The sequence below is a fragment of the Harpegnathos saltator genome, unplaced genomic scaffold (assembly GCF_003227715.2).
Source record: "Harpegnathos saltator strain DR-91 unplaced genomic scaffold, Hsal_v8.6 scaffold536, whole genome shotgun sequence".
NCBI classification, from domain to species: Eukaryota; Metazoa; Arthropoda; class Insecta; order Hymenoptera; family Formicidae; genus Harpegnathos; species Harpegnathos saltator.
In genome coordinates this window covers 746,466-1,007,648 of record NW_020230356.1, presented here as the reverse complement: position 1 = coordinate 1,007,648, position 261,183 = coordinate 746,466, and the positions used below count along the sequence as shown (strand labels likewise).

The window sequence follows — 261,183 nt, the reverse complement described above, 5'->3', positions numbered from 1 at the left end:
AAGAGAGATGTAATATCCGATATAACTTTGTAGTTATATAGAAGCAAAATATATTCATCTGTTGCCAAGGAGACGGTCCCTCAAGCATTTTTAGAGCAGTTCGTGCAGAGTACATCGTAGCGGAGGAACGTGAAAATTCATCTTTCTCGCTCAGGTAAAACTTGCTACATTAAAGGTTTCGCCTAAAAAAATGCGCGTCGACTCGTTCCTTTCATTTTTTATTTCTCGTTTATATTCACGAGTCAAGTAATTAATATTCTGATTTTTCCATCGTCCCTTGTCCCAAGCAACTTTGCGAATCTCACTCATCTTCCATGCTTTTCAACACAACTCTGGGAATACATTGGTAAAACGCGATTCGCGGAAAATATTCTTCCAACAGAAATCATGCTTTCGTCGTATAGTATAAATATTAAAATATCTTCAAGATAGCAAGATACGACGATCTTTCTCGATCAGGAAATTCACGATTTGTACTTCTAATACGCACAGAGAAACCAAAGCTGTATCTCCTCCCAGCTGCTTTCAACTCGATTTTCAATCTTCTCATTGCCACAAAAATTCGTCCAACTCATTTCAACAAATTTCTCTCAACGACCAAGCTCTCGCGTCTTCTCTCCCCGCAACGTGCGTGCGAGAGCACTAAAGTTACAATTACAATTACGATTGTGTTCGCAACCGCGAGCGGCCTCGGGCGGCCTAACTGCGTGCTTTCATTTCGAATTTGCTCGCGGTGCGGCGTCATCATGACGGCGAAGCTGAAAGTGGGGAAGGGAGGGGGGTTTATCGACGGCGATCGTATTCCTTATCGCGACTGCCGCGAGCAAGCAAGTCCCACAGGTGAAATGATCAAAGTTCGCTAGGTGCCGCGCCACTCGTGCCTGTCCGTGTCAATTTCCACGTAATATGTCACGTAGGAGGTACGGAATTGCCGGGGGCGTCTTTGATCTTCCAGCTCGCCCGACCCCTTCGGGCCCCGTGCCCCTGTCCACCTTCCGAAAACCCACCCTTCGAGTCACGCGCCACGTATGCGCCGAGGCGAGGGTGGCCAAATCCAATTTTATTGTTTGCACGCTTAGGCGCAGCCGAATTACACGATTCTAAGCACGACGCCGAAATTCGCCGCTCTACCCGCCGCGCGCCGCGGGAGCGAGAAGTGTGCGCAGAATTTTCTTGCCCGAACTGCCGAATTATTTGGCCATGCTTTTGCGGACAGAAACGGAATGCCCGCTTACCGGGCAAAAGCCGCGAGCAGAATGCATTCAACGTTTTCGTTGCGGAATAATCTCTTCCTTCCGGTACGATATCGATATCTCTGCATCGTCGAGCAATAAACGTGGTTGTTGTCGCGTCAAACATCGATATTCTGGCTGTGCAAACGCGCGGCACGCATGTTCGCACGGCATCAGCGTTTCGATGTGTTAATCTTGCCGGAATTCCTTTCCGCCAAGAATATAACATACGTGCTTTCTCTCTGTCTCGAAATTTCTCGGGGTGAGATTCCAGTGAAAAAGTGCAGCGCCAGCCGAGTCGTTCGAGAAATCGACCGACTTGCTCATACGGAGTGAATTCTTCCATTTTGGATCGCCGAGTGAATATCTTCGATCGGAATTCCACAGCGAACCCGCGGATTCAGACTCGAGTTGATTGAAACATTCACTCGTGCGGATTACGAATCCACTCCAAGTTACGAGTCAAGCGTTCACTCTTGTGTGATTTCGATTAGTAGTATCTTCGTTGTCGCCTCGAGCGAGATTTCATCCTGAGGAATTTCGAGAAGCAGCGCGAATCGCATCGCAGAACGAGAAACGGTACGTGGAATGAAAACGGCGGGAATCGCAGAGGAGCGACTTGCAGATTCGTACTTGGCAGCGGTCATAGATCATTCCATTGTGCTAAAGGGGGTGTGTACACACATTATAACAGGAGCATAATGGCAAACGCCGATGTGTACACACAGCGGGGAAAGCGGCGACACAGAGTGTGCGGTGTTTGGTCTCCATTAATTTCGGATCGACTGGATGGTTACTGCAGGCCACCTCTTGTATCTCTCCTCTCTGTCTCTCTCTCTCTCTCTCTCTCTCTCTCTATCTCTCTCTTCCTCTCTTTCTTTTTTTATGGAGCCATATGTCTGCCCTGCGTCGCGTCCCCGCGCTCATTTGTCAGCTCACAATCTGCCGCTTCGTTGTGATTTGATGGCGACAGTCAAAACACATGGAGACCATTTTTTCCGCAAACTGCAAACGCGACGTGCTGCCAGTATCTTGAAATTTCGATCTCGCAGTTCGTAGAGACAGCCGAAAACAGTCGCGGAATTGCCGCGGAACGCGCAGTCACACTCATTTGTTTGATTGAGACGAAGAAGAACGGAGGAAATCATGTCGAAAAAAGTGAATCCAGACAGATTGGTAGATTTTTAATAGATTGACAATTGAAATTCAAGTTCGACGTTTTTTAAGACCATCTCTCTAAGGCACGTACCGACGATCGTTGCTCGAAACTCGCCTCGAGTGAGACAGTCGGTTTAGAATTTTGAAAGTTGGACGTGAATTTTCCAATTGAATCGCGATTACATCTACATGAAATAATCCGAGTGGAAAAATACAAACCCAACTCCGACATCAGACCTGATTATCTCTCGTAAGACAAGTTTCAAGAGTAACGAGCCGGTGGACGGAGACATACACGCGCGTGCGGCACGCGTGCAACGCTTTCCTAAACTGCACAAAGTCCGGGATCCTCTGGACGATGCGAATAAATAAAACGGCACACAGCCCCCTTCGATATCAATAAGCCAATGGACCGTCTCTCAGTCGCACCGTCATCTCGCTGGCGAGAGATCGCGTAATGTACGAACGGTGACGTAGAAAATTGCGCCATCCCGGGTCGTGAGGAAGCGAACGGGCCAGGGCAGGGTCCGCGGGAAATACCGAAAGGGCGAGAAGGGTGAGCATCCATCCCCATGGCGCGTATAATATCAATGGACGATGGCTGGGTGGCGATGATCGCGTCACATTAGCAGTCGAGCGTTCTATGAGCGACTGCCGCCACTACCGTGTGTGTGTGTGTGTGTGTGTGTGTGTGTGCGTAGCTCCTGTGGCGCACATGTACGTACACAGCGACAGCAGCGGCGTCACCCCAACCGCGATGTGCCTTCGGATGTAAAATAAACGACGCCTAATTATACGCGGCCCGTCTGCGTGAAAAGGGCCCGGCCGCGGCGCGCAAGTGCGTGCGAAGGTGGCCGCCTGCCTTAATGGGATTACGAAATTACAATTTAGATTGATCGTCCCGCGTGGCGATATTTATGGGCCGACGAGGGAGCGGGGGAGGGCGCGCGATATTCCGAGACTACTTCCGCGGTATCGATACCTCCGCCAGTCGGACGATATCTTCTTATCGTGGCCGCGCTAGATAACGTCCGCTGAATTTATGACCGGCCTTCGGGAAAGTGCGCGGTCTTCTTTTGTTTCGACAACAACGGCCATTCGCCCAGTCATTTTTGTTTTGAGCAATCGTGTCATATTCTGTCGCCGCGACAGGCTTTGTCGGCGGAAAACCGCCCGCCGCGTACGAGTCTAAAGATAACTCAAGTCCAAGTCCAGTCAGCTGATTCGAGCTAATTGCAATAGCAGTAGGAATCTATAAAGAACAAGATTGTGCTGTAACTAGTTGAAGGGCGTTGCGCAAAAAACAATTCGATTCTGCATTTATGTCGGATCAAATTAGACTCGGGCTGATCGCGACAGGGATTCGTAAAGACCGGGATTATGCGACTGGTTGACGTACTTCGCGCAAAAAGTAATTGAAATCAACATTTATGTTCAGCTAAATTAAATTCAAGTTTTAATTGCGATAACAGCGGGGATCCGTGGAGGTGTTGAGAATCTGTCTATATTCTAGATGCTGTAGATTTTACACGATCGCGCATAAACTCGGAAAAGGTACCTTAGTTTGTGTAAGTGAATAAAGACTAGACGAAAATTCGACAGTGAAGAATGATACACTGCAATTGAAAACATTCTTCTAGACAGCCGGTTGTCATCAAAATCAAAACTCAGTTGAGATGATTAAAAGCAATTGATCAAAATTTGAGTAAAAACCTCCAACAGAAATCTTTCTGTTCTTGCAGTTGAGTTCTCATCTAATTGCCAGGCAACAGAAAATCAGCTGCACCAACGAAATTGCATTCTCTGTTTTTGCAAACCATGAGCGATTTCTTAAACTGCGTCCCTCTGCTGTTCGCAAACAAGAAGCTGCTTCTTTATAGGCGTATAAGAGGTGTTTGAAAAATGGTAGCTTACTTATGTGTACTTATAATCTTCTCATCAGGACAAACAACAAAAACTTGTACTTGATTAAAAAGCTAATATCCAATTAGGATCAAAGGAATTAATTTCGTTGTTAAAGTAATATATAGTGTAATATATTTATTAAAATTATTAAATCCACTTGACTTTTATCTGTGGAATGATCATCTGCAATTATTTACTTCGATCCCGATCGGCAACAGACAATACTTTTCCCAAAGAATAAAAGATGGACGTCGAAAGATGCTCCAGGAACGTGTGAACGCACAAAATTATGCAGAAAACATTTTAGGCACTGCCTTTAATTTTCATCTTTTCAATCTTCGTCTAAATAAATATTGTTGTATGTATTACGTTAACATTGAAGTGAATTCTTTCAACTCGGCATTAAGTTTGCTTAACTAAGTTTCATAGTTACCACTATATGTTTGCAGAAACTTTTCCGTTTATCTTGATGAGGAGAATATAATTATACATATAGCCTTTTTAAAATATCCTGCATATTCGAATTCCGCAACAAGGAGGTTAAGACAGTCAAAGGACTACTTAAGGTTCCGCGTGCGCCGCGATTCCTGATGGAAACCCGACGGTGTCCCAGTATTCGACGCTTTCCAGCTAGGAGACTCACTCACCGAGTCTTTCCTTCCCCCCTCGGCGAAGAGCAAGCGATGCAAATATTCTTTGTTGTCGAGTTCCGCATTTTTCCGCGGATCCGCGCGCAAAATCTCGCTGCGCAGCGACGACTTCGACATTTGGATGTAGCTCGTAATATATGGAGGTGTCCGCGTAGCCGCGCTCATATTTTTTTCCCAGCTTCGTGGGCTGCCAAGGGGGTGGCTCGCCGTGGGTGTGCCGGGCGATGATTAATTAGCGTTTGATGAATATGTATGAGAGAAAGGCGAGAGCGCGCGACGACTCTGCTGTACGTATATCGCGCGCGAGCGCGAACACGCGGGGATGTACGTAACGCGCGCACACGCCACGCTGTCGGGCACATCCCTCGCGTTACAATAACGCCCAACCCCCTTCGCGCGCACCTCGTTTCAAGCCCCCGCGGTGTCGCTGCGTGTTCCACCTCGGCGGATTCTGCGAGTCCTCCGTGAGCTGTTTAACGATTCGTTTCCCGTGCGAGGTGACGCCGGTTAACGTTACGGCACGATGATCTACGCCGTCTCTATGAATTCGCCTGAACCAAATTCACGTGCCCAGAAAAGCGCCCACGGGAAATGGCGATTGCTCCCTGCTGCGCTAATGGCGTGCTGGAGAAAAAACTCAGCGGAGAAACGCCGCTCGGACGATCGGACTCGTTCGGCTCGCAGATATCAACGAGATGCCGGCTGATTCCTCGAGAATTTTCGCTCTATGCGTTTCTCGAGGGTGCTCCGTCTGGCGCTCCGAACGAGTAAAAATTTAGTAGCGAGAACAATAGCACGGTTCGGCATCGCACGCCGAACAGTTTCTCGACCGCAACTTGGAGGCGGATTCTTAATCGACGCGAGCAAACGTTTCGATTCCGTCCCCTTCGAGCGGGGTTTGGCCCGATGACGATGACGGCGCGCAGCAGATGAATCCGCTCTTCAGTTCCCGGCGAAAATGTTCGCTCAACGATGCAGAGCGGGAGGGTTCACTCTATGCGAGCGCGGAAAGTCACTCGGCGACTCTGAAGCGTCTCGGCTGCCGCGACTCCGCTTTTCGAGTGGAAATTCACGCGGAGACATTTTTCGGGAAAGTATAATAAATATAAATATAATACTGTACGCCTAATACTATATATATATATATATATACACCCGGCGCATCGCGTATGACATAGCGATACATTTGGCATTAATATATATTTTTACAGTTTATCATTGCACGTGTGCACGATAATGCGACACATTTTCCCGGCGATTATCGGCAAGAGGGGCGAGGGGGCGAGCGCAAGTGAAATTTAGAGCTCGTCGCGCGGACATGCGCCGCCGGGCTGCCGGGTGGCAGCGTGGCGGGTGACTCTGCCCTGAAAATTATTTGACAATCATTACGATTGAAAATTAGTAGTCGTGTTTTATACGGCGCGACGCGCGGAGCGGCGGATTAAACGTCCTTTACGTCGATATGGATATTCTCAGTCGAATGAGCATTCGACGGACATCCGTCGGCGAGATACCGTCGGGTTGTTGTTTTCGTATTGGGGCGAAATATCGGGCGCTGGCGGCGGCAACGGCGGGTGGAGGCGGGTTCAGAGGCGGATGGAGCGCGCGGCGGGGCGGGGGAGCGGGGAGGCAGGAGGGAAGGGTCGAGGGGTTTAGATTTCGCCAAAACGCGAGGCTGAAAGGCTGCGCCGCGCGCGGATTGTTCGCGCCGCGAGGAGAACAATGCAAACAATGGCCGGGACGTAGCGCTGCGGTGAGCCCGGGCTTACGCGGCGAATACAATTACATTATGAACTCGATTACCATTTAAATGGAAACAAACGTGAAATGCTAAAATACACCAGCAGACCCGCTCGCCACGCCGCCCCCGCGCCCACGTACGAAACCGCGCGAGCGTCCCTCTCGATCATCGGTATGCAAATTGCGCACCGGCATTGTATACAGAATGCCCTGCAGTTACCGAAAAAATATTTCACGCACGGCCTCTTTGACTCTCCGATAAATCGCGTGCTCGGCGGTTTTCTTAGCGGCGTTCGACTAATTTTAACGCGCTTGCGGCGCGTCGCCCGCAAAATCTGCCTGTGAGAGTCGGACGGTCAAATACTCTTCGCTTTCATAAACACGAATGTACAGGGTGAATTCCTCCCCCCCCTACTGTTAGATCCTGAAATGTCGTTTTTTGTATTAGAGGAGAATGTGTAAGAACATTTTTTTCCTAATATAAAAATCTCCTTACGGTATAAGCATATTTTTCTCTGAAATATAAATTACTAAAATATAAAATATAAAAAAGATATGAAAAACGACGAAGAAACTTTGAAATACAACGCGCGATTCGTCAGCGCGAGTATTATCGGCGACATCCGGCTCTGTCGCGGAGCTCTTAAAGACTCGACAGACGATTGCAGACCTAAGAGCCCGCGTGGTTTCATTTAATCGGACGTTACTTCACATTCCAAGAGCCGATGTTCAACCCGTCGATGTTGGTTTATTCGTGTCGTGAATATTCGCCTCTCTCGATCTTCGCGCGGAGCGACGAGTACAATTCTCCTCCGCACGAATTCCGTCACGAATGTCTGTAAAGTAGGCTAAGCTCCGGCGATCTTCCAAACCGTGGAGATATACGACGTGACGGATGACGCGAGACGGAGCGCGTTCGACCTTTACCTATCGGCACCCCGACTCTAATTATTATGCACTTAATTTCCTAATGAAGCGCGTCGAACGAGGGTCGTGGAGAACGCGGCGCGCTCGTGCGCTGATTTCACGGGCCACCTGTCGCACCGCCGCTTCGTCCGCCCTATTCGTTTCGTCGCATCGGTCACGCAGGGTGTAAGACATTATTCTACACGGAGGGTAAAACTGCAGCGTGGAAACTGGCTCTGATTTTATCCGCGAGGATCGCGCACACGCTGAAACTACTGCGGCCGCTGTTCTCGCCTCGATCGGATCCGATCTCTCGCTGGAACGCGCTTATCGATCGCTTCGTCCACCTCAATTCCCAATCCCTTCGCCCTCTGCGACGGCAATATCTCGGCTCTCGCGCAAAAAGATTTGCAGACAAGATGTAGCTTCTTGTCAAACTATCGGCAAAATGGCCCTCTTCCAGATCTCAAGATTGCCGAGCTGTGTGACACGCGCCGCGCGGGCAAAGTGTTAACGAGAGACCCGCCCCCCCTCCCCCCCCCCGGAGTTATCGAGATCACGGAGCGCAGCGTGTCATGGCCCCGATTAGGATCACATACATACTTAACGACACAGATACGTTTGAAAGCCGAAGATTTAGCCCGCGGCTTTCGGCGTCACGTCGGAAACGTTAGCCGAGATTCCGGGGGCGGCCGCGATGCAACGCGGGGAGTGTCGTTTGTCCCGGATCGGATCGGCTGTTTCCCAGCAAAACCGCGCCCGCGCCTCTTCCCCGTCATCTGTCGCCGCGTGTTGGGGGCACAATACCGGCGAAAGGACAAATACGTCGGATCGCCAGGAAACAAAGGGACGCGCGACGGGACGTCCCTCGGACTCAATCGATTAGAAGCGTCCACCTTTCTTCCTCCCGCGCGAGGAACGTCGCTGCGAGGAACAGCGTCCGGCCGACTCGATCGCGCCTCTTTTTTCGGCTAAATCGACACCGATCGATCTCTCTCTCTCTCTCTCTCTCTCTCTCTCTCTCTCTCTCTCTCTCTTTCTTTCTCCCGGCGACAGGAGACACCGGTCTCGACCGGAGGTCGGAGGGAAAAAAAAGATATCGAGAGAGAGAGAGAGAGAGAGGAGGAACGGTCGGACGACTCTCTCCTTCTTCGTCGCGGCATATCATCGTGGATGAGCAGACGGACGGTCGTCGCGGCAAAAAGGGGGCGGCCAAGGGGGCTGGGTGGATCTCCCCTATCGGATAGATAGATAGGTAGGTGCGGTCAGTGTCACGGGGTCTGACAAAGGCTGACCGCCGGCGGAGCCATTCAAATGGTAATCGGCCCCGCGTCGTCTAACGTACGCCAACGCGCCCCGCAGCCAGCTCCGAGGGGGTGCGAGCGCGCGCACCCCTCAGCACACAGCAGTACGAGCACATTCGCACCAGAATCAAGCCAAATATTGGCAATATCATCCCCCGGCATTGTCCCCGCCGCGACCTGCCTCCTGCCGCTACCGGCGCTGCCGCCGCCGCCGCCACCGCCGCCGCCGTCTCGCTGGGAAACGATGTCCATTTGAATGCGCGATTCCATTACCGATGTGCCGGTATATCGGCCCGTGGATATTACCGGATTAGGATTTCAGGGGAGACCAGCGGGGTCTCGCCGCAGGAACTCGGTCAGCTCTGCGAAGTGCGCGACGGTAAACATCGCGCGAGTCGCCGCGCCGGCGAGGAAAAGAGGATACGAAACGCCCAGTCTCGTCGTCGCACGTCGTCGAGCCCTTCTCGCCGATACGTGACGCTTCGAGGACGTCGCGGATATAAATTCACGGCGATTGCGGCGCGTCCGTCAGACGTCGCGAGCTGGGAATTTGTTGAGCGCGGACCGTCACTCGGCGAATCAAACATGTCTTTTCATCGCGTTTCGACTGCTGCTCATCGGTCGCGTCTCTTTCGCGCTGAGACGGATAATTCCTGGCAGTGAGAATAAATTCTAGAGAACCGCGGCTGCTGCTGGTCGTAGTGAGAGAGACGACGATGATACAGTCTGTAAAGTAAGAGCGTGCACGGCATAAATGGCAGTTGGCTTCGAATATCGTCCTAGTTTTTTTGTGAGCCGATAGATGAAATCTTTGTCGTGAATGCTTTGTCGCAAAAGATTCAGTTGGCGTCGAGCTCTAACCTGAGAAACACGTTAACCGCCATGAGTGCCGCATACGCATCGCGCTACGAGGCTGTGTTCCTTTGTTCCCACCCCAAATGACCAAAAATGTCATATGCAGTGGCTGCTGAATACATAGGAAAGTCAAAATCGTTCGTCGCTAAGTGAGTTCAGCGATATAAGAAGGTCAAAAATGTCGATGACTTGCCCAGAACGTGGCTCGATAGGCGAAGTGACGCCGAATATGGAAAAAAAATTGTGAATTTGTTTAAGCGGAACCCGATCTTAATGCTTAAAATTTATGAGAAGTGTTTGTTGCCGACTGCTGAACGATGCTTCATAAAAAAAAACGAGGACTGGATCTTATAGGAAGACAACGACCCAAAACACCGGAACAAGCTTTGCACCGAGTGGAAAGAGCAGTCTGGCATCGTCACACTTGATTGGCCATCGCAGTCGGCGGATGCAAATCCCATTGAAAATGTGTGGGCATATCTCAAGCACAAACTTCGAGGAAAAAGAGTGTGCACTTTGAAGCAGCTGACACGACAAATTCGTCTCATTTGGAGGTCTTTACCGAACGAATACGCAGTCAACTCAGTGGAAAGTATGCGTCGGAGATGCCAGGCAATTATCAATGCCGGTGGTGACTGGACTCGTTATTAATGGTATAGCATTTTTCTTCTTATGGAGTACAACAAATCCATGTACTTAAAAATCATTAAAAATAAATTTTTCTACACATCAACCCGTGCACGCTCTTACTTTGCAGACTGTATGTCGTCCCGTTCCGTTCAGTCGTCGGGCCGAGAGAGAGAGATACGCGAAATCACGATCGGGTAAAACTTTAGAATAGGGCTCTTTCCGATTTTTGATATATTTCTGCTACTTGCCGGATAAAAATCTTTATTGTGACTACGACAATGATAATCAATCGGGGGAGCCCGAAAGAAATGTTACCGACCTATTTTTTTCAAGATTTTTCGGACCTTATAAAACTCTGCAGGAAAAATGCACCAAATTTAAACTGTTGAGTAAAGGTATAAAAAACTCAATGAACTTTAATAAACCAAAGACATAAACTATTCTCCGCTATAATTTAGACTTTATAATATAAATTTGTGCTTCTGTCTAAAACAGATTGCACGTGAATGTGAATAATGCTCTGCTTTATTTTGCTTGTAATTTATGATACGTCCTACCTTGCGTAAGGGTCTTGCTAATCTTTTCAGTATCCATTTTTAGTATATCGTAGATTCATCTGTTTAGCAAGGCGAAAGATTGGAGTAACAACTGTGAACGGTATTTAATCAGTACAAAATCGATATTTAAAATTTTTTTTTTTAATGTATGGAATAACATTTTCATGTTCTTTCCTATAAAGATAAATCTTAGCCCCCCTCCCCCTCCCTCAATATATATGTAAAACTTTGTATATATGTTTTTTACAGCTAGTTTTGTAAATTAATGAACAAGAAAACGTGGTTTCCGGTATAATAGTACTTCTGAGTATTTACCAAAAAAATGGTTCGGAAAATAAGTGGGTAACATTTTTTTCTCGGGCTCCCCCGATTGATTACCACCGTCGGAGTCGCAAGAAAGATTGTTACCATGAGAATGGCAGATGAATATCGAAATTCGGAAAAGACCCTATTCTAAAGTTCTACCCACGATCGTCCCCGTGCTCGCGCCACGCTTAATTAGCGCCGTCATTTCGGTCGGCTCGCACTTGATGCGCTTATGATAACCGCGCGCCGGTAATCCGGCGCAGGTCGTTGCGCTGATTATCTCGTAAAACGTGCCGGCCGGGATTCACCGTCCGTTTGACGTTCGCGAATAGATCTGTGCGATTCGCGATCGGTGTTGATTCAGGCCGCGCAACGTCGCACGTGCGCCAGTGTAGACGCACGCAAAGCTCCCGCAACCCGAACTTCAGCACGCGCCACGATTACGCGATTACGCGATTACGCGTGTCGTCTCCCCGTGTCGTAGCCCGGGCTGATGCGCCGAAGGAGAGGTTGAACGAGCAATGACGCGGAAGATGATTCGTCCCCGCCGTTCCCTTCGCCGAGCGATTCTGCGTCGCGCGTAATAAGCCCATCTGCCGGCAAATAAATGGCCGTCGCCGCCGCCGCCGCCGCCGCGATGCGTCGACGCATCGTGCAAGACGACGACGCGTCCCGCGAATTAATTTCGCGCTCGCGAATTGTGAAAATGTTTACAAATCTTCAGAACAGAGGTTACAAATCAATCAAAAGACAAGCGGTAAACATCAAGTGACAATAACGCTCCGCACTCGGCACCGTAAATGCAACGTCTGACTCGCGCGTCTAGTGTAAAAATTGTTATGCATCGTTGAGTGGGGAATTAGAACATTGATACACAACGCGATTGTTCGACTGTTCAGTGTTCACGCAGTCGATGTGAAATCGAGAAACCGTCTGCTGGTTGGATATAAATCGCGAGCTCGAAAATTCGCTTGATCTCGACGGAAGCTGAAATCGAATCTCTAGCTGGGCCCTCCGAGGGGGGCGCGGGCGCAGGGAGTAGATTTCGGCGAGAAGAGCCGGGAATATTACTCTCTGCCGATGTACTTCTGAATCCCAGGCGTAAGAATGCATTTAGAATGCGTACGTACCAGCACCCGGGATTTCGCTGCTCCTGCCTGCGCAGCGCCTGCGACGGGAATTAAAGGACAGGAGGGAGTGATACGTACCGTCGGCGCACGAGTCGACACGTGGCGGTAGCGCTTTATACAAACAGCATTATGCACGCTCGCGCTAACATAAATTACTGCGGGTTTAATATTGGACGTCGGCGTTGGCCGTGGCCGACCACCTCCTGAGCAAAACACGTTAAATGCGGGGAGAGCCGGGCGTATTCGACCGCACGATTCGCGATTCCTCGGATCGTTCTCTTCCTCTTCTCCCGCCGTTCTGCTCCACCTCGCCGCCCGACGAGGGCAAAAATTCCACGAGGATCCGATGAGACGAAACGACTGCTGCGAGTTGTACGAATTATGTTGTAAGACACGCTTTAAATCGTTCGAGCGCGCACGTTTCGCTGCTCGGACGTAAAAATCATTAGATTAGACACGGTAGTCCCTCGACGCTGCACGACGAAACGAAAAGAAAGAGAGAGAGAGAGAGAGAGAGAGAGAGAGGGGGGGGGATTCGATTTACGCATATTTCGCCTCGCTTCGATAAGCAAATGTACAGAAATCGTCGGGAAACATTTCGCGATGTCCAACCTAACCCGTCCCGGAAGCGACACTCGGAAATTCACGTTGAAATAGGTTCGAGCTCGATGTATACCTATACATATACATATACTCCTCTGCGATGTTCCTCCGTTACAATTGAGAGCACCATGAAGTACGGGCTCATAGTTACCGGGCCCGGCTACTCTGTTTGCATCCCCGGCCGATACCCGCGATGAAACTCATCTCGGCCGGATACGGCATCAACTAGCCGGCTGAATTCGAGCGAGGACTGATCGAGGAGCGCCGGTATTATTCGTGGCGAGTCTCTCTCTCTCTCTCTCTCTCTCTCTCTCTCTCTCTCTCTCTCTCCCTCGGCCGAATTTCACAATAAACTCATTCACGACGCGAGCGAGCGAGTCTCCGCACGAGCGACTTATGGGCGCTGCCCTTTCAGAGGGCGCCAAGTGGCACCGCGAAGGCGAGAACGGCCGGAAGGAACGATAAGTGGACACCCCGTGGAGAGAGAGATGATGCGATGCAGGCCGTTCGCATGAATTAAGGTCGGCTTCTCGTTTACGTAGGAGGGTCTCGGGATCCGCGCGAGTCGCGAGTCGACTCGACTCGACTCGAGTGTTACCCTTCGGCCAGCTGCGGGCCAAGTCGCGTCTTAATCTCGGAGGAGGAGACCGCGCGGCCGGATGCGGCCTCTCGAGTACCGCGGCCGAACGGATTGGCATTGTTTGCGATGGATTTACGGGAAGTTGGAGAGTCACACACAGTAACGATCGCGCTCGCTCGCGCACGGATGAAAGCACGCCTTCGCCGGCGGCGGGCCGGCGGAAATATGAAGGCGAAGCGCTCGGGAGCGATGGGGATGATTTCGGAATGAGTTCGTGAAAAACCTGAGGCTCGCGATGTCTCGTGAACGCGCGCTCCGGTTTGCTTCTTCAGGGAGACGTGCCAAGAGCTGTGTCTTCCCTGAGGAACGTTGTTCATAAGACAAATATCGGGAAAAGCAATTCACGACGAGAGCGGTAGCAAGCCGGAAGTCAGCCGGAAGCCTAAGACGCGAAAGTTGAAACGACTCGTTTTAACAGATGAATTCTGGGTACGTCCCCGCGCACTTCAGGGGGTAAGCTACGTCGACTCTCAGCTTCGCCGCTGGCCCGCGACGATTTAGGGTTATGGAACGAGCAACTGGAAAATGATGTCGTGCATCAGTGTGCTTTATGTCCTCAAGCGACGCCGGTAGGTCCCCCCCGGTTGACATGGCGCAGGCACTCCATGTTCGAAACCCTTACCCTGTGCCGGACATCTCCCGGGAAGGAGCGTGGGTGTCGAGCGGGCCCGTGTTGGGAGATAAAGTCTCGCCGTCGGACAGGGACTGGAACGCCAAGTTGAGCGCCCACGAGCGTCTCTTCGCTCACCACACCCTCAACAGCATCCGAAGGGACCAGCGGCTGGTCAGGCCGAAGGTACCGCTTCGAGAGCCGAGAGATACCTTGCGACTGTGCGTCTGATGAACCACTTCCGCAGGTGCCGGACGACGCCCTCGACTTCGCGCTGGACGCCGTCTACGTCCACAGCCGGGACACTCTGGTGCCGAAGATGTACGTGTCCATGCAGCCGGAGACGCTCGGCAAGGAAACGTGGCGCGTCCTGCGGAACGAGATCAAGGTACGTCGTAAAGGACGCGCGCGCGCGCGCGCCGGGGAATAATCGGTCGATTCGATCTCGTGATTTTCAGATCGCGCCGAAAACGCCGAAACCGGACAGGCCGACGCAGAACGACGAGGACGAGGAGCTTAAACCGGCGGTGCGGGGAGCTTTTCTGGCGGATAAAACGAGCTGTTACTGCGGGCCAGCTTTGCCGCGGAGAATCCATCCGAGCAGCGTGAAATTAAATATCGAGAGTCCTCATATGGAACAATCGAATCCCGGATACAGTCGCAAAATCGACGGAACTTTTTACAGTATTTAAACACGGATTTGGCCGGTGTTTGAGCGGCACGCTTGGAGAACGTCCGGATTAAGCTGAAACCTGCAATTCGCCGAATGAAGCCCCCGCTTTTACAAATACCATTATCGCTATTGGCATAATCTGCCGAGATTTGCGCTTTGGAACTCGCCGCGGCGACTCGCTCGCGACGCGAAATTCATCGTGCTCGCGCGAGGCCGAGGCGCGTGAATCGAGGAAATGGCCGGCTCGCGCGAGCAAGCGCGCGATTGAATCGCGCGGCGTGACCGGGCCGAGCCGCGCGATTGTCCTGTACCGCGCTAATCTGATCATGCCGACAAATTCACTCCGTGGCCTCCCCGAATTCGCCTTGGCTATCGCGATCGGGGATCACCCCGACGCTCGCCGTCCGCGTGCTCGCCCCTTTGACAGTCGGAGCCGGCCAGGCCGAAGATCGGCGGCGAAGCGGGTAGGCAGAAGCGCGTGAGTCAGTGCGCTCCAAGTCCGCATTGCTCGCTCGCTCGCTCGCTCGCTCGGCTCGGCAGTGAGCCGAAGGGACAGAATGTCCCATTACCCGGGTAATCCTTGTTTGTAATAAACCAGCGCCCCGCTGCCAGCGGGGTGACAGCGCAGCCACCCTCGCCGAGGGCCCGCGGAGGAGGAGCCATCTCCGCACGCATATGCTCCTCATGGAATATCATTTATGCTTCTCACCCCGCGCGAACGTCTATCTTGCGACCCGTTTGACCCGGGCAACCCTCCGACAGAGAGAAAGAGACGGAGGAGGAGAGAGAGAGAGAGAGAGAGAGAGAGAGAGAGAGAGAGCACCCTCTCTTCGCCACGGAGTAGGCAGCACGATCCTTATACATACGTCTAATCCGGCCATGATTGCCCCGCCGACCGCCTCATCGCGAAAACTCCACCTCGCTGCCTGCGAGACGTACGCCATCCTCCGCCGTCTGACCCCGTTCCACCGGCTCTCCTCCGAAGCGCTTTTTGACGAACCTCGCAATTTCGCGCCGATACCTCGGTGACTTGCGTCTTGGCGGATCCACGGGCCGATCACTTGCGCTCGATCTCTATTCGCGATCTCGCGTCGACCTCATCATCGCGCCAGGAGTGGATACCTTGGTTCATTATCTGTCTCCTCATTACCGATCACGATTTTCGGATGTTTGCGTCGTTGCGAATTTATTGCAATTTGCGGCAAATTTATCAAGCGAATTCGTTACAAGCCGCGCGCGTCTTTCCTTGCTCAATCGCAAATTCGACGGCTCATGAGATTGTAATTTTTCCGCGGATTACGTCACGTCGGGTGTCTATTGACGCGGATCCGTTTTCTTCCCTGAGTAGAGCGGCGGACAGAAAGAGAGAGAGAGAGAGATAGAGATAGAGAGAGAGAGAGAGAGAGAGAGAGAGAGAGGGGGGGGAGCGGGAGAGGGAAGCGCCGAGGGTGATATAAGGGTAGAACGATCTCAGGCGGTCGTCAGGCAACGAGCGAGGTTACCAGCCAATTACTTGGCTGAGCGGTTTTATTTGTATTTAATTCTTATTTAATTTACTTTTTACGGCCGTGTAGTTTTGCCGCCACCGTTAACGAAATGGAAGGCTCGTCTTCGTCATTGCAAATTAACGGCGTCGCGGACCGTGGCGTCGGGCGCAATCAATTTCGGTAAAAAGCATCAATTGCGCGTTCTCCCATTCGACGACGATATTCGCACTTGATAAACAACACGTCTAATTGTAACCGAAAAGAGCGCGAGTCAGCGGGTTCGCTTCGTAATAAAACCGACGGTCGAATGATTGAAGGTCGAATGCGGCGAGGTCGGATCGTTCAATGAAATGAGGACGCCGCGGCGCGGAGATTAAGCGGCCGCCAATTACGACAACTTTGCACGGAGTATGCTCGAGAGAAGATTAATTTTAATTAATCGATCACGTACAGAGAGTGTCGGAATATACTTGGAATGTAATTTTTTGCCTCAGCAGTGACTGGGAGCGGACGGTGCGCAACGATGCCGCGCTATATTGCAGAGGCCACGTTTCAACTAACTTCCCTATCTATTCGATTCTTTCACGCGTACGCTCTCTCCCAGAAGGAAATTCTGCGTGAAAGTCGAAGCAAAGTCGCATTGATCCCTCCGGGATGAAGCTGTTATTCCACTGAACTTGTTACGTTATATTTATCAGCGCGGTGCACACTGGCACCACCCGGCGGGTTTTATCGTTCCTTTCGGACCCAACGTTCTTCCACCTCGCGTCGTTTCACCTAAATAGACAAGGCCGCAAATGACACGCGGGGCGAATAATAAGCGAGCGGTGGGAGCGTATGTCGTGCGTCAGGTAATTTCCATTTTAATTTCAGTCGTGCCCCTTCGAGGCAAGAATTATTAAAACTGTGTTTCGTGATTTTTATACAAAATAGCCGCGCGACGGGACAGAAATTTCTCGGGCGCGCATCCGAACGTTATTATGATAACCGAGATAGGAGAAATTTCTCAAGCTCGCTCACACACACTCACACACACTCACACACACTCACACACACTCACACACACACACACACTCGCGCACTCACACACTCACACTCACACGCACACACGCACACACACACACACACACACACACACACGCACACACAGACTATGATACTTTTACGTCAAAACCGAGTAAAACCTGTAAACCGAGTTTTCCTCGACGTTTTGACGATTCTTTGCAATACACGGTTTTACTTAAAAATTTTCAGACTACAATTATACAAGAAAATATTGACTTACCTTAAGGTTCACCGTAGTCATTTTCGAAATAGTCCCCTTGAGAATACGTGTACATCTGCCACGAGTAGGACGGGGGGGGGGGCGTATTTCTGTAAAATAAATATCTTGCAGAAATTTCTGTACTTTTATCAGCTTTTCGTATACTTTGTATCCAACCGAGTTTAGAATAAAATCTCAAATATCAATGGGAAGCTTATTGGCGTACAATTAAATAGCGAGCGATTCTATGGGGGGAGTTGTGCCCCGATGCAGGTTACAATTCGTTTTACGCTCCCCGTTGATACTCCCGAGAGAGAGAGAGAGAGAGAGAGAGAGAGGACAGGGGAGAGGGAAAGCGCCACTCTCGCCCTCTAACGAGTTAGATTTATCGGGGTGGCGGCTTAGGAAGCTTATTTTTTAATTTCTGCTCAATATGGCCGAGCGTCGGTGTAGTATTTGCTCAATGTTTTAAAGTTATTTTAAAACAGCTTGTCCCACGGAAGGGAGCGCCTCTCGAGCAGCAGCAGTACGGGGAGCGTGCTGAGGTTGACATTACGTCCCGCGTGATTCCGAGTGCGGTGGGAACGCGAGGAACGCTCGCCGTGTTATCATTTCTCGTCCACGAGCTTTCTTTTTAAAGGAAGGCCCGGCCCCGGCCGAACGAGAGAATAGACGTGAAATATGTTTCGGGGTCGTCGCACGCCGCTGCGCGACGAGCACCACGCGCCGCGCGACATTATAATAATTTTAAAGTTTCATGAAACGTAATCTTTTTGCATAAGGAGAGAATAAAACATCGCACGCCTCTTCGGCGATGCGTCGAATGCGCATCGCGCGGCCGCTATATCTCTCCCTTTAATCTCAAAATAAAGCAGGCGGAATAAATTTCGGCGCTGCCTCCGCTTTTTTCTCGATCTTCCGTCTGCGCGCGCGAGTGGCGAGAGGAGGAGAAGGTGAAGGAAGGCGGATTAAAACGCGGGGCGAGAAAAGGCGTCTAAACGACGCTGGAAGGTCAAGCCCGAGATTACGACAGCCCCGTGCGACGTTTGCTCGTTAATTAGGGAGTTCTAATTATAGTAAATGCGTGAGCCCGGACGCCGGTGGCGCGGAGAGATCGTGCCGCGGCGGAAGCTCCGGGGATCAAAATGCAACCCTCCGCGAACGAGCCAAGATTACCTTCGAGGGCCCTCGGTGCTTCCCTCGCTAAGGCTCGACCCACAACCTGCCTGTGTGCGCGGCGACCGTTCTCCTCCGTCTTCCTTCTGCCTCTCCTCGATCTATTCGCCGCTCTCCCCCCTCCTCCGCCCCTCCTCCCTGGCCCTCCTTCGCCCCGACCCAAAGTCCCCCTTCGCCCGTCTGCTCCGTTGTCTCCGACTCTCTGTGCTGTGTCTCAGATATCACCTAAAATAACAACGTCGTCGTAGGAGCGCGCCCGGGCGGATAGATTTTACTGCTCGGTGTATAACAAATGGATTAGTATTTCGGGTAGAAGACGCCTAATCCCCCTCTCGTTCGGCGGCGCCGGAGCTTATTCCGATTATCCGAACCTGATTTTAGTTAATTAACGCGCCCGCCCGCTCCCCCGCCGCGCCGTGCGAGTGACCGGACCGCTGTCGGGCGAAACGAATGTTTCTGTTCTCTACTTTTGCTCTTTCTTCTGCGTGAGAAGCGTAAAATCCTGCAAATGAGTAAGATCGGAGAGGGGCATCGCATTTTCGCGTTAGCCCGCCTTCTGTCGCGCCGAGTTGGTTGTGGGGCTGCACGTGCAGTTCGTGACGGCAAAATAGCGACATGTTTTATTTTTCCGGCTATTAGCTGGGGAGAACAAACTTCCCGCGCTACTTAATGATCAATCAGTCGCGAGATTCACTGACGGAAAAGAAACCACCCTTCCGCCGCACACTGCGATGAGATACAGTCGTGTCGTCGCAAAATGATTTTCCCCCCTTCCACCGTATCTGCATCGGCAGAAATTAATCTCGACGGACGCGGAATATCGCAACGGGAGGTGCAGTCGCGAGTACAGTTTATGCGACAGCGCGATAGCGGCAATTCCTCTTAACGAGGATCGAGATTGATCCCGCCTAATGGAGCTCGCCGCGCAAGTGCAAGAACGCGACGGGAACGCAACGCGCCCGCGGCCGGCAGATCGTATCGTAACGGGGCGGTCGATTATTTGCGCAGAGTTTCGAGATTGTCTGTCGGTAGTAGGGTCGCTCGCCCTTTCCCCCTCCCACCCTCTCTCCCTCTCCCTCTCTCTCTCTCTCTCTCTCTCTCTCTCTCGGTCGCGCCCACTTACATCCGCGAGTAGGGCAAATATCGGTCCACAATCCGCGCGAGTGAGAAACGTGACGGAACGACGGCACACGGGGGTGTACGTGCGCACCGATACCAACCCCCCGGCGGCGTCGTCGACACGTGGGAACGCGGACACGCGCCCTCGTCGTCCCTCCGCCGCGTGCGTGCCCCGACGCGTCGCAATCGTTGCCTGGGGTTGCTCCTGCCATCTCGACTCCCCCGTACAACTAGCGGCGCATCTCGACCATGCAAATTATTAGCGGGAGGAAGCGCCTGTGCGCGATGCGCGATCGATCGATCGCGAAACAATCGTTCGCGCGACACCTCATTTGTCGTGAAAATCGAAGTCGGTTCTTGGGGCCGGCGCGGCATGTGTGCCTAGGGGCAGTGTATAAATATTGAATAAACATTTCCACTGCTTGTAAATGAATGATAATGCGGCCGCCGGAAACATCGGAATGTTTTATTCGAAATTCTTTAACGCCTGATATTTCATTTATACCGCACAGGCGTTCGCGACAATTTGGATTTAAATATTTCGCGTTTAAGTATTCTCCCGCTTAAGCCTGTAAGCGCCGCGCGTAAGGTGTGTGCGTGTTGTGTTTAACCTTTCTGATATAATAAATATCCATGCGCACAAATAAAATCGCAGAGTGTTTCGTTTCCAAGCCGCGGTGAGAAATACGTTTCGACGGAGATTGCCGCCATCCCCTGCGTGTTTTCACCCCTGAAGGTTTCCCTACGCTCGCTCGCTACGGGGAGCGCGCGTCGCGTCGTGTCGCGTCGCGTCGCGTCGCGTCGGTTCACAGACGCGGAAAATCTGACGGATGAGAATACGCGACGCGTATAACGTACATATCTATACGTCGCACACGTACGGCACTCCAGGGCGGGCACGTTACAATTACCGCGGCCGCGAGGGTGACTGACGTACGTCAAGGTCGTCAGAATAAGTCCGCTTCTTATCAGACCGTTACGATGGTACGATGTGGCATGCGAGGGTAGAAAATTAACTAAGGGTCGGGGGATATCGATAAGAAAGAAAGAGAGAGAGAGAGAGAGAGAGAGAGAGAGAAAGAAAGTGAAGGAATTTGAGAAGGTAAAACGCAACGACAACATTTCGAAAGAAATTGCAGCGCGAGCCAGGCTTTATATAATATTAATCCACGGACGTGAATAAAAAGAAAGCTACGTATAATAAAAATATTTCAACCTAGGAAAATAATAATTTACCGACGGCTCGCTGAGCGGATTTAACTTCACACACACACACACACATCTGCGTTCTGATAGAGATATAAACCTCTTGGAATGTGTAAAATTTTATGATAAAAGATTAAAATGGAGTGAAGCTCTGAAGTTGTCAAATTTTACTTTTAAATCAACAACGAAGATCACTATTCTTCTTTTCACCGGCTTTTTGGTTTCGGTTGTTTCTCGAATCTCTTGATAATTTTCTAATAAATAGATGCGATCAGTCTTAAACTGTTACACTCAACTTTTGGCTGTGGTGTTTATGGAACGATTGTTGTTTGTCGCTTTAACTTACGTTATTTGTGACGCGTGGGAAAATTTAATATCGTAATAGATTAATCAACGCGCGTACGCTCATGGCCGCCTCAACTGTTTCCAGAATGGCAGAAATAGATGTCTCTTTATCGGACGACATAATCTTATCGTTGATCAGTTGTCATCTGACTCGTGGTTGTCAAGAGCGCAAAAGAAATGTCATACGTACGCATGTTCTCCATGTGTCATCCACGCATATACTAGCGAGTAGAGATATAATTACCTGTGCCGATGTGCAAAATGATATTAAATGACATACAGGTTGTTTCAAGTAATTTCTGCCAACCAACAGATACCGCAGGTTAAGATTAGAAAATGGCGGTTCAGGGTTGAATTTCAGGTAGAACTGTAGTACGAACATGCGAAATTGGAGGCACGGAGATTGTTCAGATGTGTAAATTATCTAAATTATGTCTGTCATAAAAACAAAAAGCAAAATCTGTAGACAAGGGAAATGACAGTAATTTCGGGACACCGTGTACATTTGCATCGCGATGATCATCTAGGGTACCGCCGTTTGTAACCGCGGTTAGTGACGATGCGCAAACATCTCGGGAATTGGCCAGTCGAGCGCGAGATAAAAAAATAACGGCGCGGAAGAATTTACATACAACGGAGAGTGTGTGTGAGAGAGAGAGAGAGAGAGAGAGAGAGAGAGAGAGAGAGAGAGAGAGAGGGTGTGTGTTTGGAAGCTGGCGGGAGGACCGCTCGCGCGCTTAATCGTTTCTTGTATTTGCGTAAACCCAAGAGAAGCGATAGCGTCGGAAGAGGCCGTTTGCTCGTGCCGAACAACAGACGATAAGATTTTACGAGCCGTCACTCATCGTCGACGAGACGAGCTACGCGAGTCGAACGGCGACACGTGAGGAGCGAATCGCGCGGCGCGAATATCGAACGTGCCGGCGCAAATTCACCGCCGAAATCACGGCGAACAAAAAACAAAGAAAGAGATAAAAAGAAAGAGGCCAACGAGGAGACGAGAGCGTTGCGCGGCGCCGCCCAAGTCTCTCGCTCCAATTTCCCGCCAAACAAGCGGCTTTTATTGCCCGGAGAATTACAGAAATCTCCATTGTGGTTGCAACGTTTATTACACCGCGACGATAATTTGTCGCGAGAGGCAATATCGCCCGGAATCGTCCGCGAAACTTACTTAGTCGGCGGCCTTGCTCGTCGAAGAAATTATCATCGAGGTGTAATAAAAGCGGCACGGATCACGGACGATCGTCGTTTTTCGGCGCCTACTTGATGAGACGCTCGATATAATCCAGAATCGCTATCTCCCTCTTCGCGTTCATGATTATTATAATAATTCCTGTGAATTCTCACGTCTCACGTATTGACAGCTATTTCCAACGGAGCGAGAATGCTCGATACGGGAATATCGCGAGTAAAAAATCGGCCGTAGCTACGACGCGCGGTGCATTCGCGAAACGCCGTCGGGACGATATATATCGCAACGACCGGGTCGCAGAAATCGCCTAAATAGGCCGGCTAAACAGGTCTTAACGTCTCCGTGGAACGCGCGCAACGTCTTCGAGCAATTACGTCGGCTGCCAATAGTGGCGGCTTGATTTTGATAAATGAGACCGGGGCCGCTTCTCCGACGCTCGCAGAAGTTTAAGGAACCGATGGCGCGGTTCGCATGGAGGAACCGCGCCGGAGGAAACCGAGCGTGAGCCTCTTCTTTTCGGTAGGGCGCCGGCAAAAGGCGCGGGTTGTGCGTCGACGGTGCTGTCGGGGCTGCTGCTGCTGCTGCTGCTGCTGCTGTTGCTGCTGCTGCTGCTGCTGCTGCTGTTCCTACTGCTCCTGCTCCTGCTCCTGCTCCCCCTGCCGCTGGTGATGGTGCCGCGAGTGCTGATGGTGGTAGTGGAACGGGGATGTCGTTCATCATTTCATTGCCGGAGCGAGCGAGAATATTCATAGACTGCCACCACCCCTTGCACCCTTGCAGCTCCTCGGAAGGAGCGAGAGACGCAAGGAGAGGAGGAGGAGTAAAAAAGCGGTCGAGCTGGAGGTCGACCAGGGAGAGAGGAAGAAAAAAGAGAAAAGAGAGCAGAGAGAGGGAAGAAGAGGGAGGAAGAGAGAAAGAGAGAGAGAGAGAGAGACAGAGAGAGGGAATGGAAAGGGTCATGATATATGAGCGCGCAGTAGAGCACGTGGCTCGTTTCACACCTTCTTACAATCTTTGTTCCTACTGTCTTCGTGGAAGGAACTTATCTTTATGTCAGTCCTTGAACGTGTACTCACGTCGCGCGAGCGATGCACGCGGCCGCGCGCGGGTACGTTCTTCCGCGAGGATAAATGGAATCTCACTCATTTCAAGAAAGTGCGTTGCGCGCTCGCGTCGCGTCGCGATCCTTCGAGTTGTCACAAGTGACTTCTCGCTTATCCGCTCTCTTCTTCGGCGAGTTTCCGCTCCAAGCACGCGGACACTCGCGACATGCACAAGTCGAAGTCGTACTTTAGTCGTCGATATGCTTCTTCCGCTTGCCTCGTGTAGGCTCTTACGATCGATCCCGTTATATTAAGCCGTTGCCAGGCGCTGGATTTTATACCGATTTTTTTATCAGCCGAGCACTGGCCCGACTACAGTCCGATAATAAACTCGGGCCCAACACCGGCGACCGACTCTTAGCCGAGCGCTTAACCAGGTGTCGCTCGCGAATGAATCTCTCGCGAACTGTTGGGCGTTGCTTGCATAATATTGGCTCGCATTTCGAAATTCAACGCGTCGTGGCACGCCACGCGCGTTGATGAGGCTGGTCGTTCGCGTGAAAATCGCGAAATTTTTGGAGTGTCGCAGGCGCAAAACTTTTGCGTGTGTATCTTATGCGGAGGAAACCTCCGACGAATCGACCTCTCGGTCGACCTTCCTTATTCAGCTATGTTCCTTTTCTGTATTGAGATTGTTAGTTTTTCCCAAGGTCTGTCTGCGTTTCTGTACGATCATCATATAATTAATTGATGTTACTAATTACGATATATCGCGTTGTAATAGACACATAAAGACAAGTGTCATGACAAGAGCACGTGCAACTAGCAGAAACGTGCGCGGTATGAACTGCCGAGCAGATTGGCGTTTGTTTTACGTCCGTACGTCGATTTTTCGCCGAGAAACGGCCGCTCGAAATAGTCTGTAATCTTGAAAGCCGGCGTGCGGTCCTTTGCGACCGAGCAGCGGGGACTCCCCGCACGTTACATTGTCGCGGCGTTTGCGCCGCGGACTTCACACCTTTCGGCGGCGCGTTTCACTGAAAGGGAACGCCGCGCAACATTGTCGGCGGGCCTCAGTCCCCGTTAAGGCCCGTTCACGCGCGCGCGGGCCGCTTGCTCGGGTAGCTCCGCGTAGAAAAGTCGTAGCGACGTCAAACAAATTGCATTCGAAAGCTAAAGCCGCCTCGCTTCTGACGAAAAGACAGTCGTATCCGTAGCTCATTGATTAATCTTGCGGTGCATTGAGAATAAGATCGACTTTCTCGTAAACTGAGGATAAATGTTGCTGTTGAAAGCGTGATGTTTACTTTTGCGCGAAAGAAACGAGAGAAACCTCTGCGTTGTAGATGATGTCAAGTCTTCCGTTCATTTATATAATTATCAGATTAAATTATAATCAAATTATAAACTGTGCGTGTCCGTTTGTACAATTTCGATACATGTCCCGATTATATGAATAAAAAAATATTCATTGTATCGGAATAATAACGGTGTTAACATCACCTTAAAAAAATTAATTCTAATAATAATAAACTACGTAAATGGGCATCTAATTATTTATCGGTAATGAGCCAGGATGAAAAATTTTTGACGAATAATGGATATATAAATCAATCAGACGTTGACTCTGATGCAATGCCCGTTTATCCTGTATGAAATTTTACTTTTTTCTAACACTTTGCTTATCGATATCACCCGTAGAAAATTTATTAATATATAAGCTACCGAGCGGCAAAGTGTTAAGATTTTTTTCACCGACACATCTGACGAACTTTACGCTCGCGAGAACTTCCCGATTATTTATAATTGATAAATTGAGATAATTATCGGGGTAATTATAACTCTGAAGGAAGTGAGATCGAATTTGCGACTTTGATCAAATGTAATAATATTCGATGATGCAAGTTACCTTCAACTGCAGGGTGGAGCGATTATCCGACACGGAAAATTCAAGCTCTTAGCTTTTAAGGTATTTATAGGAACATTATCATCGGCACGGATAGGGCGGGGATAATTATTTTAGGCAGACGCTGCTTAATCCGGGCCACGGTGGGAAAATAATTTGCGATATCACCTAAGCCATTATAAGTTATGCGGAGCTTCAGGCCAAATGAATTTTCCGAGCAGACGTACAATGCTTTTCCAGTCATTATTATCTACATGAGAGATTAGCCGCGGCTCGCGCCGAAACTCCGTTTCCAAAGTCGCCCAAAATCCTGTAATGATATATTATCGACGCACCCTTGCACGCTTATTTGCGAAGTCTCGCGTTCGGATCTGGAAGAAGCAACGAACGTTTCCCGGGCTCGATCGGACGACAAGTCTACTACAGAAGCAAGATCAATAGCACGACATGAGGAGGCTCCATCGCGCGTAACATTCGCTTGCAACGCGGTCGATTTGAAGTCGAGCCGACGTATCGTGACGTATCGTGATTTACCAATGCCGATTGCGTATTCTTTAATTAAAATACGATATCGACTCGTAGTAAATCGCAGTCGTTATGCAAGCGACGCACGATAACGTCCAGCCCAAATGCTACGAGTTGCATTATTTTTAGCATCAATTCAACTTGTGTGTGTGTGTGTGTGTGTGTGTGTGTATGTGTGTATGAAGGAAAGAGAGAACGAGAGAGAAACAAACGTGGGATCGCTCACGACCCGTCGACTCTCCGAATAATCTTTGCCTGACTTTCTACAAAACTGACATACACCCATCGCGGTGGTTCAACGTTCGGTATTAGCGCTGTTACATCGGTCCTCTCGTCTCGCCAGAGAGACTACATAGAGAGTGCACGAGAGCGCCCAGCCATCTGCCGCGCAAACCCTGAAAAAAAAGCTGTCGAGCAGCCGGACAAATGACCCACGTCGAGAATCACATACGAGACAAGACTCGCCCAAGACTCGAAATACTCCCAGGCGCGAATTTCACGCGGAATTCCGTGCGGACGCCGCTCACTTCTTCCTCGCGGGTGCGCTCCTCCTCGCGGACGGCGAGCTTAAATTAAGAACGACGACGATGGTGTTGGCGCTTCACCTGTCGCTTGCACTTCACCTCACGTGCGGCGTCCGTGGTCGACGTGTCCGTGCTCCGATTGGGAGCTGCGGCTGGCGTTTACTGAAAAACAATTGCTATGGATGTCCATCCGATCCGAATTACGTGGGTCACTGCATCGTGAAATTTCCGGCTGGCGGCGGCGGCGGCGGCGGCGGCGGGCGAGACGCGCGCGGCGGCCCTCCGAGCGGCGACAATGACGGCGTGGAACAATAGGAGGAAACGGGAGTATCGACGAAGAGACGTACGAAGTGGATCACCTCCGGCACTGTGTCCGCCGGCGGGCGAGCAAGACGAAGAGCTGCCATGTTGGTCGACACCAAAGGCACCGCCCCGGACTCGCGATTCCATTGGTTGTCGGCGTCGTCCGGAGCGCGCTATCAAGGGGACTGCGGGGTACGTTTCTCTCTTCAGCTTCTCACCTACGCTCCCCGCCGGCGGCCCGCCGACCGCGTGTGTGAGAGACTGATACCAGCGGCGCGATAGATGTGGGTGCGCGGCGTCGCGACACGGCCACCGCGGCTGTGTGGCTGCGCGAGCGCGTGTATCGGCACACACGATACAATGCGCGAGTTGCGCGCACACACACACACACACACACCACACACACACACACACACACACACACACACACACACATACACACACACACACACGCGCGCGCGCGCGTAAGCACTCACACTGGCGTGCGAGTAATTTCGAGGAGGACCGGGTCTCCTCTTCTCGCTTCCTCGGGACCGAATCGAGGGCAAGAAAGCGTCCTTCGGACTGGATAGATCGTAATTTCAAGTATATTTTGCGGCCTGACGGGTCGCGTCCCGGCCACGGAGGAGACCCTCCGCTGGATTACGAGAGATTCCTTTGATTTTGCCGGCGCTCGATATTATTTCGCGAATTCGTGAATCGATTGTCCGCTCGCTGACGCGAAGCAGGACGCGCGTCAAAAGCGCGAAGAATGCAGCGATTTTTGCTGTTGATCGTTTCTCTCTCTCTCTCTCTCTCTCTCTCTCTCTCTCTCTCTCTCTCTCGCCGTCGTCGGCAAAGATCGTGAATAAAATGTGTTGCAGCTATACGTTAATAATTAATAGAATATTGATAGAATTGTTAGAGTATCTGTGATGATACAAATAATACACGCGTGTATTAATATAGCATTTATCAGCCACAAGTCGATCTCCCGATAATTATTTAATGAAGCGACGCGGCCAGTTTGAGCGATCCTGTCCAAATCGCGGATTAGTTTTCAAAATTCAGCCTTCGATCAGCTGTTGGACTTTCGGTGACGTAATTCGCTCGAACGGACCGTGCGGGAAGGTATCTTTATGGTCGAGCCGTCGGAGCGAAAGATAATTCGATATACGATCGTTAATATTTGCCGTCCGCGCACATTTATTATCTCCATTGGCGTTTAAACACAACCAATGCGTGCTGTTCGCTTTCATTAGGATTAGTCACGCACGAGACTCGAGCATTTACCAATAAAAAAAAAAGCTTGCTTATCTTGCACGCCTCTCTTTATCCACGTAATCCCACGCAGCACACGTTGATCTCCACGGGACACAATCGCGAAAATTATCTTCTCTCCCGACGCTTGCCGAAACGTCGTTTTTGGCCATTTTGCTTTTTTGTAAAATCGTCATTCTGTCGTGTACGCTTTCCTCTTCTTTCTTTTTTTTCTTTGTTTCGTTTTTACCTATTGATATTCAACAATTAAATATAACGCGACTAATCGGAACAAATCTCTCCCCCGAAACAGTTCGCGTGAAATTCCCCTCCAGGAATGAAGATCGTGAAACATTAGTCTCTCATGTTTCATTGAATACCCACATTTGCGAAGATCCGTCAGTTACGAGACCGTAAAATAATTTCGCTCACGTTCCAGGAGCGCTTTAACGAGAATTGCAAGATATATTTGTCATCCTCGTCGGAAGATTCCGCCATGGGCTAAGACAGGTGAACCGGTGTGAAAAAGGATATGAAAGAAGATAGGAGGACGAGGACTATATATAGGTAGCTGTAACCGACCAAAGAAGGAGCCGCGATAACCGTGGTGGCGGAGCAGAGACTTCTTTGTGATTGAAAATTGATGGAGTGGAATCAAGGGGGCTGAAGGAGGTCGGGTAAGGGGATGACGGTGCTCGCGGTTCATTTATCAAAACACGCAAAAGGGTGACGCCGTTTACACGTGCCCGTTGAATTTTGAAGTAGGAGAGGGAGAGGGAGAGAGAAAAAACTCACGTAGCGGAAGACAAAGAACTTTGCGCTTCATATATTGTCAATTGAAGTAGCGATTATGATGTCCCTCCGTTGTGTATCGAAAAGTAAGTTAATGTAACGTGCTGCGACGTGTCTTATTCGCGAACGTGACATCGTGTTGGATATTATGATCCATCGCGACACAAGTATACAATCAGTTAGATCGTTAACTTTGATGCGTAAAGATAAGTTGAACACACACACACACACACACAGTCGTGTAGATGGCTGTACGGAGAAGTCTACATTTGAGGCGTACTCTTCTCAGGAGATCGCAAATAGATCGTTGAAGTTTTTTGTCGTAATAATGTCGCCGAAATATTCACGTTGTTCATACATTTTATAAAACACACACACACACACACACATATGAAAATAAACAAAACGCGCGAATATAGACGAAGTCTTCTCTCCGAATCTCCACGGGTTAACTCGAGGAAATCGAAATGCAAGGATCAGATCACGGCAGCGACGTCAGGATCGACGGAAATCGAGCCTCGTACCATGTATTTAAAGAAGCGCGAAACGAATCCGCGAGCGAAGTCGTCTCCATTGAAAGCTCGTTAACGAGATCGTCGGCCCTAATGCCGCTTAAGCCGCACTATCGCCGGAAGACTGACCGAGTAAGAAGCCAAGTTTTCGCCTACTTTTCGTCCATCTTAAACAGGATTAACCTTAAACTGGGAGTAATCCTTGCCGTGTAATCGCTCGGCGCGCGGCAATGGTCCACGCGAAGGACCCGATCGATTCGTCACATTGTGACTTATCATCTCGCCGTCGCGTTCCGTCCTTCTCCAATTAGTCAACTTAATCGCGCTCCGCGCGTATTCCGCCCTCCTGGCCCCTCCCTTGAGGAATTTTCTAGCTCTGTCGGTGTCGGTACTATAGAATGAAGAAATAACAAAAATAAAGAAACATCGTTGATTCGGACGATGTTGACGCGTCCATACTCGTTATTTAACACGACTTACACGCGCAATAATTAACACATCGCGCTACCAGCGTGTCCGCTCGTAACTGCGTCGCGAGCATCTCAGTCACTTGGAATTATTTCGGAACGTAATATTGATCCTGAAGGAGAAAAAAACGGAAAGAGAGAGAGAGAGAGAGAGAGAGAGAGAGAGAGAGAGAGAGAGAGAGCACCTTCTCTATACCGCATTCGTTACATGACGAAACGCATCGGCCATAAAGCTCAACCCCGTAGGAAAAAAAGCGGGAGCGCTCAGCCGAAAGTGCATTTCGCTCGTGGATGAGAAAGACGTACCGGAAATTTTTAACAAGACAAGACACGAAACGTTCCTCGATATAGAGTTCGTCCGGCGAACTACATTCCACCCCTAGCGCGGCGCATCATCCCTCCCCATCGGCTCAACGTTCCCCTCTCTTCGCACCCCACGCGGGTCAGCGAGCACGAGGGGGTGCGATCCGCTCCGCCCAGCCACGTGACTACAACGGCGACTGGCGGGGGCGCAGAGGGTGCGTGAGGGGTGAAGCTCGGACGGAGAGGCTTTTCCCCGCCGTCGCGCTCCGCTCACGCTTCCAGCCCTCCCACCCTCCTCTCGGTCGGCTTCTCGACGACTTTATGCCTCATAAAAATGATATAAAATTTGTAAAGACGGAGCGCTGTAACGACCGAACGGCTTCGTCGTATGGAGTGGGAGCCGGGGGTGAATCGCGAGGCGGCGGGACAGGAAGCGAGAGGGAGGAAGGAAGGAAGGAAAACGCACGAGCGACTGCTGGATGATGGCGGGGAGGGGAACTGTGACGCCAGTAGTAAACGAAATCGAAACAGAGAGAGCAACCCCCAGGTGCCGCGCGGTCGTTCTTCACGGCAATCGATATGATTCCTTCGTACGCGAGAATAAACTCGCCAGGGCTTCGACGGGGCGCGTGCGGAAGGAAGACTTGCAGCTCTTTTCACTCCGTCTTGTGCACGGCAGAAACGTGCGAAGGACGAGTCACCGAGGTTTCGGTCATCGCGAGATTCGCTCGAATCACTCGCGCGGACGCGAAAAGTTTCAGCGCCAAGATAAAGCCCCCCCCCTCGACGCGTCTGATGGACGCGTTTTACAATCGAGATAAATAGACAGATAGATTAGCCATTTTTATCGTGCCGCCGCTCGATAGAGAGCAAAACTGATCGAGGATGTTGTAAATTATTGCGCCGACGTGCCTATCTTTCCGCGAGCGGCAAGCGTCGTCCAAATCCGATTTGCTCGACAGGATCAGCAGGATTCTCACTCTACCGAGGAGAGTCTATTTCTATGATTAGCTATTCTGATCTAGCGCACAGAGGAAAATCGGATTCGGTCGGAAGAGCGACCGATTTTCCGGTGAAATACGAACGATTCGGAAATTCCGATCGAAGACAGCAGAATTCAGTTAACCAGAAATCTTGAGAATTTAGACCGAATTCTGGTCTTTCCGGTCGGAATCTCCGAGTCGTTTATACTTCACTGGAAAATTAATTCCTTCAACGAGAGCATTTTTCTCCCCGTGCGGTGTTATCCCTCCAAAATCCAATGAGAGAACGCGAGAGTTGGCACTTTGATCATTTTGTTGCAGGGACAGTCTACTATAAATTGGCTGGCGAAAGCGTTGAAACGACGGAACACGTGTCGAGATACAACCCGGATATATGATTCGTCTTGTACGATATATTTTTGTACTTTAACACATCCATTAAGAACATTTCTTCCGACTTCGTTATGTACGAAAACCGTCGGACAGTCGCCTATCGATGATATCTACAAATACCATTCGCAACGAAAGTGCCCCAAGCCTTTGCATTCCGCAGACCTTGGCGCGACTTTGGCACTTTGGTTTACTCATGAATAGCGTCAAATCTGAAAAGTCAAGGCTGAAAAGTCAATCCATTTGTCTCAGCAGCCGGTTGATGCTTCATTTTCAACAGAACCCGCTGATGATTTTGTCGCTGCGGCCTGAGTCGAGCAAAATGTCAAAAGATCGTCGAAGCCAACCAAGCAGATCGGTGTACTTTGTCGGACTGCAAAGGGCCACACATTGCTGTGATATCTTGAGAAATCCAGCAAAGCCAATCGCAACGCGCGATGCGCGGTCCGCGCTGCCGCGAAGGTGGAAAATTATTTTTCACACAAACCGGGAGGGAGCGGAGGGGGATCAACCTTGAGCGACAATGTCAAGGCGGATGAAAGATACGCGAAATCGATTACCCCGCAATAAATGTCACGAGATGCGTATCGTTCCGAGAACGACGATAAGGAAGGATCGAGAAGTCGGGAGAACGGCGGACTCTCGCCATCTTCGACGTCTCTTTGTTGAAATTCGGCGATTCTGAGGAAAGAGGCGCGCACACGACACGCAGGCACAAAGGAGGACGTTATCGCGGCAACAGATACGGATCTCAAAAACGATATTCCGCACGAGTATCGATTGTTTGCGCCTCGGGCGCGTTTTACTATCGCTAGTAAAACATGAGCGAGTCGCGTCGGCGGCAATTGATCCGCTCTGGCGGTCATAGAGATGTTTCATGCCGCCGATAGGTCCTTTATGGCGCGATCGCACCGGCCGATTTATCTCGCGATGCTACCTCGCCGATGCTTCGAGCATACTCGTGACGTGATTCCTCGGGGAGGACTCCGCCGGCTGTCCATCTCCTCCCCCCCCCCGTCCGAGAGGATGCAGAGGGAGATGAAAACGGGTGTACGCGCCGCGAGGCGGCCGAGAGGCTCAACAGACTCGATTTAACAGACTCTTCGCGAGAACTTTGGAGAATTGGTCTACTATAAAGCCCGGCAGCAGCGGTAAATTTGAAAGAATTAATTAAAGTTCAAAGACGAGAGTTAGGATGGGACTTGCGCGAATCCCTCCAGCGCGAGAGCGCCGATCGGCATCGAGAGTCTAATGAGCGCGCTTCGTAATTGCTGTCCCGTAATTGCTCGGGGAAAATTTTATCTCGACACAGATCGTACCGCGAAAGAAGTAGATAAAGATCGGCCGCGATAGGCAGCTCTCTGCTAACGATTAATGTTTTGCTCGACGAAAAGCGGTCGCCTGATCGTCTGCAATCAAGCGGCCACTTGCATCGTTAGATAATAAGCGTACTTTTTTTTCGCTAGAATCGCAGTAAACACTGGAAACACGTAACTCTCCTTCCGAGACGCGTCCATCTCACTCACGTGGTTACGCAAAGTATGCTGATATTGCAAAAGTTTCGACAATTTTCGGTGCATGATGCATTTTATCCGGCCGATCTAAGTTTCTAGAACGGCTAAATTTCTGGGGCTCGTCGTTTCCCGACACGTGCGCAAGACAATCTGCGATTCGGCGAGTTCTTAGAGAATCTTTTCCTATTTTTCTCACGCCACGTTGTGGAATAATCGTCCAGCGGGTAATATTTAACGTCGGATGTGTGCTCGTGAGCGTCGCGAGTTCCCGACGTGAAACGAGCAACCGACCGTTCGTCGCTGATAAATGTCTATCTTATCCTTTTACGACATCCCGGCAATAACTTCGTTTATGGTTGTCGCCGATATCGAGCGAATGGCAAGTACAAACAATAATTCCGTGTGTATGACGCGGAGCAATAATTAGGATTGCAAACGTTAATTAAGTAACGTGGGCCTCGGCTCGTCGTGCGTGGCTCGTAAAAGAGATTAAAAAGGCGCGATAAGAGATTTACCGAGTCGACTAAATCGCGCGCAATGTCAAGTGTCCTCAGCCGCGACGCGTTCAACGCGTACAACGGTGCGTACAACGACGACGGCGACGCGGAAATTCGACGACGGAAAAACGCGAGCTCGGAGCTTTATCTCCTGCTCGCTGCAAATTCATGTCGCCGCGGCAACAAGGGCTGCGCGCTTGATCGCCGACGCACCTTCCACGCACGATTCGATCGAGCGCGTGTGATTTTCAGCGAGACCTCGAAAGCCACGTTCGCTCTAAATACGGATAAGAGTCGGCCGATGGCAGGCCGCACAACTTTTGTTTCCGGAGTTTCCGAACGAACGGCTCATACGCGTGTCGATTCCCAAGTACGTTAGCGACTTCGCGATGGAGAAAAACGCCGGCGGAGACAACGGAGACGTGTCGTCGGCTCGCGCGTCGTTACGCGAACTTCAGCCCATCGATATAGAACGAGCCGATTGTCGAATCCGGTTTGAACGACGATCCGCCGGGGGCCAATGGTGAATAGTCGATGCGATCATATGCGACAGCTTCGGAATGTTGAGGCCAGCCGCAAAGCCGTGCGGCCCTATACAGACGTAATCCGTAATCCTTCAATTATTATCGAATTACAACAATTATGGCCGAGGATGTGTATTACGAACGGCCGGTACCTGTCGTACGCCGATACGAGTCGCGCGTTGCCAACTTCCGTCTGCCCCCCCCCCCACTTAGTCCGGCCGAAGTGGCCTCTCTCTCTCTCTCTCTCTCTCTCTCTCTCCCCCCTCTCTTTCTCCGTTTCTCTCCGTCTACCGTTCTCCGATATATCAGCCGCTTTGAAGATAGTCTCTCTACGCGGACCCGAGCGTCGCGTGGATCACACGCTGATTAGAAACACCGGGAGAGATTTTCCCGCAGTTATCCGCATCATCGTCCCGCGGCGTCAGCCTCTCGCAGGCCCAAGGCGCAACATAAATCATCTCCCCCCGGTGTCGCAGCAATGCCGCAAGTTTCTGGACGCGATACCTCGCGTCCGGCCCCCGACTGCCGTCTTCGACTTTAATCCACCGTAGGTGTGCGACAAGTGTGTAGTCGTCGCATCTCAGCGGCGAATGACGTCGCTCGCGCCCCGTACGCGTCCACATAACTCGGCCGGACCGCTTCAAAAATCAGGAGACACCCTGGCGAGCGCGCGTCCTACCCCGCGGCCGTTCCTCGTACGTAACCCTGCGCGCACTCACTCTCTCTCTCTCTCTCTCTCTCTCTCTCTCTCTCTCTCTCTCTCTCTCTCTCTCCCCCTCTCTCCTCCTCCCACCCCCCCTCTCTCTCTCTCTCTCTCTCTCTCTCGTCCCACCAGACCGCCACCGAGTCGCGCCGGTGTGCTCCCACTCCAGTTGGGGCTCTGCAAAGTCACACGCACACACCGGCAAATAACGCCCACGCCACCCGCGCGGTAGGCGTGGCCATCTTGTCATTTGTCTCCTCTACTTTCCCCGAGGCGTTAGGGGATCCCCGGGATGGCGCTCTGTTCCTAGCTTGACGTATGTACTGCCGCTACAACCCCCGTTTTCGTATCGCGCTCTTCGTTTTCCGTGCGCCCGCCGCGCGTTCTCCTCCATCGAGTGCTTTAGAACGCCGTGTCCCTCTTCGCCCAGCCGCCCACCCTTCGCCACCCCGCCGCGTCGCCGATAGCGCCGGTCTCCATCTCTCTCTCCCCCCCCCCTCTCCTCTTGTCTTCTTTTCCATTCTCCCCGCGTCTATCTCTCCCTCGGAAGACGATTTTCCAGCCCCGCGCCGTTCCGTTCCGTTCCGTTGCGTGACAACTTCTTGACGCCAGTCACGACATTCTCGGCTTCCCTTTACCGGCGACGATTCTCTTACGAGGATCACGCGCGGCCCACTTCGTCGTTGACCCTTTCGGACCGAGCTGCCCGCCAACCCCCTCCTGCGATAAGGGTGAGACGGGCGAGCACCCGTCGTGTCTCCCGCGAGTAGTTCCGCGGAGCCACCGAGTTATTTGGTTAGCCGCAGCACGACGATCGAAATCGTAAATATCATAGATGGGGAATGCATGGCGCTGCTCTCGTGGAGTTTCCAACTAGGTTGATTCCGTCGCGGTTCTCTCAAGCTGAAAGTGACTTGTCGGATGTAGCTGTCTTCTTCCCCCGTCCTCCAATGTCGTAGCGGCTTTCACGCGCATGAAGGCTCCGTGTCTCTTCGTGTGATATCCAAGTATTGTACAATTACTGTCTTCATTCAAGGGATAAGAAGTGTCCCTCTTCCAGCGTTGTTGTTTAGTACATGTCGCTCCACATGTGCTCTGTCCGAGAGATCCTGATCGCGGTAAACAGACTCTGATCAGGCCCTGTTGATATGTTGATGTTACAGTCCACAGAATTACGTCTGTTGATCGTATAGGGTTATACCGCATGCTACCAATATCATCCAAGATGATGCTCTCACGCGATCCGTTCACTGGTCAATCCGCTGACGATAAGTCGCGATCCACGGACCGACGAACGTCGCGTCGTCGAGGGAGGAAGTGCACAACAGACGGCCAAGGAAGAACGTACGCATGCGACGGTGCAATATTTCCTGGATCGTCCGGTTGCACCTGGATCTCCGACGGCTGGAGTCGGTGGCGATCAATATTTTATCATTCGACAAGGCGAACCCGACGGCCGAGGGACGGCCGTCGTTTTTCCGCGAGATCACCGGCGCGAGTCATAAAGTCGGAGCGCGCGACGTTGTGCTCGAGACACACCTCTTGAAATCGAATAGAACGCCCGATACAAACGACTCCAGACGTCCGCGGCAGGCAGTCCGATATTTGCTCTCCGGCTGATAAGCCGAGCGATAAGTGCGTAGCGGCGGTCTCGATTTTCAGCGCGATCTTCACTCCAACTCCAACTGCGAAAACTCGAGTTACACGACCGTCATCTTCGTTGACGCCCACGCCCAGCACTCGGGACAGCCGAAATTCACGCTGATGAGGGAACCCGCAAGAACAAAACGCAGGGATCTTTGGGATGGTCGAAGATCCGCTCGAGGCAGCTGCTAATAACGCAAGTCTCGTAAATCGCCAGCATCATTAGGTGACATTAGACACCTTGCGCTCTCTTCCAGCCAACGGTGTCTCTCTACGAGACACGCGAACGTGACCCACCCTTAATGCCCGGGAAGTTGACCCTCCGCAACAACGCGCGAGGGACTTGAGCCGTTTCGTCGCCTCGGTCGTTTTGCTGGTCGCGTATGAGAATTTCTAGATCAGCGAGCGGAACGAAGCATTTTACGCGCGGACAGCGGAGGCCGATCAAGTCTCTTCGCCGGTGGATCTCGCATGGTCAAGGCGACGTGAGGCCGAACGGAAGAAGCAACAAACGATAATCGTCGTAATGCGATAAGATCTCGCGACGAGTTTGCAACAAGAAAAGAGAGAGAGAGAGAGAGAGAGAGAGAGAGACAGACAGACAGAAAGCACACCACGTGTGCGTGTACGTCCGCTCGAGGGGCAAGCATGCCGGTCACCGTCGGCAGCGTAGGAGGGGCAACGCGACGGTCAAAGGTGGGGTTGGAGTCCAGAAATAGGTAGGGATGGATCGGGAGGGGTGCGCGTTGGCGATAACCGAACGTTAACTGGTGTGCGACCGTGCGTCTGGAGCAACTATGCCGCGAAAAAAAGACGCGAGAGGGATCACGGCGGAGGCGCGGAAATAGAAGCGCTAGCCGACGACGCGAATGTCGCCGAAGAGGACACGAGGAGAAAGAGGAGGATCAGGAGGACGAGCGAAAGACAGAAGAAGAAGAAGAAGAAGAAGAAGAAGAAGAGCAAAAGCAGAAGCAACAACAACGGAGCCGGCGGCACTAGGGGTTGTCGGCGGACCACACGTATACGCACACGAGGTGGCGGCCAGCAGCCGACGAAGCTAGAGATGGCGGGATGCGGAGAGAAAGATGCACCGTGTGCGTTTCCGGAGGAAGGGATGCTGCGTGCGAGGAAGACGCGCGCCATGGAGGGGTGTCAGCTGGAGGGACAACGGAGGAGGGACAAGACGGCGGAGGCGTAAGAGATCGCGGGAGACGCGGCGGCGGGGGCAAGGACGCGCGCGGACGAAGCGCGAAGGAGCGAGCGGGAGGGTGAACATCGCGCGACTCGCGCCCAGAAGAGAGACACAGTCGAGCCGCGTTCGAGAGGGGGGGGCAGCGGCGCGGGCGGCGCGGCGGAGCACAGGCGTGAGAGATCGTGCCAAGGGGGAGAGAGAGTTGTGTGCGGTGCTGTATAGAGTGCGAGAGACGAGTGCTGGAGAACGAGCGAGATGCGCTAGGTGGGGGGTAGCCAGCCGGGTGTGTGGAGGTGAAGAGAGAAGGAGCGGATGGAGGGGAGTAAGAGCGAGCGAGCCGGAGGGAGAGGCGCAGTCAGACAGTCAGGCAGGCCGCCCGGCAAGCAAGGCAAGGAAGGCAGGGCAGGCAAGCAGGCAGGCAGGCAGGCAGGCAGGCAGCCAGGCAGCCAGGCAGGCAGGCAGGCAGGCAGGCAGGCAGGCAAGCTAGCAGGCAGCCAGTGCACCAGCCAAGACCACTAGATCCGCTCGGCTTACCGACTTAGAGACTTAAGCCGGCAGGCAGTCCGAAAGGCTCAACCGGCTAAGCCTGGCGGACCCACCTACCACCGACTTACGCAGCGGCCACTACACCGTTCCATCCACCAGCGGGAAAATCGGAGTACACCGCTGCGATCCGCGGCACCGCCGCCGCCTTCTTCTTCTTCTTAGAATTTTCCTCCATCTCCGGCTCCCGCTCCGCGCCGCTGCTCCTCGCCGACGACGCATCTCTTTTGACACCGGCGCCCGGCCCGGCGTTAAGGGCGGAGGTGCAAGCAGTGACGTTGTTAGTGCCGCGCGGTGTCTCCCGATCACTACTGACGCGCTCGTGTCAACGCGACGTGTCCGACGTCGCCGTGGTCTGTCGCGAGAAAGGGAGCACCCGGTCGGGCCGTCGCCCGGACGGCGAGTCGCGCCGAATCGCGACCGTGCGGATCCATGTAGTGGAGTTCCGGAGTGGAGGACGGGCTACCAGTCTATCCGGAAGTGGTGATAGTTTAGGTCTTGGTGTCGCGAAGGGAGGTGCCGCGTTCGTCCGTCGCAAGCGTCGTTAACGACGTGACTCTGATCGCGGCAGGAGTCAGTGAATGTTGCTTCTCGGTGAAGGTCTCGCTGGGGAAAGAGACAGAAAGAGAAAAAGAGACTGATGGTCGACGTAGTGCTGAGGGTACCCCGTGGAAGCCTGACTGCGTCTTCTCCTTTACGTCGGCAGCCTACGGGACTCGTCCCGAGCACAACAATCTTGTGAAAGGACAGACGCAGCAACTAGCCGCAGATATCGAGCACGTGAAGGTGAAATCAAGGCGAGATCTCCTTGACAGTCGGTGACGATAAGGAGCGGTGGTGAAGCGGGAGACGCACCGAAAGATGAAAAGCCAAGCGCGAAATAAAAAACCCGGGAGGAAAGCGTGAGACGTGGAAACGTCGGGAAGTGTTGCTCTGCACGATAACAGCGCTAGTTTAACCCACTTGGGCGCGTGACTCTACGACTCTCCTCGCCGCATGCTTACGTAACGACCGCGACGTCGGTCACTCGATTCGTCGCAGCTACGTGTCGAGGCGCGTGTCACGCACGTGAGCGCGACGTGCGGTGTTCCACCCCGAGAATCGACGCGCGAATCCACGAGAGCGCCCCATCTCGGATGCCGACGGCGCGCAGCGTCGCGTTCGCGCGTACCTCGTCTATCGACGCTCACCAAGACCCGGAGCGCGAGGGTTGACCGACCGGCGGACGGCCGGCCGCCGACGGCACGGCGAACGCGCTGTGCCCAGCAGCTCGAAGTAGCTCGCACCCTGCGCGTCAGACGCACCGAGCTCTTCGGGAAGCCACGTCGACAAGACCCACCCCGCCCGACCTGTCCTCGACCACGTGAAGGACCATCGCGCACCGAATCGTTAACCGACGGAGACATTGACATTGACGAGCCGACCGTCTGAGAGCAGTCTGTGCGACCGCGGACTGGAGTGTCCCCGTCGTCTGCGAAGGGAACCGGGTCGCCGGGTGGGACTCTACGCGTTCTCTACGAAGGAAACGAACCGCTTGATGCCCTCGGCCGGCCCTCGTCGTCAGTCGTAGGGAACGCGCAAACGCGACACTTGCGGCGTTTCTTCGGCTCCGCGGCAAGCGAGGCGCTTGAATGTGTCCTTAGGACGAAGCGTGGACGAAAGACCGGCGGGATTCGCGGCCTGATCGCGGGCCAGGTTGATCGTGCTTTGAGTCGTAAGGAACAGTCAACACGACGTTAACCTTCTACAGTATGGAGCGGGGCGGCGGGGGCGGGGGGAGCCTCGAACTCGCCGGGGGCGGAGGCGGTGGAGGCGGCGGAGGCGGCGGCGGTGGCGGAGGCGGCGGTGGTGGCGGCAACGCGGACCTGTGTCTTCAGGATCTCGTGACCGGGCCGACGAGCGGCCTCTCGGTGCAGCATCATCAGCACGCGACCGCGGCGACCGCCTCGATGGCCGGTCTCCACGGCGACCATCTGCAGGGCGCGATGCACCATCACGACCTGCATGGTAACTCGCATCACGACACCTCGATGCTGCACAACTCGAGCCACCAGCTGCACCACGAGCCGCTGGAGAAACTTAAACGTGGTGAGTCGTTCACAATACTATAAAGTACGGTCTCTCGCGAGAGAGAGAGAGACAGACAGAGACAGAGAGAGAGAGAGAGAGAGAGAGAGAGAGAGAGAGAGAGAGAGAGAGAGAGAGAGAGAGAGAGAGAGAGAAAGAAAGAGAGACGGTCCCACAGCATCCGGCGTCTTGTGTCGGCCGCCTTGCTGCGGTTACTCTCCTCAGCAGCGCTCGCTAACGACTGATTTATTTACGCCCGATTCATCACCCGGTTGTCTTCCTCATCCTCCCGTCCTCCCAGGGGGAGGGAGCCGCCGTGTGATCGGTAATTTCGCGAGGAAAAATTACGTACACCCGCCGAATGCGCGCGTGTCTGTGGTATCGATAAAATTTGTCATCGCTGAGAGCGAGAGAGAGAGAGAAAGAGAGAGAGAGAGAGAGAGAGAGAGAGAGAGAGAGAGAGAGAGAGGGAGAGAGAGAGAGAGAGAGAGAGGAGAAAGTTCTCCGAAAAGAATATTGATTCTTCGTTAATTCGTGTTTCAAGTTTGTATTTTTGCTTTGTGAGGAGCGATCGCGGCCTATTTTGACGTACGTCTGCTAAATCTCTCGAGATCTACGATCTAAATGTCTCGAGCATGCGATTCTCTACTTCTTTTTCTCTCTCTCTCTCTCTCTCTCTCTCTCTCTCTCTCTCTCTCTCTCGCGGCGTGGATCGTAACACGTACGGGTATCTGTATAAATATGTTATTTTAAGACCCGACGTGTGTAATTACGGATCTGAGTATCGGCGCATTGGATGTGCCGAGTCGTGATAAAGGATTAAGCTCGATAATGTCACGGTAAAGTGGCTTCGCGCGCGGACGAGCCCGGTAATTACAATCGACGCGTTCCTTTGTGTATCGATCCCGACGTGATAGGAGGTCCGCTTTTTCCGTCATCGTCGCATCGCGCGATATCGCCGATAATCGCCTGTAGCTCGCCCGTCGTGGCGTTTAACTTTGTTGTCGCCGATACCATCGATCCTCATTTATTCGCGCGATAAATATCCGACGTTTTCCCTGACTCTACCGTCGCCTCCTCCTCTCCCCCTCCCCGCCCCTCGACGGAGCGCGCTCGTCCGTTGCACGCGAGAGCCGCGTTATCGCTGTATGTGCGCCTCCGCCGAAAATCTCGGTATCGCTTTCGCGGCCGTGTTATTTGCGAAACAAGATTGATGCGCGTGTGACATTGCACGGAAAGTAGCGAACTCCCTTTTACATTCAGCGCCGTTTACGACCGGCCGAGCAAGCAGCGCCTCGCGCAAACAAACGCACTCGCGCGACACGCAAACAACGCCGGGATCGATGAAATAATTCGATGAGCTCGCAGGAAAAGTGAAATCGCCCGCGCGATCTGCATGATTCATTGCGACCAGTCGCGACCAGTGACGCACGATTTGAAATATTCAATTACATGCCGTCTCGCTGATAACGCCCGATAAGGAAGCAAAATTTAATATATTACGTTTCGCCCCTCGTTGTGCGTTCTTATCGAGAGCGATTCGCGATTCATGCGATTTCGCGCGACTGCAAACACACTCCGATTCCCGCCGGCGGAGATCAAACCAACGTTATTTCCGCCGTGATTGCGCGCCCCGCTGTATGCGACGCTATGCGCGTTTATCAAATTATATAAATGACAATTAATCCGTCGCGCTGCGCCATACGCACGAGTCCCTTGACTAATGACGATTGATCGACGTATGAATAGCGCGCGCGCTATAAATTAAGTTTGTTAATAAACTGACAGACGAACTCGCGCGTCGTCTCGAATTCAATGGGTTGATCGAAACTAGATATTTCTTTTTTTCCCAGCTACAATATCAGGAAAGAATGTTGATAAAACGGCGTTGATTCTTGTCGAGTGTCGAGGAACGAGCGTAGATAAAATTTTAGTACGAATGGCTTTGATAAGCACCGCTCCCGTTGTGTTATTCTGTCCATGATACGACTCTCTGTGCCAGATAAAGCCACATCGCGTGTTTAACGTGGTCGCGGGGCGACTACGTACCGAAAACTTTAGAAACTCGAAACACCCGCGTTTCTCTCTACATCACACACACATACACATACACACACACACACGCGCGCGCGCGTTTGTCGACTTCTATGTCGCAGAGCAAATAATTTGAAGACCGTCATTATAACCGCATCATTAAATTATCAGCTGACTGTTTCAGCGAATCTGACATAATTTTGCACTCTCTCCACCCTCTTTTCCTCTCTCTCTCTCTCTCTCTCTCTCTCTCTCTCTTTCTCATATTGCAAAACTTATCGCTTCGTACTGTATCAAAAAGTAAGTAAGTCTCGCCGACACGTAGCATCGCCTCTTTCCGCGCTTCATCGTTAAAATTTCTGCAGACAAGTCCGTCAAAAAGTTCGAAACAGGTTTCACTCATTCATTCATAAGATCCATGTCGTCCTCGCTGCGAAGCCACCGTCGACCTCAGAGCGAGGCTTCAGGAGGAAGATGTCCGCCGCGTCGGACAGAGACTACAAAGTCAAACTCCATGAGGCGTTCCACGAGGTTCACCGTAAAGTCACCGTGATTCGACATCGGGCGAATTCAGTCGCACGTACAGAGCGATCGCCGTCGTCTCGACGACGACGTATACGACGATCCTCTCCTCTCGGTGGCAGCGCCACCACCTGTTTTGTGATTCATTAACTCACCGGCTTATCGGGATAAGGCAGACTTATCCGGGGCTCGAACCCGACGCTGCGGCTAAACCCGATCTTATTCCAATGGCATCCTACCTATCCCCGTTTCAGTTTCACTCCTAGACCGATGCCGGCGGCGGACCGCGGCTGCTCTTAGGAAGAGCTCTTCGCTCTCTTCCCCCGCGTCCTCCATACGTATGCACGCCCGAACTTTTTATCTACTCGCATGGCCGTCGATGTGCCGTTGGTAGAGCCGCACTTGTAAAAATGGCACGTACGTCGCGTCGGCGAATTGTCCCTTGCCTTCACTTCGCGGACGGCGAAACGCGTTGTCGAGTGCAACGTTCCAATGCGCGTTTATGATGGATTGTGCTCTCTAAACTTCTCGGGGCAAGATCTCAGCCGCAACCAGCGAGATATCTCACCGGGGTCGGACGATCTCGACGGTGAACACACTTCCACTCAGGATCACGCGAGCAGTAAACGCTTAGCTCGAGCTTCAAGCGGGTTCTTGATACGCACGAACGAACGTTTCGATCGATTATGCGTAGTATTTTCCGCATGTATTAACATGGCGGAATATACGAGTCAGATATTTACTTCTCGACTTCAATTAACAATGTTCACTCGACGAGTGAACTCGAGGTGAGGAGACTCTTCCGGTCGAGTAAGAGCGAAGAATTATTCAAGTTCGAGTGATTGCCCGATCACTCTATCACTTTTCGATCGAACAAATTTATGCAGGATCGGTCGAAATTACCGATGACGATGAACGGACCAGACGCGTTTTGACGAGACGAATTCAGTTCTGAAAGCCGGCAATTCTGTTCCCCTGAAACAGAACGCTCGCGTTTCGCTCGCTCATCGTCACGTTAATTCAACCGATCTTTTTCCTTGGTGTAAAAAATGTATTCATACGAGTCCGCGATACAATGTTTCGACGAGCAGGATTATTGCTCGGCGAACAAATCGCCGGGCGGAAAACGCTCCGTCGCCGACGCGAGCGCGCGTGCATTACTCACGCCCCTTAACGGCTTTTCGTTCAACTATCCCCCGTCATTATACTTTTTTTTTTTCACACACTGGCTCGTTCTCTCACGTTGCGCATTATTTGCCGTCGCGCCTGATCGGTCAACAGGTACGACACTGACAGATACGAAGCGGTCGCGGCGGACGAATTAAAATTTCTATCGGAAGCGCTACCCCACATATTATTGTCATTAATATCGCAGCCGGATTACGCGAGCTCTATTAATATCGGCGCGTCGATGGAAATTAATGCCAGCGTCGACCGCGATAAAAGCAACGCCGCCCTCTAATGAAAACGCGCGGACGCAGGCATAGAGAGAGAGAGGGAAGGGAGAGAGGGGGAGAGAGAGAAAGAACATCGAGCGTCGATCGGGCCGAGATTGCGAGTGAAAATTCGGGCCGAGGAGAATCCCGGCCGCGGAAAATCTGTTACCGCCCGACGGGCTCCGCTATTTTGTCAACAAGACGGCATACGGTCCGCACCCGATCGCCCGCTCCCCCGGCCCCCGTTAGTCATTAACTACCCCTTTATTATCGCGCGGTCTTGCGATCGGGCTGGCAGATGCGCCAAAGTCAACCCTTGGTGCCCCTCCCGGTCTAATGGTGTTGACAAATTGCTCGGCTAGCCTCTAGGCCTCCCCGAGGGACGCGGCCGCAAAAGTCTCCTCGCCGCGAAACTTATCGACGTTTAGACCGCGGAATTGGACCGCCGCGCCGTTCCGCGCGGCTCCTCTCCCGCGGATCGAGATTTCTCTCTGCATGCGGGGTAAACTTTGGCCGCGCGACGAAAGCCCGAACGAAAGTTCCGACGGTGTCGCGGCGAGCGCTCGCGCGATATATCGCCCGCAAATCTGTGTTTTATCGGATCGCATTCCCGCTCTCTCTCTCTTTCTTTCGCTCGAAAGACAACGATCGGCCTATTTTACACGCGTTATATCGCGCTGAAGTGTAAGACGCGCGAGGGAATCGGCCGAGTTCAACGTCTGACAGCGGACGAGCCGAACGCTCGTTTTCACTGCAGGAAACGACGCTCCTGCGCTTTTCACGAATCAAATTCGGCTCCTGCACTCGATTTTCTGCGGTCATTACGCGCTTGGTTCGTTCATCGAATCGAGCAGTCTTTTTTTCCGTATGCGTCATATCGCACGCGTACGCAGGAAATTCTTACGCTCGGAGAAAATTTCCCTGGTGATGGCGAAAGGATCGCGATTTCCGGTACACTGAGAAGGAAGTGGTGTTTGGTCCATTTGCAACCATGGTCGCTTTTTATGACAAGTGTTATTATGACGTCAGCGAAAATGATCATATATTGCATATTGCAACTAGTATTTTTGGGGCCAGAGATAATTGATGATTTTAATAACGACAACGCCATCTTCTTCTCTCGGTCTCTGTGTCATAACGGGACAATTAATGGGAACACAACTCGTTGTGTTCCGCATGATTGCTTTCCTCCTGGATCTTTGCCGGGATCGACAGACGCGATCGAGCCGATCAACGATGTTCCGCGTTGATATTCCGGGCTCGATTTTCTCGATCAACCAGCCAATTGTGGCGATCCTTTAAGCGCGCCGGGGACCGAACTGGTAGGATCAACATAGAAATGAACTGATTTCCTTCCCATTATCTCAGCTGCTGCGGTAAGGCAGGTCCCTTACCGTAGGTCTACTTCGACAACGAGGTTTTGTGTACTCAGTGGTTTCCGACCACCGTTGGCTAGGGTAGGCTCCATTTTTCGAGGGTTGTTTCGCCGACGGGATTTCTGTGCGTGTCGATATGTGAGAACCGAACGTCGGCCGGCGGAACGTGTAAGAAGTGTCATGACCTCGCGACAGGTGCACAAGCTTCTTGGATTGGCAGACGTGTGTCGGAACATTTTTTACGTCGTAGCCGCTTTGTAACTTCTGATCGCAAAGTTATTTTGCATATCGTGGCTTCTCCCGTGCCGCTGACATCGTCGTGTTTTACATTAATATCCATAATATTAATATCATTAATTCTTAGCATTAACATACAGGCTTTTCAGATTTCGCAGAACGCGAGAATAGAGAATGGTGGTTGTCGAGTCACATCTCTGGAGCGGGTAGTCTTCTAGAAAGACGAAACGACGTTCTCGAAGTCCTGTCGTGGGAAGGGAAATCACGTCAGGCTGAATTCATAATTTCTCATCGCAACGGGATATCCATTTCCGATCGTTTAACCTCGTAGTCTTCTCGAATTCTGATCCTATACGGCCTCCCGAAAGCGCCAGGCAGTCTGAGCTCTCGCGAGGACTCTTGCTCGGCACGATTTTCCGAAATACCCTCGTCACGCGTCCGCAGGACGAGACAGAGAGAGAGAGAGAGAGAGAGAGAGAGAGAGAGAGAGAGAGAGAGAGACGCCCATTCTCGGATTACTCATCGGTTCCATGTGCTTTTCTCCCGCACCAGAGTGAAACTATACAAATTGCTTGACAAGCGGTCAAAGGTGACGAACCCTATCCGTACAACTCGCAGACTCGCCTGACGTTTCCGCGTCAGACGAACAAACTCGTCGTCCGACGGGTGCTCGTGAATTTTTTCTTTCATCGGGTGAAGAAGTGCATTCTCGGGCAGAATGTTGTAAAATAATTCTCTTCGCGCACAAACAGACGCCGAAATTAGAGAGATGATTCCAAACACGCGCGGACATAAAAGGTGCCACCGTCGAGGATTGTCAAAGTACGCTGAATGCGGTTCTCTCCGGTCACCGGTGAATATTTATTAGAAAGGAGTGAGCATTCGAATTCGAGACTCCTTGTATTATCGGAACGACCGTGTTCGAACAGACGTCGACATTTTTCGTGTCCATCTCCCGACAATGCGCCTCGTTGAGCGACGTCCATCGGGATGACGCGCCGCGCACAAGTGTCTTTACGTATTTATAGACGGAGCAATTTTAAGACTCCGGACACAAAATACTTAACTACTTTACTACAGTGACGCATAGCGCTCGGTTGCGGTTGACTAATAAACGACTTCCTAAGGAAGCCAAGGATTAGGAGATTAGGGGCGGGTTGGGAGACCCAGCGGCGGACTAGGACTTTCTCCCGCTCGAGCAGGCTAGGCCCGCAGGTGCTCTCACCACGCTGTCGTACCTCAACCCCTGACGTCACGGCCCGACGTTCTTCCTCTTACGAGGATCGCTCGCTTTAGTAATTATTGGACTCACGGCTGCGCTCGTCCGTCATTCGAGAAACGGCGGCGTCCCCCCGCCGCCGCGTGTATACGTGACACATTTTGCTTTTCTCAGAACACGTCGATTCGGCGAAACATGTGTCCGTCAAACGGGAGAGTCGCGCTTCGCGCGTCGTCGCACGCGCGGAACAGAAGGTAAAAGAGAATGCGGACGCGCTGCGTTAAGTAAACGAGCAACTGCGAAGCGGTTTCGATAGAATTATCAGTTCGACGATCCACTCGATAGAGGGGGTATAATACTTTCGTTTGAATTTGATCGATCTTACCACGCAACATATTTGCCAGCGCAGCACTCGACTTTAATGCCAGTGCGCGAGAGGCAAATGAGAAGCACGAGGAGCGCAGGAGAATGTCGACGATTGACATCGTGTGACTTTTCGAGCTGCTTCGCAGCTGCGTGAGACGCATATTTTGCTAACCCTCATAACCCTCTTTGTCGCCGAATTACGTCACGCCATGGTCCGCTAAACACCCACAAATTTTGCACCACGTGTCACTTATTCACATTCACGTGTAGTAACTTCTCACTCACACCGCGTCGGCGCGTCAAATCTTTGAAAACTATATTAATAACCGCACATGTGTGAGAGGCTAGAACGTATTCTTTCTGTTTATGCGTGTGACACATAATTTTCTATTGCGGAGTACAACATTTTAACTTACTAACTCATGCTTCTCTATTTATCTTCGTCCGTCTTGAAGGATTCGAGAAAATCTTCGTGCGTTTGTATGTGTTAATACTCGCATACCGAAGACCGTGCAACATAAATTTAACTATCTACACGTCCACGTGTACGTGATTGCGTGACGTGTGTGCGTGTGCGAAAAAGACAGTGGAATGTATTTAAAGGAATATTCGCATCTCTCTCAACGTGCCGCATTGACCCTTGAATTTGATTCGCAACGAAGACGTTTGTTCTACTCTCTATATCGAAAGAAAAAACACGTACACTTGATAATAATAATAATAATAATAATAATGTAAAAACCGTCCATATGCGCGGAGAGGGCAAATTATATTTCAGCGATGGATACTGTCTCGTTTGATTACGGCAATAAATTAATAGCGGCCGAATGTCAATTCGCCGAATATATCTCTTGATCGACGCCGCGTATATTGACGCGAGCTTTATTGCCGCGCGAGTAAAACTTGCGGGCGATGAGAGAGCAGCGTCGAAATAACAGCAAGCTGTTAATTTTGTATCGGAGATCGGACTACAGTGGCCTAAATCATAATCCGCGGCTTTTATAGTTTCCACGGCTTAACGTCGGCGTGCAGTTATCACGGCCGGATTACGCGTTTCCCGCGCGTATAACGAAAAATTAACGAATCTGCATTATTTACTGGCGCGTGCATTACGGATAAATATTAATTTTCAATCGCGCCGACCGTGTTAAATCAAGGCGCGATATCGGAGCTATATTTTCACTTTATAGATTTTTTCTCTCTCTCTCTCTCTCTCTCTCTCTCTCTCTTTTTTTTTTACATCGGCACAATAACGCGTTAACGCGTAGGAAAACATTCGCAGCCGAATGTTTCGCGTCGCGACTCGCGATTTTGGCGATTCTTTCGCAGCGTCGCAACGGCCGCGTTTCCGCGCCACGTCGACACTTTCGCCTCTGCAAAGGTGGTTCGATTATTCATTCCTGCGTAATGCACGTCGGATGATCCCGCGACGATTAAACGATTTCCGCGCGCGCGGATACCGAAATACCCTCCCCGTCTGTCCGGAAGTTCTCGATAGCGCGTGCGAACGTCGGTCGACAGAGAGAGTTCACTGTAACATCGCGATATCGACGAAAGGGCGTAAGTCGACTTAGCCTGAGCACAAACTCGAGCATGGCCGAGGTCATGAGATCGGGACGAGCGGCGAGTCGATGGGGCTAAATGAAACGGTATGAAAACGGTACGCGCGCGGCTTTCGCCTGTTGTAGTCGTCGTCGTCGCCATCGTCGCTGCCGCCGCCGTCGCCGCCGTCTTCGTCTTCGTCTTCGTTGTCGACCACGACGACAACGACGACGACACTCTCTCGCATGCACAGCCGCCCCGTAAAATCCGTGCGGATTAGCGGTCCACTAATATATCCCGCGGGCGTAAAAACGTGCGACGAGGCAGCTGAGATATTCGTTCCCGTTTCGTCGTTTCCCCCTCGCTCGCGGCGGGACGGTGGGAGGGGGACGGACCCGGTTTGTCTTTGGCATAAAATAACTCGAAGCGCAGGGAAAAGTAATAAATTTGTGAGTTACAACCTGTCTCGTCGTCCCTCTAGTTACCAGCCCTCCCTTCCGTCCTCCTCGCTGCCGCCCCAACCCGCCTTTCTTTATTCCGTCCGCTCGACTGTGTTTGTGGTTACTTTCCCCTCTCGTCTGCCGGGCGCTTCCACGGGTCGAATCTCGATCTTTCTCTCTATATGTGTGTGTGTGTGTGTGTGTGGGTGGAAACACGCACGAAAGTCGACACTTGCAAAGCGACGATTTCGCGCGAAAGAATCAACCGTCGGAGCGCCACCTCATTTCTCGTATTCCCGGGAAAACGGCGGGATCAACAGAGGATTTTAATCAGCGTCGCGATTTTTTCCCCTCAGACGAATTCTCTCAGTCGTCGGGTGTTTTATGACGAAATGTTTCGTGCAAAAGTTTAGTCGGATAATGAGTGGATGTGAATGCGTTTTATAATAATATCCGTCACAGAGAGAGAGAGAGAGAGAGAGAGAGAGGGAGAGAGAAAGAGGGACACTCGGCATTCTCGCGATATTTCACTCGCGTTTCGTGTTACAGTCGAAATTCATGCGTGACATCTTTGACAGACGCTCGAAGGAGCTGCCGGTTGGGTCGCCTGAAAGAATGGTCCATATTGTTTCGACGTTTTCGGGTCGAGGGATCAATATATGATCTCTCTCTCTCTCTCTTCGTCCTGCTCCTCTTCGAGTCGCGCTCCGAAGGAAATGCTCGAAAGCGCGCGAATGGGATTGTGGATCGAGGGGTGTCGAACGTGTTTGACAGGAGGGGGTGGAGAGTGTCGGGGCCACATTCCGCCCTCTCGGGATCCTCTCCCGTATCGCGCGGTAACTCTGCCACGAATCCATGGCGGCCGTCGGCGGGCAACACACAGCCGTCAAACGATACGACATCTTAAGCCTCCGAGAACTCCGCAGGGGATCTCGTGGGAACGTGCGCGTTACACGAAGAAAGTATATTCCACGAACGACACCCCGGAAAATCATTGCACCCGATGCTCTCCACGGACACACGTACACACACGTGCGCGTTTTATTTATCATTATCAGGTGTGCGTAAATATGCCTGAAACACGAGCTGCCGAGTGGCGTCCCCGAGCTTCGGCCGCTGCTTTTTCGAGTCGCGTTCGATCGCGTCGATCGAAAGTTTGAAACTGCAAACTTGCACAACTGCTGACCGATCATTACTCGCGTTTCACCTCCTTCCCCCGCTTTTCAGACGCGGCGAATGGGAAGGAAACAATGCACGGGTCATCGTGCGTGTCGTTTGTCGCAGCACGGTTTCGCATGACTGACAATTTGCGAATAACTCGACGCTTTCAGTGCCTAAATTCAAGTCGGATACTCGAGAAGATCTTAATTGTCGCACGAAGAAGCTAGTTTGGTAGAGTTAACGTGCCGATGAGCGAAGCAAATGCAAAACCTTACTCGAATTTCAAGACAGAACCTCCGCTTCTGCGAGATCGAATTTGACTCCGCCGAACGGACCAGAAATCCCGCTTCCTTCGACCGAAATTCCTTCGCCTGCTTTCGCTCAATTGTCGCGCTGACTCGGCCGCTTCGGCTTTTCCCTGCGCGCGCGATAAAGGACGTGTGTTTATGCGTGGCGCAGGGGGTGTAATAAAAATTCGACGGCGCGGAGTTTCACGCGCGTGCCTCCGTTCGCGATGCACTGAAGCGTGAGAAATAGTGGACTATAAATTTCACTCGGCGAGAACAGGTCGCTTCGACAGTGTCGCTCGGATTACCGTGCAGATTATGCGATTAACTCCTAATCTTGAAATAATATACAAGCAATGGCGCGGGAGATTTCGTCCGTATACATTATCTTCATCGAAACGCGGAACGGGAACACACTCGGCTGAAGCATTCAGATGCTCCCTCGCGGTAAACAGACCACCCCGGCGATCCTCAGATCGTCCGTCGTGTTGAACACCGGAGATTGGAAAGGACTGGAATCTTAAGGAGCGGAAACGCGCCCTTAATCTACGCCCTCGTCTTCGTATCTGTGCGTTTCCACGGGCATCATTACTGGCGCGCGGCCGTTATCTGCCAAAGGTTTTCGATCGTTTCGAGGGCTGCGTTTACTTGTTTGCCCAGAAGGGCCGGTGAAGCAACGGCAACGCGCGACGGCGTGCGTTTTGCCGCGCGTTCGTGCGCGTCCTTCCGCGGCGAGCTGCCTGCCTCAGCAAACAAGGCGCTCATCGTGTTTTGAACACACGCTTATCCCGGCGTGCCCATTCGCCGGCGGTCCCTTACACGTGTTTCGTGGGTTGAGCGACCATTTAGGTAACCGATCTGTTTGCTCGGAGGTCGCTCGAAGATTAGGGCGCGATGCTTCGACCGGTATTTACACGCCGATATCAAACGCGTTCCTCGCGCGAGAGCACAGCTCCGAGGCGGCAGCCTCGGCATTCTCCATCGCCGCGCGGCGTGCGATTCCGCGGCGGCCGCGCTTCGTCTCGATCGAGACCGCACTTTGTGTCTTGCATAATCCCGCTGTCGTCGCGGCTCATCCGCTCTCGCATCTCGTCGGCCGGCGAATTAATCGCGAATTCCACCGCGTCGCGAGTCGCGCCCGTGTATTTATACGACACCCGCGAGGAAACGACACGCCGCGTTGCGCCACGACGGGATCGAAATCCGCATAATTTCTTCGCGAGAGAATTTCTTCAATTTTCGAACGCACGAAGCCTGCGAGGCGGAGAGGAATTCCACTCATCAGAGTCACAATTGTATTTTGTTTTATGGAAAAAAAGCCACCTTGGCCGTAGCAATTAATTGTCATCGATATGATTTGTGGGGACGCACTGAGTCCTCGCGAAGTCAATGTCCGTGTCGAAATTTTGAACCTATTTCTTAACTGAACTGTCTAATATCCGTAGATTCTGGAGGATCAATGGAGATTTGATTGATGCAGAAACTGAAGTTTCTTCTGAAGGCAGAAAATGCACAATTTGACACTTGTAGGCCCTTAAAATCTTTCGGCAAAGCTGTCGTTTAAATCGAATCCGAATAGATTGATATAGGTTTGAATATTAAATTAGCGTTAAATGGAACATTGAGAGATCGAAGGTAGGGACAAAACTTCGATCGGAGTTGATAATAATTAATTAAATCCGCTCAATTGGTACTGGTTTAGCAAATCTCCTTTTCCGTCTTCGAATCGGAGCTACCGTCGTGCGTTGAGAGAATAGGTGGCGTTAGACGATAACGAGTCAGAATGACCCGTTATCGACACGATTTGTGCTCGCAACTTTTGCAGTCCGTTCTACATAAAAAGTCCGTATTTCGAGAATTTCTGTATGTCGAGAGAGTCAGTTTAATCCGCTCTTACCTCGGACACTTGAAACGCAGCTCGCGCTAATCGCTGCGTTTGCGTGTCGTCGCGAATAAATGCAGAGATCACTCACGCTCGCAGAGCACGGCATATTCGAACTCACCGAAATTACACCGGCTTCAATCCCCGCTACCGGAGCGATAAATAACAGTAATGATTGTGTAAACATACACGACGCGGCCCTCTAACGAGAACGCGCGACGAGGATCCGCGCGCGCATGCGTGATCGCGCGTCGAGATTGATTTACGCGACGCAAAGTCGCGATATTCGTCAATATCAATTTTCCGCGGCGGTGCAGCGATTTTCGCCACGTCCCTCCCCCGCCGCCCTCCTTCGTCGCGGGGCGAGAGGGCGAAGGGGTGGACAGCCTCCTACGAATTTATAGCCGGGCTATAAATACAGCCTGCCCCCGGGAGGAATCTGCCAGTCTTCGGTGAATATGTTATTCGCGCGCGATTTTTGGCAAGGAGAAAAAGAGCTCCATGAAAACATCGGTGTGTCGGCGCGACTGTCTCTGTTAACGGGAGTGTGTCTGTCGCCCGGGCTCGCCGATGAGCAGGTTGTCAGCGGCAACGGCAACCGCGAGGCGCGCCATTTGTACACCGCCGACGGCGGTTTGGCGCGTGTCCGTCGGCGACTTCGACGACTTCCTCGATTAGGACGCGCATGTAACACCTCGCGCGAACGCGACGACGACACGCGCGCGAATCCGCGACGCGCACCCGCCTGGAAATATCGCGCGCGCGCGCGTGCGCACGCCGACAGGTACGTCTTCGGCGAGCGCTTGCCAGAAAAGCACCCTGCGCTCGCTCGCAACGCATGGCGACGCGCTCTCGGGAACGACGCCGTGATAAACTGCATCGAGAGACCTGGTCTCATCCGAGGTGTCATAACTCCGTGCCCGAAATAGCCGCGCGGCCGAGTCCCGGCGATTCTCTCTGCGAGCCGTGTCGTTATCGTTCCTTATCGCCGCATTGGCGATCGCTCTTCCACGATTCCCGCCGATCATCGATCCGAAGTCCTCGCACGTGCGTGTCCTCGGCCTGCCGACTCGTCAAGGAACATGCAAATGATGCTCGATTCACTGGACTACTCCTCGTGGAATTGCAGACACCGTCGGCTTCTCGGAGCGATCGGCTAATTCGACGATCCCGCGTCGAGCGCGCTCGGGACCTCCGCCGTCGAGATATCGCGGAGTCCCTTCTGTTCTCGCACATCACCACACATTCTTTCACACATACACACGCACATCCATCCGGACACGTGTGCGCCACGCACACTTGGCAGTATCGAGGTAGAGTGACACGCGTGTCTCTCAAGCTCGTAGTAGGCTCCGCGGCACTAAATCAGCCCGAGTTATGCGTCGACTAATTGTGAACCACGTCCCTCCTCTTTGCCGCCCCCGTGGGGACCAAATATAACTAAACGGAGCGAAACTAAACGGCCGGGCCGATTAACTCCTCAGTTCTCTCGCTCTCTCTCCCTCTCTCTCTCTCTCTCTCTCTCTCTCTCTCTCTCTCTCTCTCTCTCTCTCTCTCTCTCTCTCTCTCGCTCTCTCTCGGCCGTGCGCGGCTTCGCATACGAGCAGAGTGAAAGGAGCAAGAACGCCTTTTTATCCTTCTCGCCTCAGCGTCGTCGCGTCTGCTTCCGTCGGCAGATAAATAGTCGTTGATTGAGGAGAGCCTTACGTCCCACCGAGACGTAACTTTCACTTGGGTGGCGCGAGGTAACACGCGTTTATTAATCATCCCATTCGCGCGAATTATGCGGCCGCTATTAGCGTCACACCGCGAGCTGTTCGTCTCGGTTCGCAAGGTAAAACGGGGGGGGGAGTTACAATCTGAAGGTTCTCCCTAAGGATCTCCGCGCGCGGGCGGCGGCGACGTCTCTTGACATTAGAATGTTGGAGTGAAGTTCAAGGAGGCAGATAAGAGCGGCGGAAATTATCTTCCCGCTCCCCCCATCGTCGAAAGGAAATCTTCCGCGATAACTCAGATGAGCTTTACTCAGTGTTGTGTGTGCAGAATATTACATATAGAAGCCGCGATTCATTTAAAGGTTTATTTAAGAAATCGGTACGTCTGTTCAATCACGTACACACGCATGCACGCACACAGAGATCTCGCTACCGGCTGCCGTTCGTCTTCATTGAATCTCAGAGAGATGACGGAGTATCGTTTATTACACCGCGAAATCGCGCGAGCGTGACATGGCGCGAAACGAAAGCGGCCCTCCAATTAACGGCCGGCCTCGGCCGAGAATAAATAAGGATTACCGTGCGCCTAGACGACGTTGCAAGAGGGTGTGTTGTATTTTGCAGTCTGGGCGCAGAGTGACTTTAGGGACGAGACCAACGGGGGTCTCGCGAGGCTCGACACCACGGGTCATGGCGCCCACACCCCCGGCGGTAGTAACCCTAGCACACCGGGAGCAACCCCCACGACACCATCCGGTGGATTCTCCGCCGCTCAACCGAGGAACCGCACAAACACCACTCATAGGCCGGATATTCGAAAAGGTACGTTTCGACTATGTCTCGACAAGGACAACACGGAATACGATCATCTCTGTACTACATGCGGCGAAATCGTCAAATGAGGAGTCACTGCCGTCCTCGCGGAAAATTATTTTCAAATAAGTGTCACTTGAATCAAGTCTCTCTTTCCTCCGTAAGATATTCTGGGTGCTAGCAAGTTTAATACTTTGATCAAAATTATTAAATTGAAACAAAAACTCGGTTTGCTTCCTATGTACGTGCACTGAGAGAAAGTTGTATTAAAATTAAACAAATATTTGTTCGAATACGACTCTGAATACATTTACTTAAATTAAGCAATTATTTTCTAAAATTCAAGAAAAAAAGTTTACGTTCGGAGAACCTCTGTATTTCATTTTAGAAATTAGTCGCTTAATTTGAATAAATTTATTCACAGTCGTATTCGAGCAAATATTTGTTTAATTTTAATACAATTTTTTCTCAGTGGATAAAGTAAAAAAGTTTATAATATATATTCCTGAAACGAGAGAATAAATTCTTCTCTTTAATACGCGATAAGGAGCTTTTCCAAAATTTACGATGATTATTGCTTTGAGATTATTGAGGAGATTGTCCGTTGTTGAAGATAACTCAAAGGAGGAAAAGTAAACCAAGTAATCGCTTTCTTATCAATGTATTTTTTCCGCGTATCTATTCTACTATCATGTCGAAAATTTAGATGGATTGTTGATACTTTTTATATCGTTTCTTATTTATATCAATTATTATTAATCATTAGCAACTATTAATGCCAATGTTATTGCTTTCTTATTAATTATACCAATACACACACAAATCGTGCGAGATATACGTGAGATCTCGCGTATCCACGATGACTCGCAGTTCAAAGTTCGACGTTAGATTTCGCAACGAGAGAGATGTATTTGCGAATCAAAATTTAGTTCGCGGCGGAGAAGAGTTTTGCGCCCGGAGGCTGGGAGAAGGGGGAGGGAGAGGGGGAGAGGGTGCCATCCCTCTCGCGTTTGCACGGAGTTCTGGAACGAATGCGCGGAATGGTGGATGTCGCGTGGTGGATAGCAGGCGCGGGAGAGAGGTTGCCTACGTTTGTTTGCACGTTTGTTCGGCACTTAGCCGGAACGTTCTCACTCGCGTTCTAAATCCTCACAAATTGAAATATCACCCTGAGTCTTACGTTCCCGGCTAACAACAAACCTCTGCCGCGCGCTTCGCTTTATCCGTTGTAATATTCGACGGAGGCGCCAGTCACTCCCTGCGTGCTTCCGAAAACGCGAGTCTGCCATTCAATCTTCCGTTGTGGAAGCTGCTTAAACCTTACTAATGGCAAAATTCTCGATGTATCCTTAAGCCTCTGATGGTACATCGCGCAAGACATAAATGAATAAAGAAATATATCTATGCATGACGCGTAATTTTAAACCGCGGGTTATAATAATTCGATAGAAGCTTCCCAATCGATGCGTTTCTTCTCTTCGTTTCTTTCATCGCTTCCATGGGCTTAAATCGTCGGAAGACTCCTCATTGACGACCGCTTTTATTCGAGGCGCTTTTGACGGTTTTATCGAGGATATGATACCTTAACACTTTTCAGGTGTACAAACGTCTACAGAAGTAAAACACGAATTGGGTGCCGGTGGCGGTGTCGTTTCCCCCGGAGGTGTGGTCGGGGTCAACGATGCCGACGACAAGGACGGTAAGAAGAACAAACGGCAGAGGCGACAAAGGACACATTTTACGTCGAGCCAGCTCCAAAATTTGGAGGAGACTTTCATCAGAAACCGGTATCCGGACATGGCGACGAGAGAAGAATTGGCCGTTTGGACGAATTTGACGGAAGCTCGAGTCAGGGTAAGCGAATTTATCGCAATTTACAACGGACATCTTAATCATGATCTGAGATAAAGTCCTGACGAAGAAGACTATTCGTGTCAAGACGACTCTGAATGAATTTGCCTCAAAGGTTGCGCCCGCGCTCAGTAATTCGTCTTAATCGCTTAAATAACGCACTGATAAATTAAACGAGACAAAGGTAGTGAGAATTAAGAATCGATGAAAATTAATACGTCGTTTAGATGTAAGCTTTGTCCAAATTAATTTGCCAGTGTATGAATTTCACTTCGATTGGCTATACGCGTCGGGATTTCATTTTTTGAAACATTAGCAATTTCGAGAGAATTATCTTGTCAGAAATCTCAGAAATCAAGGCAGAGAGAAACATAAAAGAAAACATTGAAGCCTAACCCAAATTTGAACTCGTGACTCATAAAGCGGCAGTAACAACTCACAATGCCAATAGTAGAGCCTCACAATGGCTGCATTGAGGCGTCAAGATATCGATTACAAAGGCAACAATCCGTCAACTTCGACTGATATCCCGACGTCTTGTTGGCGTCAATGCAGCCTGCGAAAGACTTTCACAAGACGGATACGACGACGATGTAATTTTAAACGTTTTGAAACGTCTATATTCAGACAATGCTTCCATTCGCATCGAACGTTTCTCTCAACAATCTCTATTCGATTGTTTCACGTGAATCTACATCGATAAAAAATGTCCAATCGAGCGCGTGGAAGAAAAATTTGACTGAATGAACACAACGATGAACAAACCAGGGGCATTCTGGGCTTGAAGGGGAACGGAATCTCGGCTCGTAGAATTTGGCACGTAAGAGAACCGGAAATTCCGTTTCTTCCAGCCGAAACGCATTCGGTTCGCTCGCTGTCACGTGTCAGCTCAAGCAAGCAAGCAAGCAAGCAAGCAAGCAAGCAAGCGAGCCGCTCTCCGCGTGTGTATGTGCTTGTGAGTGATGAGAAAGACCTTACACATCCTACACGTGAGCTAATAACGCGCGCCATCGTACACGGCAAGGGAAGGGAAGGGAAGGGAAGGGAAGGGAAGGGAAGGGTTGCCGAGGAAAAATTCCGCCTACTTATAACAAAGTCTACAGCTAAGCTGAGAGTTCTAAGCTCCGGGGAAGAGAGACCCAAGTCTCATATACAAACGCGTTCTGGCCGCGATTCGGAACGACCACATACTATAATGACCCGGGGCACAGCAGGCGGTATAATAACGTCTCCCTGGGAGTACTTCCGAAAGTTGCGAAGCGGAGGGAGGGTCGCTGCGACCAAGTGGCGCCCAACAACGGGCGGACTCGAGCGGGAAAGTTCGCAAATCCGAAAACGCTTTATGAATCCCCCGGCCGCGTGTCCCCGCCGCTTGATTCGCGAACAAACGACGGATTGCGCGCTCCGAAGTCCAAGACTTCGAAGGCGGATCAGCCGAGCGTCGCGCGGACACGCTCCTCAAAATCCCGATACGGCCTGTCGCGCCATGCCGCGAGCACCAGGACACGGTCCTCCGCCGTGCGCGAGGCGAAAGCGTGAACAAAGTGTGCGTGGACAAGGCGGGAGGACGCGCGAGGGCGGCGGAAGAGCGGACAGATAGGAGGTCACACGGGGAAAGAGGTGAGAGTGCCGCGCGCAGGCCGCAGGGGAGGCTTTGCGCCAGTAAGCCCCGGTGGATTTATAGAACCACACACAGCGTGGTACGGTGTTCCCGCCACGGTGCTATACGCCATGTACCAAAACGCTGCAGATCCCGACCGTCGCGGTATCGCCGTCGCCGCCGCAACCGCCGCCGTCGCCGCTCGTTCGCTGTAACTGTAACGCCGTTATGGAGACATTCTTCATTTTAAATCTCCCTCCGCGCGCGTGCACTTGAGACGAGAAGGACGTCCTCTCTCGCGCGACCTTCGTTAATTCGGAGCTTAACTTGTACCCTTCGGCATAATGGAAGATAATAGGGCCGTATTTCAATGGACGATTATGCTTCACTCAGACGTGGTGCCCGTGTCGGAGCAGACTAGCGCGGACTCCGCGGTACGACGAAGAGTACGTCAATGAGTATCAGTTCCACGGTCAATGTTTCATGGGACCATCGCTGCGACGGCGACCCATCACTGGCGAGATTGCGAGCTTTGCGATTACGGACATGGATCGTTGATCTCTGAACATTGAACAGGCTGACGCGTGACAATCGCGACACAGATCCTTGCAACAGCCTGATGCGTACGGTTGCGGGGTAATGCGTTTGCAGCGTCGTCGCCTTGGCGTCACCTCGATGCAAGGACTCATTTCCTTAGGCGTGACGTCATAGAAATCCCTGGTACCGGATAGAGGAAGATCCGGAAATGTCATATCGGAGAGGAAAGCAGAAAGAGAGAGAGAGAGAGAGAGAGAGAGAGAGAGAGAGAGACATGCTGCTAGAAACTCGGTAAGAGCAGCAAAACCAGTGAGACCAGAGAGAGAGAGGGGGGGGAGTCGCAAGAGAGAGAAAGAGAGGTCGAGCGCGAAGCTGGGTACAGTTATCTGCAAAGAGGCAGGCGTATGTTTCGGTCGGTGGCAGCAGAGCGCGGCTGTCCGAGATAATCCGCCGGTGATTAAGACCATAAATCCATCGGCGGATTAGTATGGTTGCACCGCACACCTCGTGGCGGCGCTGGCTGGTGCACGAGAGAGTCGCACTGTGTTCCAGGCTCCAGTACCGGTGCCGCACACACATACACACTCTCTCTCCCTCTTCTCCTCCTCCTCCTCCTCTCTCTCTCTCTCTCTCTCTCTCTCTCTCTTTGCCTCTCTTCTCTCTGAGTCTCTCATTCTATCGCTCTATCGCTTCTCTCTCTCTCTCTCTCTCTTTTCGTTCTCTATCCAATCCGCTCTATCTCACTCTTCCTCTCGCAATCATACACCCTCTTGGAGCCCTGATCGCGGCGCGACCGACACACATCCAGGATATGCGTCCGTATACCTCGGCCTGGCGGAGGGTGAAGGGGTTGCGCGAAAGAGAGAGCGAGAAAGAGGGATAAATAGAGAGAGCGAGAGAGAGAGAGAGGGAGAGAGAGAGAGAGAGAGAGAGAGAGAGCAGGAGAGAGGAACCGAGCTTACACGCCATGGGAATGGGAAATGGGACGCCGCGGAATATAGGTGGACACTAACCGGTATGAGAGTGAGGATTACCGGGTGTCATCCGTATTCGGCCGGGTTAGCGGCTGTCAGCGGCCAATGCTATCGCTATATATCAATTATTACCTTTGGCCGCGCTGTGCAACGCTCGGCTGCATTCCGGTGCACAGTCCGCTGCCGCAGTGCACCGCCCGTCCGTCCACCCGCCCGCCTGCCCGGCCGGCCGACCACCCTCTCGTCGCGTACCTCGCGAGCCGATTTGCATCGCGACGCATCGTATAGCGACGTATGCAAACGCGCCGCGACCGCGCCTCTCACATCTCCGCGCTTCCACGCGGGTTACGCGGGTTTAACGTCGAGCCCGTGCCCGTTGGCTGGCTGGCTAGCTAGCTGGCTGGCTGGCCGGCTGGCTGGCTGGCTGGCTGGCTGGCTGGCTGGCTGGCTGGTTGGTTGGTTGGCCGTTCTGGTTCACGCGTCGCACTCTCGCCAGCTCGTAAGTTTCGCTGAACGCGAAGGGTGTAGCGCCGGTGCGACTGCACCCTTGGGCTTGCCGACCGAAACGGCGGCTGAGAGAAAAGGACTGGCGTGACAACGTCCATGTAATGAACACACGGCAACAACAGCGTCCGTAAAGCGCGTATAGCAGCGGTAGGAGTGTGACGTGTGGGCGTATAGCGACGACAGATAGCTTGCTTATGAACGTTAGGATTCGTATAATAGGCGAACAGAAGTGTGATAACGCTCGTATAATGAACTGTCGTAATAACGACTCGTAATAGCTGCCGCGTGTGGAACGGCATCGCCTTTCGAACGAACAATCTCATCGAACAACTTGTGCATATATGTTGGGCGAGTGCGCAAGTTTTCATGGACTTTGTGATAGAAAAGTGGAGGGAGTAATCTTATTGGAAAAGCGACACTCTGCCGAGCGATCGTCGCGCGTTGCTTCTTCCATCATCTTTTATTACACCCTGTACATACCCTGTAAACGCTGCTGTAAAGCTGAATCAGTCGCGACACATTTGAGAGAGCCATCGAGAGACTTTTGCACTCGGCCAATATTCGACGCGGCCAGGTGCGATGTTTCTTCGAAGAATTGGGAATTTCTCGTGCACGAAAGTTCAAGAACGGAGTCGGGGCGTGTTCGGAATTTGCATAAGAGGCCCACACGCTTTGTATACGTATGATCTTATCTTTAAGGCGGATCGCACTTGTCACGACACTCGGCTTGCTTCGCTCCGGCTTTCAAGTTTACATGTTGGGCAAACATTCGAAACATTCGAGCGACTGCAATTGGTCGGGCGTGGATTACACTTCGAGGCTGATAACGAAGTATTTGTAGTGTTTATTTCTTAATACTTACTTCTTAATATTGAACGCGTGTATGCCTGATGTGTTGTGTGTGCTGTATGATAAATCAACGCGGTGAGATTCAATTTAACGTCAGGCGCTGTAAGTTTTTATATTCCGCAGGAGATTCCCTGCCCCCTTTGGTCGGCTTCGACTTTAGAGCGGGTCGAAGCGAAACTACGATCGGCTTTACGGTAATGTCCGAGAGTGGTCGTTTTCAAGTTAATATCACGTCGAACGAAATGAAAAATGGCGAAGGGCGAGCCGCGCGTACTCCGCGGGCGAATCAGAATTCGAATCGGCGGCAGTTAATCTTCCATCGGGTATTGTATTTTTCACGCAGGGGGTTGCGGCGCGACCCGCAATTTTGTTGCGAAACTTCGGAGCTTTGCGTGTTTTTCGAGAAAGCAGCATCACCGCGCGATGCTACCGACAAAGGGTATTGTATCGTCTGACCGAGTCTGACGCGTCGTTATATTTTTCATTACAAGTCGATATATTTGTTACGATGACAATGAAATTTGATTGAGAACAAAAATAGCATCGGAAAGATCAATGGTCGATATATCGCATACGTCACTATTCGGGACCTCATCGGACAACAATGTTATAATCTTAATTATCTCTCTCTTTTTCTCAGTTCTCTTTTCCTCATAATCTCTCACGCACTCGATCTGTATCTCGCGTTTGGGTTCAAAGTCGCAGACGACGCAGATTTTCGGATAACCGTCGCCGATAAATCATCCTTCCGGTAACGATCATGTATGTTTATCGCGACAAGAAATGTTTGCAAGGTTTTAACGGTCAGTGATCTTGACTCGCGCGCAGAGGTTGCGCCCGCTCGCATCCAGGATAAAATAATGATGCGACGGAGATTTGCATTTTGCGTTTACACAAATAATCGACGCGTCATAGATACTCGAGGCCGCCATTCGTCGGCTCCACCCTCTTATCCCGACGCTGGCCGTTGATATGACTTGTTTAAGCCGGGTGGGAGCGAAGAAAAGAAAGAGGAACGAGCTACGTAATCCCAAAAGTACCGAAACACATTCGCGATAAATTCGCGCGGCGATCGCTTCCGCCGATATCGCGGGGAAATCGTCGCTCGATCCGACGCGGTTAAACGAAAAAGAAAACGAGGGAACGGGGGAAAAAAGTGCATTTAACTGGAAACGAATCGGCGGTGGAAACGCGGGCAATGAGCCGTAACTATTTATAAATTACAAAGAAATGGAGGAGGCTCGAGAGGCCAGGACGGGACACGGCGGCATTAAAAATCACGTGTTCCGCTTGAGCTCATAATCTCGTATAATCTTTTGCAAAGTTGTTAATACTCGCGGCTTACGGGTGTTAATTTAATATCCATACAGGTACGCCGACATTGAATATCCGAATCCCACCCGGCTGCAGCTGTTACGGTCCACCAGCACAACGATAAAAAAAATCCATAAAACTACTCACACCGCGAGCGAGAGAGCGAGAACGAGAGCTCGCGCGAAAGAGAGAGAGAGAGAGAGAGAGAGAGAGAGAGAGAGATAGAGAGAGAGAGAGAGAGAGAGAGAGAGAGAGAAAGAGAGAGAGAGAGAAAGAGAGAGAGAGGGGGGGGGAGAGCGAGAGCGAGAGGAAGAGAGACAGAGAAAGCCTACCTTCCCATTCGCGTCGTGCGCCGGCTCGTACGCCGTTTGTATCGTTCAGCACCGCCCTTCGCAATGCTTTAACACGAACGATTTCTCGTTGCCGTCTCGTATCCTTCCGTGGTTCCGCGAGGCCACGTAGCGAATAACTGTGAGACAAACAACGAAAGAGTTAGACACGATGCGAAGGTGAGACGAACACGCGAGAATTTCGAGCGCAAATTGCTCGCAAGCCGCCGGAGCTTCAGACCTTCCCGGCGATGTTCATACGAAGCTTTCAGCTATCAACTTTGAACTCTGAACTGCCATGCCAGGCATGGAAGCGCGCCTTTGTTAAGCGACTTATCGTCGCCAGCTATCCCGAAGATTATCGGTGACTTTTCGCATTCGCGCCACTCGACGGCTGTCGCACGAGATCACGGACGCACCCGCTCGGTATCTTGGAATTAGAGCGGCCAATGTCGCGCCGAAATTGGAGATGAAGGTAGAAATCTCCTGTGTGCCCGGGACTACAACGTCTTCTTCTCGTCCGTGTCTCCCGAGACACTGCGAGAAGCAGCACGAGAAGAACCGTCGCGGTTCCAAGCTGTTGATATACGCGTGAGCGCGGGCCGGTGTTGTCACGGACGTGACGAATTTTCTCCGTATCCACTCCCGATGGCCGGTTTTGCTCGCTTCAGCGTGTTCACCGACCCGGTGCGCTGCATCCGTACCGATCTCCTACCCTCGAGAACACACGCGTGCGCACACACCACGTATGCATGGCGTATGCAACGATACAAACGCAGCCGCGTCCCGTTCTTCCCCTTGTCGGACGTGGCCATTCTCGCTGATCCATCTCGACGTTATAGCGAGATTTATGGAGACGCCACTGTTGGAAACTGAGACTGAGAGCCGTCGGAGGGCGCGGGAGGACGTAAGGAGGTGGCGGAGGGCGACGAGGAGGGAGGAGAATGGCCAGAAGATGGAGAGTATATTTCGCGTGCGAGGAAGCGAACACGCGCGCGCGCGCGCGCGCGCACGTGTGTGGGTGCATGTGGAAGCGGCAGAGAAAAAGGGAGAGAATCTCTCCGTTCGCAGGGAGAGCGAGAAAAAGAGGGTCAAAGCTTTGGGGATGGAAGGAGGAGGACATCGTAGGGAAGAAGCGCGCGCGCGCGCGCGCGAGAGAGAGAGAGAGAGAGAGAGAGAGAGAGAGAGACGGATGAAGGAGAAGAAGAGAGGAAGGCAGGAGAATTCATCGTGGCAGCCATGATGGTCGCTATAAGCGAGCAGCTGGCTTCTTCCTCGCGTGGAGAACGTATTTATTTCTGGCGTAACGGAATATTTAAAAATTGCCGTGATGCAAGAAAGCAGCCGAGGATTAATCGCTCGCGCGCGCGCGCGAGAGGGAGAAGGAGAAAGAGTATCGACGGAGAAATTAGTCGCGCGGCGAGTTTTTCACACTCTGCGCTCGAGGAGACGACGAGCGCGCGCGCGAGGAGAAGCGGATGTTGTTATAAATCGCGGACGGTGTCGCGAGAGCTTTCCCAAAGCGATGTAGGAGTAGTTCAAAGTTACGAGTGGCGAACCGCTTATTCCCGACAGACAAAAGGTTTCCACCTTCGCGCCGTCAAATCCCCGCGAAGCCCCGGATATCCGGCGGTATACTTCACGGAATTTACTTTTAACGAAGTGGCGTCGCGCGCTCCGTCCTTGTGTTTTCGGCACAGCCGCGGCGCGGACGCCGTCGCACCTGTTTGCAACGCCGCGACCGTTCGCCCTTTTTGCGTCGCACTTGCAACGACGGCAACTGCGATATGAAACGGTGCGACGCGACGGATACGGATGCGAGCTCCTCGGATGAATTTCCGCCGAGAATTACGGCGCACCGCTCGATCGGCGAATGCGCGACGAAGCATTATTAATCCGCGATTCTCCGACGCACGCTTGCAATTGCAAACCGCCGCGAATGCACTTATCGCCCGATGGAGAGACGCGAGTTTCCTTTATTCCGAAAATAGAAGTCGAAAATGGAAGAAGAGAGTGCGGGGGGAGGACGGGGGAAACGGTCGAATGCGCGAGGCGATCGAGATCAGTGCGCCGAATTGCAGATAGACGGACGTACGTAGAGAGAAAGGTGAAGAGCGAGAGCGGGCGCGAGAGACGGCGCGAGGGAATAAGGAAGCGAGAGTCTGCAGCGTGAAATCCTCGCGAAGCCCCCGGATATCCGTCGACTCCTTCACGGAATTTATTTTTAATGAAGTGGCGCCTCTCTCGCGCGAGCGCGTTGGTCCTCGCAAGGTTTTCGAGACCTGCCACGAATCCACCGTGGCCACGGCAACGCTCCTCCTTGAGCCCCACTCTCTGATGCGGAAAGACGTAGAGTAGCGAAACAAGGACGGCGGAGAGTACTTAAGGGAGACGCGGAGGATCGGCCGAGGAAGGAACGCAGGACGTCGAGTACGTAAGAGTCGCCTCTATGTTTTCTCCCTTTTTCGGTGAGGTCCCTCTTGAGGAACGACAACACGCGTGCATGTTCAGGACAGCCGTGAGTTTCGAGAGGTCGTAGGTGTGCGCATACGTCGGAACGGAGACGGAGGGATGGTGGATAATATAATGATGGCGTCGGCTGGGCGAGGAGGGGCGGGACTACGAGGGGATCAATATTATCCTCCTCCACCTCCACCTCTGCTTCCTCGTCCAGGCTCTCTCTCTCTCTCTCTCTCGCTCTCGCTCTCTCTCTCTTTCCCTCTCGTTCTCTCTGTCGCTCTTTACTTCTCTCTCTCTCTCTCTCTCTCTCTCTCTCTCTCTCTCTCTCTCTCTCTCTCTCTCTGCTTCTCTTTCACTCACTCTCTTCCTCTCCGTTTCTCTACACCCGCGACTAACCTTCCCTCAGATTCCCCTTCGTGTTTCCCCTCCGACGCTACCACCATCCCCATCTCCACCCTATGAATGTCAGTTTTCTCTCCCCTCTGCCGTCGCAGCCTCCTCCTTCGACTCGTCCTTCGGCCTCTCTGTCTCCTGCCTCCTTCGTCGTCTCGCGACGACGACGCGAATTCGCACGAACTCACGCGAATGTTCGCACGATATGGGCGAGAGAGATCGTTAATCTAGACTCACTAAAGCGTAAAGAAACTACAATTTCATGCCACGTCGAGGAATTTATATTCTAGGTGTTTACACGCCGCGCTCAACGATACCTCGGAATTCCTTCGGTGGCGTGTGCCAGTCAATGTGAAGCGGAGCGATTTTTCGAGAGAGGCTTTTAAATATGCATGATTCTTGTCAGTGTAAATTTACGGGCGCTCCTACGGTTGGCGAATATCGCAATTCGCACGCGACTGGCTAAGATCAATATTCGGCGGAGTCTTCGCATTTAAAGTGCGAGCCGGCTCGTCGAAGAAAACCGACGCGCGCGATATTTCACGGCTTCTGTTTATTTGCGGCGAGCGATATCGAATCGACACGATGTGCAGAGCGGGGGAAGCCTCCGCTGCGCGGAATCGATTGATCCGCTTGGGGAGGAATATCTTATAAAGAGCTCGAGGCAGCCCCGGAACGCCAGCAATATTCATTTTATCTCTAGGATTGCGCTAACCTTATCAAACGAGATGTAACCTCGCGCTCGTGTTCTATCACCGAGATTGTTCCAAACTTTACGACCAAAACCAGCCATTTACTACTAGCAGATTAATAAACCTCATGCACGATCGATATTGGAAATAAAATAAAAAATACCAATGCCGTGATGCAAATCGAACTCTAAACATTAAGGAATCTTATATTATTATCGCTTTTAAATGAACAAATGTATACCCATACAGCACAGAAGTTACAGCAATATTGCTGCAACGTTGCTGCAACATTGCAATATTGTTTCGACGTTGCAGCAACGTTGTTCACTTGGTGTGCCGTATGGGTTACGTACGGTCGAGTATCTAAACTCTCAACGTAAAAAGAATACACATGTACATATTCTAGGTTAAAAGTTTAAATAATTGGATGTTTGAAGGCTAAAACACACACACACACATAATAATAAGAAACAAAGTTAGATACGTGTCCTAGAATCGATGCTTTTACCTTACTTAGCAAATGTGTTGTAATGTCAGACCTTGCGTTTGCTTGTAATTTGTCGGCATTAACGGCAATGTCGCAAAGATACCTAGCGGCATCCGAATATTCCGAATCTCAGTTTTACGGAACGGTATCTTACTCGAGGATCGGGGATATCGCTCAAAGAGCGTTCCATTTAAACGGAGCATACTCAAGAGAGAAGCCCGGGCTTCGCAGTCTCGGCCAAGTAAGACAGCTCGACTCTCTTGACCGAGGAACTAACGGCGCGGCGTGGCGCGCAACTTCTGAGCGCAATGGAACAAATCGCGGTTACCCGGAGAGGCCGGAGCCCGATGTTAAGTCACGGGATTACCGCGGACGGGCCGGCGCGGTGTTCAAGGGTGTCTATGTAACGCGTAGACGTATGTGCGGCGCAGAAGACGACCGAGGGAGAGAGCGACGTCGCCGGTGGAATGGGACAGGAGCGGCCGGAGGGGGTGTGATTGATGAGGCACCCCCGGTCACGGTCTCATTACATTTATATAAGCTTTCGTAGATTGAGCTGAGCGTGCGAGCGAGCGAGCGAGCGAGCGAGCGAGCGCGCACACGAACGGAGGCTTACACGGTGGCGAAGGGTCGTGATTTGATGAGGTTTTATTGCCCGAATGACGTGACGGGACCATTGTTCGAGCCGGTTGCCAGGCGGAAAACAGTGGATTCGATTTATCGCGTCTACCGGACCGCCTGCGAGACGTCCTTCGACGTTTTCGACGTGGCCGTGTCGGAAATCGTCCGACGCTCCGCGATTAATCGCCGACTTCGGCGCTTTGCCGAACTTCAGTGGACACAATGCTGTCAAATGACACAGCGACATTGTGTCGCTGTTGCGTCGCAGGATTTTTCAAATCCTCCAACGAGCAACGTCACGTCGTCGCTCAGGAATTCACGTTCAGAGATCGTTGCTTCGTAAGTGCTCGCCCGCGGTTGAGCTCTTGAAAACCAATTACTAATTATACCAGTTAATTATTATCGCAACGGGATTCGGTATATTTATTGTACGCTGAGGGAGCACGGGCGCGATTCCTCTCACGATTCACAGATCACTCGGTCAATAGCTGGGAGCCGCTGGGTCAAGCGATAGTTTCCGCTCGAGATTCGCGCGTACATTCGTCAAAGTTACGACCTTATGAATCGGGCGGGGGCATTAGGATCCGCCCGGTCGTTCCATCTGCCGCTGGTCGAGATTCCGCGGCGCTGTTAAACTTTATGGGCGCGGCACCTCGTGTGTATACGGTGCGCCTTTGCGCGAGAGAGTTTATTGATTCTCGAGTCGCGGCATCTTTCGCCCGCCGTAGTACCATTCTGTCCTATCGAGTTTACTCCCTCCTGGCTTACCGTCGTCGCCCTGGTGTCGCGGCTACCGGGCCGCTTCGTAAAATTCAATGATGTTCCACGAGCGGCTTACCAATGCGAGGAAGAAAAAAAAAACGGAACACAAAGAAATACGCCGGCAGCCGTAAGCCAGCCGCGAATTCAGATCGCGGATGAGGCCATTTTCGGCGCGCTGAGAAAAGAACACGCGACAACACGATGTGTTCGCACCGCGCAAGCGGAAGATCGCGCGCGGACGATGAAACGTCGCGGACGGGAAATGCGGTGGAAAATCAGGAACAAACACGCGCGGACTAACGAGATTCCACGTTGAGAGCTCGATTGCGTCACTCGCGACCTCTCGCGATGCTGCTCACTGCCGCTCCGTCCATCATGTTATTCCGTGAAAACTCTGCCGTCCGGTTACGCAATCAAGGCTACTAGAAAATTCGAGCTGCTACACGACGTCCCGGGAATAATCATCAAGAGAGAAGGGACATTATTCTTCATTAGCCAGTCTTTCACCCTCCCCTCCCCCACTTTCAATGACCCGTCGCGCCTCTTAGCGTTTCCACGGCGCGATCGTGAGGCCATCCATCTTGCGGAGTATTCTCCGACCTCCTTCAGCGCTGTTTCACCCTCGATACCGACCTTCCTTCCTTCCTTCCTTCCTTCCTTCCTTCCTTCTTTCCTTCCTCCTCGCCCGCTAGAACCCTCCGTCCGCTGAATACTTACTCCATCGACCCTCCGTATGTCGCATTTTCCCGCTCCTTGCCTTACAGTTACGCGAGAGCGACGTGTATCTGAGCGCAACCATCCGTATAATTGTTGGGGGCGAGCAGGGACAACGGGCGTCGTTGAGGAAGAGAGACGCCGTAGCCGTCGGAGTACGTCGGGATGGGCTTGAGGCTGAAGGGCGAGTCGAGATGAGAGGAGAGGGTGGAAACGGCTGACAAGGTTCGCCGTGGTATCGAGCGAGCGCGCGAGCGCGTAAGCGAGAGAGGACCGCCTTGAATTAACGCCGTCATATTTCAGGATGGAGAAGCTCGCCGGGGTTTTCTTGCTATTTGTCTCAGGACTCCGCCGTTTACCGGAGCACCGTCGGGGCGGAGGAAGCGCCGTTTTGCTTCCTTCGTTGCGTCTTCGTGACTAATAACCCTGAGCGTTCGCTCTCGCGAAATCTGGCGAGAGACGCTATACGCGTTGCTGCGCGCTTCTTGAAGAAGAAGTTCTCCTCCGCCTCCTCTTGTCGCTCTCGCGACGCGCCAGCTTGTATATACGTTAACGACGAAATCTCGGGAGAGAGGGGGGAGAGTAGAGTTCGTCTACCGTGACAAAGCGAATTTCGTAGGGTTGCCTGCAACGCTGTTTATACGCGTCGAAGTAAAGAACGGAGCGGATCATAGAGAGAAGGTCGACGATTACCGGCGAATTTACGTCCGCAAGTTTCGCGGACGAGAGGATTGGCCGTATTTTTTCGTGCGACCTTCAGAACGTGCGTGTCCGTCTTGCTCTTCTCTAATGGGAGAGACAATTCTCCCGTTGGGAAAGAAATTCTGCCATTGAACTCTTCCGCCCACGAGTACACAATCGGACGATGAAAGGTTGCGACATTTTCAACTCGAAGAGTTTCGCAACGCATCCCGATGGTATCCAACGGGAGAAGATCTCTCTCGCGAGAAACGCCGGGAAATAAATGCTCCCCCGTTGGATACGTCGCGAAGCTCGTTGCGAAGTAAAACCGTGTCGCAAGCTTTAATCCCGCGAATGAAGCTCGATCGAATTACTGCGTAAGAGCTCCCCGCGATGAATAGACGCTTGTTATATACAGCCGCAACGCTCCCTGCTTCTACTTCCAGGTCTGGTTCAAGAACAGACGGGCGAAATGGCGGAAGAAAGAGCGGAACGCGATGAACGCCGCCGCGCAGGCCGCGGCGGACTTCAAGTCGGGCTTCAGCACGGCCAGTCTGAACGGCTTCATCACCCAGCCGTTCCCCGACCCGGACACCCTCTACGGCTCGTACAGCACGTACAACAACTGGGCGACCAAGGTGCCGTCGCCATTGAGCGGCAAGAGCTTCCCTTGGATGAACACGTTGGGCTCGGTGGTGCCGGCCGCGTCGCACCATCACCATCACGCGCAGGTCAGCCCGGTGAATTGCTTCAACGCCGCGGCGACGTCGGTCGCGGGCAGCCACGTCGGTGGCATGTCGGTGTCGGTCGGCCAAGCGGCCACGTCCATGTTGCCGGGCATGGGTTCCGGTCTGGGCGTCGCGAGTTCACCGGTCGCAGCGTCCGGTGCGGCGTGTCCTTACGCCGCGCCGGCGGCGCCGCATCATCCTTACGGGCCGCCGGTCTACACGCCGCACCATCGGACGGCGGCACCGCCGGAATCCTGCACGGTCATGACCTCCAGCAGCATCGCTTCCTTACGGCTCAAGGCGAAGCAGCACAGCAGCGGCTACGGCGGCGGCGGCGGCGCTGGCGGCGGTGGCGGCGGCTCGTTCAGCGCAGGCGGTACCGCCGGTACCACGGCCGGCAGCATAAGCCCCGTCAGCTCGAGGGCATCCTCCGTCGGGGGCGGTGGCGGCGGCGGCGGCGGCGGCGGCGGCGGTGGCGGTTTAAGCGCCTGTCAGTACGCGTTGACGACGGCGGCCGGCGCGAACCCACATTCCCCGGGTGGTCCTGAGGCGCACGCCAACGCCACCGCCAGGGCTCAAGTCTGAGGTGACGCGGGGGCTACTTCTAGCCCCCATCATCACAGCGTAGCGTCCAATTCCGGGAACTCCCTCGGCGGTGGCGGTAACCAAGTGGTACCTTCCGCCGCGGCCATCTCCGGTCAGTCGGCCGACAATCAGCTGAGGTCGCAAGAGTGACCCAGGCCTAGGTCCGCCGCCTCGCCGACGTTGTCGTCAACCCCGTCGTCGACGACTTCGCACCCGCATTATCTCTTATACGACGAAGATGGTGCCGCGGCGGACCACAAGATGGAAGACGAGCGAAGTATCCTCGGGGTGAACAGCATGGTGAACGCCGAGCAGGTGGTGGCCGCTGCCGCCGGCAGCATCCCGGTGGGAGTCGGGATCGTCAGCGGAACCGGCACCGCCACCGGCGGCGGTACCGGGCTCGCCGGTTATTGGCAACACGCTACCACCGCCCCCACCTATTGGCCGTCGTTGTTCGACTGCTGGACGACGCCGCAGATCGCATCCGGCTCGCAGACGCAGCCGCGGGACGACGATTGAGGCCAGTAAGATTCTATCGAATTACGGCTGCCCCCCCTCCGGCTGCCCTACTCGTTCAGCTCGAGCAACTCTCGCCTCGGTCGTCGCGGCCGCGACGCCGCGCCGCGCCGGCGGCCCGGCGAGCTGCGAATTCCGCGCGGAGTGCGAACACACCCGAGGCGAGTTCGAGTTTAAGACGGAGTACAAATCTTGAGTTTCCGTCGCGACGACAAGTACACTTAATCCCCCGATTCTCTTTCCCCGGCACCGCTGCCTCGAACGAGGGTGCCGGGAACGTACCACCCGTAATTATTCCCATAATTCATAATCACGATGCGTGTACATACACATACATATATATATATATATATATATATATGTATATGTTTGTGTGTGTGTGTGTGTGTGTATGTATATGTATATGTATATATTATATGTCGTGATGGAAAGAAAATTGCGCGCAGTATATTGTTTGACACACACGGGAGACACACGAGACGCGCGCGAGGGCCGAGTTTCCGTGAGTCGCGCGCGACGCGCGCGAATGCGCTAATTGTATACGATGGCATTCTCTCTCGGGTGAAGCTTTTTCCCGTAACGTAACGGCGCGAAAGATCGGGGGATTAAACTCCGCCGAGCGCGACGGAGGCGCGGAAAACGCGAAATGGGCTGATGAGGATCCCACGGGGATCATCACGCGTACTCACTCTATTCTGTAGATATATGTATAGTAGACGCCCGCGGGCGTTCCGCGCCGCGGGCGTAACTGTATACCAAAATTGTTACATTGCAATGACGATAATAACAATTATTCAGCAGAATACCAAAATCTTGTAGGCTATAAGTGAGCGAATACGGTCGATACGTTGTACAGTGTACGGGCGAGGGAGAGTATCCTATCGAGGCTAGGCGTACATTATAAATATGAATTAGTATCGTGGAATAATTATAATTAATATTCACACACACTCACACACACACACACACACACACACACACATACACACAGACAGACACGCACACAGAGTATCCTCTCTCGCGGGGCGCGCGTGTAATTTGGATTTTTCAAGTCCGTCGATCCCTCTTCCCTTTCGTACTCTTTATCGTTCCAACGAAAGCGTTTCACTTGTCACACGTATCCCTTGATTGCGTCATTAGAGAGGCATTGAGCCTACCAACGAAAGAATGTCCTATTTTTATAAGTAGCTTATTATTTGATAGACCACAGCTGTGAGAAAAACAAAGCCAAAGTTAAACCTAAAAATATATATATATATATATATATATATATATATTACATATGTAAAGCGAAAAACGAATGTGCCGCGCGGAGGGCTACTGGAAGCGGAGGAGATAACTGTATAAATTACGATGTAACGGGGTGGGGTTTTTTCTGAGGGGGGAGGGGGGTGGGTGGGAGATCGATGATGCGTCGGGGCGAGATTCTGACGGGGGTGAGACGACGACACCGATCGCGAATCGATCGGCTTACGATGGTCGACGGAGCGACGACGGCCGGCGATCGCCGACAGATCGAGACGTAGTCACGTAAGGTAGGCGTAAGAAACGACCGCTATTTTGTATGAATCCCGATGTCGTACAAATGTTTCGTCGTAATCACATATCCCGGTCCCTGCGGTGAGTGATCCGTAACGTCACGCAGAATGTTTTCATTCCCGTTTGTCACCTCACTCACTACGTGTAAACGTTCCTACTGGGCGATATTGAGCGCCGTAAAGGCCCCGTTTGTAATCTAGTCACAATAAAAACCAATTCTATTCTAAAAAGTCGAAACGCCTCGGTAATGCAAACCCTGCCCACGCGCGCGAGCGTCGCCGCGCCTGGAGAGAGGATTAAAAACCTCGCGTCTTACGCGACCACCGTGCCAAGGGGAACGGGGGAGGGGACATGCCAACATGCGTTGGCAGAGGGGGGCGATCGGGGAAGGAACCAAAAATCGTCGTAAGGTAGAGAAGCCACCGGGGGAATGCCGGGACGCGCGGCTGACTCTGGTTCTCTGTGTCCTTGTCGTTCTCTCTTTCGCCTCTAGATCCGCATACTTGAACTTCCAACACGCAAGAATACGCACGCACGATTGCCGAGAGTCCAAAGATATTCGTATTTAAAGAGCAGAAACAATCGTAATATCCAGAGAATTAGCTACGTGTCCCGGCATTGTTGCTTTTGTGCCTCTGCGGTTGGCGGTTCCAATGAAGGCGAGGGGAGAGTTGCACGATTAAAAATTGCCTCGACGCGAACAACATTTCTCTACCAATGGAAGATGAGAGGAGGGGGGAGAAAGAAAAAAGACTAAACCGTTTGCCATGTCGTACGGACGTGTCGCGCGCCGTTTCCTCGCGCGCGCGCGCGCGCGCGCGCACGCGTTATGTCACGGAGTAATAAAGCGCTGTTGTTCAAACGAGGGCCAGGGGGAGGGAGCGAGATACCGGCCAATGAATGCCGATACATGATCGCGCTATTTATGGGTAGTTAGTTATGCCGGCGTGCCCCTCGGACATTGAGGGGGCATCGATAACCTATGCGGAATCCACATGCATGCCGGGCGTGTAACGTATTGCATTACGGCGGTCGGGACGCGGCGATAAATTATGCACCCTCGGCTGGCACGCGAGGGGTCGCACACCCCTCTCTAGCGCTAAACTAAACTAAACGTATATTACAGTGTGATCGCAGCGGCGGAGGCGGAGGCGGAGGCGGAGGCGGAGGCGGCGGCGGCGGCGCGGGCGGCGGCGCCGTTAATGGCGCGGCAGTTATAAGATGTTGCACACGAGTGGCTCGCCCGGTTTATGCATACACGACACCCGACCGGCGCGAAAGAACCGTCGCGTTTGCAATCCCGGAGTCGGAGCGGTTAATTGCGTTGCAATTACGCTCGTCGTAATTCGACGAGCGGCCACGTCGATGCTCACCGCGATCGCGACTCTGCGACTCTTATCCGGGCCCTTCCGCCCGTTCTTCTTCCCTTTTCCCTTCGACTTTTTTCCGTTTCTTCTTTTCTGTTCTTTTCTTTCCGACTCGAGATCTCGGAACGCTCTCCTCTGAAGAGAGATTCCTTCTAATTGTGAGTCCAACGTACAAAGAACGTTTTATCTCTCTCTGTAATTTATCTCCTTCTGTAATCTTATCGCTCATACGCGTAAGGTACACGGCACTCTTTCCTCAAAAATCTCTCAGCCGTGACGAACTCTTTTATAACATCGGTGTACTATTTATGGACAGACGAGATTTCTCTCTTCGCGCTCTTCGCGCGCACTTGTATATCACGTCGATACAAAAATTTGAAGAGAAGGCACAGTCGCGAGAACACACACACGCGTGCGCGTGCGAAGCGAACCCGGCTCGTACCCGATTTGGAGTTCGCGTTGGGAAAAAGGAGGGAGCGAAGAAAAAACCTCGACACTTTGTCCTCGTACATTATTTTAAGATTATTGGACAACACCTACTTTGTAGTCGGATGAAAATTTTTAGTGACGCTACGTCTCGCACAAAAATAAATGAAAAAGGGGAGCCCTCTTCTCTCTTCGCAAGAGATGTCCCACTTTCTTCTCGCCTCGCCTCGCCTCGCCGCCCGTAACAACGAGTCACCTCCCCCGCCCAGCCCGTTCGCCGGTCTCCAATTCGGAGGGCAGGTAATTCGGTTCTCCTTTCGGTCCGCCTTCCCGTGCATCCCCGACCGAACATTTGAATACGGACGAGCTCCGGCGACGTGGCAGGAAAACGAGAGGCAGGGGGGCAGACGTGAGAGGAGTTCGGGAGGGCGAGGGGAGTAGACGAAACGAAGTAGGCGCTGGGGCGCGGCGGGCCGCAACCCTGCCACATCCACGTTTCTCCGGCGAAATGACCTTCGCCGGTAAAAAGACGTGCCGGGACTGTCATCGTCTTCGGCGGCTTACGAGCAGTCGCCGTAACTCCCGAAACTTCTCCGCGCCGAGTGAAAGCGCGGGCGGCGAGCGAAGACGAAGGAGGGTGAGCGCCATCACGAGCCGGCGAGAGGAGGCCGGGAACACGGGCCCGTTGAGATTCGAGGATTTACCCGCGGAATAAAACCCGATACAGCCTCGTGAATATGTTGTCTTACTTGCTACGCGCTCACACTCTCCCATGGGCGACGGCGCGAGCTCTCTTCGCGTGCACCGAGAGTGCGTACGCACGCACTCTCATGGGCGGAAAGACTGAGCGATTTTTCGTCTGACTTCCCGAACGTATCCGTCTGGACCAACGGGCGAGAATATCTGCTGGATGCGTTCCGCGACTTCCCCAGTCGATATTTTCACCCTACTTTTCACCCCGATATTCCACTTGGCGGTAATTTCATAATCTCAAGCCTCAATAATATCGAGCTATTAAATTCGAGTTAACTCGCGCAACTTCGTCAAGAGACTCTTTACAGCTTATAAATTGTACTTTCTGCCATTCAGAGACGCCAAGTAGAGGAAATTACAGTATCTACATGAACTTAAATTTCACCGTTCTTGAGTTTCGAAAATTTTGATTCCACTTTCGACTTCTCTCAGGATTTCATTCAACACTAACTTAACGCTGCGAAATCGAGACCTCTTTGGATTCGATTTAACCGACAACTTTATCGAAAAATATTTTTAAAAACGTACAAGAGATAAAATGTGCTTTTTGTCATTTAAAAGCGCCTAAATGAAACTGGAGGTTTTTGTTCAAATCCTTTAGGATTGTCTAATTCCTCTAAGTGGTTTGATCGTTCAAGCCAGAGATAGGATCAAAATTGTCGGTCTCGGGTTGCGCAAGAAATTACAGACATTCTTTCTGTCCACGAGCGCGCCAGGCCTGCAATTACAAAGTTGCGCCGTCCCCGCAATCATCGCTATCGACATCGGATCTAAAAATATCCGTTCAACTGGACGGGTCGCGCGATGGAAGACGAAGAGGTCGACCGGAAGGTGGAAGAGCGTTCGCTCGCAAGGTAAGGGACACCGGCGGGCATAATCACGGTAAATTCTGACGGGCCGGTGATAATTACTTTTATGATTACTCGAGAGGGATTAACGCCGGTGCGCCTCGGTTATTAGGCGAAACGAGCGTTTTCACGAGGCTCGACGCTGCGACACGCCGAGGCGCGCCTTTCGTTTACGCGCCGTAAAGTTTGCGAGGATCACGCGCACAAAATATCAGGCGTCTGAGTAAGATAAAATGGCAATTAACATTAACTTGAGCAACGTGTCTCGCGAAGGGTAATAAAGATACCGGCGGCCCGCGTATCTGCGCCAACATCAACGCGACCTTATCGCCGCTCTTACGCATTGGCGTAACCGGCGCATCAGCGAGTTCGCGCCAACTCCGCGCCTACGTCGTTATTATTATTATCTCGCGCTGTCAACGTGCCGTAACCAAGGTCAGTAATACGGTCGCTCTCTGTGACGTGCGGCTATTGATGCTCGCGGAATGAACGGTGCACACGTGTGTAATGACAGCAACGCTCGCCGCTGAGCTGCGATTCTCGACCGTGAGACTAAAAAACGACGATCCGCGCGAGTCAGCTCGTCACGTGCTCATTTCGCCGAGAATTTCGCAATTTTCAAGGTGCCTGCTGCTACTGTGGTTCGCAAGCTTAACCCTTGAAGACTACCGTCGTCGGTGAAATTTCATCTAATGTGAATTTTCTTTCGTTTTTATTAAATCATCCGCTGCAAACTACAACTCCTCTACTTTTCGCCCCATATTCACCCCGATAATAATAAAATATTCAATCGCATTTGCTTGACTTTTTTATATCTAAAATAAAAAAGCCGAGGTGAAATTTCACCCACGATATTAACGTGATTTTCTTTGATGGCGGCTTTTAATATGGCGACACACGTCGCTTATTCACGAGAAGATTCGATCCTAAGTTTCGCAGGCGGTGCGCGCGAGCGACGCCAGCGGCCGTTTTATTCTCACCCTCTCCTGCGCTTGCCGCGTGGTCCTCTATGCAAACTATTGCAACGCTACTATATCTCGCGTTTACCGTATAGAGTGGATCTTAGGTACCGCGTTATTTATTGCCGGTACGCGAGCTATACCGCTCGCGAGCACCGTCGTCGTCGCTGTCGAATCAAGCGAACCGTGCTCGGTGCACGGCTTTCGAAGTTGCCTCCGTCGCCTCGTCCCGCTAAGGAGGAACTCATTAGTGTAAAAATAATGTATTTTGCGCTTTAATGAGCCGAACGGGGAGGGAAGAGGAGATTGTCGACGACGAGTCTTCCACGCGTTGGGAAATCGTTATCCCCAATTTACGCAATAAAATGTGCCGTTATCGTTGTAGCGATATATTTCTCGACAATCTTCCGACAGTCGAAGATACAAAGAAATCCGAGTCGATTGTCTTGCCGGTGCTTGAGCGACGGACTTTCCTGAAGTTTCAAGTTCCAAGCGACTCTGTCGCGATGAATCGCTGACGGATGATAAGTGCGACGAGGATGCACATGGGTGCGATAGCGTGATTGTCGTTGAAAAGCGAGACGAGAAGATTCGCAGATTGGTCGACACACAGACACTCGGTGAATTGTTTATGCGCCCTGTTGTAATTACCGTAACATCTGGAAGCCGACGTCGATCGGTCCATTCGACAGGGTCGATTGTCTTCGCGCGTACCAATCAGCCAGAGTGCGAAACGCTGTACATACGTATGCACGCTGCCATAAAGTCGGGCTGTACTCGCACTTTCCCGCGAGCGAGGTTCCGATACTTCGAGTGATTAAATGTATACGATATTGCAATTGTAAAGAAAGCTGATTGCTCCTGTCGTTGAATTCGAGTTGTAAGCGATCATAGTGATTATGCAATCAGTTACCGTAGAAGTGACAAGCACGATACGCGCCGATACGACAAATCTGAGACCAATGAATCAACAAAGAGGCTTTTTATTTGTTTGCCGAAAAGCTCGATGTATTTCTTCGGCGCTTTCTCGAAGCGTCAAAAATCGATCTAAGAAGGACGTATCTTTTCCTTGTCTCTGAGAATAATTGGTGAATTAGTCCGTCGGCATTTTCGCGCGATCGATTTCTCAGGGAACGACGATAGCAAATCTCAATTGTCCCAAAAGTCGTCTGAAAAAGAGCTTCTCCAAGCGCACCGAAAACATAACTTATTGTTGCGCGCTTATATACGCGCCTGTGCACGTGTGTCTGTGATTACGTTAACGTTTCGGATCGCTGGTAAGTGTTAGTACGGCACGCCTATAAAGTTGGTGCGTCGCAGAGTCCATGCATAGATGCATATAAGGATCAGCGAGATACTACATAATGCATCACCGCGATTCTCTCCTCCCCTCGCCGTGTGTCTATCCGGCGTATACGGCATCGACTAACGTGTTTCAAATGGAGCCCTTTGTGGCTGCGCCGTCGACCGAGATTGAATATAAACGCGAGAATAAGAAGCCATTTTATCACGCTTCCCGTTGAGCTTTTACTCTAGTGAAATTGAGGGCTTAGGGCGGGGGCTTAGAGAATTGGGAGAATTCTTCCTCGGCTTCGTTTGCCGCGAAAATGAAATGACGCTGCCTCGTCGGGGGGAGAGAATCGCTCCGCGCTCCTGCTCTCGCGCGTTTAATTCTTATGGTAATCGTTAGCCGCGCTTCCGAATATTCCGGACCAAACCGGTGTTACTTCGGTAACGAGACTGGAGCGCTCCGTGCGAGTCTCTCTCTCTCTCTCTCTCTCTCTCGCGCGCGCGCGCGCGAGAGAGAGAGAGAGAGAGCGTGATTTAAAAAATTTGTCGCTACTTAACGAGGAAACGGGCCGGGAAATTCAGGACGATTCGCGACGGGCAGATCGAGTCGAAATCCTACCTTTCTCTCTCTCTCTCTCTCTCTCTCTCTCTCTCTCTTTCTCGGGAGAGTGAAATAAATACATTCCGAATATCTGCTCGATTATTCCTCATTTGTAGATCTCACTGCAATAAGATTGAAAAAGTGAGCATCCCCTCGAAACGCCCGAAACGTCTGTAAAATATTACAGACCCCGGCCGTTTGCCGGGGTATTAACCCGGGATTCCATAGCGCGAATTTCGCGATACCTCCGCTGTGGCGAAATAAGAGGAAGCGCAGCGACCGCGTCGGGATAAAAAGAACGCGCGCATTCGACGAGCACGCACGAAACGGTGTCGTTAAACGCGACTGACGCGTCATGATTCAACGTTCTGTGTCGTGGAAGAGGATTCGAAACGGAGAGCCTGCACCTGCAGGGCACTTTGAAGTAAGGTAGGTAATCCCTGCTCGCACGACGGCGACTAAGCCTCCATGATTTAGAAGCTCTTGGAGTATTTTAAGAGTCCCCTTTGCTCTGCCACCCCCGAAAACAGTCGCACGTACGAGCGCGCCCGCGCGCGCGCTTTAGGCCTGCGTTTAGAAATGCGACACTGTCCACCGTCTCTCGTCCTGTCTCCCGCCTAATCTTTCCATAGTTATGCTGTCGCTTAGTCGCACTCGATGCATCTATGTGTTACGCGACGACGTTCTAATTTCTGACGCAGTGACGAACTGTCCCCTCGGAAAGACGAACAGCGAAGACGTTCCACCGAACGGAATCCTGGCTGCTCAACAACTCGGAAATAGAAACAAAGCTCGTCGGAAAGAATTTGATTGATCTTCAGGAGGTTTCGCATTTTCATGCTCGCCGTGTATGTAACTATTTTTATGATCTCTTTCTTGAGAGACAAAATACAGTTGAGTCAATTTATATAAACATCCCTTGCATGGAAAGAAAAGAAGGTCCTCGCGCGATCGTTTGTCATCGCGTTTATTGACGTCCGCATGTAAATCGATCTTCGTCTCTACGCTGACGACCCGTTTGAGCGGACTGGTTTGTCGCTGGATGAGAATCGCGTACAATTACTCCTCCCCCTCGCCCCCCGCGGGAAAACAATAATAAAATGTACTCGCCGAGCGGGCGAGGACGGAAGCCAACTGTTCCGGAAGCATGTAAGTGCACACCGAAACCGACCTGCCGTGGGAAGGGGATAGCACCAGTAAAGAAGAACGAAGGGGGTTGTCAGGATATCGCGAGGAGAAACGGGGGAAGCCTCTGGCCATCCTCTGGCAATGGCCCTCTTCAACGACGTACCTCGAGAGCAGGCTAACCTCCTGGGCCACCACCTTTTCCAACCTACCAGCCACCCTCCGCCCTTCCCTTCTCACTCGTTGAATCTAATTACACCCGCCAAGACCCACCCGCCTCAGAGAGCGAGCAGAAATTCGCGGAAAGTGCAAGAGGGACGGAAGGAGGAACCACGGGGACTAGAACGAGAGAGAAAGAGAGAGAGAGAGAGAGAGAGAGAGAGAGAGAGAAATATATAGAGAAAGAGAGAAAGAGATGGGACCCAGGAGATAGGGAGTAATGGAGAAAGACGGAGGGAAGGAAGAGGGAGAGACAGAGAGAGAGAGAGAGAGAGAGAGAGAGGGGGAAAGAGAGAGAGAGAGAGAGAGAGAGAGAGAGAGAGAGAGAGAGAGAGAGTGTGTGAGAAGCGAAGAGAGGGTGAGCGTGGAGAAGCAGAGCGTTGCCAGGCGACGGGAGCCATCTTGGAGGGTTGCAGCCACTAATGGCCTAATGAATTTAATGGAGGCTCCCCGATATAGAGTAGCAGGAGAACCGAGGTGGAGAATAACGGAGGCGAAAGAAGGGAAAAAGAAGAGGCCGAGTGTAGAGAGAGAGAAGGGTGCTAGTCGACGTCGTCGGCTACGACAACGTTCTCTCTGCGCTTCTAATTTTCTCCGGGTGTCGGTGAACAGCGAAAGCAACGAACGAAGAGGGACGAGAAAGAAGAACGTTGGTGGGAATAGCGGGTAGAGGAAAAGATAGGGGAAAGAAAATCGTCGCTTTTCCGGACTGCCGCGGTTGCGAGACGGGGGGTGGTGGATGCATTAACCGAGCGTAGCATCCGAAAGGCCGAGGATGGTCTACCTCTCGGATTTTCGCAATTAAGTAAAGAATGAGCGGCCGTCGCTCGGGGGAAAACGATCCACCTCGTGGCGTCTATTCGCCGAGATCGGCGATAAAGAATAAAATAAAAATCGAGGCTCTGACAAATTCTGCAAACGGGTGCGAGATAAACGGCGAGAAATTTGCTCGCGCCCTTTCTTCCAGATAACGTGATGACGTGCGATGACAATTATTCCTCTGTTGTACGGAATTCGTTACGGTCACGTGAGCATCGACCACGGAAATTGCTTCCTAGCGAGTGACCGGGTCGAGTTAATCGGAATTCGATTCGCAGGACACGCTTCGGGACGTCCTCCAACTTGAGGTGTATATACAATGTCGCGAGATCCGCTAAAGTTTCGGCTTTCGGTCGCGAAGAAAATTCGAGAGATTCAAGATCGATCGCCGGCGTGCTTCGTTCGCGCGTGCGCGCGGTGCATCGCGACGCGACGGTGAGGAGGAGAGCGATTGCGGCGTTAAGAAGGAAAGGGACGCGCTTCGTTTACGGCAGCGACGAGAACGTCGTTTACCGGCATGTGCGTGGCGAACGATCCGAGAAGGCGAAAAAGTAATAACGGTTACAGGTGGCTTTTAAAGCTCCCTCCCGAGCGGCCCGCCCTACACGCGCCGCGGAGGTTTAACTTCGTTAATTATTTCTAATTTTATCCGGCGCCGCCGCCGCTTCGACACTCGCAAGCGGCGAGTCGACAAATTACGCCGCCGCGTATTACGCAACCGTGTATCATTACGCTTGACAAGCAAACCCCCCTCGATTCATGACGAATTTCGTGAAAACCGATAGGCGCAGTCGCTGATTTCTCAGACTCTTGCGGGACTCGAGTCCAAAAAAAAGAAAAGAAGAACACGCGGTATTCATTGTGTCATTTGCGCTTTTCTGCAAGACAGCAGCGCGGCAAAGAAAGAAACATCGGTTTCGCGCGAGCCGGGTCGAACGTACGCGCAAATTACCTCGCGACGATGATTCGCCGGCGAAAGGAACATTGACAATGCGACGGCATCTTGACGGTGCAGCGAACGACGTGCGTAAGTGCTGCGTAAACACGTGCCGACGTAATTGAGCGGAAAAAAAAAACGCGACAATTCCCGCCGTTCTTCTATCTGCGGCGTCGCGCTGGCGTACGTTACAACCGTAGTTATATACGTTTCCTATCTTTACAATAATCTCATATCGTACACGCCGGTTATCAGCGTGTAAACAACCCTTTCGAGGGGACCACGCGCGCACGTGTTTCACTCGAGATTTATCTGATTCGTGCGACGCGTATATGCGCGCGCGCCGAGGCGCGTCTTTATTGCCGCTTTGAGCGAGCTGGCTTTGCGGCCGCGATCTTGCCGGCCTCGATCGGTGCGATTGCAACGCGCGGATGTAACGAACGTGCGAAATCGTGAAAAGTGACGACACGTTAATGGTAGCGTACGTCCCATAATGATAATCGAGAAACGCATTCGAGATGAGGCCGCCCCGCAAGTCCGCTTGGCACAAATCATCAGTACGTAAGAGACAGCGGACGTAAGAGACATAGAATGTGTGTAATGAGATCTCGAAAATCTTTAATTTTGAAGCAGAGTTTGACGCTTGCTTTGATGAAAAGTCTCTCCGCGCGAAATTGCATCGCGTGAGAGAGAATAGACTCTGGCCTCGGACTCGGTCGCGTCGAGTATCATTTCCAAACCGTTGCAAACGCGCCGAGCAAAAATGAGACGCGCTATCGAAGCGGCGGGATTGGTCCGCGCGTTTACCGAGTTAGAAATGAATGAAGGAGAGCCGGCGGCGAAGGCCCGAGGAAAATGGGGCGACGGGTGGTCCTAGGTAACCTCGGGCAGATGAGATAGGATTGAATGGACGTCGCGAAGGCGCAGGATAAGGTGGCAAGCGGGAAAAGAGAAGGATGAGGACGGGGAGGCGGGGGAGGATAGTGGTGAGAAGAGGAGGAAAATGTGATGGGAGTAAAAGCACATCCCGAGCACGGGATGAGCGAGGAAGAAAGAGAAAGAGAGACAGAGAGAGAGAGAGAGAGAGAGAGAGAGAGAGAGAGAGAAGGAGAGATGGCAAATGAGCAGGCAATAAGAAGAAGCGAGAAGAAGCGAGAAGCAGGGAGAAAGAGCGAGACAAGGAGGAAAGGTGCAGGAAAGAGGAAGACACGGGCGACGAGACGAGATCGGATGAGATGAGATGATAGTGTTGCATGTAGCGCGTGCGCGTACCGACTCAATAAACATCCGTGGAAGCTTCGGTAAGACCCGGGCCGCGCTCTGGATTACCGGCGCTACTTTCCTTTATTTTTCCGGATGCAGTGCCCACACCCCTTTCACTCTCTTTCCCTCTTCCGCTTTCTTTCCCTGTCTCTTTCTTTCTGCCTTACTATTCTCTCTTCTCCTCCCGCCGTCTCTTCGTCGCGTTCCTTCCGCGATTCCAACCTTTCCGTCGTCGTCTTCTCTCTTCTATCTATGTGCGCCGCTTTAATAGTTTCCTCTCTCCCTTTCATACACACTGCTGCATTAGTCTCTCTCTCTCTCTCTCTCTCTCTCTCTCTCTCTCTCTCTCTCTCTCTCTCTCCCTTTTTCTCTTTCACTTTCGACCTATCTCCAGCCGCGATTCTCTGCCCATTAACGGAACAGACGGAGGCTCGTCACTTCCCCGCTCCGAGAGAAGTTACCCGCCCGACTGAAATGGAAACTGCCCCGGTGTCCTATTCCCGGCTCGAGTCCTCACGAGACCAAGCTTCCGGATAATCCACTGATTTGTCCAGTAATCACGAGCCACCGTCGATTTGATACTGTCGGGCTCGCCGAATCGCGAGTCGCCAGTCTCAAATCGCCATCGTCGCGTTGCTAAATAAGCCGCGGACACTCTGCGGTGACGCGTAGTTGACGACAGTTAAAAGTTTCGTGTGGCGCTTTATGAACATGTGCAACGAAGAAAATCTTCATATAGACATCCGTCTTGGTCAGGTGCATCTCCTACGAGATATTACCGCGTGCCTCGCGAGCTTAACTTAATAGCACATTTTCCGGAGAATTCGAAGTTTCTATCGCGCGAAGCGGGATAGCGCGCGAAATTGCGCAGTACGTCCATAATTCGCCCCGAAAACCTTCATCTCGTTACGATATTTAGTATTCGATATTAATCTGTCCTAAAACATGAATTCGACGGAAAAGATTCGGAATTAAGCTCGGCGAATTTGAAACGACGTCTCGTTGAAGTTCGTGATATTAATCGCGGAATGTATATAGGTGCGCTAGGCGGGACGATTTCCCTACGGCGCGCGAAGCCGATAATCGATGAATCGAACCGCGTTTAATCATTCTTTCGAGCGAGCGAGCGAGCGAGCGAGCGAGCGAGCGCAGGCGGTTTTTAGCGCGAGCGACGCCCGCCGGGCGAAAGACAACGAAAAGTGCCGCCTAAAACCGATAATTGGCGACCGAGATTAACGTTTCTGTTGTCTCTGACGACGGAATAATGTGTACACTCGTACCGGGCCGCTCGCTCTGCCATCGGCTCTGCCGTGTGACTGCCATTAAAATCTCGGAAAGCAGCGAGAGCGAAGCACCGAGAACGGCCGAGCTCCCAGCAGATGGGTACATAAAACCGCTTTTACGGTGGAGAGATTAGCCGGCGGATTTCGGCGCGATCGCGGCGATTACGCGCCTTATAATATTTTAGTACTGACGATTAAAGGATTGGCTTCGCAGCTGATTCGAGGCACCTTTTTGCGGTGCGCCCCGAGAGACCGCGACGGACGTTCGACGGAACGCGAACGCCCGCGTCGTCGGGACGATTCGCGCACGGATCGGGGATTTAGAGTTGTCGCGAGTAACAACTGAAGATTCGAGTCGGCGTGGAAAAAAGAAAGGACGATTGCTTCGAGGTGCGAAGGGTGCGAGATGTTTCTCGTTGGATCGCGATTGACGCTTCTATAGTTAGCATTTGCCGCCGTGCGTGTTCGTTGCACGTAGAAAATAAAAAAGTAATATTATTAACCGAGTTATTAGGTGTACAAATGAATAATCCAATTTTTTCAGCTACATTCGAAGTTTATTTTAAAAGAAAGTAAATTAAATTGTTCAATCAAAGTATTCGCCGTTGATTTCTATAACTTTAAGCCATCTTTCAGGCAGCTGATGAATTCCATCTCGGAAAAATGTTACGTCTTTGGTCACGATAAAATCGTCAAGCCATTTTCGGATCTCATCCACTGATTGGAAGTGCATATCGGACAAGGCGTGTTACATCGACCGGAACAAGTGATAATCGGATGGAGCAATGTCTGGTGAATACGCCGCAAGTGCTGCAAGACGTCCCAGCCAAGACTCATTATGGTGTCTTTTGTATTGGAAGCAATGTGTGTGGCCTGGCGTTGTCATGCAACAATTTCACTGGACGTTCTCCCAGTTTGCCAGTATACGGGCGTTCTCGTTCCAATTCTTGACTCAAGCAGATTAATTGACGTTGGTAGCAGTCCGCGCAGTAACTGTTTCACCCGGTTCCAACAACTCATAATAAAGCACGCCCTTGATATCCCACCAAATGCAGAGAAGAACTTTCTTTCCGAAGCGATTGGGTTTTGCGACCGATTTTGATGATTCGCCGGGATTTACCCATGACTTTCTGCGTTTCGGATTGTCATAGAGTATCCATTTCTCATCGCCCGTAACGATTTTCCACAAGAAAGCTGCTTTCGACGCTGCTTATTGAGAAGAGAAAGACACGCTGCTACTCGTTGATTTTTGTTGGCTTCAGTGAGTTCATGCGGTTAGGCACCCATTTTCCTTCTTTCTGGATCTTTCCCATCTCATGTAGGCGTGTGCAAATCGTTTGCTGCGTTATTCCCAACTGTTCTGTAAGCTCTTTTTGTGTTTGTGCCGAATTCTCAGCGAGCAGTTGTTCCAAATCATCATTATCGCACTTCGGAGGGTCTCCAGGGCGTTGTTTGTCGATTAGACGGAAATTTTTTAAACCACTTTTAAACCGCTTAAACCAAAATGCGCACACATCGTACGATACAACACCTTCGCCGAGAAAGGAACAAATTGATTCGCACGCTTTTGCAGCATTTTTTCCTTGTTGGAATTCGTAAAGAATGCAGTGTCGGATATGCACCTTATCTGTTGCCATTTTCGACTGTACTGAACTGAATACTTTTGAAAGTTATGTTGGGCCTTTCGCCAAACTATATGTTCTTTTTAATAGCTATATGTCAATATTGCATAATCACAAAAGAGCGGGAAAATCTATTCAATTTAAAATTGATTTCATAACTGCTTAAAATAATTTGGATTATCCATTTGTACACCTAATAGATAATAACCGCAAAGAGATGCGATAACTTCCAAGTAGGAAGAGATATACATTGCAACTCCGTTAAATCCGTTCGCGCGGGACTAACCATCTGTTATAAAGAAAGAAGACGGAGAAAGCCTGTTTCGTCGCATCACGCCTATTGATTTACGGTATTACTTGCCATGATTTCCCGTATACATCGCGTATAAAGGATATTAAAAAACGTACGGGACAAGGCGAGAAGTAATTTATGTTGATAAGGCTGCCTAAGGGAAATATCGCGGCAGCTCTCGGCAGCTAATAAAAAGCGCGAGCAAAAGTGCTCGAATGCGCGGCAAGGATGTTCACGATGATGAGTGGCGAAGGAGGCGTAGAGAAGAGCCGGAGGAATAGGTACCCGAGAATGTGAAGTAGGGTGATTTTGCCGAGGCCTCTAAGCGGCGGGATTAAGTGCTACGTAAATTCTACCGCCGCGCGCGCGGCGCGCTCTCCGCGTGCACTCGTTCTTCCTCGTACGGATAAAGAATCGCCGTTGCTCAGTTAGACGTTTCGCCGCCGCCGCCGGCACGGGGAAAGTGAAAGTCCGCTCGTGGACGCAAAAGGTCCGCAGGCGGAATTATACGGAATTCACGGTGAGGCGGAAGAAGACATTACTTCGCGCCGCTGACTTTTCCGCCAGATCGTTACTTTGTCGTAATGAACAAGATACTGTTCACCGCGTCTCTCTCGCTCGTCTTTATCGCGAAATGATGACAGACTTTGTGCAGGATATTTTAATAAGGAGAGTTCATCGTGAGTATGTATATAACATTCGCGTGAATAAATGAAAGCCTCCTTTAGCTAATGATAAGATTGAGAAACTGATTCTTTCGGAGATGGAATTACATGTGGGATGAGACATAATAAGACTTTATACGAATATACAAGTAATAATCGAGAAAGACGAGTATAATATGAAATTGATAGGTAAAATATAATAATCCGAAACGAAATCTGCCATAATGCGTGGCAATGCGTGGCAATTAATATATAATTTAAAAAAGTATGTAAAAATGTGGCAAACCTGATCCTTCTCCGAAAATAGAAATATGTGATATTATAATTATCATATGCGATATGTGTGTTGGTTTGCATATGAATATGTGTCCTGTATGCGTGTCCATATGTACGTGTGTGTGTGTGTGTGTGATACATGATTCCAACTTTACATGTGTATTCTAACCTTAAATGAGGAAATTACATATCGCAGAAGACACAGAGATAGCAAAGACACAATAGCCAGTCTCGAAATTGAGAGTACTGCTTGATAATAAAGTTATAACGTATCGCTTGAGAAACATCTAATGGCGGAACGAAAGTTCCAAACACTCGTTTCAACGAATGTTAAGCCACCGTTGTGACTGTCGAAAATTAAGAATAACGAATATAATCATTACCTTCGTTCGCACGGCTTATTATCAGGAATCAGCGTTGATCGCTTTCCGTAAACGGTTGACGCAATCTCGCACATCACAAACGGCAAAACACACGCCAAAAAATACGTACACGCGCGCGATTTGTAAACGTGTCGATCAACTGTTACTTATTTAAAATCTTTGCACTATGAGACGCTGCAGCGCCATCTGACGGTGCCGCATGGCGTTCATTTAGCTTTGAATACCGAGTGAATGCGATACTCCGGTGTTACTAGTTACTTTATAATAAACTATGAAAAGTCTTTGAAAGCTAAACTCTCTCTAAATAAACTTTGCTCGTATAAACAATGACAAAATAAATGACTTCCTCTCATTCTTCTTCTCTCTGCTCGGAATAATTGATTCGCTAGGATGCCAAATTGTAATTAACAGCCTACCTGGTACTATTTAGCGGGATCATAAAAGCTCATTCACCTTATGAGTTTGAATTTCGGATAAGTAAGGTTTGAGTCTTGGCTAAACGTTAACACCGACGAAATGCTAACAAAGGCAGTTGATCTTACATGATTCAGGGTCGGTTGTTCCAACTCCTTGGTAAGTTAACTAATAGTTAAATCATGTTTATCTTTGTTTCCCTTCAATTCAGACAGACTAAGGCTAAAAACTGTCAGCCCTAGGTAAATTTTCATATTAGCAAAAGGGCCTCGAAGGGCATGGAGGCAATTCAAAAGTCATGACAATACCGATTAACTACACCACCGACGAGACGTATATTTCATAGAAACAAGGCGAAGATGAAATGTTCGTGTTATCTTCGGTATAGCTGAAGTAGTCGGTACCGTTATGACTCTTGAATTACCTTCAGGCCCCTTGGGGCCCTCTGCCAATATGCAATTTACCCAGGACTGACAGTCTTTAGCTATTACCAGAGAGGAAGCTGAGAGCGGCCAACACGGCGTTTTCGGCGACACCGATTTTTCGCACTGGGAATGGGCGCTATCTGCATCCATTTTGAGAGCGGAACTACGGTGCTACATCCACTTTTAGGTCTCGACGGTAAAACCTGCATCTGGTGGCTGTCCGTGCTACATCCACTTTCAGGCGGTTTATGTCCGTGCTACAACCATAATAGCGTACTTGACAAGCACGGTCTCGCGCATTGTTATGCACTTGTAACATGAATTAACATGTTAACATGCACAGAAAAAATAAGAATTGAGATTGCATATGATTAATATCATGAAGATTATATACGATTTATATCGATATATAAATATATGATAATAAAATATTTTGTGTGTACCCAAAATTATTTTTCCAAAATATTTCAGCGTTACGTTAGTATTTATTTATACTCCGACAGGCGTTTTTTAGCGCAGTTATATCCGTGTGCATGTGTTGCATTGAAAGTGTGCGTGACGTACGTGTGCATAAACGCACTCACACACACACACACACACACACACATACACGTGTCATACGCAACAGATAGAATCTCAGGGTATATGTTTAAACATTTTCAATTGCCGTACGTTTCTATGTAAGAATGTAGTCGGCACACACACACACAGAGAAACTGCTCCCGTCTATCCGTCTGAGGTCCCTACCTACGCTCGACTTGTTTTGACGAGCCAAGCGAAAGAGAGAAAGAGAGGGAATGTGTTCGCTCCATCTCGTTCTGATTAGCAACGTTGCCGAGATTGTGCTTCACGACACACGGCCGAAACTGACGTTTCACTCTAGGCGTGAATCCAACGAGATCAATAGCAATCGATTTCGACTAAACTCTTTATTTTGGACTTTATTTTGGTGCTAGAAACAGGCCTGTACCTCTAGCCGTTTAGGAGATATCGAAGGTTAAAGTTTTCCCACATTTCTCCGTTGATATCTCCGCTTCTACTGGGAGTAGAGAATCGTCATTTACGGGAAAATGTAGGGTTTTGAGAGGACATTATTTTGGTGCCAGAAACAGGCCTGTATCTCTAACCGTTTAGGAGATATCGAAGGTTAAAGTTTTCCAACCTTTCTCCGTTGATATCTCCGCTTCTACTGGGAATAGAGAGTCGCCATTTACGGCAAAATGTAGGGTTTTGAGAGGACTTTAATTTGGTACCAGAGCCAGGCCTGTATCTCTAACCGTTTAGGAGATATCGAAGATTAAAGTTTTCCAGCCTTTCTCCGTCGATATCCAGCCTTCCTCCATCGATATCTCCGCTTCTACTGGGAGTAGAGAGTCTTCCATGTAGTCGAAAATGTAGGGTTTTGAGAGGACTTTAATTTGGTGCCAGACCCAGGCCTGTATCTCTAACCGTTTAGGAGATATCGAAGGTTAAAGTTTTCCAACCTTTCTGCGTTGATATCTCCGCTTCTACTGGGAGTAGAGAGTCGCCACTTACGGCAAAATGTAGGGTTTTGAGAGGACTTTAATTTGGTGCCAGAACCAGGCCTGTATCTCTAACCGTTTAGGAGATATCGAAGATTAAAGTTTTCCAGCCTTTCTCCGTCGATATCCAGCCTTCCTCCATCGATATCTCCGCTTCTACTGGGAGTAGAGAGTCTTCCATGTAGTCGAAAATGTAGGGTTTTGAGAGGACTTTAATTTGGTGCCAGACCCAGGCCTGTATCTCTAACCGTTTAGGAGATATCGAAGGTTAAAGTTTTCCAACCTTTCTGCGTTGATATCTCCGCTTCTACTGGGAGTAGAGAGTCGCCACTTACGGCAAAATGTAGGGTTTTGAGAGGACTTTAATTTGGTGCCAGAACCAGGCCTGTATCTCTAACCGTTTAGGAGATATCGAAGATTAAAGTTTTCCAACCTTTCTCCGTCGATTTCCAGCCTTCCTCCGTCGATATCTCCGCTTCTACTGGGAGTAGAGAGTCGTCCATGTAGTCCAAAATGTAGGGTTTTGAAAGGGCTTTAATTTGGTACCTGTCCGAAGCCTGTATCTCTAACCGTTTAGGAGATATCGAAGGTTAAATTTTTCCAACCTTTCTGCGTTGATATCTCCGCTTCTACTGGGAGTAGAGAGTCGCCACTTACGACAAAATGTAGGGTTTTGAGAGGACTTTAATTTGGTGCCAGAACCAGGCCTGTATCTCTAACCGTTTAGGAGATATCGAAGATTAAAGTTTTCCAACCTTTCTCCGTCGATTTCCAGCCTTCCTCCGTCGATATCTCCGCTTCTACTGGGAGTAGAGAGTCGTCCATGTAGTCCAAAATGTAGGGTTTTGAAAGGGCTTTAATTTGGTACCTGTCCGAAGCCTGTATCTCTAACCGTTTAGGAGATATCGAAGGTTAAAGTTTTCCAACCTTTCTCCGTCGATATCCAGCCTTCATCCGTCGATATCTCCGCTTCTACTGGGAGTAGAGGGTCGTCCATGTAGTCCAAAATGTAGGAACGATTGTCTGTCGTCTGTCTTTTTCTAATCTACTATCCATTGCATGGAAGTAGTACGGACACGAACCTAGGCGCATTTTACTTTTATCACCGTGAAAGTGCGCCTAGCGGACGTAGTTTAGGCGCATTTTGGTCAGATGGCGTATCTAAAATGCGCCTAGCCGTATCCCCCGAAATACGGCCGGTGGCCGCTCTCATTCTTCTCTCTGCTATTACCTCGTCAGTGACGTCAATCTTGAAGAAAAACGTAAAGAGAATTGTCTCATTATATAGTTAGACCCGTTACGTTTATTAGTTTCGGAGTCTCCGTCCGAAGCCGCCACTGTTCCTGCCATTAAATCAAGGTCGCAATACGGCTTAACACAAATAAATCGTTTTCCTTTATTTTCCGATTATTTTTAATCTTCAGTTTCTGATTAATAGAGCAACAGAGGTCAGAAAGTCATCTTCTTTTCGAGCAGCACAACGACGAATGTGAGATAAATTCTTCTACTATAATTTATTGCACTAGAAAAATTATAAAAAGAAGTCATTATATTAATTACATGTGCGAAGAAACGAGTTTTAATTTCGAAACAGGTATATTCTTATTCATAAATAAAACATTTATTTCACTCTTTTTCAACAATTCAATGAACAACATTATTTCAATCTATTACGACTATTATCATCTATTTATATATATGCGATATTGTGAAAAAGGTTGCTCCACAAAACGCGGCACTCGCACGCGTTTGAAATCAGTCAGATAGGATATAATATGATGCGCTCTTGAATATTCACGTTTACTGTGTTCTCATTTATCGCATTCGATCTCCAGAAACATGCGCCAAAAAATAGCGACGGTTATATAGCGGAAATAGCGGAATAACAAAAATTGATTTCATTGTCAAGTTCGAGTTGTCAAGTATTTTGACTTTGGCTGCACTGCAAATGGGGTCATTCGTGTCGTCCGTGCGATGAATTAATTGTCGATGTTACGCAACGCATAAATATCCTCCATCGAAAGCGACGAAGGAAATGTTCGCTTTCGTGTCAGGAATAAAAGTCCCATGTCCCAATATGTCTAACAATGTTTTCGAAAACAAGTCGAAACACCGGACTCGTCGGTGCGTATCGAACGTTTCAAAAGGCACTAGTTACCGCGCGTGGAACATAACAGAAATATAAAATAAAAATGGAATTCAAAGATTAAGGGCAACAGCACAGGCTTTTGCATAACACATAATACACAACGCATAAGAGAATAAACCAATTCGTTTTCTTCATTTCCCTCCTCAGGACAGAAATGAAGAACTCTGATTGGTTTGATTCTCTTGTGCGTTGTGTATTATGCGTTATGCAGAAGTCTGTGCTCTGGCCCTTAGGCTCGCGTTAAACCCAGCAGGAGCAAGCAAAAAAGGTGAGAAACATTGCGTTTTGATTGTATATACCTTGAAGCTTGTTTGATATCAAATTTGATTGATATCAAATATATCTGCACAAATTTAATCTGAAAGACCTCAATTTATACATTATACCATTTTTCTTCGGTCTCAATCCTCAGTAATCTATAATTAAATTCAATGAATTTATTTCTGGAATGAAGAATTAATTTTTATTTAAGCGGCTCGGTTGTAGAGCGGCTCGTCGTATTGGACTTTGCTGTTCAATTTTGCTAATATTAGAGACTACGAAGGAAACAGGGCGGTTTAGAATGGAACCAGTGTCTTCCCTTCGAAACGAATGCATAAATAATGATGCCGAATAAATATAAATAGAGCAGAGCGCGTGAGATATCGCGAATTGCGCGTTTACCCAGCGATTATCATCCCACCCCAAGATTGCAACATATGTTTCCTAAAGGCAAACATGTCAAGACTACCGGTGCGCATAAACTCGCAGTGGATTTTTTATTTCGCAAGACGCGTTCTTCAGGATACCGTAAAACGGCAGTTCTTTCACCCACGACGACCATGCATCCGCCTTTGGCACGCAGGAGCACTGCATCGCCAGGATAGACTCTGTAACAGAATGTTCATTGATTAACAGAATGCGACAGAGAGAGACTTTTCAATCTCTCAAGTTCATTTCGGTAATTCGGCTATTTGTTGCCACTAAATCGCCTCACTGTATTTGCGATTCCCACACGTTTGATCGCGCCGTCTCGCCATTTCGTCCTGTCATTTTCTTTATTTTTTCTTGTTTGGAAAATTACCAATCCTTGCGACCGATTCCTCTCTTCCCTTGGCCTCTTTTGAAAAACTTGGGCAGCTCTGTCGCGACGTAATGTCAATACTTTGCTTTCTCCCTCCCAGCGTTAAATGAGAGCATATTGATCGTTCTTAAGTCTGGTGATACGATTTCATATGCCGGCATATGTTACGAAGGTGTATGTAATGTTGCGCGCGGGTAAATGCGGCGTGTCAGTGTCGCCGCCGCGGGCGGCTATAACTACTTGAATTACGAGCGTTATTTCCTGGCGCGTACCTGGTTGGTCGTCGGAATCCGTATGTCACAATGTCGTACTGCTCGGACATCCATGATTCATTCTGTACTCCACATAAAGCATTCCAGTGTTGTGCCAATAATAAAGGGCCAGCACGACCAGCGCGTGCCACCACTGGTGCGACGAACCAATGTAGTCCACCCAGCCTATGGTCGTAAGCAACGAACACATAGCGTTATTGTTCAACAATAATACAAAGCGCTTAACAACAACGCGTTCAACGTTTAGTTCTAATAATACATTGCGATTAGAACCGGCATTATCGCCAGCAGAGCGAACAGCAGTTTCGAGAAAAATGATTACCTGGGCAAAAACGTTCGGGTATCTTGAGCAGGTAAAACGTAAACGCTGTCGCGTTGATAATGTACATTCCTATCACTCTTGGAATGAGCATCCTAACGATTGGATTTTCTAAGCCACCCATCGCTACAGTCCAATGCAGCGTCGGCAACACTCCATATACCGCCCAGCTGACGAACACGGCCAGCTTGATGTTGCCGTCGACGTTTAGTTTGGGGATTTGCAGCACCATCGCGAATATGAAGATCGCGAGCACGGTCACCAGGTAGAATCGCTGCAGCTCCTGGAAAAAGTTGAGCGATTCGAGGCGGTGCGAATCTCCCGTCGATTTATACAAATCTCGGCACATCGTTTAAAATATCGTTATTAATCGCACGGCTAGAAATCACTCGTCAAGATGACACGCCGTTGCGTCGAAAGTTGTCCGTTCGAAATGTGCGCCCAAAACTCGGCATTTTCCAGCGACAAGAGTTGCGTGTACAGAAAGACGGATAACAGTGACTTATAAGTCTGTTGTAAATCTATACAAATTAAATGTCCAAACGACATCGATACGACGTCGATTTGAACTCTGAACGAAAAATCTGAAGATGTAAGTTTATGTATGTCAAATAATATATATACAAGTAAAATAATGAAAAATATATCAAACACTCATTAAACTCTACATATATACGCGCAACATTTTGTTGCCGAGAAAGTCGAAATTTTACTGCAAACTTCGAGTCGGCCAATCTTTCAATATCAGCGGCGTCAAAATGATGTCGTCCCGACAACTCAGTTCTGGCTCAGTTCTGGCTCAGTTCTCAACTGGGTACTTGCTCTCTAAACTTCTCAAAGAGAAATTTCATCCGAAAAGTAGAGTATAGCCTTCACTTGAATTCGGATGGTTTTATCTTCATACGTGAGTGAATTCATACTCCGTTCTAAATTGTCGAGTGGATATATTCGTACAAAATCGTACAAAATCGAAAAGTGAATCTGACCTACGTCATCACGTCGCAAATTCACTCTGATTGATTGTGACATTCATTTTGCTCCCACTTTGAATCTCCACTCGTCTCGAATGAGATTTCACTGTAAGAAATTTAGAGAGTAAGCTGTTTGATGGTACGATTGGCTGCTTGATTATATGAATCAACAACATAAATATTGGTTGCACAAATATCACGGCTGCAAGATTTATAACACAGAGAGTTTCCGAGACAACGATTAAGAAGGTTGCAAATAAATTTGAAAGATTTCGCAAGATCGATCTTGAATCTTTCAGCTCGCGGTTTCGTAATTCCTCGAAATTAATCTTTTCGCTGCCGGCGATTCCAATTACAGGCCAACCCGACAAGCTGGTAGCAGCAAGCGGGGTGGCAAAAATAATGGAATTTACTTTGCAGGATCAGCTAAATTAATAAGCTGTATTCGCGCGGTTGTACGAAAGGCCTATTGACACCGATAGCTCGCGGTAAACGATTTCGCCGGATGGTTACAGGCGTCGTCAGCAGTGAAAGGATTAAACGTGCCGGAGAATTTCGTCAAGACAGCTGACGCAGTGTGCGCTTCACCTTGTGACACCAGAAGGCGTAGTAAACACCCGACATGTAGATCGACAGCATACTCAAGGCGATGCCGAACAGGTCGAAGGACAGGAAGCACCAATAATCCTTCTCGCTTCGGCACGAGAATGTGTGGTACACTGAAGAGAGGATCATGCATACCTAAGGCATACTTCGTTTATTCATCTGTGTGTGTGTGTGTGTGTGTGTGTGTGTCTTATCACGCAACGAGTACGTATATACATTAGCGTGCGTGGTCGCTTTTTACCTGAAAACAAAGAAGTAACAGAGACACGATCAGCTTGTCGCTGAAGGGCGCGTGAATGTTCAGCAGGCAAAGGTCGTACAGGGTCAGACCGAAGAAGAGCATCCAGCCGAAGATGTGGCTCCATATGTTCACGGTCTCGTTTGTCCACCAAAATATGCTAAAACACGCAATGTTCTCGTCAAGTACGTCGCCGTTGCGTTTGCGCACGTTCGACAATTCATCACTGTCTCTGTTTTCTCTGTTTCTTGTTTTGCAAAAGCTGTAACCCGACGCGCCGCCGTTTATCGCGGATAGTTAAGATATGTGTCAGACTCAACCTCTCGAGGCACAGCTTGGTGGTCAAGTAGCCGCGGTAGCCACTCCGTATATAAGGGTTGTGCCGAAGATGCTCGGGCGCCTCCTCGAACGGGAGCAATCGTCGCAACTTGCCTTCCTCCTCCGGCGTAACTTTCCTCTCGGCCGTAAAGTCGTCGCATGCCTGCTTCAAAAGTGGAAAGTCGGTGGAAACGCATTCATCGTGTCAAAAAACGTAAAAATCTAAAGAAAGCCCCCCCCCCCCCCTCGGAGGATGTCTCATGTCATAGTATGCCGATAATTTTCATGTAATAACGAGAAGCCCGAGATGACGAAGAAACCTGAGGTGAAGAGTTCCTCGGGTGAATCAAGCGGCGAATCAGCGGCATCGCTATGCGAAGCAAAATGTGATTTTGCGGTATTGAATTTTAAGTATGGCTTATTGAAGTTTTTAATCGAGATACTAATTGGGCAGTAAACAATTTTTATTTACTCCTAGGTTAGCAAACGCTAACACAGCTAACACAGGTTACTCGTTTGTCCTCAGCCCGACTTATCTCGCCAACGTTGCGAAATTACGTAAAGCATTTACGTGAAGCGAATTACGCAAAAAGTACGTCCATAAAAAAATGTATGAAAAATACGATGCGCTAATACGCGTAAGTCGCGCGGCATCAATTTTTTAAGGCTTGCATAATCGTGTCATGTGACTATTCGGTTGTACGGCAAATTACGCAGGAGCAAAGACGCAAAGGAGAAAAGAGGTGCCTGTGGGAAATTCATTTATAGGAAATTTGTGCTTACGTATTGACCACATCCGCGAATCGCAAATACTCTAATATTCACGATAATGCCGAAGGTTTCTTTACTTTGCGCGTAATCAGAATCTCAGTAATTCGCGCAAAAATGTCTTGCGTAAGACGCGGACACGATAGCATTTCATCGCGTTCCCGGTATTCCAAACGATGCTTTCGTCGCTTTCGTTGGTAACATTCCTCAGCAATGTAAACTCGCCGTTCTAACAATAGGACGACTTTACGACACAATGCGGTCTTTCTCGGAGTACCTGATGTAATTATTAGAAAAGGAGAATGCCGCCCTCGCATGGCACAACTCCACGTCTATCGCAAAACCAAAGTTGCCTCTTCGTCGCTAACTGTAATCCCCACGTTAAATAACAATAACAATAACACAGCCGTGATTTCAATGTGCCAACGAAGCTGCGTTGACTATCTATAGTCAGGAGGGGAAACGAAAATTACAAATATCCAAACGTTCGCGTCTTCCGCTGAAATATTTTTCCAATACTCGTCCGCAAAACTCACAAGTTTCTCCATGATTATAAATTAATACAGACAAAAATAGAAATGAATAAGTATAAAATTGGAAGAAATTTCTCCGTGCGCGCGTGCGCGCGCGCACAAACGATGTCAGCTCCGGGAAGTAGCCGCGCGAGATGAATCGAGAGCGTTACATATATTAATACATACACAACGCTCGATTGATCCCCGTTCTGGGAATCGTAAGACACTCGACGTAGCAAATGGCCGACTTGTCGGCGTAACGCGGATAACACTGTCCGTTATGTCGTAGATCGGTGTAACTGCCGGGGTGAACGCACCGACCGAAGGATAGAAAGTCATTCGAATAAATTGGAGAAGGACCGCGAGCGACGAATGAGTGAATGCGATGTAGGATATACTCCTCGTGCTGCGAGCCGCGAGCGGACTCGCGCTCGCATCGAAGATTGCACGAACGCAAGAACGTTTCAGTCATACTACATGTTGGGAAGATACAAAAGCGGTAAGTAGGCCACAACGGGACCTGCCTTTCATCCGAGTGTGTCAAGTTTACGCAGTCTGCTTTCCTCTCGGTGCCGGAGGGTCTGCGGTTAGCGAAATCGATTCCCGTCGTTGGCATGTAAACGACGGCCATTCGGGCGATCACCGGTCGCCCGCTACAATAGGAGTAATCGGCGAGTAATGCAGGTTCTAGCTGCGATCTAATTGCGCGAGTTACTTCCTCTGTGCACGGCGGCGAGCAGCCGCCGCGCAGCCGCTCGCGATTATCAGCGGATTGCTCCTTTGTATTTATCCACGGATCACTGTGTGCATACGCCGTGTCCGCCGCAAGGCAGAATCGCCCCCGCCTCGCCGTACGGCGGCTCACTTCCGGCGCGACCTGAACTTCAAAACGCCCGGTTTCGACGTCGGAGACACGAGACTTATAGTTCTGTTTAGCCGCTAGCACACACACTTGCGCGCGCGCGCGGGAAAAGGAGAGGTGCAAAATTACAGAGATCATTGCGTAGCCTAGAAAGAAGCAGTCGCGTGTGTCTGTCGCATTTTGCAAAACGGAAGCGGAACGACAAGCTGAAAAGAAATGGAGCACGTCGATTGTAACGTCCTATACGCTACCGTCTTTGAATTCGAGCTATTGATTGCACGCGGCTTTTCCGCAAAGTGTACCATTTGTAGCCGATATCCGCAGCGGCATGTCAAACTCGCGAGCGCAAGCGCCGGCAACTCGCAATCGTACGCCTTTCATTCGGAAAGTACGAACCCATTTCCATTTTCTCCGACGCTCTTTCTTCGTCGCCTCGAACTTCATCCTTACGTTTCAGACATCTCGCGGGTGTCTCTGATTTCATCCAAATCTTTCCTCGAGTCGAGCTCCTCGCGGGAGAAGGAGAAAGAGAAAGAGAAAGAGAAGGAAAGAGAGAGAGAGAGAGAGAGAGAGAGAGAGAGAGAGAGAGAGAGAGAGAGAGAGAGAGAGGAAGAGACGTTATAAACGAACGTTGACTGACCTTGTTGACGAGCGGCTTGCTTGCTTCTTGCGCCAATTCCGTTGGAGATTGCTTTTCATGACTATTATTGTTATGCACTTGGCCATTATTGGACTCTTTTTCACAGTGGTCGCTAACCTCCTCTACACCCGCAAGTAGTTTCATCATTGAAGCAGCGTGGACCTTTTGTGCGACACCTGCTTCCTGAAAGACATAATGACGGAGTGATTGCAGACAGTCGTACGCAGCGACGGTCGCGGTGAACAACTCGTTGTGCTATCAAACGAGACTCGCGCGAGACCCGAGGTGGAGGCGCAGGTGGAGGAACGTTAGCGGAAGTGACGACGGTTAACGCTGTTAAATATAAAAATTGTAGGATTTCGTTGAAACGAGCGATCTGAAATTGAAAATGGGGCCGGAATCAAATCGGAGAAGAATGAAAATCACAATGGAAGTAATGCATTCGCTTGATTAAACCCGAGGTTTGTCGCATACGGATTACTTCGGAATACATGCATAAATGAATAAACGCTTGTGCGCAAATATCAAGGATATCCTTTAGGGGGCAGATATTGCTATGCAGTTTATATTCGCTTGTACGTTATCACGTGGCTTATCATTAGCCGATATTGAGGAAGAGACCGGTGAAAGAGCAGGAGTGAGAATTATATCGATTGCTTCGGTTAAGTAACCTACTCTCTTATAGAGATGTGCGAATCAAGAATTTTTATGTCGAATCGAATCGAATCGAATCTCATTTTTTAAATTCGAATTCGAATCGAATCGAATCGAATCGAATCTATGAAATTTCACTCGAATTCGAATCAAATCGAATCGAACCATTAAAAAATTTAACATGAATATCAAACGTGCAAATAATAATGGAAGATTTTGAAATGAAAGGGAATATTAATATTGTAATATTATCTTAAAATGAAATATGTATTTAAATATTTATAGTAATTTATAATTAAGTTATTAATTATAAGTTAGGTTAATTACGGTAATTAAACATTATTAATTAGTAATTAATTAAAAATAAGTTAAGGGTTCAAATGTACAGGCCCAGATGGCCCGTTTTATAACTGATACGCACAAACGCTAATATATTTGGTTCGTATTCGAATCTTCGCGATTCGAGATTTTCGAATTATTCGGACTCGAACCATAGGGATTCGGATTCGGATTCGAATAGTTCGCACATCTCTACTCTCTGATTGCTGCAGCCGTTCTCCTATGACATCTCGCTCGTGGCCCGCAAGGTGTTCTACATTTTTCGCCATCCATGTTCCGCGGAGCCTCTCGACGAGGAAAGTCCGAATTGCAATTTACTGTTTCGCGCGATGCCGGCGCATAGCGCGTAACTTTCTCGCAAAAGGAGACTGCCCTTGTTCGCGCGAACGAAAGGCAAGGCAAGAACCGTCGTAAAGTGCGAAATGCGAGATGGCCTAATTGGAGACGAATTTACTTGCACCCGGACGAAGAAGCGACCGATAGGTTAACTTTCGAGGAAGTGCTGCTCGAAATTGAGCGATTAGAAATCTCGCGGCCGGACCGGACACACAGCGACGGACTGATATGCGACTTTTGCGTACCAGGTCTCCGGTCGGCAAGATTGCCAAGGTAAATTGGGAACGTGTGAGGCCGCTGATACACGCGCGAGCATTCAAGGAGTAGGCAAAAACAGTAAATGTGCCCCGAGATTCGCGATGTCCTAGTTGGCTTTTTATCTGGGCATCGCGAAAGAGAGGAAAGAGATTGCTGTTCACTCTCTCTACGTCACGCGACGTCTAATCTACGAGAAAGTCGAAGTCGCTCCTTGGAATCCGTTGAGATCGTACGTCTACACCCGGTGAAAAGTACGATCGCGCAGTTAATATTATTTTCACCATTATTACATGTGGCAAAGCGCATGTGTGCGTAACGATCTGTATAATTGTGTTTCTTAACGAAATTTTCTACCGTTCCGCCGTCGGAGCATCGATTTCGTTCATTTCATGCGCATTTGATGCAATATCATGCGATACATTGATAAATAATATATGTGAAATTTATGCGTAATGCTTATATATCCGTAAACGGAAACTAGGTAATATATATTTTCATAAGGATCATTTTTCACCAATCTGCGAGATTAATGAAAAACAATTAGCGGAAGATGGATCTCATTAATCTCGAACTCATTAATATCAGGCCTTTATCGATGTATCACTCTTGGAACAATCTATTTTTATATTTGTACTCGTCAGAAAGACAAACTCTTTCATTTTTTGAAAGAATCGAGCTGAACTGAATGCTTAATTTGAGTTTTCGCTAAGGAGCGAAAAATATTTATTCTGAGGTAACTATGAAAAAAGAATAATTTATGCATAAATGAGTAATGAATGACGTTCAAACGGTTATTAAATTGCAAAAATATGATATGCAGCAAAGTCGACCGATTATATTTTATACTTTACTCGTTTTATGTCAGGAAAATATCGCGGTTTACTTTGATTCTCGATTAAAAAGTCGGTGGTTCGTTTGATGAATTGCAGAAATATCGAGATCTATAGTATATAAATAAATCTTCCACTCTTGAAATTGCTTTGTACACACAGTTTTTCCAACATTTTTGCGTGAGGTTGCCAACGAAATTGCTTTTTTCAGTAGATATGCTTCTAGCGTACGCTCGCACTCGTGTAATTTTATACCTATAAACGTTCTTCATGTCGCTTCACGTCATGCACTTTGTTGACGTGCACTAACTGATATCTCTTTTGTTATATAAATAGGACATTGTATATGGTAAACTTATCATAGTAGAAAATATAAAGATCAAAAGCGATTGGCAATGCGACTTCGCGTTTACTTCACAATGAAGAAATATCGCGGCTTACTTTGGCTCTCGATTGAAAAGCTGTCGATGATTTGTTTGTTGAATATTACAGAAATGTCGAGCATATGATATATAAATAAATTTCAAATTTATACGTAAGATCGCTGCCAGTGAAGTTGCTTCCTTAACAGAAATTCTTACACGCGCTCGCACCTGTGTACTTTGGAACGCGTGAGCTTCGTTCATGTCGCTACTTTGTCGATACGATTGAATGATATCTCAAATGTCGTATAATAAAATATACTATTATCGCCAGGTAAAAAATATCAAGAACAAAAGCACAGTAGAGATAAGAACATACAATAAAACGATCTCACGCCCCGCGACGCTTACGATCGATCAAAATTGCCGTATCGCAGTGAGGTAAATTCTACATCGATCTGTCATCGACCGCAACAAATGTCTAATTGGCGCGAAAATTTGCCTCATCCGTCAAATCGATAAGCGCTTAATCGAGAATTAAACGGAGCAGCTATAGCTATATATACGGAGCACAATAGCTATTCCTCTGATCGCTGTTGCATGTGGGATCTTCGATTCTCCGATTGCGATTGATAACGGTAGGATATGCATTTAATATGACTGTGCGCGTCACGCTTCGCTATCACGTACGTATTATAATGCGATTCAAACGCACAAGTTAGGCTGCCAACTCGCGATCGCGTTAGTGAAATTAAATCATTCATCAATGCTATGCTCCAGGTCACTTCCTCCGATTTGCAGGGGCAAAGTTCTATTACTATCGTAGGGTGAGAGAGAGAGAGAGAGAGAGAGAGAGAGAGAGAGAGAGCCATATCGCAAATAAAGTTGAAATCATCGAGCGAAGTGTGCGGCCGGTGTCAACTTTGGCACAGGGTTTGTTTGCTACTGCTTCATTCAATTATTTAGGTGCCAACCTCGCTCCAGAATGCGAGTTTAAATGTGTATTATGATTTCTGCAAGTGCACGAGTTCTCTCCTCTGTTGTCAATTGATATCAAATATTGGGGGAAAATAAAAGAAAGTTTACGCTGATTCTTCTCGAGAAAACGTGTCGTCTCGTCTCTCATCATTAACGTAATTATCCGCATCGCGGAGTATTGCGAGAAGACGCCAAATTAAAAATAATGTTTCGTTTCCGTTGTCCGTCTACCGTCTACCGTGATACCTCGCTCGCGTGTAGAACGCGAGCGTTTATAACAGTAATAAATGCACATGTTTCTTTCTACCGAGAGAATACATCAAGCATGACTACGGCAAAATCTCGTTCTCTCGGAGAAGGAAAAAAGAGTGGCAACTCTTCGCACTTAATCGCACTCTGATCTGCGCACTCAGACGAACATACTCGGGTGATCACGTACCTCGAGGAGAGCGGATCGGCAGTCGAAGAAACGGAGGCTTTATCGACGTCGTCGTCTATCGGTGCATCGGCGTACTAGATGCGTGTGCGAATCTCCGCCGCGTCTAGGTCGCGATTCTGATCGACCGCACCGAGCGCGGTGAGCAAAGCACTGGCAGTGGATCGCCACCGGATCACGAAACGACCGCGGCCACGGCAGCGGCGACGGCGGCGGCAGCAGCGGCGGCGGCGGCGGCGGCGACGGTGGTGGCGACCTGGCGACGGCGGAGAGACGGCCACGACGTCTCAGCCAGGATCGCGCTCTAGCAGCGGATCCTGCGTGAGGAGCACTTCACACGTTACGATCGCGAAGAGGGGCAAACACGCGTCACACTTTCACTGCTCGGACAGTGCGAGTGGCGAGTGTACCGCGTTTCTGTGCACTCAGGATCGGCCGATCAACCGAGAGGCCTGCATACTATCGCAATACCGATTTGCAAACACTTGGCGATACATGAGGAAGCGACACCGAGTATGCGATGACTGCAATCATTTCTAGTTCTAATCAGCTGACTATAAGTTTCTCGCGGAACGGAACGATCTGATTTTTACGCCGGCGATACATGCCCGTTATTTTTGGATATTTCTCTTTGTATTTTTATGTTTGCCTTCTTGTGAGGAGGAGGAGGAGGAGGGGGGGGGTTGGTTTTTGGAAACTCCTTCGTTTTGCACTTCTCGCTTTATTGCGATTATTCGAATATTTCTCTCTGTGTCTCTCGCATATTTCGTTTGTCTTTGTACGGCTCTCTTTCGTAAGCTTCGTTTCGTACTTTTCGTACTTGTTACGGATTTGTCCTAAAACAAAGTAGCATTTTGAATTTTTATGAGATACGTTGAGATACATGTCTGCGAGTTATCCACTTTTATGTTTCGATCACCCGAATGTAACAACTCGATCATTGCGTACATAAATTCATACGTCGTGCTGCTTTATATGCACTATTTTTAAAATCAATCTGATTTTAATATTACAGTTTTAATAAGCACTTTATTATTTATTTTTTCTTCTGTCGTCGCAGAATAAAGAGTATCGACGAGATAAGAATTAACAAAACGCAATGAATAATGGAACCTTTAAGAGTATCTTTAGGACAGGTAAGACCGCAGATCGCGCCATTTTATTTTGCATTACTTTCACATGAGAGTAGCCGCACAGTTTATATTCGAGAATTCAGAAAGATATACGAAATAGCTGAAGCGTTTTTAAAGAAGTTCGAAAAACGTGGCTGCAATATTTTCTGTCGAGGAATTTGCTGAAGCAATTATCATGCGAGTCTTCGGTTAGATTTGAACGGCAGGAAATACGAGAACCATATAACGCGAGACATGTCGCGATACCGTATTCATTTATCATGTTCGCGCATAGATTGACGGTTAGAGGCGCGAGGAAGAAAATATTTGCTATGTATCTTATCACGTGGACTTTATTATATAAAGGGCTAATGCTAAAATGTACACAAGATAAGTTATTAAAAATGTTCATTATTGCGGTAATAATAATTAATTACACATGAAGTCATCTTCTACTAGAGGTGAACGATGATCAGTTTTTGAGAGCTAACTTCTTTAAATATCAGATTCGACGCGTTCACTCGTAATTAAATTACAGCGATACACGTTCGTATGCGTGAGACAAGGTCGGCGTAAACAGAGCGGATCGCCGCATTACATACTAATCGATTTGTCTTCTCTAGATTCCCTTAGTCGCCCCATCGACATGCCATATTTAAGCACCGATTACATCGAGACTTCGCACTAACGCGCTTTACATGATTCGCAAGACAAAATCGTTTCTCTTACGTACTAATTAAGTAATCATATTTTTATGACGTATTAGATTTTATTTATCTATTATTAGAAGCCAAAACACTGCTAGCACCATCAAACAGTGCAATTATGTAGTTTCGTATAATCTTAAACGAACTATTAAACGCTGAATGACGTTTCGCAATTTAACAACACATTTTGTTCATTTTATATATAGCTAAGTTTTACGAAATAATGTGAAATCACATTGCCTTTTACCCTTACAGCCACAATATATCAGAAATACAATATTGAAATCGCAATGTTTAAATAACAGGTTCTATTTAAGTCTATCGTTTGTCCAACAGTGGGCAATACGATCGCCTGTACGAGTGCCTGTCGCAAGTGCATTATATTGTGGATGAAAGGAAACACTTGGTTGCGAAAACTAAATAATAATAATAATAATAATAATAATAATAATAAAAATCGCCGTTGAAAGAAACACCTGCACGCAAAACAGTAGTAAAAGAATCGATGCGAGTAAAACGTCGTGACGAGCGATCAGGCTGGCGAAATCCTGATTCGCAGAGCGCGACGCACAACTTAGCAGCGTATAATCATGCACTAATGCGAGACGAGTGCGCCGGGATTTTAGAAATCCGCATGGCGGTCTCCTCGTGCCTTCGACACACTTGTCTAATTTCTAACGCGGTCCGTGTATAAATTTAAATAGTCAGAACTTAATCGCTCTCTTATATCATTTATCGATAAACAGTGACACCAACGACTACGTTTCCCGCATCAGCATAAAGCCAAACTGACAGCCAAAACGATTATGAACTTGTGTAGCGAGAGAAATTCGCTTGCCTCCGGCGAAATCACATAGTACATTCTACGGACCCACGAACTGCAGGTACACACACCAGGGGGTAGAGGGGGGGGGGGGAGGTCAGACAATTAGACGAGATTTTCATCTAGTGTTTGCACAATTCCGAGATTACTCAAAGTCGCACGGTTGTCATTTGCCGATCAACGATATGCACAATTAAATTACTACGCGCACACACACACAGGAACCAAAGCACAGATTTCGAGCTACTCGTAGAATTTGTTAGACAGGTGTGAGGAATTTTAATGATTGAACAAAGCATACACGTACAGTTTCAGTAGTATTTATATATATAGCCCAGTCTTACAAAAGAGTGACCACATCGTTCCAAGGGACGGGCAAACATTGCTCACTTGCGTTAAAGACTAACAATCGATGTGCTGTCAGTTCAAGGTTTTCATTTCACTGAGAAAGTAGGTACCATAACGTTACAATTATCGTAAGCGCAATAATTGGAAATCAACCTATTAAGTTCAAATACAAATCCTACTTTCACTCTCCTATATTTTACTTCCATATTTTTATTTACGAAAATCAAAGCGGACATGTTTGTTGTCTGATTCATATATATAATGCTGGGTGACCACCTTCAAAATTGCCTCGATTGCCGTAGTGTGGCAACGTCTTAATATTCGCGGGCTTCCCAAGCCGGGGGAAGTTTAAATCGATCACGTTTGCCTGAGGAGTCTTCGAGCCCGAATACTGGCTTAAGTTTAAAAGTAGACGAGCCATAGCTAATTTCAATCGGTGCTGATGCATAAGTGGCAATAGGCTGGGGCTGTTCTTGGTGGTGTCTGGGTGTTGAGGTCAACGGAGGTTGGCGCATCACATGGCATACTTGCGCGTCCATTCACGTGCCAATTCATTGTACTTCTCCCTGTCAGTTTTGTATATCCTGGCTATCTCTGGTACCAATGGGTCATCTGGATTTGGATCGCACAGCAAAGAGCATATTGACAGTAACACTGTAACCGATAATGTAAATGACCAATAATGACTGAACGCTTGTCGTTTCCTTTGTGTTGTTATTATATAAATTTTTCTTCCAATAAATTGTGTTGTTATATAAATATCTCGGAATGTATATCGTACACATGCAAAGAGAATACACATACCCTTTGATATAGTGAGTGCAGGAGACCATTGCGATCTCAAAATGTCCAAACAAATACTTCCATTACTGTTGATATTAGGATGATAAATTCTAGTCGTGAAAGCCACCTGTAAACAACGAGCGGTCAAATGTTATTAACTACAGACACGTTCGATATGTTTCCTAGTTCTGTAATGTAAAATTAGAAATTTCATAAGTTGCACACAACGTTACATACCTTAGGTGGTTTGAATGGGTAATCTGTGGGGAAGTGTATTGTTAGGAAAAATACTCCTCCTTGATACGGGCTATCAGGCTGAAAGGATATTTAAATTCTTAATGTTTTAAAAGTTTTACAGTTAAATCACATCTATACTATTATAGTACACTTATACTTCCAGCACTTTGTAAACTTTTAGTACTTTCTAGTGTTTTGTATGTCCTTATTAAAAATATTAAAAACTTTTATTCAGGGCAAATAGACAAATTATACAGATATGAAGTTAAATAAAGAACACATAATAATTACCAAAGTATCACCAGCAAGTATATATCTTTTATATCATAAAAACTTGCTAAAAAGGATTTGCATATATAAAACAAACTTAAAAAGATATCACAATTTTTATAAAAATATGTGTCACTTACTGGTCCCATGATAGTTGCTTGCCAGTGGAATACTGAAAAAAATATTAGGCAACAAGATATTATACTAAATTAATTATACTTGTGATACACGTAATATAATCTATGTAATTATGATGTTGCTACATAATTAAGTTGGTCATTACTATCATTATTCCCTTCTATATAATTACTGAGTTCTTCAAATCTGTATGTGTGACATAAACTTTATATAAATTAAAACATATCCAGATACAATATAATTATATCTAAAAATAGAATAATGTATTACAAATAATATGCACAGTTCTAAATTTGTCGTCTACAATCTTTAGAATATTAGAATATACCATATATTATACTATCTCGGATACTTTTATTTAATGTAACTTTAATACTTACAATCATCTCCTACAGGCCCAGCCGAGCATTGCGCTGGTGGATCTCTACCAAGGTCCTGAAGTTCCTGAAATTATAAATATATAAAATATAGTATCGTGCAAAAAATTCTAAAATACCACGCATATATATTTTTTACAGACTTGTTATAAATTTCAATTAAACAAAATACGACTGGAAGATAAATAGATATTAGTCAACATTCTTTTATATGTCCTATCGGATCATTTTCAATATACACGTCATTATTCTATAGAGAACTTTGATATTTCTGAGCACACGTATACAATGTCAATATTTCTTTGTATCAATACACATATATAACTTTCTAGATAATTCTATGATATATATGTAGTATTAAACAAGAGTTTGTTTCACAATGACAAGTTCTCCAAATAAAACTGTTTAAGACCTTTCGTATTCTCATATATATTTTACAACAAGAATTGAAAACACAAACATCTGTCGTATAATATAATATTGACTAATAATATATCGCTCGATCCAAAATTATGTCACACAATTGTTACTGCGAAATATTGACAAAGATGAGACAGAAATTTTCCATTGCAACTTTCCATTGTACTTTACAACCTTACTTATCCCAAGACTAAATTTGTGGCTTTCGATGCTCAATATCATAGCCCATTTTAATCAATAATACAAATGACAAATCAAATCACTGGCAGTCATTGTGTAGCAATTTGCTGTACCAAACAACTTACTCAACTCTCATTACTCTCTCTCTCTCTCTCTCTCTCTCTCTACAACCACACACAGTGAGATTCTCATTGCGAACCTCTAAAAAGATAGCCATGAACACAGAGACATACAATCGAGGATACAGCAGCGTAAAGGCACAAAAGACCACAGAGAAGCACCAAACAAGAATCTACAGGCCGGCGTGCGTGCACACGTATACGGACGCGGGGCGTACGAGAGCACGGTATCGCGTTATTTTCGGCGATCTATCGGGCCAAGTCCACACAAAATTCCGTAGCTTCTCACTGTCATCGCGGTCGAGCCCGGTTAAAGCAGGCCGACGAGAGAAAGACTCGTTGTGGAGAGCTTGTTCCGTTGATTGTATATGGCGCGTTCGCGATCCGCTCGCAGGAGGCATACGATCGTCGCCGTCGGCGGGCACGACGGCAACGACGACGACGACGACGGCGGCGACGACGGCGGCGACGGCGACGGCGACGGCGACGGCGACGACGACGACGACGACGACGACGAGGGGACCGTGGTCAAGAATCAGGCGTGATTTTCAGCGCTCGCTCACATTGCTCCACACTGGCCGTGCGAGAGATCGTTATGGGCGTACGAACGGACACGAATACACGACGCGACGACGCCCGTTGTGCCGTGGTACGGCATGAACGCCGGCGGGCCTCCACGTACCTTATTAATTCGCTTTAAAGCCATTTGACGAACTGTGTGTTGATATTAACTGGTCACAAACCAGACAACGATACCCGCTAGCCGTGGATCTTTGATTAGGTATTGCAAGATGGCCGCCTCTAAACGTAGCCTCACTGCGTTGGTCAAGCGCACTGTTAGGCCACTCGTGCGTGGTTAGCAGGCGACGTTTCGCGGGTGAGAACAGACGCGCGGAGACTTCCCGGGCTCCGCTGACTGTCCGTCGCGTTTTTATCGCGGCACTTTTCGTCGGAAGTGACAACTTTTCGACAACGCGACTTGCACTTTTCAATCTCGCAACCGGCCAACAGCCACCGCGGATTTCCTTTTATCGGCAACTAGCGGATTTTTCAGCTTATACGCTCCGCCGCCGGCAGATGACGCAAAGCGCTGTTCCACCTCGGCGATAAATCGCAGAGCGCTCGCGCACGCGATATCGCGACGCAACGCACGGTATTATACGTAGCGACGAATCGAAAGTGTGAGCCTCGCGCACCGAGACGTATCCAAAACAAAGAGAAGTCGCGCAAGTCAGCGTCTCCGGCGCAGCCAGCGTAAATGAACTTACCGTCGATTTTTACTCGCAAACATTTCAAACGTCCCGTCCGGCGGAAGCCGCCGACCTTCTGTGCTTTCGCTAGTCATCGACGCGATCGCTTCAAACGGCTTACTCATGCATATGGACGCGTGTCGGTTTATCCTCACCTCGGTTTATCCTCACCTCGGTTTATCCCACCTCAATGAGATTCCCGAAAGTCCCGCACGCGTCCCCCCTGGGAGACCGAGGAACGACTCGCGGCGGCGGCAGCGAATGTTTGATCTGTTATTTCCTAAAAGGACAGGCATTTATCTAATATTTACTCGCAACAACAACAGGTCATATCCATGATACGTGTATGCGTCATATCGTAACAAGATATGATATCCGCTATGCGTCATTGCCCTATGATTGAGCTCTGTACACGCGTTAACCGGTCTTTCCCTCGAAAGAGAGAACACCTTCGCGAGAGAAAAGTGCCCCCTCGAAAGAAAATGCCTCTCGCCTGATCATCGCCTCACATTCCTCATCATCTTATTGAGACGTTGCGCGATGATGTTGTACGTTTCAAGTGCTCGAGGTTTCGAGATAATGACACGCTCGGTCTCTTCGATAAAACTACGAGTTGTATGACGTAACGAAGTGCGATGAGAACCTGTTACTCCGCAATAGGTGCAGCGAGACTTTAACCTTTCGCTCCGGACCGAAAATTGTGACTTGATTTCCGGCTGAGAGAGCGCTTTTCCCGAGGCATTTCTCCAACCCTCACCCTCGACAGCTGCTTCGTCACAGGCGAGCTCGCCGACATTCCAGCAGCCGAGGCAGCAGCAGGGTGGAAAGTATTTTTCGTCAGAAATTGCAGAGTCTGGAGTGAGAACGGCCTTGCAGAAATCTTTTCAAATCGATTTACTATCGCACGCGCAGACACATACATATATATATATATAGCGCTCATATCGACACGGTTCGCAGCCACCTTCACATTGGTCGGCTTCATTTCGCTCTCGCAACATGGGCTTGGCAAATTAACTAACGGAAAGCTAAGCAGAAAAATCGACGAGTACGGCCGCCGTGTGCCCTTCACCCTTCACCCATCGCGGGCTCATCGCCAACAATGACGACGAGCATGACGCAACGAGTCCAGCAGCTGTGCTCCTGCCGCATCAAGCTCTACGCGCATCAGAAGAAGAGGACGAAGGATCTTTGCAAGCGGAAGCGGCAGGCCTTCGTGTACAACGCGGAGGAGGAGATTTGGCACGAGCCGTATATGCAGTCCCTCCGGAGGGAATTCTCGGACGAGTCGATCCTGTGCGACTCTAAAATCGAGTTACCGTGGAGGGACATCGCTCTGCCGGTGGCTGGCATGAGGATTCGTCCGGAGGTGACCTTGACGGCCGAGCGGAAGGCGGAAGAGGCCGAGGACGTCGACGACGAGGCCGGCGAGGTCGAGAGGAAAGACTCCACGGGCCCTATGCCGTTACCTTGGCAAGAGCTACTCATCAGCGAGACCCTGGAAGTCGCGCGCGTTCCCGGCGACTTGGAAAGCTGCGACTGCTCCGTGGAGATCCCCTGGGGCGATCTAATTTTGGAGAAGCCGATGGAGATACAGCCGCCACGGGAGGAAAAAGAGGCCTGCGCACCCGACGACGTCGAGATCCCCTGGGACGAGATCCTGGTGCCGCGCAATATCGTCATCGAGCCTGAGAAAAAGACGAAGCATCCTTCCTCGGAGCAGCCGCCTCGCGCGCGCGTCCTTTGCTGCACGAGTCCTCGCTGCGCGAGGACGCGCGTCAACAATGCGACTGTGTCGTGTCCGCTTGCACGTAGACTACATACGTAAACACCTGCGTATACGAGAGGCGCGCTTTCTCCGCTTTCGAATTGACGTGCGCGCGCGACTCGCGAGTGGCTAATCTCCTCGGATCGAACATTTTTGTACATCTCGCCGCGCAGACGCGTTTCAAAACGAACGAGCCAGCCGGATGGCCAGCCTATCGGTGTCTCGTGACACGGCAGATTGGCGGAATAAAGACTCGACGACATTTTATTAAACGCGTCACAGAGAAACGGATCCCCCCGTCCCTCATATGAATCTGGCGAATTGGCGTGGTGTTTCTGTTTTACCGGCGGAGCGGCGACTTGACGCTAACGGCTCGGCGCGAAGGTGGCGCCGAGTCGCGCGCGCGCTTCGGCAGCACTCGGGTCCGCTCGCGGTCCCTGCGAATCGCATCGCAGCAGGCAGTCGGCACTTGCCAGTGGACGCGAACAGTGGTGGTCGGTCGTGAGCAACCGCGCGCGCGTGTAACCAGGAGAACGCCGTGCGCGCAGCGAAAATGGCGTAGCAGCCGAGCGCGTTGGCCGTGCAGCAAGTCTACGCGACAGCGATTCCGATCCGGAGCGTCCGCGTCAGCGCGCGCCGTTCTCTGGCGCGGACAGTCGGCGACGCAGACGGTGCGCCATGTTCGAGTCGGGCCAGTGTACACGGTGAGACTGCGTCAGGCAGGTGTATCTGTACAGTGTGTTGTACTCCGTGTGCTTGAGTGAGTCGCGCGCGCGCGCGCGTGTGCTGAGATAGATCCCCACGTCGTTTGACGTCGTCGCCGTCGTCGTCGTCGTAGTCGTCGCCGCCGCAGCAGTCGTAGCCGACGACGCCCGCGCGCGCCAACGGCACGAACGTTGCGCCCTGCAAGACGTGACACGCGCGACCTCGCGCACGTACGTGCACCCGCGTGCGCGCGCGCGCGCGCGCGCGAGACGCGACGCGGATGAGGCCCGCCGCCCGCCGGCTAAGGATGGCCTTCGCGAGCGCGAGGATTCGGTGATCCTGCCTGCTGCTCGCGTGACAGCTTGACGACCTCTCCGGCACGGCACGGCCGAGACGAAGATGGCGCCAGCAGCGTTTTGACACTTGCCGAAGGACCTGTCAGCTGGACTTGATCGCCGCCCGCAGGCGTCCCGTCTATTATGAGCAGAGAATTTTACGTACCCTGCACACCTTACGCCTATCAGGTATGCTTTTATGCGGCCGTTGTTTTCTTACGCATCCGCGAATGGCCGGATAGACGGCCGCGGCTGCGTCTTTCGCGTCGCCTGTCTCGCATCGCCGCGATTTCGGCCACCGTTCGCTGTGAGATGAGATTTTGCGTTTCCGGCTTCCCTCCCTCCTCCCCCCCCCCCCGTGCGACGAATTTCACGCCGAGATACCTCGGCGAAGTTACTTGTTGGCATCGATCCTTGCGTGTACGAGGTATGGTAGGGATATATATAGGGAGAGAGAGGAAGAGGTAGGTAGAGAGAGAGAGAGAGAGAGAGAGAGAGAGAGAGAGAGAGAGAGAGACAAAAGAGTTGGTGATATTTCAGGGACGTCTATCTACGAAGAAAACAAAGCATGATACGAGTGTATAAACCATAAGACGTCTAATGATGGCGGTAGCGCACATCACGAGCAATTTGTGATTGATCCTTCATCTTCCGTTTATCTTCCGACGAAGTATCAATTTCATTCCGATAACTTGGTGTAACACGAATACACCAGCTCGCACACGCTCGAAGTGTACGGCCTGGTACTACAATACGTGTCGTATTGTTGTAAGCCGTAAGAATTGGCGAATCACAGTCGATTATTACAAAAATAATCGGCTATAATTGGTCAGTTCTTACGGCTCACGGCTTACAACACCTATTGTAGACCAGGCCTGAATCTCTCTCTCTCTCTCTCTCTCTCTCTCTCTCTCTCTCTCTCTCATCGGGACTCGTCTCCTAGTTTTAATTTAGGCCTTTCCAGGTCAAGGGAGTCGCGTCTAGATATTCGTGCATCGTCTCGCAGTCTGACAGTTTGACAGTTTGACAGTCTGACGGTTGCGAGCGTTCGACGTGGGAAGATTCCGCGTAAAACTGACGAATAACAGATCACGGAAGTGAAGAAGTGTTGGATTTTCCAAGGAAGCGTCGCGAGAGTCACGCCCGAAGTCGCGAGGAAAAACACGCGAGTCGAAACGCAGCGCGAGAACTTTCGCGCGTTACTATAGAGTAAGTAGGAATTTCATGACGTGTAATGAACAGAGGACGATACACAGTCGGATGGTCGGTCAATAGTCGATACGGAAGCTAACGACGTTCAGATCGATAAGCGAACCCTTAAGGGGTTGACACTCCCTTCATCGGCGACGTAACATCAGACATGAGTGATGCGACGATTGACGGGGAAGCTTCGACTTTGCATCCGATTGATCCGAGGCGGCGAGCCGTCGCGGACGGTGCATCCTCCGGTGCTTTCGATCGGGCGAAAGCAGACAAGCCTTCTATAGTCTCCGCGATGAGCCAGAAGGTGAGAGACCGCGACGTTTGGGGAGCGCGCGGATAGACTCGTCGGATATGTACGATGCACGGTCGTGTGCATCGTAGACCTTGCATTTGTAAGCTGTCCTTTCCCTTCGCGCGTGACTTTGCACGTACGCGCAAAGTCACCGCGAGATATTCGTATCCCTCGTCAACTCAAACTTGGTTATCTCGCTCTTTATCATTAATATTCAGATAAACGTATATTCGGCATACTGTGATATCTATAGCCGCGAAAGCGTGTAAACAGAGATAACGCCCGATGGAAATTTTCTTTCCGAGGAAGAGCTCACTTCTTCTCTTCGGGGAATACGTGCAGCAATGAGAAAGCGCGCGTGAACTCTGAGAGAACCACCCCCGCGTCTCCTGGTTCTTTCGAAGAGTTCCGGCGATGCGCGAGAGTATTGCCCGATATATTGTCGTTTCGTCGACCGAGATCGATCGGAAGTTGTAATTAGCAGCGCGAGGACTTAGCCGCCGCATCCTGCTCGTTACAGTGCGTGATCAGCGGTGTTTTACCAGCGTGTTAATTGCGGAAATTTCGATCTTGTGAATAGCCGACAGCGGGGTGAAAGTGTATCTCGAGTGGCCGAGAGATTGTGCGAGCTGGTTAATAAAACGTTAATTAAGCAGCTCGGAGTTTCGGTGTTACGACATGCGAGGGACAGGAGGAGGGCTAAGGGGGAGGAGTGTTACGCCGCCGTTGTCTCTAACGAGCACTACACGCACAGATCAGATCGAAGCTGCTCGCCACCTTCGGTCACCCTCTAAGGCGTCTCATGAAATCGAAGAATGCCGAGGGGGAGGACGCGAATCGCCCCGAAGTCAGTTCACGCGTTTCCGAGGGAATCGAGAGTACAAGCGGCGGTAAATAAATAAATAAATAAATAAATAGGCGTACGTACGGGGTGTCTGAAGAAAGTGACAACATGTAAAACTCCGGTGTGCATATTGATCGGAACACAAGTCTTTTGCGCGCTACAACCGCGTAAAATTTTGTTGTTGACTTGTTAATTAAAGAAGACTGATCACTCGCGCATGATTATATATTGATTTTCTTGAATTAGTAACTCAAAACCTTACGCGGTTTTCCGCAACGTGGTAAACGTGGCTCTTTTATTAAGTTTGACTTAATCTGCAAGCACGTGACGGCAGGTGTTATCTGCTATTACGGTTCCATCTGCATCGCATATACCCCAAAAAAAAGGTAATTTCAGGACGAGCGGAATCACCTAAATTTTGGAGGATTTTATTCTTATATATGATCTCAAGGGAATTCCTCTAAGATTAAGAGGAAAATATTATAAACTGCTCTTATTATACATTGCTCTTAAAGTTAGAGAAATCATATGTTATATATATAGTGCAAATCTTATTGATTTTAATATAAATTTCCTCTTATACACAGATTGTTTAATCTTTTTTTAAGAGGATTATTATTTATCCTTACTGTACTTTCCTTATTTTTGATTTTACTACCTTATTGTTGTACTAGTGAATTTGAAAAAATTATTATAATGTATAGCGAAAAAAAAAATATATATATATATATATGTACTTCTGATTCCAATTCTACAATTCTACAATAAGTAGGCACGAATGAAATAATATCATAACAAATAAATTTCCAATCAGTTTTATTATGGACTTCATAGCTACAAAGATGTTCATCATAACCAATTGTATGAAACATAGGTAAAAGAAAGAATATATTATTCAACTTTTTGCAATAGATTATAAACTTGACCAAATATGGGTAAATTATTTTTATTATATGTTAGCAATACATACACTTTTTTTAAAAAACGTTTCAAATATTCTGACTCATGAGCATGTGGTTACTTTTTTGCTCATGTGTGGAGGTAGAGCATGACTGGACAAAATAAGCGGACACTCAAATCAACATATTCCTCTTCATATAAGAGAAAAATTAATTGATATAAGAGGAAATCCTCTTGAAATAAGAGGAAAACAGAATAATATCTAATAAGTTTTAGATGAATGGTTCAATCGCTTTATCGAGAGAGGAATCCTTTGTCTGTAAAAGGCTTCGCTTAGAATATGAGACTATATGGGAAAAATCACTTTACAAATAGAATACTTTTTTTGAGTGTAGCATGCAATTGTCTTCTTTAATTAATAATTCAAAATTACACGCGATTAGACTTAATTTACACGTACGCGAGAACTTTATATATTATAATCAGACACCTTGCATGTACACACACTCATGCATCGAATTTCTCCCCTCGTGTCGGATTGATAAAGAATATCGGTAATTATGCATAATAGAGGCCCCCCCTCAGATTTAATTTATTTTTAAATATATTGTTGCGGAAGTCTTCCTGAGTCGTTTCACACACATTTATAATGGTCGGACACAAATAGCTTCGGAAATACAAGCTGAGAAACGATGAAAGTAGTAAATATGAAAATTCATTTAAAGTAATGAATCACCGAAGCATACACACACACACACACACCGAAGGGGGGGTGCGAGGGGGCCTTCGATCCCCCTCGTCTGGTCGAACTTGCGTCACGTAGAAAATCGCAAACTCATGTGACACAGAACAATACGATTTTCTAAATAAAGCGAGTTTCATCCGTCAAGGGGAGGTGCAGGTGGGGGGGGGGCCGTTTGTTTGTTTTCAAAATGATTCTATTGGTTTGTTTATGTTTGAATTTCTTTATATATTTTCACCAAAGTATATGAAAATATAATAACTAAAATTCATTAATTTTTATACTTGTTATTTCTATCCTTTCTCAACCTGTATCTCCGAAGCTATTTGCGTCGGACCCTTATATATGTATATGAAACGACTCAGAAAAACTCCCCCAACAACATATTTAAAAATAAATGAAATCGGGGAAGCGGCCCCTTTTATGCATAAGTACCAAAATATCCATAGAGAACGCAAACGCGAGACGCGTCTTCTCGTCGCTGGCGGACGAGCAGAGCGCGGCGAAGAGCAATAGCTCGGTGTATCGGGCCGAGCATCTCGTCGCGGATGCAAGGACGCGCGAATCTCGCCAGGACCTCGGCAGTTATTTCTCCGAAGTCGACCCCGATGAACCTTCGACCTCCGTTACGAACAGCGAGCTCTCAGCGGGCACCTCGGATCGCGATGCGGAGAGAACGGAGCCGAGTAAGACCTCAGGGGACCCCACGTTCCGCGCCGGCTCTATTCGCGAGATAGATGTAGAAGAAGTACGCGTGTGACGTTCGCGGCTCCAGCCGGATGCCTCCGGAAACGGGCAGCTGGAGGTGACGTGTAAATCCGGAGTAAAACCGAATTCCTTCGGGCGATCGCGCTCGCGTCGGCGAGTCGAGGATCGCGACAGACGCGACAGTTGCTTTTATCTTTGTTTAATTTTTTTTAACTTAGAGATTTCTACACAAATGTCGAGACGCTTTGTTTATTATTTGTTTACGTTACTTTTCGCTCGTAATAAAGAGATAATCGCGACGCTCCGGTGTACCTCACGAATCAGCAGATTTGCAAATATGCTGATTGATTCGTCGCGTTTCTTTTCATTCGCCGGCTAACTGTGATCGAACACCGCAATGTTCTCGGACACTGTGTAGTTGACGAGCTACGCGCCAGGTAAAACCTGACCTGGCAATCGCGACGGACCTCGCGAAGCTGCGCGGAAATCCGTATTTCAGCAGCGGCGTCAATCGAGCGTGTTACTTCCGTTTGTTCTTTTCCGGTGGCGCGCACGTTGTGCAGACGAGACTCTGCGAAGCACAACAATGACGTCGGCGACTTCGACGTCGTTCGAGAGCGAGTGGGCCGATACGGTCTCGAATCCTATGAACACCGAGGAAGCGTCGGATGCGGATTTCATGGGCGCGTTGCAGCGCGGCACCATCATCGCGGTGGCTCCGATTACGTTCTCCGATGACGCTCAGTTTGGGTATCGTGACACGATTCTTTAAGAGGCAAATTTGCGAGTTCAATGTCATCTCTTTGCGGAGAAATTTAGTTTTCGCAACTGGCACGCGCCAGCGAGAGATAAGGACCAAACGCGACTTCTGCTTCTTTCCCGACCCCGCGAGTACATTTAGGATGTCAAATTGAAATTCGACGCTTTGATGTTGGGAAAGAAGATTGAATCAAGCCGAATCAATGCACGGGATGGCGTTTTCGTCGAAGGGAACGGAATTTCTGGTTTTTAGACTCTTAGATTCGGCGCACGAGAGAAGCAACGCGGCGCTTATATTACATACAACACAACGTCAGCACCGAGAATTTAGCTCAGAGAACCGGAGATTCCACTTCCTTTGATCAAAACGCGGTTAGTTTGTTGATCGTCGCCTGGATTCGGCGAATCTTTTCCTCTTCAAGTGTACATCTGCCACTTTCACCGGCCAGCAGGAGGCTCCCTCAGCCCCGGCTTTTATTGCCCACGTTGTTTCTTCGCTGCTCCAAACTCTCTTCTCTTCTTCCTTTGTCCAGCGTCCGAGATTTGAAATCGCGTCAAACCTACAGCTCGTAACCGAGAGCGAAGATATCGGATTCGCGAATGCGCGCATAGAGACAACGTTGCGGCGTATCGTGCGACTCGAGAGTCCGCAACTCCGCTCGCGTGCTAACCGCGCTAAAAAAATCTGTAACGGTATCGCCATTGCGGTCGGTTTACATTCGACCAGCGTCGGCGACACTCGCTATGATACCGCCGGAAACGGTCTCGACTGGTTGATCAGCTTGACCCTTATTAGTCCGCGTGAATGATACAGACGAATTGACGAGGAGATGTCTCGCCGTTGAAGACGAGCACGCGCTCGCATCCGCTGAAGCGCGCGCACTGTCTCTCATTAGCCCGTAATCCGTTTCGCTCGCCCGAGACGCGCAGCTCCTTACGGGCTCCTTACGTCGCGCTCCTTAGAAATGTCTCGAGAAATCCTTCGACGGCGAGAAAGCCGTCGACTGTCGAATTCTATGAAAGACAGCGAGCAGCGAATTTGGTCGCACCTTCGTCGAGATAGGATATGCTTTTCACGCGAGGCTCTCGGAGCGAGCGAGTGAGTGGATCGAGTCCTGCGGAGTGAGCCCTGCAGCTTCCTGCAGTTCACTGCAGAAATAGAAAGTTCTTTGGTAGAACGCAATAGAAAGACTTTGGAAACAGCGAGCTCGCTTCGATCTTAATTCGAGAACTTCCGGCGACTCCCTTCGTAACTTCTTAACGCACCGGGATCAACCTCGCGCTCGGTGTTACCCGCTAATGCGGCACACTCGCTTTCCCGCCGAAGGTCGCGGAGAGTGCGAAGGATGCAGGAGTGCGTGCTCCTGCCGGTGTCTACCCGTACGTCGCTGAAATATCCCGGCGTGTCCTATCGAAGCCATCTTGCGGCTGGTAAATTCCAGCGGGTCGCTCCGCGTCGCATCCGCGAATTCGGCCGCGAATCGCGGCGGGTTTCGCGCCGGCCGCAGGACTTTCACGGCTCCGTGTCCTGCTCACTGGATCGTATGGAGATCCTATTCGATTACAGGCCGCGCTGTATCGCGCGCGGCGATTACGTCTCCCGGCGTGACTCACTCGACTTTGCGCGCGTGCGTGCGCTCGTGTATCCGTCGATCAGCCGCCTGCGTTTGAGAAAGTTGCGTGAGGTAACGCGCATTGAAACGTTAGTTTTGCCGTGAAATATGAAATCAGCCGGCGCGGCGACGGAGTCGCCAGGTTTCCCGGCGGCGATCTCCGCCGCACCGTTCTCATGCGCAGCGCGCGCGCGTCCCTTTCGTACAAACGAAGCGGTTATCTCGTCGCGACGGTCGCGTTGAGATAAATGGAATGCCTCTTGATTAGTCGTTAACAGGTGCCAGATAACACGGGCACGGACAGCGAGCGGTACAATGCGTGCCGCGGGAATGTTTTGAAAAAGTCCGCGGCGAGGATTTCCTTTCCTCGTGGACTCGCCGCGATGTCGTTGTCTTGTCTTCTCTCTCTCTCTCTCTCTCTCTCTCTCTCTCTCTCTCTCTCTCTCTCTCTCTCTCTCTCTCTCTCTCCCCTCTCTCTCTCTCTCTCTCTCTCTCTCTCTCTCTCTCTCTCTCACGAACGATCGCTTCGGTCGTATTTGCTTGCCCCTGCTGCTTGTTTTTCTCCGATTACAACGCTGATACGAGTACTTCTGTACGGAGATAAACCCGGAGACGAGAGCCGTCGCCGTCGCCGTCTCTACCTCTCAGCCGCGTCTTTAACAACGTCGTGCCTGTCAAAGCCCGTGTGTGAGGATTAATAGTGCCGCGGTGACAATATCAGCCGGAGCGATCCGTTCGTATGAAAGCGGGAAGTGCGGTGTGTACTTTCTCTGTGCGCGATGCAGATAGGAATTCGAGCGAATTTCTCCCGACGAGCTTTACTCGCGGTCACTTCTTCGCGGTCTCGCTTCTTCCACGCGAGTCCCCTGTCTCCGCCGCAGATTCTCTCTCTAATGAAAGCTCAAATTGCGCTCCAACCGCGGAATAACTTGGACGATTTGTCGGGTAGGCAGGTGCATCCTGGCACGGAATATGGATTCGGGCTACCGTCGAGAGCGGTCGATGTCGGCTACACATTATATATATATATATATATAGTATACAGGGTGTTTCTGAATTCCGCTGAAAACGGGAACTTTCACTCGCGAATTCCACCGTTGTATCGTCGAAAGTCAATCAGTTCGCTTGATGATGAAGTGTTCGCCGAAAGCCGCCTTCGTTGAACAATCCGCTGAGATTTCGTTAACGACCAAGTTAAACTTCCATTTCAGTGGGAAGAATCTTACGACTCGTGCGGAAGATTAAACTGCGAGATGCGTAAGGTAAACGTCCCAATGGCCGGACACGCCCCGGTATCCGACCGCTTTGAAAAAAGATATTTACTATTTATCTTAACAATAATGAATGAAAGTAATAATTATTATAAAAAAAAACTCCAATATTTGACGATTAGTTGGAAAACAAATATATCCAATTTGTAATTAATGTTACATTACTTGTATAAATATTTCATTAATAACATATACGTTGGTTTAAATCATTTTTCTCTACTTAAGGGAATCTTAAGTTTTCGAATAAATATGCAAATATTTATATCAAAACTATTTTTAATATTATATATTGTATTTTTTGTGACGACCTACGCTTAAACGTCTGATTAATACGGACATTTACCTTGCGTCTCCTCTCTCATTTGCCGTTATAAATATCGTTTATACGGCGCATGTCAATATGTAAATGTAAATTTTCGTCGACGCGACGCAGTTTATGTTTGAGATACGACCCAGCAAGTATGAAACGCCCTGTACTCCCCCGGAGTACGCGCGACGGCACGTGGCGTGCCGATAGACTCGTAAAAATGTCGATCGCGAGCGAACCAGGAATTAGTCGTCGTCGTCTCGCGGTTCCTTCCGATACTATCGAACCCAGTAAAAGCAGCGCGAGTCGTGACCGCCGATCATTTTGACGCTGACGAGAGCAGCCACCGATGTCACGCGGCTCAATTTCACAACAGCTTCACCAAAGGCCGTTCCTAATGCACATTCGTGCATCGAACGTATCCAAAGCGAGAGCGCGCTACGACACATCGTATAAATCCTACAAAAGACCACCGATCGACAATTTTGCACGTTAATACCTGCTCCAACGACAGCCGCTAATAATGCATACTAATGTCTCGACCTTGCAAGCAGGAAATCTCGTCGTTTCAGCAGTCCGCGCGCGCTGCGGGCCACATGAGTCACGCGGAGCACCGAACGTTTCATATCTCGAGATAATAAAATTAGAGAGAGAGAGAGAGAGAAGGCGCGCCGCAGCCTTCACGCCGGAGCCGGTGATATAAAGGCGCGAGTAAGACTTCGCGAATATTAATCGCGAGTAGGAAATACAAACGCGGCGGGGGCACACCGCTCGATTGGGCACGGGTGGGCGCACGTGCGCGTTGAATATACGCCATGAGGCGGGTTTGGTCAGCCGTGTTCGGCCGTGGGCGTCTCCTAATGCGGCTTTTACCGCGTACGTGATGCCGCACATGCGTGCGTACGTGCGTGCGTTGCGGCCGCGCGAGTAGGTTCACAGTATCGCGCGCGATAGCGCCTTACTTATTGCTTGAGAAAGTAAAAGTCTTTGTCCTGCGTGATGCGCGCCACGCGCGAGAGGTTCCTCCGTGAAACCGCGTTTAATTCGCGCGAACGTTCCCCGACGTCGAATTTTCCTCGGCTTCGAGTGTGCTTCGAGCACGACGCTGAAATGAAATGGAAATTGAGAAGCGACAGTGAGAAAAGAAACTTGATCCCGTATAGATAAATATTGAGTGAATTTGCGGAAAAGGATTTTTGCGGAAAATTCAATGCCGATGCTTCTATCGCCAGGCGTGACTTTATTTCCTCTTTTTTTTTTTATTATGAATAAAAACAACACGGTCAATGTGTTATTGAGTAGGTTATGCTTAACTAAACAAGTATAACGCTTGATACGTTTTCGCGAAAAACCTCACGAACTTGCCAAACGACCCGTTCATATTTTCAAGCGTCAACTCGGCCGCGTATTCCATCGGGGGCACTCTAGTACATCTTTCAGCATATTTTTCGTCTATAATCTTGTAATTTAATGTTAATTAAGAGGAGCGTATAATTAAGCTTGAGAACGGTACACATTGTATCGTCCTCTCGAGGAGACTCGCGAGCCTATCTCGCAATGTAGATACTCCTTCTTACGCGGAGAAGTCTTCGTCGCGTTTCTCTTTCTCTCTTGAGCGTCGACTTTTGTAGACTTTGCGAGGCAATCTAACGATAATTAATCGTACCTCAGAAGCGAGACTAGCGACGCGCCCGAGACGACGGTGGAGCTTAGAACACGAGACCAGAGGGTAGGCCGGGACGATCCGCGGGACTTTTACAGCAGTCTTCCTCTACGCACGGTGATTCGCAAGCCGATTTGTCCGCGGGAGGACGAGCCCAGCATATACTGAAATTACCGAAGCCTTAATTATCGCGAAGCGCTTTCGCGCGAGGGACTCCTCCGCCGGTGTCGCCGCGGAGTAATGAACTGCCGATGGAGATTTCATAAATAAAATGCTGTCGCATGAATGCGCGTGTGTCGTTTATATTCCCGAGCGTGTCCGCACGGACGCGGCCACGGAGAAAGGAATTATTCGATTATGCAAACGACGGAGGAGGAGAGAAAAAGAGAGAGAGAGAGGGAGAGAGGGAGAGAGTGAGTAAAACCTGTCGGTTCGCTTCGGTCATCGCGAGAGTCGCGAATCCCTTCAAATCCGTTGCACGTTTTAGCACGCTATCGGCGCCGCGCGAGCTGTCTCCTGCAACTTGCAGCGAGCTGTCTCCTGCAACTTGCAGCGAGCGATGGCTCATGAGCGGCGTCTCTCGCACGAGACACGTGTGCGCAAAGTATATTCCGCTTCATCGTGAGCCGAGGAGCGCGATTAGTAGGAAAAATTCCTCGCAAATATATTTATTATAGAGCTCCTCGCTGTTAAGGGGGATGGGAAGGGCGAGAGCGCATCTCCTCCGCGACGTTTTAGGTCGGTCTCTCCTTTATTACTCGTATTTTCGGCACTCTGAGAAGCGTGAAAGTCGCGCCTCGTTACGGCACGATTTGTCTGCAAATTGCGCTCGTCATGGAAAAAGTTGCCCGGCAAATCGCCTCCGATTCCCGAGACAGATGGCCGCCGATTATTCACAGGAGCGACGAGAGTGTCTCGGTGCCGAGGAGGAGCTCTCGCCGTGGCTGGCGCCTCGGAAGCAGAGCTCCCGTGCGAGTGTGGCGGCCGAGTGCGTAACGTTTGCAGGTAGCTAGTCGGGATATTAACGCGATATGACACGGTTTACTTCCACCGCGCGTTGTGCACTGCGATCGCGCTAACGTATCGAACAGCGATTTCCCACACGAGCGAATAAAGCGGAGTGCCGGAAAACAATGATGCGCTCGGTTATTATCGGGCACAATTATGCGTCGTGGCGCAATCAGCGTATGCAGTGAGGTGTAACACTTCTAATTAACCCGCGGCTAACCGCGCGCACGCCGCCAATGCAATCGGAGGCCGCAACCGGAAGTCATTTCTCGACTGTGAAGGGAAAGGGGGAGAGAAAAGAATCCTTGCGGATGGTACGCGGCACGCGATGTCAACGGAGTCAACAAGTCTCAATAGTTATTATCGCTCAATAGTTATTATCGCTTGATTCTGATTAGAAACAGAACAAGCGAAGAAACCAAACATGCTCGTCTCCTCCCACTCGTTTTTTCAAATTTCTTACTCTTAAGAGCGTTAGACGTTTTACGTAAGAGCATTCCTATGCATACGCAACATGTATTCAGAACGTGCAATATGAGTGCGCGCGCGCGCACGCGTGTGTGTGTGTGTGTGTGTGTGCGCGTTGTGACACAGGAGGTTTCGGTGGCATTATACACTAATAAAAAACACAGGGTCTCTATACGTTGCGTCGATACGAGGTTAAATGTTCGTGACGTCATTAGACATTCTGTCGTACCATGAATTGGCAGACAACGTCTATAGACGCTCTGGTCGCCATGTTGATATTGAAAGTGCCAAGCGGGCTGAGAGATTATTTGTTTGTGATTTCTTACGAAAATCGTTCAACTTTGCATAATGACGCGTTTCGTGTCTTTTAATGAGCGTTGTTAATGAATAAAAAGGTACGAGAAGCAAAGACTTTCACCTTCGCGTAATATTTTTTTCTTCTCTTTTTTTCTTGTTTTTCGAGAACTTGTCGTTCGACCGCTCCGGCAGGAAATAGATCACGTTCACTTTCGTCGTAGTCCTGGTCGTCAAAGATATTTGTTCAGATTTTGCTCTCTACGATTAGGACAACTTAGGGCCTCTCGGAGCGGCTTTTATCGCACGCGCGTAACGAGTGGAGCCCGCGGATCTGGAAGCGAGGTGACGACTTAACCCGGCAACATCGTTTCGATCGCGTTGGACAAACAACACAAGATCGTCCTTTCCACTTAAGGTGGGTGTTGTACATTGAGTGAACGAACAACAGCCAAGGCGAATGTTCGGACGTTTGCCTTCGCGTTCGTTCGTTGCTCGTTCGCCTCTTCCCGCCTCGCAAAGAAATGAACAAACGCGTACGCGGATGCTCGAGCTTTCGCAGTTCTTTCCTTGATTGTTCGCTCATTGTACACTCACCTTTAAGACACGCGAACATTAGGCGCTCTCGCACACGTGTCCGAGCGCGCCGCGGCACCTTTGTTCGCGTTCATTATCCATACGGTGACGGGGATTTGACGGTAATTTTAATTCTTTTTTTCGCCCAGCTATTCTTCACATAAACGCGTACGTCAAGAGAGAGGCAGCGCGGGAGAAAGAGAGAGAGGGGGGAGACAATGATAGAGATTCTTCAACATGTTCCGACGACGCGACGCAGAGTGGACGCGCTCCGCTGCAGCGACTCGCTTGCGATATAATTTCGCCATTGCGAAACACGATCGCGCAATTCGCTGTTTAATTCTCGCGTACGCTTGCAGCACGGAACGCGTGTACCGTGGCGCGGTTTTAAAATATAAACACCGCCGACCCGCGTTGTGTTTGTCGGCACGAGATTATCTGCTAATCCATCCGCATCATTGGCGGATATCGGGAGAGAAATGTATCCATGTCGCGGAGTTTTCTCTCTTCAGAACAGTGTCAGAGATGTAGAAAAGTGATCAGCGAGCGCGTGATTTGTGCGACTCGACCCGCCTTCTCAGTAAGAGATCGCGATCATGCGCGTTCGTGATAACAGCCGAGCGAAAGGATACCTCGGGATGAGATGAATTGTTGGCGGGTTTGTTGAAAAACACGCCCGTGTCGCGAAATTTTCTCTCCTCTCGGATCGATGTCGGGTGTAGAAAACTGATGAGAGAGCGCGTGATTTGTGTGACTCGACCCGCCTTTTCAATAAGAGATCGCGACCATCGCTTTCGTGATAACGACCGAGCGATGAATACGTTCGCATCTGCTGCAAGTGGGTTAAGGATAGAGGCGTGCGATTTATGAAATTGTGCATCGCGATGCGATCTTAAGAATCGCGAGAAATATATATATAGAGAGTATATATATATATATATATATATATACTCTCTCAAAGTGAATCAGTGAAACTCGCTGTCAATCAGCGATTATATACTGATTGTCAATGCTAAATATACCACTGGATTTTTCAGTGGTATACTTAGCACTGACAATCGGTGCATAATCGCTGATTGACAGTGAGTTTCACTGATTCACTTTGAGAGAGTATATCGCATCTCAATTTCCTGTTGCAAATACGATGTCATGTCGTAAGCGCGCGACTTGATGAATCGGCGGCGACGCGATTTCGCACCGTTAGTTCGGAATTATTTATAAATATTTGAAGCCACGTGCGATTTTTCACGCTTGCAGGTTGCGATCTCGAATGACGCGTGCTTTTGAGTCGCGATTTTGCGATGGAAAAATCCAATCGCACTGTCGCATCGCGACAAAAGGGAAGGAAACCGCGGAAACATCGCAGAATCGCCGACATTCCGATTCGACGTGCGAATTTATTCGAAGGACACCGAAGGCAGGCTACACCGAAAATAATGCTTCGAGGACTCGAAACGGGCTCTTTGTCTCCTCATTCGCCGCGGCGAGCGGGCGGGCGGCCGAGCGATTATCCAATTTGCGATTGGCGAATTCGCTTGGAATGAGTAATCGATATTGTCCTGTCTAAGCGGGCCTTACGTCACAGCGTAGCCGTAGCGATCATTGTCGAAGGGAAGTTGCCGGACGATCGATGACGCCCCCGGCTTGTAATGGGACATTCGTTCCGACGCAATTACACGCATTCCTCGCCCGTGCAGCTCGCGATGCTACGGCGTTAAATGGAAATACGGCCGCTGTTACGTAGTCCCGTCCATTGTTCTCACAGAAAATGAGCTGCTGACATTGAAAACGGCTCACATGTCGCGGCGCGGGGCCCATTTTTCGCGTGACGCTAAACGTGTAATCAGCCGACAGAGCGCGGCTCTCGCGTTAGTCTCGCTGATGTAACGTCGATTATGTTATGGATGATTTGTGCGCGATCATATGCGACAACTATTTGTGTCTTTCGCGTTGTCTCACGCGCGAGTGTATCGCAACGAACGCAGGAGGGGGGGGGAGTGCTCGAGCTGAATTATCTCGCTTATCGGATATTTGTTTAAAAACGCTCACTGCAACTTTCTACTTTCTTCCCAGTCTCGTATCACTCGCGCGATCTCGGCCTCCCATGACGATTGTGCGTACGATCGTGTTTATACCTTGATCGGAATATTTTGACAGATAGTCCGAAAATCGTCGCTCTTCCTGCTTGCGACGAGCGTGCCCGTTACGATATTTTACACGCGAGAGAGATTCCTCAACGCAGTCGATTGCATAAATTTCCGCGCGCGCTCTCGCCGGGAAACTTAAACGGACCCTGACGTCGAAGCGATCATTACGGGATTAGCTTTTTCTCCTCTTTTTCCACGCGCTACCGCCGCCTATCCTTTTCCTTCCTCGGGCGATCGCGCCTCTCGTTGCGATAGCATCGGGACATGTGTTACAATTATTTCTCCACGCAACAGTTAATGAAATTCACGCGCGGATATTTGCATTGCGCGGATAGTGCGAAGGAGCACTCGTCGAGGAGAAATTATCTCGTATGTTGTTTTTTTTTTTTTTTTTCTTTTAATTAGTGATATAACCGGGAAGAGAGTATTCTCGAATGCTTGAGATGTTAGACTTAACGAGCAGCTATATGCTCTCTCGCTGCTGCCTCGTAATTCACATGTTAAGATATGCCCCGACACCGCTGTTGTAACCCTGTGTGTTGGTGCTAAGCACGTCGTGGTACTCACGACATGTGCGGCGTACGCACGATGAACGCACAGTAACGTTTATATTGGTGGAAGTTAGGAGGTTTCACCGGCGCGCTTTCAACGATGCTGCCGCGCGTAAGAATAGTTTGCATTTCACCGGAGAAACTCGCGCGGGGAGCCTCGACGAAATCATCTTACGTTTTCGCTTTCCATCGCTTCCCTCGGCTTTGTCCTTGCTTTCCGGCGCTTTCTGTCTACGCCTGTCTACGCGGATGTTCTCTTTTTACGATTGTCGCGCTGTTGTGACAACGTAATCCCCAGGCCCGACGCCATGTGTCGTGCAGACGAATGAGCGAGCGCTCCCGTCTCTCTCTCTCTCTCTCTCTCTCTCTGTGTGTGTGTGTGTCTGTGTGTGTGTGTGTGTGTCTAAACGCGTTGGTTCTTTCTTCACTAACGCAGCCATCTGCCACGCTGCGTTTAACCCTGGCGAGAATCGCGGTTTCATCTCGATAAGCTCGATAAGCCGTTGAATCGCGAGAACGAGGAAAGCGTTCGGGTCCTTTTTTATTTGTGTCTCAACATGGGATGTCATTAAGACGCGGGATTATCATATTTTTTTTTTTTAATAATATATGATAATATCAATACACTTTAATGTGCATAATAGAACGTATTGGCTTGATTTTTCATTGTGTTTTATCAGCATATAATAATGCTTATGTATCGCAGACATTTAATCGGAAAGTAAATCGTCGTATGAATTATTCTTCTGTTTCGCGCTCTCTTAGCTTCGATAGAAAAACCTGCGAGTCCCGCGGGGATGTAACACAAACGAGATCTCCGGCATTACCGAGGAGAGGAGTCCTCGTATTCGAGGAGGAGAGAGCGTAGAGTTTCGCGGCGAGTTTCTTTTATTGCTCGCTCCCCGACTCGTCTCGCTCGACAGAGTCGCGGCTGGAAAATTCATCTTTGGAAAGTGTGTCGATAGCTTTTTGAGTCGCTCCTCCCGCGGGAGCGGAAACGAGAAAGTGTTTCTAAAGCTAGGAAATCGCGCGAGCGCGCGTGCACGAGATTGAGAGATGATCTCTCTCTCTCTCTCTCTCTCTCTCGCGCGTGCGCGCTCTCGCTCTCGCTCTCGCTCTCGCTCTCGCTCTCGCAGAGGCGCAGTTAGATCGAGACGATGATCCCGCGCGGCGCGGCGATCGCGCGTCCGCTCGTTGCTTTGTCGAGATTTTACGCGCTCGATTTTTTTCGAAAGCGTGCCCGCTATCGATGACCCCGCCGCCGCATAGCGATGCGTTAAGAGAGCGGCCGGCCAAGCGCCGCGCTTATCAACGATGAATCGGCCGTGCGCGCGCGCACGTGCGCTCGCCGCAAGAAGCGCAGAGCGAGCATAATTCAGCCGCGTTAATTTATGCCAATCTGTGCCGGACACTTTTGTAGATAGTAGATTGCGCCTTTGATATTCTACGGCTGGATGATTTTCTAAGTCGCTTTTACTTTTGTCTCGTTAATCTGTCGGGCCGCGCGCAACGTACGCGCGCGCGCGTGCGAGTGAATAGTGACTTGAAGTGTGTGCGAGCGCGTTACGCTTACTACCGTTGCTCTCGAGTGGACCTCGAGTCGATTCACCGTCGACGAAATTATGGCCCGTCATTGCGATATCGCGCTGCCTGCGGATTAGAGATGAGACACACACGCGGGATTCCCGTTTTGTAGCAATTAATTCGAAAGTTACTCGAACGCGCGAGTTTCATCAAAGAGCGGCCTCATCGAGAGCACACGCACGCGCGCACGCGCGCGCGTGTGTGTGTGTGTGTGTGTGTCCGAACACAGAATCTCGTTCGTCTCTCACTCTTTTTTCCGCTGCGGTGAAGAAATTTCCGCTTGCAAAATTACGACTCGAGATCGCTGTAATTAAGACTCTTTTCGTCGAGTGTCGTTGCTCGGCGAAAAGAAAGTAGAAGGAGGCCTCTCGAACGCGCGGTATAAAATTACGCCACTTTTACGAGCTGCTTCTAGTCGGATGTACGTGTGACGACAGCAGGGAGCGAGAGAGGAGAGAAAGAGAGAGAGAGAGAGAGAGAGAACGCACGCGTTAAATTTTATTTCACGTATTTGTCGCATGCGCACGCTCTCGCGCTTGTAAGTTAAGTCGCACGACGCGATGGTTAAGCATACTTTCTCGTGTAATGGGCGGACATTATTTTAATGGGATTATTGCTACGCCCCGTATACGCAATCGATCCCGGTGATTATCGATTGAGACGCAACGTACTCGCGAGAGAGGCGCGATCGCGCGCTAACAACTTTTCTAATTGCGGTGTCGCGTCAAGGATGTCTCGTTGCGGCCATCGCGATTTCTTCCGGTGATGACGGATCTCTTGATTTATCATTCTCACATGCCAATTTCTTCTCAGTGAAAACGAGCCGTGTCTTTGGTATTCGGTTTTGAATACACTCGCGTTGGCGATCGAGTTCTCGATTAAAGTTTACAGTCAGATTAGATAAACTCGAGACTCGTCACGGAGGGAAAAATCTCTTTTCGTTGTCTGCTTCCATCTTAAAGGCGCGTACACTGGAAAATTATTCTATTAATCGTTGAATAAATATCTATTAATGTTTATTAATTTATTAAAAAACATTAATTGTTGAATGAATTATTATGAATTATCTATTAACTACTGAAATGAATAATTGTATACGTTGCATTGAAAATTCAACATTTTTGCTAATTATTCAAATGTTTACTGCGTTGAATAACTTTTGCACCTTTATCTGCCGAACAACACGCGGGCGTAATCCGTTATACGTAAAAAATCTTTTAGCGCAGCCGAAGCACTCATAGTTTCAAGACACGAGTTCCTCATGCGTCCGTACGAACATCTTTATCAATATTCTCGCACTCACGTGCAACGTAAGTCCTCTCGTTGCCCGATCTTTAGTACGTCCCGCATCGTAAAGAACCGCGTTTTATCGCGCGCCCCGTTTTGCATTATCTTTATCCGCCGTAAATCGACTTTATTCGCCGATACGCAATCGCGAAACTGGTTTCGCCGGGGTATTGTTGCGTGCGCGCGCACGCTAAATTATCCGCTATTATCGGGGAATTCTGTCGTTGCAGCCGCGTCGATCGTGAAACATCTCGATCGTAAATGTCGCCAATCGTCGAACTCAATGTGGCGCGACGGCCTCGCGACAGGTTCTTCCTCCTCGACACGAAGCTTCAGTCGTGATATGTGTGTCAGCATGTTAACTATACGCGTACCCGGCGTGCCGTGCGACCTGTTTCGCGGCGGCTACTTTTAGCAAATCATTCTTGCGAATCGGCGCGGTATCCCGGAATCGCGGAAGAGTCGTCTCGCACGTTCGACGTTTGCTCGCAAGTTGCGCTCGCGCATGTTGGGCGAATCGCGCGTCTCATGCGGTTAGAAGCGCGCGAGACTCGCGCGAGAACGTCACACTCGCCGACTAACGCTGTGTCCGACTTGAACAAGCAAAAGGAAAAAAAAACGAGAAAGAAAAGGAAACAGAGGGAAAAAGAATGGCGAGAGAGAACTAATCGCCACTTTCGAGGGACCGCGCCTTCACGCTCCATCGGTCGTCCTTGATTCCGTTTCGACGGCGCAAAAGCGGCAAAAAAATATCCTCTTTCCAGAGCAATGTGGTGGACCAGTTGATTCCCCCCTTCGTCGTTCCGTCGTTACTCGAGCGCAGAACGCGGCCGGACGTTCAGTAATTTTCCCCGCGAACGGCGGATCGCGCGTTCACCGAGAGAGAGAGAGAGAGAGAGAGAGAGAGAGAGAGAGAGAAAGAGAGAGAGAGAGAGAGAGAGAGAGAGAGAGAGAGAGAGAGAGAGAGAGAGAGAGCCCTTGCAGACATTTCCTCCGTGCGCAAGGCGCGCGCGCTCGCAAATAGTAATTCGCCGGAGCATTATTACGGCTCACCGCGGCGCAATACGAGCGAATTTATCGTTCGACGATAACCGGCCGTGTTCGCGGCCGGCAAGTCGAAAAGGCAAGCCGATAAATCGCACTTAATAACGGTGAACAGCAGGCGCGCGCGCGCGCACGCGCGCTTGCGCGTAAGCTCGGCGTCTCGGAACGCTCTCGATCTTCCGATTAGCACGACCTGGCCGACGCACTGCGACGTACCGGTGAATTGTACCCGAATTGAATAATACAGGCGGTGCCGCGAGCGCGCCGAGTGTCACGCGGATTATTAATCGCGCGGCGGCTCGCGCGCACGCGAGCGAACCGCTATAATTTCCAATTAAAGCGCGGAGGTCAAGGCGCGCGGCCGACCCCGCGAACGTAAAATCCCGATCGGCAAGAAATCGCGGCTCTAATCGCGCGCGCGTGGGACGTTGGAACGTGCGGGCCGAAGTTTACGAGACTGGCGAGAAAGAAAGAGAAAGAGAGAGAGAGAGAGAGAGAGAGAGAGAGAGAGAGAGAGAGAGCGAGCGATTTGGCGCATTCGCTCGCTCGCGCGGCAATATTTCGCGGTGATGGCGACCGAGCAGCATCACCCTCGGAAATGAGGCGACGTAACATCACGGGGGTTGAGGTGTTCCAAACTCGAGGGAGCGCGAGATTTTCGTCCTGTCTTGTTTGACTTCGACATCTGTGCATTCTAGAGCCTTTTAAACTTGTGTAGAAAGTGAAGTCCTTGAAACGCATCTAATTAACAAATTAACTATTTGTAGGTTTTTAAGAAGGCCTCTCGGCAAAGCCGGAGGTTAAATACGATCAAAATAGGTTGATACGGACTTGAAAGGGGATTAAGCCAGGATGTTAAGTGGAAGACTGAGGTCGGAGGTCGAATTAAGATTTTGACTTGGAAATGGTGATTTAGATCGATATAGAAATTGAAGTCTCGCTCGGCGTCTCCGAGCGGCAGAAAGCGCGCAATTCGCCACTGATCGGCTTTTGTGAAGACCTCTCGGCAAAGTTGCGGATTGAATACAATTAAAATAAATTGATGTGGGCTTGAGAGGATTAAATCAGCGTTGAATGGAAGATTGAGGTCGAAGGTAAAATCGAAATTTCGACTCGGGACATTGGATAATGCAGCTTTCGTAGATCTGCACTGCTTCTCTGTCTGTTGTGTAATGTTTGCAAAATTTTCGCGGGATGAAGATAGGCACGCGAATGAAAAAAATAACAAACAATTTTTCGCGATATAACACGGGACACTCTTCGATTCTACACGAACAAATCAAACGCGTCATGTCGGTATAATTCAGTATCCCCTGAATAAAAACGTTTTTTTATTTAAAAACGAGTTTTTAGCGATCGATTGTTCTTTCGGAAAGACGCATTTACACAGGACACGCATGAAGGACGGAGGATTGGTGGAGGATATTCAATCCTCTCTCTCTCTCTCTCTCTCTCTCTCTCTCTCTCTCTCTCTCTCTCTCTCTCTCTCTCTCTCTCTCTTTTTCTCGAATACCTATCCTCCTTCTCTGGTGGATCACTCGATGGTGTGACCGGTCGTTCACTGGCGCATCCAGCCTACTTTTTCTTATTCTGGCGCGTTATCCGCGCCTCGCTGACTGCAAAGTGTCCATTCCGAGGCGATTGGGCGAGAGAATGCTCGCGCTCTCATAACACCTAATCTGCATCGAACGCGGAAGCTCGCGTCGCGTCGCGTCGCGCCGACTCGCCACCCGGCGAAACTGGTTCTGTCGTCGGACAAGATCAAGGCTCGCCCTGCGATCTATCGATGATTTATCTCGAGCGTGTGTCAACGGCGATTAATGATCGGCGATCACGGGCCGGATGGGTATTTCGATCTAGCGAGGAGGAGTAGCGGGATAATAATGCCCGATCCGCACGCGATTCGCGCATTCCCGATATGCCCAACGCACGCGGATGCCTTCGCCTCGCGCTGCCTCCTAACCGGTATGATGGGATTTTATATGGCTCGTAATGAGTTACCGTATCCATTATGCCGTTGCTAATACACCGCTCTTCCTTTGCTATTTTCATTCGCCGCTATAAAGCTCCGTGGTTTTCCTTCTCTCCCGGCCGGCCGCGAGTGCTGCCTTTTAAAGAGCTGTCCGAGCCCGATGGGGGCGATTTTGCGAAAACGGATCTTACGATGTTTCGGATGTTTCAAGCGCGTACGCACTCGGTTTGCACGCGTGTCTGCACAATTTGATTCCGTTTGCCAGGACGAGAGACGTGAAATTTTATTATTTATGAAATTAGCGCCAGCTAATTTTTAAATAGTATAAATTAAAATAAAAGTTGGCGTTAGCTGTCGATAGAACGCTGGATAAAATGTCCAGTTTTCGATACTCGTATGTGTGCAGATTTCACCAAATATATATTAAGATATATGGAGGGGGGGAGGGGGGAGAGCGTAAAAAATAAATAAACGGATTATCAGCAAGTAATAGATGGCTATATACGTTAATATATTTGACGAAATCCGCGCAAAACCGAGCGATCGAAAACTGAGCGTTTTATCCGCACAAATCGCGCGGAATAAGCGACTCGTTTGCGAGCGTTTACACTTTTACGGAATTTTTGTTCTCATGCGATAGCCTTCGAAGCATAAAAATATTGATGACGATGGCGTATGCTGTACGCATGGTCGTCAAGCACAGGCGACAGGCGTGACTTTCCTTTTGCCAAATGAATATTGTAACAGCGAGGCACCTTGCGCCTTTACCGGCGATGAACGGTGGAAGCGGTCCCCGGCGTTTTATTGGCGTTCGACGCGAGAGTTCTTACGCGAACCCGGCATTCCCGGCCGCCGCGCCGCGCCGGTCGGGCGTGATTTAGGAGGAGACCAGAGGCCATGTATGCCGTACAAGGACGTGGGTCGTTCGCACCTCGTACGAGCTGAAAAATGAAGCGTCGCCCAGGCCTCGCTGGCGTAAGTGGCAAGGTTGCGCGAGCAACGAACCAACGAATCGCGTTGGAACGACGAGAGTCTCTCCGCCGAGAGAGAGAGAGAGAGAGAGAGAGAGAGCCTTCTCACTTTTTTTCCACCCGCGCTCCATAGCATTCGATTTCACGCGGTAAATCGATCGACATCGGCGTCCGCTCGTCGTCGCCGTCGCCGTCGCCGTCGCCGTCGCCGCCGACCTGTTCCCATCGCTTGTAAAACGCCGCGGCGCGAGATACTTTATTGACGGCTAAATTTATCTGCAGCGCGCTATTAATAATGACTCTCACTTATCCGCGGCAACATACAGAGCCGCGTAACAGCGTCGTTACTCGTGCGATTGTCTCTGACAATTAATATGCCTCGCCGGGCACCGCGGGTTCTCGGATCGTGTATTATTATATTAATAGAATCCCGAGGTATGCGCGCGGAGTCACGGCGGATTTGAGCCCCGCTCTCGCGAAAACGATCACGTCGATTTAAATTACGCAAGGTACGACTCGATCGAGCTACGTAAATGGGCTTACTTGTCATTAACCGGGATAACCTGGAATTAATTTCACGCTAAACGCGGGAAAATGGAGCTAACACACCTACGGGGCTTTCCCGGCCGTACGATAAACGCGTCAAAGTCCCACGGTGAATTCCTGAGGCTCCTTTAATCTCTGCGCAGAGTTATGAACGACAACGCGATACGTCATGCGCGAGCCCGGCCTAGTCTGTCGCTAACAATCGTGAACTCGCTCCCACGGCATTTCTGTCTCGCTCGGCATTTAATGATAAGATTCTGATTAATCTAATTAGCGAATGTAACCCGCGCCGTTACACGCGCGTCCGTTGCACCTTACCAATTAAATCCAGCGCGTTTTTCGCCGCGAAACCGCCGGATGTTCTTCGCCAGGCGTACTTCAGCCTGCCATTCTTTGTAGATCGAGAGTCAGTAAAAATTTGCGCGGCCAGACACGTTCGTCTCTGCACGGTCGTGTGTCGTGACTGCTGATTATTCGCGGTAGCATTCGCGACGGTGTGTCCAAGCAGCTGCGTGACGTCTTGACAGTTTGACAGTTTGTCGCTCACATCGGTAAGGGGGAGGTTGTCCATTCAAACGTTACGCGTAATTAAGAGAAGAGCAATGCGCAAGTAGATCGCTTAACGTTTCTTAAGACAAAGCGGTCACATGCAACGCGCAATTAGCGGAGGAAGAATCATGATGTCGAGAAGGATAAGCGAGACGTTAATACAAAATTGATATAAACAATTCATCTCAAAAGGAAATGTACGTATATAATAATAATTATACGAATAATTATACGAACCGATTTTAATCCGCAGCTGCGGCACGTTTGAACTACTCAAGAGACTTCAGAGAATAGACAGAGAGCTCAACGACACACGCACAACGCGATAATTAATTTTATCTGCATCAACCTATTGTCTTTTTTAACACATTCTGATTTTATATTAAAAGAGTAGTAGTTTATTGTGTCGAGCATACGCGTACGAAACGTCACGAAACTGTCGCAATATTGCTTCTGCTTTGAACACATTCCCGCTTTCGTGATTAATCGACGGTCATGGGGAACAATACGCGGCTAGAAAGGACGCTATGCAAATTTTTAACAACACCGTCTAACTGTGGAAGATTCGTTTCTCCGCCAGCTCAAGCTTGCTTCCATCCAGCTTGCCGATGAAAAGCCGCCGCCGTCGTCTACACACGTCGTGCTCGGCGAGCGCCGCGCGATTACGCGTGGGGGGGGGGTGTCGGAGTGTGTGTGATTGATACCGATCGGCGATTTCGCGATACTGTTAGGCCGCAGTTAACGGCGGATCTCGTGCGACACGGCTCGTTAATCGGCCAACCGCGATATTGCGTGGGCAGCTGTTGTGTTGCGCGTTACCGTTACACATCCCCCGTGCGATCTTGCATGCATAATTAGCCGGCGCGGCGTTTGCCGCTAATCGTCCGACGCGTCTGCGCTTTCGTTCGCAACGACTGCCTCGGATGTCTGCGCCGCCCGCGCGAATCTGCGAATTTCGCCGATCGTCCTTGGCGCGCTCGTCCTTGGGCGGCCGAGAGGCGGGATTCCCCGGATTTTGCAAAAAACGTGGCCGATCTCTTTCCTCCTGCTCTTTATCATCGGCCTGTCCTGCGGAGCGCCGACGTGCGCGCCGACAAAGCGTTTCTGCTACTTCATTGTGTGAAATCGTCACACAATGAAGCGCTTCTTTCGGCTGTACATGAATTGGACTTCCGGCTAGGGACTTGCCAACTGCCCGGTTTTGAGCCGGACTGTCAGGTTTTCAGAAGTCTTGTCCAGTGTCCGGTTAATAAGTCAAACCGCCGGGCTTGTCATATGTCCGGTTTTTAAGTTATATTCCAATCAATGGAATGAGAGTTCAGATTTTAGCAACGTTTCTCCGTTTCAAGCGCCTACAAACGATCGAGCGCCACGAAGAGCCATCTAGTAGATGATCTGCCGATCCGTCGTTCCATATATATTAAAAAAGTAGTAGTTTATTACTTTATTCAATCAAATCTTGTTTATAAAATTATTTGGAAATTAATATTGTAAATAAATTCTTGTCATATTTAATGTAACGTTATGATTATTATTTCCGGTCCGGTTTAGTCCGGTTTAGTCCGGCTTGGGTTTGTATCAAAGAAGAAGAAATGTCCAGTAATTTTAACTTTTGGATTTGGCAACCCTACTACCTACTTCCGGCTCGGCTTAGACTCGTTTGTGGGCAAGGATGAAGCACGAGTGTCATCGTGCGCAGCCAATGCCTTGCATCTGCAGGGTGTCCGAGTCAACACGAGCGCCCAAGTCCGCTCATGTGCAAGTGGGAGAAGTCATGAGAGTGAGTGAAAGAATCCTCTTCGCCATCCTGCAAAAACAACCACGTGGAATTTCGAGTTATCGATCGAGAAGAAAATTGCCGAATGAGTGCACGTGACTCGAGTTCTCGGAGCTCATGGAAAATAGAGCACACCCTGTGTACGTAAGCGCATACTTCGAGACGTTGACGCGCTTCTTTCGCGACGAAATGCGCGATTTTTTGCCAGCGTCGAGCTGACGCTGAGATGAGCGGCGGAAGTGAAGCGAAGGATTTCACGGGAGGTTATCGTTCGTAACATTATTCTCGTCGAGCGCACCGCGACGGATCTTTTACCGCCGCAAATCCGTAAACTTGTGGCTGGCAGCGCGACGCGGCAGCGCGAGCGTATCTTAAATTTCACGGCGTTTTCACCGCGCCTTACCGCCTTCTTTCTTCCCCGGTGCTTTCCAGAAATGCAGGGACCTCCGTTGCCGCGTTTCGCGCGGCGCGAAGCATTCCTCGAGGTCCGCCAGGCGCGAACGCTGATTTGCATAATGCGGATAATTTATTAACATTCGACGTGCTCGCGGGTGAAATTGCGCGACGCTTTTCCTTTTGGCTACGTCGACGGTTTCGTCGATTTGCATACTGCCGCGCAATGTCTTGCCCACAGCTGGTGGGCGCAGCTCGGAGAGCTACGATAGGACGTTGAGAGCACACTACCCTTTACTTTCCTCTACTACTTTACGAATCAGGACTTTAATTTTGCCAACGATGAGACGTTGGCAACGCAATAGTCTCAACGATAGAGTCACTGGGATCGGTCGGATGCCGACGCGCGCGCAGCTTTCGTGTGAATTTTAGGGAAGCCCGAAATTTGGTCAACTCTACTTCCAAGTAATCAACAACTTGTCGTGTTGAGTAAAAGTAAGTCGAAAATCACACACACACACACACACACACTGTGTTCTCGTCGCAATCTACCACGACGAAGAACCTCCGCAAAATTCCAGCTTTCGAAGCGCACATCGCGATATCTCCCTTTTATGTTTCCGCGCTTTATTCTCCGAGGCTTTTGGACGAAGCGACGAATGTGGTTTTATGAATCTCAGTCGTCGTCGCTCAGGAGCGCTCTTGGCGCGGCCGGTCGGCCGGGGCCGGCCTGTATGTATTATGCAAAGGACGAAATGAAGGGTCAAAGTTCGCGGCCTCGCGCGATCCGGAACGAGGAACGCGGGTCATCGTGACTCTCGCGCGCGCGCGCGCGCGCCAAGTTGCGACGGGCCGGAGATTACACGCGACGATAAGGGGACCGCGGATGAAAGAGGATAATGCACGCGAGTCGGCCACGCAGCAACACTTCCTGCCAACGTCCGCGTTATACGGCCGTCTCGGTCTCGCGTGTAGTCTCCACGAGGCGCGTCCGCGCCGCGGGTCAGGCCGGTTCCGCGGTAAAATCGACTTCCGCCTTGAATTTCCAGAGGAACTTACTTCACTTACCTAACGTCCGAGTCGAAATCCCGATGTATATTCATTTCAGATCACTTTCTCCGGCGCGAGCCGGATATGATCCTCAGCACACAAAGTTGAGCGGTGATTTACGTGCGTTTCGCGGCGGTCGTCGCGTTTCCCGGGGCTTCACATCGTTATTTCTTGTTTTTCTCTTACGCGATGCGTACCATCGAGAGCGACGGGACGCGACGCTGTTCCAGTTTCTCCGGGAGACACCTGGTGGCCAACGCACATCCTCCGATCAATTAGCGTCGTAAATCTGCAAAAAGGTCTAATTAAGGAGGTGTCTCGCACGTCCCTCCGCCGCGCCGGCGCGTGATGTAATCGCGCGCGAGAAAGAATTATCGGGGCGCAAGTCATGAGTGCGCGCGCGGTGTTCGCTCTTGATAGCCCGAGTCGTTAACGGTAATAGGTACATCTGAGAAATTTCCGAGGACTCCGCTCTGGTGCCGGCGCCGCTGCCGGTGAAATCGTTTGTGTGCCGGTTTCGCAATCGCCGCGCGCGCGCGCGCGTTGAGTCAGACGTCGGACGACGTTGAAAAAGTCTGCTGTATCTCTCTCCTCGCGGGGAGCACCGCGGCCGCGCCGATGAACTCTCTCAGCGCGCGGATGTTGTTGTTATTGCCGTGTGTCGAGGCAATAAGACATTATTCCCCGCGTGACCGGCAAATGCGATAATGGACTACCGTATATCGCGGCTTTTATGTAATAATCGTCGCGCGCGCGCGCGCGCTCGGCGAGCGAGCGAACGGCGTGCGACTGCCAACGGGTACCGCTAGTAACCCCTCTCCCTCCCCCCATGAGGGTCCGGGCTTCCTAATTGCACTTTCCACACACTTGTTTTCGATTTTCCTGCTTTCTTCGCGGAGCGCGCGCTCGCCCCTCGCCTGGAGTGTGAAGAGTCACGGGAAGAAAGAGAGAAGGAAAAATAAGTTATAAATTGTGAGGCAAATATTCTTTTTCCTCTTTTTCCTCTTTTTCTTTGCTTGTTCTCTCCTTTTCCCTTTTCTCGCTCCCCCCCCCCCCTCCATTTTTCTAAAGAATGCCGTCGATCTGTTGTTGTGAATAGCTCTGAAGGAAAGCATATAATTGTAATAAAAAGATTGAATCGATTCTTGCTTTTAATAACCTCAAAGCCATTCACATCGTACGAGGTGTGAGAATTGCAGATGAAAATCCGAAATGGGCGTTCGGAGCGTTGAAAAATAATAACGATCACAGTGAGACCAATGGTGGGGAGAACGATGTGTTTACGTTTGATAGAGACGCGGATCGTAGAAACGATGTCGCGATAGAGTTAGTCAGTCGCTATTGGACGTGTCGCTATCGTGCGTTTCCGCTTCGACACCGGTCCGATTCAGATGTTTTCTTGATCGCTAGACCGGGCTCGCCGTGCGCTTTCCCCGAGGGGTCCGCCATGACCTGAGTGATCTGAGTCGACAGTTGATAAGGACATCTCGTGCGCCTTCCCTTGATGTCCATTGTACCTCTTGGTGCTGGATGGGTGAGCTTAGGCTGGAATACGCTGGTGATCTCGTGCGCTTTCCCTTGGAGATCTCCGACTATCCGCCAGATATCCGCCAGCGGTTCGAGTGTGCGCATTCCCACTCGAGCCGCCGTTTTTGATCGATTATCGCGTGAAGTAATTGCGCGAGAGCCTGACTCGAAGGTGCTCTAGCCTTCGGCTAGCGTCTCCTCGTCTATTCATTCGGTTCTATGTATAAAGTAAATAAACAGAAGAAGAAAGGTCATAGCTCTAAGGACTCGCTCCTATCTTGCTCATACATCCTACACCTTACTCTTACAAAATAAAATAATAAAATAAATTATAAATAAAATAAGAAATAAATATCGCCGCGGGCGGAGAAGAGCTTTGATACGCGTTGCCGAGAAGGGCTGTCGTGGACGGAAAGAAGTTAGCGCTGGAATTTCTGGAGTATTGTCGAGAGAGTCATGAGTGGCTAGAACGCGTGCGAACAATGTCCGTTTTTACCGAGCTCGGTTGACTCAACCGGCTAACTTATTCCGAGGGGATTGCGATCGGTCAATTGCGATGCCGAATGATCAGCCGGTTAAATGAACCGCGGTTGGTGACAGGTATAAGCCGGAGGTACCGGAGCCAATTGTGCTCCCGTTGGTCTCTCCCGATCTCTTTGCCGATTATTTTCTCCTTGTAACCGATGTAACGCTCGAATTATCCGGCGGAGTCTGCGACATACTGGCTTACATAAGGTCGGCCCGCGCCCGAGTCGGTAGGACGAAGGATAACACGCACGTGTGCGTGAGCGCGTGTGCGAGGACCGGTCTTTAAAAGGAGGGCAGTCAGCCGCTTTTCGGCGGCTCGGAGATTCGCCGAGCCGCCAATTCGCGTCTGCCTCTCGCCACGATGTGCGCGCTCTGCTCTTGTTTGCTTCCTCCGTCACGATGCGAATATAATTCGATCGCCAAGTCTACAGAAAGGGAAAAAAATTACCGAACTGCACACAGCGCGATATATCGCGATAGACATTTCTTGCGTGTCGCAAGTCACCCTGTACATTTGCGCATAATCCCGTCAATTGACGTTACTTTCTTCTTGGCGATAGAACAAACGGGAAATATTAAAGATTTCATTAGAGGCGGCTTCACAAGTGATTGTCGGACGTGAATATTCGTCCCATATTTCCCGTGAAAATCCACGGTGTCTCGCGGACGGGGGCGAGGGGGCGGGACGAACAACCTCGCACAGGTAATTTTACGCGGTGGTGGTTTCGAGGTGGTGACATAAGCGACTGTTCGTGGAGGAGAAGGTAGAATCCCGACACCCAGAAAGTAAATTTCCAGCCACGTCACGTCGAGCGAGCAATCGCTGGGATGTCTCAAGAACGCGTTCGCGAAGCGGCTAGTCTCGGCTGCGCCGCGACTCCTAGCTAGAGCTGTTCGTTTTTCTGGAAAAACTGTGAATCGAGATCGTCATTTCGATTACGCGAGTGCGAGAGCGAGTAGCTGGCGCGTGCAACGAAGGAAACCGAGCGGACGCAGTGCGTTTCCTCCGCGACGCGACGGTTGTGTCATTGGCTGCACGTGGAACACGAAAGAGAAGGGAAAAAGAAACGCGTGAGTCACAGATAATAACACTAATTACTTAGCGAGCGCGCGAATAATATTGCGCGCGGAACTTTGTCGAGATTGTTCGGGCGAAAGAACGCGCGGCGAGGATTCGGAAATTCCCGGAGATAACAAGGCGCGCTCGAATTTCCGCCAAGATAAAGTCATTTTCATGCCCATTAGAGTACACACACCGTCGCGGCTACTGGTTTCAGCGTTTTTACGGGACATCCTGTGCTCCTTGCAACGTTATAACGCCGGGCACGCAATACGCGCTCCTTGATGGCCCCGAGGAAGTCGATGTCTGACGAGCGAAACGAATGTAGCATAACGAATTACGCAAGTATCGTTCCTTCTCTTTTTCGTTCTCTCTCTCTCTCTCTCTCTCTCTCTCTCTCTCTCTCTCTCTCTATCGCAACGTCAATGACGCGACGCGCGCGCGCGCGCGCGTGAAAAAGCATTCTTCTTCGCGCTCGCGCCATCGCTCTTACTTTTTGCCGGGGCGATCACTGCCGGCTGCTTTCTTTTCCGCATTAAAGGGATTTGCTCGCGAGCGCCGCTCGACGATAATTATTGCCGCTCGTGCGACTCGCGTAACACACTCGCCGCGGCGCTGCACATTCCTTCTCTTCGTCTTTCGCGAAAAAAAATGGACTTTCTCCGGGCTTTTCTCATTAACGGGGTTTCAGCGTGGGGGCTGGCCGCGGGATCAAAGGCGCTGCGAATCTCACGGGACGTTCTCTCGGAACTAACGCGCTTCCTCCTGCCGGCCGGGGCAAGCTTTGTTCACGATCCGATATCGAGCGTCGTCCTCCTTCGAATGGAATTATGAGGCTGCGCGTTTAATTGAGAAACGGCGCGAACTCGGCTCTCGCCTAAGGATAACGGTGTATTTTTTCTCTGGCACCTCGCCGGACTGGAACAATCGGCAAGCGTCGGTCCGGCTGCAGCGCGAGACTTCCCATTTCGACATCCGGCCGGCACAGGGAGCGCGGCTACATACCTCCTCGAGAGCACGTAATATTTCCTCGAAACTTAATTGACGAGCGTCTTCGCGAAAGTGTTAATTTCGACCCAATTGAGCGAAATTTCCATTTCGTAATTGGTGGCGTGCGCGCAGCCGACCGAAATCCTTAATCGCGTTAACCAATTTGCATTATTAACCAAGTCGCATTATTAAAGCTCATCGACGCGCGTTGCGTAAGGCAATTATTGCATCAAGAACCAATTTTGCAATTTTTTTTTTGTAGTGATCAACAACACAAGTTATAGAAAAAAAATATACATAAACTCTCGAGAGAGACTTGAGGTTCTTGGAGGAAAAAACTCGAAAGTACATCACGACGTATATTAAACATTTCATAGATCGATTCCATGAAAATAACTTCCGAGTTATCGTTGGATTGGGTTTAGTTTGATTTAATTAGATCCAATTAGGACAATAAACTTCGGCTTGCATGAAAATTTATAGACTTGTGTGAAATAATATAATTATAAATCTGGCTTATTTGCGCGAAAAGCACCGGTCGATGTAGAATAAATATTGCGGAGTTTTTCCCGCAAGAACCTCCTTAAAAACTTGTATATATATCTTTTTATACTTTTTTTGTTGATTGCTGCAAGAAAAGATTGTTCTTTTGGCGCGGTAGCAGCCCCGGACATGAGCCTCCGAATTTATGAATTATGGAACGTAACTCTGTAAATGATTTCACAAACGGAATTTCTTCACATGAGAAAGTTCGCACTTTTCGCGCTGCCTGAGATTATTCGAAAATCCCTTCCACACAAAGATTCGCAATTACAATAAAAATAGCATCTGGCGTGTGATGATATGTAAGATATATTTTTATACGATTCAGCTTTCCGTCGACAGTGTCACATTCGAGAATCCCGACGAATGAGCGTTCTTCCTTTTGTGAGAATAACGCAGAAAACTTCCGCCGGTTGTCTAAATGCGTTAGATCAACGAAGGTGAGAAGAGCGAAGGGAGGAGTGTGCGTTCCCGTTCCCACTCAGGAGCGGCTTATCAGATTCCCGATGTCAATGATGAGATAGTAAAGGACAATTAAGCTCTATCTACAAACTGCTGCGCGCCGTGCCAGATACCATCTCGCCTTAATAATCGGCTCTCCTTCATTGTTCCGCTATGTTTATTATTGTCTCGCAAACGTCTCACATGACTAGCCTCCTCGCCGTCGCTTCCGCCACACACACACACACACACACACGCGCGCGCGCGCGGTCGAATGCGAGCATATCAGTGCGCGCCGGTCGCAAATTCGCCGGCTCGCACGGCCATCGTGCGGCGAAAACGGGAGAAAAAGAAGTTCTCGGGCAAATAGCCGGCCGTTAATCGAGACTCTCGCGGAGAAAGTTGCGAGAGACGCGCGCGCGTCGGTCACGAGCATCGATACTCTGTCGAATCTAAGCAGAAATCGGCAGGCAATAAGCGATTAATAAAGCTGGCGATTGCGATCCGGGAAGTATTCGCGAGTCGCGGCATCTCGTCTATGAGGAGGATCCTATGAGGATCGATGAGCCTCCAGCGGATCCCCAGCCGAGAGAGAGAGAGAGAGAGAGAGAGAGAGAGAGAGAGGTCGCGACTTTTTCGCGGCCCGACGCCCACCACCCTGGCCGCGGCGGCGGCGGCGTGATTTACTCGGATTATAAATCGGCGAGAGACTCCCACGTCGAGACGCGCGCAACGCCCGCCATCCGTGGGAGGTCGAACGCGTCAATTACGCGACCCACACCGACCGGGCTCTCTCGGGCTCTCGATTTGCACGTGGAAGTGTTACCGTGTCACGAACCCTCGCGCGCCCATCTTCCCGCACGTACGACCCGTTTGATCCTTATCCGGCCCCGAGTGTTCCACTAATCGAATTGAACGGACGATTCTCGCCGCAATCGAGTTCCCTAACGTCGCCCATCACGATTGTTCCACGTCTCGGAGTGTGCGAGTGCGAGCCGAGTGCAAGCGGACGACACTGTACCGAGGGGGAAATCGATCCTCCATTTTACGTCTGACATGATATTCTTTTTCTTCTCCTCCGAGGAAGCGCTCTCGCCATGAGGGAATTCTTCACACGCGTGCTACGTCATGCTTCGCGTGCAAGGTGTTTTATCGAGCGAGAATTCCCGGCCCTTACGATGTGATACGCGAAATTTATGTTTCCTCCTAATTAGGCAAGCGCGCTGAGCGGTTTGATGACTCGCCACGATTTATGAGCGGTTGCCGCTCCGCGTTTTCGGCCAAGGCTGCGAGCCATATCTCTCCTTTATTTTCCATTGTGTATCGGCCCGAAGCCTCTCCCGTCTCTCCGGCTCGTGCGTCTCCTTTGTTCGGGCCGTGGAAGCGTGCGTAAACGCTCGCGCAGGTAAGGGGTCCCGATGAGGGAAAGAGACGAGGAAGGGGGAAAAAGCCCCGGCGACGCGCGCTCGTCCTCCGCGCCGTCGCGAAAATCATTACTCCGCGCGGCAAGTATTCTCATTAAGCCGAGAGCGAAATAGAAGCACTAATAATCAAGGTACTTGCACCTGCGCGACCAGTCGCATACCTGCCGTTCCCGGCAGGTAACGACGACGCTGGGGGGACGACGGCGAAGCCGACGAGGACGGCGACGGCGCGTCGTTCGCCGCCGCGCGTCTCCGTCCACGGTGCGACGCGCTCCTCGATGCGTCTCCTCCTTTTTTTTTTTCCTTTCATTCTTTCTTCACACCGACACCGATTATTCTCATTCGCAATCGACTCGCTCGCAAGCGCCTGCGCGCAAGCGAGACTCGCAGAAGAAAAAACGACACCGCGCGAGCATTCTCGTGCTGATACTCGCGTCGTGTCGCGTCATGCGTGCGTAATATCGGCGTTTTGTCATTATCACATTACGCGTCATGACACATGTACACATACACATACACGCCACCTCGTGCACCGTCAGTCAGTCTCCACCGCGCCGCGGCGTGATTCCTTCGTCGCTCACAACTTTGACGTATCTCGCCTATTCCGCGCGACGCTGCTCGTCGCGTCCCAGAATAGTAAACTAATTTCTCTCCGCCTTTCTTTTCTCCTTCACCCCTTCCCCCTCGCTCCCCCCTCTGTTTCTTTTCCTCCCCTCGCACTTTCTTCCCCTCCCTCGCCCGGCGGCCGGACAAGTGCGGAGCGTCGTACAGCCCCGCGGAGAGAACGAGTTTTGCAACTAGGCGACCTCCGCAAGGCGAGCGAAGCTACAAAGAGCGGCGAGCCGAGCCGAGCCGAGCCGAGCCGCGACGCGACGCGACGCGAGTGAAGGAAGCTGCGCGCGCGAAAGGCCGAAAGAAGTCGTCCCCATGGCGCTCGCGCGTGTTGCATTCCGTGGCACGGAGGGTTATAATACACCGTCGGATCGCGCGATATGTTCCCGTAATAAAATGAGGCGAGAGAGCCGCGGGCTCCGCTTTCGCGTGTAAGCGGGGAGGCGGTGAAACCGCGCGTAAACGGATAAATGCTCGGCTGCGCGAACGGGAGAGCCGAGGGGGAGGAAGAGGGAGACGACGAGCGCTACCGGAGGGAATTGGCGCGAATAATGAAAGAGATGCGCGGTGCGAGCGTGCAAGACTTCGGAGACGTGATAAGCTAATGAGATGACGGGAACACGCGCGGAGACGCGTCGTTCGCGTGTACGTAAATAAACGCGAGGACGTCGTGAAAGGTGTTGCCGCAACGACGACGACGACGACGTGTCGTGCGTAAAATTGGGTATTACGTGCTTGCGTATCGCGGAATGAAGAGCCCAGCGCGCGCGCGCGGGGGGAGGGAGAGGAGAGGAGATTGCAATACGGGAACGGGAAACGTGAAAACGCGCGCGGACTTTGGGCTGGCGAGCGAAGAATGCCGGTGGTATTCGAGAAAAATTTCACGCAAGAGGCCGGCAGCTTGCGCGATCGTGAGCGGTGAAAAGTTGCGATACGTTAATTCGCGCGCATACTAATTGCAAGAGCGTCCGCAAAATTGCGCGAGTCAACATTCCGTGGAGCTTCGCTCGTTGCGTGCCGGCGGGGATCTCGGCGCGCGCGCGCGCGCGCGTGTGTGTGTGTGTGTGTGTGTGTGACGTAAGACGCCGCGCGCGATGGACCGCGCGCACGTGGATTTGCGTAAACACCTACGTGGCTGTTTTTCTCACGTAAAGCTCCAGTTACGCCGGCGTGATTAGATGGCTCGGGCATAGAATTACTTCGATAATATGTACGCATCACGCGTATTGCTGATGCAACGCGAGACAAATTCTCTTCGCACGTAACTCGCCGCGCCGCCACGTTTTGTCCTCTAACAAAGGCGAAGGTCTAATTACATACAGCTTCCCGTCCGATCCCTTCCTCGTTTCTTACCTTTATCGTCGTTTCCGATCGCCCCGGCGCGGCGCGCTGCGCTGCAGCTTCAAGGTAAATCGCGCGTTATTTTGCGCTAACCGCAAAAGGGTCGAAAGGTCTCGTATGTGTCGGCCGAGAACGAGCGTGAAATCACCGGCGTGAACGAGTATGGTTCCGCTCGACCTGCCGAGGAAAACAGATTGTAATTATTGTTTGTATCTCGGAAGGTTTGGGCAGTCTCAAAATTCGCATCGGCAAAATTCGAAAGAGATTTCGGTGAAGGAGATACGGATGGCTTCTCTCTTGGCTGAGGAAATATTTTTTTATAATATTGTCTTTTTAATTTTATAATGTTTTTTATAATACACAAACGTCGGATCCATCTTGTAGCTTACATAATTACATACAGTTTAAAAAGAATATAAAATCAACACGTTACGAGCACGACTGGACTGGACGAGGAAATTTCTCGGCACGTGCGACATTCTTCGTCAAAGTCTTTATTATCCTCTCGACTCTTATTGGCTCGAATATTTCTTTCTGATTGGATACCACCTGAGAGTCCCACTGTCAGTCATAAAAAATGGGTCGACTGTTTCTGACCTCCTTCCTCGTCCTGTTTCCCTTTTCATTCTTCGAGTTACATGCAATGTGCAGGACCTTTCTCTCGTGCCCGCGCCAAGTTCGCAAAGTCCCCCCCGTAAAACATCGTTCGTAAAATCGCGCGCACGAACGCCTCTTCGTTTCGCGTAACTTCGTTGCCGGTTGTTGGCTCGAGGGGCGGGGGGAGGGGGGAGGGGTGACTCAGGATCCTTGAGCGAAACGATCGAGCGCGCTAACGAGTCAAACGCCCCCCTCTGATTTTCATCCGTGTGACTTCGCGCCGCTGCTCCGCGCGTAATCGAGAGAGCTCGCTCTGATTTCCTCCGTTCGATTCCGCGCGACGAATTAATCCGGCCGTGTGGAGTCGCGAATCGGAGCGGCCGAATCCTGAAAAGGCAAATGACAATCGTGCATCCTGCGGAAGCGGATGCCCACCGGCACGCTTGGCTAACTACTCCCGTCGTTTCATGACCCACCCACCCACCCACCCCCCTTCTCCACATTGAAGTAGCTTTCGGTGGACATTCGCACCGGTTCGCCGAGATACGAATATGGTGCCGCTCGCGGTCGCGCAGTGACGTCTATCTCGCCCACCGTCGGCAGTTTGGCTGCCGGTGGTATTTAAAGGCGCTCCCGGATAAGCGGTGATCCTTTTTATCGCGTTCTTATACAGGGCGTCTGACATATACGGAGTCAAGCTGAACAAACAAATCTTCCATCATTTTGCGAACAGCCAATTTCCATTTGTTAATTAAATCGGTGAATGAACTTCAAGTGAACCGTGATGACGACGTCAGCCGCGTGTTGCCGTGCTTGGAAATTGGGTCAGGCTGAATAAAAAGGTCCTCTGTCATTTTGCAAACAACGGCGTAAAATTTGGAGTCATTGGATTGAAGAAAATTCGTGAGCAACATTGCGTATGATTTTCTTTAATTAATTATTCGGAATTTTACGTGTGTTTTGCAAAATAATAGAGGGCTTTTCTCTCCAGTCGAACCTGATGTTGTCGTCAGACACCCTGTATATATCCCCATCTCGAAACTCGTTGTTTCCGGATTTGCATCACGCAAATGGAAATTAATGTCGACTTCAGTCAATTGTAATTATCTGCGCCAAGTTATCGCATATATTTATACATCTTTGTTCGCGATTGGGATTCTAATTGGAACTCTCCGTTTCTGCTTTTGACTTGATGCCGTGTGACACTACGGTTGACATTAAAGTGTCAATCAAATTATATAAAAATATACAGGGAATGGGAATTTTCGAGCTGGGCTTTCCTCATCTATATTTTTATACTTCTAATGGTGGTCGGGGGGTGGAGAGGGGGGTGATCTTTTATGCCGGTCGACACATTAGAATTACGTCACCGCGTCGCTCTACGACGGATGGCCGGGGCGAGGAGGGGCATATTCTTTTTTTAATCACACAGCGTTCCCCTCTTCTCCTTCCTGAAACGTTTTGTCGACGCGACGGGTATTTTCGAGCGGTCGAAATTGGAGCTCGGAATAATTCCACTCTACGACATTGTGTTTCTCCCCTTGCCGCCGCCATGTGCGCCATGTGTGCACGGCCAGTTTCAATTCCAGGAGCCTAGTTTACGGATGCAATACGCTCACGGACGAGTCCACACGCGTGCGGCGAACGGGTGAAGCGGCCATGCGTGCGTGCGTGCGTGCGTGCGTGCCTGCCTCTGTTCGCTCGCGTTCACGAGCACCGTGTCGGGATCGCAGCGATACGCTCGCGGGGCTGAGCAGCACTTCCGGTTACACTGAACAACTTTATCGGCGAGATAGAGTCGCGCGGACGAGCGAGCCGAGCAGCGCATCCCAAGGAGATGTTGGTCCATCGACACAATCGTTAAGAGGAAGCGAGCGGCCGAGATGCGTCTCGCGCCTCGCCTATAGCGTGTGGATTACATTGTACTCTTGTGTTACTCGAACGGCTCACGCGCCCGCGATTTATGATAATACCTCGTTGAAACAAGAGAAACGTTTGACGAGCGTAGCCTGCTTCGCTCGAGCACGGAAGACGCGCGCAGGTCCGAGATATCTCCGTGTCCTCCCAGCGGAATGACGTCGAAAATGAAACTCTTAGAATAATGACAATGGCTGCGTTCAGCAGAAAAAGCTGCTTACTAATTGTCGCTCGGTGATTATCGTTTCTGATTGGTTCATTCCCCTGGATTTGTTAAAGATCTAAAAGAATACTCCAATCATAGATAATAATCACTAAGCGCGCTACTTGGTAAGCAGCTTTTTCTGCTGAACACAGCCATTGCTAATATAATAATAATAATATAAATATAGTTACTAGAACTACCGTCACTGATTAACGTCTCACCTATTTCCACCTATTTCGACCGGCAAGATGGCAGTTTTTGGAAGATGTACGTTACGCGACGGCAAAAGTCCTTTCGTTATCCTTCTTTTAGTTTCAGAAACTCGTTGCCAGAAACTTCTGGAAGTTTGCAATTACCGGTCACTCTTTTCCGACAGCTTGGTGCTTTCCGTGCTAGGCGACGTACGAGGGTAGTCTCAGAAATACCTGACCTAACGAAGAAAACACAAAAAATTTGGGAAAAAATATCTTTATTTCTCTACATAGTCTCCTTTTAGCTCAGTACACTTTTCTCAGTGATGTTCAATAACGTCGATACCCTGTTTATAGTGGGAATCGTCGAGCTCCTCAAAATAGCCATCAAGCCACCACCTTGATCCATTGTTTTGACTGTTCCTTCGTCTCAGGTGTGAAGTGATGGACCCATGTTTCATCCATAGTTATGAATCGACGCAAAAACTCGGCTTTGTTGCTGCGAAACTTCGCCAAACACTCGATTGAAACAGCGTCCTCACGACGCTGTTTTTGTTCCAATCGCGGCACCCATCTTGCACACTCAGCTTTCTCACGTCCAAATTTTTAGTCGATATGCGATGTACAGCACTTTTTGAAATGCCTATCATGTCTGCTAACTCGCGCACTTTCAGTCGACGGTCATCCAATACCATTTTGTGGATTTTCTTCACCATTTCTGGCGTGGTCACCTCTCATTTGGTCGACCACCGCGATGTTCGCTGTTTGGCAGCTCGTACGGCCTCGTTTAAACTCTGCCACCCAATATATTTTACTGTTGTAAACGAAGGAGCAGACTCCCCCCGACTAGAATCTACGTAGCTCCGCTTTGATATTGGTCGGACTGAGGCCTTTCAAGTGAAAGTATTGTATCACATAACGATGACCAATTTTTTCCATGTTTACAAATTCACTGAGAGCGTTCACTATTGATGGCTGCCAACAAACAAATACTAAACAACGTAGCGTCGTCAAACATCAAACTTATAAGGTTGGTACCTTCTACCATAGTCATTCTTTTCAAACAACAACCGCTATCTATCACGTCAGGTCAGGTACTTCTGGGACTACCCTCGTATCTTGCCGCTCCGATAAGATGATCGCACGGATTTCGGCTCGTTGATTCGTCGCTCGTTCGCGATACAGTAAACGCGACGCGTTTACAGTTGCCCGCTAAGTGACTCGCTTATGCCCCATTGACATAACTCCGCGGTGTCCGTCTCCCAGACGCGCGGCGTGCACGCGGGACGCTAACGTAATCTGTCCCACATTGGCTTAAACGGCGGCTGTTTGAAACAATGTTGCGAGAACGGTACACAAACGCTTCTCCTACGGAGAAGGCACCGAATTAGCGGAATGGGAATGACACGCAACCCGCAGCCGGCAATTCGGTTCCCGTTACGGCGGAAAGAGTAACGCGCCATGCCGCAATCCCCTAACCACCCGGCGATTTGCTGCGTTTTCGCCATTATTATCAAGGGGAAAGTACCCGTCGGGTGGACGCGACGCGGTTGTTCGGCAAGAAGAAGAAAAAAGAAGAAAAATAGCCGCCTCCTCCGCGCAATCTCTTCGGCCCGCTCGCCGACGAGTCTTGCGAACGCGAAGAGTCGGATACTGAGAGAGAAAGAGAGAGAGAGAGAGAGAGAGAGGCAGGTGAACTAAAGACAAGCGAGACGCATAATACCGCGTTGAAGGGAAGAAAGGAAGAAAGAGGAACGTGTCGAGACGTGCGAGAACGTCTTCACTCGCCTGATTCGCACATCGCTCGCCAGTGAGACCGAGGTGAGCTCCTCTGTATCTCCATTATGCAGGGATCTCCTTCTTCATCGTTATTAAAATGAAAGTATGCCCAGGCGTGCGCAAACGTCTAAAGCTGTCCTACTTTTGCTCCTGACGCGTCTCTAAGACGCGTCTCAGACTTGCTGTTATCTGAATATTATCGACGTGCACGAAAAAGCGCGGAGAGAATTCGGTGAAGACGGAGAAGTGACGTCTCCGTTATCGCGAGCGACGACGCTCAGCTGTACCGAGACAGACCCGGCTGGGGATTAGAACTGCAAACAATCGGCTGAGATTAGAAATCTCCTACGGGAATCTTTCTCTGTAATCGAGTTCTCCATCCGGTCCCCGTTTCTCCCAGACAACGTCAGTTGCTGCACCGACGCCGGAGTGCCTTCTCCTCCGCTGCAAAGACGAACGATTCATTCGATGCAACATTTATGAAATCAAGAGACACGCGCGCGCGCGCGCGCGTGTGTTTTACGCTGTCCTGTTAGAAATTCCAAGATGAAGAAATCGCCACATGGACCGACGAGGGCACGACCGCGGCCATGTGCGAATCTCGCTCGTGTTATGCCATCGGTCGATGGCGAGGTCGCTTCCTCTCACGGAGGAGGTTGAACGTCCTCGTAACGTCTCGAAGGAGGAATGATTGAGCCGCAGGGCTGCCGTCTTCCCGCCGTTGTTTAACCGGATTAGGAAGCCGGTCGGGGAAACGCGCGTCGGCCGGTGGACGTGAGAGAGCTCGTGCCGCGCGATATACTCCAGATACGAGCACGTCGATATGCGCGCGCACGCGTGCGTGCGTGCGTACGTGCGTTGCAGACGACGCACGCCACGTGTAGACGTGCGTGCGTTACCGCGCGCGTACGCGCGCAGAGGCCGACAAACCCGGTAAACCTCCGCTCTCTCTAATGCTCGCACTATGTCTCGCGGAGACACTGACCGAGTGCTGCTTGCACTTCGCGACGACGACGACGACGACGACGGCGACGACGGCGGCGGCAGCGGCGGTTCTTCCGCTCCCCGCGCCGCGAAGCTCGGCTTTTTGCCCGAGCGAGGCGTCGTTCCCTCTCGAGTACCGTGATACAAGTTAGTGACAATTACAGCGTGGCCGTGTACGAAGCCGAGAATAGTCGGGCTCTCCGCTGCTTCTGAGATGACAACGGAACTGGTTTTTTATCCGGTTTATTTACGCGCGCAGGTCAGCTCTGAATTATAGAAATTTTGCTCCTCTCGTCGACAGACGAATATATATCTTTTTCCAGTTGCCGTTGCGCGTTTCGGCTCCTCTCGGAGCGAGGCGATGTGAAAATCCGGAACGCTACCGCGCTCTCGCACGAGAGACTTCACATTGTAGTGTTTAAAAATTCATCCTCTTTCTTTTGTGCGCGCAGGCAGGAAACGGTCGGAAGTGGGGGGGGGGGGACGAGAGAGAGAAAGGAAGATAAAACCGGGATTACGGCGCTGAGAATAAATTCCTGAAAATATGGTCACTTTGTCGAGGAATTATTTCGCGAGAGAGAGAGAGAGAGAGAGAGAGAGAGAGAGAGAGAGAGAGAGAGAGAAGGACACGAGAATAGAACCGGAAATCGCACGCTTGGAAGAATCGTCGCGGTCGTGTCTTTTTTTAAACGCCGCAGCTTCGCACATATCGACTGCTCGGTATCGACGATAGCGCGCGCGCGTGCGCGTGTGTGTGTATGTGTGTGCAGGAACAATTTCTTCGTCAATCGTTTGTGAATTGAAACACAGGATGTTCCATGCGTACTCGCGACGAAACTCAAGTGCGCCTGCGGCACCGAGTGTCGAAATAACTCATGCGGGTTGGATTTCCGGCGGCGAGCCGGCGCGCGGGTGTAATGCGAGAAACTTATATCGCGTCTGTGTGAAATACGCACGTGCGTGGGGGGCTTTATTCGGGTCTCTCGACAACCGGGAGAACCGTTATCGGGTTGCCACGCGGAGCATCGATCGGATATGGGTGTAATTTCATTACGTGTGGACAATCGTTAGGGGATTGCATGCGGCAATGATTTCATTATTCTCCCGCCTCGTTGAATTGAGGGAACAAATTGATTTTTAGGTAAAAATATCTGCACGCGGGGAAAAATGTCCGGTTGAACGAAGCGATTTTTGCCAGCGAGATATGAACGATCCAGAAGGTCCCGGCTGAAGTGATCAGAATTCAGTCTAAATTATCAAGATTTTCGACCAACTTGAACTTGAATTCTGATGCTTTGAATCGGAGTCTCTGAATCGTTCAGAGACTTCAAAATTGGCTCGTCCAACTCGACACTTTTCTCTGTATACATTTGTAAGTGTCTTCGTGCGTGCTCCTCCTTCATTAATTAACCAAAGTTGCAATAATTAACCACTTGCGGGTGGCTCCATCATTAATCGACGGAAATATGAACGCCGCAGTTTGAGGCGAAAGAAAGAAAACAGCAGATTCGGATAATTCAATCGATCGCGCCGCGACGGCGCGGCTATTTTCGCGTCGTCGAGGTTTGCGGTTCATCATCGCGAAAATGTACATCGGCAGTTCGCCGCTTGCGGATCGCGTGCGACATTGCTTTTCAAGCCACGAATGGAAGCCACGAATTTCACGACCTGACCGCGCGCGCGCTCCCGGCAACCTTGCTTATTTACGCGACTATTGTTTCCAGTGAAAATACCCGCGATGGCGAAACTTGTCCCATCAAGCTTGCCCGGTCGCGTAGTAAATACGGGGAATCGGCGATTTTTGTTTACGGTTACGGTCACGCGAACGAAGACTCGCCGACGCGACGCGACGTAACGCTTTCGTTTCGGACGTGTTTCGTAACCGTTTAAATGCAGTCTCGCTTGTTTCACTCGCGCTGTCCGTTTGCGAGCGGTGGCTCGGATAATAATAATAATAATAATAATAATAACGGAGACGAAGAGAGATACATCGCCATCGACGAGACGAAATTCCCTTTGAAATTTACGGCACGTAAACAAGCGCAGTTATCGGTCGCACCTACTGCCCGCCGACAGATACGACGTCGTACTCGTTTTCGGCTCGTCATCGCCGGGACGTTGCGCAAATGCGGGACGTTCGCTCTGCGAATTCCGGCGACACATGCTCCGATGATTTCTCCTTTTGTTGCACATTACGTTATGCCGTTATTATCCGCCGGCCGACGTGTGTAAAAAGGATTACGACAGCGCGGGAAAAAGAAAGAAAAGGGAAACACGCCGCCTTCGAATTGCTTGAAACCGCGAGAGACCGGCACGCGCGCGCTGGTAGCCATAATTATAGGAGAACACGCGAGATTAATCCGTTAATGCGAAGCAAATTAATCGCGAGCGTTCCACGCGAGTGTCGCCCGTTTCTCGTCGTTCTCGTTTATGTCGTTTGCCGATGAATTCCGTGATCACCGGAGTGTGATAGATACGCGAACGCGCGTATCCCCCCCGATGACACTCCTTCGCCGCGTAGTTGATGGATTTATTTTCGCGTCACGCGCGCGCCACATAATCGCGATCGGCGGCTTTTGCGTTATTACTCGACGGTTCGACGGTAATTCACCGTTCTTCTCCAGACGGAGTGAAAGGACGCGAGCGCGTGCCTGGCCAAAGTGCATTTCAGTGTCGCCGGTCGATGCCGAATTAACGAGCGTTGCTCGTTTCCCTCCTCCGTGCCAGGCTTATCGGCGATTTGTTCATAGCGCGTAATCAACAACCGTTTCTCTCTCTCTCTCTCTCTCTCTCTCTCTCTCTCTCTCTCTCTCTCTCTCTCCCTTTTGCGAAGGCCTCCGCGCATTATTTCTATGCTCGTCCGTGTCCCGTAACAGCAACATGGCCGACGCGCACCAAGTCGCGCCGTGCGCACTTACGCGCGACCAATTGCCCCTTCATTTTCCGGGGTTAATGCATATTTGTTGTACGCACGATTTAATCGTTGCCCACCTACGGAACGCTACGATGGGGCCGTACAGTTATCGCCGTTGCTGAAGTAACGCTGAAGATTACTTGTGCATAAAGGTGCGCGCATAAACGCGCGGTATCTATAAATACAGCGGACACACACGGTGAGCTCGCGAAAGTCGATCGTAAGGTGCGCGAATCTCAAGACGAGATCGGCAGGAGATCCTTGTTACACCGGGGAGAAAGATCTGTTGAACGAAGGCGACAGTGAACGAATTGGGAGTGAACAGAATTGCCGGTTCTCGGGGCGGAATTTGCCCCGTAAGGGCCGGAAATTCGCTTACTCTCGATCCTGAAGTTCCGCTTTAAGAAGAGGAATTCATGTTATATATACCATACAAGCGATGAATTGAATCGAGTGAACGCGAAAGTTTCGATGGTTTTCTCAAAGACGTCGTGATCTCGTCCCGTCTTACGGCAGCATTTGCAAGTATACGTGGATGTGTAATATTCCGTTTGAAAAGATTCCACTTTCAACGATTACGCGGTAGAATGAATAAATCGCTTCGTAAGCAAATTGCACGCAGCTTATTTTTCTATCGCAAAATCCGTCGAAACTCGGCCAGTACATAATTGGAGAACGGTGGAGAAAGCAGATTGTGTGTACTTGGCGAAATTCAACTTAATATACCAGACAAATCCAAGGGATCACTTAAGAGGACTGGAGGGTCAGATTACTGAAAAATCGTGCTTGTTTTTGACAACGATTTTGTGACGAAGTGAATAAATGTGCAAGAATGAAAATTTTACATTTTATATTTATATAACATACGAGGAGTAGAAAAATTTTGTTTTTAAACAAATACTCATATAAATATACGTCCACTTAAATTTTAAACGCGTTTCTCTCGAAAATTTATCGTTCAACTTTTTACAGTGATTTCTCCGAAACTGAGCTGCGTATCGATTTGAAATTTTAAAGCAATAATATTTGTTCATGTGGCTCTCAGGTCAACCATGGACAATTCCGTCAAAATATTTCGTTTCGAGATATTAATTTTTTTATTGTAAAAGAACTTAAAAATTTGAATTTTTTCCTAATAATAGCTGCCATTTTCGTAATTTTGTTCGATTTTTTTTCTAGTGGTTCACCGGATAATGATAAGCCTCCTCAAGACTTCAAGATAAAATTCACTCTGATCGGGCCACCGAGAGCCGAGATATTACTGCAAAAACGATAACTTGAAAAAAAAGAGGAGAATATATTTCAGCTATATATATCGTATATTTATACGAGTATTTGTTAATAAACAAAATTCTTCTACTCTTCGTATGTTGCATAACTATACCTAAAATTTTCATTCTTGCACATTTATTCAGTTCGTCACAAAATATTATCAAAAACAAGCACGATTTTTCAGCAATCTGACCCTCCAGTCCCTTTAATGCGGTTATTAGTCTTGCGTCTCTCACGTGCTATCTCCAGACCTTTGCAGCGAAACAGATAGAAAATGCTGGTTTCCGGCTGTCGGGTCGCGCGTAATTATCGCCGAGCGATTAAGAGGCGATTTCTCCGGCGTCGTTCAGCTTCGATCGAGCGCTCCTTCTCCTTCAGGTTCGCAGCCACGCCGGGGTGATACGCGCGCGCGGAGGCGGAACGTGCGGTAATCGGCGTCGGAAGAATCGGCCCTCTAAATCATCTTCGAGCCTGCCATCTCACGCCTCAGCCTGCTGCGCCAATGGCAGCGTTCAATTTCCGCTCCGCATCCACCTGGACCTTTCCTTTTATTTTGCGCGTATAGACCGACGTTGCGTGTTGCGAGCGGGCGATCGCGCGATATTTTTACGCGCGAGTCTTAGAACGAACGTGCACCAGGTAGTTTTCTTTATCGCGTGCCGCCCTTCTCGAAGGGCAGAGCTCTGGGGGATAAGTAACAAGGACGGCATCAAAATCGAGCAAGGTGCCGGATATTGCGTGGCGGGAAGATGAAGATCGAAGAGTGGAAATAAGGACGGTGGAAAGTGGAAAATTTGTCCTTTCCAGGGTAAGAAAATAAGCATCCTGACCTAACATGGACCTTTCTCCTCTATCTATATACACACACACACACACACAGAGTATCTCATTTTGAAAGCCGCAGGCAGAATCTCGAAAAATATAAAAGATACGAAAAAATAATTTGGATGATTTTGAAATTTCCACAAACCGTCAAGTTAACAAAAGTTAAAGCGCTGTAATAGCATATTCTGGAAATCAAATAGGCTAAAATAGTCTAATACTATTTTTTCTTCCGACAAACAGATAAGCTAAATATTGAAAGTTATCCTTAAGTTTTCCTTAAATATCTCGAAAAGTATTAGTCAAACAAAAAAATGTTTCAGACAAAAGTTGTTCAAAGTAATTGGTAGAGAAAGATAATATAATAAAAAATCGGGGTTTCTGTTTAAGAAAAGTGATGATCAGTGAATATCTCGAAAGTCGCGGCGTCTGTAAACAAAATGATATCGCTGTCTTATGCCCAAATAATTTTTATCTGAAATGTTTCTCCGTATCTTTTATATTTTTCGACATATTTGTGGCGTTTAAAATGAGACTGTATATATATAATACAGATTAATAAATTGGATATTGTGTAATTCATTATATCGATGAAATTAAATAAAATGTGTTTTTTCGGAAACTTCCTCGTGATACGCTTACAAGCAGGAATCGGTGACTGTTTTTAGAATAGACGAAAGATAGAGTAAATACATAGAAGATAGATAGATAGTAGAAGATAGAAGATAGATAGATAAGACAGTTAGTGTTCTAGATAGTTTTATTTATCGTGTGTCGCTCTTCTCGAAGAGCGGACGACACACGATACGAACAAGGATGGCATGAAAATTGAGTAAGGCGCCGGATATTGCGTGGTAAGAACGTGAAAAGCCAAAAGTGCGGACAAAAATGGAAGGAAATGAAAAACTTGTCTCTCCTAAGACGAAAATAAGCACCCTAACGTAGCATGGATCTTCCTCGATAGCACGCTCGATGAGAGATGCGACTCGTGTATCGCCATTACGCTGACTAAATTAGATGGAGTTTCTTGTTCCCGGAAGCCTCCCCACGACATGTTTATATCATTGTGCGTTTCCTGCACGAGCGAGACTCGGCAACTGTATAGAAAGCTAAGTCTCCATTACCTTGAAAACACTCGTGGATGGTGTTCCTCCTGCGCGCGGATACGCGCAGTCGCCTCCCGCGCATCGCGCGCTATACGCGCTATACACACCGTAACTGACGTGCACCGATTTAAAATGTTGATAACGTCCCATTATGGTTAAATAACTGCTGGCCGGCTCTGACCGTGGATAAAATAAAACAGCGTGCCGCGGCGGCCACGCTCTACAAATTAACGAAGGAAACGCTCCCGCTTAGCGCGCGCGCGCGCGATGCTGCCCGCGTGTTGTCCCGCGTGGTGTCCGTACGTGCTGCGTGCACGTGGCTTAATTCATCGGCGCTCTCTTTTAGAGCGCAGAGCGCGGAGAAACGCTCTCTCAGAGTCTCGCGTCTCTATCGACAACGTTGTAATGACTTCTTTGTTGCAGTCTCTCGCTCTCTCCTCCGAACCGCGAGAAAAGATTTACCTCAATCGACACGCGCAAATTGGCGTTAGATATCAGCTGCAATTTGCTGCTGATTTACGGCGGCGAGATCGATCTTGCGGAGAGATAACAGGCGCCGGTGATGTTTAACAATTACACGGCGACGGCGGCGGCGAGTGTCGCTCTCGAGCGGCGCGCTTCTCTCGGTCGAGATGAAGAGAGGAGCGAGCGATTTCACTCGCAGCCTTCGCGCAGCCGTTCCCATCGTCCGCCATCTGTCACCTTTCGGGAACACCTGTTTACCGAGAGTTCAGCTTCGTGTAAGAGGAGAACCACGAGCAAGCGAGTTCCTTTATTACGCCGTCTTATCCTCGGCAGTCGCCACTCGCGAACATAAAAACCGGGTATATATGCCGCGAGTCGCACTCGAGAATGCCGGCTCGGAGTGATTCACAGTCGGAGTATGTCAGCGCTGCGCACGATATGCCCGTGTTTGGTAGGTGTCGTATTTCCGAAATAGCGCAATGATGTCTCAATTCCGCTCCGAGAAAGAGAGAGAGAGAGAGAGAGAGAGAGCGCTTAAAGAGACTTGTGCGAATCGGTGCACACGTACACGACGCCGGTTCTCGAATATATAATACATAATCGAATTGGCCAAGTTGGCGAGCGCAAGAGTAAAGTTTTTATCGCTTTTGCGAAATCGCGTGTCCGACGATAGTTTGCTCCGAGCCGCCGCGCGCTGAGGGCATCCGTCGGATATAGGATACAGTCAACTATCTCGTCCTCCTGTCCTCCTCTCTTCCGTGCTCCTCAATAATTACACCAGCCTATTTCGCGTCTAGTTACAGTTACCCGCGCGCAATCAGTGGTATTACGCGGCAGCGTCAATTTCCGCGACCCGCGAGCCGGAATGCGCGAGCGAAGCTGCGAAAAACGATGATCGTCTCGCGCGTCCCGCGGAGAATTTCGTCGCGCGCGCGCGCGCGGCCTAATTGCGCGCGGGCGCGAGAGGAACGCGATTTGCATCGCGAATCGCGCGTGACACACATCGGCGATTATCGGCCGAACGCCGCGCGATTTCGACCGGTCCCGCTCGTTTCGAAAGTCGAAAGCGCGCGCGCGCGTGAAATTGTATCGCGTTGCGCCGCGAGATCGTGATTAATCGAAGAAACGAAAACGACGGAGCGAGAGCGAGCGAGCGAGCGAGCGAGCGAGTGCAGCCGTTTAATCGCCACAGTTTAATTTCATATTCAATCCCGGAATTTACGCGTCGTTTAATCGATTCGAGACGTGGGTCAGGAATGCGCGATTAAGCCGAGGGGCGAGCCCTTTCCTTCGAGCGAAGTTTCAAAGGCACCTCCGTTTAGAAGCACACTACTTAATTGCACGCGAGAGCCATTCATTGGCGCACAATGCGCCGAGTTGCACCGGGGGGTCAGAGTGACTTTCAACCAGTATATCTGGCGAACCCCGCAATTAACGGCCGTGCCCTTCGCCAAGAAGTAGCGCCTTGATTGAGCCCTGGTCGACGATAAAAACGTAGACGAAGAAGAAAAAAAAACAGAGAACGCGAGCGCGAGAGTGCGAACCGCGAACCGCTGTTTTCTTCGCCGCTGTGTTTATTCCGCGTTAATAATTCCGCTCGCTAGACAAACCTCGCGCTGCTCGAGGATGAATCATCGAATCGCAGATTGTGTCCGTCCGTCCGCTCGCGACTTCTCTCTTTTATCTTCCGCCTGAATCGACGCGCGGCAGCCGGAGGGGGGGGGTGGAGGGATGTCGAGGGCGAAAACTCATCCGACACCACGGAACGATCGCAGCCGCAACGAGCTGCAGAGCTTGCAGTCGCGTCTCGGCAGAGTCCCGCGCCGCCGCTATGGAACGTTAATCGGCGTGTTCGAGCGATCGATTAATGGTGCCGATGCGCGAACGGTATATCCGGCCCGGTACACACCTGTCCGTTTCAGTCGGCTGCAACGCCGCCGCGCTGCCGCTCGGAATCGAAATCGGGCCGGGGGTTCGCGGTCGCGCTCGATTAACTTACGTAATCGCGGCGGGCGATACGACGAGGCGACGTGTCACTCGTTGTTTTCTCAGGGACACGCCGCGCTTCCCCGTTATTCCTCCTCGCGGCCGGCTGATCTCGGCGCAGGATCCGATGATGGTGATCGTGCGAACGAGCGCGAGTGAGTCTAAAGGGCGTTAATCGGCGCCGTTTAACCGAACGCGCGACAGACGCGCGCGCGCGCTTTTGTTACCCAATTACCGCATGCGGCCGGAGGTCAACGTACCCGGCCGCTTGCTTGCGAAGTCACGAACGACGCTGCAAGTGAGCGCGCGCACGTCCGATAAGCGCGCGCGCGCGCGCGAGCGTCGTCGCGCAGGCACGCGAGATTCCCTAACGCTTTGCCATAGAATCGCGCTAATTGCCGCTTGTTGTTGTTGTTGTTGTTGCCCCCCGCCACCGCCGTTACGGCGCGCGGGCGCGTTGTCCTCCCTCCCTTCCCCCTCCGCCCGCCCCACTGCAGGTCGCGATCCCATTACCTCGCGGAGGCCGAAACGTTCCGCCGGCTGTTTTCGCGCGGAGCGCGGGACGGTATCCGAGTATAATATTGATATAAAGAAGTATAACATTGAGAAGTTGATATATATAAATGAAATGCGGACAAAACACACGCGAATGTTCTCATATTAGACGCGTCAAGCGTCAGTCGACAATTTTCTCACGACTTTTGCCGATGCTTCGGGAAATATAATTTATTTGTTTATTTATTTATTTATTTATTTATTTATTCATAATATACGGATTTGAGTCCTTTGATGTACAATATATGAAAATAGTATAACGATCTACAAGATTTGGATACGAATTAAAATACAAATTTTTCATTGTTTCCTTTTTCTTCTTTTTCTTTGTTATCCCACATAATATTACTCAGATTGTATATTCCGCATTACGTTGCGGAACGAATTACGTTAGCCCTAAAGGTACAAAAGGACTCATGAAAGATATCTGAATCATAAGTAAGTGTTAGCGAGCCGATAATACCGAGTCGACAAATCCGAGTAATACTATGGAATTTACCGTAATCTGTTCGATGATGTTCAATATCAAATGCTATTATAAGAGCGATGATGAGAAATACACGAAAAATATGAGGAATATTTTATATAATATTGTTAATAGAAGAGCAATGTAAAATACTTTCTAAGGTAAGGACGAGAAACACGAATGTGTTCGTATCAAAGATTGCTCATCAATCGCCGATTTTTTTACCATTTCTGCCGACGTACTAAAATCTATTATTATTGGCAGGCAGGTATATCATGGAATATTCTCTATAAAAAATCAGAATCAAGAAACACGCGGATATTTTTATATTAACCCTCTTCATTAGTCGCAACGTCCAATAGGTAGCCGTTCGAGCTGCAAACGCTTCGCCGTCGCTGCACGGCCTCAAGCTTTTTTATCCGTCTTTTATCCTTCTCTGTTCTTCGTGTACTTTAACGCTTGATGTATGCTATGATGAGCCGAGCGCTATGAAAAAGAAAAGCTCTCTCAGGTAGCAGAGGAAAATAATGTGAGAGTCATCTGTGAGACATATCGCGACCATTCGTGTTAAAATACGGGCGAGAAGTATCGCGACTAACGGATCGCCGGTTAACAATTAATCGTGAATTTCCTCGGTATTCTTGGCCGCGCTGCCACTCGTTCGTCGGCGCTTCTTAAGGATAGGCAAGTGCGGATTTTGTCCGATACGAGGTCGAGCGTCGGACGTCTTTCTCCATACTTCACGCTTCGCCGGTGGATAATAGGTAATTTATCACAGAGCGTATTTGCGCTGCAAAAATGATAGCGGCTCGGGCAGGTCGGTGCCCACGATCGAACGGAACGGTTCGCCGTCACGGCAGTTTTATTATCCTTTCATGCTACCGTTCGCCACGCGAGAGAGTTACGGGCGATGAGCTGCGGCCGAATAAAAATGGGTCGAAGAGCACGACGGCACGAGCTGGCACCTTGTCATAAACGTCATCCGCGTGACGTTTATTAAATTACCGGGCTGGTCGCCGTCGATCGTCATTATTTCTCCTTCCCTTTTTTTCTCTTCTTTCCTTTTTTTTCTCCGAGCTTCGTCGGGAGATATATCGCCGGAGACCCGGATTGAGATATTAGGAAGGATTAATGCGGGGTGCTTATTAAGTTAATAGCGCGACATGTATCCGCGTTTCTTACCTCGATCAGCGTATCGCTCCTCGACGCTGAAGATAGATCAATTGGCGCGATTCGCGCGCGAAAAGTCTCTCCTCGCCGACGAGATCTTTGGGATCCATTTTTGTATTTTCACTCTTATCAGGCGCACGAATTTTGAAAAAATCGAGCGTGCCGCGGTCGATGAATATCCGTAATGTATAATTCAGCAACTCTGGTGCACAAAATTTTGGTCAGCGATTCATCCGTGATCGTGTGCTTCCCTCTCTTCAAATATCGCGCGCTCAAAGGGAATCCACGGGCGTTCCGTCTGACGAGGCAAGCGTATCACGTTCCAAGGACTAATTAGCTCCTTAACGGGCTCACAAAAGCGCGACGATACGCCCCTGGAGCTGAACGTACATGATTTTCAGTAAAACCATAACATAATTACCGCTCGCGCGCGCGCGCGCGCGAAATACTTCGGCCCGGAAGATTGCCGGGGTTGCTTTTTTCCGCGTGTGCAACCGTCCTCCTCGTCTAATTAATCATTCGTCTAATCGCGTTGCCTCTCGCCGGAGAGGCCTCTCGGCTGGCGAACGAGTTCCCGCGTCATTTCATCCACGGTTACACCGCGACTTCCGGAGCTAAATTTTCTTTCGCTCGTAGCTCAAAAGATCAGCCGTCGTGCGATGGAAGTTCGTTTTCATCGTCGCTGCAGAGCTCGTCGACCGCTACGCACGTTCGCGTTGGATGCTTCACGTTGCGAATCGCCAATCAGCCGCATCCTGCGACCTCGTTTCCTCTCTTTCGCTCTCCCTCCCTCTCTCTCTCTCTCTCTCTCTCTCTTCCTCTCCCTCTCCCGCATCTCGCTTTGTTGTCTCGTTCCTATTAGTGCTGCCGATAAGCGACTTACAGCTGTCGAAGCGAGCGTTTAACGAGCTTTCGCGGCAAACCTGCGTATCGTCAGCGGTTTTTCGAGTCCCAATCGAGCCGCTGATAACGCGAATCCAGGTTGACGGGACATGTCCGCTTCGATAACCGTTGAGTGATCGCGCATACATCGAGCGTTGGTCCGAACCGAGAGTTCGCCCGACCGAAGCAACGAGAATTAACATCGAGCACAAATCGTAATCGCGTGATGTAACGATCGTCTCGAGCGGCCACCTCGAGATTTCATTCGCGACTGATCGAGAATATTAATTTCGTCAATCGAGCAAGTTATGTGCGTCGTTACACACGCACGACGATCGATCGATCCCGATGATCGACTTGCCGAATATCTCGGTCGACTAAGATTTCGATCGATCAACGGCCAGCACGCGCGTCGCTCTCCTGATTTGATTTATCCAATCAAAAGTGTCCCCGATTAGATTATTCCAACGCGCGCGCGCGCGCGCGCATATACGCGTATCCAGCGATTCGATTTCCAAGCGGTACGGCTGAATAATTATAAACCTAACCCAGATTGCATTGAAATCATAACCCCGATCGAGGCGAGATTAATCGATCGCCCGTTACGTTATGCCAATATTGACCGTTTATCTGCCTCGTTATTTCGCGCGCGCGCGTAACAGCCGTCGCGATAAATTCTCCGGCCGAGCGCGCCGCGTCGTCGGACGAATGTTTGGTCGATACGCGATACCGGTGCCTCCGGACTCCGATATTGGCCTACATTGCTTTCACTTTTGCTGTATTCTTACTTTCCCATGGTCACGCCGCGAGGATTATCCGAGCTGCACTGAATCGCTGCGCGGCCGCGGTTTGCGAAAGAGACACGCCGCGCCGTGTAAAACACTCGACGCTCGCGACGATTGCGGCACGTCGGAAAAACCGGGATAGGAACCGTTTCACACAATTTCACCGCTGCCGCTTCGTTCGTCCGCCGATTAAGGGCCGCGCGTTCCCGAAAGTCCCTCTCTCCCCTCTTGTAATCCGCGCCCACGTTCTCCAAATATACGCGACGTCGCGCGCGCGGCGCGCAGGCATTTCCATCGGACGCAGCTGTGTAAGCAAAGAGTTCACGATAGTTTATGATAGCCCGCGCTTTTCCCGAATCTCCGCTCGAGTGCGTAACGTGCGCGCACGCACGCACGCACGCGTTCCCTCGAGATTTACCGCCGCGGCGCGCGATCGTCCGCCGGGCCGCGACTCTCGCGCGCCGCGATTTTCCGGCGCGTTGCGTTTCCCATTACTTCCCTCGATAAAGTCCCCTCCCCCCTTCCTCCCCCGCACTCCCCGCGTCGCATTATCGTGCGCTCGCAGTCATACCTTCAACTCCGCGCCGAGTTATAGGCTCGCGCACGCGCGCGTCAAGCAGAATTTTACAGCCGTTTTCATTCGTGTTACATTACGATTACACGCTTGCGGTCTCTCTGTCGCCTTTACTTCACTTCAGTTTGGAGCGACCGTTGCGTCAGCGTTACTTCACGAAAAAAAAAAAAGAAAAGAGCCGCCGATCACGAGAGCTCTTTTTTTGCCTTGTAATTCTTAACGTTGTATAACGTTGTAATCGTTAACGCTATCGCTTAGTGGATATTTCGTAATGACGATTTCCGCACAGCTGACTCTCTTTCTTTCGTCCTTTTCTGCAAATAAATAAGCAGATAAATAAGTGAATAATTGGCCGGTGTAATGTCTCGTACGTGTGACTTGTGCTGCGGGTCTCTCCGTGGCAGAATCCTTTGCAATTTGCGCTAATGACGAAGAGTCTCTCGCGTGTCGGACGGGAGCGGTTCCGTTCATCATCATAATGTGTCCGTGCGTTCGGTATGACATTAAACTTCCCCTTCCCCCCCTTCCCCGTGCGCGTGTGCAAGCGTGAATGAAACGCACTCGGGCCGGTGCAGCAACAACGCTGCACGCTATAATCGTCCATTATACGCGGACTCGCGTCGTGTGAAAGCGAAATTGTGGGAGTCGGAAGAAATTCGCTCCCGCTCCACTTTTCCCGCTAATTGTCCGGCTAACTGAAGTCGCGCTGAGCATTGAATTGGGAACACGCTCCTTCCCCCTTGTGGCCCCCCTCATTATCAGCCGCTCGGTCGCTGCGAAATTCGGGATCCGCCGCGAACAAGTTGCCCACTCTCGATGCGAGCGATCCTCCTGTCGTTTTTCTCCTTTTCTTTTCCCCCTTTTTTATTCCAATGACCTGCCGCGCGGGGTCGCGGCTTTTTATCAGAAACCGCGCGACGTGTATTCGCGGACAGAGGTGCCTCTCTCCCGCGGCGGCTTCATTAATAAAACAGAGGCTGCCGCTGTATTTCGGGCAGTCAGCACTCGAATTTATTTTAGCGCGGCAACCTACATGATTCGCCTCGGTATTTTAGGAATTATCTCACGGGTCATCGAAGATGATACAACCGGAAATAACCGTACCATCACATCCTGGCATCACTGTTATCACTCGCTCGAATGAGAAACGCCTAAGGGGGGAATTACATGCGGAGCAGGCCGTTTTCAAGACTATTTTTACGATTTTTTTTTTTTTTTTTTTTAAAGAAACGGTAAGATCAATGGACTTGAAATTTTCACAGTTATTATTCATTAATGTTCAAAGTGTAAAATAAATGTGTCGTTATCTATATGGAAAGTACACACAAAACTTGAAACGCGTGTATCTGGAAACACGAATCGAGAATAACTTGAGATTTTTACATAATATACAGTAGACATGTAGTTCTCCGCCCCTACTTCGAACACAGTTATATTTTATTTTATTCATTTTTTTTTTAAACATGATTACTAGCTGAAAATAGTCCTCTCTTTGAGGAAGAAAAAGACGCAGAAAGAGAGAGAGAGAGAGAGAGAGAGAGAGGTCTGAAAGATCATAACTTGCGCCTCAGTAAGATTCTTTAGTGCAAAGCACACAATCAAGATAACATTGGATGCCTCGTGTTGCAATTGCCGTCGTACAATTTTCGTTTCGTTTCCTTCTCTCTCTGCAATCGGCGTTATGGGAGTGTCGGGGGAGGGGGGGGGAGGGGGCGGGAAATTAGAGCCGACAAGCAGTAGCCGCAGCAGTTTCGCATTCCTCGTCGTGACGGGCCGCGCTCGTTTCACCTCGTCGAAGCGAGCCGGCGCGGCGCGGCGCGAGCTTTTCCTTCCTCCTTCAGTCCGAGCGAAAAAAGAAAGAAACGACGAGTGTTCCCAACGGACGGACGGACGGACGGACGGGCAAACGGCCGGGAGAGCTGCAATTTCACCGATGCGTGTTCCTCCTTGTCGCGCCGTGCAGGAATCGATCGTCGGGGGATACACTTGTCGGGCTTCGGCGGAATGACAGCAGCGGGGCCGATTCGCGCAACGGCGCGGCGACGACGAATGCATCCGGCCGGGTCGGCAATTACGAAGACAATGCGTTGTTAGGAGCTCTCATAATTCGGCCGAGCTCTCTTAGGCGCGCGTGAGAGTCGTCGGCGCCGTCGGTCATCTCGGCCGCTAACGATCCTTGATTTGCGCCGTTTCTCCGCTACGAATCACGAGCGCCTCGGAATTATTGAATCGTGCCGCCGCGAGATTTAATTTATAGATTCGCCAGATACAAGTGGGTATATTGTAGCGCACCGCTACGTGGCTTGGCCGAGTTATGCGAACCAGCTGTTGCGCCTCATAGGTGCACACCGGCAGACAGGCCGGCCGACCGGCCAGATGCAATTATTTTGAGACTGGCACAATGTCCGCGGGCGACGCGCGCCACTATGCACGGGAGGCCACTTTCACTGTGCAAACAATGAGGGATGATGATTGCTCCAATATGACCGGCCGGCGAACTACCGAGGCGTCACGCCGATACATTTTTGTCGCTCGGTGTTGTTCCTGCTTTCGTTCTTCTTTCCTCTCTTTTGCTCTCTCTCTCTCTCTCTCTCTCTCTCTCTCTTCCTGCGCGACGAGTCGGCGAAGTATGCCACGTACGCGTGTCGCGAAACCGCGATGTCGTCGGTCCTTCGTCGTTACCGCGGTGGAAAGAAGGGTGAACCCGGGCTCAAGTTTCGCTCCGATTAAGCGCGTTCCACAGGCTTCATGGTCTTCCTCTGCTGTGGTATTTGAGCGAGGCAGCTTTTTGAGAAATTGACCCCGCTGAATTCCGAGGCGCATTTTGCGCATTTTCTCTTACGTAAGTGATCTCTTGGCCGAGGCTGATGACTGCAAGCGGAAATGATTGCCTCGTACGTTAGCGATAGAATCGCCGTGCGCTAGTTCCTCACTTCCGCCTAACGCGTCTAATTCAGCGCGGTCGCTTCTTATTTCGGAAGTGAGAAATCGTGGAGAGCGCCCGGGAATATTGCAATTAGGCTGGAATAATTGGAGTTATCGCTCGAGTAACAGCGTGTTACGTTCCTCCAGATATCAGACACAAGGGAAAGCCAAGTACCATGATTCAAGCTGCATCTTGTTTTTGCGCCGTCGATAGCGACGCAACAACTCGCGTCGCCAGCTTGCATTACCACTTGCGTCGAATTTCTATTTTATCTAATATCTCGCACACAATGCAATGTCCCACTCGCGAGGGTCCCACAGGATGTCCCATTTTTGGGAGCACTTTGCGATTGAAATTCGCGCTCGTTACCGAGAGACAATCGCACTTGATACTTGAAGTGTAATTTAATGTAAGGGGGTTGAGAATTGGGTCCATGGCCAGAACGAGCGCAGTATCACAGACAAGATGACAGCTGGCCGGCGTATCTCCTTATATCGATGCAGCGATCGATAAATTCCATAACAGGACGCTGACGAGCTGTATTATGTAAACCCTCGGGGGACCGAACGGACGAGCCAATCCGGGTCACCGATCGATCGACCGATCGATCGAGTTTCAATCGCGACTCGCGTACGTTCGATGGGCATCGTAGTCGTTCGATGATCCAACGTGTTTTCGAAAACAAATCCCCCGTTAGTAATTAAGCCATTATCATTTCAATCTGCCATAAGACGTCCCATGCGATCTGTGTAATCAACTGTGACGTACGATCGAAAAGAATTGACTGATAGAGAAAAGAAGAAGAACCGCGGTTCATCTCTCTCGTCAAATTTCTCTTGTAGCATTGCCAAACAACGTTAACTCCCCCTCGCCAACATATAAATAAAATAGGACTCGATAGAGACGAATGACATATAAAATATACATTAGATTGGTGCAACAATAATTGCCGTTTTTATGTACCAAGCATAAAAACGCGTATAAAAATAATTTAACGCAGTTGAAAGTTATATTTATTGATCAAAATAAAAACCATTGGCTAGCGCACATTTTTCCCAGCAGGAAACAAGTTTGTTTATTCCTACAAGATAGAATTCTGGAAAAGATAACGGTAAGTAGAAAAATCGGTGCCAAATTAAAAATGATGAAAACCGCGATTATTTTTGCACCAACTTAATAATTATATCCCCGTGATATTTATTTTATAGGAACACTAAAAGTGAATAGAAGGATATAATTCTTGGCGTCTCGGAGACGTCCTTGTATATGTCAAGGGGTTAATCAATTTTTCAGAAAATTAATATTTCGCGAAAGCATCGCGATGCTCCAACCGATGGTCCAACTTGTGGCGTTTTTTCCCGATAACTCGGCTCACCGATTCTGTAGTGTCTAACAAGGAACATCCTCGAAGTGTGTGTGTGTGTCTCCGATTTCGACGAAACTTGGCATATTTGTAGAATAGCCAAAAATAAGAGACCCATTTTTTTATCGGCAATACGTCAAATTTAAGGGGTGAAACTGCCCCTCAAAGCTTCATCCCTTTTGTGCTATCTCGATAATTATTGCAGATGGGCAAAAACTTTTTAAACAAAAATTGTACGGTTTTTTATTCCGTACAATTTTTGTTTAAAAAGTTTTTTCCTATCTGCAATAATGTTCCTCAGAGTAAGAGGAAAACGATTGCTCGCGAACTTTCCAACTGAAATTTCCCCGACACTCAGCGTCGGCTTCTCCGGGCTTTCAAGTGCGGCCGCGATAGCGATAGTCGCACGTAAAATTCAGATTCGAAGGACGACGTTGGCGCTTGTTGACGAGTGCGACTCCAAGTGGACTCGAGAATAGAGGCTAATGCCTCGCCGAGAGTGTCGCGAGCGAACGGAGATCAATGGGCCGCGTAAAAATGTATAATAGAAAATCGGCTGGAGTGGAAAGTCGCGCGCGCGTGCGAGTCGGTAGTCCTACTTCTCGCGGCATCGGTATTGACCTCGCGGTGGCCAGGTCTCACGATTCATTCGTTCTTGTCGAATCCACTGCAATTCAGCCGGGAGTCGTCGTAAAGAGCCGATCCTTAGTGCCGAAGCCGGCATCACCACGTCCACCCACACGTCTCTTTCGCGCGACGTTACGTCGCGCGCGGTGCGCGGGCGAAGCGTCGAATCGAACCGCTCGCTTATCAGATCACCGCGCGCGGACTACTCGCGCGTATTTTTTACACCGCGACATTTCACGCTGCTCGCTGCGGCATCGATCGACGAGAACGAAAGCCGAGAATCGCCTCGACCGCGAGAGCGAGGTACGCTCGCGGACTTTCGTTCCTCACGCACGCACGTGGCTAATCGGAGGGGGCGATTTTTGCGCCGCACGAAAAACACCTCGTCCCGGTTCGGTATACGCGATGCCGCGTACGTTTCAATTTATCTTCGCCGATTCGCGCGTCCTCGTCGCTCTAACGAGAATCGTCCCATTCGACCCGAAGCAGAGGAGACTCGATGGATCTCTAACGTCTCTCGGCTGCCGAATGAAGCAAATCTTCCTCGGCGGTCGGGTGGAAACCCGACGGTACATTAGCATTATAGTTTATAGTGTAATCGGACGCGATCAAAGTAATTTTACAAATGATCCGTTTCAGTGGATGGCCGGTTTTGATTTATCTGCCGCACCGCGTACGAGTTTCGCGGAGGCTACTCGCAGCCAGGGATAAATCTCTCTCTCTCTCTCTCTCTCTCTCTCTCTCTCTCTCTCTCTCTCTCTCTCTCTCTCTCTCTCTCTCTCTCTCTCTCTCTCTCTCTCTCTCTCTCTCTCTCTCTCTCTCTTACGTCCTTCTGTTTCTCGGGGATGATTATCCGCTTTGCAATCGTCCCGATCGCGCATCGATCGTCTACCGTCGTAGCGCCAACGTGATTTCCATCCACACATAGAGAGAGAGAGAGAGAGAGAGAGAGAGAGAGAGAGAGAGAGAGAGAGAGACCACACGTACCGTTTATTGGAAATCCGATTAAGTGCTGCACGCAGTCGAGTGCTGTACGGGTCAAGGTCTGCGTGATTCAGGATCATCGTCCTTCTGCGGCAACGAAATTCCGTTGAATGTCGAAGGTCGTGCACTCCAAAGCGAAAGATGAGCCGCAGTGGGCTTGCACCGATCCGGATCTTGAACTTCCATCAATCGCGCGAGCGATGCGGTCCGAAGCTGTAATCGCCGAATTTCGTGCGGCTGCGTTTAGATGCACGCGCGCGCCGCTAACTCATCATCGTGCTTTCACGCATTTCTCGGATGGCGACGGATGGTGTCATTGATGAAGATAATCGACCGCGAAAGTAATTACATCCCCCCCCCACGTTCGTTTTTGCTCACGTGTTTGCGTGCGTGTGTCTCTCGAGGTGTGTGCGGGAGAAGGACGTTTCGCACTTTGTCGCATTCGAGCGTGATATGGAATAGACGCGCCGATCCAGTTTTTCCAAAGATCATTCCCGCCGTGTGTGATCGAACGTGCGCCGTCGATTTCATACGTTCAGTATGTGTTCAGTGCCGAAGCGGCGAAGCGCGCCGAAGGAAGGCAATTTACTCGACGCCGGGCGCAGGCGATTCTTTTGTGGGAATAAATTGCGTGGGAAAGTTCGTAGAAATTTTCACGGGTCAGCCTATAGAAACTGCTTCCTAGTTACCGGCGTTTCGCGTGTCACAAACCCCATTACTCATCGGCAACTCCCTTGACCCGCATAAGCGGCGGGGCCCCGTCGCTTGGCTCCGGCCGCGCGCCGGCTTCGGCGAATCTTCAGCAATTAAACGCCGACAATTCGATCGCTGATTTGGTGATCCCAGCGGAGTCAACCGCAGTCGATCGGAGAAAGCTCGAGATAACGAACGCTTCCCGTCAATCGACTCGCGTGCGAGGATATCTCACGAGAGTCCTGGTCTTTGTATAGAAATTATAGTAATCCCGCGCTCGCGCGAGATCGCGCCGGCCGCACGGATGTGCCGCTGCCCGCCGGATGCGATGGAATTATCTAAGACGCGAATTCAATCGCGGACTACACGATGGATTAAGATCGATACCGCATCGTCCTTCGGGAGTCTATTAGTTTCTGCCTATTAAAGTGTCGATGATTGACGGCACGCCAATCGAGTGAAAGTCCGCTTTCAGTTGTCCGTCTCCCACGAGATCCGTAATTAGATCCGAATGCTTCAAACGAGATCGTCATAAATAATATATAATTGTCATGAATCCCATCCCCCCCCTTCCGTTCGTGCTCTTGAAAAATTGTTCTTTTCAACCGAGTGCATCCGACAGAGCGATAGACATGCAAGAATGGAGGTTTTGCGCGCGTCAAGCGAAACACCCCGACTCGCTTTCCCATATTCGCGTGTCGAGTTACTTTTGCAATCACCGGCACGTGCACGTGCGTGCATATTTAACCGGTTAAATAAATTTCATTATAAGCTCGGCTCGCACACCTTTGCTCCGTGCCCCCCGAGATTTATCCGGCGCTGTACACAGCGCCGACGTTGATTCCTTCGCACTCGCTGAACACAGCTTTAACTTTCAATTGTCTGAGAGAGCAGTAGCTGCGTCTGAAATATTACTCAAGCGTCAAGAAATGACATGAATGAATAGTGAACAGTTTTGACGCACGAATATTCAGACACAAAGCGGCCGAAAATTCCGTCAATGTTTAAAGTGTTGTTAAAACTGTTAAAACGAACCGTAACGAATTTTGTCCAAAATTTCGTTAAGGTTCCGTTAACGATAGTTTCGTTATTGTTGACTGCTACAAGAATATAAATGAACAATGGACCGGTTTCACGCACGAATATTCAGACACAAGATGGTTGAAAATTTCGTCTATATTTAAGATATCGTTAGAACTGCTCAAACGAATCGCAACGAACTTTATCCAAAATTTCGTTAAGGTTCCGTTCAACGAAAGTTTCGTTATTGTTGATTACTACATAAAAGACCGCGAATTCTCTCTCGGCACAGTAGTATTCCCAAACATTTACCGCAAATTTCTAACAACTTCTTCACATCTCGCTGAGTGCAAAGAGATGATGAACGTGCCGGAGTCTGCATACAGCCAAGGATCTCGAAAGGATTTCCACCGCGCTGCTAACCGCAGCTGCTCGCGCGCGGCGAATCCTCGGAACTCGAGAGCGCGCGGCCTTCCTGCGGCTTCATCATACTGGCGCCCACATATCGCCGCCAACAGATAGTCTCTTTCTCTCTCTTTCTCCCCGGCGAGTTCGTTACCGCGCGCGTGAACTTGAAGCGTAACGAGCATTTCCTCTCGCGAGTCCAAAGTGCCGACTCGCGCGAGCGCGCGCGCACGCGGGATGTTTGCGAAGTCAGCACACAGTCGGCTTACCGAACATCCTCGAGGAACGAGGAACGGAAATCAGCGTGAGTGAACCTTGGCTCCGCCGGCTTTTTACACGGTTTTTACACGGTTTACCTTCGCACCTGGGCTGCGACCGGCCGGCCGTGTATGCGTGTGCGTGCGTGTGCACGTGCGTGTGCACGTGCGCGCATAGAACGCGCCTTCACCGCCGCCCACTACTCGCCCCGCGATTAAGTAGACGCTCGTGCGTGTACCTTGGCGCATTAAAGCGCGTCCTTGAGACGCGACGCCACGGTGTGACTACCATACTCGACGTCGTGAGCACTTCTTCAAGTTTTTGCCTTGCGCGGTTAGCGTTGTCCGGGACAAGCGGCGGCGGCGGCGGCGGCGGCCTCATCCGCTCATGCGCTCGCTTAAACGCTTCGATCTGCCCAGGTATGGGGTCTGGTCTTCGCACAGGGAAATCCTCCCACGCGGAGAGTTTTGGACCCTTGGAAATTTCGAGCAGGAATTCGCTCGGGATTGGCTCGAGTGAACGCAACTTCACAGATCCACGTTGCGCTTTGAGTTCTTAGCGAGCGGCCCCACTCGAGATATTCGGCTGTATTTTCGGTGTTCCTCCAAGGGGCTGCCATCTGCTCGCCAGCTGAGAGATGCTTCTACTCGAGATTACCTGTACCCGAATATAATAGATTTAGCCGGAGATCAGCGCCGCTCGCGAGGGTGAGTTCTCGATTATTTACTCGCGGCGCGCGACTGTTTATCGTCCTGTGCTGCATGCGCGTGCTCTTACTTGCGCCGCAACTTTCGACGATCTTGTCGACGAGGTCGGTCACGGCGGATTAATTAACTTCGAGCAGAGAAGAGTCTAAGGCCGCGTGATTGAGCAACCGGCTTCTCAAACGACGCTCGATTTTAGCAAAAATGTTTAATGCTAACGCTCCTCCACGTTTGGCCGTGCGCGGTTCGCACTCCTCGGCGTAGTCCACGTAGGAGTTGCGCGCGGGCTTTTAACCCGCGCGCGCAACACCCACGCCAAGTGTGGTCTGGAAGGGCCTCTCGTTGTGGGACGATAAAATCCCGCCGAGCCGACCGACAAATTAACGTCGCGAAGATGTGTGCTCCGTATCGGGCTCGCGTCTGCGCGTCGCGGTGTAAAATTAGTATGTTCCCCGGCCGAGACTGGTAAATAGCCGTGCATCATTGTAACTTTCCGTCGAGTGGTGGACGTGTATCGGGGATAAATATAACACTACTAATATTTACCGGCGACCACACGGCTCCTCCGCTTTCTCACCTTTCTCGAGGATAACACTCGCTCGCCCCGTCGGTCTCTTTTTGTGCGCGGCCGACCGCTCTTCGCGGACGCTCGAGATGCCCCCCACCCTTCTTTCGTCTCAACGACTCGATCGATCCTTCTTCATAGACCATCCGATCCGGCGTGTTGGCTTGTGCTTCCTTTATGAAGAAATATCGGGTGAGTGCAAAAGTTTTGATGGCTTCCTCAAAGATATCGTTACCGATTTAATTTTATTTATTTATTTATTTATTTGTTAATAATATACGGGTCTGACACCTTCAGTGTACAATAATTGAGATAGTATAACGGATGGTATAGAATAGTATAACGAGTAACAAGATTCTCATACAATTAAAAATGAAAAAAAAAAGTAAAAAGGAAAAGAAAAGAAAGGAAGGAAGAAAGAAAGAACAAAATAAAAGAAAAAAGGAGAAAAAACTCCTTTTATCTTCCTCCTATCCTCTCTCTTCCTCCTTTCTCTTTACATAAGTTATAGAGTCACAATTTACGTATTGTTATACGTACGGATTAATTTGGACCTAAAAATAGGAAGTGAATTATTACAGATATCACAATCATTTAAGTAAACAATTTTCAGGCTTACACAAATATGCACGGACGTGTAACGCGTATCGTTGAACAATGGAAGACAATGTCGGTTACTCGGTGGAATGAGAGAATAAATGGTGCGTGATGAGATTATTCAGTTCATTTTTCCGTTATGAAACCCATCAAAACTTTTGCACTCACTTTACACACAGTCTTTGTCGCTGATCAGCCTTACTGATTATCCAAGCCAATGACTGCACCGAGAGAAAGATACGCGAAAGATGCAAGATATTTATTTGACGGGTAATATCGATAACGCATTTATCTAAATCCAAATTCCGTCGCTTAAATCGCATAAACAATTGCCGTCGTGAGAGGCGACCGTTTTAAGAAGATGCTTTCTCGTTTGAAATCTCTTCCAAAAGTGTAAAAATGTGCATTTGTATTAATATATTATTAGTCCCCACTCCCCAAAAGAAAAATATCTCTCCTTGTCGAGGTATCTTTTCTCTCTAGGTGAATTCGGTCATCCGACGCAAAGGCGGCGGATCTCTCACATTTCGCATTGTTGTTCCACCTCCACCTCCCGCGTATCACAGCACTGACCTATAAAGAAATCCAAAGAAAGCCGTTGTCCGCGGGGCTCTCGCATCCTCGAAAATTCAATCCAACGCAGAGTTGAATCGCTCGTATCGCGATACAAACAGCTAGCAGCGCGCGCGCGTTTATCCTGCGCGCTGCGACCTCGGGGCACGTCGGAGCAATCAACACGTGGGGCGTCTAAGAATCACGGCCCTTTACATCAAGATCTTCACTTAGCGAAGTCGAAGGCGGCCGAAGGTGCGCGCGCGCGCGGAGCAACCGACGCGTGCAGGCGGACGGGATTTTCTCTTTCTTTTCTCTCTCTTTCTCTCTCCCTCCCCCTTTCTCTTCCTCTCTATCCACATCGCTCTGCGCCCTCCCCCCCTCTCTCTCTCTCTCTCTCTCTCTCTCTCTCTCTCTCTGCAGTCCTCGCCCTCGCAGAGACACGGCTGCAATAGACACAAATAAAGAAAAGGCAAAAAAGGACGCGCGCGCGCGCGTAGGCACCGGCTCGCTCCTTATAAGAGTGACACGCGCGCGTGCAACGACCGGAGTCATTATTATGCGGATGATTACCGCGTGCGGGGGCCCCTCGTTGCGCGCGGACGAGCCCGCCGGGATCCAGCCGAGGTCTTATCTCGTAGGCCGCGCTAGGGGAAAAAAAAACGCGCGATATAAGCATCGGCGGCTCGTGAATCACGGCCTCGAGGATAATATCGTTCGCACTTCTACAACTTCTACGACCTCTCGATCGCGATCGCGATCGCGACGATCGGCCGGGGATTAGAACACGAAAGGCGGAGCGGAGCGCGGCAGCGTGTCAGCGTGAGCGGGAAATCGCGGTGTGGTTTTGCTCCGCGCGCGAGGCGACGATCACCCGGCGGAAAGCGCTACAAGCGGAACAAATCGTCGGCGGGATGATAATGCCGCTTTTATCGCTCGCTCGCTCGAGAGAGAGAGAGAGAGAGAGAGATGGTCCGCGCGCGATCGTAACGGCTGTCTACGAGCCGCTCGTAAATCCCCGCGAATCGATCCCCGACGTCGAGAGAGACTCGCAGTCGGCCGGCGACCTCTCTTCTTCTCACGTCGCTCGGCTCGGGAAGGTCGGCGGGAGCCGCAGCTCCTTCAAACGCTCCGCATTGTGCCGCGCGATCTCGCGCGCGGATCCGCTCGCGACGGTTCCGGAGCCGCGTTTGACGAGAAGAAACGTTCGAAGGAGCGGCCACGTCAATGTGGAACAATGGCGAAAAGTTGTGTGGGCGGACGTCGCGGAAAACGCGGAGGCCGTGCGCGACGGCTAGCCTTCGGTCGGAGAGGAAGGACCGCGCGATCGGTTGGAGAGTAAAAAATGGCCGGCCGGTCCGTTAGCAGCGAGGTCGCGCTTGTAGGACGATCCACGATTGTATCGCGTGAAACATTGAGACGGTTTATTTCTTAATTAAATCTCGAGATGAGAGAGCATTCTCACGAAGGAAGTGTGGGAAGTCGTCGTCGTCGTCGTCGTCGTCGTCTCTTATTGATCTTATTTCTTCACGCTAAATTCTTCTCTCTTTCCCACGGGAACGAGACGACTCGGCCGATTCGTGCTCCGTCAGAGTCTACTCCAGATTGATCGATAAGTTATAATTTTAGTATCCCGTCGTCGAGATACGGCCAGGTGAAGTTTATCTCGCGATGAAGTCTTGCTTCTTCCCAGTTTCTAACAAGTCACGAATCGCCATGAAAATCGTTGCTTTCCTCATGTTATTTGCGAATTGCTAGAAAAAGAATCGCGTACTGTTTTCGACTGTAGACGTTGCACGCATCGGCTATGAGCTTGTCGTTTGCATAACGAGCGAGATACCGCTCATCGACTCGCTCGTCAGTCTCATAAATCGCGGCGGGGATCGAAAGCGACGCGCTCGATATCGAGGTAACCCGGAAGCTGCGTATCCTGGCAACCTTGTTACGCGATGAGAGGCACTCAGAGGTGACACACAAGATGGAGACCTCGACTCGTCGAATAAATAAGCGACCGAACTTGTTTGGATACGCCAGTCGCCATAGTCGAATTCGCCGAGCAAATAAATAAATATATCGGCCGGCCGCTCAGTGGCAAAAATAGCCTAGGCAAAAAACGAATTCGCGTACGAAAGCAAAACAACAGGTTACTTCCGGGGACCTTCCAGCTGGCCAAGCGCGCACGAACGTTCGACTCTGGAACGCCGTCGGTGTGTCGTTTCGTGGCACGCGAAACGACACACCGTCGTCTGCCGAGCTCGGCGTGAATCATCCGTTTCACGGACAAAGGTGGGATCCACTTCCTCGCTCGGCACGCATATTTATTCCTTCAGTGACCGCGCGTTGCAACATCGCGCTGCTTAAACACTCGCGCGGAGGTGACCGAAGCGAAGTGTTGGGCAAGCAGACGTGCCGGCTGGAAAAGTCCTTTGCGCAAACACTAATTGGCCGGCCAGCCGACGTGTGTGAAGTTGGCCCCGCACTTTCCGAATTTTGTATTTTTTTCGAAGTGTGCTGCATCGCGCTATGTTTGTGCCGCGTATTGTGCCGCAATCCGCAACTCCGTAACTCAAAGCGTACTCAAGGGAATTAAGAAAAACTAAATTTTTGGTAGCCTCGCTAACTTTATTGTGCCGTATTGTGCTGATGTCTGTGCTGATTTGTGCCGCAAACGCGAGGCCGACAACTTCAATAACATTTGAGAAGAAAATAAAAACGAAAATTTGCCAGCCCCCCCACTTTTGTCCGAATGAATCTAATATTTGTTTGTAAATTCCTACTAATTTGTGCCGCGTTGTGCCGTTTGAGGAGACTGGTTATCTCCTTTCGTTCAGTAGAAAAAAAATGTTAAAAGTTAATATATAAATTAACAAATAACTTTTTTTACAATGCATTTATCGCAAGTCTGCAAGTTTCTTCAAACGGCATAAATTGGTAGAAATTTACAAACAAAAATTGAATTCATTCGGACAAAAGTGAGGGGCTGGCAAATTTTCGTTTTTATTTTGTTTCTCAAATGTTATTGAATTTATCGGCCTCGCGTTTGCGACACAAATCAGCACAAACTTAGCACAATAAAGAAAAACTCAAAATTCGAAAAGTGCGGGGCTACAAAAAATTTAGTCTTTCTTAATTTTCTTAAGTACGCCTTGAGTTACAGAGTTGCGGATTGCGGCACAATGCGGCACAATTCGAAAAGTGCTGGGGCAACTTTACACACGTGGCCGGCCGGCGATTACCGCGGCAAATTTACCGCGCGAAAGATATTTTTCTTCGGGGGTTTAATTATATTAATACAAACGTATATTTTTACGCCTTCGGAAGAGATTTCAAACGAGAAAGCGTGTACATCTTCCTAAAACAGTCGCTTCTCACGACGGCAATTGTTTGTACGATTTAAGCAACGAAATTTGAATTTAGATAAATGCATTATCGATATTAGCCGTCGAATAAATATCCTGCATCTTTTGCATATCTTTTTCTTGATGCAGTTATCAGCTTGGATAATCAGTAAGGCCGATCAGCAAAAAGACTATATGCAGAGTGAGTGCAAAAGTTTTGATGGGTTTCATGACGAAAAAATGAACTCAGTAATCTCATCACAGACCATTTATTCTCATTCCACCAAGTAACCGACACTGTTTCCCATTATTCAACAGTACGTTACACGTCCGCGCATATTTGTGCAAATACCGCTACAATATTGAGTCAGTCGCGATATCTTCGAGGATTTCCAAGTGTTAAGCGTGATCCGTGTGGATTTTTGTCCGCTTTTTGCATCCGCATGTTGGTATTAGAAGAGTAGTTCCATACAGTCGGCTATTTTTCAGAGCAATCCAGCGTGTAGAAGAACAATTTGACGTCACACAGCTTCCTCATGTGTCAAGCTCTCGATCCGTACCTGCTGGTTTCGATGTGTATCTACGAGAGCCGTGACGAAGCTAAAAATTCCAAAGGGGAATCGGAAAGTTTGAACAAAAAAACAAAAAACAAAATCGACGTCGCGCTCGCTCGTAATCTCCGATTTCGGATTTCGACGGATTTCGACGGAGACTGACACGAAAGCCTCGTTTTCTCTCGCACTTTCCTGCCGACTTTGTGCCGCTTCACTAGTCGCGCCACGCATCGTGCGCTGCGTTAAAACGTGACGGTAACGCGTATCACGCACAGCCGGCGCCAGCCGGGTCTTCGGCGGCGGCGTCGTGCGGCGCGAATCGCACGACGACAAAATAACAGCCGCGAAATGCATGCATCGGCCGCAAGCGGGATTTCCACTTTCTTCCTCGCCGGCGATGGCGGTGAGAGAGACAATCTTGTGTGTCTGGGGCAGCGCACACGCCCGAGTCTAAAGCCCGGTGCTTTCCACAAAACGAACACGTCAGAACAGAAGTTTAACCCTCAAAAGCTACCGTCAAATACCACCCCAAGCTAACTCTTATTGTTATTGTTTATAGAAAAGTATACGCGAAAATTGGTCTGTTTTATTATAATGTTGTCACTCGTGATGATGACTGGTGGTGTAAGTAAATACTTATAAAATTAGTATTGTCGCTGTGGTTACATTTTTTAAGAAAATCAGAAATTCGCATGGAATGAAATTCACCCACAAAGCGAACACGTCACAGAAGTTTAACCCTCAAAAGCTACCGTCAAATACCACCCCAAGCTAACTCTTATTGTTATTGTTTATAGAGAAGTATACGCGAAAATTGGTCTGTTTTATTATAATGTTGTCACTCCTGATGATGACTGATGGTGTAAATAAAATTAGTATTGTCGCTGTGGTTACATTTTTTAAGAAGATCAGAAATTCGCATGGAATGAAATTCACCCACAAAGCGAACACGTCACAGAAGTTTAACCCTCAAAAGCTACCGTCAAATCTCACCCCGAGCTAACTCTTCTTGTTATTGTTTATAGAAAAGTATACGCGAGAATTGGTCTGTTTTATCATAATGTCATTATTGATGATGCAAATAAATACCTATAAAATTAGTATCGTCGATGTGGTTACGTTTCTTAATAAGATAAAAAATTCACGTGGGATGAAATTTCACCCATGATAGCCTTGAAGGATTAGTGAGGTTCAGGATCTACCGCGATCGCACATGCGAGCGAGCCGTGGCGCGGAGGCGGAGAAGACTCAGAGAGATCGAAAGTCCAATGTTTATGCACAAAGACAAAAAAGAAAAAAAAAAAGAGGAAGAAGACGTCGCAGCGCGAAGCAACGCGACTGTGGTATTTTCGCGATAATTACAGGAGATGAACGCGCGCATGGCTGATTAATCGATTCGCTTTTCTCTCGCTGGCGGCGGCGAGAGGAAAGCGACAGTACGCAACGATGACACTGGAGTTTTCCCGCGCGGCCGATCGTCGACAAATGGATATCTGTCGTGGCTTGCGCATTCATCCCGCCGCACTTTCGTCCCTCGCTTTCGACCGGCGCGCAGGATACGCGCGTATCCTCTTTACGAGGGGAAAACCGCGAGTCGGCCGGCGACGTGCGAAACGACTGGAGATCGAATTTGCACGTCGGGAAAAGAACGCGGCGGCCGATTCGAGAGCCACGGCTGTTCCGACTTAATGCAATTATCGGCTGTTAACGTAACGACCGCACCACTCGCCGTGCTATTCTCCCTCTCCTCCTCTTTCTCTCTTGCCCCCTATCGACGGGGATATGTGCAACCGGTGAAAGTGCATATCGGCAATTACGAAGAAAAGGGGAAAAAAAAAGATCACGCCGCCCCGTTTAGACAGACACGCCGGCCTAAATCCGGATTATTGAGCGAAGAGAATCGACCTTTTGCTCGACTCGACGGCGATCCGATCGGCCGGCGGTGTCGATGATAATTAGCGCACCATCGCGATCCCTCCCCCCCCCAGGATTTCCCATTATCTCCGCGCGCGCGAGTGAAAGCACGAGAGGGCCGCGTCTCGTTAACATAATCAATGATCATCTCCCGGCCGGACGTATCCTGGTACACTTTCGGATGCTCGGCACTTCCGCAGCTCGCGGAAGAGCGACTTCCTCGCGTCGCGCGGCGACTAGAGAAACGAACGGATATTAGGCTCCAATAACCCGATTCCCGTTTGCTTCATTCTCTCCGGGCTCCGGTCGCGTCAATCGCGCCAACGTGGGAAAAGTCCGCCGTAACAGAGCGCCGCACGGCCGCCGAGTTCATAATAATACGTACAACGGACGTGGCAACTCGATGGAACGCGTCGCCGGACACGCGAGGATTCTTCCTCCGCATCGCGAACGGACGCGCCGCCGATCGCGATCGGCCCGTTGTGTTATCCCGCGTGGAAAGTGCCAATCAAGGGCCAATCGGGATATCTCCAGTCCGATTTCCCGAGATCCGCGCACGTTCAAGTCACGCGTAGAAACTGTCCCGGAGTCCGTTGCGATTTCCCGGGAAAACGAAGGATTCCTACGGGGAAATCTGCTAGCAGATTACGAAAGAACGTAATGCTTCAGAGATACGCTATTAGATTGATATTAACTCTTTGCACTCGAGAAGCGAGACTCTCAGTCTCCAGTGGGTTTTATGTTAGCTGTAGGAAGTTCGTCAAATATTCGCAAAATCGTCTGGAGTTGCTAGTTCGCCCTAGCGAAAAAGTCGTCTAGAATTTAACCTTTTGCACTCTCGACAATTTTACAGATATTTGACGAACTTCTTGCAGCTGAGCACAAAATCCAGCAGCGACTGAGAGTCGTATCTCGAGTGCCAAGAGTTAAAGCCAACTAGATCCTATTCTTTTCATCCCTCAGAGTTCTCTTGTCCTGTTTCTACTTTATATTTCAGTCTAATAAAATAAAATGTCTGACACGCGTTCGGGTGAGAATTTCGTTTACGCAAACTTCACAAGCAATGCTTCAAAAAAGTGTGAATAACGTCAACCTTCAAATATTTTGCTGCACCTCTTTTTAAAATGGATTATAAATGCTTTTAGTATGAAGGAAAATACGTATATTATATTTTTACTTCAAACAAAACTTTTATATAGCATTAAACTGAAAAACTCCCAGAGTATTCTCGATATTCTTTCTGATCTTCATTTTCTATGCTAGAATTTTACTTCTCTCTCTCTCTCTCTCTCTCTCTCTCTCTCTCTCTCTCTCTGTTGAATACAATAATTGGTACAAAAATCGAATTTCCCAGTCCGGAGTTTGATAAATAAAACTGACGCGACGTCACCGAAAAAAAGGAATGCATCTTCATGGTGCTTCGGTGTCGATTCTAGCCAGAGGACCCGCGCGACAAGAATAGGACTCGAGCCAACCGATGTGAAAAGCGAACAGCCAATACTGAGGCAAATTTGCGAATTTCAATCGGAGTCTACGCGGGCTGCGCCCGGGAAAGTGACGGGGAATTTCCACGCGGGATGCGCTCGCGATAATTCGACGGCGTTCAGTTTCGAGAGGCGCATCGGAGCGCGTCGTGAAATCCGGCCGAACTCGCGGTTAGGCCGCGAGAGAGGCTATTTGTCACGAACGCGGGATATCGGACGGGACGTGTCCCGCGAATAATGGAAAGACACGCTGCGAGGCTCGAACGAGGTAGAAATTGCACTTTCGAGTGGGATAAATTACGCCGATTATCGGCGTAATTTCTGCTGTCACGGTCCGCTCGCGCGCGCGCGCGGGTGTGCCCGAAAGAAACGGCCCGATGCAACCAACTACGGTCAAGATTGATGGTGTTCGGCGGAGAAGACGCGGCAGACTCGGCGGGCTTCAACGGCGCGTCCGTCGTTGCGGATGGCGCGCCTCACTTAGGGCACTCAGCGACGCGTCCTTTTCGCGCAGGAAAGTGCACGGTTTCTCCGATCTCCGCGACCGATCTCCAGAGGAGATCCTCGTTGCCGCGCAAAACTTCGCGAAAGCATCGTGACGCTCAGCGAGAAATAAGCGGCCGGGGATGAAGAGCGAAGTTGCTTCTAGATCTGGCCGACAAAGACGCGCGGTCCCAGTCGGCGGTGCTGGTCGACAAGTTCGCGCATGAAAACGGAAGTTCCTCTCGGGTATTCACAGTCGGACTTTTGCATTCAGGCTACTGTCGAGTTTAGCTTCGGATGCCGGACGGTTCGTTTTTTATTGGCCACGAAGATAAACTCGACGATCTCAAGTATGAGACCTGACTGGAAATATCGTTCTCAGTGGACATGACTTCGCTGATCTTCGTTAATTGCTCCGAGACTCAAGTGATATGGTTCAACTATCGAGGAAACAAATGTAACTTGCGTCTCGAACATTTTACTCGGATACTCAATTTTAAATTTTCCGATTCGTAATCAGCAGAAACTCTTATATCTCTGCGTAAAATATACAAATCTTAGGTGACTCCCACTTGCGCGAATATTTCAGGCCGGCCATTGGAGATGCGCCAGTTTGAATTTTCTAATTTAGGCGAATTAGTATTCGCAGTCAATACTGTCCCGGAAAACCCTCATGTGCCAATTTCCATGTTGACGTCTCAATAAGCACTTGATCTATACAAGTTTCTCGTTGAGAAGTCCACTGTTGTCACCTGTTTTTTCAGCTACACTGCTAAACTGATGCAATAAGTTGAAGTGAGACAACTATACTTTTTCTCTCTTTCTCTTTTCTTCTTTTCTTTCCTTCCTACTTTTATTCTAACTTATTGCACCAGCTCATCGGTGCAGCTGATCCTTGGTCATCCGCGATATATGAATATCGGGCCAGGTCCGTTCGTGCCCGAACAACAAAAGGAACAACTGACCAAACTGGACCTCTGCTCTCCTTGTTGCAGCAGTGCGGCAGCAACAGCGGCGACGGCGGCAGCGGCTCGACGGAGGGCGTCGTGGTGAGCGTCGGTGCCGGTAACGGTGGCGGCGGTGGTGTCGGTGGCATGGACTGCATGCCCCTGCGACCTGGTCCGTTCCATTACCTGATCAGCGAGCAAGCCAAGTCTCTGGTGGCCCTGCAGGAGCTGCAGAATGAGGTCGGCGCCTTGCTCGAGTTCCGGGACCTCGTCATCGAGACGTTCCCAAACCTCCGGCACAAGATGGCCGCGACGGCGTCCGCGGGTGCGTCCGTGATGTCGTCCACCTGCACCCAGAGCTCGCACATCCCGTTGCCGTTGTCGAGCCCGTCCTCGCGCAGGATCGCCGAATGGGAACCCGGCAAGCTGAGGCGGCGTGTGCCGCGCGAAAACAGCGGCAGCGGCAGCGGCGGCGGCAGCAGCGGCGGCGGCAGCGGCGGCGGTGGCGGAGGCGGTAGCAGCAGCGGTGGCAGCGGTAGCGGAGGCGGCGGCGGAGGCGGCGGCGGCGGCGAGTCCTCGTCGTTACCCAGGAGTCGCAGCAACTCCCACAGCGGCGGTACCAAGAACAACTGCAGCGCGACGGTCCAGGACTCCGGCTTCAGCACGGAGGCCTCGTCGAAGGACAGCGCGTCGACGGCGATTGCGCCACGAGCTAGCAGTCCGCGACCGAACGCGCTGGACGAAGCCGAGGATGAGCTGTGGAACCTGTTGGACGTGATCCATCGCAAAGGGATCCGGCTCCGAGAGGAGGTCGAGTGCCTTCAAGGCCGCTTGGAAAGCGTGGCGACGGAGGAGTTGGCGTCCACGGATGTGCTCGAGGCAGTGAGGAAGGTCACCGGTGCCGATCACGAGGATGCCGATAGGAGGACCATCGCGAGCGACAGTGCCGACCGGCAGCAGGACAGCAGGGATCCGCAGGTGATAGCGCTCAGGCGGGAGAAGGAGCAGCTGTTGGACAAGGTGGCCGAACTGGAGGCAGAAACGATATCGAGTCGTGCGCGTACTCAGGAACTGCAGTCCGAATTGGCTGCGTTGTCGGCCTTGAAGACCGGCTTGGAGGACCGGCTGCAGGCTGGTCTGACCGAAAACACCCTGGAGATCCTGGCACCGGGTGTCCAGAGACTTCAGCCAATCGCGCCGGTAGTCACCTCGCCGAAGAGCGCCAATGTTAGCGGCATCAAAAGCAAGGGTTCGGCGTTCGCGTCGGTCACGAACAGCCCCAGCAAGGCTCACAAGAGTCGCTTCCGCACGAGGACCATCGAGAAGAACGTGCTGCTGGACGTGGTCGGGCGCAACGACGAGCCGCGCGTCGATATCGACGTCGAGGCCAGCGTGAACGAGAGGAGAGCGAGACTGGGGGCGCTCGACTCGATTCTCGTCTCACCCACCAGGGTAACTCACGTGAAAGACGTGGACTCGAGGAAGATCGCGGCCATTCTCCGCGAGAACTCGCCCCTTGAGCTCCAGCGGCATCTAATCACCACTACCGTCCATAATCAGGTGGGCTGGGCTCATGTCCTCTCTTGTCGCTGTGTGTTCTGCGAGGGTATCAGATTTCGAGCGAGATATTCCGTTCTTCGGGATGAACGCACCAATGCCGGAAACGGCACTCTGTACGTAACTCTGGACGTTTTTATCTCGCGCGTTGATCTTTAAATTTGAATATTCGAACACCAGGACGCGATAAGAATGTCCAGAGTTACCTACGTCAGCCGGCATTGATATTCTTTATCCGAAACTCTGTCGAGTTTCTTGCGAATAAGTCGATGATTTACCGGTAACCGGTCGTTTGCAGGTCCTGCAGAAAAGACTAGACGAAGTTGAGAAAAGCACAGAGACTCTCTCCGAACGACTGGATAAAGCGCGCGAAGAGAACGACGATCTACGATTCCAGGTAAGCTGACGTTGAAATCGCTGTCAGCCCAGCCAGTTCGATCGAAAGGAAGAGAGTCCTGGAACAAACGTGTCAGATTCGCGACATTCTCTCGGGGAATTACGCGAACCCTCACCAGTGTAAACTGAAGCCGAATGAGACAACACTCATCACACGTGTGTTTCAGCTGGAGGAACGGAACATCGAGCTGGAGGGCACGCGGGCGCGAGTGCGCGTGCTGGAGCGTCTTCAGCAGCGGCCGCCAACGGAACACGAGCCCGAGGCGGAATCGGAACAGCCCAGGTGCGAGCAGAGCGGTCTCGAGCCCGGCAGCAGTACGGAGTCCGCGCGAGACCATCACCAGCCGGTCGAGATCAAACCGTCGCCACGTCGGCGTCCCAGCCGCATACCTTTACCCGGCAGCACGAGCGGCAAGACCACGTCGCCGTCGACGGCTGCGGCAAGCGGGACGGTAGCCACGACGCCGCCTCGACCGCCTGGTCACGGCAGGAACGACAGTAGGGAGTCGCTGAAGTCGCTAACGAGACCGCCGCGTGATTCTAGTCGCGACAGCCATGGCGGCGGCAAGTCGCTGTCGAAACCGCGCGACTCCAGTCGGGACTCGCTCGGCAGCAGGAGTTTATCCAGGAGCAGCGGCAACGGGAGCAGCAACGTTGGCGGCGGTGGCAGCGGTGGCAACAATAACAACAACAACAACAACAACAACAACAGCAACAGCAGCAGCAACAACAACAACAAGGAGACGAATCGGGAGTCGTCCCTGAACCGGTCCTTGCCGCGTAATAATTCCAGCCGAGACTCCCTAAACAAATCCTCCTCGCTGTCCCGCGCCCGTGACTCGCTGGAGTCTAACAACCTCGGGACGTCCTCGCCCACGGGGACGGCCCCCCCTCGACGACCGCCCGCTCCCGCACGCCGTTCCCACAGCCTGGCGCGCGCGGCGACGTCCGTTGATAGCGAGCACGGCAAGGTACGACCTGTAAAGCAATTCTTTTGGAGCAGCTGGCTGAAGTCACCGTTGTCCAATGGCCCGATATAGTAGAGAGCTCTCCGCAAGCCTCCTCCAGGCAAGGACGGGCCGTAGTCGCTCTCTTAGGGACAGTCACCGCCTCCAACAGCGTGTCCCTCCCAAGTCCACCCTCTTGAACCTCCCTGACAAGCCCGTCGGAACCGTCGAGAGTCCCTTACTTTCCGGATTGAAACTTGTCTTTCTCTCTATCCGGACGTACCGACTTGGCCTTGGTCGAAACTCGGGTTAGACAGACTGAACGGCGTTACTGTCATTGGTCGCTTCCACTCGATTACGACGAGTCTTTCCACGAGACTGTCCTTTTAACTCGCGCCTACCGCTTCTCTATTCTTTGCCTCCTCCCCTCCACTCCCACGTCGTAATCACCAATGTCACCGTGTCATTACTGTTACGTCGCGTGTACGATAACCGTAACAGTGACTGACTGCACCGGCTCGTGATATCGAGAGTGCATCCACGAGCATTCGACGTACCGACGAGGATACACATAACCGACCCGACTACCTGCGGGTACGCACCGACCTCCTCGCAACGCTGTCTCCCCGCGGCGTCCACTCACTCGCTATCCATCTCTCTTTCTCTCTCTTGTTCTCTCTCTCTCTCTCTCTCTCTCTCTCTCTCTCTCTCTCTCTCTCTCTCTCTCTCCTTCTCTCTCTCTCTCTCTCTCTCTCTCTCTCCTCTCTCTCTCTCTCTCTCTCTCTCTCTCTCTCTCTCTCTCTCTCTCTCTCTCTCTCTCTCTCTCTCTCTTCCTCGTCTTTTCTTCCATCTACCTATCTTCGCAACTATCTTCAACCACGGACTTTGACACGATACACTGCCAGTATGAGCACACACACACACACACACACACATAGACACACACTGAGACGGAACTTCCCGCACCCACTGAGTCTGACCACACTGTCTTCACCCCCCCCTCCCCCTCCCTCCCGACAAACCAATGTTCCTGAAACGTACCTCTAACGATACGCAGAGACTCTCGGGCGAGCGATTCTTGTCTTAAAACCACCAATTGCCCGACCGTCCACCATACCGAAATGTCTGATCTGGAGGACAGGCGAGCGTGCGTTCGAGCCCGTCCCCGTCGGCGGTCCAATAACGAAAGTGGCCCCTTCTCGCGTGCCGCCGGTTTTTTCTCGTAAGTTATGCTTCTTTTATTATCATTTGCTTCGATGCTTCTTTTCTGGATGTGGTGAGCTGTATAGCCTCTCTCTGTCTTTTCGTGCCCTGTTTTTCTCCCCCTCCCCTCTCCCCGCTCCCCGTGCCCCGTTCTCCCTCTGCCCTGTTCCGCCCGCCCCCATATCACACCGGTAGTGTATACACCATGTTTTGAACGCTCTCACTTGGATTTTGGCATGCGCACGTATACATACCTGTAGTCAAGCCTCCCACGTTGCGAGTTCTAGTGGGATCATCGCAGCTGTCGATCCGGAAGTTACGACGTTTCTCCAAGTGGATGGTTTTTTGTTGTCTTAAGGAGGAAATCGACGGCCAGCTTGGAGGTGCCTCGCAAGCTGGCTGACACTTGAGAGAAATTTTAGTGTCGGCATTCCGGAATTAGCAGCGGCTCGTTGGTCTGTTAAAAAGTTCAAGCTTGACGACACATGTATCCGGTGGACCTAGAGATCTCGCGAGCGCAACTGGACTTTTATCATCACGCTACAAGTCATGCATACGCTTCATCCTATTCGTTTAGAAGCCATCCGAGTCGACGCTGCTTGTGTCCGCGATCATGTATAAATACGCGCGAGTTCGTTGACAAGTGCTCTGGAATGGATAACAATATTCTTAATAATACTAAGGTTTGGCGCACACACGTAAACGTAGAGCCAACATAGACTGATCTTTAATTGTTGATTGGCCATATTATATAACGGAATTCTGTCGTCTTAATACTCGCAGACCGGGGTACTTAGATTTCCGCCGTTTCAACCTAATTACTTCCGCCTCCCGACAGAGAAAGCGCCAACTAATAGAGACTAATACATGTGTTGTTTTTAACCGTTTAATCCTAAGATGAAAGGACATGCGACCAAGCCGGTGAAGTGTTTAAACGAAACAAGCGTCCGACGCGTTGCGGTTCGAGGTGCCGCCCGACCTCAACGAGAGTTAACCCGGTTGTACGGTGAATTTCGCTGCTTCTCGCCTCTCTTTGCGATTGGTTTATTTGGCGCGCGTTGGAGACCCGTTGACTTCACTTCGTGCATGCGCGTGGGGAGTCGTGGAATGTTTATTCAGAGCGCAGTCTATGCGTTTGCCGCGATGAGCGCGAACTTCCGTTGGCACGGTTGGTTTGGTGTGTTGTTGAAGTTAGGCCGGCCACGGAACTAGGTACCTGTCCTGGGCACGTTTATAGATAATTCCGAGTTCGCCATTTGTCCGCCAAAGACGCATACAACCATTCACACTCACTCCGACGTACAGTACACCCATTCACCCGCCGACATTCCCGTACGTTCTCCGCCATGTATTTCTGAGCGTCTTTCATTCTCGACGACGACGACGACGATGACGACGACGACGACGACGACGACGACGACGACGACGAGGACGAGGAGGACAATCAGAGAGACGAGAACGTTCCGTTTTTAGCACGCATTTCTGATCGTCATGAGCATACATTCTCACCTCGAACGTAGCGAGCTGCCCTCCCCGCTGCCGTCCAACGTATATTGTGTGTTAAGTTCGTTTGCTCTTTTCGTTTGCTGAGATTTCACCTTATTTGCTAGCGTTGCTTGCGTGCGTGCGCGCACGGACAGAGCGGCTCGAGGAAGCTCTCGAGTCGTCGCAGCCGCGATCTACAGTCGCGCACACGGCCAGCGATTTTGAGGGAAAATGAATCGACCACACGCGCTTACCTGCTTGGCCTTGCGGTTCATTGTCCATCTCATGTCGAGCAATACCGTGAAGCGACGCTAAATTTTACGATATTTTGTTGGCAAATGTTTAACTTCATTAAGGCTCTCTCTTTCTCTTTCTCTTTTATTTGATTTTATTACAATCTTTATTATACATATATGTGTACGTTAATATTGATCATATAAGTACGGAACTCGAGTCTCATCAAGTAAAAAATTCGCTTCGTCGCATGTCCCATGCGAGAAGACACGGAAGGACGGATCCTGCCGCCTCGGAATCGAAACAGCCAGCGTCGTTGTTTGCCGTTCGCCGCGCGTGTTGCTACATCGAATGTAATTTTCCTTCTCTCGTCGAGCCGCCGAATCGTGGCGCTGGCTGTGCGTTCCCGATCTCTCGAGTATCCATTTCATTTAATCTTTGTCGCGCATCTCTCTTTTTTCTCTCTCTTTCACTCTCTCGAGGACGATGCGCCGCGGAGCAGTAGACTGCAAAGGAATTTTCTCGCTTGTCATAGAGAACACAGCAGCGACGGCAGTCGGCTGGCCCGGTGACTAACGCGCCTTTTGGTATCTTCCAGAGCTGCACGGAAGCTGCACCGAGCTCCTGGTACTCGAACAAGACCAACAGTCTGCGGCACAGCGACTCGTCCCTTTACCCGGACTCGTTGAATCAGGAGGAGACGTCGTCCGTCACCGGCTCCACGCGGGTGGAGTTCATGATCGGCTCGCCCACCAGGCGCTTCCGCACGAGCACCGCGTGGCCGCATCGCTATTTCGACAGCATCGACTCGGCGGTCACGGTGCCGGAGAGTCTGCTGACCGACGAGTTCCCGCCGCGGCGCGGCGAGGCCCTGGCCGAATGCGACTCGCTCGAGTGCCATCCGATTTCGAGCGAGGATTGAGCCAGGCCGGCGAGGAAGGCTGCTGTTGTGGCGCGTAGTTTCTCGCTGCCGCTTCTTTCTCAACGTACCGCGCTCACCACACATCGCTGACTTTGCGCATTCGCGCAGCCTTGTATCGACAAGTCATCGACGTACGCGAGAATGTATAAATGACTGATTTCTAATCGCGGGGATACCACGTCCGTCGGTACGTTGTCCGTTCGCTCGTCCGCTCGTCCGTTCGTTCGTCCGTATAGCAGGGATACACGCAACACGCTGACAGAATGGCACTCGGCATTCTCAGTGGACCTGTTATAGTGTGCCTTTCTTATCTCTTGGATTCCTTTAGTTTCTGCCTTTTTCTTTTCTTTATAGGATCATCTCTTACGATAGTCGAGAAGGGGGAAGATCGAACGGTGTTGGTCTTCAAGTCGAGATCTAACGGTATTTTCTCACGTGGAAATTATTTGCGGTTAAAATTTTTCGTGCATTTTTCCAACACCGCTGGAAGTTCATGAGAGAGAGAGAGGGGGTGAGGGAGAGACAGTCTTTGGCAGCCTGTTTTACTGCTTGATCTAAAGTAAAGCTGATGTATCGATTTACTTTCGCAAAAAAAAAAAATGTACATCGACCTATAACGAATACAACTGATGTAGTTGATAATAACGATCGCGGGAAGATGTTAGATTTATGATAGTTTCTGATTGGCAATACTGAGACGTAACTGAAATTACGAGATTCTGCGATATATCAATGTTTGTTTTTGATGTAAAAGCAGGTGTCATGCACTTGTACAGAGACCTATAGTTTGTAATTTGTGAAATTCGGAAATTACTTTACCGATTTTTTGAAGATGTTTTATATTTTCCTTTACGCATTTTTTGAAAATATTTTACAGCTGTCTCAGCTCTGAACGTATATGTGAAACTTTTCTTTTTATCGTGACGTATTAATTGCGATCAATTAAAAGAAATGAAATATTTTCTGGTGTCGCGTATCGGAAGAGCGAGTGAACATAAAGGTAGACTCGAATAATGCTCGCGCTAATTCGTCTTAATTCTTTCTGTCCCGCGACGTGCGTGAGCAGCGCCAAAATTTATTTGGTTTATTTGACCAACGTCAAGAATGAGTTTGTCAATCAAACTTTCCATTACTTGGTACACGTTCGGTGACGGTAATCTTTCTATGTATGTAGACGTCGTATCTTTATTTCATACTGCTATCCCTTTTCATTTCTCCCGATGAGATCTGTAATCCTTTTTACCGCTTTGAATGACGAAAAGAATATCGTTGGGGACCCGCACTCAGGGGAGATCCGAGCGAATCGTTAGCTCGCAGTAGCAGAGAGGATACTAGATAGCTCACATTCCATACGACGTCCAGCCGCAATTTTTTATTCCAACTAGCATTTGTATCTTCGATTTGAATCTGCGTTTGTGATCAATCGTTTTCTTATTTATTAATACGCTACGTGCGTGTATGTGTGTGTGTGTGTGTGTGTGTGTGTGTGTGTATGGGTGTGTGTATGTGTGAGAGAGAAACGCGTTGTAACAGTGTGGGTCGGATCCGTGCAGTCCGGCGAGTTCAGTTGACACGAGGAAGCGTCCAAGCGCCACCGTCCACCGGTGATGGGCGGAACGGAGAATACGCGCGAGTGCTGAGAAAACAAAAAAGGAAAGAACAAAAAAAACAGAAGAAAATAGGAAAAGAAATTCGAAAGACCCGTCGAAATCTCGTCGTATCCGCGGAGAATACATCTCGGGGGTGCACGCTGTCGCACTTTCTCTGTAATAATAACGACACATATCATACTTGACGTTAATCGCGAGAGCTCGTCAACGCAGGACGCAAAATATCTGCGAATCAATCGGCCGTGATATAGCAAACGTGACGTTCACCCTTCCCGTACGGAGAAGTTGAGCCTCGCCGGAGTCGCCGGTGATTCATTTTTCGGTATCAGTGCGACTTCGTGCGCGCGAAAGTGAAAGAGAGAGAGAGAGAGAGAGAGAGAGCGAGAGAGAGCGAGAGAGAGAGAGAGAGGAAGGAGGAGAGATCACTATTGTATTACATAGTTCCTCGCTTCAACCAATTCAATTATTTATAACTAACAATGACGATTGTGAACACTGATCGTAATCACAGACGGAGCCTGTGATCCTAGCTATAAAAGGAGCGTAACCGCGAAACATGTGATTAACATATGTAGTTTAAGGTGTAAAACCACAGGACTGACGGACTTTACTTATTATTTTTTAGCGCCTAAATGTTATTACGCGCGGCGAAACGAATGGGGACGGGAGGGAGGGAACCGACGTGCACTCGGTGATTTGTGCCCCTTTTTTCTTCCTTTTAGTTTGTCGAACTAACTAACTCGAGAGGGGCTCGTGGCGCCAGGAGAATGCTCAGATATTCTTATTACGTACAGCCGGTGGACTCTGGTGCCCGTATCGATATACGCGCTGCCGACTGGAGGCTATTATTTTTATACCTTTAATTACGAGCGTAAAATCGAGAAAGAGAGGAGATAGATAGAGAGAGAGAGAGAGAGAGAGAGAGAATGAGAGAGAGAGAGAGAGAGAGAGAGAGAGAGAATGAAAGAGAGAGCGAGAGAGAAAGAGCGCGTAAACCGGCTGCGGCGGTACGGCAGCCTCCCGATCGATGGTTAAAGCGCTATCATTGTATATTATACTTTATCTAGTTTAGATATATATCGTTATTACGAAATTATTATTTTACCGATACACCGACACACATTTGTACATAGATGACGTCGCGAATTATTTAAATAGCTCTAATGTAAATAAATTATCTATAACGAATCTGCGATAATGTGATCCGATTAATAAAATGCAATTACTTCAAGATCTTCACGTTATCAGCGTCCCAGTCATCAGTTCTGATACGATTTCCAAGAAGAGGATGTCGCTAGGAAAACTGCGCAGAGATATTAATCAATTCAGTGACAAGGACAGTGGGAAGCCAATTCACGTTTGCAGGCGCGTGATGTGATTTTCTTGGTATATATAAAATACTTGATTAACAGTACGTGAAAAGTCGCACAAACAGAAGAGAAATCTTTTCCGACCGCCTTTTCATTATTTTCAATGTTTATCATGCACGGAGATGTTTTAGAGTACGCGTTTGACATAAACTGGTGTTTGATGTAGTAAATTTTTGAAGATAATTTGTAGAAAGGATTTCAGCACAAAGATATGATTATTGAAAGAATGGCTTTACCGGAAGAAGGTATACTTTTGAGGAAATTACACTGCAATGTTATCCGACGTGATACGATCGGTATTTCTGCCACAGCATCAACTGTTGTATTTTAGCAAAGAAACAGTCGAATCTATTGAACTTTTTCAACAAAACGTGACAATGCGCTCGAATAAACGCATAAATCGATGGTTTCGTATTAATCTTATTGCAATCGCCCCGACAAAAAATTGAGGAATGCTTTCAGGGTTTCTATTGCGACGTTGGGAAAAAAAATTTAAGCCAAGGCTGGAACGTCATTTTTACTGACCGACGAAGGACAAGCCGGTGCCAGCGCTGAAATGTCATTTCCGGTTGAGAAAAACTACCGACGCGACAATGAAAAACCTCGCTCGTCGACGTGTCATTCTTTTGACGTTTTACTGAGCTGTCCGCAGAAACTCCAGTCGTTTGTTTCACATTTTCGTTTGTCGTTTTCTGTCACGCGATCACGGTATGATATGAGTAATGTTTAAATAATTTGTGCAGTTGAAACACGCCCGACCGCCAAGTACGCAGCTCGGCCATCAATTTGCACGAGAAAAAACGAAACAACATTGCGAATTTCGTCATTTTTCAGCGATAGTCGAGCGTACAGCGCGTTTTCCTTATTATTATTAGTAATTAGGAATAGCCGATGATTGGTCGGAGACAATCCGTTGTGAATTATGCATTCGGTATGTTCACGCGTCGCGCACGAAGCGACGTTTCGAGATTAACACGGTAGATGCGACGTTACGTAATAAATACGCAAGAAATTGCTTCTCCGTACGTTCGTCATTGTTGCACGGCAAGATTTATATTTCAGCGTGATAACAGTGGCGCACAATATAACAATCGCGTGGTTAATGTAGACGTGCAATTATCGAGATTCATTAAGACACACCGGACGTCTCGCATTATTTCGGTAGAATGCGCGCGACTATTAAATATACCACATACAAATGTGGTTTACATAAAAGATCCCGCGCGTTTTCCTCGAACTTGCTCGAAGACGAAATACCGAAGCCAGACGTGCCAGACTCTAGCTCGAGTTCTTTTTCCTTCTGTTTTTTTTTTTTTTTTCACCCAGTGCGGTTCCACTCGATACGGAGAATACTTCGTATCGAACGGCGATATTGTCCGAGTTGACAAGGAATAATCGCCGCTCGTCTGCGCAATCGGTCGCCCTTCGCGTTCCGCCGAACCGGGATCTCCCGATCCGCATCGTCCGTTAAACGATTTAGCGGAAAAACGTTAATGCCGCGTGGGTGTCGTGTAAACAGGTTGACCGGCAATTAATCGGCTGTCATCGGCCGGCGAACGTCGACAGGAGTCCGCGTGAGCGGCAGATCCGGATGCCTCGCATCGGTCGAGAAGATCTCACGGCGGCGGAGCGTTCGCGGAGTTCCAGGCGCGACCACGCGCGATATGATCGACAAGTGAGACGACGGCTCGCGAGGCCTCGTTTTGCGTTGAGACGTCTCGCCACATCGTATCTACATTCTCGATCGCACGATGACGCAGATCCCGGCTCCCGGCGAGGGGAAATCCGGATGGCGTCCATCAGGCTGACCGGCTGATCCAGCAGGACGAGTACGATCCCTTCGCCGATCGCCCGGCTGCACCTCTCACCACGTACGTGTCGTCTTTTCCTTTGACGCGAGGTGAAGGTCCCGATCAGTGACCAAGCGAGCCCACCGTGAAGATAAATTAATAAATTAATAATACATACGGAGGAAAACGTCCACTAGCAGATAGCGTCTTTTGCCGTCTTTTCGGCACCCTCGCTGGAACTTGAGCAGATACTAAGGGGATAAAAATAAATAAAGATAAATTAATAGATAATTGATAAATGAATAAGAAGTCTCCATATTCGTCGTGATATTTGGACACCTGGGCTTTTTACTGTGTCTTATTTTTCTCACTTGTGAGAAGACTTTAGCTTGTTCGCATTTTCTCGAAAATAGCTAAAGCGACATCTACTGATACGGCTTAACTTTGAAGAAGTAAACGAATAATTGCGCATATTCTATAAATAGACGGTCAAATTAACTGTCCGAAGTATCGGTGAGTAATAGCTCGAACTATTGCGTTAAAAATACCAGCTTGTATTGCAATAATTACTCCGGTCATATACATGTAGAAAATGTAACGTAATTATAAAACATTTGGAAAACGGTTATCAAACGGCATGTACTACCTAAGTACGACGTCGCAGTACCTATTTAATTTTATTCGAAAGTTGCTATAATCGAAAATATACAAAATTTCGATGAAGAACATGTTCAAGATAAACATAAAGCCGTGTCAGTTGATTTATTAAGGGAGGAATTACACGCGGAGCAAGCGCCGTTTTCAAGGCTATTTTTACGAACTTTTTTAACAGAAACGCTAGGATCATATGGACTTGAAATTTTCACAGTGTATTCATTAATGTTCAAAGTATAAAATAAATTTGTTACTATCTATATGAAAAGTATACATAAACCTTTAAACGCGTTTATCCGGAAACACCATTTTCTTAAACTGTCGACACGATTATGTAAAAAACTGGACCGAATAATTTGAAATTTTTACACAATATATAGTAGACATGTATGTATATATGTATGTATGTTTGTTTTTTTTTTTACGTAGACATATTTTTGTTTTAACTATAATTACAAATTGGATCGATTTTTGTGATTCACTAAAATTTATTTTATACTCTGAATATCAATGAATACACTGTGAAAATTTCAAGTCTATAGATCTTATCTTTTCTGTTAAAAAAATTCGTAAAAGTAGCCTTGAAAACGGCCTTCCGCGTGTAATTCCCCCCTTAAGGACCCTACCGGTCATGCAAACGGTCGCGAAATTAGGACATTCATCAGGTCGCTGACTGGGCGTTTTTCAAACTTTACGTCGTAAAGATCAATCGTCAGAGGTAATTCTTACTATTCGTCGCGAGAGTCACGTGCTCTACGATAATCTTGAAAAAAAGAAAAGAAAGAAAGAAACCTCAGAGAGACTTCACAGAGGCGCTCGATCGCGCCTAATCGCCCGACGTGTCGCGCTTTTATCAAAAGAGACATCAAAACAATTCCGAGCGAAGTATGTGAGAAAAATGCTTATCGGAATGCAGCCGGCGAAATCAGTTCGCCCGCGCGATTAGATACCGCCGTCGTCGATATCGCTGAACAAATGAGCAAGTCGCACTTATCGTTGGGAACCGTTGCAGGGACTTCGCCGCGTTCGTGCACCTGCTCAAGTGCGCGATCGGCACCGGCGTGCTCTTCCTGCCGCACGCGTTCAGAAGAACCGGCTACGCGATGTCCATGGTCTGCGGCGTCATCGTCGCCATGATATGCACTCATACGGCCGTTATCGTCGTACGTGATAACGTAGGAATAGCAGGATAACGATAAGCGCGCGTAGACAATAGCTGACACCGGCGCGCGAGCCGAAATTATACTCTCCGCAATTTTCAACAAATTAGTCTGTCCATCGCGAAACAACGATGACCTCATGACGAAGACAAGGAATGAAGGAAACAGCGCGACTCTACTTGCATCGACCGTGATCGCTCTCGTGACTCGATCGCTCGCCGGTGTCGACGGTGAAATAACGCGTAAACACGGCGGAGGCGAGAGAGAGAGAGAGAGAGAGAGAGAGAGAGAGAGAGGAGGGAAGGCCCCGATGCGTGTGGAAGTTGTATCCGAGTGCAGGTTTTCTTTCGGTGCGCAGGTGCAGTGCTCGCAGGTGTTATGCAGGCGTAACCGCGTGCCGATGCTGGATTTCGCCAAAACAGCGGAGTTCTCCTTCCAGGCGGGTCCGGAGAGGATTCGAAAGTACGCCAGGCCATTCGGCGTGCTTACCAACGTGATCATTTGCTTCGTGCACTTTCAGTCCGCCGTGATATATATATTGTACGTGGCCACGTCGTTTCAGCAGGTAACGACACACCGGAAACCGGAACAATTAGGCGACCTGCACACGGCTGGACGTGTACCGGCCGGCCGGTGATTTGTTTAGGCGAGACGTCGCGATGCGGTCGACGGTGTGTGATCCCCTGATCGATAAAACTGACGTTATTATATCGATCAAATTCCACGGATTCCACATAGATCGCACGGGAATTAATATCCAATGTCGCAATCGTGATGAAAATGGAGTAAAAGCCGTGACGGAAAGATTTCAAAGACAAAGAGTCTGAAGTCCTCCAGATAACACGAGCGATTCAGTCGAAGTAAAGTGAAGTGTACAATCGCGCGATTTTTGTCTGCTGCTTGTCTTTGTAATTGTAATTACAAGAAAGAGATAAGACGTTTTGCGAGCAATCGATACGGAGAAGTCGCGAGCGATCGTATTTTTTCGTAATGACGAAATCTTCGCTCTGTCGTCTCGATGATCGCGCTGATTTCACGAAATAAAAATAAAGGAAGCGGAGCGCTTCCTTTAGAACAGAGGAAAAGTACACAAGTACAATAGTCCAATGGTACAAATACAACGTACAGGCTATCTCTAAACTATTTTACCGGCAAACTTACACAAGACAGAGACTCTATGTTGAGAAAAATAAGTAAAAAGTCTCGGTAAACGCACGTCCACGAAAGCTTGGTTTTTGAGATACTGAGCCTTCAAAAGATGACAACAATGGAAGAACAACAAGCGGCGCGTGTCGCGATAAGCGGCTAGAGAATATCAATATAATACATTTCTTATCTTTTTCAAGATAATACTGTCAGTTTTGATAATTTCTGAATATTAAGCGTTAATCATTTTTGAAGATGATACTGTCAGTTTTGATCATTTCTGAATATTAAGCATTCAGTGTGACATTGGTGGTATATTATTATATTTGGTATTTTTATAACAGTATGCGTCTAGTTACATATTTGTATGTAGAACATTTAATAAAATATATTTTTTATCTGAGACTGCGACAGCTATATCTCAGAAACTAAGCGTTTCAGAACATATTAAAAAAGAAATATATATTTTTTTAAAAACATCTTTTAGAGTTACCACATATTAGAATCATTATATATTATTTTACCATCATTTTACGTATTATTTTACTTAGAGTTATTATATACTTCTGGTAACGTAGGAAATACTTTTACTAAAAACGTTGTTATAGTTTCAACCTTTAGTGTGAAAAACTAAAGGTTTACTGTATTGTGTTGTGGATTCACGGGTCGAAAATTTTTCACCTGAACTCTCATAGATTAATGCAGGATTAATGAGAGAATTTAGGAATTGGGGAATGAGAATTTAACTGATATAGAAACTGAAATCCTACCCTCTGAATTGCAAAACGCACGACTGGTCATTCGTAAATCCCCAAGAGGGGTTCTCGGTGCAGCTTAAATCAACAGAGGGTGTGATATAAACTTCAGAATACTAAATCAGCGTAAGATAGTCAAAACTGAGGTGAAAAGCAGGGTGAACATTTTCGAATCGGGTTGGGACTAAACGACAAAGCTCAGAACCACCCTTTTGGCGAACTTGCCCCTTTAACTCCGCGTCCCTTCCAGATGATCGAGTTTTTTTCGGGATTCGAGATGAACCCGCGAGTGTACATCGTGATTTCCTTCCCCCTCACCTGCGCCTTAGGCTTCGTACCGAGCCTCAAGTACCTCGCGCCCTTCTCCGTCGTCGGCACTCTCTTCCTGTGTCTGGGCATTTGCATCGCGTTCTACTACTTCCTCAGCGAGTTTCCCGACCCCAAGAGACTGAACGCCCTGACGGAGGTGTTACCTGTCCCCATGTATTGCGCCGTCTTCTTGTTCGCCCTGCACAATATGACTCTGTACCTGCCGTTGGAGAACACGATGAAGCATCCGGAGCACATGACGCGCCTGATCGTCGCCAGTACGTTGCTCAACACCGTCGTGTACCTGCTTTTCGGCTTCCTCGGCTACAACAAGTACCCGAATGCCTGCGACACGGTCATCAAGAACCTGCCGATGCAGGAGACGTAAGTGCATTCTGGAGATTTGTCTTGCGGATCGTTCAACTCGCTTTGCGCGTCTTAGTCGGGATGTTGTTGCTGTTTTAACATTTTTTAAGCGTCGCTCCATCCGACTGCTTGCGATTTATGGCCGGCGAGGTAGCGGTCCGACGCGGACTGTTCGCAAACATTTTTTGCGCAAACATCTGGAAGCGACGGACGTCGGAGTTTTCGGTGAAAATGGCTGAAAAATAGCAAATAAATCGTTATCGGAGACACGATCGGGTCGTATATCATCGTTCGACGATAGGCAAACACGGCGGGACTGTGTCGACTGTCTGCGTGTGATATAATTATGACGCCGATTATAACAGTGTAATCACGCGAATCTGCCAGCGAGATGTACGTACAGGATGTTTCAAAAAGAGTGACTCATATAATTATATTCTCCTCGTTAAAACAAACAAAACAGTTCCTGAAATTGGATTTGAATTGGAGACTTAACAACGAGTTAAAATTGAGAAAATTAATTCCAACGTTGACGCAATGCACACACAATAATACTTATTCAATCAATTATCGAATCAACACTTGTCTTTTATTTGAAAACAATTGTTCATTCAGCTCCGATTGTCAACAAACAGCAACAACCTTCGCAAGATGGACGTCGCACGATATGCGAATCCAGAATTGTATTGCTTCATACGGTAGACATTTTGAGCATTCCTTCATTCCCGTTTTCTTTTTAATTCATGAAATTTGTTTAAAAATATTATCGAAATTAATTCCCTCAATCTTGACTCTTGATAAATTGGAACTTTAATCATGATTGAGATCGCACGTTAAATATCCACTATTAGAGGTATCATTCGTTTGAACAATATTACAATTTAAGTTTAAGATTATAATAAACATTTCTTCCTCTAGGGGAGTTTGAAAAAAAAAAAATCTTGACTCGACTTTTATTCGCTGGAAAGTCGAGTCAAGATTTTTTTTTTCAAACTCCCCTAGAGGAAGAAATACCTCTAATAGTGAATATTTAACGTGTGATCTCAATCATGATTAAAGTTCCGATTTATCAAGAGTCAAGATTGAGGGAATTAATTAAGCGAAACTGTTTTGCTCGTCTTGATGAGCAAAAAAAATGCAATTACACGTCGACCCGCCCCTTTTGCAGCACTCTGTACACTTGACGCTCACGCGAATCACTACGCTTTCGGCATGCCTCGCTCGGCATGTCTCGTTTTGTGTATTCTGTACTTCGTGGTAGTCGCGCGAAGGTAAATGACGCGTGTGTCATGACGCGGATCCGGATAAATTAAACATGAGATCGGACGAAAGCAGAGCGAGAGGCAACGGACCGTGACGGAGGACAGACCGCGCGCAGACAGTTGTGCATATATAATCGCGGGAGAGTCAGCTGACCGCGTGAGCACGAAGGGCCTAAATGCCCCCCGACGCGAGACTAATTCGACGAGAACACCATTCGCGCGCTCCGCCCCATTGTCATGCCCATTGCGTCCTCCGGGACGCGATTATCGCCGGCGCGGCGGCGTCTCTTCTTTCGGAAGCGCCGGCGCTTTCGGAATATTTCCTGCGCAGTCCGTTGGACTTGGGACCTCGTGATCAATGTACACGACGGTCGTTATTAAGTCACTCAATTATCTAAAGGTAAACCCGAATGCCCTATATTTACTATGTACACACAAGAAGGGGTAGGTATCGGACGATCTCGTTATCGGACTTGTTCCCGTTCGCTTCAAATTGTCGTATCTATAATTCATTGGCTCTGAATTTATCGCGTGAAATCGATATTGTATGCCTCGCATTCCTCAGCTCTGACGTAACTCTAAGGCACACAGGCGATAGATTTTCACAATCTCGCTGCGACATTTGCGAGCACGACTGCGAGAGAATCTCTCGGGAACGTTTACACGTTTCACGCGCAGAGCGATTCACTTCTGCCGCCTCTTCTGGCCTTTCGCTCGCTTTTCTTCCTCTCGCGTTCTTCTTTGCGTTGTCCTCGTCGCGGTCGGAAACGTGCGCGCGATTATGTTGCATCATTAGAAAAAACTGATTGCCCTTGAGTTTGGGCCCTTATCTCGTGTAATCATCGCGAAGCTGCAATTGTTGCCGATGTTGCGATGTTGTCATTATCGTTATGCCTATCTCGAGATCTAGAATATTACTTTGCGATAATCTCTCCGATATCTCAAGTATCCGCATATCTCGCACAAAGGAACTCGCGGCCGGCTTCGTTTTACTGTAGCTGCTTTTATAATTTGCAGCTTGGCCCAAATAGTGAAGATAGCCATTTCCCTATCGGTGCTGTTTACTTTCGGCTTAGCCTACTACGTTCCGGTCAGCGTGCTGTGGCCGATGATTCGCGCGAGGATCGCCGCCGAGAACTTGCGACATCAGCGGATTTACGAGATATCGCTGCGATTAGGCGGCGTGGTAGCGTCCAGTAAGCATGTCGCGAAAACGAACGTTGAGCGTAAACTCCCCGGAAGAGACTCGATTGTCACATCTTTTTCTTTTTTTCCACGGCGATTGAAGAATAATTATTGAAGGATTAGAAGTTGTCCCGCCGCGGCCTGGAACTCTTTTGCATCTCTCGCTCGCTTGGCTCCGAAAAAAACACAGGCGAAAACGAGCATTAAATCGTGGCGCGCTGACCTTAACGGTAATCGCGTCGATTCGGTTCGGGGGGAAGGCACTTCTCCTCTGAGCGAATTAAATTTCCATCGAGTTGTATCAAGGATAATATGCGAACTATATACCCGGCGAGCGGAAAATTTGTTTGTTATTATTCACGCTTTGTGAAAATCCGAAGAAGCACCGCCGTTCCCTCTTCGGTTTGGATATTCCTATTTATGGCTGAGCAAAGTCGCGCGTAGATTCAAATCATCTCTGCTCATCACACGTCGTCGTGTGATTATCGTATATTATTTCCTTGATCATCCGTTTGGGGGTCCTCGAAGACTTCCGCTTTTTGTACCAAGAAATGTCTCAGGGGGACGTTGAATCGTCAGACTTTCAGATTCTCGCCGTTCTTCCCTTCGTCAACTCGATCGTTCTCGCTTTGGAATTCTACACGCGACACACGCGGTCACACGTGCAATTATTTTTTATCCGACCGGCTTTTCCTTCCTTCGGTGCGTCAGGATACAACGTAATAAAGTAGTCCGCACAACGCGCGATTGCGTCGACCTTCTCGGTTCGCAGCGCTCTTGGCCATCGCCGTGCCCCAAATGGTGCCTTTGCTGGGTCTGTTCGCCGCCTTGGGCATGTCCACGATGATGCTGCTGATCCCCATACTAATCGAGACGACGACCAAGTGGGCGGAAGCCACGAGGACATTGCTCGCGAAGAACGTCGTTATTTTCGTCGCGTGGCTGCTGATCTTGGTGCGATTCTCCCGCCAGGCGGAAATAATGGGAATAAGACGCGAGACGGAATTATATAATTGGAAGCTTCTTGGCAGCTCGATCGATCGGATTCGATTATCATGTTTCCCCGATCTGCTCGAAGGCTCTTGGATATTTCTGCATCCTTTTGCAAATACGGATCAGGCTGCCAGTGCCAGGCCGAAGCTTCCGCGGACATTTCTCAGGAGAACGTCAGCTCCTCGCGCTCTTCCGACCTTCCGCCGATCCTTTTTCCGCCACCTGACCGCTGGCTCACGTGCTTTAGATTACGTCACGCGGTCACAGTCGCGGTTCTCTTTTATCTGACGGATTGATCTTTCTTTTTCACACACGAATCAAGATTTAAGGTAATAATAAGTAGGACGGCACAATGCACAGCTTTTGCTCCGCAGATTTTCGGGACGGTCGAGAGCGCATGGTCGATCGTCAGGGAGTACAGCGGGACGAAGCAAGAAGAGTGCTGATCGGCTGATCGGCCCATCGAGTGGCTTTCGGAACAAAGTTATGAAGATACCGTTCGCCCGCATTGTTACATAACGGGCGCAGCTCGGGTCAAGCCTCACTGTCGAGGATGTGTGAGGAGTCGCAGACACGAAGTGCGCGTCACCGTCCACGTGGAAGAGCGTCCGCGCCGGAAGAGAGTCGAGGACGTAGCGGCAGAGCAAAACTTCCAAAGCGAACACCAAAGGGAGCAGGATGCCACACACCTGGAGATGCTCGCTCGTCTCCGCTCAGCGCGCGATTTCGCGTCGCGCGGAAGACGCGTCTCCTTCACACGCGTGCGTGAAAATCTCGTCGCCTCGCGCGCTCGCGCGCGAGAGGATGTCGTTTCGACTTTCGCGCGATATCGATCTCCGGCAGTCGAATAAAAGGGAAAGTCGAGAATCGGCCTCAGTGACATTTACGCGCGCGCTTTTCTCGCGCCTAATGCTTGAAATCAGCGCGCGGCAGCCGTTCCGAACTCACCGGTTGGACCCTCAATTTCCGCCAAGATTGGAATGCGACGCTTGCGACATTTCGCGCGCGTGCGCGCGCGCGCGCGGGACGGGGAAGGAGAGGAACGAGGGACACCTTCAATTTCCCTCGACCAGAGTGAGTGCCTTACATAATCGCGGCACGACGCAGTTACGCCGCTCGACGTGAAAACAAGAGCAGCGGAGCCCACAATGATCGGGCAGCATGCAGCCGCGACGGCTCACGGAGGTGGGAGGCCACATCGTGTGCCTTCGCAAGGGAACCAAGCGAGAGAGAGAGAGAGAGAGAGAGAGAGAGAGAGAGAGAGAGAGAGAGAGAGAGAGAGAGAGAAAGGGGGGAAGGAGAGAGACGGCGAGCGAGCGCGCCCCGCGAACGGAAGAAGACGAGGATAAGGTGAAAGGGATCGCTCGAGGTGCAGAGGCGCGAATCGAGCTGATCGCAGTCGAATAGCCGAGTGCGTCCCTACGTGCGGCCGACGAATTCGCTGGGTATCTCTCCGACCGGGGAACGCAGGTGTCGGCGAACTGTGCGCGACGCTATACGGGCGTGAAGTCGCGCGCGCGCGCGCGCGTTTTGGCGTCCCGATTACGCGCGCGAGTGCCGTCGGCTTCATCAGCGGAGCGGCGTGATTGAATGGAACGTGCGCGCGCGGATAACGGCCTAGAGAAACGGGAGAATTGGGTGAAGGGAAATAGCGTGCACGCGCGTGTGAAAGCGAGCGATCTCGCGTACTCTCTCGCGTCGACAGGATGCGCCGGCCGAGACGCCTTGACTTGTCGAAAAGATCTGATCTTTGAGCGCTTTCTTCTTCTTTTCTCTCTCTCTCTCTCTCTCTCTCTCTCCCTCCCTTTCTTCCTTCCCCCCTCCCCTAACCCTTCCGTTCTCTTTGGAGATAATGTAGATAACGTCCACGCGATTTAATTACGATTACGAGCTGATGGCCAACGAGTTGCTCCTGTTTCCTGTTTCATTCCGCTCGGCTCATAGGCGTCCTTCTGGAGTGGTCGATTCGCAAAAGTTGCTTCTACGGACTCCCGCGTTTGCGGAAACGCGATTGCGAGACGTGTGTGTACCTTAAACAAGATTATTCTAATGCGAGTTTACGCTCTCACACACGCACACACACACACGTGTACACAAGTACGCGTAGTTTATCAGTCTTGCCCGTTACATAATTGTCCGATCGCGCGCGAAAATGTTACGTTTCGGCGGCGAGGCTCGATTATGTCCGCGTGATTTGGATTAATTCAGACGGCACTGTTCCCCTTTAAATTGTGCCGATCGTTCCACGAGTTCCAAAAGGATAGTTCACCCGGCCAGTGCCAACGCCGCCGGTGAGAGCGATATCAGTTCGCTCGATTGCGAGGATGCCGAGTGCCCGCCGTATCTACGGATATTGATAATTGAATTGATCGAAATTATACAATCAATCTCTGCAACAGATCATTTATCGCGCTTACTCTCCGGAGTAACGTCCAATCGAGCGTATTGCCGCCACTATCTGCTCCCTCTCCCTCTCTTTTCCTCTCCCTCTCCCTCTCCTTCTCTCTCTCTCTCTCTCTCTCTCTCTCTCTCTTTCTCGCTCCGCTGCGCTATGCTTGCACACGCGAGGAAGCTACTTCTCTGCTCGGTAGTCACTCACGTGTATTGACTGTCCGTATATATACCTGGCCACCGTCGAAGGAACTTGCCCAGTCGCGTGCCGCCTGTCGTCGTTCCATGTTAATTTCATTGCCTTCGTTCCATTACATCGTTGTCTCTCCCTCGCTCCCTCACCCCTGCTCATCCTGCGGTGTGTCGCGATAAGATTATCGAGGATGTGCGCACACCATCAAGTGGGGATCGTAACACGATAGAGAGAGAGAGAGAGAGAGAGAGAGAGAGAGAGAGGGCAGTTTGGCACCTCCGAAAAATAATCAACGAGGCTCTCACTACTCATCAACTCCTGCAACAACATCTTTCGATAACGCAGAAAGGCAGAGGGGTGAAGGTGTTCTCATCATCCCGCGACAAAAGAGAAAAGAAGCCGAAAAGAAGGCGTAGTTTTCGTGGCTGACGCGAGGTCACCCGCCCGCGAGAAATTAGGACCTTGGTATCCGTCGAAGTGTCGGAACACGGCGCGCCGTCGTCGTCGTCGTCGATGAACTTCTCGTGACAGTATCCGCGGAAGAGTCAGTTCTCGCCGCTGAAGTCGGTATTTTTCACGGTGCAGCGCCGGAGCCGCTTTCCATCGTCGCCGGAGTGAAATCCATCCGACGCTCGTCACGTTGGCTCGATCTTCGGGACCTCGAGGAGGCGATTCGCACGCGACGTAAATCCACGACGTCGATAAGAAACGATGGTGAGCCTTTAATCGGCCCCGGAGGATATCGTCCGCGGTCATTGTTCTCCCACCCCCGCCTCTCCGAGTCGCGAGTTTAGACGCGATCTGACGTAGTTGAAGTCCGCGTTTCACCGGGGATTGTTTGGCGAAAAATATCCGGCTGATCGCTTTATAATCCGCCAAGATGATAAGTCCTTATCTCTCTACGATATAAATGTAGCCTTTGAGAAAAAAAAAAAAAAAACAGGCAGGGCACGAGGATTCGAGTGGGACTCGCGCGCGCGACCCGCAGCAGAACACGTGCAGCGGCATTCTGCGCTCCGTAAGAACGGCGGGAAGAAACGAAGAGAGGAGGATTTTGGACAGACGAAAAGTGAAGTTTAACGACGGTATACGGAACTCGCATCTGCCGAGGAGAGAGAGAAAGAGAGAAAGAAAGAAAGAGGGAAAGGAAGGGAGGGACAGAGAGAAAGACGATGTAAGTGGAGAGTACTAGGTGTGTTCTCTTCGAAAGGTGTCGTCGAAACGAAAAAACAATCGACTTTCGTAGATCGAACGTGTCTTCCTGCGTCCAAATCTTCCGACAGAGAAGTAAGTACAAGTTGAACACGTGTTTTATTTCACATTTACGACACGTACGCTCTAAAGTGTTTTCTGATAGTGAAACGTGTTACTTAATACGCCCCACGAGCACTCAAGGTCTCGCAAAAGCTCCTAGCTTGTTTAGCGAGGAGTGCCTTTATCTTGGCGAGGTATATGGCGTCGTTACATGTACATTATCGATAAGCATTTTAGCAATGAGCGAAAGAAGTTGACGTAAGGGAGTTTTGTGCGAGCGTGAATTTTGCCAATTTATCCGTGTAAATGTGATTAAACAAGTGAGCGTCTCGTCCGTCGGTGATGTCGGCAGCATTTATTTAAGATACACAGAAATCTGTCGGCTTTCGATAATAATCAGTGATTTAACTTCTAACAAATTTGGATCGAATAAATTCACTTAAAACTAAAAAAATGACTGTCTGTCTTTCTTCTTTTATCAAAGTTGTATCTCGAGTTGAATCGCAAGGGAGGAGAGGAAACGGCTCGACATGCCGGCCTGAATATTATTCAGCTGAAAATCGACCCTGAATTCAGTGAAAAACTTGACCCCCAAATTCCAGATCCGCCACGCATGCGGCATGCGTTGAAAGTCGTGTGTCTATTATCGTGTTGTCTACTACATTCGCACAAATATCAAGTGCTATTTGCCGAAGGATTAAACGGCGCATGCTGGTTGAGTGCAATTAATCCTTCCGGGAGTGCGTCTCCGTATCACGGCGGGGATCAGATGGATTTCGCGGATTCACAGCGCGGGAGTATTGTGCGATAACAATTTCTCCCTCGGTCGCCGCCAAAAGATTATTCGAGGCTTAACGTGACCTGACTCAATGCCTCGAGCATGCTTTTGCAGTAACATAAATGATGAATCGTTGATCTGATAAAAATGTCTGCTGAGTCCAAGATAATTACGGCCGCGACCGAGTGTGTAAACTTGTAAACATTGCTATGGACTTATCAAACATCAAATATCTCAGCTGTCGTCGATTCAGAAGCGGTTTTTGTACTCGACGAGCATCGGTCTCGCGACCGATGCAAGGCGACTCGAGAGATATTTCTCACCGCTTGTTATGTCATACACGCGACGCAGATATGAATATTACATCAGTTATTATATCGATTTATGTTATTTAAGGCTGCGTCGCGCGAGTTACAATTACACGTTTCGTACGGAGACGCTAAAATAATACGAACGTAACGAATCTCCGCGCCGAGTGAACGCTGAATTCAATTTTCGACGTTCAGTCTTGTCTCCTCCCCCCCCCCCCCCCCCCATCCCCGGATACACTTCACGGAAATTTGCGACATTATCGACGGTTTCTTTGTGTAATTAGTCCTAAGCTGTGAAAGTTAGAAAGTCCTGACTTTCAGGTACGATATTCAGCCGCTCGCCAGCAAAAATAATACTCTTTATAAGATTAGGACGCAACGTTAGACAATGATCGTCTATCTATAAGTTTGAAACGGTCATTACGCAAAATTAAGCCCGAAACATCAAAGAACACGAGACTTTATTTGCAACAAATTAACTTGGAGAATTAACTTGGAGATAATGTACATACATCGAGAGATTCAATCGACAAAAGTAAATTATCACCTAATAGCATCTTTCTCGCGCGCGAGTCCTGCTGCTCGCAATAAGATTTATTGTTTTCCTTTCAACTCGAACTTTGATTCAATACTTATCTTCGCGGCTCTTCTGCGAAACCAATCTATCTTGCTTAGAGAACTTCACTCTGTGTCGATTGATTTACGAGTCTCGATGATTTACACAATCGAGCTTGACAAAATTCACTCACGCTTTTGTCATTGTTATATCTCGGAACGTAGCGTATCGGAACGTGTCGATAAAGAGTCATGCGGTATTAATTTGCCTCATCGTGCAATGTGACGTCTCTTTTCTTCTCTCTCTCTCTCTCTCTCTCTCTCTCTCTCTCTCTCTCCCTCCCTCCCTCCCTCTTTCTCTCTCTCTCTCTCTCTCTCTCTCTCTCTCTCTTGTCGTCGATATTTGTACGACTTGTAATTTATCTTCAAACAAAGTCGCGATAGCTCCTCGACTCGATCTTTTAATAGCCTTCAAGCGCCGAGACAAATCATACATCAATTTTCGACTACTCATACGTTTTGAATAGATATGCATTTTTCGCGCGCGATCGCCGTTATAGATTCTACTATCGAGTCATCCGGTATCGATCCAGGTCCGATCCCACTTCGGTAAATTACAGTCGTTAATTATAGATTTTCCTATTAATAAATTTTTCCTATTATAAGAGATAATATTCGCTTTTCTCGGTATCGTCCTTTACGCGCTCTCGTCGCATCGGAATATATATGAGGCGCGCGAGCCCAGCTGCGCGAGTGTCGTTCGCGCGACACTGAAATCTCGTATGTGTAGCGCGTATTCCCTCGAACAATCAAGGATCCTCCGAGGATCCGTAATTATATATTCAAGTCCATTTGTCACATACGAGCAACGAGAGGTCGCAGATGGGGCTCGCTCGTGTGCGACTCCGGGGCGTTTTAACCTGCCTCGCTTTTACGTAAAATGGCGAAAGCAGATTAAGGATCGCTCGTTATGGCTGGCTGCGATGTTGAGCGCAACGGCTCTCTTGCACAACGCTTGTTTTTTCTGCATCTTGATTTTATTCGCCATTAATTCGCGAATCTCAGCGAGATCGCCCGGGTTTGGCCGTAATCCGCGAAAAATTTTCATCATCGCTCGCCGAAACAAACGTGCGGCGTGTTCGCCCTTTATCGGCGAATAAAAGAGAAACTTTGGAGGAAATTGGTCAAGGCGAGAGACGTCGCTTTATTACACTCACACTTATCACGCACGCTTCGCGTTTGTGTGTGTATCTTTTTGCGTGGAATCGGTACCTTTTTGCGTGGGACTTGAGCGGATAATTTTCCGTATGCTTTCAGCGAATCGCTGCTTGCCACCTTTGCGCATTTATATTTCATTATTCTCACTGACTAATTCTCGTATCTCGACGATGACGATAAAAGCGATAACCAGTAGCGGAGTTTTGCAATGTTGCGCTTTTTGTAACTCATGCAACGTCCTGCTCGGATAAAGTCCACGCGCATTTAGAACCGTCTTTTTATCCGTGTTCTTCGGAATTCTTTCGTCGCGTATTATTTACGCCGCGTATTAATATTGTACTGGAGGAAGACGGGTGGACATTTGACTCAAGCATTGAGGCCGATGATTTAAGATTCTGTTGCACATTCAACGAAAGTTAATCTAATCGGGGAGTCCACGCGGGGGGTCCCTTTTGGATCTGCATTTCTTTTTTTTCTATCAGACGCAAGAGGATTCAGGATATTAATCACTTTGACTTTAACATTGGTTTTATCTCCCGCGGCAGAACGAACGTCAATTCTTGAATTTTATCGGTTGCCATCTACGTACGTTTTTAGCATGTTAATGTAAAAATGTATTCACTAAAGCAACGGTTCGAATTAGCATAATAGATAAGATGTAGTTGACGCGCAACTTAACGTTCCTTCAGACAACGGAGTCGCGGTGGCTATATTTCAGAAACGTTAGTGCTCTCGTTACTCTCGGTACACAAAGTTGTCTCGGCGAGACATTGGGCCGACTCGTGCGTGAAAAATCACGGTTAATCGTCAGCTGTTGCTGAAGATCGAGGGGATGCTTAATAAGCAACCGGTGACTTAATGTTTGGACTAGTGTGTCCTCCTTACTATCGAGTTCTCCTGTTTGACGCACCAGCTCATGCTTGGTAATTAATAAATTGTTTGACGTTTTATATTTACGATAACACACGTGACGAAGCCTTTTCTTTTTAAATAATAAAACTTGACTCGATAACGCTTATCAGATGTATCTTCATTCTATTTGTCTAACATCGTTTAATGTTCGATAAAGCAACCGATTGATACGACCGTTGGGAAAACGACCGATATTGATGATAGATGCAACGAAGATTCGTTATGTCTAGACATGTAGGGAGAAGGGAGAAGGGAGAAGAAGTCTGAGAGTTGTTTATATTATTCATTCCATCCGACGAGTTTCGCTCGATTAAGGTGTCACTAACAGTCAATACAACAATATTCCCGCACTATGACTCAATTGTTTTTAAGACGCAATTTCTCAACGGGTTTAACGTGGAAGTGTCTTTTCTCTCTTTTACAGTAAGATCGCCATGGGTCGAGTGGAGGACGAGCAGGCGGCCAACGGCAATCCCATGAAGGAATTTAGCAGCAGGTACTTTCGCCATACGTCCAATACCCGGAGTTTTTTTATCGTGCGACGACCCGGGACAATAATACACAAACATCGGTCATAATTTCGTTGGGCGCATCGCGCGGCGAGAAAACATTCTTATATATCAGTGACGCGTGAAGATGTCGCCGAAATCATATTCACGATATCAGCCATCGCGACCGATATTAGTGATTAATACGCGCGAAATCGATCTTTAATGGATAGCAGCGTCATCGGTCACGATGGGACGTCGAACGCACAGATAATGCGACTTTCGTATACATAGAGTCTGCAAAAGTAATCTTTATTGGTTGAGGACTGATTGCGAGCGATAAGCGTGGAATGCGATTATGCCGCGCTCGCATGTAGAATGTTGTGTAAGCGGGTTTTCCCTCCGGCATTCTCTACCAGTTATCTTGATTTTCGTCTACATTGTTGTCGAATAATGCAATACACGCGACGAGATATATCGCCGAGATACAAGTCACGCACGATATCCAGTTGTGTATTTTTTTATTACATCCAACATGTTGTTCGCGTAAGTGAGAAAAGTGATGAAAGCGCGAAAAACTTACAGGATTCAATTTGATTCAGCAGGCCGACGTTTTCTCTGTAGATTATCAAGCTTCCTTTTTCGGCGTCTTTTCGTCACTATATGTAAACGTGTGCCGTGTTATATTTTGGAATCTTTGCGACAACTTGACTTGAACATTCAATAATTTATTCGCGCATTTTCAGTACGAAGATAGCTCCGACGATTGGCGAATATCGGGAGAAGGATGAACTGTACGATCCTTTTGAGCATCGCGATAAGCAGGATACGACCTCGTAAGTTGCGTTTTAGAATTATCGTCGTTGCCAGCGTATATTGTTCCTCATATCATTGGCGGGAAGCTATTTAATAATTTTTCCAAGTGTCTCCATACGATTGCAAACATCATCGCGAGTGTAAAAATTGCGTGTGTCTCTGATTTCACGGTGAACGAATACGATTCATTTTCCAAACGTTGCGTTTCCACAACTCGTGCTTTCATAACCCGCATTTTGTTTCTCGAATCTTGCAGTTGCTCTTCAACTTTCTTTAAACCAAGCTGTTCATGAGAAACCAAACTAAACGGTCATGTCCACGAAGCAGTACTGCAATCATTTCTGAGCCAGCGTTACAAACAAATTAGAAAAAGATACAACACAATCGGAAGCCCAATCGTCCAAGTTTTCACAACGACAGAGTCAACTTCGTCAACTTGACTTAACGCGTATTAATTGATCGATTCATCTCCACGCGCGTCACGGGGTCACTCGTGAGCGCGAATTGAGGCGTTCGCTTCACCATCGATCGTGGATTTAACCATCGATTCGCGTCTTCGTGGACGCTTCGTGCAGCTCTCGTAACACGTCACATTCCACACGTCGCGTTTCAGGGATCTGGGCGCCCTGGCGCATCTCCTGAAATCCTCCCTAGGGACCGGCATTCTAGCCATGCCGAACGCAGTGAGGAACGGCGGGCTGCTGTTCGGCGGAATCGGCACGATCATAATCAGCTTCATCTGCGCCCACTGCGTACATATTTTGGTGCGCACGTCCCACGTACTCTGCCGACGCACCAAGACGCCGAAGATGAATTACGCCGAGACGGCGTACGCGGCCTTCCTCTGCGGACCCAAGCGGGTCAGGCCGTGGGCTAACGCCAGCAAGATATTCGTCAACGCGGCGTTATGCGCGACCTACGTGGGTGGCGCGTGTGTCTACGTCGTGTTCATTGCCACGTCCATTCGGCAGGTACACCTTGCATAATTCATGACCGCGATATTTATCCTAATTGAGACGCCATGGCGCGTGTCGGTGGTACACTTTTGTCTCCCTCGACTGTGACCTCTTCCGCAAGGTCTCCCTAGCGAAACGACCAAGTTTCTCGCCCTACTTTAGAGAGAACGTTTTTATTATATTAATCTTGTCGCGATACTCGCTTTCGTTGTTTATGATATTAATGAATTTTGCGACACATTCGCTGTTGACGCTGGCGAGAGTGCGCGAAATATAAAAAGATATAATAAAGAGCGGGGAGAAAAATAGCTTGTCGATCGGGAATCGTGTCTCCGATAACCTTGCTCGCGTTCTTTCTTCGTGAAGAAGCGCGCGCGCATCGGTCTCTCCTTGCTCTCTCCCTTCGAAACTGTGCCGCGACGTCGCCCCGAGCCCTTCCATAAGGCCATGGCCGGGTCCTCCTTGTCAGCGCTTGTCGTTTTCTCTCCTCAGGTCGCGAGTTTCCACACCAGGACCAACATAGACATACGCATGTACATCCTCGCGCTGATCCCGGCACTGGTGCTGCTGGGTCAAGTGCGCAATCTCAAGTACATGGTGCCGTTCTCGATGTTGGCCAACATGTGCATGATGAGCGGCTTCGCGATCACGCTGTACTACGTCTTCAGCAACGTCCAGCCGATCAGCAGCGTCAAGCTATTCTCCTCGGCGGAGCAGCTGCCACGTTTCTTCGCGACTGTGATATTCGCCATCGAAGGTATCGGCGTTGTAAGTTCCACGTTGCCAATGCACTTACGCGCCGCACGTTCTCTCTATCCTCGTTCCTACCCTGTTTGTATTTTCTTCCACCTCAACTTCCCTCTGACGTGCTTTCCAAGTTGTCGCCAACCTAAACTTAAACCTTGCACGCCAACCTCGCCAACCGCAGGTGATGCCCGTGGAGAACAACATGCGGAACCCGCAGCACTTCTTGGGCTGTCCTAGTGTGCTCAACATCACCATGTCGATCGTGGGATGCCTGTACGCCGTGTTGGGAGTGTTCGGCTACCTCAGCTACGGGGAGAAGACGGAAGCCAGCGTCACGTTGAACTTACCCACGGATCAGCCGTAAGTAGATGGTCTCTCCTTCGCCGGGAATAGCGGCGGACTTGATAGCACAACTTGATGGCACAACCTAAGCAGGCATCTAAGCAGGGCTTAGATTTTTACTGAGCACTAGGATCTTTTGGTCACGCGTTCTTACGTCAACGTATTCATATACATGATGACCGCTGATTATTCAAGAGAACGGCAACGAGATGCCTCGATTGTTATTCGAAAGCGGATTCTACAACATAAGACGTGAAATCATATGTTGAGAAGGCCAGTAGCATTTGACGAATCACAAGCGTGCAGGCACGATACCGTGTAACCGAGAAATCCTAGTTGATCCTATGCCTGACGAATGTTAAGACCACCATGCTAGTTGCGTACATCGGTCATGACGCGGTAGACTGACGGAGAACAATGTTTCAGTCTGGGCGAGTCGGTGAAGATCCTCATTGCCGTGGCCGTGCTCTTCACTTACGGGCTGCAGTTCTTCGTGCCGCTCGAGATCATGGCTAATGCCATAAAGCCCATGATCAGCCACAAGTACCAGCCCATAAGCGAGACAATAATGAGGATATGCATGGTCATGTTAACAGGTAAAACGCCCTCTCATCCATGCACCAAGGCGCCCTACGTAGAGCAGAAGCTTCTAAAAGGCGATTGGAACAGGGAGAGGACTAGATGGAAAATAGACTAAAGTGAAGAGAGAAGTAGGACATTTTCAAACGTTTTTCAGACACGGACACGGAGAAATGTCCGCTACCTCAAGTTATTCTCCGCCCTTTTCGATCGAGTTGCAGAACAGCGTGCGTTTCAGTCGTGCCGTCGCGCTCAGCGAGAGCCAAGCACTGCTCTCCTCCAACCTTTCCCGATTGCGCTTTTTCAGCGTGACCTTTAGCTTCAGCTCCTCTCCATCGTCGCGCACGGCAGTAACGGAAGTCGCGAGGTCTTCCATTGCTCCTCTCTTCTTTCTACCGACGTTATGCGAACGGCATCGCGAACGAATGCACGATTGGCGAGACGGAGAAACCGCTATTAAACGATCATGATGAATCACGCGCCGGTAGGAGGTCGGTCGGAGACCCGACGCGAGCCGATTGAACGGTGTCACCCACTTACTCCGCGGGCGTATACGTGTGAAGCGCCTTTTTATTACCGAATGCACACCGGGAAAGAAAGGAATCGCCTGGCGTGTCTGTCTACGTCCCGCGGCTCGGGTCAGTTCTTTCGCTCGGTACAATGGCTACGGCCCAGTTAAAGCCGCTTGAAGTCCGATTGAATTTCTAGTGATTATTTCGTTCGTACGAGCAAACATCCTCCGGCCATTGCGTTTGCTACTCGAGGACGACTCGCGTTTGCTGCTCGACAGCTCTCGTAGGTAGCGGTGAATACACACACACACACACACACACACACACACACACTTCTCTCTTCTCAAATTTCTACAATGTTTCGCAAAAGTTTCTCCTCAAGTACTTCGCGCGCTTTACGTATCTTCCTTATCTCCCGCTTCTCCTCCTCACCGTTACGACCATAATTTTCTATTCGGCCGGAAGATTTATACGCACCACTGTATCTTTTGTAGTGATCATTGCGCTGCTGGTACCCGACTTGGACCCGTTTATCTCTCTAGTCGGCGCAGTATTCTTCTCCGTCCTAGGCATCAGTATTCCAGCCATCGTCGAGACCGTCTCGTGCTGGGAGAGCCATTTGGGCACGTTGAAGTGGCGACTATGGAAGAACTGCTTGCTAGTATTATTCTCGTTATTAGCCTTGATATTGGGCACGTGGGTCTCAGTCTTAGATATAATAAATCTTTATAAGTAAAATATATAAATAATCGCTAAGTACTTTTTTCTGCGGCGTCTTTCTTCAAACTATCACACACACACACACGCGCGCGCGCGGGAGAATTCACTCTCCGGACAGCTCGGACTGAGTATCGACGAATGAGCCATTTTTAATGAGACATTTTTAATGAAGCAATTAGCTAAAATCGTGAACCCCAAATAATACACGAATTAATTACGCGATGCTTCCCCGCCGTGTCAGACCGACGATAACTGCCTTTTTATCTTTCATTTGTATCCCGTGCGGGAAAATAGTAATCAGAATAACAGAGCTTCCGATCACCGATCCGAAACTCAACGTAAAAAATGTAACAAGTACGTTAATTAATCGCTAAATAGGATACGCATGTGCTACGAAATGCAATGCCATCTGGTCTGCAATATGTACAAAGTGTATCAAGACGCGGGCATTTTCTGTCGGAGCTATACGAGTGTTGAAGATTTCAAGAACAGAAGAAGAAGCTTGAAGAAGAAATAAGAAGCTTGAAGTAACTCGTTCATTCAAACATTTTCATACTTCAGACACGATCTCGAGTTTAAAGCACGCCGCGCTCTTGCGCGTCGAATTTTTCAATTTAAACAAAATTTACCTCGTCGATCGACGTGAGCGAAAAATGGTCGCTGCGTGATCGCGATGAAAAATGATGGAGACGCGTGAGTAAGTCGACAGGTTGTGGATCAGCTTTCGTATCAAGTCGCGCTCTTTTGTGGGCATCAATCAACGACTCTGTCACCTCGTGAATGAACAGGTCCGAAGAGTTGAGTTTCTCGTCTGGATTCAGAACACGCGCGCAATACAGTAAATCAGGATCGGTGTGCAGGAAATGCGGCTCAGAGGTAGTTATCGGGTCACTCTTGTTACATTTTTCAATCGTTAAATTATTCATCATTCGATTTAGTTGAACCACTAGTTGATATTACGTTCTCATTACTTGCCAGATATTTTGGAAATTCGTCCAAAAACCATAAATCGTAAGCGCGATAACACAAGGCGTGCGTATTAGTAATTTTTTTTTTGTTTTTTTTTTATTGAAATTTTGCACTTTTTCGTATAACTTGGATTTCCAAAGAAGATCATATCTTTCAACATATCTACACTTTGTGGAGAGAAAGTCTTATTTATCTCTCAAATAATACATCTCGACGACGGACCATTCAAAGAGACCATTATTCTCGATTTTAATAATCTTTATAATTCTCGTTTGATCCGCTCGCGCGTGCAGCATAACACTCAAACTTTCCCGCCAAGTTGAAGATGTAGTGCGGGAAGCGCACAAAGTGCAGTTGGTACGAGTAGACCAAGTGGTGCATCGCGACATCAGCGACAAAGAGGCAGAAACGGCGGTGTGCGGCTCTCCCAATCGTACAATTTCGTTTTTCAATTTTGCATCACATATCGCTGTTAGACTCTCCGGCTCAGCAAAGTACTCGATCGCGTTCATTCTTTTTTTCGCGCACCACCAATTTCCCCACGACTTGCCCCTCGGTCGACGAATTTCCAAACGGCAACGCGCCATAACCTATCCACAGGCCGACAGTCATCGCGTGTGCTCGCTTTCGCCGGCTTGATAATGGCAATGAACGACGATTTCAATTTCAACGAGCTCTGCAGACTTTGCTCACTCAAGGGCAATCATCCATTTCAAATATTCGACAAGGAAGGCGAACAACGACAGCTGCTCTTTAAAATACACTCTTGCATTCCTGCTGTGGTGAGTATGGATCCGCAGTCTGCGAAGACTACCTCTGCCGGCTATTGTTTCCGCCGCTTGTCATTATTGGTTACACTCAATGGGGTATCAGAAGATTTTTAAATAACGATAATGTATCGAACCATGCTGATGCTTCGACTCAATATACATTTTGTTCTCTTGTTGTCCTATTCATTATATCATCTAAACATCCATTAATAGGATATTTAGATGATATAATCAATATGGATATAACGATTGAACACAGTTTTGCGATTAATTAATTATATTTCTTATTCTTCTGTACACTTCGGGAACTAATGTAATACAGCTTTATATATTAGAATAATGTTGAGAAATTATATACCAATTGTAATATTAATTCTATACTTGTAAAAACTGATAACAAAAAGTATTATAATTTTTAAATGTCAACAGAATATTGAAGGGACCAATATCATAAATTTTAATACTATCTACAAAAAGATATGTATATAGAGATAAATATATATAGTGAATTACTAGCACAGTTGTTGTGAAAATAATCATTAAAATAATGAACAACAAGCTTGAGAAAAATCTAGAGTCAAGCTAAAGAACTGACAATTGCAAAAAATACTTTCATCTACACGGACGATATTTTTAGCTAAAAAGAAACGTGGGATTATTTCATTTCAGATATCGAAGGAAGATTCACTGCCAAAATATGTCTGTCAGAAATGCGTCCACAAGATAGACATGTTCTATGAGTTTCGTATCAACTGCATGGCTACGAATACAATCCTAAAGAATTACGCAGATAGTATGAAACACCTCGCTATAGCAGTTAGTAGTCAAGTAAGTAAAATTCCCACTTTTAATATATGCACTCATGTATGTATACACAAAAGAAGAACACGCAGCCATTGTGGATTACATGTATAAGCATCTCTGCAGATATAAAGTATACTAGGCGAAGTTTTAGTCTGAAGTCTTACAAGAACATCCAGATTCCAACAAAATATTGAAGGAATATAGATCACAGGTGCAACCATGTAAATACGCACATTAATTTGTTCTCAAATTCTCTATTATTTATGTACCAAAATCATACTTTAAAAATTATAACGATCACTACAGTTGACGTGTGATTAACCTAATGTTTTATTGTCAAAAAGATCATAATATTTGGCATTATTAAATAGCTATACATGGCACCCAACAGTGAGGTTGTGTTAGTAAATCGAATATTAACATAATACAAAGATGCTAAAATAAAATTCCACGTAAAATTGTAAACGCACCGTGATATGTTACAAATCATAATATCCATAGGGATATCCGGGGGGGATATCTATATCGATAACGGACGAAATTAAAAAAAAGTTGCGCGTAGACACGAGACTAAATTACGCGAGCATATAAATATTAAAGTATATAAATTCTTTGATACTGAAGAATAAGAAGGAAATTAAAAAGAATAAAGCCTTTAGAACTGGTACATTAACAACACAAGTCAAATCTAATTTAGGAAAGCATTGGCAAGACCTCGTATATAGATTCAAATCTTTTAACAAATAGATTAAATAAAATTGCTGATTAATCGCACGCGGAAACGATTAGTTGTAACGACTCTTATATTAAAAAAAAAAAATAGCTATAAGCCATTGACTTTAGTCGACAGTCGTTGAATGCATAACAATATTTGTTACAACTGTTGTAAATATAATGTTGATTTGTGTATAGTTTCATGTGTATTTCAAAATTCATCATGTCGAGCTTGGCTTTTAAATTTAATTTTTTACTTCTCTTTATGTTTACTTTTTTTTTATATTTATATACATATTTATCATGATTACATCAACATGTAATTTGTAATTTTTTAATTGCACTTTCAAAATTATTTTCTTAAAAGCAAATTACACACATTGGTAATACTTTATTATAAAACACGTATATACAAAAATATCTGGCGCTACGCTTGCTCTCGGCCGTCAAGTAACACCATACGGCGGACGAGCGCCATACCGAAGAGATTAATAATTAACCGTCGCTCCCCCCTCTGTTACGCATAAATTAATACTGTGAAAAATTATCGTCTCAGTCGGGAATCGAACTTGGGTCGTGCCTTCTGCCAGATCGGTGAAACGCTTTACCGTTTCAATCGTTTAAGAAATTTTTGGGGTTGGGCCGCTTCTTCTACTCAATCGACTTCATCTCAATCGACTGGACTGTTTTCTCCGAGCGCAGAGCGCGATCTTCTTTTGCGACCTCGTAAAAGCGCGCCGCAATATCCGTCGTGAGCAACCCTAAAACTAAGGCATCTTTATGCGTCGGCCCAGCGTTTTATGAGTTGTAAGAGACTCTTTATGCGACGTGCCGGCATTCACCCTCGTTCCTCTCGTTCTTTCTTTCCCACCATTTTTTCTCGTTTACAGTAATTTAGTGATTCAGCGACATTTAGTACTTATTCTTAGTACTCGGCTAGTCTACGGTAGTCTAATACGTGAATCGTACGCGAGAATCTAGTGGGTAAAATCAATTTTTTGAGTAACCGAAGACTGCATTTTTGGTCCGTGATAATTCTACCGGTGAAAGAATCATCTTGGAAAGTCGGGAGAACAATGAACCGAGACAAATCTCTCTTATTAGACTAGAATCTCTTTTATTACCGCATAGACGGATGTACTTAGACCGCGCCTTCTTATAAAAGACATTGAAAATATAAAGAACGGCTACATTTCCCTTCTATTGTCCACAAGCATGCTATCTTCGTCCAGCTCTCTTCAATCAAAATGAAACTAGACAAAGATCGAATGCCTGTAGTACAAGTCATTCTTTTCAACGTGATTGATGTTCACGGCTTCTTGCGGAGCGCTCAGCTCATAAGTGTTCGCATTACCGTCGCCAAAAACGCAAAAAAAAAAAAAGAAACATAGATTCAAATGCATCGCAACAGTTGATAACTATTACTTGTGCCGCGAGTGTAAGCCGGAGAAATTCGTCGAACACATACACGCGACTACAGTCCGAGTCGACATGTATGCGCCCATAGCCCATTGGGCGAAGGATTGATTCAAACTGCCCATTGGAATATCAGCAGGACGAGGGATCTCGTGAAACGCGCATATCGTTTTCCCTCCTTCGTGTCTGGCTACGAGCGGGAATTACAGGGACGATGAACAGGGTCGGGACCGCGGATTCTGGCGTTGGTGGGATTGGGAGGGAGGGCGATCACGGCGGGGGGAAGAGGAAACGCGCGCAAGGGCGTCGCTGATCGGTAGCTGGAGGTGCTCGGGTCCCCCTCGGTCCCTCTTCCGCGTCTGCTGCAGCCGGCGGCGCGCGATCTCAATAATTCCACCCTCGTGTACGCGACAGAGACGTCGCGACGCGGCGGGAACGAGGGGTGAAGAGAGGGAGAGAGAAAGCACGACGTCCGACGTCGCGGTGTCTATTGATCGGCGCGGCGCTTCGCGGCGGCCGCGAGCGCGCGTTGCGCGCATAGAAAGCGAAAGTCGCTGTACTCCTTTCTTCGCCGTCTCGACTGCACCCCTCCTGTTCCCTACCCCTTGTCTGCCTCAGCCAACCCATTTCCCTTCCACCTGCCGTCTTCCTCTCGTTCTCGTCACGTAATACACCTCTCTGTTCCTTTCTCGGCTCCGCCGCGTTCCTTTCCGCGCGCGTTCGCATCTTTCTCCGTTGCTCCCTTTTTTCTCTCCGCTCTGTATACTTACTTTTTTAATGTCTCTTTGTCCTTCATCTTGATTTATTTATTTATTGGTCAATATGTGTGTATATAATATCGCTACATGTTATTATTCATCTGTATACTTATCATTGCAACGGTACTTGTTGTTGCCTGTCTCTTTATTAAATTAATCTTTTTAAATCTTGCTATTGTCCCCTGGTTTTTTTAAAGGATCTACTTCTCAGGGTAATAGGAAGCGCCGGGATTACTTTGCTTCATGCGTGTTTACAGGATATACGTTTCATTATTGCACTCCTCACCTGAGAGGTGTCATCGTTCCTCAGCGCTATGGTCGCTTTGTCGTTCTCGACTTTTTTAAGCGAACAGATTTGCAACGTGTACTCGGTGTGTCATGTTTCCAAAGGACTTAGTCATACAACACGATATAAATTCCACTCTACCCCTCCTCCTCCCTCTCTCTCTCTCTCTCTCTCTCTCTCTCTCTCTCTCTCTCTCTCTCTCTCTCTCTCTCTCTCTCTCTCTCTCTCTCTCTCTCTCTCTCCTCTCTCTCTCTCTCTCTCTCTCTCTCTCTCTCTCTCTCTCTCTCTCTCTCTCTCTCTCTCTCTCTCTCTCTCTCTCTCTCTCTCCCCCTCTGTCTCCTTTCACTTCTCTACCGGTCTCTCATTCTCTCTCCCGTTCCCGGATCGCTCGATCCCCTCTCACTCCCTTTCCCACCCCCTCCCCCCTGTCGATCCGGCAGTTCTAGGCACAGGTGTAACGTGTGTCCGGGCCCCGCACCTCCGAGAAACCTGTTTCGAAACCCGGGATATCCCGCCGGAGCCTCGTTACGTGGGTGATTTTCTCTCTCTCTCCCACTCTCCCTCCCCCCCCCCTCGCCCTTTCCCTCTTTCTTTCTCTCCACCAACGTTCCGGAATATCGGCGGCTGGTCGAAGGGCGGCGCGACGAGGAGGATTGCGCGACGTCCTCCTCGTCGTCCCTGGCATCTCCCTGGTCGCTCCCGTGTTGCGGACGCGTGCGCGCGCGCAAGGTCTCCCTGTCCCCCCTTCTTCAGCGTCTCGCCTCCCTCTCTCTTTCTCTCTTTCTCTCTCAATGTCAGTGTCAAGGTCAGCGGGCCGACGCACCGGTCGGAGTGCTGCCGCCGCCGCCGTCGCCGCCGCCGTCGCCGCTGCCGTCGCCGTCGCCGTCGCCGCCACCGCCACCGCCACCGCCACCGCCACCGCCACCACCACCACCGCTGCGCCGCCTACACAGCAACGTTCCTCGTTACTGTGTATCCGGTATACTACTCGCTGGTAGTTTGTGTATAGCGAGAGAGGCAGAGAGAAAATCGGACGGGAAGAGGAGCACGGCGTGCTGCACGAGTCTGTAATACGCCGACACCCTCCTTCTCTCCCAGGCGGCGACACCCTTACGCCTCCGAGTGCGTCGTGGTCTCTGGCGACTACGGTGCATTCCGAGGGGATGTCTTGGCGGTGTCGTGAGCGCGTCACATTCGTGTGTCCTCGAAGCTTTATCCTCCAGAGCGGTCCTTCCTTGCCGACTTTGCTACGTCCGTCTTTGTTCCTTCTCCTGGGTCGCCTCGCGCGCGCGCGCGAGAAAGAAAGAGAGAGGGGGGGGAATGATACACACGAATCATTGGCGTATGCATACACACATAGGCGCGCACCTCTCCCGCCCTCCTGCGACCCTCTCTCCGAGTCACGTCCTTGTCACTCCAACGTCCAACGGCTGCCCCGCGGTCGTCGCTCCCCCGCCTTCGCCGTGCGACTCTTCCTCTTTCTCTCTCTCCGCAGCAGCGTGGCCGCTTACGTGCGATCCTCTCTCCTCGTTGCACCCTCCGACGCAAGCTGCAGTCGGCCACGTTGCATTCCGCGGGGAACCACCGCTCCGGTATCGTTTGTACCGTGTGCTCCGCTCCGCGTCTCCGTGTGTGTCACCGGCTGTCTTACTTCTTTCTGAGCCGCCCCGTCCCCTCCCCCCCCCGCTCCGTGCGTCGTCTACTCGCATACCCTACCTTTCGCGTCTCTTTCTTTCTCTCCTCTCTCGCTCCCCCCTCTCTCTCTCTCTTTCTCTCGTGTTCAGTCGTTTCAGTCGTTTCAGTCTCTCTCTCTCTCTCTCTCTCTCTCTCTCTCTCTCTCTCTCTCTCTCTCTCTCTCTCTCTCTCTCTCTCTCTCTCTCTCTCTCTCTCTCTCTCTCTCTACCCCCCTCTCTCTAGCCCCCCTTCATTTCTTCCCCTTCATCCAGTTCTATCTTTCTTCTCTCTCTTCCTTGTTCCCTCGCCGTCCCGCTCCCAACCTCCTCGGCCGTCTCGCGTTTATCCCCTCTGCGCCGGCGGTTGCTTTTTTCGCCTCTTTGTCCTTGCATCCTCCCGCGCCGGGAATCGGCGGCTGCGGCGGTGGCCAGCTTCTCGCGGGCTCTTCGGCTCTCTCTCTCGCCCCGTGAACCCGCGAGATTCCTTCGAGGCGTCGTAAAAAGCAAAAGCGAAGGCGCGCTCGCGCGACCTTACGTGCTGCACGCGCAGACGTGCGTGTGTCGGTCGGTCGGTGCGGCGCTTATCGATACATCGTGCACGTCGGACGTCCCGTCGGAGTGTGCTCCTTGACGTGTGTTGCCGTAGCTACCCCCTCGACAACGTCCGACACCCCGCGCGCGCTCGAAGGTCTCGGTCTCTCCTCGTCGACGTTACGTTATGAGGACGAGACTGTCGTCGCCGCTCCTCCGTGCGCGATCAGTGCTGTGACTGGGAAAACAAATCTGGACCGATTGGACTTGCTGAACGGGCGGTAAAAGAGCGTCCTTCAGCGTCGTTCTCCGATCGAAGATCCCACGGCCACCTCGGCATTGTTCCCGACCACGGCCCTCTTGCATGCGTACTTGCGGCGTGGTGCGTGGTAAGCCCGTCCGAGAAGTTTGTTACACACGGCCGCCCGTGCCTTTTGTGAGAACGATCGACTCGCGCGACGGCTTCTTCCTACTCTCGTCCCTCCTCTCTCTCTCTCTCTCTCTCTCTCTCTCTCTCTCTCTCTCTCTCTCTCTCTCTCTCTCTCTCTCTCTCTCTCTCTCTCTCTCTCTCTCTCTCTCTCTCTCTCTCTCTCTCTCTCTCTCTCCCCCGCTTTTCGGCCATTATTGTACTCGGCTCGCGCGACGAGTGCTGCGGCGTATCTGCTTTTGTTTACTCATGTATGTCATACAAAGCCGTGGGTGTGCTCGCGTCGCGTCGCGTCGGTGCGTTGACGCTCGCGCGCGATAATCGTCAGGGTCAAGCGGTGGGATTTCTCAACGGACAACCCTGTGCAAGTATTTGTATTGTAGGTCTCGCGGGTGCTCTCGAAGAGTACCAGGAAAGGGCGTCTTACAAAAATCTGTTGCATATTTTACAAATATTGTATACAATCGCATTCATCATCTCTGTATTCTCTGCTCGTCGTAAGCAAGCAAGTGTGTGTGTGTGTGTGTTTACTTTGTTAAATATATCCATCAGGAACAGAGAATCGTTTCGTTCACTTCAGTAGTTCTTCGAAGCCTGATATGCTCACACATTACGTTGCCTGAATTCTTGGCTTGCCGATTTGAGAGTTCCCGCTTCTCAAATGCGGAGATTATTCTCTCTTCTCACACCGACGGTCATAATGGAGAGAGAGAGAGAGAGTAATAATTTGCCGAGTGATCGGTGTGTCAGAGGAAAATTCGTCAACAATGGACAAGCCGTGGATCTTGTTTAGGGTGTACATAGAAATCTCTTCCCTCTGACAGATACAACACGAAGTGTTGTTGTCCTTATTGTTCTTTCCTCCGAGAGACCTTGATGAAGCAATAGCGTACGCTGCTGCCGGAAGGGCAGCAGAGAAAGGGGAGGGGGGGAGGGGGCAGAGGGTGCAAGCGGCCGCACTTGCGCTTTTGTGGATCGTTACGAGAGGAGGAGAACGTCTCAATTAAAATGTATCGCTTTATTAACAGAAGTATTTGCGGAGCAATCCATCAGCGATACGCACGGCGCGCGCGTCACGAGACGCGCGAGCTGATAACGATACTGGCGAGAGAGAACGGCCTTTTAAACGCTCTCAGCTCCAAGCTCGACCGCTTCAAGTAGACGCGGCTCTTTCCGCGTCTTTGCAAAGCCATCTTTGATACGTCGTCCTCGGCGTCAGACCGCGACGCGGGATCGATGCGTAATCAAAGCGCGCCGAGCGCCTCGGCGAACTGAAAAATCTGCACGCGCTCGCGATTATATTCCAAAATAACTCGACATTTTTTGAATAGCGCGACGTGACTTCACGATACACAGACGCGCCTCATCGAGATGCTGCAAGAGATGCGTTTCGTTGCATTCGAGTGAGTTGCGCTCTCCCTCAATGGAGAGCAGCCGATCAGTCCAACGACGTGTAACGAGTACGATGTTTCGCCGGAAATGTATACGCTACGAGAGACCAGGAGAAACATAAATCTTAATCGAGTCGCAAAGCTCGTGGAGACTTGGCGCGACTTAGCCGTGTCGGAGCGAGAGAGATTGCCGTCACCCAATAAGTGCTTCCGAATTCAGGTTGCAGACAAAGACAAGATGTCAAACAACGGGCAGCAGCAGCAGCAGCAACGCTCGTCCTACGTGGAAGCGCATGCTGTGGCGCACGCGGCATTGCAGCAGCACATGGCCCAACAGGCCGCACAAGCGAGGCTAACCGGACCTGGGCCGCCCGCGGCCCCGCAACCTTCGAACCCCACGTTCACCCTGCCCGACGACGGACTCGGCTATGATGACGGAGTGCGGGTACTGCGTTCCATCGGGACCTGGTGTGTAAAGTATATACTGAATGTGTGAGTGTGTGATGATGACCGGACTGAAGAAGCGATGACGGTTCATCCTAACAGCATAACCTCTTCGTTGCCGATAACGATTCTTCATCTTTTAAAAACTTTCGCGCAAATAAAAAGCGTCGCCCGTCTCCCGCCCTTCCTACAGCTTTCTCCAGATGGACTTTTCGTTCTCGCGCTGCCTCTGCAGGTTGCGCGATTGATCGTTTTTCGTCGGCAGAGCTGCGTTATCATTACACCCGCACTAGTCCCCAAGGACACACAGTCCTAGTTAAGCCATTACGTCCTATTTCAGGTCACCGGATTATCCAACCGCGATGCGTGCTGGTGGTGTGATGTCCACGTTTCCTAGTGCAACGGACTCGCAGTTCGGCAGCAGAGCCCCGGTGATGAATCAGCCCTTACGAACGACGAACAACGTACAGGTCCGTCCGGGCTCCGTTTCGAAGGCGACCAATACAGGCGAGCCCACGACGAAAGCATTCGCCTGCACCGTGTGCGGCAAAGGACTCGCTCGCAAAGACAAACTTGTCATACACATGCGCATACACACCGGGGAGAAGCCGTACACCTGCGAAGTGTGCGGTGAGTATGAAGGTCGCTGCGATGATCTCGCATCGCGACAATCTTGGCACTCGCGCCTGGGATCCGCAGGCTAAGATAAACTACGCGTCACGAGCGGTTGCGATGAATCGCGCAACGGGAACAATCCTGTATTGCAGGCAAAGCGTTCTCACGTCGAGACAAGCTGGTCATCCACATGAACAAACTTAGACACAGACCCGGCGTCGCACCTCTGTCGACGCCTACCGCACCGAGCTCCAATCAACAGCATCAGCAGCAACAGCAACAAGCGCAGCAGCAACAGCAGCAACCACCTCGTCAGGATGCCATTCACAAGCCGAAGGAGGAGCCAGGAAATTTTGTCTGTGACGTGTGTGGGCGATCGTTCGCCAACAGAGATGACTGGATGCAGCACGCTCGGTTAGTAGTGTCGCCTCATTCTCAACGCGAAAATTTCAACGTTTACGTTTCTACACAAATGCTTCCAAGCGACCAATCAGTTTGGCTTGTCTGACAATTTGTAGCATTACCTTGCTTTCTATTTAAGATCTCTGACTAGCCGCAACGGTCATCTTGATTTGTGATGTTCACAAAACAACACTTGCAATCACGATCGATCGAGTCTGCAAAACATTCCAAACATTTCCCAAATAGTCCATAAATTACTTCAAATAATTTAGCGTGTATATTTTCTCGCTTCTTACGCCATCTCAAGCAAAATGGCCGCGACGAGTAGGGCCAGGAACCACCAAAATACTAATATTCTTTTCTTTTTCTTTCTTTTTTATATTTTTAATATAATTAATATTTAATTAAAATTATAAATATATAATTAAAATTTAATATAATTGTTCACAACGCAATTTCGATCGCAGGTCTCATCTGGACACGTCTGCGCCGCCACAGCATGCCGCTCATTATTTCACCGGATCCGCGCCGCCCCCACAACCCTACACTTCCGAGAGGCATTTTTGCTTAGTGTGCCGCACCGACTTCACGGATAAAACCGAATTCATGTTTCACGTGCGCACGCACTTCGGGGTCTCGCAAGCGGCGGCACAGCAGCAAGGCGCGAACGGTAAACAGGGCAGCGATCCAGCGGCAGCCGATCTCATCGCCCGCGGGCTCGTTGATCCCACCGGCTTATGCAGCTAGAATTACTCCTCCTGCCATTACGTACCGTCGATCCGTGTCTTACCATAGTACAAGTTCTCTGCTCCATTTCGACCAGATTTTTCGCATTTAGGGTGTCATGGATATTGTGATTTTAATGAATTTATATACTGATTTGTCGATAATAGATACACAGTAGTACGATAAACATCGCGAATATGAGTGGACCGGCGTGCTATTTGTTTATCTAGTTTACTTTCTGTGCATCAGACAATTATGCAGCCTTACGGTCCCTTTATAAGTTTGTAGAATTATTTCGTAAGATCTTTATGAAGATTCTCTTGGTAAATTCGTAATTGTAACTGTTGCATAAAATAGCGACGGTTACCTTTATGTCTCAGATTAGTACTGTTCTATCGTTGACCATAAGATAAGTAAAAGATAAATACTGCAATCATTAATCAATAATTCGATGGACTTAATCGTTTTAAGAAATGTCGATTGACATTCGAGTCCAATTATTGATGATTTGTGCATTTGTAACAAGTTGAAATTGTTCTTTTGACCGTGATTTGAGCGCGCGCTGTGTAGAAGAAGAATTTTATCCAATTTTAGTTGAATCTTTTTCTTAGTTTGAAATATAAGTTTTTGAATAAACAATTTTATACTCTTCAAGATATGTTTTTTTATACCTCGCTTCGCAGGAGTAATTATTGCTGAAATAACTGTTTGCCCGCATCGTGACACACGTGACATATCATGGATAACGCTTTGTGAAATTATTATTAATTTCGGGAACTTGCTACTGTGTATCTTTTAATACGATATAAAGCCAAGTTATCAAGAAAACGAAATTTAAGTACCGACGTGATATTGATTTATGATAACAGTACACTATTGCGTCAGTACTTAAAAACGATCATTTTATAGTAAACGTTCCTACATAGCTAGCTTCCCATCATCTGTAGATACCAGTAGTATCTCTAACGTAAAAGTTTGTTCTCAATGCTATTATATTTTTTTACTTGCATATGTCTGTACGTTTGATTGACGCACTGCAACGTTATTATTTAGAGAATTTATTATTTCAATGCTATCGTTATCCTTATAACATACATATATGGAAATTGTAAGAAAAAAAGGCGAATTATATATTATCGAGGTTGAGTAAATTAGAACCTCATAAGCGCCAATGTGAGCCAAACGCGAGATGCGAGTCACAATGAAAATAAGTATTTGAATATTCAGTTTGTGTCGAAATAGTTTTCCATCCGCAAATAATGTATTTCTGCAGTCAGCAATTAAGCAATCGCATTAAGCATTTTTTATTTTGCGCTCGACTCACATTGACACATAGTTTGCTCAAGTTTGATTTTGTAATGAGCTATTGTTTTACCTTTGGGATCAATGTCGTCTATTATTAATATGTATCATTGATTATTACTCTGTAATCAAAAAATTAATCATGTTTTATATTAAGTTTATTTAAATTCGATTTCAATCTCATCCATTGGCTATTCATCCGCATGTGTTGTGACGTGCTAGCGTCGTGTACAGCGGTTTCGCCGAAACTTCATGATCTTCCAATGGCAGTGCATTTCATGAATGTATTGCTCGTTTGTACACCAAACGTAAATTACCGCTGTAGTGGTATAGCACAAACGTTGGCGACAAGTCATGCAATTGATCGAAGCTTGCGCTAGCTAACGTTTTTCGACGTCTGCAGCAACGTTTCTCATATGATACTCGGGACAAACGCGACGTTCGTATCATATTATTGATTGGTTTTAGTGCGAATAGGATTGTTTTATTGCTGTTTTTTTTTTTTCTTCTCTTGGCGTGCTTATTTTTTATTGTTATGATTATCCTTGTTACCTAAAGTGTAATGTACTGCATGTACTTAGTCAGGGATTAGGGAGTCCACATTTTTATTTAGTTGTTACACGTACAAGGAAAAAGAGAACGCACGCGAATGTGCGTGTTTTCGAGCGGTTATAATGCCTACGATCACTGGTGAAACTACAACACACACGTACACGCTGATATATACTGTGTGGTGAGGTACGAAGAAAGCTAGCTCCCACTTTCGAGACACTTTGCTCTCCCATATATTTTATCTGAATTTCGGATATCGAGTCGTGATCGCGTACGAGTCAGGAGACGGTACCATCGTTCTGTGAAGAGAGAACGCGAGAGAAGCACAGATATACAAATATATCCATTATCGCAACGGGAACTTGACGACAATAATCGTTCGGGTTTCGTTTCGCGGCAGCCGAATACGAATTGAGCGCGTCAACGTATCGGCCATACATCCGGGCGTCTCTGAATCGTGAGTTTGCATTGCGAACAAACTGCATCTTCCAGAAGGTGAGAGGTACGAAACGAAAAAGAACACCCGATGAGATCCGCTTGTTACGGCGCTTAAATTTTTTCTCGTCTACCTAGAGAGTAGTGTCCTCCATAAGATTAATCAGTAAAAAAACGAAAAAAAAAAGAAGAAGGAAAGAAAGCGCATTAAGGATGCGAAAACTGCCGTGCCTCCTGCCCCACGTACAAATCCCCGCTTCCGGCTTGTTTTCCATTCGACGATCGCTTTTAGGACGACCGTGCCTGCGTGATGCGAATCAAAAGTAACAAGAGAAAAAGGGGTGAAACTCGGAGCCTAATGCTGAGCGTATATTTTGTGTAACATTTTACAACTACGTCATAGAAATAATCACCGCGACAATAGCGACCGTCTTAGACTACCGTGTGCGCAAGCCTCACGACGGGGACGGGTCTCTCGAGTTTTTTACCTACACTTACACCTTTAACGTAGTGAGATTAGTAGGATAGTCTCTCTCGTGCGCTTGGTGGCCAGGCCGATTTTGCGCTTTGCGACGTTTGCGCGAGTCCGAATCAATCCCTTCGGCCCTTGGAGTTACTGATTTCTCTCTCTCTCTCTCCCCCCCTCTCTCTCTCTCTCTCTCTCTCTCTCTCTCTCTCGTGCAGGATCCAGGAGACGACGAACAGTCGACACTCGCTTGCTAATCGATCGCGATCGAGCCTATCGTCGGTAGCGATATTTGCGGAGAACACTGAGAGCATCTCCGAGCTAGCGCGAGCGCCAGCGAGAGAGAGAGAGAGACAAACTTACGCTGCGCCTGTCGCGCCGTTTTGAGAGCGTGACGACACGTGCTGGTTCGCGCGGTGCTCTCGCGACTTGAGTTTGTTTTCTCATGGACATTTTTGTACAGAAGGGAAAAGAAGAGAGCAAGCAGAGGGAGAAAGAGAGAGAGAGAGAGAGAAACAAGATGCGTCCGAGTAAAGTGTAAACGCTGATTTTCGTGGCGGTGATGCGACGCGCTCTCTCGCGCGCTGAAAATTCGGAAGAATAGACGTATAGTGCCTTTTCTCTGGGACTTATCCACACGTACACACACGTACATACACACACACGTACATACACACACACACACACACACACACACCATAGTCATCATTTGAATTCACGTGTTAGGGAGGCACACCGGCATAAGTAAAAATATCGGGATAAGTTAGACGTATAGGTAAGACGGCGTTCATTTTCGATTTTTTTGGTCCTTCCGTTTACGAGGAGTGTGAATGTTCGATGCTACTGCCTCTATAGCAGCTGTTTTAGACTACTTTTATACTGTTGATGTCACGCGCAGCTAATCAGAGTCAGTATATTACTGCCATAATTATGGAACAGAATGTATACTCAATATACCTTTATAAATAAAACACGTCCAAAACGAAATTGCGTCTCCCTCGTTCATTCCCCTGGCGTTCAGCGTAGACTCACACATGCGCAGATCCCGCCTCTTCTCATGAGAGGTTCGAAGACAAAGCTATGTTGCTTCCCTTCACTGCCCACACTATATGGTGTTACTGTGTCTAGCTTTCTCGGATAAGAGCGAAGCTGGACAAAAAGATCGAATGCGCGCCTGTGGCACGAGTTGTCCTTTCCCCGCGCGTAGTCTTCGCGAGTCTTCTTGCGGAACGTTCGATCGACAGTGCGAACGAGTCTGTGGTGTCAAGCTGCCGTGTTTACAAACGTATGACATGTGCATTCGCGTAAGATCGAGCGAGGACGAACGGACGGCAGGCAACGGTGAAACACAGTCGGCCCGATATCACATAATGCGTTTTCTCGGGCGACACGGCCGGGCTGATGTGAAAGATCACGCGGTATGCATTTCTTTCTGCCCACCTAAGGTTGCCACCGAGTTCCTGTTCAGATACAGGCGGTTCGCCTTGCCAGATCGCGCCGCGCCCGTATTACGGACAACAATAATGGCTAGCCGACAACCGGCTCGACTCCGTTGCATTTTTATTTCCTCGCCCTTGCCGCGACCCGCACCTCCTCGCGCACGATGGCGTGTAACGCTCGCATTATCACTCGCGCGAGTCCGGATAATGAGATAATCGCTCTCCTTTGTTTCCCTTTTTTTCTTCCGTGCCGATAATCGCCGGCTCTCTCGCGAAGTAAGGAGTGAAAAAATCGTGTCTCTCACGCGAGAGGAACAGTCGAGTGTCAACTTCCTTTACTTTTTTATTTTACTTCGGTGTAAAAAATAAAGAATGATACACTTGGATAGCACAACGAAATCGATTAGCGACCATCACGATGAGACCAACGGACCAACAGACTTATATGTGTAACGAATTGCTTTTTTTTATGTTTTATATTTTACATCAGCAGGTATTTCCATTGCAGTGTCGACGATCAATTTCTATAATTGTAATCATTTAATTTCCAGCGAGTCAAATTGCATCGGACAGGCTGCGATTCATCGCTGAGGTCTAATTGCGTCCCATCGCGGCGTTGCGTTAAATAAATAAAGCTGGTTCAGTTACAGCGGCTGGGAGTTAGGTTAATACATATGAGAGAATAAGCATGCTCCTCTAATCTCCGGTATTGCACCTCTTATACAAATATATATATATATATATATATATCGGGCGTATCCTGCATCTCTCATTCGGTATCGTGGGATTCTCAGTTGCAACACCATGGAGAACGCAAAGGTTACCGGATGAAAGTGAGTCGACCCCATGGAGCGCGTGATTGTGCTCGCATTAGCGAAGGAAATTGCAGTGCGAGACACTTGGCCGTTGCACGAATAGCATGATGAAAGTCGCTTGATTCTAGCAGCAGCTTCGGCATTTCATTTTTCGTACACGATGCCGGAAAATAGATGCGCGATTCCAAACTTGCTCGATTGATGCAGCCAACGAAAGTGTGCCTCAAGGTATTTTATTTAAAGACGCGACCGATAATATATCGTACAAAGATCGACTTTGTATAAAAAGAAAGTGTTACTTTGAAGCGAATAACATGTTTCTATCGAGCGTAGCAAGACATGTTTCTCTTCCCAGCTTACTTCGTTGATGCAGCCGACGAAAATGTACCCCCCGACATATTTTGAAGAATAGCTTCTGGTAATCGACAATACGTCATACAAAGATCGATGTGTGAGAAAGGAATACTACTTTGGAATGAACAATAATGTTTCTCACGCACACAAGATACACACACATGCTTCCCTTTCTATTAACTTAATTCCATTAAAGAAAGTATATCCCAAGATATTTTGAAAGCACGTTCTGCAACCAACAACTTTATCATATAAAGAGACTTCGTATAAAAAAGGAGAGCTACTCCGAAGTGAACTGAATTATTTTTCTTCGCGCACAAGACGTACCCTCCTCATCGCGTTTGTATGTCGCGTGTGTTGAAGTTTCCGGAATCTCTCCCAGCGGATTAGACCAGCGGATGGCGGATGGAACTACACGTTTCGTTCGATCGCGAGAGCTTCGTTAGACCCGTCGTGGAGGCGTCGCCGCTGCTCGCGCTTACGCTCAACTTACGTGTCGTTTAGCTCTTGCTGAAACTGTAGGAGAAACCGTCGGGGGTCCGATTGAAGTCGAGCTTGCCCGGTGGATAAAAGTTGCGCGGCGCCGATGTCATTATCGCGTTGTGTTGCGGCGCGGTCTGAGGAGGCTGGGCTTGATAATGCGCGCTCGGGGCCCCGTACGGGGGTATAGCCTGCAATTCCGGGGGATGATGGTAGCGAGGCTGCGGCTGCGGCTGCGGCTGCGGCTGCGCGCGGTACTGGTACTGGTACTGCAGTTGAGGCTGCGGCTGGTAAACGGCAGACTGCGGTTCGTAATCCAGTTGATAGCGCCGCGGGTGCTGCTGAGGGGCGGCCGCGTAACTCGGGGGTTGATAATCCGGCGGATTGTACCGCGACAACGGCACGTACTCCGGTTGGGGTGGCACCTGCGGGGGTGCGCTAGGAATGTGGTCCCCGGTCGCCTGCGAAACGAATAAGCAGCGTATACATGCTTTTAATCTCCATTGACGAGGCATGCTCGGTTTTAGCAGGGGTTTTAATCGACGGTAACAAAAGTTGATCATTCGAGTCTCTCGAGTCGTTACGTAGGCCTGCCTCTAGAGCCATGAGAATCGCGAACATTTTTTATGTCGAGGCGCGCGACTCGAGCTCAACCGCCAAAGCTTAATCTTTAGTCAACGATACGTGGTTGATCACGTGGCGTACAGCAGTCGCCGGAGAAACTTTTAATTGCGGGAGAATAACAATTGTGTATGCTGATGACAATAAGCGTATGACACGCGTATGACTCAGTATATTTTTTCAGATTCATATTTCGTATGACGTAAGCGGTGAATCAATCTCCCGTGTCAAATTATTCGAAATTATTCGAAATTGTTGATATTAGAATTTTATATTACCCTCTCGTAATTATTATATCTAATTTTGCGAAAAATATTCTCGTCTCAGCCGGGAATCGATCGTGAATTTTGGAATGGTTCAGACTTTAATTCGAATAATTTACGCGCATCTCTATTTGTTTCTTACTTTATTCGTGAATTTAGCGGATTTCGCTCAATCGATACCTTGCGCAGGTCTTTGCAATCTAGAGCCTTGGTAATTTATTTAGCGCAATTTTTATAGCTAACGAAAATAATGAAATTCCAGTCGGGGAAAGATTCAAGTTCGATCTTAACTGCTGATTTGTCTCCGACGCGACGCAAAGTTTAGTTACTTCGATATCGGAATTGATTGAACCGACAAACGGCGTCTCGGAGGCAACGATTAGGAGGGAATTCCGCGTTCCGCGTACCTGGAATCCGTTCTTTCCGGCCGTGTAGGTCACGGTGCGTCTTTGCCCGGTCGGATCGACGTACGAATACGATCCACGTCGGTCGCCGTTCACGTCGCTCTCCTCCTTGAACACCACTCCGTCTTCTTGGGAGTACGCCGCGCCGAAGGTGCCGTCGCCGGCGAGGTATCGCGTGTCGCTCAAAATCGCCGCCTGATGCGGCGACTGGTACTGCTGAGTCGCTTGACAAGTCGCACCGGCGATCGCACCCAGCAGAACGACCTGCAACACAATAAACGCAATTTAGACGAAGGACGAACAAAAAGCACTGACAACTCGGCGGGATGTACGCGGAGTATCTCATGCATTTCCGCACGACGCGGAACTGTAATTAGAACTCGTTTCCTTTTTTCCACCGAATCCCGTCCCAAGTGCGCTTGGGTTTTCGTCTTCGCTCTTGCCGATTAAATCGTCGTATTTCAATGAAATGTCTCGAGACGAACATCCGACAGCGAGCGCGCAGGCAGACACTTGCGAAGACTTACGAACGCAGCGCGCATGATGAAGGAATAATGGATCGTTAGGCAGCGGGAAGCGCGGCAGTGCTCCAGGAGCCGACGAGAGGGGCGTTTTATACGGCGGGTATTGTGGTTCAGGGCGACCCGGCGAAGAGGCCTTGATGCTAACCCGCGCGCGTCTCGAATCGCTTGGGTCTTCCACCACGCCCTGCATGCGATTCCTGTGGAACCTACAGTCCTCATACTTTCCCCGTGATCGGGCTCAGGCTGACATTTCCTCCAGCGGCTCGCTCGAGGAAGCTAAAACGTGCATCTCGGGCGTGCAGTTCGTGCAGAATGCTTCAGATTCCTCCTTCCTGATTTCAATTCGCCTCTGTTGAGTATTTTCAAAAACCGGCCGCGAGTCTCGGTATCCTTGGTATTCGAACAAAGACAGTTTTGGCGGACCAACCCCTCCATCGACGCGAACTCATCCTGCAAAAGTTTCCGTGATTTCGCACGGACGCGCGGACGCGTGAGAATATTAAAGACATTCTTTGAATTAGGTTTTACGGCTTTTCGCGTCCTCGCGTGAGTTTGAATACACTTTTGCGGAAATGCCCGAGGAACAGGCCTCCTCTCGAAGTCAATCAACGAAGCTCACTGTGGGGGCGCGATTTTCATCACAATTGTTTATTGTCGTCGGATATATGCGAGTCGCATACGTCGAGAGGTAGGTCGAACTCACGACGCTGCAGTAGATTATATACCGACGTTGCACTGCAATATGCGGTTACCGACTTGCGGAGGATTACCGGAGGAATAGCGGCGGACGGACGCGTTGAAGCTTCGGGCATTCTGCGGAGTTGGCGTCCAGTGTGCGCGCGATTACAAGTAATCGCGAAGGAAGAGGAGCACCTTGAGTACCTCCTCCCGCGGCGTCGCTAAAGCGCTAATCAGTCAAAAGTTCCTTCCCATTCGCCGTTCGCAATTAGCCGAACGTTCCTCGATTTCACTGCGCGTCGGAGTTACGACCGCGGAGTAGCGCGGCGAGTTTTTGCGTTCGTTACCGAGTCGCGCCGAATTGAGACCGCCGGCGCAGCCCGGAAAATCAAGCCGGCCGCGCTTTAATTGCCTTCGCAGCGCATATATTAATCGCGGCTGCTTGTATCTTGGCCGCTCGTTGCTTCCGATTTCCTCAATAACTCCGAGTGTGGCGAAAGCGCAGATCCCGCTCTGCTGCTCCCCTCGGCGTCGCAGCGATCGCGCCAGCATTTTTCCCCATTTACGATTATTCCTGCATCTCGCAATCGCCCGGCAAATCGCGGCGCGGCGTAAATACACGCGATTATAAAACTTCGCCGCGGCGCATTAACGGATGAAATATCCTGTTCCACTTTTATTTATCGATGATTCCGAAGCGCGCAATCCCGCCGAGCGCGGAATTAGCGCGGATGCGCGAATTAGTCATTCGCCGTCATGCGAAGAGTTCGATTCTCGCTGGTTTCTTTTCACCCGTCTACGCTTCTCTCTCTCCCTCACTCTCTCTCTCTCTCTCTCTCTCTCTCTCTCTCTCTCTCTCTCTCTCTCTCCCTTTTTCCCTCCGTCTTTCGCGCGTCGCGCGTGAACTCTTTGGCGATACATCTTACTCGCACGACAAGTCCTGCACTTTCTATCCGCGGAGAAGTCTGAGAAACTTCGCAGAAATAAATTCTACGAAGCGAGATCAATCCATGCGTGATATTTGCGGGGGGAGGGGGGGGGAGGCGTGGTGGAAGTGCGTCGTGCCGGGCGCGGGAATATCGCGTATCGCGGGGATCGTTCGGCGTGTCCCGCGAGCGAGGCGAGAGGAAGTATCGAGTTTCTACGTTCTCGTGCGTGAAGTAATATCGTTTCCGGCGCGCGCGGCGGCGGCGGCGGCGGCGGCGGCAGTATCAACATCGCAGACACAAGTGAAGTCCTCCTCTCGGCCGGGATAATTGACTTTCTCCGGCCCGTTTCCTCCTGTCAAATCCGTCGTTTTTTTCCTTCCTCCTATCGAGTGGTATCCTTTCGAATCTTATCGCGACGACGGAGCTTTCTTCATCCGCTCGCGCGCGCGCAAACGGCCGACGCTCGCGCTGCTCCGGCCCGCCACGTGTCGCAACGTTCGCCGTTCGCAATTTCGAAAATTGCCGTCAATTTGGCGCCGGCAAAGACCGGGAAAGAAAGGACCGGCGGGCGGCCGACGCGTTTTACGAGATTTTCATAGTTTCATTCGCGGCCTTTTCCCCGCTTAGCCCGGCTTAGCGGGCCGGTAAACCTCTTCCAGTGTTATGCACGTACTCGAGATGTATGCTCCTTCTCTTTTTCTCTACACTAGCGGTTAATAAGTCAACTAAATGGTTTCGCGGAAGGATCCTTTGGCAATCAGACAGCCGAGCGAGTCCGAGCGAGAAGAAAATTCTCGGCTCTGCTCCGCGAAGTCTCAGCCCTCGATGGCTCATGGCTCGCGGTATCACAATGTAACGCCCGGATGTGACCCCCGGTCGCGGTCTATCTTTAGAGTTTCACCTGACCCGACCATTACGGGCGTTGTTGTGAAAACGGACACTTTGCGCGTCCGTGAATAAATGAAAAATGGCGGGATATCCTACGGCCGCGGCGAGCGCTTTTAATTGACTCGCGGCACGTCAATTCGTGTTACGTCGGCAGATAAGTTCGTTGCTCGACGAGAGCGCGTTGCGTTGCGCTCTCGTCGCATTAAAAGTTCGCGCGAGCGTCACGCAGTGCCGCGCAATTATCTCGTCGTTCGGGAGCGGTTTTTCTTTCCGCGTCGGCAGTAAAGCCGCGACGCGGCCCATTATCTCGCGAAATTTATAGATCTGAGCTAAATAGATTTTTTTTCTTCCTTCTCGCCGCTCCTTCACCCCTTAATTTCGCCCGGCTGGGCGAACGTTGCTGGGTCGCTAATGACGCAGATCGCTGCTGTTTAGCACGAGGCTGATCGTTTACACGTCGTAAATTTAACTGTATGCGAGGCGGATAAGTTGCGGCTGCTTACAACACGCCGCTGCCGGGAATGATCCTTTCGGTCGGCTTCGGCCGATCGTTTGAGCGGAGGATACACGTTACTTTGAGCTTTCAGCTGTCGAGAATGCTCCGATTTCGCATCTCGGTTCCGGCTCGCTCGAATGCCGCACATTCAACATACGAGTGTACGACTCTTTCGATCGAATATACTTAATTGCACAACGATTTATATAATTGTGCAATTATACAGTGATTTGCAATTTTGCAATAAATGAAGCAAATAGAAAGGAAGCTAAAGGAACAACTCAGAGAGAGAGAGAGAGAGAGAGAGCGAAGGAGAGAGAGTACTTAGAAATCGCGCTCATTATTTTACATAACGACATCTTGGCGACTCGGCCGGGATCGGTTGTTCTTTTAACCTTGTTTTATAATTAATTCTGCCTCATTGTTGCGCAATCGCATCGATCATCATTTCGCACGATTACGTGGAAGGACTGAACACACCGCGACTGGCTGAACGCAGAGCTGTGCGAAACAAGAGGCTCTGGTCTCTCGACTCCATTTTCGCTCAATACAATCCCATGTAATCCTGTACTTCGTTTGATCGCGATGGGAATTATTGCGGACGTTTGCCGGCGGTGCGCCGTGCGCTTTCCTCTCTCGCCTCCGTCTCGTAGTTACTCCTCATTTGAGACAATTTAACCGCATACAGGCCCTGACAGCCCCGTTTAGCTCTCGCTGAACGCGGTTTCAGCTAAAACACACCTCACCGATGTTTCTTGTTGCGTCAGGTTGCAGTCTCGTTAAAATCCCTGAGATCGCACGGAGTCCAACGATTTCACCGCGCACAGTTCCTGAAACATAAAAAATCACTTCGAGGAACACGCCGCATTTGGCGGGTCGATCCTTCTGCGCCCGGCTCTAATTTCCTCGACATCCTCCCGTGGTTCAGCATTCGTTCAGTTTTAGCTTCGCTCAGGATACCATTAATATACAGATCCACGCGAAAAGATCCCTTTGGAACTTCACGTGTTTCTCTTCATGTTTATTTACCCCTCGCATCTTTCCTTAAACTCAAGTTATACCCTTCAGGGACAACTCCCCCCCCCCCCCGTAGAGAGAGAATACAAATTTTGAGAAACCAGCCAAGAATGCAACGCAAGTCTTGGGACGAAGAAACTAGCTAGCCTTTTTTATCTTGAAAAAGACCCTTGTTTTGTCTCTCTCTCTCTCTCTCTCTCTCTCTCTCTCTCTCTCTCTCTCTCTCTCTCTCTCTGAGCGGAATAAACGGATAAATGAACGGAACAAAAAGCCAACGCTGTTTGATCGCGCGAAAAGGGTTAAGCTCTAACAAGGGACGTTCCCGAGTTCACGGATAAGCCGCTCCCGCAGGATCGTTCCTGAAGACGACTCTGCCATAGCGCTACGCCAGAAAAAGAGAGAGAGAGAGAGAGAGAGAGAGAGAGAGAGAGAGAGAGAGAGAGAGAGAGGAAGGAAGAGGAAGAGAGTGAGGCGGAGGGAGGGGTGGCGGGAGGAAGGGGGAGGGAGAGACGTTCTCCCGGCGAGTGATAATGTATCCTCGGGGGGAGGGCTGTTGCCGAGTTCGCTGTCTACTCGAGGCGGAATTACTCTAAAAGTAGGTAGCCACCGGTCTCGCCGCCAATTACGCCGGGGCGACTACGACTATATAGAAGAGCCACGCCGACTCCGCCGGCTGATTTCTGCGAGTAGACCCGACGCGAGCATCCGCGCACATCTCGCCGCACGAGCAGCCATGAGACTACCAGTGAGTGCTCGGGATATCCCTCGCGAATGTCCTCTCGGGACCGAACGACTCCGTCGTCTCCGTTGAAGCAGTGACGAGAGATCTTCCGCTTCTGTAACGTGTAACGTCGGATACAATTTAACCTGCGTTGGCGCGATGTGTGACAGTCAAGGGGTGGATGGTGCTCCCGTAGTTGCTGAAGCGTCCCGCCGACGCTCATTTCGACTTAGCGCGGCTCAGCTCCGAGTAACATATTCTCGCTGGGGAGAATTTCTTGTCTCCGCGCTTCCCCGTCGAAAGTCGAAAGGGACTCTCCTCTCTCGTGGTCCCTGCTCGTTCGCGACGCGTTTCGTGTCGTTTCCGCCGCGGTAGCAGTACGAGCGTTTTTCTCGTCGTTTCTCATTTGACAAGCCGACGGTGCGGTGGTTGCAACGTCGGCAACGGGGAGACGATGCCGATGCGATCGACTGACAATTATGATTCGCTTGCAGATTCTCCTCGTCGCAGTGATGTCGGCCGCGTGGGCGGAGACGAGGAACGCGGAGAGGCCTGTTCGCGCGCCTCAAGGGCAAGTCAAGTACGGCGATATTGACGGTGAGTGTGCAGTTGCTCGGAGCCCCGGTGTAGGCGTGGTGGTAAAACACGAAGCTGGGAAACCTCGACTCCGCCGTAGCGCGACTAATCGTAGTTGTTGCGTAGTCTCGCGACGGTCTCGGTTTTCACATCCCCTGCGGACCCGATTCCTTTGTGACGGCCGAAGGACGGCGTTGCGCAAGTTGCGCCGTTAATCAACGGACAGGCATTAATCGGCTCAGACAGTGACGGAGCGTTTCTTTCTCTCGGCGTTGCAGGCTCCAGGATCGACTGGAAGTACGTCGCGCCTCAGCAGCAATGGCGGCCGCACTTGGCGAACGCGCAGCGTCCTCAGCGCGCCGAGGGTGGCTCGCCCCATCGTCCCCGGCAAGCCCAGCGCGGCCAGCAACACGCCGCAGCTCCGGCGCAGCAAAGCCAGCCTCAGCAACTACTCCAGCCGGTACCGCAGTCGATCCAGAACCAGCAGTTCTACAGACCGTACTCGGCGGTGCCGAGCCACATCAAGCAGCTGATCGAGCAGAACTACCAGCCGCAGCCGCCCTACGTCGACCCCACGTCCTTCTTCTACAGCTCCACCTACGTAGCGCCCCAGCAGCACGAGCAGCAGCAGCCGGCTCCGGCCGCTTCCGAGCTGCCTCGCGCGGCCTACCTGCAGCCCTCGGCGAGATACCAGTCGATCGATCAGCGAAGAGCGCAGCCCAGGTTCGACTACAGCGTCGACAAGAGGGTGGAGCGTCAGGACCAAGTCGTCTACAAGGACAATTACGAGCAACAGCAGCATCAGCTAGCGCAGCAGCAGCAGCAGCAACTAGCGCAGCAGCAGCAGCAGCAGCAGCAACACCCGCTGGCGCTATCAGCAAACACCGTGCCGGAGCCTCCGCTGCCGACGATTTATCTCGACAGGAACATGCCGTCGGAGCTGAAGCAGCTGCTGCAGTTCCAGGCGCAGATCCCGTACGACGTGACGGCCAATCGCATCCAGTACACACCCAAGAGCATCTTCATCCCGAAGCCGTTGTCCGACGACGTGAAGGGGCCGTATTACTATCGCAGCAAAGTCTACTATATGGACGAGGTGGACGCCGAAGAGGAGCAGCAGCAGAGCAAGCCGGCCGACGAGGAACAGCGCCATTGATAGACATGACTATGTAATAATACGCGCGGTTTATGTAGATTAATAATCTCTCTCTCTCTCTCTCTCTCTCTCTCTCCCTCTCTCTCTCCCTCTCCCTCTCTCTCTCTCTCTCTGTTTCTCTCTCTCTCTCTCTCTCTCTCTCTCTCTCTCTCTCTTCCGGCAAACTTTACGAAGAGAGACGACTGGTTCAGGATTCTGCGACTCGCTCGGGCCGAGCGCTATTTTCGCGAGCGGAAGTCGCGCCCTCAGCTCTCAAGCGTCACCACAGCCGAGACGAGCGTCTCGTGCGCCTTAAATTATTACAGCGCTTGTTAACGTACTTCAATAACGTAGATATGTTTTGTGTTAGCGTAGTACTTGATAGGAACGCGTTGCTAACTATTAAGGGAGCGCTCTGCCGCTCGTCGTGCTGAAAAGGACGGAGAAGATCGATCGAACGGGGGGAATCGATCGAAGAAACGTTCAGTCGGGAAATTCACGGGGTGAAGATTCCCTCGAGGAAGCACTTTCACGTTAGCGGGGGATGCACTTCGGGGGAGGAAGGGAAGGAGAGAAGCTGCGAATGTGCGACCCGACGAATGTTTCCCGCTCGATCGATCTTCTACTTTGCCGAATCGCGCTCGCTCGCGGTTCTTCGTGCGTCTAGAGGCGGGAGGAATAGTTAAGTATGCGGCAACGCGAAGAATGTATCTCCAGTTTTTTATACGAAATAAATCGTTTTCGCTTCTCGCATCAAGGCGGTCATTCACCTCGCCGTCGCGCGAACTTCTCGTTGTCGTTATTTCAGCTCGCGGAACCGCCGGAACTTCCGCTCGTAAACGGCGGGTTTGAGCGTGCCAGGGAAACGCGCGATAAAGTCGCGCGCAGGTTCGTAACGCAGGTTTCCGCCTTTCAGAAAGGAGTTTTTCGTGATTTGCTTAATTACACTCGATAGTTAGCGAGTCCGACGTTACTGGAACAAATAGAAAGCCGGGCGGTTTTTCGCTTTCCATTGAATAAAGATATCTGATGATATGAGACAGAGCGGAGAAAGTGATACTTCCAGCCTCGCGAGCGGAGATGCACGATTCGTCGCGAGAAGAATAACGGCCGAAGCGTCAGGATTTCGCACGACTATAGATCGATGGCAATATCGCATAAAAAGGAAAGCGGTTTCTCGTCGGATCGCAAGCTACGTGCAGGGAGAACATTTCTGCGAGACGTCGCGACGCGACGTGAGAACGGAGAAACATAGCCCTTGTAACACGTAACATTTGTTAACGAACTTTACGCGCTTTCATTAGAAAGGGACTGACTGCTTGTGTCGAGATCGCGAAGATAAGTCAGCGCGCGACATTAGAAAGCACGATTCGATCGAGCGGATTTCGTCATCGACGCATGACGATGCAAGGTGAAGTGCTTATCGGCCGAAGATCTGCGGCTGCTCAGACTCGAAGAAGCGTATCGCCTTACCGTGTGTCTCCTCCTTTTCCTCCTCCCTGCAGATTTCACATGGAAATGAGCCCTCGACGGCGGGGAAAGCATTTCTCCGGATCAGGAAGACGGACGGTCTACTTTCGTGGCCTTCACGCTTCGCGTATCGATGCGGCCGTCGCGGCGTTGCAATTGTGAACGTTGCTGGCGTTCATTTCGCCGTCGACGGCACAACTTTCATTTTTACTGCTTACCGGCGCTTGCACAAATAGATAATGCGCCCGGGGCACGCCCCTCAGGCTCGCCGATCTTGCCCGAGGAGATTGAGGAAAATTACAGACATAGCCGAGACTCCGCTATGGCTGACTGACATGGCAAATCCGTGTATCTTGATAAATTAATTTATCGCTCGTCATCTCGGAGGTTATCCACGCGATTGCGAAAGACGATTAAAAGTTATTTATTGGCGGTGCTATCGTAAAATACTTTTGGTTTTATTGCGAGGGAAAATGCGTCCTGAATTTTTATCATCTCTCCTCCGCACTGCATTCTTGATTTTAAATGTTTTAGGAATTGCAAATTTCTATTTCCGCAACAGTCTTATAATTCTTGTCTCGTGTCGAATTTTCCGCAGGGAAAAAGCTTCGAATTTTGTTCAAAGTTTAGGAAAAAATATATAACAGAAACACACAGAATAAATGTAAAAAGAGAAGCGTGTGTATGAGAAGCAAGAAACTATAATAAATCGTGTTTATATTTAGTCACATATTGTTTTTCCTGGATACAATATTTGTTTAAAACAATAATATTCACTCGCGTCTGTGCTTCGACATTGAACGCGCGTTTTTGTATTCTCGCTCAAAGCGGCGAGGAATCGGCCGCTGATACAACGCGCGTTCCTCGTGAATCATCCTGTACACGTCCCACGTTTTTATTCATTGGGTATTATTGCCTCTTATAGCTAGTTGCATCCTGCAGTAGTAGGAATTATTTTCACATGTCGACGCAAGCAAGCCTTGGGATAATCTGCAATTTCACGGGAGATCGGCAATCCATCTGCGATGTAATGCGACACGCTGTGACTTTCTACGATGAAATGACGTAACGGCATTTCCACTTGCGAGTACGAGACTTGACGGTCGAATAAATAAATCAAGCGGACGTACATTTCCGCGGCTAACTTATCTAGTATCGAGCGTCTCACACACAAAGATTTTACAAGTGAAGTCATCTGAACCATCGGCGGCGATTCGACACGAGCCGGAGATTATAATTTCATTGCAAAATTGGAAATTTGTAATTTCTGAAATATGTGGAGTCGAGAATGCAGCGTGAGAAATGACGTAGATTTAGAACACATTTTTCCTTCGCAATGAAGTATCGCCATATAATATCACCAATGACTAGCTTTTAATTACGTTCTAGCCGTGCACGCACAATTTATAAATCGATCTTGCATCGATATTGCAATAAGTAACTCGCAAATCGTTTTCTCGCTCCGTCTCCCAAGAGGCATCGATAGCTCAAGTCGCGATGTTATCTTCAATGTTTCAATTACAAAGGCGGCGAATCAATTACAAAGCGTACGTCCTTACGTAACTCGACAGGACAATGATTGAATTCAATGTCGGCGATTAATCACGGATGCGCGCGGTCGTCGCACCTGTAACCTTTGAATGGCGATCGCCTGGGAAACTTCGCACTGCGTCGCATTCCACTGCAGCTGCACCGCCGTTTTCTATCGGTGCACTCGAGGCTTTTCGCGTTTGTAATGCATCGCGTGGGAGGATAAATGCCTCGCACGCGGCGCGAAGAAAGCTCGACTGCCCGAGTCAGCCTGAACGCGAGTTGCATTCGCAAACAGATGCACCTTTTTATGCATCGCTCACTAAAATTAATATACTCGCTAAAAAAGAGACGAAGCCTTTCGCTACAAGGGCAAAAAATTACGTTAATCATTTACTTTGATTATTTAATTTGATGTAATTTTTACGTTAAGTATTTCTGAAAAATTACCTCGCGCAAGAGTCAATTAATTAACACGTACCCAAGAGACGTTCCCGAGTGTAACATTGTACGGAAAAATCACAACGAGTACGCGGCGAAACATCGCGTTACTCGGATAAAAAATGCCTGTTGCGTAAGTCTATAGAATTTGACATTGGACCACCTTCGAGGTGGTGTCTCGCAAGAAGCAGGTGAGTGGAAGATTCATAAAGGGATCGGGCGTCTGCATGGAGCATTCGCTGCGAGACATTTCCTCCAAGCGGACTCGCGCTTGCAGCAAAGATCACCGACTGCCGGGCCGCGGTGTCGGCCGGCCGGCCGGCCGGCCGTCGAGGTACAACATGGAGGTGGTTCTCGTCGAATCACATCCCCGTCGCCGAAAGGCCCCTTTTACGTGGCCGCCTATAAAGTTGTTCTGGTGACCGCGCGCCCGCTTCAGAAACACTCCACCCTCGAACGAATCGACTAGCTTGCTCGCCATGAAATTGCACGTAAGTACACCGCCGCGCGTTTCGCCCGTCCGCGCGAGTGTCCTCGCGTTCGCGCAGCGCTTGCGAGAAACGGATGCGCAAAAGTCGCGTGCGCTCTGAATCGCGCTCTGCATATGCCGGCGGCACGCGGATTATAAATCGCGAGTCTGTTCTGAATACGTTCGTTACCAGCGAGAGCGCTTGCGACGGCGCTTGTAATTTAGTTAATTTAAAGTTCTCCCTGAAATCGTTTCCCCTCGTTTAATCATCACATCGAAAGTCGCCGTCGGTTCAATGGCCGTCTTTCGTTGCGCCGGTATGCTTCCTGCGATGTGCGCGATCGTCTCGCGCGCCTTGTCGAGAGCCAAGAAAAACACGCGGAACGACGCTGCGGAAGAGTCGCGCGCGCTTTAATCGCGATGCGAGTTTCGCACGGATTCCGGGATTTCCGCGAATTCCCTCGCACTCTCCCGCCCGTCTGCCAATTATCTCTGCCTCCAACAAAGAAGCCAGATGGAGGAATCATGCGTCGCAACAGCACGAGGTTAGGGATTCTTCTTTCAAACGGCCTCGATCGTTCCGAACTTCGGCATTTCGAGGCAAAACTCGGCGGTATCCCCAAATTGCTTCGTCTTGAAACGTTCATTGGCCGCTTACCGATTTTGCGCCGTGAGATCCGAGACGAGAACGCGCCGTTGTGGGTTTCATTCGCGGGGAATTCTAGGAAACAGGAAATCACTCGTTTGATCGGAGATACCGCTTTCCGCCGAGAGGTGAACCAGCGCGCGTGCTAGAGAGTGCCGAGTGTCGTTCGCTTAATTGCTACGTGTTGCTTGTCGCATAACAGGCGACGATTCGGAATGCCGTTTAAGTCACCACGGTCACTGGCCGAGAGTGCGTTTCGCGGCCTAATTACCGAATGCGGATACGAGCAATCAGGATTTCGTAATCCAGTCGCAAGCTCAGCAGTTGGAATTCCAACGTGGAAAGTATCCTTGCATTTTCGATCTGCTTCGCTGATCGTCCGCCAGATATTACTTTCTTTTCACGCACGCACAAGTCGAGCCATCAATGAAACGCCGAGGCGAGATATCCCTATAAGTCAGCTGATAAGCGCAAGCATTCTCTACTGGACATAGTATATTAAAATATTCGTCCGTTGTAAATTTTGCATCTTACTTCCGGACGATCAGATTGCTTTGTATCTTAACTACGACACTAGCTTGCTCGTCTCACGATGACTACTGCTGGTAGTTGTCACTTCTTCATCGCTAATGTTACACCACGCTTGATCTCTCACACTCCTCGCATTTTACTCGCATTCTGCTTCTCATGGCGTATCGCGCGAAATGTCGCGCCCGGGTTCCGCGTTTCGATGATAAAGCCGAGATAAAAGCCGCGCAGAGCTCGTCGCTGGCATAATCGCTCCGCGGCGATATTTCCCGCGTCCCATGCGGCAGCAGCGGTCGGAAACGTTCCCGAGGCGAGTGCCAGCCGCCGCCCTCCCCTCCCCTCCTCCGCGCGAGACTTTTTCCCGAATAATCGCCCCGGCGTGTCTCGGCGATTAATTTATATCTCACTTTCTACCGGGTCGACGTCGTGCAGCGCGCCGGGCGAGTTCGATCTCCTCCGTTATTACGAGAGAACCCCGCACACGTTTCGCTCCTTTTTTCTGCTCTCGCACCGACTTTTTACCTCGTGGCGGCGGCGGCGGCGGCGGCGGCGGCCGAACACGCCTCGCTATCGCTAAGCGCCAACGTGCTCACCTTTTCCCGATAACCGACACTACCGGCTGATTAAAGATTCATGCCGCTCGTGACTTTCCCTTTCAGCCGGTGCCGGTTGCACGATATGCTTCCATATATAGTGCAACATAGTGCGTGCCGTGAAACAACTTCGGGTCCAGCACCGCGTGCGTTAGATAATGAACCGCGAGTCTGATTACGAAATCGAGCGGACTCGACGTCGCGCGCGAGCGACGACAGATTCCGGGGCGTAATTGATTATTCTAATTAATGCGCTCGTCACAACTTGTCAAAGTTGTACGCACAATCGATGCGTAATTTTATTCATCTCCTTTCCCTTTCGCCCGCGCGTGCGATTATTTAATCCGCCGCTTAATGACGACCGTTTCCGTCACATCAATCACAGCCGGTCACCGCAGAGCACCGGTTTCATGATGTCGGATTAAGATGCGTATCGATCGAGCATGCGTAGAAAGCCGCGTAGAATCATCGAAAGGCCGCGATGTTGCAGGTTTTGTTCCTGACGGCACTTCCCATGTGCCTGGGTCAATTTTCAATCCAAGGACCCAGCGACGGCAATCGACGGGCCCAGGGCCTTAAATTCAGCGAGGAGAAAGGAATCGAGTACACCGATCAGAGCGGTAAGTGCCAGCGATGAGACTCGGACTCGGAGGACGAAGACGAACGGTGGCGAGGGGGCAGTACGCAGTCGACCTTGAAAGATTTCATTCGCGCCAGTCTTCTCGTACGACTCCAATGTTGCTCGCATCCAAACACTTTGCGAAACTAGACGAACGCTGTCGAGAATCAGTCTCCCCGTGTTCTGTTCCTTGCACGTTCCCATCGCAGCGTATTGCGTTCTGCCGATTTCCAGAATCAGAAGGGGCCGGGGACTTCACCATTCAAGGCGCTACCGACGGCAACAGCAACTTCCGCATCCAGGGTGCCACAGACGGCCACTCGAACTTCCAGATTCAGGGTCCCTCGGACGGTGGTGCGGCTACCTTCAACATACAGGGGCCGACCGACGGTCACAGCCAATCCATAATCCAAGGAGCGTACGACCCCAACCAAGGCAACGCCAAGGCGCTCGAGTACAACGATCCCAGCGGTACTGTCGCCAGCGTGTTGCCTCGTCCACCTCTCATTCTGCCCGCTTCGTCTAACAAAAGTGTCTACCGAAAGGTTACAGGGTGAACTGGAGGTCGTACGAGCGCCAACCGCGGCCGGCGACGTACGCGGAGCCGCAGTACGCGGCGCAGGCCGCGGCGCCGGTCCGGCAAGCCGGGCACCGGCGAGCACCCCCGCCGCAACCGCAACAGCAACAGGCACCTGAACCTGCGCCGCAGTACAAGCATTACGCTAACGCGCCGCCGCAGATCCAGCAACTGCTCCAGTTCCAGCAGCAGATCCCGTACCTCAACGTGATCCCGGAACAATACAGGTAACAGACAACAAGTTGTGGCTTCCCCAGCTCTGTCTTGTTTCGTAATATTTGTTCCATTAATCTCGCGGACTTCTCCTCGTCTCGGAAGCCTTGAAGACGAGACCTCAAGACCATCTGTACTCATACACTCTTTTCGTTGGTCACAAGTCGTGCTGTCTTCGTCTAGCTGGAGGCAAAGCTGAGGCAATACACGAGACGCGCTTTTCTCAGATGTGGAGCGCGTTCATATTCTATATTTATTTCTTCTTTATATGTTTTTATGTAATTTTGATTGATACTTTTGATATCGTCACATCCGTTGCATCTTGTTTTATATGATTCTTTTTATTTACATATTTGTCCGATTCTCCGCCAACGATATCTCTCGTTCGTCGGAGTGAATTATAACGACGTTTCTATGGAAATTCCTCCATCTGTCATGCAAATTCAAAAAATTGGGTAGTTTCAACCGGCGACCTATTCTCAGATTCGACGAACAGGCTGCGATACAGGCTCAGACTGAGCAGGTCCGGGAGCACTTCCGCAACTTGAAGGTCCAACCGCCACCTGGTTCGGCGCCGCCGCCGCCACCGCCCGCCGCGCCCGCACCGGAACCACGTCACCGAGCGCGCGGTCCCTCCAGGCATAAGCGCGAGGCGAGTCCTCAGCAGCAGCAGCAGCAGCACCGCAGGATATCCCAGCCGCCGGCAGAGCCGCAGCCGCACTACTCGACCAATCTGCCGCGAGAGCTGCAGGAGCTGCTCAAGTTCCAAGCTCAAACGCCCTACAACATCTTCGCCAATCAAGTCTCATATCGCGGGCCCGACAAACCTTACGTGCCGCAGTCCGTGAATCCACCGCAGCAGCAGCTGGTGCAGAAGGCGCAGTATCAAGGTCAGGGTGGCGCGTACCAGGCCCAGGCGAGCGCCTACACGCAGGCTCGCGTGGCCGGCTACAACCAGGGCCCGCAGCTCGGCTACAATCAGCAGCAGCAGCAGCAGCCTGCTGGCGTACGACCCGTGACCGAGAATCAGTACTGATCGACCGCCAGGGTGCCGCTATTTTGTTACGCCTTCCGTTTCTTTCGCGCTCGGAGCGAGCCTCCATTCCGGCAGGGCCGAGTGTTTCAACGAGTCTTGCTACTGAGTTAATTATACCTAATTTATATCTATCTCCGTTCATCTATCTATCTACATCTATCTGTCCGTCTATCTATCTATCCACTCATCTAACGAAGCAAGGTTTGGTTTCACACCGAACGAGACGAGATCGATCATGTTATCAGAGGAGGTTACAAATAACGGCTGCGCGACGAGTGCAGAGTTTCCCGGGAAACGCTTCGAGATTTCTCTTCTTCACTCCGCTCGATCCTGCTGGAGTAGAGACGACGGGGGAGCGACGGTCTGTGTATTCAGTGCAACCCGCGGGTACTCGTTAAGTAATAGATATTTTAGTAATTAGACGTTTATACACGATGCGGTAATTACTCGCGCTGCACTCGAGTCTGTCTCAGCGTGCGGTCGGTTCAATATTCGTAATACTGTGAAAGAAATAAAAACAGATCCACTTTTCTCATTTCACATGCCCAACTCGTCGAAGCGATATTTCGTTCGGGATTGTGTTCCGATCATTTCGTTGGTTCCGAGTTTCTATTCGATCGCCGGAGAACATCTCACGCCGTTTGCCGGCGTGAAACGCGTACTCGAGAAAGTATATTCCTCTCGCCGTGAGATTTCCCGTGTGCGATCGAAAGTTAATAACCGAGTTTAAGCGCGCGCGCGCCCGCCAGGCCGTTCGGGAATTGGGATTTTTCTCGCTCGCGATTCTTGCGCAGCGCAACGTCGGAAAGAGACGAGAGTCAACAGTTGTAGCACTCGCCACGCGAACGCACCGTCGGTACTCGTGCGAATCCGGACATGCGTGCGCACAGTGCGGACGTAATACCGTAAGTTCGACTGCCTTTTACAGTTTCGTTTTGTACCTACACGTTTTTCCAAATAAAATAAATTTGCGAGTGTATCCCCTGCCGCTTGTGGCCGTCCCCATCAGAATTCGGATTTGCCGATTTGCATCTCATATAATTTCTCGCGTGTCGCTCAAAACTGATCGAAGTGGCTAGATTGCGTTTCCGACGCTTTCGGAATAACGTAAGTCGCAGTTGCGCGAAGTTGTCAACTCCTCAGAGAAATTGCCGCTAGACTCGTCAAGGAGATCGTCTCTCACTTGTCCCTCGATATTCCGGTCATGCAAATGCACAAATTGTACGAATCGCAAGTTATTCGCGCGCGCGCGCGCGCTCTCTCAATCGGGCTCGATCGAATTCCGAGCGGAATTTAATCTATTCATCTCGCGAGCGATCAAGAATAGCGCCGCTAAATATAGCGGCGAGTACACTCGCGGCATTGGGGCGAATTCAGAATGTCGCGGGAGGAATGCAGAAATTCCTTGCGCAATCGTGCCGCATAAATATATGCACGCGATCGGCGATAGAGCCGGGTAATCGCGCCGTTCCCACGTGCGGGATCTCACTCGCCCATTAAATTCAACGGCGTTTCGTCGCACGTCGAATACGTTATTATACGTTATTAGTTACTTACGCGAAAGGGAACAGTTCTTTACGCAAACCTTGATCAATCCCTCGCGACTCGGTGACGTCAGAGCGACCGACCGCGCGCGTCCGTTTACGCGCGTATATTCTTTTACGTCCGTTAAAATGATAAACGGGGCTTCGTCCGTCGAAACGCCGCAGCGTTCGAAAATCAATGCGATGTGGGCTTGAGTTAATTTCAATACACGTGGCCGCCATAAATTTCAACTTCACGTCACGGTGACGCGACATGCGACGCTGCCGCGTTCTGCCGCAGCGACGCACTTAAACGGTTCGCTCGAATTACGAAGCAACGTGCCGGTTGGTTCGCGAACGAATACGGAAGCCGCGTGTGCATACGTTTCCTGCATCAGCCGGCCTCACCGTTACGTGATTGGATACGGTGTATCTGTTTCTCGGTGTGTGTGTGTGTGTGTGTGTGTGTATGCGTGTATCGCCCTTTCTATTATAGCGATATCTATTAGCGTGCACCTTCGCGCGCGGAATGCCACGTTTCTATCGCGGACTCGGCGAGTAAGCGATACGCGCCTGCATATGCACGCCCGCGGGCTACAACTACGAGGCTAATAGCCCTCTAAGATAACGCTCCGTTGCATTTACGATGCAGCACGAAGAATATTAACAAAGTACAGTTTGCGATTGCGTTTCCCGAAAGACACAGCACGATAGGATAATTGCGATCGTCTGTCAATCATAAAATAAAAATCTCGAGCCGAGGCATCGGGTTTTAAAAGCCGGCCCTAAAATCTCTCTAGTGTGTTTTCAAATATAATAATGAATATGATAAAATGATATAAAAATAATTGTAGAGTTGAAAAGGTATTCGGGCAGATCACCAACTGTATAATAATATGAGAATATAACAATACGATAACATAATATAAAAGTAATTGTAGGGTTGAAAAGGTATTCGAGCATATCGCCAACTGTAATAATATGAGAATGTAAAATAGAAATTTTTTTACACGATAATATAAAATAATTGTGAGCGTAACGATGATATGAAGAAAAGTGATCACGTTTAAGCGGAGAGTTTCAGCGTAAGAACAATGGAATGTAATAATAGCGCCACGTCTGAATTGAACGACCGAGAAGAGAAACGTGAGACGAAGAATTTTCACATACGTGACTTAGATCACAGATGACACAATATTTACGATACGGCGTTCTTGGTGCGTTCTCCGTAATCGGCAGCGCAGAAAATAGCGCCAAGAAATTACGACGATAAAATTCGAGACTCGACGCAGTCGTAATGAAAATGGAGGAGGAAAGGGAGAAGACGGTCGAGCCACTTTCACGTAACGATATCGCCGTAATCTACGGTGTAATACGAAATTACATAAACGATCCGATACGATCTTGAATTAGATCTTATTATTCGCGATTGATATCTTCTCGTATACTTGATATTCCGCGCTGTTACGCAGATTCTCATAGCTGCGATCGGATCCGCCGCTACGCTCACGCTACGAACAATAAAAATGCTTCCTAGGCGAGTCTACACGCAAAGAGAATTGTTCAGGAAGCTATTCGCATTCCTATACTGAGAAAATATCATATCAACTTGTCCGGTTGGGTTACTCACGTTATTATTCGAAACATTTGAAGGCAAAGCTATTTTATATTCGATATAAATTTTCACAGCCGCACAGTCAAAAGTTGTCTGGAATGCAGTCGAGGACTTGCTTTCCGGACATTTTCCAGAAACAAGGGAAAATAATTAACCCGTTTTGAAGCCCAACGCTCTTTGGTACGAACATACCTCAGTTACGAAATACTGAGCGTATCATTAGATAAAAACTTTGCCTGTGCGGAATCGACTTATTAAGAGCGCTGGCACACTCAAAAAAGATTTCTATTTGCAAAGTGATTTTTCCCACAGTCTCATATTCTAAGCGAAGCCTTTTACAGAAAAAGGATTAAAGTGATTAAAGTGAACTATTCATCTAAAATTTATTAGATATTATTTTAACTGTTTCCCTCTTATTTCAAGAGGATTTCTTCTTATATCAATTAATTTCCCTCTTATATGAAGAGGAATATGTTGATTTGAATGTCGGCCTCTTTTGTTCAGTCATTCTCTACTCCAGACACGAACGAAAAAATAACTACATGCTCATGGATCAGAATATTTGGAATGCTTTTTAGAAAAGGTATGTGTATCGCTGTAACATATAACAAAGATAATTTACCCATATTTGGCCAAATACAGTTTATAATCTATTTCGAGAAGTTGAATAATATATTTTTTCTTTTAACTATGTTTCATACAGTTAGTTATAATCAACATCTTTGCAGCTATGAAGTCCGTAACAAAACTGATTGGAAATTTATCTGTTATGATGATCTCATTTCATCCGTGCATGCTTATTGTAAAACCGGAGCCAGAAGTACATTTATTATATATATTACTTTTCGCTATACGTTATAATAATTTGTTCACATTAACCAGTATAACCAGTAAGAATAAAGTACAGTAAGAATAAATAATAATCTTTTAAAAACAAAGATTAAATAATCTGTGTATAAGAGGAAATTTATATTAAAATCAATAAAATGTACATTGCACATATATCGTATAATCCTTCTAATCTTGAGAATAATGTGTTTATGATATTTTCCTCTTGATCTTGAAGGAATCCTCTTGAGGCCATATATAAGAATAAAACCCTCTAAAATTTAAACGATTCCGCTCGTTCGGAAATTACTTTTTCTCCGGGTGCTCAGTTGCGCAACGCTGAGTGTATCATTAGAAAAAAATGTTGCCCGTGCGGAATCGACTTATTAAGAGCGCTGGCTGAATTGTCCGACCGACGAATTCCGCGCATTCGTCAGCAGCGGTGTGCAACGTTATCCTGACGTAATCTGAAACTCAGTCGAGCGAAAGCTCGGGGCAAAATTCCCGTGTTCTTCGTAGTTCGCGAAAGCACCTCGCGCACGAAGGAGACAAACAGAGTCGCGTTCTGACTTTTCTCGTGCAGCCGCCGGTCACTTCCTGGCTCGCCTCTGTTGCGGCGACATGGCGCGGGACGCATTGGTTCGTTGCGTTGGGTTACGTGACGACGGGCGGGAGACTTGCACGCGAAAAAATCGCTCGAAACCCGACCAACCGTGAAAGCTGGTGGTGGCCGACGACGTGGTTGAGCCGCGACGGCTGGGTCCATATAGAAGTGCATCGCGACGCGGCCGCCAGTTTTGTCCCGCCGCCCTCCGGATATCATCGTTCAGCATCATGAGATTCCTCGTAAGTCCTCGCGACCGTGATCGGCCGGTCGATCGATCGATCGATCGAACGCGACCCTGAGAGTCCCGCGAAATTTCACGGGGAGAAAGTGCGATTAGAGCCGTTCCGCGGAATCGCGTCGATGTTCGAGCGAGTGCTCTCTTTTGCTTTCCAATCCCGAGCTGATCGTAAAACAGCCGTCAATTTGTCCCGTGCATGTAATCGAGAAAAAGGAAACAGCACGCTCGCCGGGCGTGGATTGCCCTGTAAAAAAGTCGCATGCTGAGAGTATCCGAGTAGCGGATGTAAAGCGTTGAAAATGTAACACACGCGTGATATAGGCGCGCTCTTTCTTCCGCGAGGAAATGCCTTCTCCTGCCTTGTTCCTGCGAGAATTCGTGCCTTCGCGAGAATATCGACCTGCTCCGAATTATCGTGGCGATAAAAGCAACACCTAAGAACAAAGGTCTACCGAATTTGCTATTGTTCTTTCGATCCATATTGATTCTCTTTTGTCTGCGAATGCGGTCTTTCCTTTGAGAATGTTTCCGCCCTTCCCGAATTCGTGGCTCCTCCTATGCTCCATACGAAGAAAGATGAACCGTTAGATCCGACGTGCGGTCTGAAATCGCACGTCGTAAAAGCCATTAGTTTAGCTTCACCTCGCTGGAGAAACGAACCTGCCGTGAAATCATCTGCGTCTGTTCTTTTATTGCTTTATCAAGGGTCGTTACGAATTATTGTAGATGAAGGACGCTTAGAAAATGTCACCTTGTACGAATGAAGCTTATCACCGCGCGCTCGCGAATTTTTCGAGCGCATTATTGATCGTAATTTTTCAACTCAACTCGTTCGCTCTTACATGCTGATATTTTCATGACAACCATATTGCATATCACTGTACATATTGTGTACATGAAGGATCGTACGCTTTCTCCCGATTTCTATCGACAGCATTTACACGAGAAAAATGCGTTCTTCTTTATCAGGGCGTGAAAGCCTTGATATGTTGTCAATAATATCTCTTTATCCTGTTTCAGTTCTTGATACTCGTCGTGGCGCCCGTGCTAGGGACGGAACTCCACAGTGAGTAACGGCGCATTCAGTGCAACATTTCATTGCAACGCGCGACTTTTCCTTTCACAAGCGTCGCACGAGAAACTCTACTACTTTCCGATTTCGACGACATTCGCCGTCGAATAACGACCAGGTCGTCATCCTTCTCTCAATCGCTTTCCGCAGGTCACATTCGTGTACGGCGGCAACACGGGAACGTGCGATCTCTGAGTCAAGCGCCCGCCGCGATCAAGCAGATCCTGGCGTCTCAGCTGGCTCGCGACCCGATCGTCCATCTTCCGCCGCAGCCAGTGCCGAATCTCTCGCTCTCCAAGCCCATTGAGCCTCAGTACGTGACCCAGGCCCAGCTGTCTCAATATCGGCCGCAAGTACAGATCGGCCAGCCACCTGAGCAGCCGACTTACAAGCAGATTCCCGTAAGACCGGCCCAGTACTCGCCGCCGGCCTCCGCTCAGCAGCCGCAGTACAATCCCCAGCCACAGCAGCAGCAGCCGCAGTACAATCCTCAGTACCGCAGCAATTATCAGCAGCCGCAGTCGCAGCAAGCCGCCCAGCCCAACTATCAGTACTCCAAGAACCTGCCGCCGCAGCTCCAGCAGCTCGTGCAGATCCAGCAGAATCTGCCCAACGCAATCCCGGCGGGACAGCATCAAGGCTAATCGTTCGTCAACAGATGTCAACGTCGAGTTCGTATCGTATGCGTCTCCGCGAGGTCATCGGTCGTGAGCATCCGCCATCGCATCGTTTCACTCATCGCTCGCCATCTCTGTAGTTGAGAAATTCATAATGCACTTGGGACGCCCTTCACAAGCGGGTAGCAGAATACGTTAGTGAAAATTTCGTCTGCACGAGTATTTTCTTTCCACGGAGTATGTCTGTTATAAATCACATCAAGGCGAATTAAAGATGTAAATTGATAGTCAAGTTGAAACAAAATTTCTCTCTCTCTCTCTCTCTCTCTCTCTCTCTCTCTCGTCTTCGTGAACAGGAAACAAATTTCCTTCTGTCTCATCCTTTTGCTCATCCAGCTGTAAAAAGAGTCGAACGTTTGAAAACATTTTATTTATGACACAATTTGTATTATCGCTTTCATTCAGCCATTTCACTTCATTTCCATTCACATGAGTCTATTCATTTCATACAAACGAATCACGAGGCCTTTCTCGTGCCGGTTTGTCAGTTTAACCGAATATGTATCGCCCGATGTAAAATGTCGAAAGACAGAGTTTGTTGCCACGAATAAATTGCCTCAAACTTGTTCGCGTTTCAACCCTCATTCCAGTGAGATTCACGACTGACCGTCGCAGTTCAAATTTCAAAAACACAATATAACATCCGTTTTAAATTAAGGCGTACGTTTGACGCTTCATCATGCACCCTTCTCTGCTCGCTTAATATATCGTTTGCATCCTCGCTTAATATTTCATCTACACAGCCGCCCGGGCAAATAGTGAGGAACGCGAGATCTCTCGCGGCGCGTGGCGAGCCGCAGGACGAGCTGCGTCCCAGGTTAGTCGGCCCGGGTTTGCAAGGCGAGCGCCCGACGTAGGCAGCAGACTGTTATCTCCCATCGCGATGCTTCTATTAGGCGAGTCTCTGTCGACAACATATTTCTCCGCGGACAAATACGGAGCATGCTCTCGCGCGACATAGCTCAGCCGAGAGAGAGAGAGAGAGAGAGAGAGAGAGAGAGAGAGAGAGATCCAAGGGTATCATCGCACCGATGGCTCCGCACAAGAGGCGTATCTGCACGTCATCACTCCGCCAGGACCGATCATTCCCTTCCTCCTCCTCCTCCTCCCTCCCCGGCACGTCATCCCCTTTCAAGCCGTGACGGTCCGCACGAATGCAGTCCTCGCTTCGCACACACCCCAGAGAGGCGCACGCACCGCAGTCACACCACCCTGTCCTACCCCGTCCCGGCGATTCTTACCTCCGTGCATCCCGTGAATGCGCGACCCCTCGCCGACAAACAGGGAAGAGGATTAGCGAGTCCATTAAAGTCGCGGACTCTATTATCCGGAGGGCACGGCCACGGTGACATCAACCGCCCGCCATTGGCGTAGACCACCTGGAAAGCTGGAGGCTGCGGACGAGCCCTTCGCTAATCTCGCGCATTCGCCGCGCGCATTTGCGAAGAAATATTTGTAAATTCGAGTTTGTCGTCTTAGACGGGAAGCGGCTAATTCTCGCGCGACTCTGAGCTTCTCATTTCGCTCAACAACGGCATTTCGTTTCCCTTTCAGAGACGTGCAACGATGATTATTTCAAGCGCTCATGTGCATCTCATTATTATCGTCTCGATCGCGAGACCTGTCCAGAGAGATGGTCTCGTTGAACGGTGGATTTATTCCGTTCAATCAACGTCATGAATTTTATGCTAATGTCCTCGCATTAATGACGCGGTCTTATCCTAATCGCAAAGAGGTGGAATAGATTTTACTGTAAGAGCGACACATGTCAATAGGCCAAAGAATCGCCCG

At 49.6% G+C, this 261,183-nt stretch overlaps 12 protein-coding genes across 15 annotated transcripts; 9 read left to right on the top strand and 3 right to left on the bottom strand.

The window, feature by feature from the left end:
• Positions 1-14,147: 14,147 nt before the first annotated feature.
• Positions 14,148-14,995, top strand: LOC105188094 (uncharacterized protein C1orf194). The gene is made up of 3 exons (XM_019843574.2): positions 14,148-14,412; positions 14,474-14,614; positions 14,685-14,995. The coding sequence occupies exons 1-3, from the start codon at positions 14,167-14,169 to the stop codon at positions 14,916-14,918; spliced, it is 621 nt and encodes a 206-aa protein (XP_019699133.2). The 5' UTR covers positions 14,148-14,166; the 3' UTR covers positions 14,919-14,995.
• A 23,210-nt stretch (positions 14,996-38,205) lies between these two features.
• On the top strand, positions 38,206-71,490 carry Ptx1 (pituitary homeobox homolog Ptx1). The gene is made up of 4 exons (XM_025303197.1): positions 38,206-40,377; positions 55,201-55,398; positions 56,987-57,243; positions 70,607-71,490. Exons 1-4 carry the CDS (start codon positions 40,044-40,046, stop codon positions 71,471-71,473), a joined length of 1,656 nt encoding a protein of 551 aa, XP_025158982.1. The 5' UTR covers positions 38,206-40,043; the 3' UTR covers positions 71,474-71,490.
• A 21,543-nt stretch (positions 71,491-93,033) lies between these two features.
• On the bottom strand, positions 93,034-104,271 carry LOC105188084 (progestin and adipoQ receptor family member 3). 2 transcript variants are annotated; one of them, XM_025303182.1, is made up of 8 exons: positions 103,936-104,271; positions 99,740-99,922; positions 96,957-97,120; positions 96,640-96,796; positions 96,381-96,533; positions 94,825-95,104; positions 94,503-94,667; positions 93,034-94,036 (listed from the first exon to the last, which is right to left on the bottom strand). In XM_025303182.1, exons 2-7 carry the CDS (start codon positions 99,884-99,886, stop codon positions 94,528-94,530), a joined length of 1,041 nt encoding a protein of 346 aa, XP_025158967.1. In that variant the 5' UTR covers positions 99,887-99,922; positions 103,936-104,271; the 3' UTR covers positions 93,034-94,036; positions 94,503-94,527. The 2 variants fall into 2 exon arrangements, with proteins under 2 accessions (XP_025158967.1, XP_011147662.1); XM_011149360.3 differs by having other exon boundaries at positions 96,957-97,117; positions 103,936-104,266.
• A 1,108-nt stretch (positions 104,272-105,379) lies between these two features.
• Positions 105,380-110,487, bottom strand: eff (ubiquitin-conjugating enzyme E2 eff). The gene is made up of 6 exons (XM_011149340.3): positions 110,129-110,487; positions 108,731-108,794; positions 108,353-108,384; positions 107,943-108,020; positions 107,727-107,832; positions 105,380-107,576 (listed from the first exon to the last, which is right to left on the bottom strand). The coding sequence occupies exons 1-6, from the start codon at positions 110,150-110,152 to the stop codon at positions 107,437-107,439; spliced, it is 444 nt and encodes a 147-aa protein (XP_011147642.1). The 5' UTR covers positions 110,153-110,487; the 3' UTR covers positions 105,380-107,436.
• Positions 110,488-111,629: 1,142 nt separating this feature from the next.
• LOC105188150 (uncharacterized) lies at positions 111,630-112,716 on the top strand. Its single transcript, XM_011149454.3, has one exon. It carries the CDS (start codon positions 111,799-111,801, stop codon positions 112,522-112,524), a length of 726 nt encoding a protein of 241 aa, XP_011147756.3. The 5' UTR covers positions 111,630-111,798; the 3' UTR covers positions 112,525-112,716.
• A 64-nt stretch (positions 112,717-112,780) lies between these two features.
• jvl (javelin-like) lies at positions 112,781-196,158 on the top strand. The gene is made up of 5 exons (XM_025303200.1): positions 112,781-113,693; positions 186,622-188,133; positions 188,429-188,527; positions 188,694-189,497; positions 192,994-196,158. Exons 1-5 carry the CDS (start codon positions 113,649-113,651, stop codon positions 193,315-193,317), a joined length of 2,784 nt encoding a protein of 927 aa, XP_025158985.1. The 5' UTR covers positions 112,781-113,648; the 3' UTR covers positions 193,318-196,158.
• LOC105188131 (proton-coupled amino acid transporter-like protein pathetic) lies at positions 196,144-206,657 on the top strand. Its single transcript, XM_025303196.1, has 7 exons — positions 196,144-196,284; positions 199,722-199,904; positions 200,260-200,466; positions 202,053-202,495; positions 204,757-204,935; positions 205,697-205,878; positions 206,292-206,657. Exons 1-7 carry the CDS (start codon positions 196,144-196,146, stop codon positions 206,361-206,363), a joined length of 1,407 nt encoding a protein of 468 aa, XP_025158981.1. The 3' UTR covers positions 206,364-206,657.
• Positions 206,658-208,438: 1,781 nt separating this feature from the next.
• Positions 208,439-218,720, top strand: LOC105188068 (proton-coupled amino acid transporter-like protein pathetic). 2 transcript variants are annotated; one of them, XM_011149328.3, is made up of 8 exons: positions 208,439-209,788; positions 213,954-214,025; positions 214,764-214,853; positions 215,447-215,804; positions 216,282-216,557; positions 216,718-216,896; positions 217,305-217,474; positions 218,464-218,720. In XM_011149328.3, the coding sequence occupies exons 2-8, from the start codon at positions 213,964-213,966 to the stop codon at positions 218,703-218,705; spliced, it is 1,377 nt and encodes a 458-aa protein (XP_011147630.1). In that variant the 5' UTR covers positions 208,439-209,788; positions 213,954-213,963; the 3' UTR covers positions 218,706-218,720. The 2 variants fall into 2 exon arrangements, with proteins under 2 accessions (XP_011147630.1, XP_011147620.1); XM_011149318.2 differs by lacking the exon at positions 208,439-209,788 and adding an exon at positions 213,366-213,540.
• Positions 218,721-220,046: 1,326 nt separating this feature from the next.
• On the top strand, positions 220,047-233,091 carry LOC105188060 (zinc finger protein 768). 2 transcript variants are annotated; one of them, XM_011149305.3, is made up of 6 exons: positions 220,047-220,440; positions 221,098-221,256; positions 228,649-228,896; positions 229,213-229,502; positions 229,640-229,901; positions 230,357-233,091. In XM_011149305.3, the coding sequence occupies exons 1-6, from the start codon at positions 220,300-220,302 to the stop codon at positions 230,634-230,636; spliced, it is 1,380 nt and encodes a 459-aa protein (XP_011147607.1). In that variant the 5' UTR covers positions 220,047-220,299; the 3' UTR covers positions 230,637-233,091. The 2 variants fall into 2 exon arrangements, with proteins under 2 accessions (XP_011147607.1, XP_025158955.1); XM_025303170.1 differs by lacking the exons at positions 220,047-220,440; positions 221,098-221,256 and adding an exon at positions 227,232-227,401.
• A 1,055-nt stretch (positions 233,092-234,146) lies between these two features.
• Positions 234,147-238,350, bottom strand: CPR19 (cuticular protein 19). Its single transcript, XM_025303171.1, has 3 exons — positions 238,274-238,350; positions 237,750-238,010; positions 234,147-236,919 (listed from the first exon to the last, which is right to left on the bottom strand). Exons 1-3 carry the CDS (start codon positions 238,286-238,288, stop codon positions 236,479-236,481), a joined length of 717 nt encoding a protein of 238 aa, XP_025158956.1. The 5' UTR covers positions 238,289-238,350; the 3' UTR covers positions 234,147-236,478.
• A 4,626-nt stretch (positions 238,351-242,976) lies between these two features.
• Positions 242,977-246,704, top strand: LOC105188114 (putative mediator of RNA polymerase II transcription subunit 26). The gene is made up of 3 exons (XM_011149411.2): positions 242,977-243,023; positions 243,494-243,596; positions 243,854-246,704. Exons 1-3 carry the CDS (start codon positions 243,012-243,014, stop codon positions 244,729-244,731), a joined length of 993 nt encoding a protein of 330 aa, XP_011147713.1. The 5' UTR covers positions 242,977-243,011; the 3' UTR covers positions 244,732-246,704.
• Positions 246,705-248,445: 1,741 nt separating this feature from the next.
• On the top strand, positions 248,446-259,631 carry LOC105188105 (mediator of RNA polymerase II transcription subunit 15). Its single transcript, XM_019843564.2, has 8 exons — positions 248,446-248,642; positions 250,878-251,007; positions 251,241-251,477; positions 251,552-251,810; positions 252,280-252,829; positions 257,519-257,644; positions 258,664-258,709; positions 258,866-259,631. The coding sequence occupies exons 1-8, from the start codon at positions 248,631-248,633 to the stop codon at positions 259,357-259,359; spliced, it is 1,854 nt and encodes a 617-aa protein (XP_019699123.2). The 5' UTR covers positions 248,446-248,630; the 3' UTR covers positions 259,360-259,631.
• The last annotated feature ends 1,552 nt before the right edge of the window (positions 259,632-261,183 follow it).

Bases quoted from the DNA above. Each gene is read 5' to 3' on its own strand.
- LOC105188094 (XM_019843574.2), top strand. From the start codon at position 14,167: ATGTCCTCAAGCGACGCCGGTAGGTCCCCCCCGGTTGACATGGCGCAG. The intron at 14,413-14,473 runs GTACCGCTTCGA...CCACTTCCGCAG, and splicing joins AGCGGCTGGTCAGGCCGAAG to GTGCCGGACGACGCCCTCGA. The intron at 14,615-14,684 runs GTACGTCGTAAA...CGTGATTTTCAG, and splicing joins TCCTGCGGAACGAGATCAAG to ATCGCGCCGAAAACGCCGAA.
- Ptx1 (XM_025303197.1), top strand. From the start codon at position 40,044: ATGGAGCGGGGCGGCGGGGGCGGGGGGAGCCTCGAACTCGCCGGGGGC. The intron at 40,378-55,200 runs GTGGTGAGTCGT...TGTATTTTGCAG, and splicing joins GCCGCTGGAGAAACTTAAAC to TCTGGGCGCAGAGTGACTTT. The intron at 55,399-56,986 runs GTACGTTTCGAC...AACACTTTTCAG, and splicing joins TAGGCCGGATATTCGAAAAG to GTGTACAAACGTCTACAGAA.
- LOC105188084 (XM_025303182.1), bottom strand. From the start codon at position 99,886: ATGATGAAACTACTTGCGGGTGTAGAGGAGGTTAGCGACCACTGTGAA. The intron at 95,105-96,380 runs GTGAAGCGCACA...AACTTTTTCCAG, and splicing joins ACGCCTTCTGGTGTCACAAG to GAGCTGCAGCGATTCTACCT. The intron at 94,668-94,824 runs GTAATCATTTTT...TTACGACCATAG, and splicing joins ACCCGAACGTTTTTGCCCAG to GCTGGGTGGACTACATTGGT.
- eff (XM_011149340.3), bottom strand. From the start codon at position 110,152: ATGGCTTTAAAGCGAATTAATAAG. The intron at 108,795-110,128 runs GTACGTGGAGGC...TTATAATTTCAG, and splicing joins CTTTAAAGCGAATTAATAAG to GAACTTCAGGACCTTGGTAG. The intron at 107,833-107,942 runs GTATGTAACGTT...CGTTGTTTACAG, and splicing joins ACCCATTCAAACCACCTAAG to GTGGCTTTCACGACTAGAAT.
- LOC105188150 (XM_011149454.3), top strand. From the start codon at position 111,799: ATGACGACGAGCATGACGCAACGAGTCCAGCAGCTGTGCTCCTGCCGC.
- jvl (XM_025303200.1), top strand. From the start codon at position 113,649: ATGAGCAGAGAATTTTACGTACCCTGCACACCTTACGCCTATCAG. The intron at 113,694-186,621 runs GTATGCTTTTAT...TCCTTGTTGCAG, and splicing joins GCACACCTTACGCCTATCAG to CAGTGCGGCAGCAACAGCGG. The intron at 188,528-188,693 runs GTAAGCTGACGT...CGTGTGTTTCAG, and splicing joins ACGACGATCTACGATTCCAG to CTGGAGGAACGGAACATCGA.
- LOC105188131 (XM_025303196.1), top strand. From the start codon at position 196,144: ATGCAATTACTTCAAGATCTTCACGTTATCAGCGTCCCAGTCATCAGT. The intron at 200,467-202,052 runs GTAACGACACAC...CGTCCCTTCCAG, and splicing joins TGGCCACGTCGTTTCAGCAG to ATGATCGAGTTTTTTTCGGG. The intron at 202,496-204,756 runs GTAAGTGCATTC...TATAATTTGCAG, and splicing joins AACCTGCCGATGCAGGAGAC to CTTGGCCCAAATAGTGAAGA.
- LOC105188068 (XM_011149318.2), top strand. From the start codon at position 213,476: ATGTTTGGACTAGTGTGTCCTCCTTACTATCGAGTTCTCCTGTTTGAC. The intron at 214,026-214,763 runs GTACTTTCGCCA...GCGCATTTTCAG, and splicing joins ATGAAGGAATTTAGCAGCAG to TACGAAGATAGCTCCGACGA. The intron at 217,475-218,463 runs GTAAAACGCCCT...TATCTTTTGTAG, and splicing joins ATGCATGGTCATGTTAACAG to TGATCATTGCGCTGCTGGTA.
- LOC105188060 (XM_011149305.3), top strand. From the start codon at position 220,300: ATGGCAATGAACGACGATTTCAATTTCAACGAGCTCTGCAGACTTTGC. The intron at 220,441-221,097 runs GTGAGTATGGAT...ATTTCATTTCAG, and splicing joins ACTCTTGCATTCCTGCTGTG to ATATCGAAGGAAGATTCACT. The intron at 229,503-229,639 runs GTGAGTATGAAG...CCTGTATTGCAG, and splicing joins GTACACCTGCGAAGTGTGCG to GCAAAGCGTTCTCACGTCGA.
- CPR19 (XM_025303171.1), bottom strand. The intron at 236,920-237,749 runs GTACGCGGAACG...TTCGTTTCGCAG, and splicing joins CCGGAAAGAACGGATTCCAG to GCGACCGGGGACCACATTCC.
- LOC105188114 (XM_011149411.2), top strand. The intron at 243,597-243,853 runs GTGAGTGTGCAG...TCGGCGTTGCAG, and splicing joins CAAGTACGGCGATATTGACG to GCTCCAGGATCGACTGGAAG.
- LOC105188105 (XM_019843564.2), top strand. The intron at 251,008-251,240 runs GTAAGTGCCAGC...GCCGATTTCCAG, and splicing joins CGAGTACACCGATCAGAGCG to AATCAGAAGGGGCCGGGGAC. The intron at 258,710-258,865 runs GTGAGTAACGGC...CGCTTTCCGCAG, and splicing joins GCTAGGGACGGAACTCCACA to GTCACATTCGTGTACGGCGG.